Source organism: Indicator indicator, chromosome 35 (assembly GCF_027791375.1).
Source record: "Indicator indicator isolate 239-I01 chromosome 35, UM_Iind_1.1, whole genome shotgun sequence".
Lineage (NCBI taxonomy): Eukaryota > Metazoa > Chordata > Aves > Piciformes > Indicatoridae > Indicator > Indicator indicator.
Genome location: NC_072044.1, coordinates 2,574,483 through 2,819,627, shown reverse-complemented (window position 1 = coordinate 2,819,627; position 245,145 = coordinate 2,574,483). Strand labels below are relative to the sequence as shown.

The following is a 245,145-nucleotide window of genomic DNA, read 5'->3' as shown; positions in this document are numbered from 1 at the left end:
TTGTAGCCTCTTCTGGCCTCTCTCTAGCAGTTCCCTGTAAAAAGATTGAAAGACAGAAAAGCAGAGAGGGGCAGTTTTATGTCCAAAGAAATCCCCAAACAGCATTTGCAGCACATTTATTGGTACAACAGAATTCCAGTAGCTTTTGTTTTCACTGCAGGACAGGGGCTGGATGAGATGATGTTTAAAGGTCTCTTCCAACCCAAACCATTCTGTGCTTCCATGACAGGAAAACATCACTTGGAAGGAAACATCTGTAGCTGAGAAATGTGCTCCAACATCTATATAAAGATTTCTATTATGCTCAGCAATCTATTATGCAGAGACAGAGCTACAGAGCACTGCTGAGGACCAAAATATCCCAGGAAAACGTGGTCTGCATGGACACAGCCTGGCTCCCCCCAGGCATTTTCTCTTCTTTCCTCTCTCAAACACACACAAACACAGAGGGACTCCTGTGGCTCAGTATGTGGCCCAGGTTTGCATGCAGAGCTGTTTAGAGCACATGTTCCGAAGATGAAAAGAGAGAAGCAGAGGGAGACAAGGGTCCTGTTTAAGTAAAAGGTTTAATCCTAATTTATTTATTTTTTTCCCCCCTGCTAAAGTGAGAATTTGGATTGAACAACACAACTAAAAATAAGAAGTTGAGATTTCAAAGGATCAGGCACCTGGAAGAAGAAAACCATCTGGTGAGGAGCAGCAACCTGAGAACAGCACCAAGAATAAAGCTGCTGAGCTACCACTGAGAGGACAAAACTCAGGAGTGCTCCTGGAGGGGGAGAAGAGAAAACTCTCAGAAATGCTCAGAAATTTTATTTCAGTTCAAAACAAAAAAAAAAAAAAAAAAAAAAAAAAAAAAAAAAAAGAAAAAGAAAAGAAATCAATGAACTATAGGAAGAATTAAACCAAAGCAATTGCTGAGCCCCTCATTAGCACAGGGGAGCTCTGGACCATGACCTGCTGCAGCCCCATGGTGTGTCCCACACCGGTGGCTGGTCCCCTTGTGCCCCCCAGCCCACCCCAGGGGATCTCCCCACCTCCCTCCTGGGTTTCCTCCCATTCTCCTCCAGTGCTGCTCCGGGCTCCTGGATGAAAGAAACCATCAGGATCATCCGGGTTTGGCTGCTGCTTTGGTTTCACCTTGCAAAAATAGGCCTAAAAATAGAGAGCTGGGCTAAAAATAGCTGCTGACAGGGTCTGCCAGGCAGCCAGCAGGGGAAGCTCCTGGGTTTGGTTTCCAGTGGAAGTTAGGCTGTGTTCAAGTGACATTCCCTGTGTCAAAGCTGTAGGGTTCCATTAATACTTCTATCTACTCCCTCTCCCATCTGAGTGTGTCAGACCTTAGGACTCAGTTGAGGACAGTGCCTCAGCTAAAGGGTGGCCCAGCAGGTGAAGCTGGCACAGCCTCAGGTGAAGAACCAAAAGAAACCATCCCTAATTAGCCACTGGTTAAGATTGTTTGATTGTCCTCAGAGGGTTTTATGAGAGACACCTGGAGATGCTTCCCATAGAATCAGGGAATGGCTTGAGTTGGAAGGGATCTCTAGTTCCAACCCCCTGCCCCTCCCACTAGCTCAGGTTGCTCCGAGCCTCATCCAGCCTCATATCTTCCACCCATCCACCTGCTCTGCTTGTTGAGCCTCAGTCATTGCTCTGGTGTAGGCACCACCTTGCTTTCCATCTGGGACAAGGGGCACAGGGTGGTGGTGGTGGGACCCTGCCTGCCTCCAGGGCTTAGACAAAGCTGACCCAGCTTAAGCAGGAGCAGGCTGAGCTTTGCTCTCTGAGGCATGTTTCAGAGATGCTGCAAAGGGTGGATTTAGATTGGACATCAGGAAGAAGTTTGTTACTATGAGGGTGGTGAGACCCTGGCACAGGTTGCCCAGGGAGGTGGTGGAAGCCTTTTCCCTGGGGACATTCAAGCTCAGGCTTGATAGGGCTCTGAGCAACCTGATCTAGTTGGGGATATCCCTGCTGACTGCAGGGGGGTTGGACAAGATGGGCTTAAAGCCCTTCCAACACAAACCAGCCTAGGATTCCATGATTCTAAGTGGACAGACTCTTCAGCTGGGGGCTGTGTGTGTGTGTGCGCAGCTCCAAGTGCATCCCAAACATTCAGCACATCCAGCTGCAAGCAGGCTCTGTGGTTCTTTCCAGCTGGTTACTGACTGAGCAGAAGCAGGCAGCCTGTTTTCCTCCCTAGGATTCTCCACTCAGAGCTCAGTTTCAAACAATTTGAGCACGTTGCAAACCAACACTGCAGAATTATTTCCTCTTTTCACTCCCCCCCCCCCCCCCCCCAAGAAGTTTGAACAGTTCAAAATGGGAAGGCCAGGAGAAGAAACAGGCTCTGGAATGATCCTGGAGCAGCCTGTGTAAGATTAACAAAGGCTGAGCCAACTTCAGCTAAACATTTACAGGATCCAGCATCCAACTTTCAAACAGCATGGAGATGAAGGCTGCTTCACACAGACTGGGAATTTACCCAAGTGTTTAAGGGTGATTTAATTTAATTGTGAGTGATGCAATAGACATATGGCTGGGAAGTTATATGCCAGGAAGCATGTTTCCTATAAGTATTTTAGCAGGCAGATGGCATACAATAGTTTTGGAGTAGTCATTTCCTCACCTCTTCAAAGCTGCTATTTTGGAGAGATGAAATAATTCGATTCCCACCATCCTCCTGACACCAGGCTCTGCTGCCCCAGAGGATGTGCAGCCTCGGAGGACTGTTTCTGTGTGGAATCCCATCGAATAAATCCTAGCTTGCACTCACTCACCCCTTGCCATTCAAGAGTTTCCAAGCACCTTAAGAACTCTCCCACTTCAAGTGCGAGCGGAGCGGGAGCCAGCTCCTTGCAGCCCTCCCACCGCACAGGAGGAGCAGAGGCACGTGGGAGCTCTTGGAGCAGTGCCACACCAACAGCTAAACCCCAAAAGCCAAATGTTTTGCCTCTCAAGCCTCAGCCATAGCAACCAAACCACACCACTTCCCAGCCAGACCAATGCTTTCTGGGAATTACAACCCATCTCCTACAGCCACCACGCTCAGGCTTCTGAGGAAGTGCTGCAGCAGGTCCAGGATTGGGAGAGAGATGGAGAAGTGCTGCAGGAGGTCCAGGTTTTGGGAGAGAGATGGAGAAGTGCTGCAGCAGGTCCAGGTTTTGGGAGAGAGATGGAGAAGTGCTGCAGGAGGTCCAGGTTTTGGGAGAGAGATGGAGAAGTGCTGCAGGAGGTCCAGGTTTTGGGAGAGAGATGGAGAAGTGCTGCAGGAGGTCCAGGTTTTGGGAGAGAGATGGAGAAGTGCTGCAGCAGGTCCAGGTTTGGGAGAGAGATGGAGAAGTGCTGCAGCAGGTCCAGATTTGGGAGAGAGATGGAGAAGTGCTGCAGCAGGTCCAGGTTTTGGGAGAGGAATGAAGCACTGCTGCAGCAGGTCCAGGTTTTGGGAGAGGAAGGAAGCACTGCTGCAGGAGGTCCAGCTTTTGGGAACAATATGAATCTCTTCTCCCAAGTGACAAGTGATAGGACAAGAGAAAATGACCAGGGGAGGTTTAGGTTGGATATTAGAAGAAACTTCATCCCTAAAAGGGTTCTCAAAGACTGGAACAGGTTGCCCAGGAAGGTGGTTGAATCCCCAGCCCTGGAGGTGTTGAAATGATGCAGAGGTGTGGTGCTGAGGGCCATGGTTCTGCAGCAGAGTTAGAGAATGGTTGGACTGGATGAGCTTCAAGGTCTGTTCCAACCAAAGGGATTCTGTGATTCTATGAACTGCTGCAGCAGGCCCAGCTTTTGGGAGCACTATGAGCATCCCCACACCTGTCCAGGGCAGGATAGCCAGAGCAGAACAGGAAGTTGCAAATAAATGGGATGTGAGTGAATCCTGAGCTATTTCTCCTAGTAAAGTTTCTCAGATGCTGTTGGGATGGCATCTCCTTTGTGCTGACAGGAGGTACAGGACTGAATCCTGACTGGGACTGAGCAAAGGGAACTCCTGCCCCTTGCTAACACAGGACACAAGCTCTGCTCTGAGCAGACAGCTCCTGAGGAATGAGCTGATTTGGATTCATCTCAGAAAGGGCAAAGAGCTCAGAACTTCCTCATTGCTATCGTCCTGATCCTGATTTCCTTAGGAACTTCTCACCTTTTTTGGGTTCATTGTGCTCTGTTTCACACATTGTTGTACTTGCCTGGTAACTCTTGGGGCAGGAAATGCTTCCTTCATTAGTGCTTCAGAAACTACATCCTGAGCCTCCTCTGGAGGCATCCTTTGTGTGAAGGCTGCTCAGGAGAGATCACTGCCCCCACTTTTACATCAGAGCTACCTCTGATTCTCCCAGCCCTGAAGGAGCCTCCCTGAGTGTGCCATGCGCACACTGCCCTCCACCAGAGGAGGATGCTGGGTGAGACCTCTCTTGCCCCTTCACCTTACCCTTTCCTACAACTTTAATTGAAGGTTTCTCCTCTCCTCCTGTCTTTGTAGTCTCAAAGGAAACCCTCCTGGTTCAGCAAGAAGCCTGCAGCCTGTCTGGGCTCTTCGAAGACTTCTGAGCTTCTCACAAGTGCTTGTTGTAACAGGACAAGAGAGAATGAGGAGGGCAGATTGAGACTGGAGATTAGGAAGAAATTCTTTCCAGTGAGGGTGGGGAGAGACTGGCACAGGTTGCCCAGGGAGGTTGTGGATGCCTCCTCCCTGGAGGTGTTCAAGGCCAAGTTGAATGAAGCCTTGAGCAAGCTGGGCTGGTGGGAGGTGTCCCTGCCCATGGCAGGGGGGTTGGAACTGGATGAGCTTTTAGGTTCCTTCCAACCCAAACCACTCTATGAATTTCCTTCCAAACTGAGTGCAGAGAGCCTTCATAACCACCATTCCCCCCCCCTACACCATTTCCCCCCCCTACACTACCATTTCCCCCACACACACCATTTTTCCCTCCTACACCACCATTTCCTTCCCCCTACAGCACCATTTATCAAGGTATTTGCAGTCCTTTTCCTAAGTCCTATTTCAATGCAATTCTCAGAATTAGAGACCAAACAAAATGAATCTTCTTAAACTTGGACAAAGGCTTCCTCCTTCCCAACCCTTGCAAGTGCACTTAGCTGCTGCCTTCCTATTTATTACAGCTCCTACTTCCTCCTTTATGCTCAGCAGAGTCATTCCTCAGCTGAAAAAAAAACCAAACCAAACCACCAAAGAACCCAACTTTTGATCTGCAGCTCATTTATTTTAATCTAAAAAGCTTTTGGAAGCTTTAAAGAAAAAAAAAAAAAAGGAGAAGAGGGAGGAAAAAAAACCAAAACCAACGACAAAATCCAACCCCAAAACGAATTGTGGCTGTCACAACCCTGAGGTGCTGTTATTAAAGTGGGAGATTAAAACAAATTGCTTAGCATGATTATTCCCCCACAATCAATACCTCCAAGCAATAAAGCAAATATGATGCATGCACACGAGCAGATTCAGGCAGACCATATGGTGGGGAGCTGATTGCTGCATGGCTTTTATGCCTCAGACTTCTACTTCAGGCTTGCTGGTTCAAACCCGATTCAAGCCTCTGCTCATTTGCCACCTTCTGTCTGCTCAGCGCTTCGTCGGCTATTAGCAGGTCTTTAATCCGGTTGTTAAGGGGGCAGGCTGCAATGTAAATCATGTCACTTAAGCATTTTGCCACGGAAACTGGTCCCCAGTTGCATATTTCTCCACGGCAATGCCGGAGATTGAATGAGTCAGAAGGAATTGCCTCGGTAAAAAAACAACAACAAGGCAAGAATAGGCAAAACAAGCAGCCTGCAAAAAGCAGCAGCTTCTCTCGGTTGCAAGAACTCAAAAGTGAGCTGCAAGAACTGAGCTGCAAGAACTCAAAACTGAGCTGTAAGAACTCAGAACTGAGCTGCAAGAACTCAGAACTGAGCTGCAAGAATGTCGAACTGAGCTGCAAGAACTCAGAACTGAGCTGCAAGAACTGAGCTGCAAGAACTCAGAACTGAGCTCCAAGAACTGAGCTGCAAGAACTCAAAACTGAGCTGTAAGAAATCAGAACTGAGCTGCAAAAACTCAGCTGAGCTGCAAGAACACAGAACTGAGCTGCAAGAACACAGAACTGAGCTGCAAGAACTGAGCTGCAAGAACTCAGAACTGAGCTGCAAGAATGCAGAACTGAGCTGCAAGAACTGAGCTGCAAGAACTCAAGTGAGCTGCAAGAACTCAGAACTGAGCTGCAAGAACTCAAAAGTGAGCTGCAAGAACTCAGAACTGAGCTGCAAGAACTCAGAACTGAGCTGCAAGAACTCAGATCTGAGCTGCAAGAACTCAGAACTGAGCTGCAAGAACTCAAAAGTGAGCTGCAAGAACTCAGAACTCAGCTGCAAGAACAGATGTGGTCTCACAAGGCACAGTGGACCTCCCCACCATGGGATTTTCAGTGGCTGCTGGTCATGCATGGAAGTGATGAGATGCCCTCAAGCTCTGGGGTTCTTTCCCTGTTTGCCTGCACATACACCCAGTAGTTTGAAGACACAAAGGATGACAAGTGATTTAAGGACAGGAAGAGGAGAGGACAGAGATGGAGTGGTCATATTTCTGTTGCTCTCCATCAGGACTTGGGGCTGTACCAGAGCCTCATTAACCCCAGCTGATTTCATTGACTGCTTTTCCTCGCCGCCCCGGCCAAAGGACTTCTCTGTAATAAACAGCAGCACCACAAAACACCAATAAAAATCATTACAGCAGAAGCCTCCTAATTTAGTACCAAGATGAGCTGCTCCATCCAGACCTGCAGGTTGCTGATTGCAATTTATTTCCCCCCATTTGTGGATGTCATATGAACATACGAAGTTGGATTCATCGCTTGGGCTTTCCATCCATCAGCAGCACTGCAGTGAGTCCATCTTGCTGACACACCAAGCAAAGAGTCTCTGAGACACACAAGATGCTGAATTTCACCTTGAACTCCAAACCAAGAGGGGATTCTGCCCCTTTTACTCTGCTCCTCTGAGACCCCACCTCGAATACTGTATCCAGTTTCTGGTGTCCCCTTCATAAGAAGGACACAGAGCTGCTGGAGTGAGTCCAGAGGAGGCCACAAAGGTGATCCAAGGGCTGGAGCAGCTCTGCTATGAGGACAGGCTGAGGGAGCTGGGAGTGATCAGTCTGGGGAAGAAAAGATTCTGGGGGGACCTTGAAGCTGCCTTCTAATACCTGAAGGGATCCTGGAAGCTGGAGCTGGAGTGCTGCAGGGAGGAGGATGTGGAGGATGCGGAGCAGGAGCCTGGAGCAGCATGGAGCAGCAGTGCCCCTTGGTGGTCCCAGTTCCTTCCAGGCTCCCTCCAGGAGCTGAAGGCTGAAGCATCCCTGAAGTTGAGTAGCTGCTTTGAGTGGGTGGAAATGGTCATTGGTGAAGCAAAAGTGACCAAGATTAAGGAAAAAAAGAGTCTCTGTTGCCTTTGTGCCTGGGGAGAACACCCCAGTGGCTGCAGTTGCTGCAAAGCAAGCACAGCCCAAAATCTGTGGTGGCATTTCTGAGAGAGAAACCCAGGCTGTAAGCAGGAGGTACAGGCAGGGCTCTCACTCTGAGCAAGTGCCAGGTTAGGGCCAGGTGCTGCTGGAGCATCAGATGAGATGGAAAACTCCCCAACCACAGCACCTTTAGCAGCACCATGGGGAAAGGACTGGAGAAGGCTCTCATCTCCTCCCTGCCAATCGCTGGTAATAAAGTGCTGCTGTTTCCTACCTGGGAAATGAGGTCCCTGAGGTATGAGCAGCTCCGTTTTTCAAAGGAGGTTTGTTCAAATACACAGCCAGGAACATCCTCACTCATTACCAACTCCTGCTGCCACTGACCTGCTGCACTGGAAGCTCCAGCAGCCCACCTTCAGAATAGCCTTTTGTTGGGATTTCTAAAGTCGTGTCCTTGGTCTGAGAGAGAGACAAATAAAGTGAAACAGAAACCTAAGAGCCACTTCTTTTGGTTTGTCTCCTGAAGAGAAGGATGCAACAGCAAAAGCATTTCAACTGCAGTGCTGGCTGACCTGAAAAACACTGACAGGGCTCTGCTAACAGTTATGAGAACACAGCTAAATTCAGACACCACTTATTTATTGATGTGTTTGTACAATAGGAGTGGCTGGGAAGGCTGCAGACTCCCAGGTACCTTCTGATGGCACATAATAAGCACAGACAACACAGACCCACAGTGAATAATAGAACAAAAAGCTCCCCCAGTATCACTGCAAATCAAAGTGCATAGGCAATCAGATGCTATCCAGTGAAACCTCCTGGGAAGGGGAGTGAGGGGCATTGTGTGAGCTTGGTTCTTGCTGTGGAGGAGGAAACTGTTACAGGACAGCTGCATTAAAACATAACCAACAGCATCAGCATTTGAAATGATAGTGCTGCTTTACCCTATAAACCAGGGAATCGTTAAGGCTGGAAAAACCCTCTGAGATCATCCAGTCCAACCTTCAACCCACCACCACCACTAAACCCTGTCCCCAAAGCCATGGCCACACATTCCCCCAACACTCCCAGGGCTGGTTACTCCAGGAGGTGATGGCAGGCTGCTCATCACCTCCCTGGGCAGCCTGTTCCCACCCCTGACCACTCTTGCAGTCAATAAATTCTTCCTGATATCCAACCTAAGCCTCCCCTGGGGCAACTTGAGGTCATCACCTAATTTTCTCACACCCGCAGACCTCAGCCCAATTGTTTTCTCCAGTGATCCAAGGAGAACAGCAGACAGAGACTCTCTCCCTGGAGCCCAGGTTGGATGGGACCTTGAGCAACTTGGTCTGGTGGGAATTGTCCCTGCCCATGGCAGGGGAGTTGGAACTGGATGCTCTTTAAGGTCCCCTCCATCCCAAACCATCCTGCGAACCTCTGAAACGTTCCAAATCAACGTTGTTTTTTTTTTTTTTTTTTCTTCTTCTTCTTTTTTAAAAAAAAAAAAATTTCTACTTCCAAGAACTTTTCCTCTGACCTTTTGGGCCAGAGCCTCCTCTCAGCAGTATTTGCAGTCTCAGGGAGAGCCTTGGTGATGAGAAGTGACGCTGCCTTGCTTTAGCTACAGCGCAGCGGTGACACAGGGCACACGATCGATGCCTGGAGGCTGAGGCTCCATTACTTACCAGAAGTGCCTCAGAAAGCTCTTTGGAAAAGCCAGCCACCTCCTGGGACCTCTCCTGGATGCTTTCAGATTAATTGTAGCAGGTTTGTTGGGTTTGTTTCTAATGGAAGCAAGAAGATTTGTTTGCTTTTTAACCCCCTCTGGAGTTTCGCCATCATCTTTTCTCATTAGGATGGTGGCAGGAGGTCAATGGACTCCCCTGGCTGGGCAGGATTCCTTCATCACTTAGAAGGGAAACTTTCAGAGCTGCAGTGCTCAGGGCACCCCAGTGTGCTGCTCTCTGTTGCAGAGCAAGCTGTGGCCCACACAACCCCCTCCCTGCTACCAGGTTCTTCCTTAAACACAGAATCTTTCCAATTACCACCGAGGCACCACAGAGGAACTGTGGCTTTGCTGTTCTCCAGGCTCAGACTTGCTGCCTCAGTGGTCTCCCAGCCATGCTTCTGATGGAATTTCAGGATCAAAGCAGAGCAGGAACCTTCTGTTTTGTGGGGGGCCAGTCAGTCCTTCCACCCCAGAGGACAGGGACACAGAGGAAGCACTGAGGGAACTGGGGTTGCTTAGTCTTCAGAAAAGGAGGTTGAGGAGAGACCTCATTGCTCTCTAGAGCTTCCTGAAAGGAGGTTGGAAGCAGGTGGGGGTTGGTCTCCTCACATGCAACAAGTGACAGGACAAGAGGAAATAGCCTCAAGTTGTGCCAAGGGAGGATTAGGTTGGATGTTAAGAAAAATTTCTTCCTAGCAAGGGTTCTCAAGCACTGGAACAGGCTGCCCAGGGAAGTGGTGGAGTCCCCATCCCTGGAAGGGTTCAAGAAACCTGTGGCCATGGCACTGTGGGACATGGTCTAATGGCCATGGTGGTGTTGGGTTGATGGTTGGACTGGATGATCTTGGAGGTCTTTTCCAACTGAAACAATTCTGTGATTCCATGAGAGGTTGAGAGCTTCCTCCCTCCCTTTGCCCATCCTCCTGCCACCATTATCTCTGTTTTTTTTGCTGTTGTTGTTGGGGTTTTTTTATTGTTTTGTTTTGTTTTCTTAATCATTTTGGAATCTGGAGACCAATCCATCCTCAGCTCCTGCAGAGCAGATGGAAGGTCAGGTTGTTTCCAACCAGCCTTAACAAGGCAGGTGGGATCAGGAGCCTGTAAAGCTCCTCCCCACACCAATGCTTCTAAATGCTGACAGATCATCCCTTAATTGGCAGATTAATCCTGAACAACAAAAAGCAGTGGGAAGGAAAACAGAGGCTTTTGTCTCCCCAACAGGGAAAATGGCCACACCAAGATGGACAACTCACAGGAGAGGGTCAGTTCCATCCATTCTGGGCACCTGGAGTGGTGGACAGACCCAGAGCTACTGAGCTCAACAGATTCCTCCAGCTGCCCAGTGCCTTGCTGGCTTTGTGCTGGAAGGGGTAGGGCCGACTGGCCTGATGTTCCCAAACAGACCAAGTTACTGCCAACATTCCTCTGTTTCCTCTCTGACTGGGATGGGATAGGACACAGCTTCCCACAGAGCCTCTGTCCCTGCCAAGAGCTGTTCTATTGATGGTCCTTTTGACCATCTCCTCCTTGTCAGCCTCAGCAGCAGCAGAGGTGTCCTCATTGATCATTAGACAGCCTGAAAAGGAGGTTTTGGGGTCTTCTGGGTGGGAAGCAGCAACCCCTCCCAGTGCAGCACCCCCTTCCCAGTGCCCTGCCCTTCCCAGTATCATCCTCTTCCCAGTGCAGTATCCCTGTCCCAGTGCCATTTCCTTCCCAGCACAGCATCCCCTACCTAGCACAGGATCCCTTTTCTAGCTCAGCATTCCCCTTCCAGTGCTATTCTCTTCCCAGAGGCATTCCCTTCCCAACACAGCATCCTCATCCCAGCACAGCATCCTCTTCCCAGCACCATCCATTTCCCAGAGCCATCCTCTTCCCAGTTCCATTCCCTTCCCAGTGCCATTCCCTTCCCAGCACAGCATCTCTTTCCCAGCACCATTCCCTTCCCAGCACAGCATCCCTTTTCCAGTGCAGCATCCCCTTCCCAGTGCCATCCCTTTCCCAGCACCCAGTGCCATCCCTTTCCCAGCACCCAGTGCCATCCTCTTTCCAGTGCCATTCCCTTCCCAGCACAGTACCCCTTTCCCAGCACAGCATCCCCTTCCCAGTGCCATCCCCTTCCCAGTGCCATCCTCTTTCCAGTGCCATTCCCTTCCCAGCACAGCATCCCTTTCCCAGCACAGCATCCCCTTCCCAGTGCCATCCTCTTCCCAGCGCCATCCTCTTCCCAGCGCCATTCCTTTCCCAGTGCATCATCCCCTTCCCAGTGCCATCCTCTTCCCAGTTCCATTCCTTTTCCCAGTGCACCATCCCCATCCCAGTGCCATCCCCTCCTCTCCCCACTGCTGGTTTGCTTGGCAGGTGTGAAATATTAATTGGCTCACATGGGAGCTGGGCTGCCTGTCTGTCGCGTTTGACTGAAACCTCCTCCTCTGCTGCAAATATAATGACTGGGAGGGGGGGCAGGGGGGGGGTGGGCTGGGTTTTAAAAATAGCCTCTCGCCTGCCTGTTAATTAGGAGCCCTGCTTTGCTCCCCAACGAGATAGTTTGGTTAATTATCAGAGAGAAAAGGACAAATTTGTCACGTCTTTTGTTTTCGTTCCACCGGCGTCTCCCGGTGACAGCAGAGCCCAGCCGTGATGGACTGCTCAGCCGACAGCACCAGATGCTCCCTCCCAAAATGGGGAAGGAAAGGAGGAAGGGGGAGGGTTAGCACTGGCTGGGATCTCAGCTCTGAGGGGGTGGGGGTGCTCCCACCACCCCTCACCACGAAGTTGAAACAAAGGAAAGAGAATTTCAGTCAAAACCAAGATCTCCGCTCAGATGCTCTCCAGTCACATGGTGAAGGATGCTCTGAGCTGGCTGATGGATTCCTGGGAGATCAGGGAATGGGTTGGGTTGGAAAGGGCCTTAAAGGTCATCCAGTTCCAAGCCCCCTGCCATGGGCAGGGACACCTCCCACCAGCCCAGGCTGCTCAAGGCCTCATCCAACCTGGTCTTGAACACCTCCAAGGAGGAGACATCCACAGCCTCCCTGGGCAACCTGTTCCAGTGTCTCCCCACCCTCACTACAAAGAATTTCTTCCTCATCTCCAGTCTCAATCTCCCCTGCTCCAGCTCAAAGCCTTTGTCCCTTGTCCTGTCACTCCCAGTCCTTGTCAAAAGTCCCTCCCCAGCTCTCCTGTAGCACCCTTCAGGTACTGGAAGGCTGCTCTAAGGTATCCTGGAACCTTCTCTTCTCCAGGCTGAACAGCAAAAATCTTCTCAGCCTGTCTGCATAGGGGAGGCTCTCCAGCCCTCTGATCATCTTCATGGCCTCCTCTGGACCTACTCCAGCAGTTTAGATGTCTTCTGACAGAAGAGTTGACTTGAGGCATCCTGGGATGCAGCTCCAGCATCTGCTGGACCTTCTGTTTGTCCTCTGCTGGACACATTCCTCTGCAGCCTGATCCAGGTGTACCTGTGCTGAACAGGAGGAGAAACTTATTCAGTGTTGGAGGGTGCTGGAGGCCTGGAGCAGGCTGCCCAGAGAGGCTGTGGAGATTCCAAGCAGAACATTGTGATGCTGTGCAAGCTGCTGTGGGTGCCCTCCTTTAGCAGTGGGGTTGGACTGGATGATCTCCAGGGGTCCCTTCCAACCCCCTGCCATGGTGGGACTCTGTGCTTGGGATGGCAGGAGGGCAGAGGTGGCTCTAGCACATCCTTCCCCCACCATTCCCAGCTTAAAGAGCTCCATCTTCTCAGGCTGGCTGAGTGCTCACACCAAGACCCACCCCCACTCCTGGTTTGTTTCTCAGAAAGGTCACTTCCCAGGTGCCAGTGCAACTAGAGCAGAACAGTGACAAGTTTGGAAGTGGCAGAGGAAAGTGCAAGCAAACCTCCCCTTGGCCTCCTGTGTTAATTAATAATGTGCTAATAAACCTCCTGAAGAATAATGATCAATGGAACTGGCCCTGCCTGAAACTTGCCAGGCAGCAGCAGCAGGAGATGGTTTCTGATGCTCCATTTCTGCTTGCTGGAACCTGCTCCCTGCTCAGGGCACCAAAAGTTGAACTGCTGGGGTGGGTGCTTGGTGCTCCATCATCACACTGCTGCATCCCCAGCCCTGCATCCCCTGTCCTTTCCTGCCTGAATTCCAATCCCTGTTCTTCATTTCGCAAGACTGAGCTCTGAGACAAACATTTTGAGCTTGGACTGAAGGCAAGCTCAGGATTTACAAGGGTCCCACCCTTGGACACATCCAAGTGGAGGGTGTGATGCTGTTGGGAATGATCAAAACCAGCTGCTGACTGCCTAAGGCAGAGCACAAAAGGGAATTTGGGTGGTTTTTTTTTTCCCCTTGCTTGTAGGAAGATGGACAACAACAACAAAACAACCCTGCTGCAGGCATGATCCTTCTGCCCACACCTCTGCCCAACACATCTGTCAGGAGGAACTCACCACAGTGACCCTCACCTGAGAATCACAGAATGGGAGGGGTTGGAAGGAACCTTTGGAGATCACAGAGTCCAACACCCCCTGCCAGAGGAGGACACCTGGGGCAGGTCACACAGGAACACATCCAGATGGGTCTTGAAAGTTTCCAGAGAAGGAGACTCCACAACCTCTCTGGGCAGCCTGCTCCAGGTCTCCAGCACCCTCACACCAAAGAAGTTTTTCCTGATGTTGAGGTGGAACTTCCTGGGTTCCAGGTGGTGTCCATTGCCCTTTATCCTATCACAAGACACCATCTAAAAGCAACCTGCTGTGGGTGCCCTGCTTTAGCCTCTGATCTTCAGAGGTCCCTTCCAACCCCTGGTGATCTATGATTCTGTTATGGGGTGGGAGCCCTTCCAGAGCTCAGGGTTATGGCCATGACCCTGCAGGGACTGGCAGTGAAACTGGTGGGGTGGGACAAACTGTTTCAGCAAGAGGCTCTCCATGAACTCAGGTGGATCTGACCAATGGCTATCAATAGCTGAGGGATGAGTGTCAAGGGGAGGGGGCCAGGCTCTTTTGGGTGGTTCACAGTGATAAGCCAAGAAACAAGAGGTTCAAACTTGAACAGAGAAGATTTCAGCTCAACATGAGGAGAAACTTCTTTCCAGTGAGGGTGACAGAGCCCTGGAGCAGGCTGCCCAGGGGGGTTGTGGAGTCTCCTTCTCTGGAGGCTTTCCAACCCCACCTGGATGCATTCCTGTGCAGCCTACCCTAAGTGATGCTGCTTTGGCAGAGGGGTTGGACCTGATGATCTCTTGAGGTCCCTTCCATCCTCTGCTATACTGTAATGGACTCCATGGACTCTAGTGGTGTCCCTGCCCTTGGCAGGGAGGGGGTGGAACTAAATGATCATTAAGGTCCCTTCCAACCCAACCTATTCTACAGTGCTTTAAGACAACTGTGGTGCTCTGCTGAAGCAGGAGAAGCTTCCACTGGGGAGAGCCACAAGCCCTGAGCAGGGAGCTGCTTCCCCCTCTCCTGCTGCTGCTGCTGCACTGCTCTTTGCTCTGGCATTTCTGCTCTCCTCTGGGGAGGTGTGAGTGACACCTTGGGGTGGTTTGTTTTTTTTTTTTTCTTTTTTTTTGCCCATAATAAAAGATGTCAGTGTGGTGCACTGGGTAAGAGTGACATAACTTTCATCTAGAGGAAATTTAAGGCTTAAGTGCCTTTAAAATGCTGGCATCACTCACCATATGCAGCAGCTCCTTTGGAATATTACACCCATTATCTGCAATTCTTTTTCCTCTTGGAGTAATATTAGCATGTACTTTTCTCCTCATCAATCACTCCCTTTGACCTTTGCATCATCAGCTGTCATGAAAAGGGTCACATTTATCCTGATGACTGCTCCTTCCAGACCCTCCACTAACAGCAGCACCAAGTCAACCTGGAAATGACATTTATTTATGTTTTTTTCTTTTTTTTTCTGGGGTGCATTTATGCAGTGTGCTCCTTCAGGGAATTCCAGCTGGTTCAAATCTGACATGGAGCCTCCTGGCACTCACTAGAGGTGAACTGAACCGTCCCTGTGCTCCTGCCTGAGCAGATCAGTCATAGAATCACAGGATGGTTTGGGTTGGAAGGGATCTTAAAGGTCATCCAGGTTGCAACCCCCCCTGCCATGGGCAGGGTCACCTCCCACTAGAGTCCATGGAGAGCCTCCTGCTGGACCACTTTATCACACTCAGCCAATTTCACTCTCAGTCCTTGCAGGGTCATGGCCATGAGCTCTGGAGGGGCTCCCACCCCATCACAGAATGGATTGGAAAGGATCCTCAAAGATCATCTTGTCCAACCCCCCCCTGCAGTGAGCAGGGACACCCCCAACTCAATCAGGCTGCTCAGAGCCACATCAAGTTTGACCTTGAATGTCTCCAGTGTTGGGACCTCGTCTACCTCCCTGGGCAACCTGTTCCAGTGCTCCCCCACCCTCACCTGTCACAGCTCCCCAGTGTGGCCCTTGCAGGCTCCTGAGAGTGCAGGGTGCTGGGGTGCAGAGCATTGGGGTGACTGAAAGGTCTAACCAAAGCCTCTGGAGCAGTTAGGGATAAAGGATCATGCCACAGGCCCCCAGACTGGGCAATGGGTTCATAACTTCTCACTTCTTTTTACACTTTGTGGCATTGGAATCAATCACAGAATAATCAAGCAGGTTGGAAAAGACCTCAGAGATCATCAAGTCCAACCTATTACCTAATCCCTAACACCTCCTGACAACTAAACCATGGCTCCAAGTGCCACATCCAAGCTTTTTTTTCTGAACACCTCCAGGGAGGGTGACTCCACCACCTCCCTGGGCAGCATATTCCAAGGGCCAATTGCTCTTTTCTGGGAAGAACTTTCTCCTCACCAAACAGAACAGGACAGAACACCTGGAACAGGCTACCCAGGGAGGTGGTGGAGTCACCATCCCTGAAGGTGTTCAAGAAATGTGTGGCCGTGGCACTTGGGGACAGGGTGTGGTGGCCATGGTGGTCTTGGGCTGCTGGTTGGTCTTGATGGGACTTTCAAAGCCCATCCATTAACAGTCCTCTGATTAGAATCATAGAATCAGTCAGGGTTGGAAGGGACCACAAGGCTCAGCCAGTTCCAACCCCCCTGCCATGGCCAGGGACGCCTCACACAGATCAGGCTGGCCAGAGCCTCATCCAGCCTGGCTGCAAACACCTCCAGGGATGGAGCCTCAACCACCTCCCTGCACAACCCATTCCAGGCTCTCACCACCCTCATGGGGAAGAACTTCTTCCTCACATTCAGTCTGAATCTCCACACTTCCAGCTTTATTGATTCTGCATAGACATTAAGACTTTGTTGTTGTTGTTTACCATTTTCCCTGCTTCATCACCACAAATCAGCAACCTAGGCCACCACTGTCTTGCAGAGAGAGGACATCTCAGATAATTAGGCCAAGCCCCTTGTTCTTGTGTCCCTCACTGACTGTTCTTCACTGGAGAGGAAGGATTTCCTGGCACTGACTGTGTGCACAGGGTCAGAAACACATTCAGGACAGAAACAGTGAAAAACCTGAAGCAGAGGAGATCCAGAAAAGGGCAATCTGACATTGCCTTGTGAACCCTGATCCTTCCAAAGCCTGCCCAGCTTGGAGGTGATCTGATCTGCAGCACCCTGGGAATTGCTCCAGGAGCTGAACAACCTGGGGAAAAAAACCAAACCAAACCAAACCAACCAAACAAAAAAACACACAAAAAGAAGCAGCAATCCCAAACCAAAAGAGAAACAAACCAAACCAACCAACCAAAAAAAAAAAAAAAAACAAAAAAACACAAAAAGGAAAAAAAAAAAGGAAAAAAGCTGGAAAAGCCACTAGATGGCAGACGGAACAGCTGGAGCATCTCACCGCAGGAGCCGGAGCAACCCACTGGGAGCTGGATCACCATCCCAAGAGCTGGAGCATCCCCATGTGGAGAGGGAGCATCTCTGTCCCCAGGAGCTGAACCCTCGGAAGATGGAGAAACCTCCCTAGAGAGCTGGAACATCCTCCCACCGTGGGAACATCCCCTCAGGAGCTGGAACATCACTTTCAGGAGCTAGATCATCCCTCCCAGGGACGGGAGAATCACTCCAGGAGCTGGACCACCTTCCCGGGACCTAAAGCAACCACTCCCGGGGAGTGGAGCAACCCCTCCCCGGGAGCTGGAGCATCCCCTCTCCGGGAGCTGGAGCATCCTCTCTCCGGGAGATGGAGCACTCCCTCCCCGGGAGCTGGAGCATCCCCTCTCCGGGAGCTGGAGCATCCCCTCTCCGGGAGCTGGAACACTCCCTCCCCGGGAACTGGAGCATCCCCTCCCCGGGAACTGGAGCATCCCCTCCCCGGGAACTGGAGCATCCCCTCCCCGGGAGCTGGAGCACTCCCCCCTGCAGTCTCGCACCTTTGCCTTGCTCTCACTTTTTCTCCACCTTTTTCTTCGTCCGGAATCACCCCCGGGGGGAAGGGATGGAGGCAAGCCCTGGGACTCCAGGAGGCAGCAGCCAGCGAAGCTTCACTGTCCTCCACTGGGGGCATAAATTAGCCCTGTAATTACACCATATGCACCAATTGTACCACATTAATCACTACAGAATGCTAATTACTCTGCCCGACGCCCTGGCCCCAGGGGGACCCCCCCCTCCCCACTAAGCACCCGGGAGTGTTTGCTGCTGAATTAGCCTGAGCTGCTCCATCCCCCAGTTTGCCTTGGAGCTGGGGGTGGGAAAAAGAGGGGCTGGGAGGGGACATCTCACCCCAAATGCCATAATTAGGCCAGCTGCAGGGTGTTGCAGGCTGAGACATCCCTGTCATTTCCCTGAATGGAGGGGGCAATTGGTTTAATAAGGCTCTTTTGTGCCCCCCCTGTGTGTGCTTGGTGGCTCTTGCTGTGGGTTTGGGGGTGTCATTATGATAGCAGATGCTGGAGGAGAGAAGGTTCAAGTCCTGGACCTCTTGTCCTGCTCATTGCAGCTGCTCTGAGCTGCCATTTGCACCCCAAAGCTGCTGGTTAATGAGCCTCACTCAGCAGCAAGAGTTAATTAATACTCAAACACCTTGGCTCACAGCTGGGAAAGGCAAAGCCACTGAGTTAAAGCCACAATAAAGAGGAGAGCAAAGCCTCAACATCATCTTCCACCACTGGGCAGCCAGCCTGGGCTTTGCCATTAGCTGGGACACGTGGTGGGCTCAGCTCCATCCCACCCAACCCAGCAGCCCACACCCTGCTCCCAGTCCCAGCCATCTGTGGTATTTCAGATGGTTTGTTGGTGGAGAAGGAACTGAAAGTGGCTCTGTGCAAGTGGGGACCTCTGCAAATGTGCTGAGGAGCTCTGAGGAAGGAGCAGCTGTGGCCTGCCAAGCCAACCAGAAAATGACAAAGGTTCATTTTAGAGTAGAGCAGGGTAGGTAGAGATTGGGCATTGGGAAGCAGCTCACTGGGCATTAGAAGTTCTTCACTCTGAGGGTAGTGGTGGAGGCCCCATCCCTGGAGACATTCAAGGTCAGATCTGATTGGCCTCTGAGCCACCTGATGTGGCTGGGGGTGTCCCTGCTTACTGCAAGGAGGGCTGGACAGGATGAGCTTTAAAGGTCCCTTCAGCCCTGTGCAGGCTGTGGTTGCTTTACAGCCGTGCACAGCTGTGTTTGCCCTCACATGTGCAGGGCTGTCCCCTGCCTCTTGGGTCCTCCTTCAGGCAGAGCAAAGGGTCCCCTCTGCTCCTCACAGCCTGCTCTGGAGTGAGGGCAGGGAAGGATTTGCCATCCCTCAGTTCTCCAATCCCCTCTGCCAAAGGCTGCTTTCATCCAGGGAGCAATGAAAGGTAACTGAGAGGGATGAGACAGGGACTTTGGAACAGCAGGGTGGGGAATCAGGGACTTAAAAGTCTCCTTCCCTTTTAGGTCAGTGCTTTGCAGACAGGGCAGGGATCCACCTGTGCATTTAACCCCTGTTTGAAGTGAGGAGGACACCCTTGGTTTCGGGGCTGAGCAGGGCTGGGAAAGCTCAACCTGCTTCAGAACATCACAGGAACTCCTCACCTGAGCCTTTGCTCAAGCCTCATCCTGCAGCTGAGCTGAGTTCATTGAGGGTCACACAGCTGCAGGGGTCTGCACGGCCATGGTCAGGAGCCACACTGGAGGGGTGGTAGCCCCCAAGATGGGGTGAAGGAGATGGTGGTGAAATGCCTGTGAGCAGCACCTGGCCCACGGCAGCTGTAAGACACAATCCCTGAGGCTCTCCAGAGCTTTCCTTGCATTCTTCACCCACCAGGCCTGAATATATTCCTTGCTGTGGGTTATAAGGATTCTCTCACACTCTAATTTAATGAGGTGTCTTAGCTGTGGATTTAATCAGAGCATTAAGGTATTGGTCACTGCATTCAAACCAGGGAGTGCAAACATCCTGCCTGAGCAGGCAGCTCTGCTGCATCCTTATTAATCCCCAAATGACATCCATATTAATCACTCCACAGATTATTACTCAACCCTCATCCATTACCAACCTGCTAATCCTCCAGCATTGGGGTATTAACCCCCCCCATGGCTGGCTCCTGGCTGCTCCTCTGCAGATGGAGGAAGATTCTACCTTGTTTCAGAGGTGCTGCCCATTGAGCTCCCCAACTAGAAGGCAGTTTTGATGCTGCCTGATACAAACACTCATTCAGGCACACACAGAGATCAGATCAGTTTATTAATGTGTGAGTAAATGAGCATTTATTTGAGAGCTGCAATTAAAACAGTGCTGAGACCACTGTGGATGTGTTTTCCTCCCCATGCCAGCACTCACCAAGCCCCAGCTCCTTCTCTGGCAGCAGGAATGCTGCTCCATGTGCCAGGACAGCAGCATCTCCAGAGAGCTGGGGGTCACTTATCTTCTAGAAGCTCTGATTTCTTACATACCTGCAGCAGGAGAGGAGAATCCCACCAGAAGCATGATAGGAGCTGCTGGCCAGAACCTCAATTTTGTTGCCAGCTTCTCAGCCAGCAGATAGAATCACAGAAGGGTAGGAGTTGGAAGGGATCTCTGGAGATCATCCAATCCAACCCCCCCTGCCAAAGCAGGTCACCTAGGGCAGGCTGGACAGGACAGGTGGGTTTGGAATGACTGCAGAGAAGGAGACTCCACAACCTCTCTGGGCAGCCTGCTCCAGGGCTTCAGCACCCTCATAGTAAAGAAGCTTCTCCTCATGTTGAGGTGGAACTTCCTGGGTTCCAGTTTGTATCCACTCTCCTTGTCCTCTCACAGGACACCACAGAAAAGAGCCTGGACCCTTCTTCTTGACACCCACCCCTCAGATATTTATAGACATTGATCAGATCCCCTCTCAGCCTTCTCTTCTCTTCTCTTCTCTTCTCTTCTCTTCTCTTCTCTTCTCTTCTCTTCTCTTCCCTTCTCTTCTCTTCCCTTCTCTTCCCCTCTCTTCCCTTCTCTTCCCTTCTCTTCCCCTCTCTTCCCTTCTCTTCCCTTCTCTTCCCTTCTCTTCCCTTCTCTTCCCTTCTCTTCCCTTCTCTTCCCTTCTCTTCCCTTCTCTTCCCTTCTCTTCTCTTCCCTTCTCTTCCCCAGACTAAACAGCCCCAGGGCTCTCAGCCTTTCCTCCTCAGACAGGTGTTCCAGTCCCTTCATCATCATCACCCGCTCCACTCCTCCACTGGACTCTCTCTGGTATTTCCCTGTCTCTCCTGAACTGGGGAGCCCAGGACTGGACACAATACACTAGATGTGGACTCACCAGGAGGAGAAACTTCCCTTGAGGTTCCTTCTGGCAGCATCAAACCCTCTTCCTGCTTCTACCATTACAGGCAAAAAGCTGAGAGCATGCAGAGAGTGATCCTTTGAGTTCCCTCCCAGAGTGGATTTGAGCATTTCTGGTGCTTGATCCATTTATTTGGTGCAGCTGTTCTGTGTGACCAGCCTTGAACCATCTCCCTCCCGTGGCAGGTTGCTGGCACTGTGACCTCTGCTTGTCAAGGTCTCCAACGCTGTTTGAGCAGCTCTAAAATATGCATGAGGTCCTTGACCTAGCCTAGAAACTCCTGTAGAGCCTGAGGCAATGCCTTTGTGGTGGGCTCAGGGAGATTGCAGGTCCCTGCTGCAAGAATCAAACAAATGTCAAACGACTGCTTAAAAAAACTCTCCCCCAACGCCCCTGCTCCCCCCTCACCCCCCCTGGAGATCATCCCAACACTTCCCTTTGTGAAAGCTGAACACGGGAAAAAAAAAAAAAAAAAAAAAAGAGGGGAAAAAAAAAGAGGGAAAAAAAAAAGAAAATAACTTTTAAGCATTTCTGTCTTCTTCCCAAAGCTCAGCCTAATGGAGTGCTAACAAAAGAGAAAAGGTTTTCTCCTCCCTGGGCAGCCAGCAGCAGCTGGAGCAGAATGACAATGCCAGTGTGCCCAGCCAGCCAGCTCCAGACAGCCCTGCCCCACAGCCCAGGGGCTCCCAGGGCCACCCACCACCATGGCAGCACCAAGGGGCACTGTGGCCAGAGCCAGCCCCAGGGGCTGGGCTGATGAAGGCATCAGTCCTGGCAGTGCCTCTCATCTGCAGCACTCAAGGACTGCTGTGCTCTGGGGTCCCCAACACAAGAAGGACATCAAACTGCTGGAGTGGGTCCAGAGGAGGTGACAAAGGTGATCAGAGGGCTGGAGAACCTTCCCTGTGAGAACAGGCTGAGAGAGCTGGGGCTGTTCAGCCTGGAGAAGAGAAGGCTCCAGGCAGACCTTAGAGCAGCCTTCCAGTACCTGAAGGGGCTACAGGAGAGCTGGGGAGGGACTTTTGACAAGGGCTGGGGCTGACAGGACGAGGGGCAATGGGTTTGAACTAGAGCAAGATAGATTTAGACTGGACTTTAGGAAGAAATTCTTTACTATGAAGGTGGTGAGACACTGGAATGGGTTTCCCAGAGAGGTTGTGGATGCCTCTTCCCTGGCAGTGTTTAAGACCAGGCTGGATGAGGCTTTGAGCAGCTTAGTCTGATGGGAGGTGTCCTTGCCCATGGCAGGGGGTTGGAACTGGGTGTTCTTTAAGGTCCCTTCCAACTGAAGCCATTCTATGATACTATGACTCAGTTACTGAGCTCCAAAATTTGCTTTGAAGAAAGTCTGGAAGAAGAGGCCCTGTTTGCCAACCCCCCAGACACTATTGCTGTGCTCAGCCCGTAGACAAACTTCTTTCCAGGAGCACTCAGTGTGAAATGGCAGCCATAAAAGTGCAGTAATCAAACGTGTGGAGAACAGCCTGATTCATTAGTACCCAGACAAGCTGAGGGAGCCATTTCTTAATTATCAGATATTGCCATGGAGTTAATTTTTACCTGAGTTGCTTAAGCCTGGCTGTCCTCCTTCCCTTCCCTTCCCTCAGACGTTTTGCCAGAGGGCAGCACTGAACATTTGTAATTAGATTCCTTTGCTGCAGTTAATTAGGAAGTGACAATAAAGCCTGAGTGGTTGCCATTTTCCTCGGTATTATTTTGCATTAAACCCAAATCCTAGGGTCTGGCATCGATGTTTGTAACATTGAGTTGAACATGAACCACCCCCCCGGGGGTGCAGTCCTGATGCCAATGGATAGAGACACCTTCAGCTTGCATTCTGCTGCACTGCTCTTTCAGGTTGTCCTCTGATGCTTCACTTTCTTTTGTACACACTTCCCTGCAGAAACAGGGCTTGGTTCAGGTGGCCAAGAAGGTGGCTTGGATCAGCAAGGAGGTGGCCAAGGAGGTAGCTTGGATCAGCAAGGAGGTGGCCAAGAAGGTAGCTTGGATCAGCAAGGAGGTGGCCAAGAAGGTAGCTTGGATCAGCAAGGAGGTGGCCAAGAAGGTAGCTTGGATCAGCAAGGAGGTGACCAAGAAGGTGACTTGGATCAGCAAGGAGGTGGCCAAGGAGGTAGCTTGGATCAGCAAGGAGGTGGCCAAGAAGGTGACTTGGATCAGCAAGGAGGTGGCCAAGAAGGTGACTTGGATCAGCAAGGAGGTGGCCAAGGAGGTGGCTTGGATCAGCAAGGAGGTGGCCAAGAAGGTAGCTTGGATCAGCAAGGAGGTGGCCAAGGAGGTGGCTTGGATCAGCAAGGAGGTGGCCAAGAAGGTAGCTTGGATCAGCAAGGAGGTGGCCAAGGAGGTGGCTTGGATCAGCAAGGAGGTGGCCAAGAAGGTGACTTGGATCAGCAAGGAGGTGGCCAAGAAGGTAGCTTGGATCATCAAGGAGGTGGCCAAGGAGGTGGCCAAGGAGCTGGCCAAGAAGGTGGTTTGGATCAGCAAGGAGGTGACCAAGAAGGTAGCTTGGATCAGCAAGGAGGTGGCCAAGGAGGTGGTTTGGATCAGCAAGGAGGTGACCAAGAAGGTAGCTTGGATCAGCAAGGAGGTGGCCAAGAAGGTGACTTGGATCAGCAAGGAGGTGACCAAGAAGGTAGCTTGGATCAGCAAGGAGGTGGCCAAGAAGGTGACTTGGATCAGCAAGGAGGTGGCCAAGGAGGTGGCTTGGATCAGCAAGGAGGTGGCCAAGAAGGTAGCTTGGATCAGCAGTGGTGTGACCAGCAGGACCAGGGAAGTGGTTCCTTTGCACCACCCCTGGACTCAGCACTGCTGAGGCTGCATCTTCAATGTTTGGTTCAGTTTTGGGTCTCTCACTCCAAGAAGGACATCGAGGGGCTGGAGCAGGTCCAGAGAAGGACAACAAAGCTGGGGAAGGGTCCGGAGAACAGGGCTGGGAAGGAGCAGCTGAGGGACCTGGGGGTGTTCAGCCTGGAGAAGAGGAGGCTGAGCATTGATCAGATCCCCTCTGGGGTTGCTCTTCTCCAGGCTCAGCAGCCTGGAAAAGAGGAGGCTGAGGGGAGACCTTCTGGCTCTCTATAACTCCCTGGAAGGAGGTTGGAACCAGGTGGGGGTTGGTCTCTTCTCCTTAATATCAAATGATAGAACAAGAGAAAAAGGCCTCAAGTTGCAGCAGGGGAGGCTTAGGTTGGGTATTAGGAAAGCTTTCTCTCCTGCAGGAATGGTCAGGGATTGGAACAGGCTGCCCAGGGAGTTGGTGGAGGTGTTCAAGAAATGTGTGGCCATGGCACTGTGGGCCATGTTTTAATGGTCTTTGCTATGGTTCTCTGATTCTCTCCACTGGAGCAGATACAGGATTTCTCTTCTGGAAGATCTCTGAATTAATGAAGTGTTTTTCATCCCAGGGATATCAAAGCAGCAGCCTCCCTCTAGTGACATCAACACTTTGCAGCTTCCTGACTAGCATGTGTGGAGCTGTGCCACCACAGTGGGCACTGGGAGGGGGGGGGGTCCTGAGCCATGGGTGCAAAGAGATCCATAAAGCAAGCCTGGAGGAGGCAGGAGGGTTGTTAGCATGGTTCTCAGTGATGTTCTGCTGCATTTCAAGCAGTGAAGAGTGTCCACTCCACACTGAGCTCCATTTCCACCACAAATGAGTTCAGCACTTCAGCAGAACGAGCCCACGTGTGCTCAGTGGAGTGAAAAGCAGATTTGGGTGGTGATTACTGCCAGCTGAAGCTAACTGTCTGATTACATACAATTATATGTCAGCCTCTAGCTAAGCATTTGCAGAAGAGAATTTAAACAGGTCAAAATTAATGCCATGATTGTGTTGGGTAATTGAAAGTGTCACCTCCATTAGCTTGCCCCCATCACCAGCCTTGAAAAGCCAGCACTGGGATGTCCAAAATCCTTTCCACCACTTCCAGAGTGACAGTGATTAAGCAACAGGGCAACAACATATGTTCTGAAGGTGAAATTGAAGTTCAGAGCATGCACAGGGTGAGCACAAAGATGAAGGGTGGGGCTGGAATCACAGAATGGTTTGGGTTGGAAGGGACCTTAAAGATCACCCAGTTCCAACCCCCCTGCCATGGGCAGGGGCAGCTCTCACTGTTGCTCAAGACCTCATCCTACCTGGCTGTCAACAATTCCACCCTTGGAGTCTCCATAACTTCTCTGGGCAACCTGTTCCAGTGTCTCCCTGCCCTCACTCAGAAGAACTTCCTAATCTCCAGTCTCAGTCTGCCCTCTCCCAGCCCAAAGCCATTGTTCCTCATCCTAGCACTCCAAGCCCTTGACAGAAGTCCCTCCCCAGCTCTCCTGTAGCCCCCTTCAAACACTGGAAGGCAGCTCTAAGGTCTCCCTGCTGCCTTCTCTTCTCCCCAGCTCTCTCAGCCTGTCTTCACAGCAGAGCTGCTCCAGCCCTCACATCATCTTTGTGGCCCTCCCCTTTGTGGGAAACTCAAAGCTGTTCTGCTGCTGTGTCAGAGGAAAAAAAAAAACTGCTGCAGGTTGACCACAGAGCTGATCCAGCCCTGCTCAGTGGGGAAACCTTTGCTGGGATCCACCTTACCCAGGCAATCTCCAAACCTGCTGTTTGGTGACACCTTGCAGTGCCTGTCTGTGGCTCTTCACTCCTCTGCATTGGCCATGGGAAGTGGCAGAAGGATCTGAGCCATCTGCATTTTGTACGACCTTTATTAAGCACCACTTGACCTTGTCAGTGCTGCTGCAGCCTGTGAAGAGCAGGCCAGCTAAAATGGGATTTCAAGTTGAGTGCCCTCCTTCTGTTAAATATCTTAATCAGGTGCAGATGAACATCACTGACCCCCATGCTCAATGCTGTCTGTTCATGTTGAGATCTCCTACTCCTTGCTCAGCTGAAGGAGTCAATAACCTCTCAAAGGCCATGCAGGAAGTGGAAATGCTTCCTGCCAGCAGCTGTGTCCTGCCACCTGCCTCCAGCCTCTCCATGACAATGCAGTGGCCACCAGCAGGTCACCCCAGAGCTCAGCATCTCCAGAGGTCCCTGTAAAACACCATAGCCCCCATCTCCAGCCTTTAGAAAGGTCTGGAGACCTCACTAGTCCAGTTTGTATTTTATTCTGTATAGAAACTCCATAGACTCACAGAATGGCTTAGGCTGGAAGCGACCACAGAGATCATCCACTCCAATCCCCCTGCTGTGGGCAGGGACACCTCTCAACTAGACTCAGCTGCTCAAAGCCTCATCCAACCCCAGGCAGGAGGCATCCACAACCTCCCTGGGCAGCCTGTGCCAGAGTCTCACCACCCTCCTACTGAAGAACTTCTTCCTCAGCTCCAGTCTAACCCTGCTCTGCCTCAGCTTCAAACCATTCCCCTTTGTCCTGTCTCTAGACACCTTCATGAGAAGTCCCTCTGCAGCCTTCCTGCAGGATCCCTTCAGCTATTGGAAGGCAGCTCTAAGGTCCCCCTGGAGTCTTCTCCAGGCTGAACACCCCCAGCTCCCTCAGCCTGGCCTCACAGCAGAGCTGCTCCAGCCCTTGGATCATCTTTGTGGACTCCTCCAGACTCACTCCAGCTGCTCTGTGTCCTTCTCATGCTGGGGACACCAGAACTGGAGGCAGGATTTGAGGTGGGGTCTCAACTAACTCCAGGCACAAATGAAAACCCTTCATTCCCTCCTAGGAGCTGGTTGGACTCCATGCTCTTAGAGGTCTTTTCCAACCAAAACAATTCTGCAATTCTTTGATTCCTTAACTTCACAAATGATCATTGGATCAGAGAAATGTTTTGGTTGGAACAGACCTTCAGGATTATGGAGGTCAGCATCGTCTGTGTGATGTCAAAATTCACCCAGTGTTGGATTCACAGCCCCCAGCTGAGCACTGGAACACTTACAGGACCACCAGCCACAGAGCTAAGAGCCCAATGGGATCAAGCTGGTGAAGTTAAAATCTGTTGGTTCAAAGTGGGAGATGGCAAGATATGGCCCAGCTGCCTTCCTGTGCTCCATGGCAAGCTTTGCTCTCAATCTGAGCCACACTGACCTGCCTGAGGAGCAGGCTGCTGCACTGCTGGGATGGATTTGCATCAGCTCCAGCCAGGAGCAGCTTCCCCTCACCCTATCAGCACTGCACAAGCCCAAGCAGACTCTGTGTCTGCAGGAAAAAACCCCACATCTTGGGGCAGCTCTCAGCTCCCTGCTATGCCCCATGCTGTGCCATGCCTTCCCCTCCTGGCTTAGATTTATCCTTTTTAGTCCCTAATTTAAAAAGGGAGGGGAGGAAAAAAAAGCCCTAAGAGCCTTCAGAAAGAGCAGCAAGACTTCTTGTTCCAGCTTCCACATGCTGCTTTTATTCTTTTTTTTTTTTTCTCTTTTTTTTTTTAATGCTTCCTTAAGGGTCTCCATTTTTCTGTCACTTATCATCATCCAGAGTAATTTGGGGCTGTTAGAGAAAGTTCATTGCTGTAATTGCAACCATATTGGTCATTAAAGTTGACAGGCAGCTGCTGAAGAAGTCACTTGCTGATTCCTGCTACTCAAGCAGATGCCTCTGAGCCTTTGCTAAAATGTTCACTTGGATTTATGAAATGGAAGCAAACCTTTTTAACCTGAAGGATCATCCCAGGGAGGGGAAAACAGGAAGAACTCTGCCAGGTCTTGTGTTTATAAACACCATTTGTCTGTTCCTTCCCTACCTAGAACTGCTCAGGATTCCTACAGGGATAGAATCACAAAATTATTTGGATTGGAAAAGCCCTCTGAGATCAGTCAGGCCAACCATCAACCCAGCACCACCATGGCCACTAAACCATGCCCCCATGTTTCATGAGCCCCTCCAGGGCTGGTGACTCCACCACCACCCTAGGCAGCCTGTTCCAGTCCCTGACTATTCCTGCAGGAGAGAAATTTTTCCCAATCTCCAACCTAACCCTTCCCTACTGCAATTTCAGGCCATTTCCTCTCCTTCTATCACCTGATGCTAGGGAGAGGAGACTGATCCTGACCTGGTTCCAGCCTCCTTTCAGCAATGAGGTCTCTCCTCTTCCTCCTCCACACTAAACACCCCCAGGTCCCTCAGCTGCTCCTCCCCAGCCCTGTTCTCCAGACCCTTCCCCAGCTTTTTTCCACTTCTGTGGACCCATTCCAGCCTCTCAATGCCCTCTGCTGCCCACAGCTCCCTGAGAGGAGGCTGCAGTGAGGTGGGAGTTGGTTTCTTCTCCCCAGTATCCAGTGACAGAAGGAGAGGAAATGGCCTGAAATTGTGTCAGGGGAGGTTGAGGTTGGAGATTAGGAAAAGTTTCTCTCCTGTAAGAGTGGTCAGGGATTGGCACAGGCTGCCCAGGGAGGTGGTGGAGTCCCCATGCCTGGAGGGGTTCAAGACACCTGAGGCCATGGTTTAGTGCCCATGGTGGTGTTGGGTTGATGGTTGGACCCTGAAAGAGCTTTTCCAACCCAACTAAACTCCAAGCTTCTATAAACTCTCCAAGAAATGGCCTACAGCAGAAGCTAGAAAAGAAGCAGCTACCCAGGTGGGCTTTTTTGGTTTTTTTTTTGTTTTTTTTTTTTTTTAAGCAGTAAACTTTATTTATATATAACAACAGTACAAAGTGAGTCCTTGGCTTGCAAAATAGGAGTGTTTCATATTTACAATAGGTACACAATAATATATTAGAATAATAACAAAACCCCTTTTTTGTTGGTTTTTGTGTGTTTTTTTTTTTTTTTCCCCTTGGGACATCTTTTAAATACTTCAACTTTCTTACAATTTTTTTTTTCCACATTTTTTTGTTTGTTTGTTTGTTTGTTTTTCCACAACACTTCTAAGAACAACCAAAAAAAAAAAAAAAGAAAAAAAACAACAACAACAACAAAATAAAAGAATAAAAATAAACCCCCCAAACCCCAACAAACTCAGACAATCATCTTCAAAATAAAAATAATCATCATCATATAATACAGAACTCCAGTGTGTCAAGTATCATGGGGAGGGGAGAGGAGCTGGAGAACCAAGGGGGTGGGATGTGGGGGGGAGGGGGGAGGGAGGATATCCAACCCAACTCCTTGGTCCTGCCCCTTAAAAACTGCTGGGGGGTTACTTTAAGAAGGGTGGAGGGCAGAAGACACCAGAATGTGTTCTACAGCTGATCTCTCTACCCTCTGGGGTGGTTTTTTTGGGGGGAAGGGTGTGTGGTGGGGGGGACACTCCAGAAGGTTTAGTACCTCTGCATTCCCTTCTCCTCACTGCTTCCCACTGCTTTTCCTAATGGAGCTCGAGGTGCTGTTAACTGCTGGAGAAGAGAAGGACATTTTCCTGTGGGTGTCTCTTCTGAAGCCAGGAAAGAAGGTGGCAAAACCCCCAAAAAAATCAGCTCAGCAGCTCATTTGCTTCCCAATGGGCTCCACTTGCAGCTGTGCCTTTCTGCTGCCAGGTCCATGGGACTGCAAACATCTGATGGAGAAGCTCTTGCATAAACTTCCAAGCTCGTTTGAAACAGAGGTATCAAAACCAAACCAAACCACAACAACAACAAAAAAGAAATCTCAAAGGAAAAAGCCATACAGGAGATCTCCTGTGGGGTTTGGCAGTCTCAGGAGGCTCACAGTTTGGGATGCTGTCCTTGCAATTGGATGGAGGTCTTTGGAGCTGCAGGAAGGTCTTTTTTTATATATATATATATTTTTTTTTCCTCCCCTCCCCCCAGTGTTATTTTCCACTTTGACAAAGAAAAGAGAGAAATGGGCAAGGTGGGGGCTGAAAGAACAAGCACACAGACACCACCCTGCTCACAGCAGGGAACCAAAGCACCTTCAGCTGTGTGTGAGCTGCAGCCACAGCAGCAAGGATGGTGTGTGGACACCCAGGTGAGACAAGGAGCTGCTTTTCCAGCCAGGGAGCAGCAGGTCTCTGCTATCCTGTGCTGTCTCACTGCCTTCACCCCCACCCCTTGGTCCTCAGCAGCCAGTGAAGCACCTGGGGCTGCAGGGTGCAGATGGAGATCCAGAGTTTCCTGCCAGGAGCCAGGAAGGCAGCAGCACCACTGGTGGCTGGGACACCAGCCTCTGTGCCATGCCTGGCCCACAACAGGACCACCACCACCCAAAGCTGCTGCGGGGAGCAGAAGCTTTCCACAAAGCCTTCCAGGGGATGAAAACCAGTTTGAAGCCTCCCATCCTCTTCCCCTTCAAAACTCATCTGACCATCCTGTGTTCAAGCTGCACATTTAGGGCTGCCCATCGTGAATGGCATCTTCTTGGTGGGGCTCTCTAGCATCTTCTCCTCTGACTAGTCCCCAGACAAAGGTCTAAGTGAAAACCTCAACATTCTGCCCATGCTGGGGTTGGGTAGCCTCATAGCTGTCACCAGAGCTTTGCCTTCAGCCTCTGGCCTGCTGGTCTTGGTGGTCTGGGGTGAAGGCCGGGGTGATGGGGGTGTCTTCTCCAAAGCCACACTGACTAACCACAAGGAGCTGCTCCTCTAGCTCTGCTCAGAATGCACCTACACTGCATGTCACAGCTCCCTGCCTTATTGGCTTCTGGGTTGTGGTACAAATGTGACTCTGAAATCAAGTGGCTGAAGCTTTGTGGCATTTTAATGTGTCTTTGATGTCAGTTATTTATCCTTCTCTGACCATTTTCTCTTCTCTTCTCTCCAGGGTACAGTCACTCGTGAGCAGCCCCTGACGTCCCAGCTTATTCATGTCACTCTATTTTAGTTCCATTTAGCTTGGAGAGCCAAGTCCCTGCGACAGGTAAGCTCTGACAGCACTGCAAACTGCATGGAGAAGAGCCAGCAGCAGGCAAGGACTTGGCTGGGCTGCTGCCAGGGGCCAGGCTTGAGCCTCAGGCTTGGATAGGAGCACCACAGAGACTGTGCCCAAAGCTGCCCTTTGCCAACCTGCTGCCCCAGGGTGATGTTTGTGGGCAGGTCCATGCTCCTCCACCCTGCTGGCTGCTTGGGACTTCTGGAAATCAGACCCAGTTGGGAGGTTGTGCCCACCAGAGGAGGGAAGCACTTCAGCCCTTTCCACACAGAATTAGACAATCCACACTGAGGTGCTCGGAGTCAGCAGCGTGCAGGAAAGCAACCCCACAGCTGTAACCCTTCCTGCTTTGGTCCTCCACGAGCCCACCCCAATTGCTTCCTACATTAGGACCTTTTTGGTGAAGTCCAGTTGAAGGCAGGAGAGAGAACTCACGTGGGGACAGGCTGCTGGGATTTTAAGACAGTGTGTTGAAGGCACTGCTGTGATGAAGGTCTCTGCTGCATTCACCATCTCCCCCCAGTGCCAGAGCACCAAGACCCTGCGGGAAGGCACCGCTGTCCTGCATGGCCACATCCAACCTCCTTCAGGGATCAGCCTCCTCACTGAGTGCTTGTTTCTCAGTGCTGGTTCCCATGCTGGCCCTTCAGGCAGCTGCAGACTGGTCCATGCTGGATCCCAGGAGGACTTTGGCCATGCTGATCTCTCTCCTGCCTCCCTTTAAAGATAAATCCATCCTTCATGGACCTCTTGGTGCCCACATCCTCCGTGCTTTGGTGGGCTGCAGGGTTGTGGTGCTCCACAGCAGGGTTTGTGGGGGGGGCAAGCTTGCTCAGGCTCTCCCAGATGAGTTTTTAATCAAGGCTTTCAAAGGTGGAGAAGTGTTTGATTAGCACCTTGCTCCCCCTTGGAGTGGGTGCTTTGATAGCTGATGAGCAGAAGATGAAATGGAATTATTTAAGCAGTGACACCAGGCAGAGAGATTCCAGAAGATGACGTCTCCCACTTTGATGTCGAAGTACCTGAAAGGAAGTGCACTGGAGAATCAAAACCACCAACCCTGGCCTTGCAGGAGAGAGGGAGGGGGGCAACGAGAGGGATGGGAAATTGTTTCATCTAAGGCAAAGTCACTGCCCCCTCCTGACCAAACCTCCAGTCCGGTTTGGCTGCAAGTGCAAAGAAAATGCCACTTGGAGATCCGAGGCTTCCTCTTCCCAAAGGAGTGACTGCAAAGAGGGTAATAGATTGCAGAGCTTTGCCCTAAGGGGATGTGCTGCTTCCTTCCCTGTAATTGCCTCTAAAGATCCATAATTCATGGAGACCACCAGGAGCAGACACTTGGCAGATTATTTATTGCCCACCGCCTCCCCAGTCAGCACCGTGCTGCTCCCTGTGCTGTCCTCCCCAACACCTTGCAGGTGAGGGACGAAAGGACATTTCTGCTGCTTCCCTCCTGAGTCAGTCCAAGTGCTAGAGCTGACTGCTTTGCAAAGTGTTCCTGCTGCTTTGTCCCCCTCTGCTCAAGCTTCCTTCCCCAGCACAGGAAAGAATCCCCCCTTGTCCCTGCAGCACCATGCCAGAGAGCCCAGGGGATGCCTGGGGACCTCCAGCTCTGCTGAGAAAATACTGGGGAAGGAGAACTGACAAACTCTTTGCTTTTGGGGGGCTCCTGGCCAGAAGGTAGAGAGCAAGAGGAGGAAAGTAGGCTCAAAAAATCAGTTACACAAAAGCCTCTCAGATAGATATGGAGGAAAAAGGACCTGGGGGGCCTGATGTGGGCTGTAGGGCAAGCACACATTCCCCAGCACCCAGGGGATGAAGAGCCAGGTCTTTGCTTTGGGCAGGGCTCAGTGCTGGGACCCCTGCAGAGTTAACTACTGAGGATGACCTTCAGAAGGGTTGGGAAAGCATCTGGGAGGCTTTCTTTGGGTTTCAAGAGTACCGTAAGGATTTGGTGAAGGATCTGAAGAGGAACAGCCAAAACAACAACCACAACTAGAACCCAAGCCTGAGGATCCCTCAGATAAACAAGCTGCAGGCTGGATCACCATGAAGACCAGGAACAGGAACCAGCAAAACACAAGAGCAGGAGGATTTCCAAGCCTGACACCCTGCAATCCCAGTAGCAAAGAGCAGGGTGAGCTGGTGGCTGCTGCAATGATGGCTCCATCACCACAGCCATGGTGCTGGGCTCTGGGATGCCAAATTTTCACAGGACAACTGGGCTTCTGCACATCTTCTGTCCCTGAAGTGGGATTTTCCATGCAGGAGAAGGATCCTTGGGAAGGGAACTCTCCTGCTGCCAGGGTCTCTGCCAGCTCTCTCCTTGTCTCAGCTGATCCAAGCCCTCCAGTTTACAAAGCTGAGGCTGCTGCAAGTGTCAACAACTTATTGCACGAGGTTGATCATCAGGATTTTCATCCAGAGTAGTAAGAGGGTCCAGAGAAGCTCACAGGAGTGGATCACCAAAAGGAAGTGGCCTTGGCATGGCTTTTTCGGAGCGGTAACTACCCCAACAAGTTTCCTGAGTATTTCTCTACCTGCTTCTCCCCTCCCCTGTCACTGGCTCCCATCAGGACTTCATCTCCAGACCAGAAGCCAGCAGCTCTCCCAGTGCACAGGGAGTGCATGGTGACCCTCCTTGGACTCCTCCAGCAGGAAGGGGGGAGGAGGGGGACAGATATGAAAATGGATTTTCCTTTGACATGCACCAGCTGCAAACTGAGATCCCAGTCCAGCACAGAGCTGCCTGGGCAGGGCTGAGCAGTTGGCAGGAGCTGTTCTGCTGCCACTGCCAAGCTGCTGCAGTCAATACTTGGTATTTCCACCAGACCTCCTCGCCCTGTCCTCCCCACTGCATGAATATTAATATTTATTACAGAGAGAAATATTTACAGTGTTGCTTCCCCTCCTGGCACTCTACAAAGGGACACACATAAGCTTTGGTGTCTTTGAAAGGAATTAACACTCACAAACATTGGCCTGGCCCTGGCCATGAGGACATGTGTGGTGGGGGGCCAGTGAGGAACTGAAGATAACAACGAGACAGAGACAAGACAGCAGTGGGGGCTGGCCCAAGGGGGCTGGCTAAGGTCTCCCCTTGCCTAGACCAAAGATTTCTTACCCCTTCCCACAGAATCCCAGCATGGTGTGGTTTGGAAGGGACCTCTGGAGATCATCCAGTCCAACCCCTTTGCTAAAGCAGGGGCACCCACGGCAGCTTGCCCAGGATCACAACATCCAGGTGGGTTTGGAATCTCTGCAGAGAAGGAGACTCCACAGCCTCTCTGGGCAGCCTGCTGCAGGCCTCCAGCACCCTCACAGCAAAGAAGTTTTTCCTTAAGTTCCCAGTGGAAATCTAAGTCCTGTGCCTGACCCTGGGCCACAGCAGGGATGCTGGCAGAGAAACTCAGAGGGAGCCTGTGCTGGTTGAGTCTGCAAGTCCAACAGCAAGGCAACAAAGAGCTCACCTCACCGTGCTGAGTCTGTTCAAGTATCGCTCACTGTAAACATCAGGGGGTGCAGGGGGGGTTGGGTTTCACTGCAAGGAATCAGGGCTGGCTGCCAGGAACCACCACCAAAACGCAGCCAAGGAGGCTTCAGCCCAAGTCTGCCCAACTGGGAGAGGGCAGCTGAGTGCTTCTGCTGCAGAAACAGCAACACACCCGAGCTGGGCAGGGCCATGGCACCGCGCAGGGAGCTGCCTGATCAGCGTGGTGGTGTCCAGCGAGGAGGAGCAAGGTGGAAAAGAGGAAAGCAAATCAGATCTTCCCTTGGTCAACAGTTAAGTGGGATTTAAAAATATATATATATATAGAGAGATGTATAAATACAGAGAAAAAGCTGGATCTCAAGACAGGTTGGATGAGCTGATGGGTTTGCAATTCAGGTCAAGCTCCTTCTGGTGCCTCTAAGTTACTCAGCCACTGAAGTGCTTTCTGGCTTAACCTGGGATTTGATTGGGGTGAAAAGCTGTGTTGCAGTCTGGTGCTCAGGGGTTGTTTTGTTGTTTTGTCTTTTTTTTTTTTCGCTGTAAGATTCCCCCAAAGAAGCAGATTTTGCTTTTCCAGCCATTCCAATTGGTGTCACAAGTCCATTTGCAGCCATGGCCTGGGAATCCTCTCCAGGACAGGATTCAGAGGTCGACCTTGTTGCCAGGGTTGCTTCTGTGGGTTTTGTTTTATTCCTTTTCCTTTTCTTTTTTTCCCACTCTCTTTTTTTCTTTTCTTTTTTCTCTTTTTTTAATCAAAAAACCCTTTAAATAAAGTTTTCTTTTCTAATATACATCAAACAATTTTCATGCAAAGCAGCAGTCATGGAGACATCCAGCCTTTCCAGGTTCCTTCTTTCTGTGTAGGACTCAAAAGAAAACCATCCACCTTGATTTGGCTTTGCTTGAGATGCTTCCTTCTCTTCACTTCCAGCCTTTCCAAGCTGGATCCTTTATCATTTTGAACACAGTCAGTCCTTGGGCCAGTCTCTGCTCCCTCCAGAAGAGCCTTGGGGTTTGTGTGTGTTCAGCAGCTTTCTTGCTTCTGCTCCCTCTTTGTTCCCCAGTGTCCCTGCATTCTTCTGCCCTTTGCCATCATGAGCACTGTGACCTTTCTTCAGCTCTCAATAGACATAGCCCCAATGAGTTGCTCTACTTTGTATGCCAGACGCTGCCTCCGTGCCTGCTCGTCCTGCTCCAAAGCCCCAATGAGCTGGCAGAAACCAAAAAGGGGGAGAGAGAGACAAAAAAAACAAAAGAGAGAGAAGGAAGTCAGCCTGGGAGAGGTGGGTGAGGAGCAGCAAGATGTAAGCAGCTCGAAAGGTGTGACTCTCCGATGGCAAATGGCAAAGCCAAGAGATGAGAGCTGCACAGAAGCACAGAACCATTAAGGCTGGAAAAGCTCTCGAAGAGCATCCAGTCCAACCATCAACCCAGCCCCCCCATGGCCATTAAACCCTGGCCCCAGGTGCAATGTGTCCACAGGGGTTTTTTTGAGCATCTCCAGGGATGGTGACTCCACCACCTCCCTGGGCAGCCTGTTCCAGTGCCTGACCACTCCTGCAGGGAAGAAATTCTTCCTGATATCCAACTTAAGCCTCCCTTGGTACAACTTGAGGCCATTTCCCAATTTCCTCAGACCTACAAATCTCAACCCACAGTGGCTCAAGGAGACCATTTCTCAGGGACTCTGTTGCAGGAAAGAAATTTCTCCTGCTATCCACTCTAACCCTCCCCCGGTGCAACTTGAGGCCATTTCCTCTTGGCCTATCCCTTGTTCCTTGGGAGAGGAGACCGACCCCATGCCGGCTGAGCTGTGGGTGGCCTCACCTCTGCACCCAGCCTGGGGGCCACCCACCTCTTCACTGTACTTGCTGACGTAGGAGTAGATCTCGTTGAGGGCGCTCAGCATGTTGAACTCGACGGAGTGCAGCCGCGACTGCTCGGCGAGGTAGGCATTCATGTCCTGGTCACTGATGGCAGGCAGCTTGGCAATGTCTGCATAATACCTGTGGGAAGCAAGGGCCATGAGGAGCACAGAGGCTCAAGATGCTTCTCTTCTCGTGCTGCACAATGGTTATGGTTGAAAGAGACCTTTTGGATCAGCAAATCTCAACCCTGGACGCAGCGCTGCCAGGTTGCTGCTGAGCCATGGTCCTCAGCACCACAACTGCAAAGCTTTGAAATCCCTCCAGGGTTTGGGACTCCATCACTGCCCTGGGCAGCCTGATCCAGGCCTTGACCACCCTTTTGGGGAAGAAATCGTTCCTCATGTCCAACTTAAACCTCCTCTGAGGCAACTTGAGGCCATTTCCTCTCGGAAAGGAGAAGGAGAAGAGACCAATCCCCATCTGGCTCCAGCCTGATTTTCAGGGAGCTATAGAGAGTCACAAGGTCTCCCCTCAGCCTCCTTTTCTCCAGGCTGAACAATCCCAGTTTTCTCAGCTGGTCCTCACCAGACCTCTTCCCCAGCTTTGTTGCCCTTCTCTGGACCTGCTCCAGCCCCTCAGTGTCCTTCTTGTAGTGAGGGGCCCAAAACTGAGCCCAGTACTCAAGGTATGGCCACCTCAGTACTAAGTAAAGGAGAACACTGTCCTGGTCCTGCTGGCCACACTATTGCTGATCCAGGCCAGCTCTCCAGCCATTCTGCCCCAAGCCTGGAGCACTGCAACAAGACAACAAGAGCTTGGTAGGGCTGAGCTGTGCCACCAGCTCACTGCAAGAGCCACCCTGAGAGCAATCAGGTCAGGTAGGACTGGAAACCCCAGGCCATCCCTGCTGCTCACCTCTCCACCCAGCTCTTGTAGCTGGGGATGTCCTTGGCGTACAGCAGCTTGTTGGAGGGGGAGTCCTTGCCCAGGCGGTGCTCTGAGGTGGAGCAGGAGTCCATGAAGGTCTGAGCCACCACGGAGAGGCAGGCATCTGTGATGCTGCCCTTGTGGATGTCAAACACAAACTGGGGGTTTTTGATCACATTCACCCAGAAGCGGAGAGGGAGGCTGGAGGGAAATGAAGAACAAGAGGAAGTGGTGAGAGAGAGGCAGGGGAGGGACATTTGCTGCTGTTTGTGTTCCCGAGGAGAAGGCAAATGGTGGGAAGCAGCAAGAACACAACTAGGAGTAGCTCCATCAAACACCAGTTAGTCCAGTCCTACCCAGATGGCTTGTGATGGGTCCTGCCATCCAGCAGGCCCCAAGGGAAGGCTGTCTGTGCCAGGGCAGAGCCCAGCAGTGCCTGGTGGCAGCAGCTGAGCAGCTCCATGAGGAGCCCATTAAGCTCCAGTTCATTAGGGCTGAGCCTGGGGTGGTGGTGCTGTGCCACCCCCCCACTGCCCAGGCACTCTACAGCACTGTGCCAATCAGCCACTGCCCAGCCCTGTGCCAGTCAGCCACTGCCCAGGCACTCCAAATCCCTGTGCCAATCAGCCACTGCCCAGCCCTGTACCAACCATTCTCTGCTCAGCCACTGCCCAGCCCTGTGCCAATCAGCCACTGCCCAGGCACTCCACAGCCCTGTGCCAATCAGCCACTGCCCAGCCCTGTGCCAACCATTCTCTGCTCAGCCACTGCCCAGCCCTGTGCCAGTCAGCCACTGCCCAGGCACTCCACAGCCCTGTGCCAATCAGCCACTGCCCAGCCCTGTGCCAACCATTCTGCCAGCCTGCCCAGCCTGTGCCAAGCCACTGCCCAGGCACTCCACAGCCCTGTGCCAATCAGCCACTGCCCAGCCCTGTGCCAGCCATTCCCTGCCCAGCCACTGCCCAGCCCTGTGCCAATCAGCCACTGCCCAGCCCTGTGCCAACCATTCTCTGCCCAGCCACTTCCCAGCCCTATGCCAATCAGCCACTGCCCAGCCCTATGCCAATCAGCCACTGCCCAGGCACTGCCCAGCCCTGTGCCAGTCAGCCACTGCCCAGCTGCTGCCCAGCCCTGTGCCAATCAGCCACTGCCCAGCCCTGTACCAATCAGCCACTGCCCAGGCACTCCACAGCCCTGTGCCAATCAGCCACTGCCCAGGCACTCTGCAGCCCATCAGCTGTGAGCAGGGCAGCAGCTAGCAGAGGCTTTGTCCCTGAATCCCGAGGCCTCTGCAATCAAAGGGGGATGATTATTCCTTTCTTCTTGGGCTGTACAGCAGGATCAAAAACCCAGCTGCTGCTTCCCATTACCTTTCAAGTCCAGGCTCTCTCCATCTCCCCCACTCTTGCTGCACTCAAGGCTCCAGCCTTAACTCTTGCTGCACTGCAGTGGAGCAGCTCAGCCCCCAGCTCTCTCCTCCTACCCCTTGATAGTTTAGACGTGCTCCAAAGGCATGAAACGTTTCCCAGCTGCCCTCCAAAGCTTGAAAACAAATCTTAGAGGAGCAGCTGAGGGAACTGGGAGGGTTTAGTCTGGAGAAAAGGAAGCTGAGGGGAGACCTCATTACTCCCTACAACTCTCTGAAAGAAGCTTGGAGCCAGATGGGGGTTGGGCTCTTTGAAAGGTCTTGGGGAACAGGAGAAGTGCCTGAGGACTTGGTCAAGCACTGGAATAGGTTGCCCAGGGAGGTGGTGGAGGTCCCATCCCTGGAGACATTCAAGGTCAGGCTTGCTGGGGCTCTCAGCAACCTGATCTCATTGGGGATGTCCCTGCTGACTGCAGGGGTGTTGGAGGAGGTGACCTCTAGAAGTCCCTTCCAGCCCAGTGGGTTCTGGGATTCTACAGTTCTGTGATTTCATGGTTCTACGATTCTCAGATTTTATGAGCCTATGATTCTGTAACAGCAGGATCCAGGATCAAACCCCACAGCCACATCTGCACCGGAGCAGCAGCAGCAGCAGCACTGCCTGCAAACCATCAGCACAGCTTCCATGTGCAGACCTCATGCCTCAGACCCGTGGGACTTGGCTGCTCCCAGCCTTTTGCCCACCTCCCGTTTCCCTCCCCCCCCCCCACCTCGGGGCACGGATCATTGGCTCGCTGCTCAGGATCTCAGCCTCTTGGCTCCCCCTCCTCCTCTTACCAATTGCTCTTCCAGGTGTGCCTCACATCTGTGTCGTGGATGCCATGCCTATCTGCCTGCTCATCCAGGAAATCAAACATGTACTTGATGGCGAGGGGCAGGGCGCTGCCGCGGTGCACGGTGCTGAACAGCGTCTCGAACAAGTCGTCCACGAACTTCTGCAGCGTGCCCTGATGGCAGCAGCAAGAGACAAGGGGAAAGGGAGGGGTGGGCACACGCTTGGCTAAGCACCAGTGCCAGCAGGGGATGCCAGATGGTGCTGCCAGCCCTGCAAAGCCCCGTCCTGGACCCCACGGGGAGTAGGGGAGGTTGGGGCTTTGTGAGCGTCGCTGGAGGTCCCCAAGGGGAATGCTCCAGCCTGCAGCTCCTCATGGCTGCTCTTTGCTCTTTAGCTCTAACCTGAAACAAATTGTTTTGCTTTCAGAAGCAAATCTGTGTTGTCTGCAATGAGGGGGACACACTGGAAAACTCCCTCTGCCCAAGGGAAGAAGGAAGGCTCAAGGGAGACCTTAGAGCAGCATTCCAGTACCCGACAAAGAAGCTGGGGAGGGACTTCTGACAAGGGCTAGGAGTCATAGGATGAGGGGGAATGGATTGAAGCTTGAGGAGGGGAGATTTGGATGGGATATCAGGAAGAAATTCTTGATGGTGAGGGTGGGGAGACACTGGAACAGGTTGCCCAGGGAGGTTGTGGATGTCCCCTCCCTGGAGGTATTTAAAGCCAGGCTGGATGAGGCCTTGAGCAACCAGGGCTGGTGGGAAGTGTCCCTGCCTGTGGGAGGGGGTTGGAACTGGATGATCTTTAAGGTTCCTTCCAACCCTGGGCCCCGGGGATGTCCTGGGGATGTCCCTGCTGACCGCGGGGAGCTCGGACTGGATGACCTTTGGAGGTCCCTTCCAGCCTGGACCATTCTATGAATTCAACCCCCAAGGGTTACCTTTGTAGCTAAGAGCCTGGTCAGGTAGATCTCAGACACCATCTTACTGCCCCGGTCTCCTTCCTTCTGGTCTCCATGGTCATGGTTCTTGACCAAGTGCCAGACCTTGACTCCACTCTCCAGGTCGGGGGTGATCATGGGGGCCCGGGAGCGCAGGCTGTCGGGGCTGCCGGTGTAGCGGAAGGTGGAGTCTGGAGGGTGGGAAGAGAAGCTGGTCACACTCAAAGCAAACTCCTGTCCCATTGCCCTGCCTCTTCCCAGTGATGCCACCATGCCCATGCTGCGTTTTCATGAGGGTAATGAAGCTCCAAACCAGCAGACACCAGCCAGATCTGCTGTTCCCCACAGATACCTGCTGGCCGAGCCCCTCAGACCCCAACCTTTCTGCTTTCACACTCAGACATGGGACTTTTCTCTTCCATTCTCATCCTTTACTTATGTGAACTCAATAAGCCAGGTTCAGACAAGATTCCTCCATCAGTTGCAGCTCAAACACAGCAGACCCTGGCCACCAGCTCCTGCCGCAGTGGAGTCCTGACATCAATATTTTCATAGATTCATAGAATGGTTTGGGTTAGAAAGGACCTCAAAGATCATCCAGTTCCAACCCCCTGCTATGGGCAGGGACACCTCCCACCAACCCAGGTTGCTCAAGGCCTCATCCAACCTGGCCTTGAGCACCTCCAGGGAGGGGACATCCACAGCCTCCCTGGGCAACCTGTTCCAGTGTCTCCTCACCCTCACTGGAAAGAATTTCTTCCTAATCTCCAGTTTCAATCTCCCCTCCTCAAGCTTATTTTGTAGACAACAAGCAGCTGCCTGACACAACCCGCACCAAGGGCAGAAGAAACTGCTCCTCTGCTTCTTGGGGCTCTCATTAGAGCAGCCAGAACTGAAGCTGAGCTCTGGTTGCAGAGCCTGAGGTTGCATCCTGGCCGTGCTGCCCATGGGCTGAAGGCTCCAGCCTCTGCCCTCCTCCCCAGCAGGGAAAGGGGAACTCCAAGGGAAGCAGACAAAGCTTTTATTTTCCCTTAATTGCTTGGAAACCATGGAGGGATGTGAGCTACATTTCACTTGCCAAAGGATGTGTCTCCCTGGATCCCATCCATGGTGTTTCCAAGCTGAGACACGAGGCTGAACAAGACAACTGTGCACTGCTGGGTTGCTTTTCTTCCCCCCCTTATGAAATTTCTTTGTTCTCTGGGAACCTTGTGCATGTCCCCAGGTTGAGCCTCCTGATTCACAGCTCACCCTCCTCATCCAGAGCAAGGGGATCAATCATAAATCAGCAGAGGGAAGGAGGCAAGTCATTACCAAAGTAGCTAGGTTTTCATCCCTGATTAAGGCTTAGATAAATGAGTGCTCCAACTGATATAATTAAGGAGACAGACAAGGGGACAGCTCAGGAAGCATCCAGTGAGTCTATTTTTAAACCCAGCCCTGTACTGATTTATAGCAGGGGAAGTAAATAAGTATCTCATTTAAATTCTGTTGGCACAATTAGAAGTATTAATCTCCAACATGAGCAATGAGAGTTCATATTGGTGGCTTGCAGAAGCTTTTCCATCCAGTTCTGGGGCCCCCAAGACAAGAAGGACATGGATCTGTTGGAGAGGGTCCAGAGGAGGCTATGAAGATGATCAGAGGGCTGGAGAACCTCCACTATGAGGACAGGCTGAGTTGGGACTGTTCAGCCTGGAGAAGGGAAGGTTCCAGGGAGACCTTAGAGCAGCCTTCCACTACCTGAAGGGGATATAGAAGAGCTGGGGAGGGACTTTTGAGGAGTGGGTGAGTGACAGGATGAGGGACAATGGCTTGGAGCTGGAAGAGGGGAGATTGAGACTGGAGATTAGGAAGAAATTCTTTCCAGTGAGGGTGGAGAGACACTGGAAGAGGTTGCCCAGGGATGTTGTGGCTGCTCCCTCCCTGGAGGTGTTCCTGGGCTGGTGGAAGGTGTCCCTCCCCATGGCAGGGGGTTGGAATTGGATGATCTTGAAGGTTTCTTCCAACCCATTTGTGGTGGCTCCTGCCATCCAGGAGCCACTGTGGCCCATCACTGAACTCTGTTTCTTACCATATCTGCTGATAGATGTCCTGGATATGCTGGCAGAGGCAGGAATGTTGTAGGAGGAGGTCTGCTTGGGAACAAGAGCCACAACTGAGCGGTCTGAGACCTGCAGAGAGAGAGGAGGAGGGGAGGAGGGGAGGAGGAGAGGAGGAGAGGAGGAGAGGAGGAGAGGAGGAGAGGAGGAGAGGAGGAGAGGAGGAGAGGAGGAGAGGAGGAGAGGAGGAGAGGAGGAGAGGAGGAGAGGAGGAGAGGAGGAGAGGAGGAGAGGAGGAGAGGAGGAGAGGAGGAGAGGAGGAGAGGAGGAGAGGAGGATTCAGTGAGATCTGCACCCATCTGCACTGCAATCACCAAACTGCTCATCCAGCAAAGGCTGGGAGCAGAAGTCCCCAGGCCTGGGCAGGAGCTGTTGGCACACCCCAGAGCTCCTGAGGACATGGGAATGATCCTGCTGGTGGTCCCAGCCTGGCTGAGCTCTGTGCTGGGGCAGCAGCAGCTCTCCAGCACAGGACTGAAGGAAAGGAGCGATAAATCCACAGACACATGGAAGATGTTTTTTTGGTGGTTCTGATTTAAGATCCCATTTGGCCCAATAAAAATGAGACTCTCCAGAGCTGTTGTGATCCAATTAAAGGAACAATGCAGAGGGAATGAAACAGCTCTAACAACGTTCTGGGCCATAAACCATTCCTATTAAACCATTTTTTATTTTAGCAATTTTTTTTAATTTTTTCTTTCTTTCTTTTTTTTTTTTTTTAAGGAACTTTAGAAGTTTGATTTACAGCTGAGCAAGCCATAAAGCCATCTTGCAAGGGATTAAATTGGCCATCCCTCCACTGCACCAGGGAGAGAATGAAGTGCTGGGAAGTCCAAGGATAAATGAACATTAGCACTAACAAGGTTTGGTTACAGCAGGTTTTAGTAGCCATGCTTTAATTTTATCCTCCCTATAAATCTGGTGGTTGCTGGGAGTTTTTTAAACTGCTTCTTTCCCTTCATTAAGAATCTGCAGGTTACCAGGGGATGGGCTTGAGTGCCTTTTAATCTTGACCTTGTGGTGCAGAGAGTGGAGTCACCACATCCAGTAGGGGCCCAGCCTACCCAACACAGAATCAACCAGGTTGGAAGAGACCTCATCAAGTCCAACCAATCACCCAACCCTAACTAATCCACCAGACCCTGGCACTAAGTGCCTCATCCACAGAAGAAATGCCTCTTTCTGCTGGAGGAATTGGACATTGTGATCCTAGAGAGCTTTTCCAAGTTGAATGAGCCTATGGGGGAAGCTCCAGGACAGGAGTTTTGCTCCCCCAGCATCTCCTCAAGCTCTCAGCAGAATCAGAGACTCATGGAATTGTTTGGGTTGGAAAAGCCCTCTAAGATCATTGGGTGCAACCAGCAACCCACCACCACCATGGCCACTAAACCATGTCCCCAAGTGCCACGGCCACACATTTCTTGAACCCTTCCAGGGATGGGGACTCCACCAGCTCCCTGGGCAGCCTGTTCCAACTCCTGACCACCCTGAAGGCTGTTTGTACAACATCTGCTGCTGGGAAGTGACCTCCACACAGTGATCTTGGCTACCTTCAAGGCTTTGGGTTGCAGTCAGATGAAAGGTTTGATGTCAGTGGCAGTTATGATGATTATTGCTAGTGAGAGTGGAAATAATAGTCACTTGTGTTTCACAGCACCAAAGTGAGACCTTTCTGAGCAAAACACTCCAAACACCTCTGTCATTTCCTCTTCTGCTCCTGCCTCACTTCATCCAACCTATTAAGTCAATGGAAGAAGCCATCAGTGGTGATATTATTTTCTCAGGCTGTTATTAGCTGCCACTGCACTTCAGTTTCACACTAGGGAGACACCCAAGCATCCCAGGGTGCTCCTGTGCAGGCAGCAGCTTCCCATCCAAGCTCCATTTCCACCAGGGCTGTGGCTAACTGGGAGAGGGACATTAAAAAAAATCCACATGTGCACAGAGCACTCCCCACATTTGGGATGGGATGGCTTTTGCCAGCTAAAAAAGTTCCAGTGGGCAAATTAGCCTCAGATGGAGCACAGGGTGGTTCCCCCCAGCTCTGCTGCTGCCACACTCCAGTAAAACCCCAGAGACACCCAGGGAGCTGCAGCTGGTTACAGCTCTGGAAACGCTCCAGGTCCTCTGTGAGCTGGCAACAGGCTGCACAAAACAAGACAAGGAAAAGAAAACCTGGAGAGGGCAGAGAAGCAGGGAGGGCAAATAAACCTTGGTGTCTGAGTGGGGTGGTGAGGATGACATGAGGAAGCAGTGAGGAGGCATCAAGGATCTAGTGAGGATGCAGTGGGGATGCTGCAAGGATGCAATGAGGATCCAGTGAGGATCTAGTGAGGATGCTGCAAGGATGCAGTAAGGATGCTGCAAGGATGCAGTGAGGATCCAGTGAGGATCTAGTGAGGATGCAGTGAGGATGCAGCAAGGATGCTGCGAGGATACTGTGAGGATGCAGTGAGGATGCTGCGAGGATGCAGTGAGGATGCTGCAAGGATGCAGTGAGGCTGCTGCGAGGATGCAGTGAGGCTGCTGCGAGGATGCAGTGAGGATGCAGTGAGGATGCTGCAAGGATGCAGTGAGGATCTAGTGAGGATGCTGCGAGGATGCTGTGAGGATGCAGTGAGGATCTAGTGAGGATGCAGTGAGGATGCTGCAAGGATGCAGTGAGGATCTAGTGAGGATGCTGCGAGGATGCTGTGAGGATGCAGTGAGGATCTAGTGAGGATGCTGCGAGGATGCAGTGAGGATCTAGTGAGGATCTAGTGAGGCTGCAGGCAGGCTGCAGTCAGAATGCTGTGAGGATGTAAGAAGGATGCTGGCTCCTCATTCACGCCACCCTCAGCTCCTAAGTCTCATTTCCCACGCAGACCTTCCCTCTTTGCTTCTAATTTTTCATTGTGAAGATCTTTCCTGTCTCTCAGCTTTTCCAGGCCCAGAGTGGCTGACAGGTATTCATGCTCTGCTGCCTCAGAGTTAACCCTGCATCAGCCACTGCAAATCATTTGACATCAAAGTCAGGGTCTCATTCTGCTTCAGTGAAGCCACACACGGGGCCAGACTCTCCCACGGAGTTCAGTGGGCACCAAACCAAAAGGACACTGCACAAATGTGACACAATTCCTTACAATGGAGTTTCCAAGCCCCAGAGAATGTGACAAAGGATGACACCTCTTCAACCTGCACATCTATTGCTGTCAATGAAGGAATAAGCAGCAAGGGGCAGGGCTCTCCACAGACTCCTGCATAGCGGTTCCAAAGTGTTACCTAGATGAATATTTCCTTTTGAAATCCCAGCTGGCTTTGGCATGTGAAGGCTTCCCACCCAAACCACAGCTGATGGAGGTATGTGCTGTGTTTTTGGAGAAGAGAAGGCTCCAGGGAGACCTTAGAGCAGCCTTTCAGTACCTGGAGGGGGGTAAAGGAGAGCTGGGGAGGGACTTTTGACAAGGGCTGGGAGTGACAGGCAATGGCTTGGAGCTGGAAGAGAGGAGATCGGGACTGGAGATGAGGAAGAAATTCTTCCTAGTGAGGGTGGGGAGACAGTGGAAAAGGGTGCCCAGTGAGGTGGTGGAGGTCCCATCCCTGGAGACATTCAAGGTCAGGCTTGCTGGGGCTCTGAGCAACCTGATCTAGCTGGGGATGTCCCTGCTGACTGCAGGGGGGGTGGGTTAGAGTATAGATTAATAGAATGGTTTGAGTTGGAAAGCTTCTTAAAGATTCTCTAGTTCCAACCCAGATGACCTCTAGACCTTCCAACCCAGATGACCTCTAGACCTTCCAACCCAGATGACCTCTAGATCTTCCAACCCACATGACCTCTAGACCTTCCAACCCAGATGACCTCTAGATCTTCCAACCCAAATGACCTCTAGACCTTCCAACCCAGATGACCTCTAGACCTTCCAACCCAAATGACCTCTAGATCTTCCAACCCAAATGACCTCTAGATCTTCCAACCCAGATGACCTCTAGACCTTCCAACCCACATGACCTCTAGACCTTCCAACCCAGATGACCTCTAGACCTTCCAACCCACATGACCTCTAGATCTTCCAACCCAGATGACCTCTAGATCTTCCAACCCAAATGACCTCTAGACTTTCCAACCCAGATGACCTCTAGATCTTCCAACCCAAATGACCTCTAGACTTTCCAACCCAGATGACCTCTAGATCTTCCAACCCAGACAACCTCTAGGTCTTCCAACCCAGTGCATCCTATGATTTTCTCCTTCTCTGATCCTATCTCCAGCTACAGCCTGCAAATCCAGAGCTTATTTTGTCTTCAGAGCAGGGTGAAGACAAAGCAGCTCTCCATAAAAGATGGAGACAATCTAGATGTCATTTTTATGGCTGGTTTACCCTGTTAAAACAGTGAGACAGCAGCTCCTGAAACACAAATGATTCTACACCCTTCTTCTAGGCTGAGCTTTAGCCCACATATTTGTTTTACTGTGTAGTCCTGGAGCAGCTGTATTTTTGATACCTGATAAAAACATTTATTACTCAAAGAGAGAGCAAAAAACAACCAAAAAACAACTGGTAGGAATACAAATAAAGCCTCCCTTAGCTGTTTGGGTTTGGCAAAACTCTGCCTTGACAAGATTTCTGTTGCAGAGCAGAGAATTTGGCTTCTTTTTAGGGCTGAAACGTCTCAGCTGGGCTGCACAAGTCAGAGTGGGGATAGGATCCTGGAATTGTTTGGGCTGAAGAAGCTCTCTGAGCTCATCCAGCTTAACCATCAACCCAACACCACCATGGCCACCAAACCATGGCCCCAAGTGCCATGGACACAGGTTTCTTGAACTCCTCCAGGGCTGGCGACTCCACCACCTCCCTGGGCAGCCTGTGCCAATGCCTGACCAAGCCCTCAGGCAGCTCTCCTGTTCTCCAAGACCTTTCAAGGATGATGGAGAGTGGCTTAGCAACAACATCTGCCATCTCCCTCAGCACTTGAGTGCATTCAATCAGGGTCAGTGCATCCCATCAGGGTCACTGCATCCCATCAGGGTCCATGGATTTGTGGCTGTCCATCTTGCCTCACTAATCCCTAATCCAATCCTCCTTGGCCAAGGGCAGGTGTCCCACTCTCCAGACTTGCACTTTTATTTCTAAGGACAGATATTGCTCAGGACCAGCCTTAGCAGGCTGTTTACTTAGTTCCAGAGCAAAAGTGACACTCAAAATGGCAGGAAGAGCTGCAGCACCTTGAGTTTTGCAGGGGGTTTAGGATAATCTGCAGGATTTTAAGGGTAAATTTGTGGCTGAGGTTTTCCCACAGGCACCAAAAGGAGACACACAGGCAAACACATCAGGCAAACGTGGCCTCCTCTGGTGACTTCCTTAAGATGACTTTTAAAGATCAAGGCATAATAAAGTCTGGCTGCTTCCCTGCATGTTGGTTAATCCCTTGCAACTGTCAGGTAAAACAGATTTGAGAAGCAATGGAATTCATCTGCCCAACTCTGGTGACATTTCAGGCTAATCTGTGTTTAAATCCTTCAGGCTGCTTGGAAAAGTTGACCCTGGAGGTGCTTTTTTACATGCACTTTGCATATTTCTTCCATCCTCTCTGCCTGGCTCCCTGATGGTGTGGCTCCTGTCAGTGCTGGCTCATGTTCAGCTCACCCAGCGTGAGGCAGGCTGATGGACTCAAGATGCTGGGTAAACAGGGAAGGATGCCAGATGAAATACTAAAGCCTTCTGTGCAGGTAGTGATGGACAGGAGGAGGTTACAGGTCCCAATTAATGCAGTTATCCTCTGCTGCAGACAGGCTTTGAGGAAAAGCCTTTGAGTCTCTTTAACCAAACCTTCCTCAGCTCTGTCTTTACCACTTTTCCCCTCTTTCACACACTCTGAGAAGCACAGAATTATTAAGGTTGGGAAAGCCCTCTGAGATCACCAACTCCAATCATCAACCCAACTCCAATCATCAACCCAACACCACCATGGCCACTAAACCACACCCCCAAGTGTTATGTCTAAACAATTTTTGAACACCTCCAGGGATGGTGACACTACCACCTCCTCCCTGGGCAGCCTGTTCCAAACCCTGACCACTCTTCCAGCCATGAAATTTTTCCTAAAGTCCAACCTAAACCTCCCTTGGTGCAGCTTGAGGTCATTGCCTCTCGTCCTGTCACTTGTTCCTTGGCAGAAGAGACTGACACTCACATCACTCCAACCTCCTGTCAGAGAGTTGTAGAGAGTGAGAAGCAATCCCCTCAGCCTCCTTTTCTCCAGGCTGAACAACCCACAGCAGTCCCCAACCAGCCCATGGGACAGTATTTGATGTTTCTGCTCCGTTTCCCTTCTTCATTCCTTGCCCAAGAGTCAGCACATAGTAAGATCATGAGCATGACAAACCAGCCTGCTACAGCCTGAGCTTTGCATCAGGCCATCCAACCATGTGGTGTTTGCAAAGCCATGAAGGAAGGCAGAGTTCCCTCTCCCTTCCCTGCTGCACTCCTGCTTGTTTCAGACCCCCACGTGAAGCCCCAAGCCCCATGTGCCATCCCTGCCTTGGTCCTGCATCTCCAGAAGCAGCAGCTCAGCCCTCACCACCCCTCCCCTCCACCTCAGAAGCAGGTCTGGTGGTTTTAATTTAGCCAATTTTCACCTCTGCTGCTTTCTTTAAGAGCCATTCCAAGGCTGCTTTGCCACCTAATGTGTTAAGCACATGGAACCCTTCTGCTTTATCACACTGAGGTGACCTCCCTTGTCTGGCTGGGACAAGCAGAGAGATACTTGAGAATTCACCTCCTGCTTTGCTGTCTTCCCCTCCTGGCAGCTCTGTGGAAGGTGTTCTCCTACCTGATAATGCATCAAGGTGTTCAGACGCTTCCAGTCTCCTTCAATCTTGGTGGTGATGTCTTCATCTTGCAGGACCACGCGAGCGATCCGGCCCTGCCGCCACTCTGCAGGAGGGGCAAACAACCAGGCAGAGGTGATGGTCAGAGAGGGAAAAAGCCACCAACAGGCTCTACCCACTTCTGGCTCAAGGATCTAGTGCACAGATGAGCCTGTAGAAAAGCCTGTGGCCCATCAGCCAGGAAGAGGCCCCTGGAGCAAGCTAAATTCCCAGCAGAATGAAGGAAGCGTCAGGAATCATTTCAGGAATCGTTAAAGCCCCATCCCTGGAGACATTCAAGATGTGGCCCTAGGCAGCCTGCTCTAGTTGGAGGTGTCTGACTGCAGGGGGATTGGACAAGAGGACCTTTGAGGGTCCCTTCCAACCTGATGCTCTCTGGGAATCATTTGCTCTGTGGTCAGTGGACCATTAGCTGATCCCACAGAGCTCAAAACCTGCCCAGCAGGAGCAGTGCTCATTCCTCCTAGGGACAAACACACCTATGGTGGTGTGCAGCCTGAGATCTACTCTTCAAGCTCTGCAAACCCCACCAAGAATCACAGATCAACCCCTCTGATCCTCCCCCTCCATGAGGCAGGGAAGCTCCTACCCAAGTCCATGTCGACAGCTCTTGGTCTTTGTGAGTAAGGGACATTTTTGTACACTGCATCGAGGATCTTCTCCTTGACTTGGGTGATGGTGTCACAGTTCAGCACCTTCACAGGGATCTCTGGGCTGTTCTCATTGTCTGGATTCACACAGTTTAGGATCTGGAAGGGAAGGAGAAACACAGCATGGTGTAAAGGGTGAGCAGCCAGGAGAGGTGCAGCCACACATGTCACAGCAACCCATCCTCATACAAACCCCCTGCAACCCTCATCACATCACTGTCCCTTTGCCAGGACAGGAGTCCTGGGTGCCCATTTTCATTTGCTAGAGGGAGAGTGGTGCTCAGTGCATGAGAAGATAAAACCTAAAGAGCTGAGCTCAGGTGATTTGTGCCAGCAAATCTGGGATGTACCTGAGTCGGGCATGGGACTACCAGCAGGAGGTTTCACTGCACCAGCAACGCTTCTGCCTCAGGGTAGTGTCCCAATCACTGGCCTAAAGTCCAGATCAGCTCATGTCCAGGTGGGGAGGACAGAAGGGCTTCAATGGCAGCCTCTACAAGGATCACTCACCAGAGTCTTGTACTCAATCTGCTGCCTGATCAGCTTGTCCTCACTGAGGGAGTAGCGAGCTTCTCCTGTGATGGCATCAATTGGACCTTTCTCCATCTGCTGCTTGATGGCACAGTAGAGCATGAAGAGTGGCTCCCCAGCACATTCCTACACAATGAGACAGACAGCAAAACTAACACAGAGGTGAAGGTGCATCTTCTCCAGGGCCACTGGCCTGCACACAGTGAATCCTTTTGCACATGGTTAATGCAGGCAGAGGCAGAGTTCCATCGACTCCGTCTTTAGAATGTCCAAGCTCAGCCCCTAGCACCTCCTGGAGAGGGCAGCCAAACCCATGAGCACCCTGGCTCCATGCATTTGTTGGTTTTGGCTTGGTAACTCTCCCCTGAATCCACATGGCCGTAAAAAAAACAGGAATTTGAGATCTTGATCTCATTGTTCCCTCCCATGAAGCAAATTCTGTGGGGCTTCCAAACCCACAAATGAAGTTAGAGAGCAGCCTGGGAACAGAGAAGTGAGAATTTCTCCTAAGTACTTCAGAGGTGCAACAGCAACTCCAGGACATGAGAATCACATCAGGAGATCTGAGGATTGAAGAAGGCTAAGCATGAGGCTGTGACAGCTTGACTCAGCCCATGGAGCAGCAGCCCCAGCTGCAGGCATCTCCAAGCAGATTTCAACCTCCCTTGCCCTGCTGCTACATCTTCTGACTTGGAGATTGGCTGCAGAGTTTCAAGCTCAGATTCCCCCCAGGGATGGCTGGTGGGGGAGACAGCAAAGTGTCAGCAAGGGGTCAGCTCCATCCCACCCCTCCTTACCTTGAGGAACTTGTGGAGGAGGAAGGCAAACCAGTTAGTCAGCATCTTCTCAGCCACCGATTCAGTCCTAGAGAAGCCAGCAGGCCATGGGTGTTAGAGAGAAAACCAAACCACGCATCAGAGATCCCAACTCTCCCTGGCTGGCACCACCCAGCTGGGCCCTGGCACAGCTCTGAACTGAGCCATAGCCCTGGAGCTGGCAGCAGGATGTGGCCAGCACTGTGTCCCCCCCCTCCCCATCAGCATGGGAGAGCTGAGAGCAGCCTGCCCAGCTGACAGCCCTGCTGGGGCTGGGGACAGGGGGCTGGGGACAGGGAGCTGGTGACACTCAGCTCCTTGCACGTGGTGCAAATTACAGCCTGGCTCTCTAAATGACTGGGATTTGCAGCAGTTCCTGGCAATCAGAGACAGCAGAGTGACAATGGCAGAGAAATTACAGCTTTCTCCCCAGCCCCACCCAGTGTCCTCTCCCCACATTGTGCCCGAGATTATCTCTAATTTAAATACAAAGGCTCCTAATGAGAGGTTTGAATGCAGGCTCTGCAGGAAGAGGAGACTGTCCTTAAAGCACCACAATCCCTTTTCCTGGGACAGGGACAGGATGGTGGTGCTGGTGGTGTCACAGGGGCAGGGTGTCACAGCTCACACCTGAGCCCCAACCACGTAGCTCATGCTGGGGGTGGCAGGTAGGGCAAAGCTGCTCTGCCAGCTGGGACCATAGAATGGTTTCAGTTGGAGAAGACCTCTGAGACCATCGATCCCAAGCATGGTCCTGAGCAGCTTGGCTCTCTGCACTGCCAGCCTTCCCCTCATGCCACCTGTGATACCTGCATCTGCTCCAAATTTCAGCAAGGGAAGCAGGATGGACTCAACACTCTGCCCTCTGCAGCACACTTTCCTTTGGGACCAAGCTCTGCTCTGCCTTCACCATGAGCTTGGAGCATGGGTCTGGACACCTCTGCACCTTCATCCCCCTGGCCAGCAACTCTGCTCCTGAATCATGTAATCCTTAAGGTTGGAAGAGATCTTTAAGATCATCAAGTCCAACTGTTGACCCCACACCTCCATAGCCATGTCCCACATGCCATGTCCATACATTTCTTCAACACCTCCAGGCATGATGACTCCACCACCTCCCTGGGCAGCCTGTTCCAATCCCTGACCACTCTTCCAGTCAAGATTTTTTTTTCCCTTATCTCCAAGCTAAACATCTCCTGGCACAGATCTTGCAGACTGGCTTACAGACAGGAGCCAGAGATCTACAGCAAACCAAACCTGACACCAGTCAGTAAAGAGACCTGGGGGGTGTGGGGGGGTCACATTATCCATCATCTCTTTGGATTGCAACATCTGCCAGAAATTTGTGAAAATGTCTGCAGGTCCCCAAAGAATTTCAGCCAGAATTGATTAACTGCCTAAAAATTCCTCCTTACAAACTGACACAGGCATTGTTCTCTGCTTTAAAACGTTTCAGTCACCCAATTAAGGAGGAGAAGCAGCAGCACCCTGCCTGCCAGCCAGGGGAGAGGCAGTGAATCAAACCAGAGAAGAGGTGAGAGGCTCAGCCAGTGATACCTTCAGGACTTCAGGGTGAATATTAATTGAATCAACAACTTTGTTCAGAGAATATTCAATTAAGCATTGCCAAGCCTCCCCATTAGCCCCAGCAGGGAAGTGATGCTGTGTCCTGTCCTGCTCACAGCCTGACACTGAAAAGGAAGTGAAATAAGGAGTGACAAAGAAGTTGGGGGGGATGTTGTGTGGGAGGAGGTATCAGATACTCCCCTGCCTGCCTGTTCCCTTTTCTTTCTTTCCCAGAAGCACAAGTTCAGCTGAATGGAACAGCAGAAAGAAACTCCTCAGAGCATTGCTGCCACATCCCATTCCTCCTCACCTTAGAACCACAGAATTGTTTTGGTTGGAAAAGACTTCTAAGGCCATCGAGTCCAACCATCAACCCAACCCCACCATGGCCACTGAACCTTGGCTCCAAGAACCATGGCCACGATTCCTGAACACCCCCAAGGGATGGGGACTCCACCAGCTGCCTGGGCAGCCTGTGCCAATCACTGACCACACTTGCAGAGAAGCAATTTTTCCTAATCTCCAACCTAACCCTCCTTCTGGTGCCATTTCAGGCCATTTCCTCTTGTTCTATCACCTGGTACTAGGGAGAAGAGACCAACCCCCACTTCAGGTTGCTCAAGGACTTGGAGGAACCCTCCTCACCTTGACCACATCACAAGGGCAAAGCATGATCCAGAGATGACTTTGCAAGGCAGCCTGATGCCAGCAAGCAGCACTTTGGCTGCTCCTCCGACTCTGTGAGGCACCAGGAATAAACCAGAACTAAACAAAAAAGAGCTGAGGGACCCCCAGAAAAATAAATATGGATTTTTATTAATTTTCCCTTGCTCTGTCTAGGTCTCTGAGCTGCTCTGTGCTGTGCTCTGTGCCAGTTATTTGATTTAATGTCAACTTTCTTGCTGTCTCCCGTGAGGGGTAGGCATGGAAGAAAGAGAGAGAGGGGGAAATGAGGAAGAAAGAAAGAACTGAGTGTCAGTTATCAACCACTGCCACCAGAGAGCTCACAGAAATGAAAGAAAAAAAAAAAAACCAGCATCTCACTTAGTGGCTGATCATTCCTTAGCAAGTCAGAGCAAGATGTTCCAGCCTGGGCTCTTTTGTGCCCCCCAAACCCACTTGGGAGCCTGTGGGGCACAGGGCTGTGACTGGCTCCAGCTGGGGGTCTAATAGGGCTTGAGGTGATAAGGGCTGATGGCTTCACGTTATAAGAGGGGAGATTTAGACTGGATCTAAGGAAGAAATTGGTTATGATGAGGGTGGTGAGATGCTGGCATAGGTCCAGAAAGGTGGTAGATGCTCCACCCCTGGAGACAATACACAGAGCCATAGAATGGTTTGGGTTGGAAGGGACCTCAAAGCTCATCCAGTCCCAACCCCCCTGCCATGGGCAGGGACACCTCCCACCAGCCCAGGCTGCTCAAGGCCTTGAACACCTTCAGGGAAGGGCCATCCACAGCCTCCCTGGGCAACCTGTTCCAGTGTCTCCCCACCCTCATTGTAAAGAATTTCATTTCCTAATCTCCATTCTAAATCTCCCCTCCTCCAGCTTCAATCCATTCCCTCTCATCCTATCACTCCCAGCCCTTGTAAAAAGTCCCTCCCCAGCTTTCTTTTAGCCCCTTGCAGGTACTGGAAGGATATTCTAAGGTCTCCTTGGAGCCTTCTCTTCTCCAAGCTGAAGAGCCCCAACTGTCCCAGCCTGTCCCCCCAGGAGAGGTGCTCCAGCCCTCTGACCACCTTCATGGCCTGCTCTGGAAGTGTTCCAGCAGCTCCATGTCCCTTTGGGTCCTGGCTGTGCTAGGACTTGATCAGCAGTGCCTGGCTGTCATCTCACTGGAGCAGGTGGATGAAGGCAAGGGGAGGATTTCACAGCTCTAGGAGAAATTCCTGGATTCCTCCAGCCATAATGAATATCCTTGACAGGAAATTGCTTTAACTCTGGCTGTGTTTGTGGAGGCAATAACTCATCTCAGGGAAGGAAGCCCTCTTAATTTCCCCTGTGGTTTGATGAGTGGCTGGGAAGGAGTCTCCTGCCTCAGCCATCAATAATGGCTTTGCATGGTGCTCCAAAAAACACCTGGCTGGTGGTCAGAGCTCCTCCTCACAGCACCCACCAAAGAGATGGAGCCATGGGCAGCAGCAACAGCGTGGAGGTTGATGGTCCTGTGCTAGAAGTCTGCAGAGGATGGGTTGCTGTCAGAAGGGGTCCAACACCTTTTCCCTGATGGCTCCAAGGGCATTTCCCATCTCAGAGGTACTTTACTAGGTCCTGAGTGCTCTCCTCATCATGGTATCACCACAGCTCCCTGGAAACAAGGACCCCAAGTACTGTATAGACATGCAAGAAATGAGCCTCCTGCCCTTCAGAGCCTGAAGTCCAGTGAGGTGACCTGGAAGAGCTGCATCTCTGCTCCTCCAGACCCTGAGCTAGCCTGGTCCTTGTCAGTGTGGGATGGGGATTTCAGCTCTCACACTGTTACACAGCCTCTCTGCTTCTTGACTCTCTTCCTTCTGGCTGGGGGATGTCAGGGGGGAGTCCTTCTGGCTGGGGGGGGAGGCCCCTTGGGGGAAGCACAGGGGGCTTGGTTGTGCTTTTCCGTTGATTGTACATGTTGTGAATAGTGTCTGTCTGTACAGATTCATTGCACTGCATCACAGCTTGCAGATTTGCTTGCAAATACAGCTTGCATTTGCTTGCAGACTGAGCTAGCCTGGTCACTGTCAGTGTGGGAGGAGGATTTCAGCTCTCACACTGTTCCACCAGGCCAGCTCAGCACGGGGGGGACGGACACTTGCCTGGAGCCCTGTCCCCTCTGCCTTACCTGCGCAGCAGCAGCTTGGGGTGGTTCTTGTTTTCCAGGTTCTTCTCGATGAGGTCTGAGAGCAGCTGCTTCAGCACATCAGTGGCATACTCCAGCTTGCCCTGCAGGCCTGTCATGATCAGTGAGGCCACGTTGCCGCGGTCCCGCATGGAGAAGCTGCGCTGCAGCTCCAGCGTCCGGATGAAGGTCAGCAGGAAGACCTTGTTGTTGAGCAGCTGAGCAAAGAGCTTCAGGGCCTTCTCCACGCTCTGCTGCCCGTTCCCTTGCACCTGTGGGGGAGAAGAGCAGGTCCATCAGCCAAGACAAGAACCATAGAGTTGTCAGGGTCGGAAGGGACCTCGAGGATCAGCCGGTTCCGACCCTCCTGCCATGGGCAGGGACACCTCACACCAGAGCAGGTTGCTCACAGCCACATCCAGCCTGGCCTTAAAAACCTCCAGGGATGAGGCTTCCACCACCTCCCTGGGCAACCTGTGCCAGTGTCTCACTTCCCTCATGGTGAAGAGCTGGAAAGTGGAGCAGGGTGGATTTGGATTGAAGATTAGGAAGAAGTTCTTCACTGTGAGGGTGGCGAGATGCTGGAAGAGGTTGCCCAGAGAAGCTGTGGACACCTCATCCCTGGAAGTGTTTAAGACCAGGCTGGATGAGGCTTTGAGCAACCTGGGCTAGTGGAAGGTTGGCAGGAGAAGGTTGGCAGGATAGTTGGAAGGGCTAGGGCAGGAGGGCAGGAACTGGCTGATATTTGAGGTCCCTTCCAACTCAAACCATTCTGTGATTCTGAGATGTGGGAAGACAAGGGACTGGTGGGCAGCCCTGCACCAGCCTGGGGTCACTCTGCCACCATTGTGGGTGGGATGAATGGTTTAATCTTCAGGATTCATGGTTTAATCTCAGGTGCACAAGCCACCATCCCATCTCTCAGGGTCTCAGCACCCCTGAACATAGTCTCTGGCCACCCTTTCTGTCCTCCCTTAGCACCTCAGCACTGAATCCCTGCTGCAAGCTGCACTCTCTGCATGCCACGAAGCTGCTGCTCTCAGGCTAACAACCCTGCAAATGACACAGAAGTTTGCTTGTTCTGCACAAAAAAAAAAAAAGTGACACTCTGGTAAGTAAATGAAACACTAATTTAGACTATTGCTTTATTATGGGACAAGTGTAAGAAAAAAAAAAAATTAATTGAGGCTTTTCCAGCCCAGTTGCAGCTTCAAGTAATTCATTACAAGTGAAAATGATGAACAACATCAAGCAACTCCTCACCAAACATCTTGGAGTCTTATGTATTGGTTTTACTAACATTATGTAATTAAGCAACTGTGTAATTGGCATCACATTTATCACTTCTGCAGCTCTGTTTTTTCTTTCTTTCTTTTTTTTTTTTTTTTGGTTTTTTTTTTTCCTGTTAGGAAAACAAAGAGAAAAAGCTTCATGTTTGTTTGCAAGAGCAGCAGCTTCTTTGGCAGCTGAAACAGCAAATCATGGAATGGGTTGGGTTGGAAGGGACCTTCAAGATCATCCAGTTCCAACCAGGGACACCTTCCACTAGCCCAGGTTGCTCAAGGCCCCATCCAACCTGGCCTTGAAGACCTCCACAACCTCCCTCTGCAACTGCATGCATGGAATTGAAAAACTCAGGGTGCTGGAATGGGCTTTGAGAGGTTGGTTCAGAGCCTGTGTGAGTTTTACACTGGCACAGGTTGCCCAGGGAGGTGGTGGAAGCCTCATCCCTGGAGGTTTTTGCAGCCAGGCTGGATGTGGCTCTGAGCAACCTGCTCTAGTGTGAGGTGTCCCTGCCCATAGCAGGGGGATTGGAACTAGATGACCCTTGAGGTCCCTTCTAACCTTGACAATTCTATGATTGACCAACACTCTGTTCAGTGTTGGTGGCCCCCTGGGAAGGAAGCTGGTTTGATGCTAAATGGTGCCTGCCTGGAAAACCAATGCAGCCTTATGGAGCACAAACAATGAAGCCCTGTTCCTCTTACATCTCTGGCTGGAGATTTGGGCCACCCTTGGGACTGTGTGTAGGCCACAGGACTTCCAGGATTTACTGGAGCAATGCCAGGCTCCAAGGAGGAGCATTGAGCCTGGTACCTCTGAGCTTCCCAGATGGAGGAACAGCAGCCCCACATTTGGTGGCAGATCATGTTTCTTGGAGCACCATCATTTGTTTCTTGGCACTCTCACAAGTGAGCAGAGCCCATCTGCAGGGGGATCTGAAGGCCTCTTGTATGCTCAGGGGAAAATCTTATCCATGTATTTACTCCTACTGGTGGGTAAAGCAGGGAGATGGAAGCTTTTGCCCCCAGCCAGGGGCAGAGTGGCCATGCCTGGGCACGGTGCTTGCCCTCCTGTGGACATGGCATGGAACAGCAGCAGCAGGAGGATGCTCCTGCCAAGATGCTCCCAGGCTTACAACCTTCCCCTCTGCACCATCAGGTGGTTAAGGAGAACTTTAAAAGGACACTGAGAACTTACCTGCTGTGATTTGCTGCTGGCTCAGAGCAATATAAAAAAAAAAAACCTCATAAAATAAAACTAAAGCAACACCAGGGAGAAGAAACCAAAAGGAATCAAGCAAAGTGTGGTGGAGATAAAAACTGTAGCTTCTTAGCTACAGTGAACTCAGGGCTCATGCCACCAACCACAGTGCCTCTAGTAAGATCTGAGGTGGATCTAAGGAGCTTAAAGGTTTCCCTCTGGCTTCCCTGAGGGCTCAGGGAAACTTGGAAGGGCTGGAGCACATCCTGCTGTGGAAAGGCTGAGAGAGCTGGGTTTGTTCAGCCTTGAGAAGAGAAGGCTTAGGGGAGACCTTGTTACCATGGACCAGGACAGGATGGAGATTCTCTTTTGACAAGGACTCACATGGCAAGGACAAGGGGTGATGGGGACAAGCTGGGGAGAGTCTCATTGGATTCCAGAAGAGAATTTGTCACCATGAGAAGAGTCAGGGATTGGAATCATCTCCCAAGGGCAGCACTGGATCCCCCTGCACTGGGCCATTTTAAGACTCAGCTTGACAGGCTGCTGGGGCCAGCTCATTCCAACTCCACCATCACCTAGAGAGGTGGGACTGGATGATCCTTGGGGTCCCTTCCAACCTGGCATTCTGGGATTCTGTTGCTCACCTCCAGCTCCCTCAGCACAGGGTGGTCCTCGATGCCAGGGAACAGCACCCTCATGGCATATGTCCGATAGTCCAGGTAGGGGATCCCAGAGCGATCCAGGTCACTGGTCAGCTCGTTGATGTCTGTCTGCAGCTCTGCAAAAGCTGTTCAGAGAGAGCAGGAAGCACCTAATGGCATCAGGTTACTCCAGGGGAGGTCCAGGTTGGACATTAGGAAAAAACTTCTCTACCAGAAAGGTTCTCAAAGGCTGCCCAGGGAAGTGCTTGAATGCCCATCCCTGGAGGTGTTTTAAAGCCATCCAGGTGTGGTGCTCAAGGATTTGGTGTAGTAGTGGCCCTGCTAGAGTTAGGTAATGGTTGGGCTTGATGACCTGAAAGTGCATTTCCAACCAGAGTGTGAAATTCTGGGTGAGAGGGGAAGCTGAGCTCTGGGAGCTGAGGCTTTGGGGAGGGCTGGCTGCCTGCTCTCCTTGGGGCACAGCAGCAACCAAAACTGGGCCAGCTGAGGAAAGTGATTCAGAGGAGCCCTTGCTGTGTGACTCAGACAGACCCCCACCCTTGGAGGCTCTGTGTCAGCAGCTGAGAACAGGAGAGCACAAGCTGCACAGAGCAGATGCTGAGAACAAAAGCTGCCAATGAATTTGTATGCAGCTCACAGTGGTGTGCACACACCTACAGTACCTTTAAAGGCTGCAGATCAAAATGAGGATCTATTTTCATAACTTGGTGCCTCCCATATTTTCCTTTCTTCTCCTCCTCCTCTATCTACAGTTGCCAAAAGAATCCAGCTTGATGCAGATCAAACCCAAGCAGGAACTGCCAGGCTGCAGGGGTCAGCAAGGAATTTATTCCTCCCCTTGCAGCGACACCAGAGGGTTACCCAGCTCTGCCTGTGTGCATCCTCCCAAGTGTGGGAAGCTGGCTCAGTAAGGTCCTCTGCATCCCACCTGGCTGTGTCCATGTTGAGCTGTGGTGTCTCCTGACTAGATCCCATGTTTTGTCCCATCCTTTCATTGCTACCCTTTTCAAATCAGCTGAACAAATGCAGTGCAACTCTCCCTCTACAGCCAGCTCACACCATGAAATGTGCAGCTTTTGATTTGCCTTTGAGTCCCTAAAGCTCCCTTCCAGCTGGAAGGACAAAGAAACAACAGCAGCACCCGCACAGGATCGGTGGGGTTGGAAGGGACCTCTGGAGATCATCCAGTCCAAGCCCCCTGCTAAAGCAGGGCACCCACAGCAGCTTGCCCAGGATCACAATGGCCAGGGGGGTTTGGAAGCTCTGCAGAGAAGGAGACTCCAGAGCCTCTCTGGGCAGCCTGCTCCAGGGCTCCAGCACCCTCACAACAAAGTTTTTCCAAGTGCTTGAGGAGCTTCTTCCTACCCTTCAGACCAGCTGTGACTGCTCTGGGCTCACACCTTATGGAGTGGAGAAGGGACTGAACCAGCTGTCCAGCTCTGCTCCCCTCTGTCTGCTTTACACACAGCAGTCCAAACCTCCTCCACTCCCTACTTCTGTGCTTGTGTTGAAGCCCCTCACACTAAAAGGCCATGAGACAAGAGGACATATTGTGCTGGCCACCCTGGGGCTCCTCTTGTCCTCGTGCTGTGATCCTACCATGTCCCTTAAGCACAGCCAAGCTCTAATCCTGTTCCCTGTACAGCAGGCAGCAGAGCTGTGCCTGCCACTGACACGTTTGTCACAGGCACCCTGCTGAGGTGGGACAGGCTGGGGCTGGGGTGGAACAGGCTGGGCTGGGGTGGGACAGGCTGGAGCTGGGGTGGGACAGGCTGGGGATGGGGTGGGACAGGCTGGGGCAGGACAGGCTGGAGCTGGGGTGGGACTGGCTGGAGCTGGGGTGGGACTGGCTGGAGCTGGGGTGGGACTGGCTGTGACTGGGGTGGGACAGGCTGGAGCTGGGGTGCAGAGCCCCAGAGCACAGCACACAGGCAGTGCCCAGCCCTGGGCAGTACTGACCCTCCTTGCACTCCAAGGCCACTCGAGACTCCAGGTTGTCCATCTGCATCTGCAGCCTCTTGAGGGTCAGGTCGTTCTCCCGGGACTTGCGCTTGTAGGCGATGAGGACGATGATGACGATGATGAGGAGCAGGCTGCCTCCAGCTGCGATGCTGACGATGGCAGGCAGGGTCAGGAGGCTGTCTGAGATGATGCTCACTGAGCCAGGGGAGAAGATGATGCCACCAACACGTACCTGCAAAGGAGGGAAGCAGCAGCTTGAGGTGAGGGTGGCAGCCTGTCCCCGAGCCCTGTCCTTCACACCCCATGGGCTGTACAGATCCCTGTCTGGAGAAGAGGAGGCTGAGGGGAGACCTTATTGCTCTCTACAGCTCCCTGAGAGGAGGTTGCAGTGAAGTGGGGGGTTGGTCTCTTTTCCTAGGATCAGGTGATAGAACCAGAGGAAACAGCCTGAAATTGTGCCAGGGGAGGTTTAAGTTGGACATTAGGAAAAATTCCTCTCCTGCAAGAGTGGTCAGGGATTGGAACAGGCTGCCCAGGGAGTGGTGGAGTTTCCATCCCTGGAGGTCTTAAAAAAACCCTGTGGCCATGGCACTTGGGGACAGGGTTCAGTGGCCATGGTGGTGTTGGGCTGATGACTGGACTCAATGATCTTAGAGGTCTTTTCCAACCAAAACAATTCTGTGATTCTAAGAAAGCACTGAACCCTCTCCATTACAGCACAGACTACAGCAGCTCAGATCACCTTCAAACAGAGGGTGCAGCTTCTGTGAACACAGGGAGGCTTCAGCTCATGATGAATGTGCCAGCCTTTCACTATCTGGGCTTTGTTCTTATTATCTGATGGCTCCATGTGACTTTCATTTTCTAAGCTTTCAACTCCCTTTTGTAAGCTATGGACATTAGCAACCCAGTGATCATTTAACTGACAAGAAACCAGAGCAGCTGGAAGGAAAGAACAGAGATGGGAAGAGAAAGCCCCACGTGAAAGCCATGGAGCAAACACACTGCAGGCCAGTGCCAGGACAAGCTTCTCTTGGATGTGCCCTGGCCACAGATGCAGGCAGCTCTCTCAGCCAGGTTGGGCTTACTGTTAAACCACACTGTGATCAGCTGAATGGGTTTTGGATGCTGAACTTGAAGGGAAAGAAATCACAATTACAATCTCAGCTGGGCTCTACTCAAGCACTTCAGCAGCTGGGTGCTTGGTGGATCAGAGGAAACAGCAATGGCCAAAACCCAAGCAGAGGAAGACACCAACTGTTATCCTGGATGAAGCCATGATTCAACTAGCCCAGCATTCAGATGTCCCTGGCTGCTTCTGCTTCAGGAAAAGACAAAAGCTTTCCAGGCACTGAGCAGCTCAGCTCTGGTTCAAGGACTGAGAAAAATCCCTGCAGCAAGGAGAACACAGCCCACTGAACACGGTCTCACCTACCAAAGGAAGAGCAAGCAGCACCTGAGAAAGGCTGGCACCTGCTGCTGAGGCACTGCCAGGCAGATTTGCTCTTTCTAGAAGCCTCTGATAGCAGGTGGTGAGTCTCAGGGAGGGAAGAAGCTTCTTCATGCTAACCCATACCAACATTTTAAGCTTCCAATGAAGCAACCAGGAGGATCCACAATCTACTGACCCTTGGGTAAGAAATTGCACTCAACACCTGAGTGACTCAGGGAGCTGGAAGAGGAGAAAGGATGTGAAGGAAGACAGGAAGGGATGCTGGCAGGAGGGTTTGATCCCTCACCATCACTTTGTGCTGTCCAGTGAGATTTGGTGGCTCACACAGCAGCTGGGTCTCGGAGACAGTGACTGCGCAGGGAGTCTCTCCGATCAACACGGTGTAGTTGAGCTTTGCTCCTCCAGCAGCAGGTGGACACAGGTTCCTGCCCTAGGGACAAGGGGAGAGAAGACTGTACAAAGATGCAGCACATTTCTGCAGGTTTCATCTCCCCCCCAGCACGCTGCAATCAATGGGGACTCAGCCTATCAAACCTCGTTCTCCACAGGAGGTATCAAAACTCCTCTCTCTGGGGATGCTTTTATCTGCTTCCCACCAGTAAGGGTCTCCTTACCTTCAGGATGATGGGTGACCCTGGCTTCTGTTCCAGCACACCAGTTGGGCTCAAGAGTTCAAATGTTGGGTTGGGGTAGTAGATGAACTTGGTGTCATTGTAGACCAGGAGGGCCTGCACGTTGTTGAAGATAAACCCAAACTCATCCGGCCGCTCGACGGCATCCAGCCCGGGGCGGTACTCAGTGGTGAGGGGAGGAGCCAGGCAGGCCAGGGCTGTGGAGTTCACCACCTTGCAGACCTGTGGGGAAGGTGATGAATTGGTATACAGCAAGGAAAAACTCATCCTGACCTGGACCATGGAGTTCTGATTGCTTAAATGGCTCCCTGAAAAGTCCATGGACTGAAGTTTTGTTGGCACCATTCAAACCCTGGCTCGATGCACCGCAGCCATGGTTTGGAGGGATCTGCTTCCCCCCCTGCACTGGTGGAAAGAGGGAAGAGTGAGCTTCAAAATGAGCAGTTTAAAGGTGTTGGAGGCTTGCACAGGGCCCTTTTTTTTTAATTTTCTTTTTTTTTTTTGTTCCCAGTTGCATCCTCTTTGGCAAAGCTACCTTTGAAAGGGAGCCATAGGGAATACCTGGCCCCTGTTACAAACTGCAGATTAGAGACAATTCCCAAATGCCAGCGAGGGAGAGGGATGATGATCTGACACTGGTGGGTTAAAGGTAACACAAAGGTCATCTCCTGCTGGGCTGAGGACACCCACAGCTCCCCCCAGCCATGGAAGCAGGGAGCTGGTTGATTTATGAGCCTCTTGCATTATAAAGCAGCAAGAACTCAACCATTTGGCCTCCCTCCCTAAGTGGAGGATTTAATTTCACTCAATTCCGTGCCTTCAGAATTATTTTGGAAGCTCTGTAACTGCAACTGCTAGCAACAAAATTCGATGCCTTCTTAAAAAAGAGCTCAGAGTGAGGAAAAGGTCTTCAGAGAGGAAGGGAGAAAGGGAATGGGAAATGACTGCTAAGTGATTTGCCCTTTCCAAGATAATACAGATCCAGCCAGAGAGATCACTGCAGAGAAACAAGATAGTTCAGTTTGACTTGGTCCAGGTAATTTCTGTGGCTCCTGGAGGGGCAGTTCTTAATTTGGCATGTGCAAGATCACTGCTAAGTTCCTGTTCAGCTCAGGTTTCATTTCAGGTTCTTATCCTTGGACTGGAAAAATACAGAAAGGGGAAGGAGGTGGCGTTCCAAATCAACTCTAAATTCTGCTACCATTTCCTTGCTTTGAGAATGTCAGGGTGATAGGAGGGAGGAGAGGAAGGAGGGATTGCTCTCTGCAACTCCCTGAAAGGAGGCTGGAGCCAGGTGGGGGTTGGTCTCCCTGGTATCAAATGATAGGACAAGAGGAAATGGCCTGAAATTGCATCAGGGGAGGGTTACGTTGGACCTCAGGAAAAATTTCTTTGCTGCAAGAGTGGTCAGGCATGGGAACAGGCTGCCCAGGGAGGGGTGGCAGCTACTTACATTGACAAACTCCTTGCCATTGTACTTGACACGGATCCTTGGCTCCTGGATCACGTCCAGGTTGGAGCCGGTGACGGTCAGAGGTGTGTGTCCGCTGCGGGGAACCAGGAGACACCTGATTAATGCCTCTGGCAGGAGAGGCTGGGCTTGACAAGAAAGATGCTGCTTGATCTCCAAAAGATGTTTTCTGCAGACACTCCAGCATTAAATTCCCACTCCCTGAGTCGCTGGGGAGCGGTGACTCAAGAGAGCTGAATTTGCTCCTCTCAGCTGCACCCTTTCTCCCCCACCCAGCCACCCAGCAGCTCTGCGAGGCAGTGGGATGAGAGATGGGACCAAAGACATCAAGGGAGCTGAGACTAAAGATGCAAGACAATAAATTAGTCACAGTGTTTAATGATTTACACAGCAGTGTTCTTGATGAATGGTAGTGCAGAGAGGAAACTGCAGCTGGGCTGCAGATGCAGCGACTTGTCCCATAGAGCAGTGGAGAGATGAGGAGCACCAAGTACCATCAGAGCAGGGAGGACACAGCACCCCTACACTCTCCTGCAGATGGTGTCCCCCAAGCAAAGTCTTTCACTCTTGGCTGCTTCTTTCATCTGTTAAGTGGAGCAGCACAGCCCAGACCCACCCAAGTCTCCAGCACCTCCACTGCAGAGCCCAACCGCTGCCTTCAGACCACCTCCAGACCAGCACATCAAACCCCACCCCAAACCAGACATGATCTGGAAGCTGGCCTGAAAGCAAACATCCCTCAGAGCTGTTACAGGATGTGGTCCTTCCTTTAAGTACCACTAGCATCCAGATGCTAGAGCCTCTGGAGGAGACTGGAGTGATTCCCATGTTTAAAAGCAACGATTTTGTGTTGGTATTCAGGTGAGCTATTGAAGAGATGGCACCAAACACGGTGAGAGAGCAGCCCCAGAGCAGGGGAGGAGGCTTCTCTCCTGCTCTCAGAGCCTTGTGTTACCTGGCAATGCTCCACTCAGGCTCAATGTGCTGCACCTTTGGGTCATCGATGTACTCGAACTGCAGAGTCCTCTCCAGCTGAGCGCGGTCGACGCTGACGGAGACGTGGACAGCCCCCAGCCCGTGGGCTGATGGAGCTGTCATGCAGATGATCTCACTCATGGATCTCCTGTGCAGCAGAGAAGTCAGGGAAGACTTAAGGGTGGTCACAGAATAGGGCCAGAAAACTACCTTTTGGCATAGAGTCACAAAATTGGTTTTGGTAGAAGAGACCTTTTGGATCATCAAGTCCAGTCGTCGACCCAGAAATAAGAGGGCACTGCTGAACCATGGCCCTCAGCACCACATCTCCAAGGCTTTGAAACCCCTCCAGGGATGAGGACAACACCACTGCCCTGGGCAGCTTGGGTTCTTCCCAGTTAGGGAAGAAATTGTTCCTCATGTCCAACCTAAACCTCCCCTGGTGCAACTTGAGGCCATTTCCTCTCATTCTATCACTTGATACTTGGGAGAAGAGCCCAACCCCCACCTGGCTCCAGCCTCCTTTCAGGGAGTTGTAGAGCGTAATGAGGTCTCCCCTCAGCCTCCTCCTCTCCAGGCTCAACACCCCCAGTTCCCTCAGCTGCTCCTCCCCAGCCCTGTTCTCCAGACCTTCCACCAGCCTTGTTGCCCTTCTCTGGAACTGCTCCAGCCCCTCCATGTCCCTCTAGGAGTGAGGGCCCCAAAGCTGAGCTCAGGATTTGTGGTGTGGCCTCACCAGTGCCCAGTTCAGGCAGATGATCCCTGGTCCTGCTGGCCCTGCTATTGCTGACCCAAGCCAGGCTGGTGCTGGCCTTCTTGGCCACCTGAGCACACAATGGCTCATGTTCAGCCAGCTGTCAAGCAGCACCCCCAGGCCCTTTCCCACAGGCACTTTGCAGCCACTCTGCCCCAAGCCTGCAGCACTGCATGGGGTTGTTGTGCCATCAAGGCATCCTTGTGCCTGAAGCACATCTCTCCACCCTTTTTGCTCATTCCTGGTGTGCTCCTGTGGCTGCTTTTGCAGCTGAAGAGCTGTCTTGCTGTCTGCTTTGCTGCCTTACCCTGCCTGCTGCCTGCTCTGCCACCCCACCAGCCTCCACCATGCCTGCTTAGCTCTGCTGTGTGACGCAGGGCTGCTGGCAGAGCGGCTCCTGGCTCCCTCTGAGCAGTTAATTAGCTTTCTGTGCTATGATGGTGTCGTCATGGTGAATCTACCCACTCCTCCAGATCAGAGAGGGGAGAACAGGGGGAAGCTGTAATTAGAGGGAATCTCATTAAAAACTGCTTCATCTAATCAGGCTCCCCCACAGCCAGCAGTACCCTTGGAGTTCACTGCCTCACAACAGTCCAAGCCAAAGCAAGCGCACAGCGTGACCCCACGTGAGGGATGGGGCTGTTCCAACACCACTGCCTGCTTTGTTTGAGTTTCTGCTTGCCTGCTGGGATTAGAACACACAGAGAATTCCAGACCCTTCCCCATTTTTGCAGGTCAGTGTCTGCAGGTTGCCTGGACACACAGTGGACACCACCTTACATCCAGGCTTGGTGGACAATAAGCTCACTGTGAGCCAGCTGTGTGCAAAGGACAACAGCATTCTGGGGGGGGAAGTAAGAAGAGTTTGGTCAGTAGGTTGAGGGAGGTTCTTCTCTCAATCTACTCTGCCCTGATGAGGCCACATCTGGAGAACTGGGCCCTGTTCTGGGCTTCCCTTTCAAGGGAGACAGGGAAGGAACTGCTGGAAAGAGTCCAGGGAAGGCTACAAAGATGCTGAGGGGCCTGGAGCGTCTCTGTGAGGAGCTAAGGCTGAGAGCCCTTGGGATGTTAAGCCTGGAGAAGAGCAGCCCTAGAGGGCATCTGATCAATGCTCAGCAAGAACTAAAAGGTGGAAGTCACAAGGATGAGGCTGAGCTCTTCTCAGTGGTGCTGCACCATTCCAGGATGGATGCAGAATAAGTTCTGCTAACATCCCAACGCGCTCCCACGTCTGAACGCCCACAGCTCCTGTATCAGAGAACCTCTCGAGTCATCTAGATGAGAAATTCACCTCCAGGGATCTTTACTCTCCCAGATAGCTCCTCCTGGGAATCCTGAGCAAGGATCTAACAGGCATAATCCCTCTGCACATCACACAGCTTCGCTCAGGCCCCTGTGCAGGCTGTGCCCACGCCTCTGTCAGCTGCTTCAGGGCATCTGGGTGCAGGGCAGGGGCATGTACATGATGCACACAGATGTACACCACTTGCATCTTTTTTGGACTAAACCCCAAGAAAACCTATAAACCCCTGCAAATGTCAGCTGCCTGTTGACTCTGCTGTGTACCAAGCAAATTTGCTGTGGGAATCCCAGGGGACATCGAGGGCTGCACAAGTTGCTCTGCAGAAGGGGTGTGCAGACCCTCCCTTTGCTCTGCCAGGCAGAAGCCCACCCCTCACTCAGACCATCTCTAGGAGGCTGAAGTCCCTGCAAGCAGTGGCTGAAGTAAAAGCAAGGCAAGCTGCTGCTTGGGCAAGGAGGAACTGGGTGTTTCCTAGAAACACCACATCTTCAGATCAGCTGGGCTGGGGGCAGCTACTGAGGGCTGCTGTAAATATTTGACTGTCACAATGGTGTTAACCCAGAATCCCAGCTGGAAGTGACCTCTGGAGATCATCCAGTCCAACCCCCCTGATAAAGCAGAGGCACCCACAGCAGCTTGCCCAGGATCACAATGGCTATGTGGGGCTGGAATCTCTGCAGGGAAGGAGACTCCACAACCTCTCTGGGAAGCCTGCTCCAAGACTCCAGCACCCTCACACCAAAGAAGTTTCTCCTCATGTTCAGATGGTGCCTGCTGCCCTTTGTCACACTAAGATGGCTTCATGTGACAGAAGAGGGAATAGAAACCTTCAGGGCTTCCCAGGTGAGGTTTTGCTATGCCTGCAGGTTTACCTACAGTGAGTACAGGTTGGTGCAGCCCTGAGATGAGGAGATGCATGGCAGGAGCTAGCCCCTCTCAGCCCCTTACCCATGGAACTCGCAGGTCTGGTTCCCCAGGAGCACAGACACATGGCTGCCAGATCCCAGGTAGTGCCCAGAGATGGTCACCATTGTCCCTCCTGACTCTGGACCACGGCTGGGGTTCAGGAAACTCACTGCTGGAGTCTGGGGAAATGAAAGGTGAAACTCATCACTCCAAAGGCAAATCCCATCAGCTCCACCTGCTGTGAGGGCAGAGCAGGTTTCCTGTTGCTGATGGGGACACATCCTGGGTGGGGAAACTTAGAATCACTGAATCATTAAGGTTGGAAAAGCTCTGTAAGATCATTGAGTCCAAGAGTCAACCCAACACCACCATGGCCACTAAACCACGTCCCCAAGTGCCATGGCCACAGGCTTCTTGAACCTCTCCAGGGATGGGGACTCCACCACCTCCCTGGGCAGCCTGTGCCAATCCCTGACGACTCCTGCAGCAAAATTTTTTTCTCCTAATACCCAACCTAAACCTCTCCTGGCACAGCTTGGGGCTGTTTCCTCTTACCCTATCACTTGTTCCTTGGGAGAAGAGACCGACCCCCACCTGATTCCAACCTCCTTTCAGGGAGCTGCAGAGAGCTACCCAACCTTTGAGTGTGTGATGTTGGAGAACATGTCTGCAACGTTAGTACATCAGTTGTGGAGATGCTGCCCAGTGTTCTGCTGCTGCTATTACTGCAGCAATGCCTTCAGCCTGCTTTGCTCCCTTAATAGCACTTGCAGAAAGCAGGTCCCTTTCTATTTGTTTTCAATCAGTGGTTATTACCAAAGTGTTCTGCTCATGCTTGCACATTACCCTCTCGGTGACTCTCATCTGCAAAGCCTGGCAGCCTCCCAGCTCCACTCCCCAGGGACCACCTGCTTGGCAGCTCCATGTGTTTGTCCTGTTCTCTCTACTCTTTTCACAGTGCAACACGTTGGTTCCTGGGTCTCAGAGAGTTTGCTGAAGCAGCTTCAGAGAATCATGGAATCATGGAATTATTTTGGTGGGAAACGACCTTTAAGATCATAGAATGGCTTGGGTTGGAAGGGACCTCCAAAGGTCATCTATTCCAACCCTCTCTGCAGTAAGCAGGGGCATCCTCAACTAGATCAGGTTGCCCAGAGCCCTGTTGAGCCTCACCTTGGATATCTCCAAAATCATCAAATCCAACCCTCTTGTAAACAAGGAAAAGACAGACCTGAGAGCCCACCCTAGAGACCTGCAAAACCTCCCAAGGCTGGGGTGAGGCCAGCATCTGATGAGGACCTGAACGCTGAGTAACAATTTTCCATCTTCAGCTCTTGATTTGGTGATAATTATGACAGATTTAGGGAGCTAAAGTAGATCCAAGGTTCCACCTCCCTGGATAAAAAGGGTGTAATTAAGGTGACAGCATTGCTCCAGCATGGTGTCAGGCACCAGATGAGCTCACTAAGGCATGAACCCTCCCAGGGTCACAGAGAGCTCTGCTGGAAGGTACCAATCAATTTTACTACTGACTTGAATGGCATAACCCAGCTGTAATGGAATTGGTGGTGGTGGTGCTAAGGAGAAAAAGAGAGGCCAGCTAACAAAAGGAAATGGTGTGCTGGAAGTCTGAGATGCCAGGGAAAAAGAAGTGATGTAATCAGGGTAAGTGATGGAGAGCAGAAGCAACAATGCAAAGGAGGACAACGCTGCCCAGGCTGCTGCAGGGATCCCCTGCAAGGTTCATCTCCACTATTACCTTCTGCTGCCTTATGGTTGTTATTTACCACAAAGCAAAGAGAACCTAGCAGCTTTCCAGTACCTGCAGGGTACTGCCATGGGCAGGGACACCTCCCACCAGCCCAAGTTGCTCAAGGCCCCATCCAGCCTGGCCTTGAACACCTCCAAGGAGGGCACATCCACAACTTCCCTGGGCAACCTGTTCCAGTGTCTCCCCACCCTCACTACAAAGAATTTCTGCCATTAACCAGTCTCAATCTCCCCTCTTCCAGCTCAAAGCCATTGTCCCTTGTCCTGTCACTCCCAGCTCTTGTCAAAAGTCCCTCCCAGGCTCTCCTGTACCCCTTTTAGGTACTGCAAGGTTGCTTTAAGGTCTCCCTGGAGCCTTCTCTTCTCCAGACTGAACAGTCCCAACTTTCTCAGTCTGTCCCCATAGGGGAGGTTCTCCAACCCTCTGAGCATCTTCATGGCCTCCTCTGGGCCAACAGTTCCATGTCCTTCTTGTGCTGGGGGCCCCAGAACTGGATGCAGTGCTCCAGGTGGGGCCAAAGTTAGACTCAATGTTCTCAAGATCTTTTCCAACCAGGAGATTCTATGATTGTGTGAAGTAAAGCTGACAGATCGGGGATTGCCTGCTGGTGTTGACCCCTTCCCACTTGACACATGCACTCACAGAGCAAGGCTGTTCCACCTCCCCAGCTCCCACCTCCCAGGATACTCACCACAAACACGTACTGCTGTGTGGACTTGGCTGTGAACTCAGGCTTGCACTCTCCGATGCACAGAAGCACTGGGCCAGAGCTGATCCCTGGAAGTGCCTGCCCCATTTCACAGACAATCCTGGAAACACAAATGACTGCAGTGAGGCTTTGGCAGGAGGTGCCAGCCGTGCCTGCTGCAGCTCCTTTCTTTTCTCTTCCTCTTTTTTCTTTTTTTTCCCTCCTTGTTTTTTTTTTCTCCTCTTTTTTTTTCCTCCTATTTTTTTCCTCCTCTTTTTTTCCCCTCCTCTTTTTTTCCCCCCTCTTATTTTTCCCCTTCTCTTTTTTCCCTCCTCTTTTTTTCCCCCTCCTCTTTTTTCCCTCCTTTTTTTCTCCTCCTCTTTTTTTCCCTCCTTTTCTTCCCCTCCTCTTTTTTCCCCTCCTTTTTTTCCCTTCTTTTTTTCCCTCCTCTTTTTTTCCCCTTCTTTTTTTCCCCTCCTCTTTTTTCCCCTTCTTTTTTTTCCCTCCTCTTTTTTCCCCTCCTTTTTTTCTCTCCTCTTTTTCCCTCCTTTTTTTCCCCTCCTCTTTTTTTCCCCTTCTTTTTTTTCCCCTCCTCTTTTTTCCCCTCCTCTTTTTTTCCCCTTGTTTTTTTCCCCTTCTTTTTTTTCCCCTCCTCTTTTTTCCCCTCCTTTTTTTCTCTCCTCTTTTTTCCCTCCTTTTTTTCCCCTCCTCTTTTTTTCCCCTTCTTTTTTTTCCCCTCCTCTTTTTTCCCCTCCTCTTTTTTTCCCCTTGTTTTTTTTCCCCTTCTTTTTTTTCCCCTCCTCTTTTTTTCCCCTCCTTTTTTTCTCTCCTCTTTTTTCCCTCCTCTTTTTTTCCCTCCTTTTTTTCCCTCCTCTTTTTTTCCCTCCTCTTTTTTTCCCTCCTTTTTTTTCCCCTCCTCTTTTTTCCCTCCTTTTTTTTCCCCTCCTCTTTTTTCCCTCCTTTTTTTTCCCCTCCTTTTTTTCCTCCTCTTTTTTTCCCCTCCTTTTTTTCTCTCCTCTTTTTTCCCCTCCTCTTTTTTTTCCCTTCCTCTTTTTTTTCCCCTCCTCTTTTCCCCCCCCCCTCTCTTCTTCATTCTTCCCCTCCCTGCCCCTCACCTCTTTCACTTTGATATCTGCCTCTTTAGCGGAAGTTAATTACTGAGTCTATTTTTACCTCCTGTAGTAATTTAAAGGGGGAAGAAAAAAATTAAAAAATATTTAAAAAAATCAAAACTAGACATAATTATTACATGCTGTAAACTCCAGAGCAGAGCAGAGCACTAATGGCAATATATTAGCCAGCAGCAAAGTGAGAGCAAAGTCCTTAGAGTAACAGATGAGTTCATTAAGGGAAGAGCTCAGGCTGCAGACTCCCAGTTAATCAAAGCTGGAGAAAGCTGCTGTGAAGGATTCACTCAGCCCCATCACCAAACCAGCAGTGCTCTGGTGCAGGCTCCAAAGGACGTCACAGCTTGAGCTGTAGCCAAGCCAAGAATTCCTCTAGGAAAGCCACAAAGGGACAGTGACCCAGTGACATGGATGCATATCAGCTTGGATCACCCCCCATGATTAACACCTGAGTGGTGGGGGGCTTATCCAAGCCTCATTTATCAAGGAGCAAAGAAATCTGTGGGTACAAGGAGCCTCCTGCCTGCCCTTCCCACCACATGCAATATGGCTATGACCCAACCCCTTTATCCCATCAGTTTGACACCTGAATAGACCTCCTGTGAGCTCAACCTTCCCAACAGTGTGGCTGCACATCAGGGATCTCCCCTTGAGCTAGGACACCTCTCAAGGTGGCTCTTCAAAGCAGAGAGCTCTTTTGCCAATGGCAGATCCTTGGTGAGTGACCTGTGCCACACATAACCTTGTAGTAGGGCAAGAGAGTCACAGATTGCATTGTGTTGGAAGGGACCCTCAAAGGTCATCTTTTCCAACCCCCTTGCAGTCAGCAGGGACACCTCCAACTAGCTCAGGCTGCTCAGGGCCCTAGCAAGTTTGATTTTGAATGTCTCCAGGGATGGGGCCTCCACCACATCTCTGGGCAACCTGTTCCAATGCTTCACCACCCTCATTGTGAAGCATTTCATCCTAAATGATCTCCAATCAGGGCATTTAAGCAACCTGCTCAGATTTAGAACATTAGGAAGAAGTTCTGGAGGGTGCTGGAGCCCTGGAGCAGGCTGCCCAGGGAGGTTGTGGAGTTTCCTTCTCTGGAGACTTTCAAAACTCACCTGAGTGTGTTTCTATGTGACCTGCCCTAGGTGATCCTCCTTCAGCTGGGTGGTTGCACTCAATGATCTCCAGAGGTCCCCTCCAAGCCCTACCACTCTGTGATTCTATGATCTATAGGGGGAACACCAAATACCCAACTATTCACCAGTACAGCAGCAACTGCCATCCAGTACCAGGCATGGGATGGGGCACAGGGGCCCTGGTACACCTGATCCCAATTCCTGCTAAAAGCCAAATTCCCAGCAGGTACCTTGTTAGAAAATGATGCATTCTGCAGAGCTGTAGGGTGCTGATTGCTGGGCTAAGTGGTCCTTTCACCAACATTAACCTAATTGCTGGCTGATAGATTGCATGGCTGGAGCATATGGTGAGTCATTACAGTCTTGGAATTCAGTCTGCCCACAGAACCCTGAAGAGGGTCCTTTTATCTGGATTCCTCTCAAAAAGGCAGCTCTCATGCTAACTCTTGCTGTTATCTGCCCAGGGTAAATGTTTTAATGATGTTAACAAACTTTGCAAGCTCAAGAGCCATAATTAGAGTCGTGATTAGAAAATCAGGGTTTCCTGCCATCAAAAGGAGAATAATTTTATAATCTTCTGTCCTTTATTTGGAAAAAAAAAAAAGGGGAAGAAGAAAACAACATGATGTTCAGCAGAACAGCCCAAACCTCCAGCAGGGAGAGAACTGTGGGAACAATTCCTGCAAGGACACCAAAGATGCTCTGCATGACCACAGCACCCTTCCCCAGCGATCCTGTGCTACCCTGATCCTCACACCGACCCTTGGTCTTGGGAAGGGGAGAGGAATCCCATTTTTGTCTTACAGAGTCACAGAATAGTTTGGATTGGAAGGGGTCTTAAAGATCACTGAAATGGGTTGCCCAGGGAGGTGGTGGAAGCCTCATCCCTGGGGGTGTTTAAGGCTAGCCTAGATGTGGCTCTGGGCAACCTGATCTAGTGTGAGGTGTCCCTGCCCATTGCAGGGGGGTTGGACCTGGATGATCCTTGAGGTCCCTTCCAATCCTAACAATTCTATGATTCTATGATCATCCAGTTCCAACTCCCCATGCCATGGGCAGGGACACCTCCCACTAGATCTGGATGCTTAAGGCAGTTTCAAGATGGGAAAACAAAGACATGGAGTGAGCAAAAACTCAACCAACACCAACGTGTGCTAGAGAGAGCTCTTTCCACAGTGCTGGAGGCCAGACTGGGATCCACCAAATGCATCTCACCACCAGAGGACAACTGCTTTCACCTGCTTCTGTGCAGCTGAGACCACCCACGGAGCATTGATCAGATCCCCTTTCAGGCTGCTCATCTGCAGGCTAAGCAGCCCAAAGTCTCTCAGCCTCTCCTCCTCACAGACATGCTCCAGGCCTTTCAGCATCTTTGCAACCTCTGCTGGACTCTTTCCAGCAGTTCCCTGCCTCTCCTGAACTGGCGAGCCCAGAATTGGATACAATTCTCCAGAGCAGAGTAGAAGGGGAGTAGAACCTCCCCCTCAACCAGCTGGCCACACTCTTCTTCATGCACCCCAGGAACCCATTGCCCTTCTTGGCCGTGAGGTGACATCGCTGCTCCTCATCGCTGCTCCTCCCCATCCCTGCGTGAACACCAGCCCTGGGCACCACCACCTGAGCCCCAGCAGCGGTGGCACTGCAGGAGGTTTATTCAGCATCCTCTGTTGGACTCCTGCTTTCTAATTTGGGGATTGACATTTTCCTGAGTGAAATAAATGAAGGGGGCTCCAGTGGATCCCACTCGGATTAAGCGGCTGTCACCGCCTCGCCTGCCTAACAAATGGCTGCGCGCCGCCAGCGGAGTCTCAGGCGTGATGAGGAGCAAGAGGGGGCAGAGGAGCTCAGCAGCAGCCAGCCAGGTGCTCATCAGAAAAGTTGCTTAGCAAAGCAGGAACCGCAGTGTGGAAAAGAAAAAAAAAACAAAGCAAAAACAAAACCAAAACCCAAACCAAAACGCTCAGCGGGAGCTTTTAAAGGGCTGCTCAGCCCTGCTGGACAGCAACCAAACATCTCATTGCCTTCTGATGGAGGGCTGAGGGTGGCCTGGTTCAGGCAGCAGAGGTTTGGGTTGGAAAGGACCTTAAAGATCATCCTGTTCCAGCCCCCCTGCCACAGGCAGGGACACCTCCCACCAGTCCAGGTTGCTCATGGCCTCATCCAACCTGGCCTTGAACACATCCAGGGAGGGGGAAATCACAACCTCCCTGGGCAACCTGTTCCAGTGTCTCCCAACCCTCACTGGAAAGAATTCCTTCCTAATCTCCAGACTAAATCTCCCCTCTTCCAGCTTCAGTCCATTGCCCCTCATCACTCCATGCCTCTGTAAAAAGTCCATCCCAGCTGTCCTATAGCCTTCAGGTACTGGAAGGTTGCTCTCTAAGGTCTCCCTGGAGCCTTCTCCTCTCCAGGCTGAACAGCCAGCAGAAGAAAAGACCCCTGGGAAGACTGTTCCCCACCAGACCCCTTCCTGCAGGGCTGCAAAGGGTGGTGAGATGGTGCCCAGGGTCTGGAGGAGTTGTTGGCCTCCTGTGTGTTTGCTGGAGGTCAGGGAAGAAGGTTGGTCAGCCCTGGGGAGCATGTGGGGGGGGGTCCCCGAGGCCACTCACTGTTCAGCGACGACGTAGTGCTCGGGCAGGGGAGTGCACTGCACCCCAGCAACCTGCACCCCGTGGGCGATCTCCGAGAAGTCCAGGCCCAGGTTCACACCACGGATGGTCACCCTTGTCCCTCCTTCTGGGGGGCCTGATACTGTCAAGATCTAGAGGGAAAGAAAGCACAGGACAGTTGAGTGGGTGGCCCCACAACACTCCTGCTTCTCCAACCCCCATGTCTGGCTTGGAAATGGATTTTTGCTTTGCAGGCTGCTCAAGGAGGCTGAGTGCTGACAAGCTCCACCTGGTCCTGCTGCCAAACCCAGGCCAGTGCCACCTTCTCATGGCTCCTCTGGATGTCTTGGAAAAGCTGAAATCCATCTGTGCTGTGCTCCAAGAGCGGACATCAAAGTCCTTGAGCTGGCCAAGAGGAGCTGCCATCCCCCAGAAAGCTTTGCAGAAGGGCAAGAGAGACTATTTTGCATCTACAGAAGACGTTGAGTCACCTTCTGGAAGAGGCCTGCTGCTTTGGAGAGCTTGAACTTCTGCCTTGGCTGCTCTGAGCATTAATGTCATGTTTTATGAGGAAGTTGGCACCTCAAACGACTTCAAAATGCTAAAGGGTGAGGTGTGGGCTTTAAAGCTGCCTGTTTATAGCCTGCCTCAGCCATAATCATCTCTGCTCCTCCAGCCTTTCGTTAAGGACAATATCCTCTTCAATTAGGACTACAAATTACAGCCATGGCTAGGCACTGAATTTGGCCCCCAAGCCTCTCCAGGAGTTGTTCTGACTCTGCCACTGGGGCTGTTGTTGCTCTTGGGTGAGTTACTAATCTCCTCTGTGCTCCAGTTGCTATTAATAAATAAACACAATCCATAAAACTGCAATTTCATTAATTTAATGGAAAAATCCTGTTTATGCTTCTTTGTTCCACCCTTGTCTTTGGCAAAAGCTCTTGAGCTCTTCAAAACCCTTTTCTTCCCCCTTTCCTTAGCATTTCTGGATGGCTGGCTCCTTTCCTTTCACCTTGCTGTCCTTTCACTGGGTTAGGAAGGTGGCAAAACATCAGCCCCCCCACCAGCACATGGCCCAACAACTTGCAGCAATGTGGGCAAAAAAAGAAATGAAATAAGAGGATAAAGAATCAGAGAATCAGTCAGGGTTGGAAGGGACCTCAAGGATCATCCACTTCCAACCCCCCTGCCATGGGCAGGGACACCTCACACTAGAGCAGGCTGGCCAGAGCCTCATCCAGCCTGGCTGCAAACACCTCCCTGGACAACCCATTCCAGGCTCTCACCACTCTCATAGGGAAGAACTTCTTCCTCATGTCCATTCTGAATCTCCCCACTTCCAGCTTTATTCCATTCCCCCAAGTCCTGTCACTACCTGAGATCCTAAAAAGCCTCTCCCCTGCTTTCTTGGAGCCCCCCTTCAGATACTGGAAGGTCACAGTAAGGTCTTCTCAGAGCCTTCTCTTCTCCAGACTGAACAGCCCCAACTCTCTCAGTCTCTCCTCATAGGTTGGAAGGGACCTTAGAGATCATCTATTCCAATCCCCCTGCCATGGGCAGGGACATCTCCCACCAGCCCAGGTTGCTCCAGGCCTCATCCAACCTGGCAGTGAACACCTCCAGGGATAGAGCATCCACAACCTCCCTGGGCAGCCTGTTCCAGAGTCTCACCATCCTCATACTGAAGATCTTCTTCCTTGTGCATGTCTCTCTCCTTTTTTTAGTTCCCCACATCTGCTCTCTTGCTTATATCTCTCCTTTTTCAGTTGTCCCTTCCTTGTATCTCTCCATTTTTAGCTCTCCCTTGCTTATTTCTCTCCTTTTTTAGTTCCCCACATCTGCTCTCTTGCTTATATCTCTCCTTTTTCAGTTGTCCCTTCCTTGTATCTCTCCATTTTTAGCTCTCCCTTGCTTATTTCTCTCCATGTTTAGCTCTCCACCTCTGCTCCAGCTCAGGTGATGCTGCTGTTGAGCTTGGGGTGCATCCTGCTCCACGCACCGGAGCCATGAGACTCCACAGACATCAAACCACCACCTTCATCCTCTCTGTGCTCTCATTTCTCCCTCCCTCCCCCCTTGGCCACAGGATGGAGGTCTCTCATTTATTCACCCCCCAGGGCTTGCTGTGCTGCAGCTCTCTGTAAGCCACACCACACAGCCTGCCTTGCATCACTGAACTCCTGGAAGCGCCACGCTGCCCACGACCAAGGCACTGACAAACCCAAGCTGTCCTGCCTTACACACCGAGTCCTCGAGGTCTGCACTGGTTTCCATTGCTAGCTGGGCATCACCTGGGCTCAACAATTCCCACACTTGACAGTCACAAGTGTCCTCTGCAGCTCCAGGTGCTGTTGGGATGTGTTTGCTGGAGCACTTAGCACCGCCGGGCTCGGCGGCTCATCGCCCTTCGACACAAAAAAAAGTCACAGTTGCCTTTCCAACAGAACGGGGGGGGGGGGGGGGGTGGGGGGGGTTGTTGGTGGGCCACCCTCCACAACACACCAATGTGTGTGTAACAAAAAGATATGGGGGGGGGAAAAAAATAAAAAAAAATAAAAAAATTAAAAATATATGTAAAATTTAGAAATATAGTTTATTTATAAATCAGGTGGGGTTATGAGAAGTCAGTTATTGAAAATATGTAGGAAAGTAATTAGGGGTAAAGTTGGGTTAATGGGGTATGAAAGGATATTATAAACCGGGGAATCTTGAATATTTTTTTGTCTGAGGAGTTGTCTATGAATTTTGAATTTTTATTATCGGTATGTCACGTAATTTGAGCAGGTACACGACCTTCAGCAGAAATGTAAAGCAATGTGGGATATGATGAATTAACCGACTACATAGCCACTGGCACTGTGACAGCCGGTATGCGGGCGGGATAGACCTAGGTGGCCGAACTGCGCAGGCTGCAGTGACAGCTCACATGGCTGCTCTGAGACACACAGCATCAGGAAGAAATGTTCCCCAGCTTCAATGGATATAGTGCAGCAGAGGGGCTCCTCAGGTTCTTCTGCTCGGTGGAGGTTCTTCTGGTTCTTTCAGGTTCTTCTGGTTCTTTCAGGTTCTTTTGGTCAGTGGAGGTTCTTCTGGTTCCTTCAGGTTCTTCTGGACAGTGGAGGCTCTTCTGGTTCCTTCAGGTTCTTTTGGTCAGTGGAGATTCTTCTGGCTCTTTCAGGTTCTTCTGGTCAGTGGAGATTCTTCTGGCTCTTTCAGGTTCTTCTGGTCAGTGGAGATTCTTCTGGTTCTTCTGGTCAGTGGAGGTTCTTCTGGTTCCTTCAGGTTCTTCTGGTCAGTGGAGATTCTTCTGGTTCTTCTGGTCAGTGGAGGTTCTTCTGGTTCCTTCAGGTTCTTCTGGTCAGTGGAGATTCTTCTGGTTCTTCTGGTCAGTGGAGGTTCTTCTGGTTCCTTCAGGTTCTTCTGGTCAGTGGAGATTCTTCTGGTTCTTTCAGGTTCTTCTGGTTCTTTCAGGTTCTTTTGGTCAGTGGAGGTTCTTCTGGTTCTTTCAGGCTCTTCTGGTCAGTGGAGGTTCTTCTGGTTCTTTCAGGTTCTTCTGGTTCTTTCAGGTTCTTTTGGTCAGTGGAGGTTCTTCTGGTTCTTTCAGGTTCTTCTGGTTCTTTCAGGTTCTTTTGGTCAGTGGAGGTTCTTCTGGTTCTTTCAGGCTCTTCTGGTCAGTGGAGGTTCTTCTGGTTCTTTCAGGTTCTTCTGGTTCTTTCAGGTTCTTTTGGTCAGTGGAGGTCCTTCTAGTTCTTTCAGGTTCTTTTGGTCTTTTGGTTATTTCAGGCTGGATCTTGGCTTTATGGATATTGTATCTTTTGGAGGTTGGAGTGAGGTGGGGGGTTGGTCTCTTCTCCCCAGTATGAGGTGACAGAACGAGAGGAAATGGCCTGAAATTGTGCCAGGGGAGGGTTAGACTGGAGATTAGGAAAAATTTCTCTCCTGCAACAGCGGTCAGGAATTGGAACAGGCTGCCCAGGGAGGTGGTGGAGGTGTTGGAGAAACCTGTGGCCATGGCACCTGGGGACATGGTTTAGTGGACTCAATGACCTTGGAGGCCATTTCCAGCCAAGAGAATTCAATGCTTCTCTGACAAATGGCACAACTCTTGCCCTCTCCCCCAAGATGTCATCCACCTTCATTCTCTTTGGGTTTTGCCTTTTTTCCCCCCCCTCCCCTCCTTTCCATCCTGCTCTAAGCTGGCTGCATCCCAGCTGATGAGCCCAGCAGGGAAGCAGCACATAAGCATTGTCATCCCTGCATGATCCCTCCTTGTCTCTGCCTTAGCTGATAGCACATTCAGAATCTAATTGTTATCTCAGCAGAGCAACTCCATTATTCAGCCTGACACTGCACCCCCCCTCACCTTCTCTCCCCCCTCCCCAGCCCCCTTCAGCTGTTTGTTGCACTGATGTTATATTAATGAGGGCTGCAAATAAACGAGCAGAGAGATCAGAGTGCTGCTTGTTCGGGAGAAAACTGATTCTTATTTATTTATTGCTAGGACCAGAGGGCTTGGGGAAGTTTTGTGTTGTTAAAGGGACACTGCCATGGAGAGCTGGGGCTCCCAGCAGCAGGAAATACCTCCTGCTGCTCATTTGCTTTTGTGACTATGTGGTCACAGGCACTGGAGGGGCTGAGGGAGCTGGGGTTGTTTAGTCTGGAGAAGGGAAGGCTGAGAGGAGACCTCATTCCTCTCTATAACTCCCTGAAAGAAGGTTGAAGCCAGATGCTGATCTCTCCACTCAAGTTACAAGTGATAGGACAAGAGGAAATGGCCTCAAGTTGCACCAGGGGAGGTTTAGGTTGGATATTAGGAAGAAATTCCTTCCTGCAAGAGTGGTCAGGCACTGGAACAGGCTGCCCAGGGAGGTGGTGGAGTCACCATCCCTGAAGATGTTGCTCAAGGCCTCATCCAACCTGAACTCGAACACCTCCAGGGAGGGAACATCCACAACCTCCCTGGGCAACCTGTCCCAGTGCCTCCCCACTGTCAAGAATTTCTTTTTAGTATCTCTAATATCATCTCCACATCCACCCAGGGCAATCTCCTGAGACTTAAAACATGCCCCTGGCAAGGCACCCTGCTTTGAAGACTGAGACGCAGACCTGAGTATGGAGACAAGAGATCTGTAACAGCAAAGCTCTGCTCTTTTCTCCTTGGCCAGAGCCCAGAGGGTTGCTTTCAAGCTGGACAGTGACAAAACACTTGTTGGCAGCCAGGAGAGCCAGCCTGGAAGTGTGCAGATGTGAGGCACTTGGTGGCTGGAGCAGAGTTTTCTTTCCCCTTTCCCTGCTTAGCTCATGGAGGGATAAATGAATAAATCCAGGAGTTTTTTAACGTGACAACTGTCTGATTGGGTTTGTGGTGGAGAAAATCTCAGGCAGAGGCTGTTTTGCTTCTTGCATCTTGTAGCCTAAGCTTGTACAAGCAGAAGAGTCCTCAGATAAGAAAAGGTTGGCTTCTGATTCCTGGCAGGAGAAGGTGAATACCCAGGCAAGCCTTTAAGGCTCATTTTATCTCTCTGTAAAGATAACTATGACTTGCCAAACACACACACAAGAACCCAGAGAAGGAAAGGACAGGTTCTCAACACTGCTTAAGGCTTTCACATCTCTGCACAGTCATCACCACCACCTCTGCTCCTCAGCAGCCTCCACGTTGCAGTTTACAAGACATTGGACAAGGAAATTATCTACTTAGCCAAGGTGTAACGTGGCTGGGAAGAAGGTCTGAGAAAGGAACATCAAAGGCTCAGACAGGATGAATTCACCTTCCTCAGCCAAGTCCTCCTCCACTCAGCCCCAGCCCTGACACAGCATCTACAGTTTCCTTCCCTCCACCATAAACCAGAGGCTGATGCCTCCCAGGGAGGGCTCTGAGCATGAGGCAGTTTAATTAATCAAGTCTAGAAACTAATCTGAGTGAGGAGAAAGCTTCTGCATGTAGTGGGGGAGGTCCTTATTCCTCCTCTGTCATGAACATCAGAGCAAGAGGCTGCTTCAATCCAGCACATTGCTACACCCATGCCCTCTTACCTGCTGCAGCATGGACACATGCTCAGGGCAAAGGAAGCTTTTTTTTTTTGGGGGGGGGGGAGAGTTAATTAAGTGAGAAGCTCAAATCTTCTTTGGTTCCCACCTGATAAGAGTATCACTCCTAATAGCAGCATTTACAGCCCAAGTGCAGTTTCACTGTTGGGAAAAAAAAATAAAATGCTCCTGGGAGACATTTTGCATCCCTCAGTGGTCTGAACAGAAACAGCAGAAGCATCAACTAGAGACTAATTAGCTCCCTGGTTTAATTAGCATTCTTGCAACAGTCCATGGCGGTCACCCCAGCGCTGGTGAGTGACAAAGTGAGCTGCATGGCCTGGCCAGGTGCCAGAGGATCCACACACAGGAAGCAGTGGAGGGGTTTGATTCCCTGCTCCTTAGCTGGGTGGAACAGTGGGGAGGGGGTTGAGGAGAAGGAGGCAGAGAGAGATCCACTGTGGAGGGAAAGGGGAAGGCAGGGAAGGAGGAGGCAGGAAGGAGGTGAGAAGACAAGGAAGGAGGGAGGGAGTGAAGAAGGAGGGAGGGAGGGAGTGAAGAAGGAGGGAGGGAGGGAAGAAGGAGGGAGGAAGAGGGAGGGAGGAAGGAGGGAGGGAGGAAGGAGGGAGGGAGGAAGGAGGGAGGGAGGGAGGGAGGAAGAAGGGAGGGAGGGAGGAAGGAAGGAGGGAGGGAGGGAGGAGGGAGGGAGGGAGGGAGGAGGGAGGAAGGAGGGAGGGAGGAGGGAGGGAGGAGGGAGGGAGGAGCAGGAGGAGGGAGGGAGGAGGAGAGAGGGAGGAAGGAGGAGGAGGGAGGGAGGAAGGAGGAGGAGGGGAGGAGGAGGAGGGAGGAAGGAGGAGGAGGGAGGGAGGAAGGAGGAGGAGGGAGGGAGGAAGGAAGAGGAGGGAGGAAGAGGGAGGGAGGAAGGAGGAGGGAGGGAGGAGGAGGGAGGGAGGAGGGAGGGAGGAGGAGGAGGAGGAGGGAGGGAGGAAGGGAGGAGGGAGGGAGGAGGGAGGAGGGAGGAAGGGAGGGGAGGAGAGGAAGGGAGGAAGGGAGGAAGGGAGGAAGGAGGAGGGAGGAAGGGAGGAAGGGAGGAAGGGAGGAAGGAGGGAGGAGGGAGGAGGAGGAGGGAGGAAGGAGGAAGGAGGGAGGGAGGAAGGAGGGAGGAAGGAAGGAGGGAGGAAGGAAGGAGGGAGGAAGGAAGGAGGGAGGAAGGAAGGAGGGAGGAAGGAAGGAGGGAGGAAGGAAGGAGGGAGGAAGGAGGGAGGGAGGAAGGAGGGAGGGAGGAAGGAGGGAGGGAGGAAGGAGGGAGGGAGGAAGGAGGGAGGGAGGAAGGAGGGAGGGAGGAAGGAGGGAGGGAGGAAGGAGGGAGGGAGGAGGGAGGGAGGAAGGAGGGAGGGAGGGAGGAAGGAGGGAGGGAGGGAGGAAGGAGGGAGGGAGGGAGGAGGGAGGGAGGGAGGAAGGAGGGAGGGAGGGAGGAAGGAGGGAGGGAGGGGAAGGAGGGAGGAAGGAGGGAGGGAGGAAGGAGGGAGGAAGGAGGGAGGGAGGAAGGAGGGAGGAAGGAGGGAGGGAGGAAGGAGGGAGATGAGGAAGGAAGCGAGGAGGGAGGCAGGAGGAGGAGCTCTCACCTCAGTGATGCGGGGGTTGGAGCACTTGACGTTCCGGCTGGACCAGTCGAGCCAGGGCTGGGCTGCGGTGGAGCTGCAGTGTGGCCGCAGAGTGCACTTGGCCTCGGCGCTGCACCACCCACACTCGAACTTGGGGTCGGCTTTCAGGCAGAGCCCGCAGCTCTCACGCTGGGCTGCACACTTGTAGAGGTGAACTGAGGGGAGAAGGGGGTGGGCACTCAGGAGGTGGTCAGGAAAGCAAGTATCCACCCAGGGCTACAGCTGCTCCCGGGCTTAGAAAAAGCAGCACAGGAAGCAGAGAGTCACAGATTGGTGAGGCTGGAATGGACTTCTGGAGATCATCCAGTCCAACCCCCCTGCTAAAACAGGGCACCCACAGCAGCTTGCCCAGAAGCACAATGGCCAGGGGGGGTTGGAATCTCTCCAGAGAAGGAGACTCCACAACCTCTCTGGGCAGTGGGCTCCAAGACCCCCACAGCAAAGAAGTTTCTCCTAAAGTTCACCCATCCCAGTCTGTGACTCTGTGATTCTGTGTTGAGTTTTGACTTAACAAGCCACAGAGTGGACTTGCAGCTGTGATTTCCAAAGCCAGGGCCATACCAGTGGAGCACCAGTGGAGCAGAGTTAGTTGCTCTTAGCCAAAGTGAGATTCCCCTGGGACCACATCTCTGCCTGCAGTCTCACTGACAGCAGTTAACACCACTCTGCCCCAGCAGCCACTTGCAGTCCCCATCACCATCCTCCTTCCTGTGACCTGAAAGCCAACTCAGGCAGACTTTACCTTTCAGATCTTCTGGGTTGTCAATAACAAAGTTCCCATTCCAAACCACAGCAAAGTCCACAGCCAGGTTGCTGATGTCCATCCCATCATAGAGGTACTGCAGGGGAAGATGGAGAATGAAATGCTTGGGAGGATCTATCAGAGACACTGCCAGGACAAGAAGCTGTGATTATTCTCTGCTGAAGTCTGAGCCACCACACTTCTGCACTTCATCTCCAGGGTCCTGCTTTGACTGCCTCCTCCTCACCAGGAAGAGATAATTAAATCAGATCCAGTCCTTGGGAGAGGTAACAGATTAATTATTCTGCTCACAGTGGCTGCTCTTGTCACTCAGTCCCCAGCTTATCAATACAGCCCCTCCAGTTAATCAGACTGGAAGGACTGCTGCCTTCAGGCTATCTCCTCACACAGTGTGACTGGGAGCTTCCAAATCCCACTGCACAGCTCTGCCTGGTGAAACTGGGAAGAGCTGAGGAAAAATAGACATCACAGAATCATGGAATGGTTTTGGGTTGGAAAAGACCTGAAAGATCATCAGGTCCAACCATCAAATGGTTGCAAATTGTGCTCATGCAGCCCAGAAGGCAAATTGTGGAGTGTGGAGGACTGTGGCCAGCAGGGCAAGAGAAGGAATTCTGCCCCTTTAGGGATTCTGCCCCTTTAGTCTGCTCTAGTGAGACCCCACGTCAAATACTGTGTCCAGTTCTGGTGTCCTCAGCATAAGAAGGACACAGAGCTGTTGGAGTAAGCCCTGAGGAGGCCACAAAGATGATCCAAGGGCTGCAGCACCTCTGCTGTGAGGAGAGGCTGGGGGAGCTGGGGGTGTTCAGCCTGGAGAAGCCTCCAGGGGGATCTTAGAGCTGCCTGCCAATAGCTGAAGGGATCCTGCAGAAGGACTTTTCATGAGGGTGTCCAGAGATAGGACTAGGTGGAATGGTTTGAAGCTGAGGCAGAGCAGGGTGAGACTGGAGCTTAGGAAGAAGTTTGTCAGTATAGGGGTGATGAGACTCTGAAATAGTCTGCCCAGGGAGGTGGTGGAGTCACCATCCCTGGAGGTGTTCAGGAAATGGGTGGCCATGGCACTTGGGGACATGGTTCAGTGGCCATGGTGGTGTTGGGTCAGTGGTTGCACTTGATGACCTTTGAGATCTTTTTCAACCTTAACGATTCAGTGATCCTAAAATCCTGCCAGCTCCTTTGGCAGGGCCAAGCCCATCCTGCAGAGGAGAGCCACCCAGCCCTGCCTGCTTCTCCAGCAGCACCATCCAGATCATTTCCCTCTCTCTGCTGTGCTGTGCTCTCTTCCCTTGGCAGTTTTCCTTCCTTGCACCAGCACTGCTGCGTTCATCCAGCTGCCATGACCTGGAACTCGACAGCTCCCTGATAAGGGCTCTGTGATTCTCCTTATCTCCCCCTCTGAATTAGCCTGCCTTAACACCTTCCTCCATCCCCTCCTCCTCCTCCCCTTCCCCTCCACGACCCCCCACAGTCAGGCAGGCAGATAAAGGAGCTTCTCCTCTAATGAAATACCACTTGGAATCCAGAAGGAGTTAAGCTCCAGGAGGTTTCATGGCTGAGGCCAGCCCCAACACAACTCTTGGGAGGTGAGAGCCACTTCAGGCCCTGGTTTTGCCCCATGCCCTGGCAGTGCTCACCGAGCTGTTCTGGCACTGGACGCTGGAGCTGTTGAAGCGCAGGGCGGGCACGCGGTGGATGATGCCCTGGATGCTGAGGACACACTCGTAGCCACGCTGGCCAGACTGGGGCTGGGGCAGGTTCCTGGCCTTCAGAGTGATGGGTTTCACCTCTCCCACTGGGATCAGGATCTCCTCTGATGGGGAGAGCTGGGGACAGTCCTGGAGAGGAGGAAATAAGAGAGAGAAGGAGGGGAGGTTACAGCAGTGACGGTGGCTCCATAGGTCTGGCCAGGTCTCAGGCTGCTTGCTCCACTCATCTGGACAAGGTCAGCCACTTCTCAGCCTTCATCAGCTGCAGGATCAGTGCACAAATAGAAACCCTCAGTACAGTCCCCATGCTCTGGGACTGGAACTGGTTGCAGAAGGAACCCCTCTGTTCTGTTCTCATAAGACCTCACCAAGCCAGGTTGGATCAGGCTTTGAGCATCCTGGGCTGGTGGGAGCTGTCCCTACCCATGGCAGGGGGGTTGGAACTGGATGATCTTCAAGGTCCCTTCCAGCTCAACCCATTTTATGATTCTATGATCCCAAGCCCTTTGCCACCCTGCCTAGTAATTAAAGCATAACATCTGGGTGGCAATGCAGGAGACTCATCCCCACCAGGCTGAGGTATCCATCTCCATCCCTCTCTGATGCCCACTCCGTGTGCCCAGCCACACTCCTCCTGTATCTCACAGCCAGAGCCATGGGAGGTTGTTTCTCCACTGGCTCAGGCAGGTTGTAAATGAGAAACAGATGCTACCCCAGCCTGGAGAAGCCAGTAGCTTAAACTGCTGCCTCATAAACCTTTTTAGTGGCACTTTTCCTTATATATTTTTTATTTTATTCCTAACAGGGACTTTCACGGATTAACAGCCAAGACTGATTTGAAGCTCCAGCAGCCAGAAAAGCAAGCTGTGCTGGGAAGGAAAGAAAAGCCCTTTTCTGCAGTGGAGCAGGGAGGAAGGGAATGCCATCAGGAAGCTCAGCTCCAGCTCAGTTCCCTCAGACCCTGATATCAAGGACCCAATCCCCTTTACCCCCCACCAGCAAGATCAGCTCCAACATTCCTCCAGACCCTGGTATCATCCATCCAGCCCTCAGCTCAGCCTTTACCCCACCAACAGCAAGCTCCTCAGACTGATGACATTTCCCACCCTGAGCTGACTCTGCACACAAGTTCCTTTCTCCTCCATATGCAGCACAAACTGCACTACCTTCTACTCAGGACCTGGCTCTATGTAAGATTTCCCATTTAACCTCAAAATCAGATTGAGGACCAGTGAGAGACAAATGGCTCCACTGCTGAGAGGTTCCTAGCTCCATGGCAAGCCCATTTTTGGGAGGAAAGGCATCCTGGAATCAGAGAATCATAGAATTGGTTAGGTTGGACAAGACCTCTAAGATCATCCAGTCCAGCCATCAACCCAACACCACCATGGCCACTAAACCATGGCCCCAAGGGCCACATCCACAGGTTTCATGAACACCTCCAGGGATGGGGACTCCACCACCTCCCTGGGCAGCCTGTTCCAATCCCTGACCACTCTTGCAGAGAAGAAATTTTTCCTAATCTCTAACCTAAACCTCCCCTGGTGCAACGTGAAGCCATTTCCTCTTATTCTATTACCTGATACTAGAGAGAAGAGCCCAACCCCTGCCTGGCTCCAACCTCCTCTCAAGGAGGACAGCAACAAGGTCTCCCCCAACCTCCTTTTCTCCAGACTAAACACCTCGAGGTCCTTCAGCTGTTCCTCCCCAGCCCTGCTCTCCAGACCCTTCCCCAGCTTCATTGCCCTGCTCCAGATCCTCTCCAGCCCCTCAACGTCCTTCTTGGAGCGAGGAACCCGAAACTGAGATGCAGAAATCTTTTATCCCAATCAGATGGCAAACAAAACAAAAATCTCCACCCACATCACCAGTGGGAGCACCTCAGTGCAGAGTCCTGAGAAGAATGACTGTGTTATGGACCATTATCCTTCCTGGCCACTGCCAGCCGTGAGATGACTGTTAAAGAAAGACCTCCCTTTAGAGACAGGAGGGAGGATGCACACTTCCAAGTCTGCTCTCTCTGGTGCTGAAAATGCTGCTAGCAAGAATCATTCTGCCATCACTAGAGATGAGCAGGACATCATATATATATTTTTTTTCCTCCCTTCTTTCTTTTTGTTTCAGTGGAAGAAAAATGTCACATTTGGCTTCTGATGAAAAAAAAAATAATAATAATAATAAAGGGATGCAGGCTGTGAGGGCTGCTCAGAGAAACACCACGGACAGCAGGCAGCCCCTGGGTGCTGGCTGACAGCTCCAGTGATCACACTAATCAGGGGCTATTCATTTTGGGGTGGAGAGACAGAGAGGGAGATGCCACAGCAGAGACAGCCCAGGGGGCCCACGGGGAGCCACATTGCTGCTGAATGTCTCAGCTGAGCGAGGGAAGCCGCAGGGGCTCGGGGCTCGCTCGGGCGTCGCACATCGCGCTGGAGGCTTCTCCTCCCTGTCTCTGCTATTTCCCATCCAGGGTGGTTGCTCAGCCTTCAGGTCTCGTTTTGTATTTGTGTGTTGGTTTTCTCTTTTTCAAGTGGTGCAGCAGTGATGCAAACCCACAGCTCTGCACACACAGCCCCTCCGTGGAGTGGCTGAGAACGGGGCTGGGTCTCGGGTGGGTGATGTTGTGGTTGCATCTCAGTCACAGAATCCCAGCGTGGTAGGGGTTGGAAGGGACCTCTGGAGATCATCCAGTCCAATCCCCCTGCTAAGAGCACCCACAGCAGCTTGCCCAGGATCACAATGGCCAGGTGGGTTTGGAACCTCTCCACAACCTCTCTGGGCAGCCTGCTCCAGGGCTCCAGCACCCTCCAAAGTGAAGTTTTTCCTCATGTTGAGGAGGAGCTTCCTGTGTTCCAGTTTGGTGCCCACTGCCTCTTGTCCTATCACAGGACACCATTGCAAAGAGCCTGGCCCCTTCTTCTTGCCCCCTACCTTTCAGCCATTTATAAAGTTCTGTAGGGCTCAGGTCTGGTGCTGGATTCTGCCCCTCCCCCCCTAAATGCCAGGACGAGCTGAGCCATCCAGCAACCCCAGATAAAAGGCAGGCTGCAGCCCGTGGAATATACAATTTCTTCCCTAATCAGTTTACTTTGTTTTTTAATTCATGAGAAGCAAATCCTGCAGCGAGTTAGAAAGGCCATTATTGCCTCCTCTCACTAAACAAACACAGGCTGAATCCTCTCATTATCCTCCTTGACTTCCCTCCACCAGAATAAACACAACCCAGAAGATCTGCTGGAGAAAAAGACAAGGCTGGGAGGCAGGAGTGGCACAGCCTCTCCGGGAATGTTCTGCACATGAAGTATCATCACACACCATTTACAAAGACAATTTTCTGCTTCTCCAACACTTTTTTTTTTTTTTCTTCTTTTAGCCTCAAAGACTCTGAGGTCTATAAATACCTTAAAGACCCAAGACATGCATCTGCCTCTTGGAGCACAGCACCCATGGTTATTATTTGTGTGCAACGGAGCAGTTTTAGTAGGTCAAAGCTTCTTGCTCTTGTTTGGAGAAGAAAAGAGAAAACAAAACCAAACAAGAAACTGCCTGGAAAATGGCAGGAGGTTCTTCTGATGATGGGATTCAGCCCAAATGGAAGTGAAAATATAATGGGGGTTGTAACTTTTCAACTGAAAGCAAACAAACCAACCCTAAACAACAAATCCCAAAGCTCTACAAATGTTAACTCGCTACACCTGTGTTAACCTTCCTCACATGAACCAAGCTGGCAGAGGAATGTGAACCCCCCAGCTCACAGCTGTGTTCCCAATGACAGAAATTAAGGTCCCCATCACTCATGCGGACACATTCTTCTTCCTTTCTTGCTGCTGGAAAGGAGAACAGACCTTGCTCCTTGGAAACCAAACAGGAAAAGAAAAGCAGCCAGAGTGTGACTTTTCTCCCTGCTAAATCCCTTCTCAAAGCCTTTTGTCCTCAGCTCTGTGCTGTGTGTGTGTGTGCTGTAACCAGGCTCTTCTCCATCACTTCATGAAGTGCTGGGATATTTGCAGCCATGCAAAGCATGGCAGGCTGGAGAGGCCATTTCTCACCCATCAATCGTGCAATCAGAGAACTGTTGAGGTTGGAAGAGACCCTGGAGATCAAGTCCAAACGCTCCCCTAGAGCTCACAATCCCAGCACTGCTGCTGAACCACATCCCTCAGCACCACATCCATGTGGCTGTTAAATACCTCCAGGGGTGGGGATTCCACCACCTGCCTGTGCAGCATGATGCAGACCTAACCTCTGACATTCAGGGTGCTTCTCTTCTGAGGCATCACAGTTTCCTGTGGTTGTCACCTGCTGATGGCTTCACTGACCACTTGCTACCCCTGTGACAAAGCACTGCCCCCATCCTGTCCTCCACATCACTCACAGCTACTGCTGAGCTCTGCCCTTGGAGCTCTGGGCTCTGGCTTGTTCTCAGGCAGAAAAAGCTTCTTCTTGTCAGACCCCACCTCAACTACTGCATCCAGTTCTGGTGTCCCCAGCAAAAGAAGGACACAAAGCTGCTGGAGAGAGTCCTGAGGAGGGCCACAAAGATGATCCAAGGGCTGGAGCAGCTCTGCTGTGAGGACAGGTTGAGGGAGCTGGGGGTGTGCAGCCTGGAGAAGAGAAGACTCTAGGGGGACCTTAGAGCTGCGCCTGCCAGGACCTGAAAGGATCCTCCAGAAAGGCTGCAGAGAGACTTTTCCTGAAGGTGTCTAGAGACAGGACAAGGGGGAATGGTTTGAAGCTGAGGCAGAGCAGGGTTAGACTGGAGCTGAGGAAGAAGTTCTGCAGTACAGGGCTGCTGAGACTCTGGAATAGGTTGCGCAGGGAGGTTGTGGCTGCCTCCTGCCTGGGGGTGTTCAATGCCAGGTTGGATGAGACCTTGAGCAGCTGAGTCTAGCTGAGAGGTGTCCCTGCCCATGCCAGGGAGGTTAGAGTAGGTGACCTTCCAACCTCAGCCATTCTGTGATTCTTGGTTGTGTTTTCATGGGAAGCAGGACAAAAAGCATTTAGCTTGGTCAGTGCAGCCAGAGGGCACCAAGGAGCAACACTCATGAAGAAGGGTTTGCTGTCCCCCATCACGTTCTCAAGGGGCTGAGGCTTGGAGCTCTTTTCCTTTCTCAAGACAAGATGACTCTGAGGAGCTTCAAAGGGAGCTTGTTACACACTGAATGCCACTGGGACACAAGTTCTGATGGGCCAGGACTAAAAGGGAATATTCAAGATATTTTCTCTTAAATTAAATATAAAGGCACCAAAACATTTCCAACCCACTTGCACATATGTGGAGCTCTGCTGTGAGAAGAGGCACAAAGGACTGAAAGGAGGGCAGCAGACACCACAGTGGAGGTTCTGCTCCAGCTCCACACCCAACTGATGCTCTGCTAGGAAGGGAGAGATGCTGGTGAGCACAGACAGCCAGGCCATGTGTTAGCCCAGGTGAAAGGCCATTAGTGAAGGTTCACAGATGGCACCACATTGGAAGAGACCCTCAAAGGTCATCTTGTCCAACCTCCCTGCAGTCAGCAGGGACACCTCCAACTAGAGCAGGCTGCTCAAGGACACATCAAGTCTGACCTTGTATGTCTCCAGGGATGGGACCTCAAGCACATCCCTGGGAAACCTGTTCCAATGTTTCCCTATCCTCATTGTGCAAAGCTTCCTCCTGATGTCCAACCCAAATCTTCCCTGCTCCAGTTTCAAACCATTGCCTCTCATCCTGTCACTCTAAGCCTTTCCAAATAATCCCTCCCCAGCTCTTTTGTAGGACCCCTTCAGGTACTGGAAGGCTACTCTAAGGTCTCCTTGCAGCCTTCTTCTCTCCAGCCTGAGCAGGCCTGATCCTTTCATCCCTCTGATCATCTTTGTGGCTCTCCTCTGGACCTACTCCAGGAGGTCTCTGTCTCGTGTTGAGGGCTCCAGAGTTGGACACAGTGCTGCAGGTGAGGTCTCACCAGAGCAGAGCAAAGTGGCAGAATCACCTCTGGCCACACTTCTTTTGTTGCAGGCTGATATCAGCTTACCCCCCCTGGTAAGAAACAGCCTCTACAAGATGAAGATGACAGAAAAAGTTCTTTGGAGACACAACAGTGCTGTGATCCCAGCAGGTACTGGCAGAGAAACCAACTCCCTCCCTCTGTGTGATCTCAGGCAAACCCTGTGAGCTCCCAGGAGGGAAAAGGAGATAATAACATTGTCCTACTTTACCAGAGGCTTCTCAAACACTTCTGAGATCATGGGGTTGAAGGCCTACAAACCCGAGAACTACAACTGTAAAGCCTGAGAAGACAACAATGCTTTGAGTGTGGAGGAGAAAACCCCCACATGACTGGAGAGAAGGGAAAGCAAAGGGTTCTGCTTTCTCTTGTTGTGTTGAAAGGAAGTTTCTTGGCTTTGAAAGCTTCTGGGTTGTCCCCAGGGTGGATGCTTCTCCTTGGGCATCCCTTTGCAGCTCTTTGAGGCTGCTGTGAGCCCTGTGTCTTGTCTTGCAGGAGGCAGCATCTGCTTAGAAGACCTGCCAGAGCCATTAATGAGCCATGCCTCCTTCCAACTGCTAAAAGCATCTTTGGACTTGAGCCCCACACCTTTTATTAACTGCTAAGAGAGATGGCTCCTGCTCCACAGCACTGGAACCTGGATCACATCTCTCTTCCAAAGTCTGGAGCAGTTCAAATCCATAATTCCCTTCTTAGTCAGTTTACAGGCAGGCTCCTGCCATGAATTCCAGACCTGCCAACACAATCCACCCAACAAGTCCCACCAAGAGCTCAGCATCTAAATTGTTGCTTGCCATCTGGCTAGATCCCTGCAGGCCTTGCATGGAAAGCAGAGCTGCTGGAGTGTGTTGGTCTTCGAGGAGCCTTTGAGCCTCCTGAAGGAAAGTTCTCCAAGCAGTCACAGCTACCACTGAACCTGAGCACAGTCACAGATCAGAGGTGGGATCAGCTCTGGTGTTCAAGTCAAGACACATCCCTTCAGCAAGGCTGACTCTTCCTGTGCTCCTTCAAAGGTCCATCTGCACTTTTGGGGCCAACTAAGAGAGGACCTGTGGTAGGACAAGGGTCAATGCATATAAACTACAACACAGGAGGTTCCACCTCAACACGAGGAGGAACTTCTTCCCTGTGAGGGTCACAGAGCACTGGAACAGGCTGCCCAGGGAGGTGGTGGAGTCTCCTTCTCTGGAGGCTTTCAGGATCCATCCATCTGGATGTGTTCCTGTGTGACCTGTGCTGGTCCTGCTCCGGCAGAGGGTTTGCACTCGATGATCTCCGGAGGTCCCTTCCAACCCCTAAACATCCTCTGACCCTGGGACCTCCCAGCTCATGGAAAGTCAAAGGACCTCCCATGACATCAGTTGTACAGGTTGTGGCACAGGAAAGCAAGGAAGGAAGAGCTGACAGCCTGGAGTGGTACCTCAGAGACGTTGATCCGTCCCTCCTGGAAGGAGCAGGTGGTGGGGTCGTGGGTGCAGAGGTTCCGATACTTGCACCAGTGGCAGCGGAAAGCACTGTTCACACAGGACAGGCACCTGGGGGAGGAAAAGGAGGAGTTCTGCTGGAGGGCATCACCTTAGGAGGTTTGTACAGTCACAGACAGGCCTAGCCAGAAGGCCAGGCTCAGAGTCCTTCATGGAAATTCATCTCCAAAGAGAAAACGGAGTTCCCGTGCTGCCATCCCTCCTGGAAATTCAAACCCAGGAGAAGGCAGAGGAGAGGTGGAGGGGCTGCAGGTGCCCACAGCCAGAGGAGAGGCTGGGGCTGTGATGCCTGACTGGGGAATAGGGGCTGTAGGTCTGTCTGGATGTACAGACAGAGGAGCAGCACACCAGAAGGCAGGGATCATTGGTACAAGGGATAAAGGCCACCATGAGAGGCAACGTGGGGGGACCAAAGGACTCCCAGGGCTCCTTTCATCCTGGCACCTCTGCTCCATGTTCTGGCCCAACACAGAAGAGTTGAAAGCAAGCCTGAATAAACTGTGGCCAGCCAAGCCCAGCAGCACACAACCCTCCTCCAAGTGCAGCAGAGAAAGTGTCATGGTTTGAGCCTTCACATCCAGAGCAGAATGCCTGGGAGTGACACTGAGCTGGCACTGATGGCTCCCCTCAGCCAGCTCCAGCAGCAAACCACACTCCTGCAGCACAGTTGGCAGCTGACTCCTGCCACAGGAGAAGCTGCCCAGCCCCATGGGTCAGGTCTCCTGTTCACCATCCAACTTCTGGCAGGTCCTGCCCATGTTTCATTTTGGGGTTTTGCAGCTTGCTTTGTTTCCAGAGAGAAACCTACAAATGCCTCAGGTCTGGAAATGTTTTGTTTTGAGGCCAGCCAGCTGCATGCTGCCTTCCAGCAGCAGATGTGCCCCATGGTGGGTACCTTTCCATGATGTTCAGCAGCAACAAGCCCCCTTGCCCCTGCTACACACCTGGGCTGTTGTACTGGACTCTCAGGGTTGCTCTGCCCCAACCACTGCTGCTAAAATACAATCTCTGTGCCCACAGCCCAGGACTGGAGATGTCCAGATCAGATCCTGCTACCATTTCTCCTCCATTATGCTGCAGAGCATCCTCAGAGCAGCCCTGCTACCATCTCCTCCACCACACCACAGAACATCCTCGCAGCAGCCAGCCCTCTGCTCTCCTGGCCGGCGCAGCATCAAAGGGCTCTGCCTTCCCCACCTCCCTGGACCTTCTGCTCTGCCTTCACCAACTGCCTGGGAAGATTCCTTCCAGTTCACAGTTGCAGGATCACACAGCTTGGGGGCACCAGCAGGTTAAGGTTTTTCCAGGCTCACTTGTCTCAGAAGGCAGGGAAAAGCTACTCGACAGCCCGGGAAGTTGAGAGCAGACAGGGACTGGTGGGCTGCCCTTCCACCACACCTGTCTGCTGGCTGACCCAAGCACCATGATAACCCCCACCCCCCAAGCTGGGCATGGAGCCCAGCATCCCCTTTCCTCTTCCCAGTTGGTGTTTGGCTCTGCCTGGGGCCAGGGAATGAGCACTCACAGCTGGTGGGCACTGCAGTTGTAGAACTTGAACTCGGTGCTGACAAAGGTCCTCCCTGTCTCCCGCGACTTCAGCTGCAGCACGACGCTGAACCAGTCTGGGGATGCAAACCAGAGCCTGTCAGTCCCCCACCAGCCACCCAGGAAGTGACAGCAGATGTGGGGGCACCCACTCCCCACCTGCCAACGTGCTGAGCCAGCTGCTTCTGGGGTAGAAGAGAGAAGTCATAGAATTGTCAGGGTTGGAAGGGAGCTCAAGGCTCAGCCAGTCCCAACCCCCCTGCCATGGGCAGGGACACCTCACACCACAGCAGGTTGCTCACAGCCACATCCAGCCTGGCTGCAAAAACCTCCAGGGATGAGGCTTCCACCACCTCCCTGGGCAACCTGTGCCAGTCTCTCACCACCCTCCTGGGGAAGAATTTCTTCCTAACATCCAATCTGAATCTCCCCACTTCTAGTTTTGCTCCATTGCCCCCAATCCTATCACTCCCTGACACCCTAAAGAGTCTCTCCTCAGCTTTCTTGTAGCCCCCTTCAGATCCTGGAAGGACACAAGAAGGTTTCCTTGGAGTCTTCTCTTCTCCAGACTGAACAGCCCCAATTCTCTCAATCTATCCTCATAGCAGAGGAGCTCCAAAGTCAGGAGCAAAGTCAGGTTGCTTTCATATCCCTACTCCCCTAGTCATCAGGACCCTCACCCCAGTGAGTCTGCAGAGGTTCCCCAGGCCGGGAGCTGAGCACCCCACCCTGGGTGGATCCTGCCCTCCAGCACCCCAGGGTGCTGGGCTGGTTGTCTCCAGCATTGCCTCCAAACTAAACCAGGCTGAATGGCAAAAGGCATTGGAGACTCAGGGTCTAAACACTGCCTTGGGTAAGAGTTGAAATGATTTTGGAATCTCCTCCTGTTCCCCAAAGGATTCTGTCTCCAGTATAAAACCACTAATTGAGTCTGCTCTGAGAAGCAGCCCAAGAGCAGACTAGGAGACAATGTTGGAGACAGGGAATTAGGGAAGCTCTTTAGAAACCTCAGCACTGGGTTAATTAAGAGCAGATTGTTCTTCTGGAGCTGCTGTGGGGAAGTCTGCACAAGCCCTGCTACCACGGTGGCTCTTGGCTCCCAGTGATCACCAAGTCTCAGACTCCACAAAAATGCCTTAGAAATACAAAGATATCAGCAGGGATGCAGAGTTGACACCTGGAAGGATGCCAAGGAGAAAATGAGTTTTAAGCAAGTCACAGTTTGGTTATGGGAAGAGAAAACATGACAGTGGAGATGTTAATGAAGAGACAACCCAGAGATCAGGACCAAAAAATAGAAACTGCATCCACCTCCTCGTGGGTGCTGAGCCAGGCTGAGGGGAAGGCTCCTGCTTTCCAGACCCACCTGGCATGGGCAGACTCCAAGTCCCTGCCCCAGGGCTCATGAACCACCCTGGGGGGGACAGACAGGCTCATGAGCCACCCTGGTAAGAACAGACAGCTCCTGTCCTCTCCTGGGGAGCTGTCTGGCAGCACAAGGAGGGTGTAAGGATGGGGCAAGCACGTGGTGCTGCCTGCTCCCCTGCTCCCAGCCTGTCTTTCCCTGTGTGGGATGCATCTCTTCAGGATGAAGCATATTTAGCTCCCTAGGTTTAATTCAGGAGCACAAATTTCTCCAGCAGCACCCCCGAAGGGTCTGCTCCAGCCAGAAGATGCTTCTAAATCTACACCAACACTTTCTGGTGGCACAAATGTTGCATTGCTGTCCAGAAGGAAGTCACTTACCCTGATCCAGAGGTATGGCAGGAACATCTTTGGCTGCTGGTGAAACACAAACGACCCTGCTGCCTGAAACCTGCCCTTCCACCTCTGTCAGGTTCCCAAAGAGGCAGGTGACCCCAGCTGCCAGGTCTGGAGCATAGCTCACCAGCAGGTTGAGCTGTAGCCAGGGAGAAGAGGAGAGACAAAACACAGTCAGAAACCTGTTAGCAGGCAGAGCTGTCTGAGTTCCCTTCCTCTTCCCAGTACCTGCTCTTCTCCCATTCCATCCTGACCCCCTTCAGCTATCCATCCACCCACAGTTGGCTCTTTTGTGGGAAGCAGAAGAGGAAAAAGAGAGCCAAGGATGCAGGTTCTCTACTGATACAAAACCACCTTGCTGAGCCTTTGGGTACTGTAGGTTTTTGTCCCCCCTGGCAGCTTTCTGTGCCCCCTGCTTGCTCTGCAGAAACATTGCCACCCTCAATGCCTTCTCAGGAGCAGGTGACAGCAGTAGCAGCATCTTGTCTCTCATGGATGACAGCAGCAGTGACTGCCCCAACAACCCCCTGCACACAGAACAGCTCCAATAAGCCCCCAGCTCTGGGAGCATCCCCTGTAGAGAATCACAGAATTGTTTCGGTCAGAAGAGACCTTTCAGATCATCCAGTCTGACCCTTAACCCAGCCCTGCCAGGTCACCACTAAACCATGGTCCTCAGCACCACATCTCCAAGGCTTTGAAACCCCTCCAGAGATGGGGACTCCACCACTGCCCTGGGCAGCCTGGGCCAGGGCTTAGAGACAGCCCTGCCCTGGGCGTGTGTGGCCATCAGAAACGAGCAAGTCCCCAGTGACCCCATCATGAATGGGGACTGTTCTCATGGCAGAGTGGTGTCTGAAGGGGTGAGTGGCCTCCTGACAGCCCCACACCATTTTGACCCCAAGTGCCAGGGGTGGGGAGGAGGCAGGTGGCCCTGGTGGGGAGCGGGAAGGAGCTGCTGCAGGGGCAGCTGCCGTGGGGTGCTGGAGGGCTCAGAAAGCAACAGCTGGGATGCTTCAGAGAGCCAGGCCTGAGCACAGCTCACAGATGAGGGTTTTTGGGAAACAAAGCCTTTTCTTTCAACAACTAATGAAACCAGACCAAGAGAAATGTGAGCTGAGGCCCAAGGGGAAGAGGAATTTGCTTCTGCCATCCCCACCCCCTTCCTCCGCAGCTCGGATGACCACTCTCCTCTCCACTCCCTCTGCGAGCCTGGCTTCATGAGAAAACATTTGTGCTGGTGGGCAAGGGGAAAGGCTGGAGAACAGACTGCTCTCTGGGAACCTGCAGAGCACTGGGAGTGCCTCCCACCAGCAGGTCCACCCCTCCCCACTGGCTGGCAGCACTTACTGGGAGGCTGTGCTGGGAGACGGAGATGCTGCTGGGCTGCACGCTGATGCTCATGCACTGGCTGATGCTGCCTGCGAAGCGGTGCGGCTCCTCAGCTCGCTCACAGCTGTCCCTCGGGGAGCACCTGGCACACAGAACCACACATCAGGGCCTGGGCAGCACCCAGGGGAAGGTGCCCAACAGCAGGAGGTGCTGCAGCTGACCAGGAGCGAGCTGAAGAGAAGGGCAGAGGTAGCAGCAGGAGCAGGGGAGATGCTCTGCGCCAGGGCACAGATACTGCTGTGGAACCACAGACACTGCTGTGGAACCACAGACACTGCTGTGGAACCACAGACTTGTTTGGGTTGGAAAAGGATCATCCAGTCCAACCAGCAACCCAACACCACCATGACCACCAAGCCATGCCCCCAAGTGCCACATCTACAGGATTTTTTAATGTCTCCAGGGATGGGGACTCCACCACCTCCCTGGGCAGCCTGTTCCAATCCCTGATCACTCTTGCAGCAGAGATTTTTTTTTTTCCCAATCTCCAACCTAACCCTCCCCTGGCACAATTTCAGGCCATTTCCTCTTGTTCTATCACCTGATCCTAAGGAGAAGAGACCAACCCCTACTCACTGCAACCTCCTTTCAGGGAGTTGCAGAAAGCAATGAGGTCTCCCCTCAGCCTCTCTCTTCTCCAGACTAAACAATCCCAGTTCCCTCAGCTGCTCCTCATGAGACCAAAAGAAAAAAAAAAAAAAGAGTTAGGACCAAAGGGCACTGAAAAATATTCTGTGATCGGAGGAGAAACAAACCACAAATATCTCAGGATATAAAATCTCAGGAGCTATTCCCAATCCTGCCTGCACTGGGACACAACCTGGAGCTGCCAAGTGCCATCTGTGGGGACAAGTAGGTGCTGTGGGTGCAGCCAGGCACTCTGCCACTGCTCAGCCCAGGCTCTGCAAGCCACAAGTTCATCATCTGTACAGAAACTAACCCAAAAAGCACTAACAGGCAGCAACAAGAGGATGCCTCTGTTCTCATTAAAACAGAGGTCATTAATCATCTCCTCCTGGAGCTGAGGAGCACAGCAGGGCCAGGAGTGGGACTTTCCCCCCTGGCTGCACTTTGGCTGCTTGTCACACCTTGGGGTTCCCATTCCCACCCTCAGGAATACATCCTCTGAGCACACCAGGAGTGCTCCCAGCACCCCCTGTGCTGCAGGATGCTTCATCCTCCCTGTTCTTCTACTGCAGGTGTCACTGGAGTGGAGGGAAATCAAGCTGCTCCCAGCAGGTATGGGAGGACCCACCAGGAAACCCAGGAAGTGTTCCCAAGCAGGTATTGGAGATCAGAGCACTGCATCCCTCAGGGATTTTCTATTTTATATCATCTGGGGAAAAGTCCTTTTCTTCCAACCCCTTCTCCCCTGGGCACAGATGACATCTTGGCCTTTTGCTGCTAATGGTCTCAACAAGCTACTAGCAAACTGTATCCCTTTTCACTCACTGGCCCCTCTCCCACATGGTGACACAAAGGTCAGGGGCTGGAGGTGCTGTCACCAGCCCTACATGCCACCAGCAAGTTCCCTTCTGACAGCTCCTTGAGCCTGTATGTTACTGGAATTGACAAGGTGCTGCTGTCAAACTCCTTGTTTGCCCAGGTCCCTGAGGAGCAGCTGGGGGTGGTCCCAGACACACACATGGAGCATGGAGTCATAGAAGGGTTTGGGTTGGAAGGGACTTTAAAGATCATCATCCAGTTCCAACCCCCCTGCCATGGGCAGGGACACAGATTCAGAGATTGCATCAGGCTGGAAGGGACCCTCAAAGGTTCATCTTGTCCAGCCCCAGGGACACCTCCAACCACAGCAGGCTGCCCAGGGACACATCAAGCCTGATCTTGACTGTCCCCAGGGATGGAGCCTCAACCACATCCCTGGGCAGCTGTTCCAGTGTCTCACCTCTCTCATTGTGCAGAATCCTCCTGATGTCCAACCTAAACCTCCCCTGCTCCAGTTTCAAACCATTGCCTCTCATCCTGTCACTCCAAGCCCTTCTAAACAGTCCCTCCCCAGCCTTCCTGTAGGCCTCCTTCAGATATTGAAATGCAGCTCTAAGGTCTCCCTGGAGCTTTTTCTTCTCCAGGCTGAAGAACCCCAACTCTTTCAGCCTTCCACCAGCCCAGGTGGCTCAAAGCCTCATTCAGCCTGGCCTTGAACACCTCCAGGGAGGAGGCAGATCTGCAGAAACACCTCCAGCCCACACCAAGGCTGACTTTTGCCATGCACATCTGGCTCTGAGCAGGTGACAAGAGCCTGGCCAAACCAGGGCTTCCCACTCTGCAGCACTGGAGCCATCACCTTCTCCTCATCAGGCTGTTTGCTTCTGATTAATTAAGTTTAATCAATCAAGTGGGGTTTGCACTGTCCCTTTCCCAACCACCCATGGCATTTGGAGCACTGCTGCTGCTCTCCTCACCCTCTCCCCTTTTTTGTGCCTTCTTGAGGGTTTTCAGCACTATAATGGAGCTAAATATGAATGCTGCTGAAGGAAGAATTATTGAGGTTTAAGTGAAGCTGTAAGATAGCTTTAAAGTGAGCTCTTGACTGGAGCCTTTATCTCATTGACTCGCTGGAATGGCTCTTTTTTTATCATACTATTTATGGCAACAGCCCTAACAGAGATAAATAGGTCTGGAGACAATAACACACTTGCAGAGAGCAGCATCTGAAGTCTTGCAGGTTTCCAATCCCACTGGGCTCAAGAGACTCTTTAACCACCTCCTTGAGGCCTTTGCCTGCTCCCCAAGAGTGCTCTCTGGAGGAAAAAGGAGCAGCAAAGGACCCTGCTCTCACGTGGAGAGGATGAGCTGGTAGGGCAACAAACCCCCAGTCAGGAGGACACAGCTTGGGTGAGGGCAGGGATGGGTTGCTCAGCACTCATCCTGCTGCTCCAGGGTGAGCAGAGGAGGTCTGCTGAAGGACCAGCACCTTTCCCTACCTACTGTTTTTTTGGCACCTTCTCTAGTGTCCTGCATCCAGGATTGCTCAAAACTCAGTGCAAGGCACTTGCTGCCCATGGCCCTCAGCTCACCAAGCTCTGCTTTTAGGGTAGGGGCTCCTGGTCTGCTCCAGTGCCTGTGTTCAGCTTCAGCTTCATGGTGAGAGCTGCCCCAGGGAGATGCCAGCATCAGCAGGGCCTGCTCCCAGAGCTCACCACTTTGATCCTCACAGATAGCTCAGTCAGGAGCATCACCACCTCTAAATTCCAGGGGTGGACCTGTGTATGGGAGCAGCTCAGAGTGCAGCAGAGCCTGAAGCCATGGCTCAGCCTTCCAGGAGATGACAGAACACAACAAGCAGGCAGGGAGAGCTCTCTGTGAGACTGGACAGTGAAAGCTTATCCCAGGACATCTCGGATCCTTTTGCTTCCCCTTTCCTATTCCTGGCTGGAGGTGTGGAAGACAAGACACTGCCTGATGCCAGCTGGCATGAGGTCCATCCATCCCATGTCCATTCCTGCACACACATCCCCTGAGTGCCCACACTCTCAATAAGCCTCTGACAACTGCAGATGTGGCTGCCAAGGGCACAAGGAGGAGATGCCTTGGAGCTGGCACAGCTCCCACAGATCCCCTGAGCTGCCTGAGGGTCTTGGCACCCCCAGGACACAGACCTGAACCAGAGGAGCAAAACCCCACAACAAGCAGTGACGGGAAACAATTAGATTTCAATCCCCAGCAGCCCCAGTTCTGATGGCCACCACACCCCTGATAGTGGCCACCATACCCAGGCTTGCTCAGACCACCACACCTCTGCTGGTGGCCACCATGCCCAGGCTTGCTCAGGTCACCATGCCCAGTGCTGATGGCCACCACACCTCTGCTGGTGGCCACCATACCCAGGCTTGTTCAGGCCACCATGCCCAGTGCTGATGGCCACCACACCTCTGCTGGTGGCCACCATACCCCTGCTGGTGGCCACCATACCCAGGCTTGCTCAGACCACCACACCCCTGCTGGTGGCCACCATGCCAAGGCTTGCTCAGGCCACCATGCCCAGTACTGATGGCCACCACACCCCTGCTGGTGGCCACCATGCCCAGGCTTGCTCAGACCACCACACCTCTGCTGGTGGCCACCATGCCAAGGCTTGCTCAGGCCACCATGCCCAGTACTGATGGCCACCACACCCCTGCTGGTGGCCACCATGCCCAGGCTTGCTCAGACCACCACACCTCTGCTGGTGGCCACCATGCCAAGGCTTGCTCAGGCCACCACACCCCTGATAGTGGCCACCATGCCCAGGCTTGCTCAGACCACCACACCCCTGCTGGTGGCCACCATGCCCAGGCTTGCTCAAACCACCACACCCCTGATAGTGGCCACCATGCCCAGGCTTGCTCAGGCCACCACACCTCTGCTGGTGGCCACCATGCCCAGGCTTGCTCAGACCACCAGCAACTCTCTTGCTATTTCAAGGACAAAAACCTCTCCTTCTGCCCCTCAGGCTCTTCTACCAAGCCCTCATGACCCACAGCATGAGCATCACAGCCTGCCCTGCAGCCCTTCCAGGAGCAGCTGGTCCCTCTGGCAGGAGGGAGATGACAAATGAAACACCAACATTCCAGCACTTGGGGCCTCCAGACAAATATGACAGAGGCTTCAGGAACAGCAAGATAAACTCCCTTATTTACAGCTGAAGACAAAAGCTAAACAGAAAAAAAAAAAAAAAAAAAAAAAGATGGCAGCTCCAAGCAGGCCAGGGAAGCTCAGAGGCTGGAAGGGAGGGTTGGGAAATACCCATCAGGGAAGAAACTCTTGTTGGGAATAGGTTAATGCTGAAATGTCACGGCCCAAAGAGCAGAGGAAATGACACTTTCCTCCCCTCTTGACAGTGAGGGGTTTCTCTCTGCACAATGAAGATAACAACCTTTACCTGCTTCCCAGGTGGCTTATGAAGATTCAGTTCATTAGCATGAGAAAAGCACTCAGTGATCCTTGCATGGGAGATGCTGCAGGAGCCTGAGGAGCAACATCAACCACCCTCACCCACAGGTGCCTTCTGCAGCCAGCCCCTCCTGCTCCAGGGGCAGAGGATGCTCTTCTACCCCTGCAGCTGCTCCTGAAATCACCTACAGACCTGCAGCTCAGGGTAGGTGTTGAGCAGAGCATGTCCTCTTTCCTCACTGTCCCCTCACTACCAAAAGGCTGCAGTGGATTTTGTCCCAAGCACTGGGGATGGGATGGCTGCCCCCAGGGAAGAGCTGGAGGGATGGGAACCACTGGGGATGGAAATCACTGCCTTCTGACAAAGCTGCTGTGACAGAAAAGACTTGGGGGCACCACTGCACATGTGGCGGCCCAGTTGCTAGGAAAAAAAGCTAAAAAGCCTCAAAGTCATCCATGAGCCCATGCCCCACACTGCTGAGCTGCTGCTGGGGGCTGCTCTGCCCCTGCCCCAGCCCCTGCTGCATGGATCCTGTGGGATGCTCGGAGCTGGTGCCTGCCAGGGTTCTCCACCATCTCCCCAAGCGTGGCAATGACCCCTTGCAAGCCCTGGGGAGCCAGTTTGCACCCCAAAGCCCACAGATCCCAAATCCAGGCCGGATTTACAGAGGAGCCTGCATTCCCTGCTCCCCTCCAGCACCTGCTCCTCAGGCAAGAGGCCAAGAGCTGCCGTGCGGGTTCCTGAACCCTGCCTCCGGGGCCCCCATTTCCATCCATTTACTGGGGCTGCTCTGCAAGCTGGCACCCTGCCCGGGGGTGGGATTTGCTATTCCTCTTCTCCAGCCTCCTGAAGGCTTCTCCCCTCCTCCCCCAGCCTGCCTCTGCCTGGTGGTCCCCCTTCCGCCCTAGGAAGCGATGGTTGTTATGGCAGAGGAGCGAGAGGAAGGACACAGACACCTCCTGAATGCTGAGAGGCTTTGCTGGAGCTCCCCCTGAAGAAAAAAAAAAAACCAACCACCACCACCACCACCCCCACAAGCCTCAGCCCTTTGTGGCTGTGACATGTGTGAGGGGGCTGCCAGCTCCCAGCCTTGCACTGCTGGCTCTGGAGCACAGACCACTGACCTCTCCCTGCAGAAGTCAAGATCTCTGATATTGGATATCCCTTGAAATATTCCTGATTTCCTATCCCTTTAACTGCTCCTGATTTGATATCTGTCTAAACATCCCTGACACAGTTAGCAGGGCTTGGTGCTCAGCCCCCTCCACCCTCAGTCACCTCTCTGAAAGCAAACTCCTAAAATCCTAAAATGGGTTGGGTTGGAAGGGACCTTAAAGGTCATCCAGTTCCAAGCCCCCTGCCATGGGCAGGGACACCTCCCACCAGCCCAGGCTGCTCAAGGCCTCATCCAGCCTGGCCTTGAACACCTCCAGGGAGGGGCATCCACAACCTCCCTGGGCAACCTGTTCCAGTGTCTTACCATCCTCACTGTCAGGAATTTCTTATCTCCAGTCTCAATCTCCCCTCCTCCAGCTCCAAGCCATTCCCCTTCATCCTGTCACTCCCAGCCCTTGTCAGAAGTCCCTCCCCAGCTCTCCTGTAGCCCCCTTCAGGTTCTGGAAGGCTGCTCTAAGGTCTCCCCAGAGCCTTCTCTTCTCAGCCCCAACTCTCACACTCTGTCTCTACAGGAGAGGTTCTCCAGCCCTGGGATCATCTTTGCAGCCTCCTCTGGCCCCACTCCCTCAGTTCCATCTCCCATCACACAGTCAACACCTTTCAATCCCTCATTAACTGGGAGGGATTTGAGGCTTGGGCAAGCAGGAGTGGGCAAACCCTGAGGTTTTCTTCCCAACCAGTTCCAATTCTGCTTTCCCCTCACATCCATGGCACCACCTCTGTGCTGTGCCTGACCCACAGCTCCTAAAGCAGGAACTGATTTTCCTTTCCCTCTGCCTCCCATGAGCTCAGGGATTCTCAGTGGCATTTGCACTGCAATGCAGGGAACAGCCAGGGAAGGGGGAAAAAAAAAAAAACAAACCCAGATTTAAGGAACCTCAGCCAAATTTATTTTACATGAGAGGTGAGAGGAGGCTTTGAAAGCTGCTCTGATCCCCCCCCCCCCCCCCCGCCCCTCAGCAGCAGCTCAAAGGAAAGAGCCAAGGCTGGACTTACATGTGGTGGAGGGTGCACCACCCACAGTGAGGGTCCCCCGAGCTCAGGCACTCCCCACAGGTTGTGTATTGCTCACAGGACTCCACAGGCACCCGGGACACCTGGGAAGGAAGCAAAGAGAAGGATCAGTGCTCAGTAAAACCAAAAACCAGAGCAGCTCCAGGTCCTGCTTCACCAGCTCCAGCCAGGGAACATGACAGTGCCTCCCAAACTCCCCTGGATGTGGTCAAACGTTTCTGCTGAGGTCAGGCAAGAGGAGGACGTGCTGGGGACCAAGTCCTGAAGTCACTCCATCCCCCTGGCACAGCCATGCCAGGAATCATGGCCACAGCAGAGCCACAGTCCCAGCCTGCCTGTCCTCATTGCCAGCACCAACTCACCACAGACCTCCCTGCCCAGCAATGCTCCTAAGGCCAAAGCTGTGTCCCCTCCTCCTGCATTTACAGTTTGCTGTCTCACACTTGCCATGAGGAAGCTGCTCCAGAGAGGAAAGTGGCAGCAATGAAATCATTGGCACTCTGCAGGTTGGCAGCTAAGTTAGCCTGTGTGGGGCTTGCTCCTGAGCCCTTCCAGCATCTGCAGGGACTTCTCTGTCCCAGGCATCAGGACCCTGAGGGCTGCTCATTTCTCACAGGCAACAGATTCCAGAGCAGAAGGTAAAAGGAAGCAAGGTGGGAACCAACCCAGATCACTGCCACAAGCCCCTCCAGCACTTCTCACACACACCAAGGTCCCTCCACGACACTGAGATGCAGCAGGGTCCTGACCTGTTATCAGCACTGCCACCACCACAGGCTCCAAAGTGACACCAAGCTTTAACCACGGCTCAGTGCTTGGCTTCAGTAAAGAAATTCCACTGGGAGCTTCCTGACCCATCCCCAGCAGGCACAAGGAGTTTGCCTCTCCACTCCTGACACCTCAGTGTGATGTTCCAGTGCTGCCCCTCCGCTTTTTGATACAGGGAGGTTCTCCTGCCTCCCTACTCTGCCTGGACCTCGTCTGGAGTATTGTGTCCAGTTCTGGGCTCCCCAGTTCAGAGAGACAGGGAACTACTGGAGAGAGTACAACAGAGGCATCTCTGTGAGGAGGAAAGGCTGAGAGCCCTGGGGCTCTTGAGCCTGGAGAAGAGCAGCCCCAGAGGGGATCTGAGCAATGCTGATCAATACTTACAGGGTGGGTGGCAGGAGCATGGGGCCAGACTCTTCAGTGGTGCCCAGTGACAGCACAAGAGCTAATGGGCACAGACTTGAACATAAAAAGTTCCATCTGAACATGAGGAGGAACTTCTTTAATCTAAGGGTGATGCAGCCCTGGAGCAGGCTGCCCAGAGAGGTTGTGGAGTCTCCTTCTCTGCAGAGCTTCCAACCCCCCCTGGCCATTGGGCTCCTGGGCAAGCTGCTGTGGGTGTCCTGCTTGAGCAGGGGGCTTGGACTGGATGATCTCTCAAGCCTCACCACCCTGTGACACTCACATTTCTCTGATCAACCAGTGTCAACAACTTTTCCATCCCCAGCAGCACCCCAGTTGCTCCCCTCCAGCCCTGGGAGCGCTGCCTGTGACTGGCTGCAGCCTCCTCCAGCCCTTGGTGTCTGCCCCTGGCTCTGTCCATCACAGCAGTGCCTGGCTGCCAGCAGTTGGGGTGTGCAGGGTGAAAGGAGCAGTGTCTCACCAAACAACAGCCACTGTCACACCAAGTGACCTTATTGTGGCCTTTAAATATCTGAAGGGGGCTACAAGAAAGCTGAGGAGGGACTTTTTAGGCTCTCAGGTAGTGATAGGACTGGGGGGAATGGAATAAAGCTGGAAGTGAGGAGATTCAGGCTGGAAGTGAGGAAGAAGTTCTTCCCCATGAGAGTGGTGAGAGCCTGGAATGGGTTGCCCAGGGAGGTGGTTGAGGCTCCATCCCTGGAGGTGTTTGCAGCCAGGCTGGATGAGGCTCTGGCCAGCCTGATCTGTGTGAGGTGTCCCTGGCCATGGCAGGGGGGTTGGAACTGGCTGAGCCTTGTGGTCCCTTCCAACCCTGACTGATTCTATGATGCTATGATATATTCTAAGTGCTGTTGACACAGTGAGAACCCAGCTCCTCTCTAAACACAACCCCAAAGGGCTGCCATTCTTCCTGTTTCCTCAGCCCTACTTCACAACAAAAAAAATCTGCAGAAGGGATGGGGATGGTGATTATTTTTTGTTTAATTTCCTCACTAGGGGATTATTTTTGTGAGAGAGAATCATAGAATGGTTGAGGTTAGAAAGGGACCTCTGGAGATCATCTACTCCAACCTCCCTGCTCCAGCAGGGCACCCACAGCAGCTTGCCCAGGAGCACAATGGCCAAGGGGAGTTGGAAGCTCTCCAGAGAAGGAGACTCCACTCTCTGGGCAGCCTGCTCCAGGCCTCCAGCACCCTCACACCAAAGTTCCTCCTTAAGCTTAACCTCCCAGGTTCAAGGAATTTCATGGGATGGGCACAGAAATCAGCTTGAGGCATAATAAGAGCTGGAACCAAGGGGCTTGGAGGCAGAACCAAGTACACAGAGCCTGCATTTAGCCTGTGATGGCTGCAAAGAGCTTCAGAAATAGCAACCAGAAGGTCAAGGGAGGTTCTCCTCCCCTTCTACTCTGCTCAAGGGAACATCTGGAGTATTGTCCCAGCTCAAGAGGGACAGGGAACTACAGGAAAGAGTCCAACAAAGGGCTATGAAGCTGCTGAGAGGCCTGGAGCATCTCTCTGAGGAGGAAAGGCTGAGAGCCCTGGAGAAGAGCATCCTGAGAGGGGATCAGATCAATACTCAGCAAGAGCTAAGGGGTGGGGGGCAAGAGGAGGGGGCTGAACTCTTTTCCCAGTGGCAGGACAAGGGGCACAAAGTGGAACCCAAGAGGTTTCACTTCAGGAAATGGAGAAGAGAAATGATGTGGTGCTGAGGGCTGTGGTTTAATGGGGACCTGGCAGTGCTGGCTCCATGTTTGGACTTGATAATCTTAAAGATCTTCTCCAAACAAAATGATTCTGGGATTCAGTGACAATCCCCCAGTGCAGACAGGAGATGCAGGCACTGCATTGCTCCTGAATGGCAGCCTAGGAGCCAATTTATGTTTTGCAAACCGAGAGAGCAGCCCATGGAGCCTCCCAGCAGTCCCCATGGAGTCACCAGCAGGATGTGGTGAGGGTTTCCCCTAAAATCTGCCCTGCACCATGAGGCCTGTTGGTGGGGTGCTTCTCACCCACCCCAGAGGTCAGGCCAGCCCCCAAAATCATCAGGCACTGCTGCTGCCTCCAGTGTGAGGCTTGGCAGGATCTGTCCCTGTGATTTACATGCAGCTCAGGGCTTGTTTGATGCTCCTGAGGAGCTGGCTGCTCTCACAGTGCTCTATAAATAACAGAGGATCTGAATTAAATGAATAACAGTTCATTAGAGATGATTTTATGTTAGGCATTTGGGTTCTGCTCCTGCTCAGAGGCTGTGGCTGCCACACAGGGTGACTGTAAAACGACACAGCATTTTGAACAACACCTAAAGTCCCAGGTTTTTAGCCCAAGAAAGGATCATTTGCTCCTTTCTCTGCAATGCCTCCAACTACAGGGCAGATAGCTTCACCCTTTCTCCTCTTGGTGTTTGCTGACTGAAGCTGACCAGGGCTGGCTCTGTCTGAGCTGGGCCATCTGCTCAGAAGCAGCTGCCTTTGGGTCAGCTCTTCTGTAGCCCCAACCACCCAAACACATCTCATGGCTCTGGGCTGCTGGTCCCTGCTGGAGGAAGGGCTGAGACCTTAGGGAAGAATAAACCATCTGCTGGTCTCCAACACTTACCTTTGTGACCTTGCCCTTCCCCCTTCATAACAATTCATGCCAGAACCTCCACATACACACAGAGAGCTCCAGAACCTGCACACACTGCTCCAGAACCTGCACACACTGCTCCAGAACCTGCACACACACACAGAGAGCTCCAGAACATGCACACACTGCTCCAGAACCTCCACACACACACACAGAGAGCTCCAGAACCTGCACACACACAGCTCCAGAACCTGCACACATTGCTCCAGAACCTGCACACACAGAGCTCCAGAACCTGCACACATTGCTCCAGAACCTGCACACACAGAGCTCCAGAACCTGCACACACTGCTCCAGAACCTGCACACACTGCTCCAGAACCTGCACACACACACAGAGAGCTCCAGAACATGCACACACTGCTCCAGAACCTCTACACACACACACACAGAGCTCCAGAACCTCCACACACACAGCTCCAGAACCTGCACACACTGCTCCAGAACCTGCACACACAGAGCTCCAGAACCTGCACACATTGCTCCAGAACCTGCACACACATACACAGAGCTCCAGAACCTCCACCCACACACTGCTCCAGAATCTGCACACACACACACAGCTTCAGAACCTCCACACACTGCTCCAGAACCTCCGCACACACTGCTCCAGAACCTACACACACACACACTGCTCCAGAACCTGCACACACATACACAGAGCTCCAGAACCTCCACCCACCCACAGCTCCAGAACCTGCACACACAGAGCTCCAGAACCTACACACACACACAGAGCTCCAGAACCTACACACACACACATTGCTCCAGAACCTGCACACACAGAGCTCCAGAACCTACACACACACACTGCTCCAGAACCTGCACACACACACACAGAGCTTCAGAACCTCCACACACTGCTCCAGAACCTCCGCACACACTGCTCCAGAACCTACACACACACACACTGCTCCAGAACCTGCACACATTGCTCCAGAACCTGCACACACATACACAGAGCTCCAGAACCTCCACCCACCCACAGCTCCAGAACCTGCACACACAGAGCTCCAGAACCTACACACACACACACAGAGCTCCAGAACCTACACACACACACACACACTGCTCCAGAACCTGCACACACACACTGCTCCAGAACCTGCACACATTGCTCCAGAACCTGCACACACATACACAGAGCTCCAGAACCTCCACCCACACACTGCTCCAGAACCTGCACACACACACACACACTGCTCCAGAACCTACACACACACACACACACTGCTCCAGAACCTGCACACACACACTGCTCCAGAACCTGCACACACATACACAGAGCTCCAGAACCTCCACCCACCCACAGCTCCAGAACCTGCACACACAGAGCTCCAGAACCTACACACACACACACAGAGCTCCAGAACCTACACACACACACACTAGCTCCAGAACCTGCACACACACACTGCTCCAGAACCTGCACACATTGCTCCAGAACCTGCACACACATACACAGAGCTCCAGAACCTCCACCCACACACTGCTCCAGAACCTGCACACACACACACACACAGAGCTTCAGAACCTCCACACACTGCTCCAGAACCTCCACACACACTGCTCCAGAACCTCCACCCACTGCTCCAGAACCCAAGTCACTGTTTAAATGAAGCTCCAAAAGCTTATGAGCAGAAGGCATTTAGCTAACTGCATGCATGGGAAAGGTTCAGAGGTTTTCCAGTACTTGCCCAGCTCTCACAGTCCTCATCAACCATCCTGAGCAGCTCCCATCCAAAGACCACAGACATTCCAACCCCCTGAAGAACATGCTTCATTTGAATGGAAACCCAAGGGAAGTCCCATTAAAAATAGGAACTATCCAGAGCTTATCCCATTCCTATCATGAACACAGAAGAGTGGAAGCTCAGTTTCCTGTAGGGACAGTACAGGAGCAAAGCTCAAAAGTCCCCTGTCCCAGCATCCTCATCCTGACATCCTCATCCCAGCATCTTGGCATCCCCATCCCAGCACCTCCATTCCAACATTTGTGTCCTGGCATCACCATTTCAGCATCTCCATCCCTGTATCCCCATCCCAGCACCTCCATTCCAACATTTGTATCCTGCCATTACCATTTCAGCATCTCCATCCCTGTATCCCCATCCCAGCACCTCCATTCCAACATTTGTGTCCTGCCATTACCATTTCAGCATCTCCATCCCTGCATCCCCATCCCAGCACCTCCATTCCAACATTTGTATCCTGCCATTACCATTTCAGCATCTCCATCCCTGTATCCCCATCCCAGCACCCCCATTCCAACATTTGTATCCTGCCATTACCATTTCAGCATCTCCATCCCTGTATCCCCATCCCAGCACCCCCATTCCAACATTTGTATCCTGCCATTACCATTTCAGCATCTCCATCCCTGCATCCCCATCCCAGCACCCCCATTCCAACATTTGTATCCTGCCATTACCATTTGAGCATCTCCATCCCTGTATCCCCATCCCAGCACCCCCATTCCAACATTTGTATCCTGCCATTACCATTTGAGCATCTCCATCCCTGTATCCCCATCCCAGCACCCCCATTCCAACATTTGTATCCTGCCATTACCATTTGAGCATCTCCATCCCTGTATCCCCATCCCAGCACCCCCATTCCAACATTTGTATCCTGCCATTACCATTTCAGCATCTCCATCCCTGTATCCCCATCCCAGCACCCCCATTCCAACATTTGTATCCTGCCATTACCATTTCAGCATCTCCATCCCTGCATCCCCATCCCAGCACCCCCATTCCAACATTTGTATCCTGCCATTACCATTTCAGCATCTCCATCCCTGTATCCCCATCCCAGCACCCCCATTCCAACATTTGTATCCTGCCATTACCATTTCAGCATCTCCATCCCTGTATCCCCATCCCAGCACCCCCATTCCAACATTTGTATCCTGCCATTACCATTTGAGCATCTCCATCCCTGTATCCCCATCCCAGCACCCCCATTCCAACATTTGTATCCTGCCATTACCATTTCAGCATCTCCATCCCTGTATCCCCATCCCAGCACCCCCATTCCAACATTTGTATCCTGCCATCACCATTTCAGCATCTCCATCCCTGCATCCCCTGTATCCCCATCCCAGCACCCCCATTCCAACATTTGTATCCTGCCATCACCATTTCAGCATCTCCATCCCTGCATCCCCATCCCAACATCTCACTTCTGATGTTTCTATCCTGACATTCCCATTCCAGCATCTCCATCCCAGCATCCCTGTCCAAACACCCCCATCCCTGCACCCTCATCCCAATACCTCCAATCCAAAATGCCCATCCCAGGACTCCCATCTGTCCCAGCCTGCTCTCTTTGCTGTCTCCTCCTTGTCAGCCCCTGGGGCAGCTCTGGGAGCAGCAGAATGGTTTATTTGGAGAGGGTATTGCCTGTCACTATTTAGTTTGCAAATGCAAATACTTCTCTTGGTTTGCATTACAGAAGATAGGTCAGAGGAACTCTGCTGGCACTCCAAGCAAACATCTGAGAAGGTTTATCAGCACTTCAGCAGTGGATTCCCCACCCCAGCCTAAGCCTTGAGAAAACTGCTGCCTGAAGTGATGAATTTATCTGCAGAGCAGGAGCTTGAGGTCCTGCAGCACTCAGAGAGCAGAGCTCCTGACTCCAGCCCCATCCTACAGCCCAACCAGACCACAAAGCAAAGCCTGAGCTTTACAAAGTGGGTGCCACTTTTAGATGCCTAAAGATTCCTGCTCCAGATTCCAGAGAGACAAGGTGAAAGGTCTTGATGCCAAGCAGAACATGCAGGAGGTCTCCAAACACCTGAAAAGCCTGACTGAAATCCTGCACCTCCCCACCTTTGAGCTGGACTCCTGCTTCCCTGCAGAGCCCAGGGACACCATGTGGCCAAAGCTCTGCTGAAGCAAGCAGCAAGGTCATCTTGGGGCTGACAGAAGGTGAAAGAGGGTCCTGCACATCAGCATGGTCACTGACTGCACAGCAATAAAGCAGCTCAGCAGAGCTGAGGAGCACCTACATAGAGGACAAAAGCCAAGAATCCAACACTCCTGGGGAATCTCCCTACTCCTGTAGCCCCTGCAGGTACTGGAAGGTTGCTCTAAGGTCTCCCTGGAGACCCTTCTCTTCTCCAGGCTTGAACAGCCCCAACTCCCTCAGCCCCTCCTCATAGGGGAGGTTCTCCAGCCCTCTGAGCATCTTTGTGGCCCACTCTGAACCTGCTCCAACAGTTCCAGGTCCTCCTTGTGCTGGGGGCACCAGAGCTGGATGCCCTGCTCCAGGTGGGGTCTGACCAGAGCAGAGGATGAGATCACTTCACTTCACTTCACTTCACTGCACTTCACTGCACTTCACTCATCCTGCTGGTCACTGAAGTACATGAAACCAGTTCCTAATAAATGAATGCACAAAGTAAGCAAAGAAAGCAAAGTTTCCATAGCTTATGCCTGTTGCCAGCATGAGCTTCTGACCTCCCTGGCTAGAGACAGGCTCTGAGCATCCCACCACCACTGCAGGCTGCCTGCAGACCCTCAGGGTGCTGGACATCAAACAGCAAATCTATTTTTAATGACTTTGGGGAGCGTTAGTAGAGAAGCCAGCGAGTTCCCTGTAATTAAAGCTATCTATCACTCAGCAAGCAGCAGCCCAAAGTTGATGAACTTTCCAATGAGAATTTATTCTACCCTTCATTCATGAGAAAAGAGCCTTTGTGCTCCTGGAGGAGACATGAGAAAGTGTGGGAAGGAGCAAGGAGGACTCATCAGTTCCAGCCATTAAGGTGTCAGGGTGACAGAGCTGGGGAAAACGAAGTCAGATTTTCTCAGAGGCTTGTAAAAAGTTTGACAGAGTCTTCTTCCACTTGTCTCTGCTCCCTGGGTCTTCAAAAAGAACTGTTCAGAGCTGGAGTCCTCCTGTGAGTTCATTTCTGCCAAGGAACATTAGAATCAAAGAACTGTTTCAGCTGGAAAAGTCCTCCAAGCTCACCCAGTCCAACCATCAACCCAACACCACCATGGCCACCAAACCATGTCCCCAAGGGCCATGGACACACATTTCTTGAACACCTCCAGGGATGGGAACTCCACCACCTCCCTGGGCAGCCTGTGCCAATCCCTGACCACTTTTGCAGCAAAGAAATTTTTACTAACATCCAACCTAAACCTCTCCTGAACAAAGCCTTGTGCAGAAGGTGTTGCTTTGCTGAGCAAGACCTGTGGGTCCAAGCCACCCCATGCTGTATGGAAAGTCCTACCTGGAAATGACTTATTCTGGATTTGAGCAGAGCTGGTGGAGATCTCAGACATGCTGCCAGCAGTGAGCATGGAAGAGCCAGCAGTGAGCATGGAAGAGTCAGCAGTGAGCATGGAAGAGTCAGCAGTGAGCATTGAGGAGTCAGCAGTGAACATGGAAGAGCCAGCAGGGAGCATGGAAGAGCCAGCAGGGAGCATGGAAGAGCCAGCAGGGAGCATGGAAGAGCCAGCAGTGAGCATGGAGGAGTCAGCAGTGAACATGGAAGAGCCATCAGGGAGCATGGAGGAGTCAGCAGTGAGCATGGAAGAGCCATCAGGGAGCATGGAGGAGTCAGCAGTGAGCATGGAAGAGTCAGCAGTGAGCATGGAAGAGCCAGCAGGGAGCATGGAAGAGCCAGCAGGGAGCATGGAAGAGCCAGCAGGGAGCATGGAGGAGTCAGCAGGGAGCATGGAAGAGTCAGCAGTGAGCATGGAAGAGTCAGCAGGGAGCATGGAAGAGCCAGCAGTGAGCATGGAAGAGCCAGCAAGGAGCATGGAAGAGCCAGCAGTGAGCATGGAGGAGTCAGCAGTGAACATGGAAGAGCCATCAGGGAGCATGGAGGAGTCAGCAGTGAGCATGGAAGAGTCAGCAGTGAGCATGGAAGAGCCAGCAGGGAGCATGGAAGAGCCAGCAGGGAGCATGGAAGAGCCAGCAGGGAGCATGGAGGAGTCAGCAGGGAGCATGGAAGAGTCAGCAGTGAGCATGGAAGAGTCAGCAGGGAGCATGGAAGAGCCAGCAGGGAGCATGGAAGAGCCAGCAGGGAGCATGGAAGAGCCAGCAGTGAGCATGGAGGAGTCAGCAGGGAGCATGGAAGAGCCAGCAAGGAGCATGGAAGAGCCAGCAGGGAGCATGGAAGAGCCAGCAGGGAGCATGGAAGAGCCAGCAGCGAGCAGGGTGCAGCCAGTGCATCACAGAATGGTCTAGGTTGGAAGGGACCTCCAAAGGTCATCTTAGTCCAACCCCCATCGTGTGGGACAGCAGCCAGGACACAGAGGAGGAAGGCAAAGGGAGAAGGCTGTGACTGGGAAGCATTGAGGAGCATCCCCAAAGTGCTTCCAGGCACAACTACCTGCTCCAGAGGACACCAAACCAGGAGGCCCTGGAGAAGCTGAACAGCCAGGCAAGGAGGGGAGGAGGGGGAGTTGTGACAGGTAGAGCAGCTCCTGGGGAACCTGCCTGCCCCCTCCCACAGTGCTCAGCAGGGGGAGGATTCTCAGAGCTCCTGAGGGGCTGCCAGGAACACATCAACGCCTGCAACTTTCTGGCAGAGAAGCAGGGAGTGGGAGAGGACAGGGAGACGACGTTGCCATGGCTACCAAGCCATCAGCTAGTGCCAGCCCTGCAGATGCATGGCACCAAGTCCCCTGCACCCTGATCCAAGCAACCTTCCCAGAGAGTTTGGCTGGAACGCTCTAAGAACCTTATCAGCACCTTAGGGGAGGACAAGTTGTGTTTGAGCACAGGAGCCCAGGTAGGACTCCTGGTGAGTGATGCTTTGAGCATGCAGCTGGGGAGGAACAGCAGCAGGCACCAGTACAGAACAGGGGTTGATCTGCTGGGAAGCAGCTCCATGGAGCAGAACCTTGGAGACCTGATGGATGCTGAGTTACCCATGGGACAGCAACCTGCCCTCTTGGCCAAGAAAGCCAATGGTATCCTAGGGTGCATGAAGAAGAGTGTGGCCAGCAGGTCCAGAGAGGTTCTCTTCCCCCTGCTCTGCCCTAGTGGGGCCATATCTGGAGTATTGTGCCCAGTTCTGGGCTCCCCCACTGGAGAGAGGCCAAGGGAGGCTATGAGGATGATGAAGAGACTGGAACATCTTTGCTGTGAAGAAAGGCTGAGAGCCCTGGGGCTGTTGAGCCTGGAGAAGAGCAGCCTGGAGAGGGGATTTAAGCAATGCTCAGCAAGAGCTAGAGGGTGGGGGCAAGAAGAAGGGGCCAGTATCTTTTCAGTGGTGCCCTGTGACAAGATGAGGGGCAAAGGACACAAACTGGAACCTAGGAAGTTCCATCTTCAGGAAGAGAAACGTTTTTGCTGTGAGGGTTCTAGAGCCCTGGAGCAGGCTGCCCAGGGAGGTTGTGGAGTCTCCTCTGTGGAGCTTCCAACCCCACCTGGCCACTATGATCCTGGGCAACCTCCTGTGGGTAACCCTGCTCTGCCTGGGAGGTAGGACTGGATGATCTCCAGAGATCCCTTCCTAACCCTGTGCCACTTCCAGCAGATGTGTGACATCCACTGCTCCGAAGTGGCCTGGCACTGTTGGCTCTGCCTCCTGCTTTGCATGGACCATCTGCTTCTGGGAAGTGAGGAGCAGGGGACTCATGGCCACATCTGTCAGCTGCAGCTATCTTCTGCTAGTGGAGAGCAAGCCAGCAGGAAAGCCTTGTGCATGGAGAGGACCAGGAGGAGATTCCTTCACCTCCAGCACAGAAATTGAAAGGCTGGCTGAAGGCAGGCAGCTGGAAATCAGCAACTGCAGCAGAATTTATGGACTGAATAATGAGGTCAAACCTGACCACAGAGGTGCAGCCACAGGCTTGCTCACTCTTCTCTTGCAGAGCCTAACCCACAGAAGCCCCACTTGAAAGGGGAAAGGGGTAACAAGATGTTTGCACAGCCTGGTAATGAGCAATGAGAAGCTAAAGGTCTCCACCACAAACCCCAGGTTGTGCTGCAACACATCCAAGCATTTCCTCCCCTGGAAAACCACCAGACCTCAGGGGAGCTGCAGTTTTGTTCTTGAGAGCAAAATCAGTTCCAAGGAGTTTTCATCTGAAGGAGATTCAGGCTTTTTCCAGGTGCTGTCACAAGCAGCTATGGCTGGGTGGGAGATTGACCTCCACCACTGCAGCTCTGCATGCTGCTGGCACCAGTCATAGAATCAGGGAATCATCAAGGCTGGAAAAGCCCTCCAAGATCATCCAATCCAACCAGCAACCCAGCACCACCATGGCCACCAAAACATGGCCCCAAGCTTCTTGAACACCTCCAGGGATGGGGACTCCACCACCTCCCTGGGCAGCCTGTGCCAATCCCTGACAGCTCTTTCAGTCAAGAAATTGTTCCTGATCTCCAACCTAAACCTCCCCTGGTGCAACTTGAGGCCATTTCCTCTTGTTCTATCACTTGTTACTTGAGAGAAGACACCAACCCCCATCTGGCTCCAACCTCCTCTCAGGGAGCTGTAGAGAAGCAGAAGGTCTCCCCTTAGCTTCCTTTTCTCCAGACTAAACATCACCATTTCCCTCAGCTGCTCCTCACCAGACCTGTTCCCCAGACCCTTCATTGCCCATCTCTGGAGCCACCAGGGTGAATCAACTCCCCACTGCCTTTGGCAGGTCTGCCTGGGCTTGCTCCAGATTCCAGGCCAAGGGAGTGATGTGCTCAGAGCAGCACATGGCACATCCAAACATCCCAGCCTGGGGACATCCCTGCTGCCATCAGCAGTGGCTTCTTGAGTCTTTGGGAACCATCTTCCCACTGCTCAGTGAGACCACCCTGCCATGGCCACCCTACCAATGAGCTGTGCCTTCTGCAGCACTGATCAATGTGTCCAGTTCTGCAGCCCCTAGGACAAGAAGGATCTGGAGGTGCTGGAAGGTGTCCAGAGAAGGGCCACGAGGATGAGCAGAGGGCTGAAGCTCCTCCCCTATGAGGACAGACAGAGAGAGTTAGGGCTGCTCAGTCTGGAGAAGAGAAGGCTCCAAGGAGAACTTATTGTGGCCTTCCAGTATCTGAAGGGGGCTACAAGAAAGCTGGGGAGGGACTTTTTAGGGTGTCAGGGAGTGATAGGACTGGGGGGAATGGAGCAAAACCAGAAATGGGTAGATTCAGACTGGATGTTAGGAAGAAATTCTTCCCCAGGAGGGTGGTGAGAGACTGGCACAGGTTGCCCAGGGAGAGGATGGAAGCCTCAATCCCTGGAGGTTTTTGCAGCCAGGCTGGATGTGGCTGTGAGCAACCTGCTGTGGTGTGAGGTGTCCCTGCACATGGCAGGGGGGTTGGAACTGGATGAGCCTTAGGGCCCCTTCGACCCTGACAATTCTATGATTCTATGATCAGTCCAAACCTCTGGGGACCTAATTAATCAGGATTAAAAAAAAAAAAAAAAGAAAAGAGGGATCAGCTTTCCAAACTTTCTGGGCTCAGGTGGGGATCAAAACCTTTCCCTCTCCCATCAGTTCATGACCTCTCTGCCTCGCTGCAACTGGCAGCAGGCTCCCTGCAGCCATCACGAAGTTCGAACAGAAGGCTCAGAAAATTAATTAAGGTGAATAATTGCAAAGCATGCAAAGCTCCTTCCCCTTGCTGTTTTGTGAGGAAACAGCAAAAAATATAAAACCCCCAAAAATCCCCAGCCCAGCCCCAGAATCCAGAGTAGTTTTGGAGTTGTAACCAATGTAATTAGGTGTTGAGCGAGCACACACAATCGGGCTGAGCTTATTCAAATTACTGTTTTTAGTCAGAAGGTTGCCAGAGAGTCATTAACAGCACAATGCTCCCATTCCCCATGATTCTAATTAGACTTGGATGCCTCCAGAGCAGGGAATGCCTGGGCTCTGCTGCCCACTCCAAGCTGCAGGTGATGTGGGGAACTTCCCACCAAGGCTCCACCAAGGCACAGCTTGCAGCACTGAGGCATGGGGATGCAGCCTGCAGAGCTGGGGCAAGGGGTAGAAGATTCAAGAAGGTTCACAGAATTGCAGAGTGGTAGGGATTGGAAGAGAGCTCTGCAGATCATTGAATCCAGCTCTCCAAAAGCACTGCAGCCAGCAGGTCAAGGGAGATGATTCTGACCCTTTACTCTGCTTTTTTGAGACCCCATCTGCAGTACTGTGTCCAGCTCTGCAGCCCCCAACCCAAGAAGGACACAGAACTGTTGGAGAGGGTCCAGAGGAGGCTGCAAAGATGATCAGAGGGCTTGAAGCTCCTCTGCTATGATGACAGACTGAGGGATTTGGAGCTGTTCAGCCTGGAGAGAAGGCTCCATGGAGAGCTAAGAGCAGCCTTCCAGTACCTGAAGGGGGTTACAGGAGAGCTGGGGAGGGACTTATGACAGGGTTTGGAGTGATAGGGCAAGAGGGAATGGATTGAAGCTTGAGGAGGACAGATTTAGACTGGAGATAAGGAAAAATTTCTTTAGAGTGAGGGTGGTGAGACACTGGAACAGGTTGTCCAGGGAGGTTGTGGTTGCTCCTCCCTGGAGGTGTTCAAGGCCAGGCTGGATGAGACCTTAAACAACTTGAACTGGTTGTGCCAGGGGAGGTCTAGGCTGGATGTTAGGAGGAAGTTCTTCACAGAGAGGGTGATTGCCCATTGGGATGTGCTGCCCAGGGAGGTGGTGGAGTGGCCATCCCTGGAGATGTTCAAGAGGGGATTGGATGAGGCACTTAGTGCCATGGTCTGGTTGATTGCTTAGGGCTGGGTGCTAGGTTGGACTGGATGATCTTGGAGGTCTTTTCCAACCTGGCTGATTCTGTGATTCTATGGTGGGAGGTGTCCCTGCCCATGGCAGGGGCGTTGGACCTGGATGATCTTGAAGGGTCCCTTCCAACTCAAACCCTTCTATGACTGCAGCATTCCTGTGCCAGAGAAGGGAGCTCCCATGCTCTGAGCAGCAGCCACCCAGAGCTCTTCTGCATCTCAGTGGTGGCTTTCACAGGAGAGCTCAGTGCCTGCTGCTCGTGGCTGCCTTCAGCCGTCTGTTTCTCCTCTCTCCCCATGCAAACCACACACCAGACAGCAGAGGCCCCTTCCCCCCCAAGCTGCCAGCCTAGAACTCATGAATTCAGTTAAGTTGTTAAAAAGGCTTGTGGCAGGCTAAGATAAAACAGAGGAGTTTAAAATGACAAACAGACTCCTAAATGGGATTAGAGCCTTAATGAAAACGGTAATGAATGAATGAGGCAACCAAATATTCCCCATTAATATCAGACAGATAGATTAGATCCCTAGGCACTGCATTTAAAAACGACATGGAATTACTTCAATTACTCTGCACTGATAAATAACAAGCCCATATTTACTGGTAAAACACTTTTCCTCCCCACTCCCCTCCCTCCCCTTCCCTCCCCACTCCCTGCTTGCTTTGGCTTCTGCTTCCCAAGAGGCTGAGCAGACCATTGAGAGGCTGAATCAATGCAGCAGGCTGGGAGCTTCTACTGCTTCCCTCTTCCTGCAGCAGAGCCAGGCTAGGCAGCACACACCACACTGGTGCTCCAGGGCACCTGCTGCAGAGGAGCAGTCCTGTTATTCACAGAATGAGTTGGAAGGGACCTTAAATATCATCCAGTTCCACCCCACTGCCACGGACAGGGACAGCTCCCACCCAGGCTGCTCAAGGTCTCATCCAGCATGGTCTTGAACACCTCCAGGGAGAGGGCACCCACAACCTCCCTGAGCTACCAGGTCTCAGTTCCCTGTTTCAGTCTTTGGTCACTATTTCAGCCTTCGGTCACTTTTTCAGCCTTTGGTCACTTTTTCAGCCCTTGGGCACTATTTCAGCCCTTGGTCACTATTTCAGCCCTTGGCCACTATTTCAGCCCTTGGCAAGAGCCAAAGCAGTCACTGCTTGAGTCACTTCCGACCTGATGCTTGCAGCATCCCTTCCCTCTCAGAAATTCACTCCACCTCCACTTGCTGGGGGATGCAGCTGCTCAGCATCCTCCTTTCCACAGGGGAAAAAGGAGATTAACCTGATCAGAGGCCTCTTCTAATGAAGAGATCATAGATGGATCACTCCTGGGTGCTTGGTGGCATTTACATGCCACTGATGAAAGGCACTCTGGTAAAGGTAACGTCAACAAGAGTCCCTTGTCCTTGCATCCCAGCCTCCAGCCCAACCATCTGTTCTCCAGGTTCAGGGAAGACCCTGGAGAACAGCTTGCTGCTAGGAAAGCTGCAAAACATCCTTTCTAGCTCTGCTGCCCTGGCTTGGGAACCTTTGTGCCTGGGTGAAGCCTTCTGTCTGTGGCTGGGAGGATGAGCACAGCCTGTGAGCACACCAGTGTCAGGGTCTCAAGCCACTGAACATAGTCACAGAATTGTTTTGGTTGGAAAAGACCTCCAAGCTCACCCAGTCCAACCATCAACCCAGCACCACCACGACCACCAAACCCAGTCCCCAAGTGCCATATCCACACATTTCTTGACTCCCTCCAGAGATGGTGACTCCACCACCCCCCTGGGCAGCCTGTTCCAATCCCTGACCACTCTTGCAAGCAAAGAATTTTTTCCCTAATTTCCAACCTAACCCTCCCCTGGCACAATTTCAGGCCATTTCCTTCTACCACCTGATACTACCAACCCCCACCTCACTCCAACCTCTTTTCAGGGACTTGTAGAGATGCTTACATATCTTTGCAATAAACCCCTCAGAACATACCAGCAAACAAGCAGAACATGCAATCTCTCCTTGTGCAGATACAAGAGGAGCAGCTGCAGAAGGAGCAGGAGCACAGAAAGCTGACAACCTGAGGCCAAACCCCCAGCTCCTTGCTGCAGCCATCAGATACAACAGCTAACATTTTCTTAGGCAGAGGGGTGGGCTCACACCCCCTCTCCCCCAACTCAGCTGGGATGCAATCCCTTGGGGAAAAGGCTACCCAGGCTTGAGCAGGCTCCAGGTTCCTCCTGCTGAGCGTGGAGGATTCATTAAGTGTGGGAATGGAGGGCAGGAGGGCTGAGGGGGTTGTGTGTACCATGTAGATATAAATTAACTTTCCAGCAAGGCAACAAAACCCAATCTTTGTGTTTCCCCACCTCGAAACAAGGAGCAGCAGAGTGAGGAGGGGAGGAAGGAGCAGAGCTCTTCCCACAGCTCAGGGGATGGATGACCTTTCCAATCCTATACCTGTATAAATCTTATTTAATGAAATAATAATAAAAGTGGGAAAAAAAAAAAAAGAAGAAGAAGAAAAGAATAAATGAAGGTTAAATCATTCCCTGCAGCAGCTTTACATTGAAAACAAAGTCTGCTCAGGCAGTGGTTGGTTTACACAACAGGCCCTGAACATTCCTTTCCTAACTACTAGGGTGACTCCTGACCAGCTAACCACAAGATGAGTGATAGGAGCCCTCAGAGCCAGAAGGCAGCTTGCCAAGACAGAGGCAAAAGAAACAGTGCTGGCCTGAGGTTTGCTTTAAACACACACTTAGGGGTTTTGGTGGCTCTCAAGTCACAACACAGTGGTTTTTCACCCATCAAACCTTCCCCACAGCAATCCCATCCTTTGGGAGGTGACTTTGCTTTCAGTGCCACCATCAACTGGAACCAGCCACTTCCCCTCCCCTCTGCACACCACAGAGCAAACCCAGCTGCCTGCAGCTTGGAAGTGTCCCTGGGAAGCTGGGAAAACTAACCACAGGCTTCCCATTATCTGAAATAAAAGCTGGAATGGGTTTTGGAGCCAGAGAAGGTTGGGCAAAGAGTTCAGCTTTCATCTTTACCTTTTTTTTCCCCCCCCTGTCTTTGGGCAGCTGTTTTCTTGCATGGGAAAGGCAGAATCAAAGAGCAGCTCTGGGGCTGTGGCATTGCTCTGACCAAAGACAGAGGTGAGAGAAGCTCAGAGCTTCTACATAAGATTCAGAACTGCTGCATTAATGCTCCCAGGGCTTGCAGAGCTAAGTCACTTGTCCCTAGGAGCCACATCAGCTCCTGCTGTAAACAGTTACTTTGACATCAGCTTCTCACTGGCCAGATCCAGCACTCAAAACAGTGGCATTTTGGGCAAATTCTGCCATGAAACCATTTCTGCTCCACCAGAGCTTGAGGAACATTTCCATAAAACTCCCTGGCATCAGTACAGCAACAGAGCCAACAGACTGGGAGGGGATCCTGCAGCCTACAGCTGAGCAGCTCCAGGAGAAGCTATGAGGGCAAAAGGGCTTCAAAACCACCAAATAAATGTTGTGAAAATTACAGAATCACAGACTGGTAGAGGTTGGAAAGGACCTCTGGAGATCATCAAGTCCCAACCCCAGATCATTGAGTCCAACTCACAATTCACAGATTGTATTGGGGTAGAAGGGACCTTCAAAGGTCCTCTTGTTCACCCCCCTTGCACCCAGCAGGGACACTTCCAACCAGATCAGGCTGCCCAGGGACACATCAAGTCAGATCTTGAATGTCTCCAGGGATGGAGCCTCAACCACATCCCTGGACAACCTGTCCCAGTATTTCACCACCCTCACTGTGCAAAACTTCCTCCTGATGTCCAACCTAAATCTCCCCTGCTCCAGTTTCAAACCATTGCCTCTCACCTTATCCCCACAGGCCCTTCTAAACAGTCCCTCCCCAGCCTTCCTGTAGGTCTCCTTCAGATATTGAAATGCAGCTCTAAGGTCTTCCTGGAGCCTTCTCTTCTCCAGGCTGAACCATGCCAACTCCAGCCTGTCTTTGTAGGAGCCCTCAGTTTCTAGCAAGGCTGGAAAGGGTTGGTGGGGGGAGGAAGGTCCTCCCAGCTCATTGCCCCAGGAGGCTGACAGCAATGTCATTGAACAGCCCTGCAGAAGCCCAGTTCATTAAAATCAGCTTGGGAATGCCAAAACCCTGCCAGAATGCCCAAGGAGAAGAACTGGTGGGTGTAGGACCTGCTTTTTGTCTCCTGCCCCTGGCAGGGTGTGGGGCACAGGGAAGCACCATGGTGGATCTCACTGCTGTAGGAAAGGAATGAGTGTGCCAATGCCTCTAGACAAAAGTTGTTCTGGTTTGCAGCTGCCAGCCTCCCATGGGCAGCAGAGGTGGAAGGGAATCTGCCCTCCCCTCAGCTGCCTTCCTGCTGGAAGCCTACAGTGGAGCAGCTGCTCCAAGGGCATCTCTCTGCAGGGTAGCTGGCAAGGGACAGGGTTAATAGACCCTCTCCATGCGTGACCTCTCTTCCCTCTCTCTGAGAGCCTCTAATTACTGAGCTAAAGAAAGAGGGGCAGCCAGCAGCAGCAGCCAGACCCCCCCTCGCCTCCCCCTGCCCTTGCTGATCCAATCGATCCCAGCCTGGTGAAGGGAAAAGCTTCACCCCTGGGTAGAAGCTGAGGTCTCCAGGAAAGGCAGCTTCTCCCATCCCACCCACCCGTGGAGTCAGCTAATCAAGGCCAAAGACCTGGAGGAAAAAAAGACACAACAACAACAAACCAAAGAGAGGCATCAGCAGGTTCCTGCTTCCCAAATGAAGAGCAGCATTAGGGGACACACACACACACACACATGAATAAATGATGGTGCTAATGAAAAGCTGCCTGCACAGTGGCAGAGGAAGCAGAAGGATGACTCTATTTCTGATGCAGCAGCAGCCTGACAATTGGCAAATGAACCTCTGCCTGTCTCTGTTTCCCCTCTTTATTCTTTTCTCATAAACCTGGCAGGAGAGGGGGGAGCAGAGAGCTGCTGGCGGCAGTTGGGAGCAGGATGAAAAACGAGCAGCACATGGATGGGAGGCAGCTGGAGCCCAGAGACCCCAGGGCTGCCTCCACTTCCCTGTCACACTGGAGATTTCCCTCTCCCTGTGGGGCCCTGAGCTTAACCCTCACTGTTCCCCCCTCTGCCCTGCCCTGGTGAGGTGAATCCTGGAGTGGTGTGCCCAGTCCTGGGCTCCCCATTTGAAGAGAGACTGGGATCTGCTGGAGAGAGTCCAGTGGCAGCTACAAGGATGCTGAGGGGCCTGGAGCATCTCTGTGAGGAGAGGCTGAGGGTCCTGGGGCTGTTAAGCCTGGAGAAGAACAGCCCCAGAGGGGATCTGAGCAACGCTCAGCAAGAGCTAAAGGGTGAGGGGGCAAGAGGGGAGCAGACTCTTCTCAGTGGTGCCCAGTGCCAGGACAAGGGGCAATGGGCACAAACTGGAACCCAGAAGGTTTCACTTGAACTTAAGGAAAAAACTTCTTTACCTCAAGGGTGCTGGAGCCCTGGAGCAGGCTGCCCAGAGAGGTTGTGGAATCTCCTTCTCTGGAGAGCTTCCAAATTCCCCTGGCCATTGTGATCCTGGGCAAGCTGATCTAGCTGAACCTGTGCTAGCAGAGGGGTCGCACTGGATGATCTCCAGAGGTCCCTTCCAACCCCCAGCACGCTGGGATTCGACTTCTCCCCACCCCTGCCCTTGCAGCAACCCCCCCCTCGAGCGCCTGGCCACTTGCCACCCCTGGCACGCACGGGGACACAAAAGCCACATTCTGCTTCCCCTCCTTGCCCAGGAGCAAGCCCAGGGCTGCCCAGGAGGATGTCTCTCACCACCCACCTTGAGGAGGACCCCACGTGGCCAGCTGGCCGCGGCACAGCAGGGTGGGCAGCGCCGCATCTGCCTGCTCCCAACAGACTCGCAGGCTGTGCTCCAGCACAATGCAGCCTTTGTTCCCAGCTCTGGCACGTCCAGGGGTGTCAATGACACTGAAAAGCTTTGACTGGCCCTTTCTGTTTGTTTTCTTGGCACACGCAGGCATCGTTTCAGTCGCCCAGGCTCGGCTCTGCCCCGCACCTCGCTGCTGACTGATGTTATTATTCGCCAGCAGCTTTGCCCCGAGGATGGGCTGAGAGGGCAAGGATGGTCCCCATCCCCCCCAGTGATGCTCATTTGCCTCCCTGCGTTGCTTTCCCATCGCACATTACGTGGTGGGCAAGTGGAATCCTGGCTGGGAGAGCCGCAAGGCTCATCCCTTGCATGTCTTCATCCCGTGGGATGCTGAATTTCCAAGGGGATGGTGAGCTGCAGGGAAGGGTTGGGGGAGATTCAGTACAACCACCCCACAGCCTGCTCATCTCTTCTCCATAGCCAGCCACAGAGTCACAGAAGGGTAAGGGTTGGAAGTGACCTCTGGAGATCATCGAGTCCAACCCCCCCTGCCAAGGCAGGGTCATCTAGAGGAGGTCACACAGGAACACATCCAGGTGGGTTTTGAATGTCTCCAGAGATGGAGACTCCACCACCTCTCTGGGCAGCCTGCTGCAAGGTGCTGTCATCCTTAAATTCAAGAAGTTCCTCCTCATGTGCAAGTTTGTGCCTGTAAGCCCTTGTCTTATCACTGAGCACCACTGAAAAAAACCTGGCCCCATCCTCCTGACCCTCACCCTTGAAGTATTGGTCAGAATTGATCAGATCCCTGCTCAGTCTTCTCTTTTCCAGATTAAGAAGGCCCAATCCTCTCAGTCTTTCCTCAGAAGAGAGATGTTCCAGCCCCCTCAGCATCTGCTGCACACTGCCAGACAAGCACAGGAGCAATCCCACCTTCCCCACTTTGTCAACCATTCCAGGGCTCCTCGTGCTGCATGAACACTGCAGAAACCTGGGAGGCAAGCCCCAGGCATAAGCAGTTTGTGTAATTTTCCAGAGCCTTGGAAATCCAAAGCATCTGAATGCCCTAAGCAGCTTTAAAGGTCACAGAGTCGGATCATTACTGTTTTCACAGCCTGATCATGGTCCTACCACTCATTTGCTCCAGGAAGGCTGCCACAAGTCTCCATGGCTTTTTAGTGAGCACTGCTCTCTAACCACATTACTCTGTCCTTGCCAGTCAATTTTCTGCTACTCCATCACTTTCCCATTTGTATATCATTACACACGGCTGTCAAAAATAATTTAGGAACCTGACCACCAGTGTGAGAAATAAACCCTCCTAAGTATAGCCCAAACTCTCTAATTCTGAAAGAAAATGAGCTTTAAGCCCCTTCCCTCCAAGAAGAAACTCACTGTCCCATGGCAGCTGGAGCATGCTGGCCCTGTTATCACACACAGGCACCTTGGCACGGGGGTGACCACCAGGAAACACCTCAGGAGACAATGCAGCAAAGCTTCAGGGACCACAGGAAGGAGGAAAAGAAGGAGAAAAGGAAAAAACAAAAAACAAAAAGGAGGAAAACAAAGAGCTGTTGAAAGGTACAGTTTGCTCTATGCTTCTGTGGCCCCAAGGTGCCACATTTGCTCCCACCACAAGCACAGCAGGTACCCATGCAGCCACTGCACACCCCCCACACAGATCACCACAGGAGCAGAGTGGGCTGGAGGTTAAGGGCTTGCTTGCATTGAAGCCTCAAGGTGTGGATTTTCCACTGCTCTGAAGAAGGAATTTTACTTCTGCCTAGGGATGCACATAAACAAAGCACCAGGCACCCTCCCAGGCTGCCCTGCCCATGGTAGCCTTGGCTGTCTGCCCTTTGATACAGCACCAGAGTCATCTCCTCAAGGCCAGACAGGAGATCTGAAGTGAGAGTTTAGACTGGAAGAGCAAATTCAGCTCCCAGGTCTGGATTCCCAGGCTGTGGAAGGCCACAGGGCTGCTGGGGAGGAGCGGATGGGCTGCAGGCAGCTCCTGCTGGTGGGGAACAGGCAGAGAGCTTGAGGGTCTCTCCTCTGCTCACACACCCCCCCAGCAACAGACAAGGGTGAGGAGGACAGAGCGAGGTTCAGGTCAACCCCAGCTCCTCTCAAAGTCAATTTGTTGGTTTTGAGTCCCACAGAAGAGCCACAGACACACTCAAGGCTTTTCCACTGTCACTGAATCTCTCCTGCCCTTGACTCCAAAGACTCTTTGGACACTGGAGAAACTGTCAATAGTAGGATAGAACCAGGCTGGTGCTTCCTACCCATATCTAGCAAACAGAGTCCCTGCAAACACTCCTCATGCCCCAGAGATGATCAGCCTGAGCCACAGAATGATAGAATCATCAAGGTTGGAATAGATCTCCAAGATCATCAAGTCCAACCTTTAACCCAGCACTGCCAGGTCACCACTAAACCATGTCCATCACCACCACAGCTATGTGGCTGTGAGATCCCTCCAGGGATGGGGACTCCATCACTGGCCTGGGCAGCCTGGTCTAGGGCTTGACAACCCTTTTGGGGAAGAAATTGCTCCTCATGTCCAACCTAAACCTCCTTTGGTGCAACTCGAAGCCATTTCCTCTTGTCCTATCACTGCTTACTCAAGAGAAGAAACCAACTTCCACCTGACTCCAACCTCCTTCCAGGGAGTTGTAGAGAGTGAGAAGCTCTCCCCTGAGCTTCAGCTTCTCCGTGTCACCTCCCAGGACAAGTCTTCCTGAGTTATCATAGGCAGGCAGCTCTTGGCTCCAAACCCTTCCCAACACTGACAGCTTTTGATGCTTTCCGCCCCCCACCACACACACAAAAAAAAAAAAAAAAGAAAAAAAAAGGTGTGGGAGAGACTGAGTGCAGCATGCAGTGGGAGCTGAGGAGGGGAGATGTCAGCACTGTCAGAGCTGCAGCACAAATTGACTCCAGACACTTGCTCTGAAAAGCCAAAGCTGTTCAACATTAGTGGCTGTGACAAGGCAACGTTCCTGGTGGTTTGCACTGACAGCTGTGGTCCTTCTGATTTCTTCCAGCACCCTTAGAAGCCACAGGGACAAATCTGCTGCTGGTGTCATGCTTTTAATTCATTCCCATGGATTTCTGCTGCCACTAAATTTGGCCCTGCATATTTATTATTTTATCCCCCCCCCCCACAACCTTCCCAAGCTTTAAGTAATCAGTAGTGGAAGTAATTTGCTGTTGGCTGCTCTGATGTTGTCATCTTTTGTGCATATCAAAATGACAGAAGGCATCAGGGGCCCTCAAAGTCCGACTGAAGAATAATTGGAAATCCAAAGTGGCACTAAAATGTTATTTTCCTAAATAAAATGTGGTCTATTACAGAGCAGGAGGCTGCAAGGCATGAAAAAGGAAAAAAAAGGAAAAAGGAAAAAAAAGGAAAAAGGAAAAAAAAGGAAAAAGGAAAAAAAGGAAAAAGAAAAAAAGGAAAAAGGAAAAAAAAGGAAAAAGGAAAAAAAAGGAAAAAGAAAAAAAAGGAAAAAGGAAAAAAAAAGGAAAAAGAAAAAAAAGGAAAAAGGAAAAAAAAGGAAAAAGGAAAAAAAAGGAAAAAGGAAAAAAAGGAAAAAGGAAAAAGGAAAAAGGAAAAAGGAAAAAGGAAAAAGGAAAAAGAAAAAAGGAAAAAGGAAAAAGGAAAAAGAAAAAAGGAAAAAGAAAAAAGGAAAAAGAAAAAAGGAAAAAGAAAAAAAGGAAAAAGAAAAAAAGGAAAAAGGAAAAAAGGGAAAAGGAAAAAAAGGAAAAAAGTAGTCAAACCTTCAGAGACTTCATTACAGGCATAGCATCCCCTCTGTTCCTTGGGACAGGCAGGAGATAAAGGAATGCAAAACAATGCAAATAATTCCTGGTTTCCTAGAAGGACTGGGAGATGCTTCTGCACTGCTGCTTTTCCACCTCAGCTGTTGCACATGGTCCCTGCTGAGGGTTTCCCTATTTCCATGACAGGCAGGCACAGCTGATTTGGCTCCCACCAGCACCTATTCCTTACACAAACCAATTTCCTGGCTTGTTTGCAAACATGGAAAGTTTGTTTCATCAAAACAAGCTTCTGGTCACCAAACACTGACAGCCTGAAACACTCCAGCAGCTCAAGTGCCTGCCCCTGTGCCTGCCCACAGCCAAGGAGTCCTCCACAGGTTCCCTTGGTGCTGCACAAATGCCTCAGGAGTCATGGGCTGAGCAGAGATGTCCCATCAGCAGGATGCCCTCATCCCAGGGGTATCCCATGGCCAGGATGTCTCCATCACCAGGATATCCCTATCCTAGGAGTATCCCATGACCAGGTTGTCTCCATCACCAGGATATCCCCATCCTAGGGGTATCCTATGGCCAGGATGTCTCCATCACCAGGATATCCCTATCCTAGGGGTATCCCATGGCCAGGATGTCTCCATCACCAGGATATCCCCATCCCAGGGGCATCCCATGGTCAGGATGTCTCCATCACCAGGATATCCCTATCCTAGGAGTATCCTATGGCCAGGATGTCTCCATCACCAGGATATCCCTATCCTAGGGGTATCCCATGGCCAGGATGTCTCCATCACCAGGATATCCCCATCCCAGGGATGTTCCCACTGCTCCAATGTTCTCATCACAGGGATCTCCTCTCACCAGGACGTCCCAGTCACAGGGATGCTGTCCTGCTGCTGCAATGTCCCCATCACAGGGATGTTCTAGGGATTTCCCATCATCAGGTTATCCCAATCACAGGAATGTTCCCACAGGGGCCTTCCCACTGCTGTCCCCATCACAGGGATGCCTTCACCAGCACTGAAAAGTCTGGCCCTAGCCTCTTGACACCCACAAAGACCTGCAGAGGAGGACCATGCCAGGGAGTCACAGAATGATTGGGGTTGGAAGGGACCTCAAAGATCATCCAGTTCCAACCCCCTGCCATGGGCAGGGACACCTCCCACTAGACCTGACTGCAAAAGGCCTCATCCAGCCTGGACTTGAACACCTCCAGGGAGAGGGAACCTACAACCTCCCTGGGCAGCCTGTTCCAGTGTCTCACCACCCTCAGTGGAAAGAATTTCTTCCTAATTCTTTATGTCCAGGCACAGCCCTGGAGCTGAAAGCCAGAGCCTGTTGCATTTTGGAGCTTTTTGCTGCATTTTGGGGTTGCATTTGGAGCTTTTTTTGGATACGTTTTAGGGTTGCATTTTGGAGCTGTTTTGGATACATTTTTGGGTTGCATTTTGGAGCTGTTTTAGGATGCATTTTTGGGGTTGCACTTGGGAGCTTTTAGGATGCATTTTTGGGTGGCATTTTGGAGCTGTTTTGGATACATTTTCGTTGCATTTTGGAGCTTTCTGATGCATTTTCATTGTGTTTTACAGCCTTTAGGATGCATTTTCATTGAGTTTTGCAGCCTTTTGATGCATTTTCATTGTGTTTTGCAGCCTTTAGGATGCATTTTCATTGAGTTTTGCAGCCTTTTGATGCATTTTCATTGTGTTTTGGAGCCTTTTGATGCATTTTCATTGTGTTTTGGAGCCTTTTGATGCATTTTCATTGTGTTTTGCAGCCTTTTGATGCATTTTCATTGTGTTTTGGAGCCTTTAGGATGCATTTTCATTGAGTTTTGCAGCCTTTTGATGCATTTTCATTGTGTTTTGCAGCCTTTAGGATGCATTTTCATTGTGTTTTGGAGCCTTTTGATGCATTTTCATTGTGTTTTGGAGCCTTTTGATGCATTTTCATTGTGTTTTGCAGCCTTTTGATGCATTTTCATTGTGTTTTGGAGCCTTTAGAATGCATTTTCATTGTGTTTTGGAGCCTTTAGGATGCATTTTCATTGTGTTTTGGAGCCTTTAGGATGCATTTTCATTGTGTTTTGGAGCCTTTTGATGCATTTTCATTGTGTTTTGGAGCCTTTAGGATGCATTTTCATTGTGTTTTGGAGCCTTTTGATGCATTTTCATTGTGTTTTGGAGCCTTTAGGATGCATTTTCATTGTGTTTTGCAGCCTTTTGATGCATTTTCATTGTGTTTTGGAGCCTTTAGGATGCATTTTCATTGTGTTTTGCAGCCTTTTGATGCATTTTCATTGTGTTTTGGGGCTTTTGGATGCATTTTCATTGTGTTTTGGAGCTTTCTGGTGCATTTTCATTGTGCTTTGGAGCTTTTTGATGCATTTTCATTGTGTTTTGGGGCTCTTTGATGCATTTTCATTGTGCTTTGGAGCTTTTTGATGCATTTTCATTGTGTTTTGGAGCTCTTTGATGCATTTTCATTGTGTTTTGGAGCTTTTTAATGCATTTTCATTGTGCTTTGGAGCTTTTAGGATTCATTTTCTTTGTGTTTTGGAGCTTTTTGATGCACTTTCATTGTGTTTTGGAGTTTCTCTGCTAGGGCTTTTCCCATTCTTTTTAAGAGAAGATAATTGTCACGTGAAATCACTCAGGTGCAGAAGCAACAAATTGCTGACCTGCAGCTGCTCCCAAGCACTGGAGATGATGTTTTGACTCCACCAATAAATACAGCCTGGCATTGAGGTGGGAGGGAGAGAGGAGAACAGCTGAAGATGGATTCCTTCCAGCCTTTGCTATGAGGCTGAAGGGCTGGGAAGCCAAATCCCTCTCTCCCAGGGTTTCATTAGCTGGGAATGGCTTTCTAACGAGATTTACACAATCTAGCCTGGAGCCTACACATTTTGCTCTGCACCCAAAGACAATAACAACAGGGAGCTGAGGAGATGCCTTCTTTTCCCCCTCCCCCCCTCTGGCCACCCATAACTCAAGGCTGTTACACTGCTGCCATCGAAGTGATTACACAGAGCGCAGAAACACAATAAAATCCTGCCCTGCTCTAGCATTAAAGCCCCAATTTCGACTGACCCAAGCCAGGAAAATTTATAGTTATGGGGACCACATTCAGTCCATTAAGAAGGGATAGGAAATTGCCAGCTGGGATCCAAATGACATTGTCACCTCTCTCCTTCCACCGGCCGGGAGCCCAGATGGGGCTCGCAGCACCGCTCCTGTACCACGCTGCAGAGCTTCATCCCTGGGGATGTCACAGACAAGGACCAGGGAGCTATTTCCAGGGGGTTTCCCTGAGTGTGGGGTGGTGGCAGCTCAACCTGTGGGCCCAAGCCCCACTGCACCCCTCTTTGGGCAGGTAGAACCCAAAGCTATCCCCTTACACACTTTGATGGATCAAGGTCCTTCGTGGGCTTGGATGTGTTCCTGTGCAGCCTGCCCTTGGTGATCCTGCTTTGGGAGGGGGATTGGACTTGATCTCCAGAGGTCACTTCCAAGCCCTACCATGCTTTGATTTATAGAATCATAGCCACACAGGCAGGTTTGGATGGGAAAGGACTTTTAAAGCTCATCCAGTCCAACCTCATGCAGCCAGCAGGGACATCTGCAAGTAGAGCAGGTTGCTCAGAGCCCCAGACAGCCTCACCTGCAACGGTTCCAGGGATGGGGCATCTCCCACCTCTCTGGGAAACCTGGGCCAGGCTCTCACCACTCTCAGCATCAAAAATGTCTTCTTTCTCTCCAATCTGAATCTCCCTGTTCTAGTTTCAAACCATCACCCCTTGTTCTGTCACAACAAGCCCTGCTTAAAAGTCTGTCCCCTGATTCACTCCTTTAAATCCTGAAAAGCCACCAGAAGATCTCCTCAGAGTCTTTTCTTCTCCAGGCTGAACAACCCCAGCTCTCCCAGCTTGGCCTCACAGCAGAAGGGCTGGATGCTGCCATGTGTCTGCAATGGCACATCCTCAGCTGCAGCAAGCCCACACCAACACAAAGCCCAAACCCAGCCCTCCCAGTACCATGCTGCTGCCTTGCAGGGGGATGCTTCTCCCAGAAGCTCAATGCTTTCCCCTGGATGAGATGACAGGGAGTGAACTGGGACTCAAGCCACCAGCCTGGACCACATAGACTGAAAGCAAAGACCTAAAATGGAAAAATCCATCCTGCCTTTGACCAACCACTGGGAGCCTGCAGACTCCTCTCTCTCCACAGGCACAGGAATGCTGTTTCTGGCACAGTTTCTCCACTCCTGCTATTCTGGTGTGGTCAGCTCTTTTTTGGCTAGGAGGAGTTGAAGCAGTTTCTCTTTGTGGGCAGGGCTGTCTGCTCACTCACACACACAGACCCAGCCACACCAGGAGGAGTTCTTTTTTAGCACTCATCCTCCCCCAAAACTTCTCATCGTGTTCTTATGGAGATATTAATAGTACCCAAGGCACTGTGAGAGTTGAGTCAGTTCTTAAAGGGGTGGGAAACAGCCTGCAACAACTGGCAGCAGGCAAGGAGACAAGCAAACATCATCCAGGAGCTGTAGTGCTCAACACCACCCTTAGCAACAGCAGATTAGAGACACAGAAAGGTTGGAAGGGACCTCTGGAGACTGAGCCCAACCCCCTGCTAAAGGAGGGTCGCTTAGGAAAACATGGGTCTGAAAAGTCTCCAGAGAAGGAGGCTCCACAACCTCTCTGGGCAGCCTTCTCCAGGGCTCCAGCACCCTCACAGCAGAGATTTTTCCTCACATGGAGATGGAACTTCCTGGGTTCCAGTTTGTGCTCATTGCCCCATGGCACAGAGCACCACTGCCAAGAGCCTGGCCTCCTTGCCCTCCACCCTTCAGATATTTCTAAACATTGCTCAGATCCCCTCTCAGCTTTTTCTTCTCCAGACTAAACAGCCCCAGGGCTCTCAGCCTGTTCTCCTCAGACTGATGCTCCACTCCCTTCACGGGAGGTCCTCCAGTGTGTGCCTATGGCCACTGCAGGTGAGTCTGCCAGGGACTGACTCCATTACACAGCCTTGGTCTGCACAACCAGCAAGAGAAGATGCTGGCAGCTGGGCAGGCAGCAAGCTTTGACCAAGTTCTACCTTAAATGTTGGTTGACTTGGGCCATTCAGATCTTGAGTTGCAGAGAGTCACAGAGAACTAACCAGGCTGGAAAAGACCTTCGAGATCATCAAGTTCAACCTGTCACCCAACACCATCTAATCAACTAAACCTCACCCAGTCTTTTTTAAAACACTGCCAGGGAGGGTGACTCCACCACCTCCCTGGGCAGCCCATTCCAATGGCCACTCTCTCTTTCTGTGAAGAATCTCTTCCTGCCATCCAGCCTAAACCTCCGCTGGCACAGCTTGGGACTGTGTCCTCTCCTTCTGTCACTGGTTGCATTGGAGAAGAGAATTCTATCATGGTGGTGTTCTGAAGTCCACAGCACTGCACCTCACTAATGGAGTAAAAGGCACCTCTGACAGCCTCCTGGGTCACTGCCACCCCAGGCTGAGCCTCACCAACACCTCCATCCATCTCAGCTGCTGAGAGACCCTCAGTGCTTGCCTCTTGTTTCTGAGCCCCTTCACTCCTCCACTCCTATTTCTCCACTGCTGGCACAAGGCTTGCCAATGGCTCTTTAAATCCAATTATTTGAAAGCATCTCTGAATGCCTTGACAACCTAATTTGGTCTGCTCCAGGCCTTTCCATGCCACGTGCAGGAGAGCAGCAGGCACCATCCCACCCCTGCCATGCGCTCTGCCATGCAAGTGGTTCCAGCTCTCTGAGCACTCAACTCAATTTCTGTTTGAAAGGAAACATGAATACTAATTAAGCAGCCATAAGGGCAGGGAGCAGATAAATACGTGTTGCAAGAGAAACTGGAGAGCCACCCTCTGAAGTGGAGCCAGGGAGGGGAGGAGACAATGTGGCACTGGCTTTGGTGGCACAACTTCCGCAGAGAGCTCATCGCCGAAAGCATTTTACTACCCAAGCAAACCTGCTGGCAGGTGAGCCTGCTGCACTTCCACTGCCTTAAAACCTTCCTCCTCTTCCTCCTCTGCCACAGCCATGGCTGCTCTGCCTTTGGTAACAGGCAGCTGAAACAATATTTTGCTCCATCTGAAGGCTGGGTGCAGCAGGATTTCCATGCCAGCTTCCAGCACGCTCCAGAACACCCGTGCCAGCTCCTCTGCAACTGAGCAGCCCTCTGGGCTGAAGCTGGCAGACTGGAAGGATAATCATCATCTCAAGCAGAATCTTTCCCTGCCACCTCTTAGGTTACAAAAAAAAGAAAAAAAAAAAAAAGAGCCCTAACACCTCCAATTTTTGTCTAGCAAAGAAAACTGAGCAGTCATGGGAGGAAGGCTGGATTAGAGAGTGGTCCTCTCTCTTCAGCCCTCTGCAAAGACAGTAGAAACCTGCTGGGTGAGCCCCTGCCTGGCTTAGTTTTGAGCACAAAATCCTCTGCCCTGCTTTGTCTGCACAGGCAAGGAGCAGCTGAAATGGGTGATGAGGTTCTGTGTGCTCCTGGGGAGGGCACAGCAATGGAGATGCCCTGCAGGACACAGGCACTTCAAGGCAGAAATGGCAAAATCCCACTTGAGCTTTGGATTTTGCCATCAAAACCAACACTTTGGTCAGAGGTCAAGATCCAGAGGGGAAGCAAACAAACAAACAAAAAGGTTCCCAGCCTAGCAAGAAGAAAATCCCAGGATCTACGAACATTCACAGGTGGAGCTTTGGCAGCAACACCACAAACAAAACCTCATTTGAAACTCGAGGGCTGCCACAAGGAATCAAGCTACTGCTCAGTGAAACCTGGAAAGCATCTCCAGCTGCTTTGCTGGGATGGGAACGTGATTCCCAGGCTCCTGAGGACCAGGCTGGATGCACAGCACTGCAGCATCACTGGCATCACTGCTGAGGAGCATCCTCCTTTCTGTCAGGCACTGAGGCTTGGGGAGGGTTAAATGATTTCAAAGTGATTTTGTGCACTCAAATCAACTCTTTATGAAGAGTTGTGTGCTCAAATCACCCTTTTATGAAGATCTGTGCACTCAAATCACCCCTTCATGAAGATTTAGGGGGGGTTGAAGGTACATTTCTAAGAGTCCATATGACTAACTGCAGCTGGGAAAGTGAATCTCACAGCAATGAGGGTTTTGTAAGCTGTTTGTCATTGCAAATCATGACCAGTGCCTTCCCTTCCCATATTCACCTCCCTTTGATTACAGAGCACCAAACTGAGCAGTGATGGAATGAAGAATGGTCCTTTGTTAGGGGACTAACAATTTGGGAGGTTTCAGTTCAATCTCTTCCTCTGCCACAGATTTCCTGTGGGGCTTAGGAGAGGTCATGCAGCATCTCTAGGCTTCAATTCCTCATCTAAGCAGTGCTATTGCTGCTCCATCTCCTAGGGCTTTGGGGAGGATAAAGCTGTTGAGTGGACAGCAAAAGATTCACAGCCTGCTGGGGTTAGCTGCAAAGCAGGCAGGGAAAATTGGGCAGCTGAGATACCCAAAGAGGCAGGTGAATGCAAAGAAGAAAAAAGGGAAACATCTCCCTGTGTAAGGGAACCTTTCTGAGCTTAAATACAATAAAAATGATTTCTTTAACAGAAACCTTCAGAACCCCACTGCTATTTCCCCTCTCTGCAGCTCCCCAATTCAATAAAGACATGGAACTACTGGAAAGAGTCCAGTAGAGGCTACAAAGATGCTGACAGGCCTGGAGCATCTCTGGGGAGAGGCTGAGAGCCCTGGGGCTGTTGAGTCTGGAAAAGAGCAGCCCCAGAGGGCATCTGAGCAATGCTCAGCAAGAGCTGAAGGGTGGGGGACAAGAAGATGGGGGCTGAGCTCTTCTCAGGGGTGCCCAGGGGCAAACTGAAACCAGGAGGTTCCATCTCAATAGGAGGAGAAACTTCTTTGGTGTGAGGGTGATGGAGCCCTGGAGCAGGCTGCCCAGAGAGGTTGTGGAGTCTCCTTCTCTGCAGAGCTTTCAAACCCCCCCCTGGCCATTATGCTCCTCTGCAAGCTGCTGTGGGTGCTCTGCTTTAGCAGGGGGGTTAGACTGGATGATCTCCAGAGGTCCCTTCCAGCCCTCACCATTCCATCATTCTATGTCTCTATGAGGAATGCTGAGCTTCTCTCCATCTGGTCCCCAGCAAAGTTGGCAGGGGAGAGTCCAGAGCACAGCTCTGGGCACGGCTGGGGCTGGCACACAGCCCCCAGCCCTGCCACACAGAGGGGAGGCTGCACTGTTTAGTCTGCTGGGCACATTCCTGTGTCTTGCTAAAATAAATAGAGGATGATTAAGAGAGCTCTTTTCCCTCACTAGCATCAGCCAGAAATGCTGGAGTTATCAAGTGGCTCCTAAGGATGGGGCATGGGCAGGGCTAAAGGGGTGGATCTGAGCTGGAGGGGGCTCTCAGCTGCTTCCCAGCCCACCCACAGCCAGCAGAATAGGTGCCACACTGTCACAGAATCATAGAATGGCAGGGGTTGGAAGGGACCTCTGGAGGTCATCCAGTCCAACCCTCCCTGCTAAAGCAGAATCACCCAGAGCAGGTCACACAGGAACACATCCAGGTGGGTCTTGAAAATCTCCAGAGAAGGAGACTCCACAATCTCTCTGGGCAGCCTGCTCCAGCACCCTCACACCAAAGAAGTTTCTCCTTATGTTGAAGTGGAACCTTCTGGGTTCCAGCTTGTTTCCACTGCCTCTTGCCCTGTCAGAGAGCACCACCAAAAAGATCCTGGCCCCTTCTTGACACCCACCCTGCAGGTATTTGTAATCATTAATAGGATCTCCTCTCAGTTTTTTTCCTTCTCCAGGCTCAGCAGCCCCAGGTCTCTCAGCACTTCCTTCTCACAGAGATGCTCCAGCCCCTTCATCATCCTTGCAGCCTCCCTTGGGCTCTTTCCAGCACATCCTGACTTGGATGTGGACATGCAAAGGCTGCATCCAAGTGCTGCAGGAGACAAGTCACCACCTTGCCTTGCAGAGTCCTCAGGTCTGAGCTCAGAAGGTGAGGATGCAGCAGGGCAGGTTCCCTGCACATCATCTGTGCCTCCTGCAAACTCCAGGAGAACAGAGAGATGCTCTACCTTGTGTCCCTTTTCCCATTTCACCCTTCACTGGATCATTTGATGCATCTACTCCCTTTGCTAATTCCAACTAATTAAAGCAGAATCATTTGTGCAGTTTCAGAGCTCCCCTCTCCATATTGTGAGTTATGTTTCTTTTCTCTCTGCTTGCACCCACAGTGAGGGTGGTGAGACACTGGAACAGGTTGCCCAGGGAGGTGTTCAAAGCCAGGTTGGATGAGGCCTGGAGCAATCTGGGCTGGTGGGAGGTGTCCCTGCCCATGGCAGGGAGGATGGAACTGGATCATCTTCAAGGTCCCTTCCAACCCTAAGCATTCTGTGAAACTATGAATTTATATCATCTGGCCCCTCACAAACACCCCCTGCACTGGGGTGAGGAGGAGGAGGATGGAGGGGGGTGTGTGTATGTGCAAACAAGGGAAATTCTGGAAGTATTTCAGGGCTGAGGCTGCCTGTCTGAAAGAAATCAAACAATAGGTCTGTGGAAGGGGAGGAATTGGAAAGGGAAGCAAAGGCTGCAGCAAACACATGGGAACCCTGTGGCTGTGACTGGCAGGGGAAGAAACAGACTAAGACAAAGCAAAAAAGCAAAGCAAAACAAACAGCCCCTGAAAGCCAACCTAGGAGGCACTTGAAAGAAACCACCCCATGAGCCATGGCTAAAATAAAACTCAGCTAAAGGAAACCAACCCCCTGCCCTCACTCTGGAATTTACACTTTGGGGCATTTTGGGTTTTGTTTTTGTTTTTTTTTGTTTTTTTCTTACCCCAGGAAAGTTTAAAATATTTGGTACCTCAAAGACTTCTCCCCTTGAGTCCACATCCTTGAAAGCTTTGTGTTTGGAGATAAATCCAGTCAGGCTGCAGGGCTGGAGGAACATCCTGGAAGCAAGCTGGACACCAACACAACAGCCCCAGCGTGGTCAGGGCTCTGCCTGTGTGACAAATGGCTCTGCCAGCAGGGCAGGCAGTGCTGTCCCACCTGCCTGGGCTGGGCTTTCTTTTGGTCAATTGCTGTTAATTAACACATCCTTGCTGGCAGGTGGATGTTGTTAATGATCTCTGACAGGGTTTTAGCTCAGTTCCTTAATTATTCCTAATTGACCACAGGGAGGAAAGAGGAAAAAAAAAAAAAAACCCAAACCAACCAAATCTGCATCTGCTGATGAGTTTTGGGAGAGTGGACAGGAGCAGGTGGTGGTGGTGGAAGAATCATAGAATCAGGATTGGAAGAGACTTCAAGGATCATCCAGTTCCAACTGCCCTGCCACGGGCAGGGACACCTCAGACTAGATCAGGTTGAAGAAGCTGGCACCAAGCTGGTGCAAACCTTCTCAAGGAGCTCAACCCTTCCTCCAGGAGCAGCTCTGCTGTGGCAAGGACCATGCTGCTCCAGGGGGATTCTTTTCCCATTCCATGCTCCTTCTTTCATCCCCTTTCTCCCCATAACTTTGGTTATGGCTGTTTCCTGCCTTTCTGGCAGTGGCTGTGGAGGAACACAAGTTGCTAGAGGCACAGAATGGTTTGGGTTGGAAGGGACTTTAGTCTATGGCTGCTGTAGGCACTTCATGGTTGTCACTGCACCATGAAACTCCCCTGAGTCTTGCTGCAGGAGGGGATGGCTCAGGCTGCACCCATCCTGGAGAAGAGGAGATGGACCCTGCCTGATGGGTTGGGTTGGATTGGAAGGGACTTTAAAGATCATCCAGTTGCAACCCTCCTTCCATGGGCAGAAACACCTCCCACTAGCCCAGGATGCTCAAGGTCTCGTCCAGCCTGGCTTTCTTCTCTCCAGGCTAAGCACCCCCAACTCTTGGGCAAGTTGTTTAAGCCTCTTTCTGGAGCAGCAAGAGGTCCACCAAGGTCATAGCAAGTCATGGCTGGGGCCAATGAGTCCCAGCTGCAGCCACAATATCCCCATGGGTGGCTGCCTGTGATGGATGGAGGAGCAGCTCATAAGAGCCATGATTGTGGACACCTCTGGTGGGATTCAGCTTCCCTGGCCCAAGGCTTCAAACTTGGCTATGACTATGTCCAGCTAACTGCTGTCCAACTACCAGATAATGTAGCTAAAAATTTAATCAGCTCATTTTTTTCCCCCCCTCCTGATGACTCCAGACCTTTTTTTATTCACATCTCTTGCATTTTTTATTGTGTTTCCTCAGTTCTTTTCAGGACACCATCAGTATTTACAGCCTGGCTCCTCCAGAATTGATGGACTTCCTTGTTTTTCTCAGCCCTCACTCTGATTCCAACCCCTTCTAAATCACCTGGGCTTGCCTCCCTCTCAGTCAGCAACCAGAATGTTCAGCCCAAAGCAAAGCAGTTTCCACAGAACTTAAACCTCTAAGGGGTTACAGGACAAGGAGACACACAACAAATTATCCTCAGTGGCTCCTGCAGCTGCTGCCACTGGGGCATTTGCACAGCAAACATCTCACAGCTATCTGAGCAGAGCAGGAGACAGTTTCTTTACCTAAAGCCACAATGATGTATGTGGAAGAGGGAAGGGGTGGGGGGAAAGCAACAGAGCTGAGCAGTGCTGCCTGCTCCTGCACAGAGCAGATGGCCAGGAGCATGCACCCATGAGGTCATGGAATCATGGAAAGGTTTGGGTTGGAAAACACCTCCAAGATCATTGAGTCCAACCAGCAACCCAACACCACCATGGCCACAAAATCAGGTCCCAGAGTGCCATGGCCACAGGTTTCTTGGACACCTCCAGGGATGGGGACTCCACCACCTCCCTGGGCAGCCTGTGCCAATCCCTGACCACTCTTGCAGGGAAGAAATTTTCCCTACTCTCCAACCTAACCCTTCCCTGGTACAACTTGAGGCTATTTCCTCATGTTCTATCACTTGTTCCTGGGGAGAAGAGATCAGCCCCTACCTGGTTCCAGCCTCCTCTCAGGGAGTTGCAGAGAGCAATGAGGTCTCCCCTCAGCCTCCTCTTTTCCAGCCTGAACACCCCCAGCTCCCTCAGCTGCTCCTCCCCAGCCCTGTTCTCCAGACCCTTCCCCAGCTGTGTTGCCCTTCTCTGGATCTGCTCCAGCACCTTAACATTCTTCTTGGAGTGAGGAGCCCAAAACTGAACCCAGGATTCAAGGTGCAGTGCCCAGTACAGGTCCATGATCAAGAGATGAGATGCTCACAGACAGGTCAGTACTGGTCATACTGGTCAGTGCCCCCCAGTGATGATGTCTAGAGCATTGCTCATTGCTGGGCAAAAGACAAGGCAGGGATAAAGCAGCTACAGGCACACAAAGCAGCCCCTTCAACCTCTTCAAATAACCTTCAGCCTCCCCAGCACTGTGCACTGATCACCCCCCAGTGCCCAGGAGCCATCCTTGGCAGCTCTGGCTCTGCCCTCCCCAGCACTGTGTCCTTCTCACCACAGTGTGAGGAGAATCTTGAGGGCTGGTGTTAATCTTCCTGCCTCCCACCAAGCACCAGGCAGGAGCAGAACTCAGCTCCCAACGCTCTGAGCTGCAGCAGCTGGGTGTAAAAATGTCACAGGAGCCACCAGACATCGCTCAGGGGCTCCAGTGAGCACCAGCTTCAAACCAGCACCAAGGCAGCCTGCAGCCTCGGGACCCTCCTTGCCTCCTCTTAAGGCAAGGTGACGCTGGGGTGGGCAGGGAGGGGTTCAGCACCATGCATGGCTCAGCACCATGCACAGCTCAGGATCCCACATGGCTTCAGCATCTCCCATGGCTCAGCATCATGCATGGCTCAAGACCATACACAGCTTGGAATCATGCATGGCCCAGCATCAAACATGGCTCAGCACCATGCATGGCTCAGGACCATACAGCTCAGCTCAGCACCATGCATGGTTCAGCATCTGACACAGCTCAGCACCATGCATGGTTCAGCATCTCACACAGCTCAGCACCGTGCATGGCTCAGCATCTGACACAGCTCAGCACCATGCATGGTTCAGCATCTCACACAGCTCAGCACCATGCATGGCTCAGCATCTCACACAGCTCAGCACCGTGCATGGCTCAGCATCTGACACAGCTCAGCACCGTGCATGGTTCAGCATCTGACACAGCTCAGCACCATGCATGGTTCAGCATCTCACACAGCTCAGCACCATACATGGCTCAGCATCTCACACAGCTCAGCACCGTGCATGGCTCAGCATCTGACACAGCTCAGCACCATGCATGGTTCAGCATCTGACACAGCTCAGCACCATGCATGGCTCAGCATCTCACACAGCTCAGCACCGTGCATGGTTCAGCATCTGACACAGCTCAGCACCATGCATGGCTCAGCATCTCACACAGCTCAGCACCATACATGGCTCAGCATCTCACACAGCTCAGCACCGTGCATGGTTCAGCATCTGACACAGCTCAGCACCGTGCATGGCTCAGCATCTGACACAGCTCAGCACCATGCATGGTTCAGCATCTCACACAGCTCAGCACCATGCATGGTTCAGCATCTGACACAGCTCAGCACCGTGCATGGTTCAGCATCTCACACAGCTCAGCACCATGCATGGTTCAGCATCTGACACAGCTCAGCACCATACATGGCTCAGCATCTGACACAGCTCAGCACCATACATGGCTCAGCATCTCACACAGCTCAGCACCATGCATGCTGGCAGACTGACCACAGAGCATTTGCTGCTCGCTGGAGGAGCAAAGGATTCCTCAGGACATCTCAGGCTACAGAAGTCCACAGCCCTCTGAGCTCTGCCACCCTAATTCCTGTGATCTGCATTTCACAGGGTGCTGATTATCTGTGATTATTTCTACCAGGGGAGTGGTGAGGTTCCCAGTCATGGAGCAGGATGGTGCTGTGTTACATGCTGCATAACACCAGCCTGAAACCATCCCCCTGTGGCAGAATTAACCACTGGAGTAACCAGGGATGAACTGAGAGCAGCAGTGTCTGAGGCTGTGCAGGGCTGGTGGAGGTTGCTTACTGGCAGAGGAATTTTTGCATTTGCAGCATCCTGGCCAGGAACCTCATTAGGGAGGTGCTGCTTCACCCACCAGGGAGCAGCCTCACATCCCTTGACCTCAGCACTTCATCAAACTGATTTATGTGATTAGCACAACCCAGCTGATAGATCATTAGGTGGAAAAAGGGGAGGCAAGCAACAGAGGGGAAGGATCACAGAATCATGGAATGGGCTGGGTTGGAAGGGACCTTAAAGGTCATCCAGTTCCAAGCCCCCTGCCCTGGGCAGGGACACCTCCCACCAGTCCAGGTTGCTCAAGGCCTCATCCAACCTGGCCTTGAGCACCTCCAGGGAGGGAGCATCCACAACCTCCCAGGGCAACCTGTTCCACTGTCTCCCCACCCTCACTGCAAAGAATTTCTTAATCTCCAGTCTCTATCTCCCCTCTTCCAGCTCAAAGCCATTATCCCTCCTCCTGTGACTCCCAGCCTTTGTCAAAAGTCCCTCCCCAGCTCTTCTGGAGCCCCTTCAGGTACTGGAAGGCTGCACTAATGTCCCCCTGGAGCCTTCTCTTCTCCAAGCTGATGAGCCCCAACTCTCTCTGTCCCCACGGGGGAGGTTCTCCAGCTCTCTGATCATCTTTGTGGCCTCTTCTGGACCCACTCCAACAGTTCCATGTCCTTGTTATGCTGGGGTCAGCAGTGTGGCCATGGCACTTGGGGCCATGGTTTAATGGCCATGGTGGTGTTGGGTTGATGGTTGGACTGGATGAGCCTAAAGGACTCTTCTCACTGAAACGATTCTGTGAGTCTCTGATGGAGCCTCTGCTTGCTCCCAGATTAAAAATAACAAAATTTGTTCTCCTATCAAGAGCTGCAAAAATCTTTGGCCTCAATTCTGCTGCTGCTTATGTAACCTGGGTGCTGAAGCATGCCCACCACTTCTCACAGGGTGAGCTCCTGAATTGCTGAAGGGGGAAACGTGGGAACTGCACCCAAACCAAACCCAGTGCTGCACTGGCACAGGGAGCAGACAGAACCAGTCAAGAGGGGCTGCAGCCTGGGAGCCACCAAAGTGCTCCCAGAGTCCTGGAGGGCTTTTTTAATTGAAATGCACTGAGCTCTCACAGATTCAAACCCCTGATGCACAATTAATTCTCCAGGGTTGAATTCCAAAGCCACTTTTTCTCTACATCACCAGCACTCACCCTGCAAGCTGCCATCCTCCTCTGAAAGCAAGAAATCAGAGATTTTCTGCACAGGAGCTGTTGGTGTGTGCTCTCTGTCAGACCCACCATGAAATCATAGAATCATAAAATTGTTTGGGTTGGAAAAGACCTCTGGAGATGATGAAGTCAGAGCAGGGGCACCCACAGCAGCTTGATGTGCGTGGACATCACAATGTCCAGGAGGGTTTGGAATCTCTCTAGAGAAGGAGACTCCACAACCCCTCTAGGCAGCCTGCTCCAGGGCTCCAGCACCTTCACAGCAAAGAATTTTCTCCTTCCAGTCAGATGGAACCTTCTGGGTTCCAGTTTGTGCCTGTTGCCCTATTCCTGGCTGCCACTGAGAGCAGCCCAGCCCCATCCTCTTGCCCCACTTTTTTAGCTCTTTCTGAGCATCAATCAGATCTCCTCTCAGGCTGCTCTTCTCCAGGCCCAACAGCCCCAGCTCTCTCAGACTTTTCTCTTCACAGAGATGCTCCAGGCCCCTCAGCATCTTCATTTCCCACCCTGACACCCCATGGCACTCTGCTGACACAGCACATCCCCATCCCAGCAGCACCCAGTGCTCCCCCAGTCTTGCTCAGCTTCTGCACAGAGCTGGAGTTCACTTGCTGGAGCAGCTCTGAGAAGTTAATTTCTGCTTGGTATAGCCAGGGTCAGAAATGTTTCTCCTGTGTCCTGATAGCTGTTTGAAGCCAGGTGCAGCAGGAAGAGAGTCTGTAAGAGCTCCTAACAAGCACCTTTAAATCATGTGGTTAAAGCACTCAGAATAAGTGTCTGGAAGCAAAGTTTCTTTATCCTCCTCTCCCCCAGACTGGGCTGTGCAACTGTTGCTTCTGTGCTTTGTGGGAGGGAAATCAAATGTCAAATATTCTGCTTTGGAAGAAGTTGGCAACGAAACATGAAAGGCTCCTGGAGAGCTCCAAAGGAGTGTGGATAAATTGGAGCGAGGCACAGACAGGGCTGGGCCAGCAGCCAGGGGAGGGGGGGGGAAGGACTGGTGCCTGCAACAACTCCAGATTTTAGGATGAAGCAGCTCCATTCCCAGAAGCATTTCAGCATGAAGCTGATCCTAGCTGCTGTGAGCACAGAAGGAAGGCAGAAAAACTTCCGAGCAAGCCTTTGTTGGGAAGCATCCACACAGCTCAGTTTAGGCAGCACGGAGAGAGCCCAGCAGAGCTCCCAGCCCTGGAGGTGCTCGAGAAACCTGTGGCCAGGGGGACATGGTTTAGTGGCCAGGGGGACATGGTTTAGTGGCCAGGAGGACATGGTTTGGTGGCCAAGGGGACATGGTTTGGTGGCCAAGGGGACATGGTTTAGTGGCCAGGAGGACATGGTTTAGTGGCCAGGGGGACATGGTTTGGTGGCCAAGGGGACATGGTTTAGTGGCCATGGGGACATAGTTTGGTGGCCAGGGGGACATGGCTTGGTGGCCAAGGGGACATGGTTTAGTGGCCATGGGGACATGGTTTAGTGGCCAGGGGGACATGGTTTGGTGGCCATGGGGACATAGTTTGGTGGCCAAGGGGACATGGTTTAGTGGCCATGGGGACATGGTTTAGTGGCCAGGGTTTAGTGGCCAGGGGGACATGGTTAGTGGCCAAGGGGACATGGTTTAGTGGCCATGGGGACATAGTTTGGTGGCCAGGGGGACATGGCTTGGTGGCCAAGGGGACATGGTTTGGTGGCCAAGGGGACATGGTTTAGTGGCCATGGGGACATGGTTTGGTGGCAAAGGGGACATGGTTTAGTGGCCATGGGGACATAGTTTGGTGGCCAGGGGGACATGGTTTGGTGGCCAAGGGGACATGGTTTGGTGGCCATGGGGACATGGTTTGGTGGCCAAGGGGACATGGTTTAGTGGCCATGGGGACATGGTTTAGTGGCCAGGGTTTAGTGGCCAGGGGGACATGGTTAGTGGCCAAGGGGACATGGTTTAGTGGCCAGGGGGACATGGCTTAGTGGTCATGGGGACATGGCTTAGTGGCCATGGTGGTCTTAGGTTGATGCTTGGACTGGAGGATCTTAGAGGTCTTTTCCAACCCAAACCATTCCATGCTTCCATGTAGCCTCCCAGCCAGGAGAGCTCAGGACCTGCTGCCGAGCAGGATTGGGGAGCACATGTCTCTGAGCTGAATTCCACACACATACACACACAGAGGAAAAGAAAAAAAAAAAAGCCCAACCCTATTTTGTGAAAGCTGTGTTTTGACAGAGCCATGAATCCTGTTTCTGTCTCAGCAGATATTTAAAATCCCAGGCTCTGGACAATCCTCCCCCAGCACATGAAGAGAGCGACGTTAGCAGCAGCTGCTCTCTGTGGCAGCTCCATTCTGGTCTGCTCCACGTTTCAAGGCTCCAGGAGACATTTTCGTTGTGTGTTCTCAGTGTTGCAGTGCCTGAAGGGGCTCCTCAGAAAGTCTGGGGACAGACTTCTGTGGCAGTTTAGGCTGGATGCCCCCTGCCACAGCTACATGAGATACACCTCTGGTGTCCTGGGTGCCCACCCACAGGGGGGGACACAGGAAATGGCATATTTCTACCCATAAATCCTGCGCCCTATAAGGCCATCTGCAAAGTCATTCTCTTGCTCTTTCTTCCCTCTCTGCTCCCCTAGGAGATGTCCTCTCTTATCGGGTAATGCTGGGGGAGTATCCTCAAGGCCTCTTAGGCCTGTCTAGGCTAATGCCAGGAGGAGAATGGAGGGGGGGGCAGTCTCAGACCTGGCCAGCCTGAGACTTGCCTAGCAGCGGGAGGGGGAAGAAAGAGCCCTGGGGGTTGGGTAGACCCTCAGGTGGGAGCAAGGGAGGACTGGGAAGCTTTTGGGAATCCTGTGAGGGGATTCTGTATGCTTTAGGATGTTCTTTTCCACTATGCTTTGTAGTTTGTAGTTTTCTGTAGCTTCACCAATTCGTTTTTCCATTTAAACTTTTTCCATCACTCTCCAATCCGTTTGCATGTGTCATTCTTTTGTCCCTTTCGGGGCAAGAGATGTTCTGGCTGGCCTCAAACCAGCACAGATTTTTGGTAGCAGAGGATGGTTCCTGCGGGGCGCTGCAGGTTGGTTTGGAGAGGTGCAGGGGTGGAAAAGTTAAAATGGTATCTGGGCGTTGTTGTTTCTGGTGGCTGGGCTCAAGGCTTTCTGCTGGCGCGATCGTGTGGGCGTTTTATGGGTTCCGAGGGGACGCCCTGGTGCACAGCGGATTCAGATTGTACACTGAGGGTGGTGAGAGCCTGGTCCAGGCTGCCCAGAAAGGTAGGAGATGCTCCATCCCTGCAACCAACCAAGGTCTGGGGCTCTGAGCAACCTGCTCTAGTTGCAGATGTCCCTGCTGGCTGCAGGAGGTTGGACTGAATGAGCTTTAAAAGTCCTTTCCCATCCAAACCTGCCTGTGTGGCTATGATTTTATGAATCACAGAATCAAAGCATGGTAGGGCTTGGAAGTGACCTCTGGAGATCAAGTCCAATCCCCCTCCCAAAGCAGGATCACCTAGGGCAGGCTGCACAGGAACACATCCAGGTCCACCTTGATCCATCAAAGTGTGTAAGGGGATAGCTTTGGGTTCTACCTGCCCAAAGAGGGGTGCAGTGGGGCTTGGGCCCACAGGTTGAGCTGCCACCACCCCACACTCAGGGAAACCCCCTGGAAATTGCTCCCTGGTCCTTGTCTGTGACATCCCCAGGGATGAAGCTCTGCAGCGTGGCACAGGAGCGGTGCTGCAAGCCCCATCTGGGCTCCCGGCCGGTGGAAGAAGAATCACAGTAGAGGAGCTTTAAATGTTCTCTCCAAACCAATTTACAGCCTCAGCCCCTTAAAGCTGGTGGACCTTCCTCCTCCTCTTGGTGCTGACCCTTTTTCAATCACCAGGAAAAAAAAGAAATATCCTCTCCTTCCCCTCTGCTGAACTCTCACATTGCCAGGATGAGGGCAGTGGGGCAGCAGGGGCTGACAAAATCCCTGCCTGAAGCACACCAGGACCTCTGGACCCACAGCACTCATCTCCACCAGGCCAAAAGGCCAAGCCTATGGTGAACCCTGTGAGGAATGAGGGATGGCATCCCCCTGGCTCCTGGAGTCTCCCTCACAGTGAGTGTTTTGCCAGAGCCATGGCTGGCAAGGGAATGAACGTTCCTGGAATATTTGCTAATTCTCTTCACATCTTTTTGTTTCACAATTAAGCAAATTAGCACTTTGATGAATATGAAGGCACTCTCACCTCATAAAAGATGAGTTGGAGGCCTTCCCTCTGGATTTGCCTCCTCAGGAAGGCAGTTTATAGATTCATAGAATGGTTTGGATTGGAAGAAACCTTGAAGATCATCCCCATGGGCAGGGACACCTCCCACCAGCCCAGGCTGCTCATCCAACCTGTCCTTGAACACCTCCAGGGAGGGAGCACCCACAACCTCCCTGGGCAACCTGTTCCAGTGTCTCCCCACCCTCACTGCAACCCTTACACATCCTCAATTGGTGGAGATCCATGTGGGATCATTTCCTGCCTGGTGGGAGCACTTGGAGCACACAGCTCCTGGAGCCACTGACCACTGTTCACAGTTCAAGAGAACCATTCCTCAATATCACCACCAAATCCAAGCCTAAACTCCAATGGGATCCTCAATTTCTGGCTGTTCATGGCAGTTTCCAGCCCTGAGTTGCTGCAACAAACATTTAATACCTTCTTTAAGCACAAGGATTCATTGAGTTGAGTCTTTTAGCAGGGAGAAGACTTCGCACTCCTCCAATCTATTTATTCCCTGGCCTCCAAGAACTTCAGAAGCAAGTTGCCAGCTTTCTTGTTTTGCTGCAGGTTTTGTGGCTCTGGGAGGAACTCTGAGCTCCTGAGAGCAAGCGGAGCTCAGGATGGATGCTCTCTACCTCTATCAGCAGATCTTTGAGCACTTCACACTGATACCTCTCCACAGCACCTCTTGGAGCAGGTGGGAGGGAGGAGAGGTACTTGTTTAGCTGTGGGAAGCTGTTAGTGACCAGAGGTTTAACTCAACACAGAACAATGCAACAGCATCCAGGCACCTCCAGGTGCAGTCCTTCTCCTGGCTCCACCACTCACAAGGCACCAGCTCTGTTAACCTGAATGATGGAGGTGTGAGTAAGAGCCAGCAAAACACTCAGCAGAGGAAGTGAAGCCAGAAGCTGGGCTTAGCAGTGGGCACTTGGTGTGTTTCCTTGTCTCAGAGCAGAACAGAAGGTCTCAGACTATTGACATTGTGCTGGTTGCCCTAAGCAACAGCCTCCCATGGACCTTCAGCCATAAATTCCCATTATAATCATTTTCTTGGTGCTGTTTCAGTCCAGGATGGGCACCACCTCCATGGCAGCAGCAGAACTGGCAGAGCAATGGAGAGCACAGCACCAACTCTGCTTGCAGAGCATCCACCCCCACCATGCTTGGTCCCACCTCTGTGCATCAGCAGCACCCACTCACAACCATTTAAAACAGAGCACTAAACAAACAAAGTCAGCACAAGGGATGCTCAGACCAAGCTACACAAAGCCACAGCCTGGCTACAGGGAGTGAATCCTCAAGGCTTGTGGCTCAGGATCTCATTGTCTGGGCAGAGATGATGAGAGCCCCAGGCCACACTCAGCTGAGCTCAGCTCAGCTCAACTCCCACCATCTGCACACAAGAACAAGAGGGCACAGCTCTCTCCCCTGTGCACTCCTCACAGCCTCTGACAGAGGCAGGTAAAGTTGAGCTTAGAATCATGGAATTGTAGAATGCATTGGGTTGGAAGGGACCTCCAGAGGTCATTTAATTCAACCCCCTTGCAGTAGCAGAGACATCTTTGAGTAGATCAGGCTGCTCAGAACCCCAGCAAGTTTGAGCTTGAACACCTCCAGGGATGGAGCCTCCACCACCTCCCTGGGCAACCTGTTGCAGTCTCCCCACCCTTACTGCAATCCTTACACATCCTCAATTGGTGGAGATCCATGTGGGATCATTTGCTGCCTGGTGGGAGCACTCGCAGCACACAGCTCCTGGAGCCACTGACCACTGCTCACAGTTCAAGAGAACCATTCCTCAATATCACCACCAAATCCAAGCCTAAACTCCAATGGGATCCTCAATTTCTGGCTGTTCATGGCAGTTTCCAGCCCTGAGTTGCTGCAACAAACATTTAATGCCTCCTTTAAGCACAGGGATTCATGGAATTGTAGAATGCATTAGGTTGGAAGGGACCTCCAGAGGTCATCTAATTCAACCCCCTTGCAATAGCAGAGACATCTTTGAGTAGATCAGGTTGCTCAGAATCCCAGAAAGTTTGAGCTTGAATGGCACCAGGGATGGAGCCTCCACCACCTCCCTGGGCAACCTGTTGCAGTGTTCCACTACCCTCACAGTAAAGAACTTCTTCCTAACGTCCAATCCAAATCTACCCTGCTCTAGTTTCAAACCATTGCCCCTTCTCCTATCACTCCCAGCCCTTGGAGACAGTCTCTCCTCAGCCCTCCTGTAGCCCTTTCAGCTACTGGAAGTCTGCTTTAAGGTCTCCCTGGAGCCTTCTCTTCTCCAGGCTGAACAACTTCTGCTGGTGCTCCATCTACTCATATAGCAATCCTGGCACCATGGGGCTCAGCACACACAGCCTGAGCTCCCCAAGCTCCACCACTCCACTGCTCATGGAAGGAAGCAGGAGGCAGAGAAGCCTCTAGAGAAGCCTTACCTGTCTCTCTGACATGATGTAGAGATACTTCTGGTGGATGGAGAAGGCCATGTCTCGAAGGACTGGGCTCCCATCCTTGAAAACTGTCACTGTCTCATACTGAATTCCACCATGGGGAGGACCATCTGCTCGGATCTGGAAGAAGCACAAACAGGTCACAGGTGATTTCACAGCAGCCAAATTCTGATTTTATTCTGGAGGTGGAGGGGGAGGTGAAGGGGGAAGGGGGGGGAGGAGGATGAGGCAAGGGAAAAAAGAGAAAAGAATCTCATTCAAAAGCTCAGCTTGCAAGCTGGAGACAGAGCCAAGAGCTAGCAAGCAACGTGTGGGTGCAGGAGCTAAAGCTAAGGCTCCTTCTCCACCCATGCTGATGTGATTTCCCCAGCCCAGGAGAAAGAAGAAGGAAGTTTGGCTGTTGTCAAGGGAGCACCCAGACTGCCAGGGTGCTGTGCCCATGGGCAGCCTGCAAGGGCATGACCGTCTTGCATGTGGGACCATGGGCTTGCAAGGGTCACAAAGACTCAGAACATTTTAGATGCTCTCTAAAATAATCACAGACTCACAGCATGCACTGGGTTGGAAGGGACCTTCAAAGCTCAGCTAGTCCAACCCCACCCCCTGCAGTCAGCAGGGACAGCCCCAACTAGATCAGGTTGCTCAGAGCCCCATCAAGCCTGACCTTCAATATCTCCAGGGATGGGTTCTCCACCACCTCCCTGAGCAACCTGTTCCACCAACTCTGAAAGAAGACCACTAGAGTCCACAGGCAGCACAACAAAGCTAAGATACAGCAGAGATTTCTTTTTTCTCTTTCTCCAGACACATAAAGAATGAGACTCAGACCATCTCCATCACCTCTTGCTGTCACCCAAGCCTCTTGCAATGTCATCTCTGCCTAAAAATGTGGAGCTGCTGCCATCACATTTGCAGGCTTCAGCAAGGTGAAGCCCATGCTGCTGAGTGAGCAGGGGAGGAGCACAGCAGCCACACAGCCTGCTTGGCTTTACAGCCTCCCAGCACCCATCCCTGCACCCCACCAAGAGACAGCTCCCTGCTCCTGCAGGGAATCCTGCCTAAGCTGTGACAAACCCCATCCCTGCCAGGAAGAGATGTCATCACTTCCAGAAGTTAATAATTGATGGCCCTGAGGGGGCTGTGCAAGGGGAAGGCAGGAGGATAAACAAACAATTTACATTGTCTCTCCTACCAGGATTTGCCCAATTGGAGGAGTCCTCTGATGACAATGTGGTGTCTACAGGGCTGGAAATGCTGGCAGCCATCAGGCAAAGAGACAGAGCAGCCAAGAGAGACCCCAGACCACAGAACCATAGAATTGTTTCAGTTGGAAAAGCTCTCTAAGGGCATCAGATCCAACCATCAACCCAACACCACCATGGCCACCAAACCATATCCCCAAGTGCCATGGCCACAGGTTTCTTCAACCCCTCCAGGGATGGGGACTCTACCACCTCCCTGGGCAGCCTGTTCCAACCCCTGACCACTCCTGCAGTGAAGAAATTTTTCCTAATTTCCAAACTAAACCTCCCCTGGCACCATCTCAGGCCATTTCTTCTCATTCTGTCACCTGGTCCTAGGGAGAGGAGCCCAACCCCACCTCACTGCAATCTCCTTTCAGGGAGCTGCAGAGATCAATGAGGTCTCCCCTCAGCCTCCTCCAGAATAAACAATCCCAGAAAAAAAGCCACTGCCTGCTTAAAAGAGGAAGGAGAAAGGGGAAGAGGAAAGGGAAAGAGCAAAGGGGAAGGGGAAGAGCAAAGGGGAAGGGGATGGGAAAGGGGAAGAGGAAGGGGATGGGGAAGAGGAAGGAGAAGGGAAAGGGAAGGGGAAAGGGAAGGGAAAGGGAAAGGGAAAGGGGAAAGGGAAAGGGAAAGGGAAGGGAAAGGGAAAGGGAAAGGGAAAGGGAAAGGGAAGGGGAAAGGAAAGGGAAGGGGAAAGGGAAAGGGAAGGGGAAAGGGAAAGGGGAAGGGGAAAGGGAAAGGGGAAGGGGAAGAGCAAAGGGGAAGGGGAAGAGGAAAAGCAAAGGGGAAGGGGAAGAGGAAAAGCAAAGGGGAAGGGGAATAGTAAAGGAGAAGGGGAAGGAGAATAGTAAAGGAGAAGGGGAAGGGGAAGAGCAAAGGGAAAGGAGAAGGGGAAGAGCAAAGGGGAAGAGGGAGAGGGAGAGGGAGAGGGAGGGGGAAAGGGAAATGGAGGGGGAGAGGGAGAGGGAGAGGGAGAGGGAGAGGGAGAGGGAGAGGGAGAGGGAGAGGGAGAGGGAGAGGGAGAGGGAGAGGAGGAAAAGCCTCTTATCACAAAGCTGCCCTCTGCTGCAGCCCCAGGCAGAGCTGCTTTGCCACTTTCCCTTTTGCTGCTGGCTGCAGGCTGCTGCCCAGCTGCGGTGCAGAGGGACAGGCACACAGTAAAGAAGTGGCTTTGGACAAAGTCTGAGCCTTCAGAAGAGGCAGGATGGAGCAGCAGAGAGGGATGAGCGTTTTTTTTCCTCTCCTGGTTTCTGTCCCCAGGAGGTAAGAGAGCAGGTTGTTAAGCATCTTAAGATTTATCTGAGAAATGTGCCACCCCAGCTGGAAATAGAAGATCTTCACACTCAGGGAGGAGCAACGCTCTCCTGCACCCTCCTCCAGATAAATCCTCTTCTTGGAAAGAGCCCCAAGGCCTCCTGCCATGTACAGACATGCTGGGTACACAAACACACAGCTTGTCTGGATTTCTTCTCTTTTCTCCTCACCCTTTTTGAGACTGCAGGGACACGAAGGCACTTGGCACTTCCCTGCCAAGTGGGAAGGGCAGTGCTCTGGTTTAACCCCTGTGGCTGCAGGGATGCAGGGACCCTCTGGCAGGGTCATGCCAGTAGTCCAAGCCTGGCTTGAAAAGCAAGGAAAACCCCAAAAGGAGAATCCACAAATAAGCAGGAGGCCAAATCCTGCTTTAGCTACACACCAGCAAATCAGGATCCATCATGAACCAGGCTGGATGAGGCCTTTGAGCAACATGGGCTAGGGGGAGGTGTCCCTGCCCGTGGCAGGGGAGTTGGAACTGGATGATCTTTAAGGCCCCTTCCAATCCAAACCATTCTGTGAGTTTGTAATTGAAGCAACTCCAGACCAGCATAAGACCAGTGCCTTGCTGGGTGTTGCAAACCCATGCATGCACCACTTCCACCACCTGCACCAAGCAGCCCATGCCATAGACAGAGGGCTGAGGCTGCAACATCACCTGAGGAGCCAATAGCAGGGACACTGGGCTGTCAGGGACAGCCTGCTGCTTGCATGCAGCCTCCTGATTAATGGCCAGAGTGGAATGGAAATGCTGGACATGAAGGATCAGCAGCCTTTGTGACAAACAACTGTTTTCCAGAGCTCCCTGGGGGCACCAGCAGCTCGTTAAATTGAGCTTCTCTCTGGTAATGAGGTCAGACAGGGCTAATAAAGAGAGATACCACTGGACAAGCCTTGTGCAGGCCAATTCCAACTGGGAATTGTGGCTCTGGGCTGGAGACAGCATCACGTGCCTGTTGGCTCCTCCAAGTGATTGGAGCTGTGTCTGGCACTGGTGTCTTGGGACATGGCCAGAGTCCTGTATGGGGTGCTGGGTGCTGCCTGCCCCCACAGAGGCAAGAAGAGCAATCCAGGGTCTCTCCTCAGCCTGTCAAGCTCCATGCTGCTCAGAGACCACAGGAGAAGAGGAGAGCAGAGCCCACACCTCTCCTGTGTCTCATGCTTTGGGGTGTGTTCCACCCACCCAGGTACCCCACAGCCCTGTGCCCATGATGTACCCACAGACACCAGGATGCTCCACTGCATCTCTGCCTGAGGGTTTGGTTTCCATGACAACAAATGATGATGTCAGAGAAGAATGATGAGCCCTGCAACTGTGCAAGAAGAGAGAAAATCATCTCCACAGCAGGAAGCTTCTTGTTGATGTTTGGAGAGAGAAAGAACTCCTCAGCTGAATCCAGGGGTGCCAACCAACCACTGGCCCACCACGAGAACACCAGCATGGTACCAACCCTGCATGTCTGGGCTCATCCCTGAGCTCAGGCTCCAGGCATGGTGAGGCAGGAGAGAGGAGGAGCAGGATGGGGTGGGTTGATGTTGGTCATGGTTCTTTACGTCCCCCTCTACCTCTGCCAGGATTTCTTCTCTGGTGATGTGATGATGGGGCACAGAGAGGAGTTAGGAGAAAGGCACAGAAGGAAGCAGTGCAGGGTGGCATGGGTTGGGAGGGCAGTGAAATAGGGAGCAGGAGAGCAGAAGGAGAAGCACAGCAGTGCAATGGAAATCAGGTGTCCAGGATCAGAGATGTCTTTGGCCACCTGAGAGACAGCAGAGACCAGGAGGACAGGTCACAGCCTCAGACACTTGGACACAGACTGGAGAAGTCATCTGGGACAGACACAGCACTTCCCTTTCCATCCTGCTGATGGATGTTTACCAAAGTGCCTGGGAACAGCATCTGCAAATCCAGACACCAGCCTGGCTTGGAGAGAAGCCCCAGGTGAGGGACCAGGATGCTGCTCCACTGAGGGACCTGCAGCCCTTCAAAGGCACTGCCAGATCTGTCTGACCCCCCCAGAGCACAAGCTGCAGGCTCCAGCCCTGCTTTATCTCCAGGGATGAGCACAGACCCACCCTGTGTCACCTACACCCTGCAGCTTAGATCCACTCCAGGATCTACTGCAACATGGATCAGGTGATCTCCAGAGGTCCCTTCCAGGCCCTACAATGGTTCTCTGTGGTTCTCTGAAGTTCCAAGACACCTATTTATTGGTCTGAAGTTGCTCTTGGGTGTTTTGCCCAGCCCACACCAGAGCTCAGCTGCATCTGGATTCCCTTCCAGTTCCTCCCAGCAGGCCCCCATGAGAAGACATGGAATCTCTTTGTAGGAACTTTCCCTGATTAAATGACCTGTCTGCTCTCATTACCAGGCTTCCATTGAGGCTGACTCCTGATGAAATGCCTGCTGCCAGGAAAAAAAACCAGCTGAATAAGTCCATGCATGAAGGAACCAATTCCTCATCCTGGATCCTAGATGCCAGGCCACCCACTAGGTCCTCCAGAAGTGCAGCTTCTCCTCATGGATGAAGGATGCTCATCAATATTGAAAGGCTGGGTGGCAGGAGGATGGGGCCAGGGTTTTTTTGTTTTTTTTTTTGTTTTCAGTGGTGCCCAGTGACAGGGCAAGAAGGTAATGAGCACCAACTTGAACATAGGAAGCTCCTTCCATCCAAACATGAGGAGAAACTTCTTTACTTTGAGGGTGCTGGAGCCCTGGAGCAGGCTGCCCAGAGAGGTGGTAGAGTCATAGAATCATAGAATAGAATCATAGAATCAGTCAGGGTTGGAAGGGACCACGAGGCTCAGCCAGTTCCAACCCCCCTGCCATGGCCAGGGACACCTCACACACATCAGGCTGGCCAGAGCCTCATCCAGCCTGGCTGCAAACACCTCCAGGGATGGAGCCTCAACCACCTCCCTGGACAACCCATTCCAGGCTCTCACCACTCTCATGGGGAAGAACTTCTTCCTCACTTCCAGCCTGAATCTCCCCACTTCCAGCTTTATTCCATTCCCCCCAGTCCTATCACTACCTGAGATCCTAAAAAGTCCCTCCCCAGCTTTCTTGGAGCCCCCTTCAGATATTGAAAGGCCACAAGAAGGTCACCTCGGAGCCTTCTCTTCTCCAGTCTCCATGTCTGGAGTCATTCCAAACCCACCTGGACACCATCCTGTGCAGCTTTCTCTGGATGACTCTGCTCTGGCAGAGGACTCAGTGATGTCTCCAAGACCTTCCAGCCCCTATCATTCTGTGATCCTCTGTGTGTGTGTAGGCTCCTGATGGGACATGACCCCTAAAGCACCTCACTGCTGCTTTCCCAACTGCACCAAATGGCCTGAGGAGGCATGGGATCAGCTCCTGAAAGGATGCTCTGGGTCAGGAGGCACAAGGCACTACCTGAACTCGTTTCTCTTTGGCACAGTGACAAAGTGAAAAGCCTGGACAAGCCTGGAGCCTCAGGACTGCTCCTTCCCAGCTCAGCTCTCTAGCCCTTCAGGGCCAATACTCTCCAATGAGGTGGCAGTTGTGTCAGTTGTTGGGTTGGAGCAGGACTGTAGCAGCTCTGGGAATGCTCACTGGAGTGTTACTGCATCTGCTGCCTGATACACAAACCAGAGACAGCAAGGAGCAGCCCTCACTGCCAGGCAGCATCTCTGCAGAGCTGCCACGCTTTTGTTTTGCCATTTGTGCCTGCACAGCTCAGCTCTGGGGCATTTCCCACTACAGCTCCCCCTCAGAGCTCTGGGATGAGTTTCTTGCTTCAGTGCTGGAAATTTAGCAGCAAGGCTGCAACTGGCAGCAGGTTTCTGAATGGGGCTGGAGGGGAGCAGAGGATCATAGAAGGCTGGGGGTTGGAAGGGATCTCTGGAGACCATCCAGTCCAGTCAATAAGCATCAGTTTGGATTTGCTGTGTGTGCCTCCACCAAACAGTCTTTGCAGAAAGGATTTACTTTTGCTAATCCAGTTTAACCAAACCAGGCTACTCCTCATTCACACCAGACTGAAATGGAGGGGAGAAGTTGTGGACATCTCCACCCTGGAAGCGTTTAAGACCAGGCTGGAGGAGGCTTTGAGCAACCTGGTCCAGTGGAGGTGTCCTTGCCCATAGAATCATAGAATCAGTCAGGGTTGGAAGGGACCTCAAGGATCAGCCAGTTCCAACCCCCCTGCCATGGGCAGGGACACCTCACACTACATCAGGCTGGCCAGAGCCTCATCCAGCCTGGCCTGAAACACCTCCAGGGATGGGACCTCAAACACCTCCCTGGACAACCCATTCCAGGCTCTCACCACTCTCATGGGGAAGAACTTCTTCCTCTTATCCAGTCTGAATCTCTCCATTTCCAGCTTTATTCCATTCCCCCCAGTCCTATCACTACTGATATCCTAAAAAGTCCCTCCCCAGCTTTCTTGTAGCCCCCTGCAGATATTGAAAGGCCACAAGAAGGTCACCTCAGAGCCTTCTCTTCTCCAGACTGAACAGCCCCAACTCTTTCAGTCTGTCCTCATAGGAGAGCAGCTCCAGCCCTCTGCTCATCCTGGTGGCCCTTCTCTGGACACCTTCCAGCATGTCCATAGCCCTCTTGTAATAGAGGCTGCAGAACTGGGTGCAGTACTCCAGGTGGGGTCTCACCAGAGCTGAGTAGAGGGGAAGAAGAACCCATGGCAAGAGGGTTGGAACTTGATGATCTTTAAGGTCCCTTCCAACTCAAACCATTCTATGAATCTGTTATCTCCACCTGCAGGAGGAGAAACCCAGCCCTGAAGAGCTGCCTTTCACCTGCTGGCAGGAGCACAGGAGCATGATTTACCTCATTGCTCTCCACGTGGGAAGTCTCCCCCTTGAAATTAAAGTGAAATAGTAATCCCATTAAGTATCTTTCCTTTAAATCATAGATATGTCTGTGAGTAACTTGGTGCCAACCCTTGCCTGCACGTTCAGCTCAAACCAGCACATCCAATTAATTTCATTACCTGCAGGCTCCCTCATATCCCAGTCTCTTCCTTTCCTGTCACATTTTCTTCATGCTTTTTCCCCAGATTAGGATAGAAAACATCTGTCATGATGAGCATCACCTTCCCCTTCAGCCCAGAGACAGCATGGGGAGACCTCAGGAGAAGGCTTCACTCCAGACAATCACTATGCTGTCAGCCTGAATGGCTCAGAGCAAAACAGCTCCTCAAGATCACAGGAGCAAATCCATCCCTTCCAGAATCATCCCCTCACACGCCCACACTGGGGCTGCCCTTACAGGACACAAAGGGCACAAATATCAGTCTGGAAAGGGCTCACTGCAGTGAGCTCTGCTGGTGCAGTGCAGGCGCTGGGGCTGCAGTGCCACCACGAGTGCTGCCCCCCAGGACTGTGACCATTCCTTACATTTCTGAAGTACCAGAGAGGAGCCCAGAGCAGGGCAGCTGTGGCCATAGAATCATAGAACTGTGGAGGCTGAAGAGAATTCCTTCTGTGCTTAAAGCTCAAGCCCCAGCCAACAGGCTTTTGTAACAAAGATCTCAGCTGCTGCAGCAGCCCCCTGGCTAACAGCAGCCAGCTGTGATGCCAGCATTCAAGGTGTCCATTTGGGAGACCTGATGCAGGAAGAAGAGTTTCCATGCCCACAGGCCTTCCTGTTCACCAGTGGAAGGAGGACCTTGGGAGAGCAATCCCTCACTGCCTTTCTGCTGACTTATGGGGGTGAAGGAAGCCAATTCCTGCACTGAAGCTGCAGCTCAGACATCCCAACAGGCAGAGAACCTTAAGAGAAGATTGCCACTGAAGCTGTTCTCTCTCTCTCTCCTAAGCCTTTATTTCCTTCTTCCCTCCTTCTGCTCCCTCCACCCTTCTGGAGAGCTGATCCTCCAAGATAAAACAGGGAGGCTGGGAGAGAGGCACCATGCAGAGACTAATCAGCAGCCCCCATGTCTTTAATTTATTACTGCATGAGAGGCTGGTTCAGAACAAAGCTGCCAGTTTGGGAGATCAGTCCTCTAAAAGGCTTCCTCTTTGAAAAGCTGTCAGCTCACACCTTGTCACAGCCTTACCTGCAGCAGCAGAACTTGCATAATGTGCCACCTCATGCAAATGAGCTGCTAATTAATTAAGTAGTGTTCTTCCAGGGATGGGTTCATCAGAGTCAGATTTGGGCAGCCTGGCTGGCTGGGTCCCATCTCTTTGGATGCTGCTGCAAATCAGCAGCATTGCCTTGTCCTTGAGTCCCAGCACTTGGGTGGATTCCCATCAGGAGGGAAGTTCTTTCCCAGCCCAGTGCCCTCAGGAAAGCTCAACACACCCCAAAGAATTAGTGCAGAGCCACATCACAGCCCAGACATCTGCACGGTCCCAGGAGGTCAATGGCATTCTGGGCTGCTTCAGAAGTGTGGCCAGCAGGTGAGAGAGGTGATTCTGTCCCTCTGCTCTCCTCTGCTCTGCTGAGACCCCGCCTGGAGCTCTGTGTCCAGCTCTGGGACCTCCAAGGACCTGCTGGAGCAGGTCCAGAGGAAGCCACAAAGATGATCATAGGGCTGGAGGAGCTCTGCTATGGGGACAGGATGAGAGTTGAGGCTGTTCAGCCAGGAGAAAAGAAGGCTCCAGGGAGACCTTAGAGCTGCATTTCAGTATCTGAAGGGGACCTCCAGAAAGGCTGAGGAGGGTTGATTAGAAGAGCCTGTGGGGATAGGACAAGGGGCAATGGTTTGAAACTGGAGCAGGGGAGGTTTAGGTTGGACATCAGGAGGAAGTTCTGCACAATGAGGGTGGTGGAGAGGTAGTGGAGGCTCCATCCCTGGAGACAGTCAAGATCGGACTTGATGTGGCCCTGGGCAGCCTGATCTGGTTGGAGATGTCCCTGCTGAATGGAGAGGGGTTGGACAAGATGAGCTTTGAGGGTCCCTTCCATCCTGATGCAGTCTGATTCTAAGGCACAGACCAGACCTGGCTCAGCTAAGAAGAGAAGTGAGATGGAAATATAAAAAAATAAAAAAATAAAAAAAAAAGGATTGAATGAAGTGGTCAGAAGACTGCCTGCTGTCCTCCTCAGGAGAGCCAGCACAGAAGAGAGGTCAATTCAAAAGCAGGAGGTAGAGACTATTAACTGAGGGGGCTCCAGGGATCAGGCTGCTGGGAAGGAGGGAGCAGGACTCTGCTTTGGGAGCACTTGTTGCAAGGAGACAGTGGAGGGGTTTCAGAGTTATCAGCCCTGCACCTTCCACCAGCATCAAAGCACAACCCATGAATGGTGGAAACACTCCAGAGCATCCTGGGGATTTACTCCCTGGAAGGAGGACAGCTCAGGGCACCTCTGGAGCATGGTACAAAACCTCCTCACTTCTCATTTGTCCCCTAACAAAGAGCCACGAAGTGCCAGGACTTCCCTTCCCTTTTGTTCAGCAGCAGCCACCCTTTTCTCTTTACATCCCATATTATTTTCAAAAGGGTGGCTCAGTGCTGCTGTGGGAAATGGGAATCATTAAAACCAGCAGCACTCTGCTGCTTGCAGGCTTTCCATTTTGGCACTGAGCAAGGAAATCATCAAAGGGACTAAGCAGTGGCCTCCAAGAGCAAGCAATGAGGGAGGTGTTGCTGCATCACCAGGCACTGCACACTGACCCTCCTGCAGCCCCCTCCTGCAGCCCCCTCCTGCAGCCCCCTCCTGCAGCCTCCTCCTGCAGCCCTCTCCTGCAGCCTCCTCCTGCAGCCCCCTCCTGCAGCCTCCTCCTGCAGCCCCCTCCTGCAGCCCTCTCCTGTAGCCTCCTCCTGCAGCCTCCTCCTGCAGCCCCCTCCTGCAGCCCCCTCCTGCAGCCTCCTCCTGCAGCCCCCTCCTGCAGCCCTCTCCTGTAGCCTCCTCCTGCAGCCCCCTCCTGCAGCCCCCTCCTGCAGCCCTCTCCTGCAGCCTCCTCCTGCAGCCCTCTCCTGCAGCCTCCTCCTGCAGCCTCCTCCTGCAGCCCTCTCCTGCAGCCTCCTCCTGCAGCCTCCTCCTTCAGCCCCCTCCTGCAGCCCCTTCCTGCAGCCTCCTCCTGCAGCCCCTTCCTGCAGTCCCCTCTTGCAGCCCCCTCCTGCAGCCCCTTCCTGCAGTCCCCTCCTGCAGCCTCCTCCTGCAGCCCCTTCCTGCAGTCCCCTCCTGCAGCCCCTTCCTGCAGTCCCCTCCTGCAGCCCCTTCCTGCAGCCCCCTCCTGCAGCCTCCTCCTGCAGCCCCTTCCTGCAGTCCCCTCCTGCAGCCCCCTCCTGCAGCCCTCTCCTGCAGCCCCCTCCTGCACTCCCCTCCTGCAGCCCCTTCCTGCAGTCCCCTCCTGCAGCCCCCTCCTGCAGCCCCCTCCTGCAGCCTCCTCCTTCAGCCTCCTCCTGCAGCCTCCTCCTGCAGCCCTCTCCTGCAGCCTCCTCCTGCAGCCTCCTCCTTCAGCCTCCTCCTGCAGCCCCCTCCTGCAGCCTCCTCCTGCAGCCCTCTCCTGCAGCCTCCTCCTGCAGCCTCCTCCTTCAGCCTCCTCCTTCAGCCTCCTCCTGCAGCCCCCTCCTGCAGCCTCCTCCTGCAGCCCCCTCCTGCAGCCCCCTCCTGCAGCCTCCTCTGCCATCCTTGCCTTGACTTCCCCCTGCTTCCCCTGCTTTGTGCTGCTTTAATCCTGCTCCATCTCTTACACCTGGGGAGTAAATGAAAGCAGAGCTGAGCAAAGAGAACAGCTGGGCAGGCATTGGAACAGGCTGCCCAGGGAGGTGGTGGTGGAGTCACCATCTCTGGAGGGTTTCAAGAAATGTGTGGCCATGGTACCTGGGGACATGGTTTAGTGGTGACTCCCTGGGCAGCCTATTCCAATCCCTGACCACTTTTTCAGTCATGAATTTTTTTTCCCTAATCTCCAACCTAAACCTCCCCTGGTGCATCCGGAGCCCATTTCCTCTTTATCCTGTCCTTAGCTGCTTGGGAGAAGAGGCCAACACCAGCCTCACTCCAACCTCCTTGCAGGTATCTCTAGAGAGCCAGAAGCTCTCCCCTCAGCCTCTTCCTCCCCAGACTAACCACCCCCAGTTCCCTCAGCTGCTCCTCACCAGCCCTGTTCTCCAGACCCTTCTCTGGCCACACTCCAGCCCCTCCATGTCCATTTTACACTGCAGTGCCCAATGCTGTCCCCAGTACTCAAGGTGTGGCTCACCAGTGCTGAGCATAGGGGGACAATCACTTCCTTACTGCTGCTGGCCACACCATTCCTGATCCAAGCCAGGATGCTGGTGGCCTTGCTGGCCACCTGAGCACAATGCTGGCTCATGTTCAGGATGTCCTAAGCCTTCTGTAACCAACAGAAAACACAAGAGGAAGCAGAGAAGGGTGAAGGAGGCACCAGGTATCTGCTCAGCATTGCCTGCAGCTCTTCCCCAAAGCCCCCCAAAGATCAGTGGCTGTGCTCTGTATCCACACCTCACCTGTGCCCTTCCAGCTGGATAATCCTCCACTGCTCCACATCAAGCTCTCCCCCCTAGCCTCATCCTCCTGCAGCAGAACACTTCACAGCCCCAGGGAGTATCTTAGTTTGTTTTGCTGACCTTGAGTGGCCACATAAAAAGGGACTCAAAAGCCACTTAGGCAAGGCTGCCTGGTGCTGGAAATGAGCAGCAGTGATCTCCCCAAGGAAGGGGGAAAACCCCCAACCCTACCTCCCCTGTCAAAAACTGTCACATGAAACCCCTGCTCCTCCCAAGCCACAGCTTCCAGCTGCTCAGGTGGGAGCCAGAAAGCTCCTCAGGAAATATCATTCCCTTTTTCTCTTCCAAACCCCTCGTGTCAGTAATGTGTTTCAAATGACTTCAACTCCGTGCCCAGAACCTCCTGGGAGAGCTGCAAACTCTGAGCCACTAAAGGCCAAAGCCCAGAAGGGAAGAAAAGATTCAACATTTTGTTATCCTTTGGTTCTTCCAAATTCCTGGAGCAGCCTTGCTGGGTAGTTCTGTGAGGCTTTAGGTGTGAGCAGGTGAAGGAGGAGGTTGTGCATGGTTTTGGTTTCACTTGTGCATGCAGGAGCAGCCCTGTGGTACTGATCAGCTCTAACCTTGCTCGGGCAGAGGATGTGAGGAAATTGCAGAGCACGCAGCTAACATCCCAGGCAATGAGGCTCTGCCTCAGCACCTGCCAGCTGTGGGCAGCATCTGGAACACAACCACTGCAGATGCCCCATGGGCAGGCATGGGTGGTGGATAGCAAAGGGGCAGTTTCTGCTTAAAAAAAATGGGCCAGGACACAAAGGAGCCAAAGGCTCTTGCCAGCCCGGGGCTGGATTTCACTCAAGCACCAGCCTCAGAAGCGAGGTCACCTAAGGACAGGCAGAGCCACAGCCAAACTGGCACTGCCCCACAGCTCCCAGGGAGCTCCCAGCTCTCTCCAGTTCCCCATGCACCGTGGCAGCTGGGCTCAGAGTGTTCAACCAGGGGACACAGGCTCTGAGTCTGAGTTTTGTTCAGTGCTGGGCATCCGGGAGCTGGACCGAGAGTGGGCTCCTCACAGGAGGCCAAGAGGCAGGAGGAACAGCAGGGCTGGCATCCTGCTCAAGGACATTTGCTTGTGCTGGACTCTGTATTGGAAGCATTAAAGCCTCCTGGTAGGCTCCTGATTCCTCCTGATGGGAGCTGAAGCTCTCCTTCTGCTTTCCTATCTGTTCATTCCCACTCAGATCTCCCAGACACACAAGCAGATGGAGGCTTGAGGTAGCTCTCACCTTCTCAATGCGTGTGGCACATGCCCAGAAAGACCACTTCAGCCTCTGTGGCTGCCTCCCAAATGCTATTCTGGGGGCAGATCAAGGATTTAAAACACTGCAATCTCTCCCATCTTTCCCTGCAGCTCACTAAGCCTTCAGCACGTGCCCTTTCCAGCATCTCAGAATTAATCAGCAGATAAGCAGATGAGCTGGCTCTGAATAATCTGTGTGTGCTACACGTGTAATGCTGCTCAACACTGCCCTGAGCACAACAGGCACACTGCTGGGCTCAACATATGCATCTGTGCCCATCTGTCCCCCTCCCAGGAGAGTTGGTGCAGCTCCCAGGCATGTACCACAGCCCTGGGACTGCACAGGACACTGCTGTGCATCAAGCTAGAGAAGAGAAAAGGAAGAAGGGGATGGATGGATGGATCAGCTGTCTCCTTCTCCAATGTCCAAAGCCAGGTGGGGAAGAAGGTTCCACATAAAGATAAGGAAAAAAAAATTCTTCACTTTGAGGGTGGCAGAGCCCTGGAACAGGCTACCCAGAGGGGTTGAGGAGTCTCCATCTCTGGAAGCTTCAAAACCCTTCTGGACATGTTCCTGGGTGGTTTATTCTAGGTGGTACCTTCTCTAGCAAAGGAGTTGCACTCAATGATCTTCAGAGGTCCCTTCCAACTCCAACTGTGATTCTGTGGAGGAGGCATCCACAACCTCCCTGGACAACCTGTTCCAGTGCCTCCCCACCCTCACTGCAAAGATTTTCTTCCTAATCTCCAGTCTCAGTCTCCCCTCTTCCAGCTCAAAGCCTCTGCCTCTCATCCTATCCCTGCAAGCCCTTGGCAAAAGTCCCTCCCCAGCTTTCTTGTGGGCCCCTTTCAGAAAGCTTTTGCTCACAGCTTCCTCTTCCCAGCAAGGTGCAGCACATCTGCCCTTAGAGCTGGGGAACACCTCACCAGAAGGCTCAGGCAGTTCTTCTTCCCCCAGGCCCCTGCTTTTGTTCCCACACCAGCCAGCACAGCTAATCCCCTAGCGTGCCCAGGGCCCAAAATCAACAGCTGGAGACAGCTTCAGCCTGGGGTCCACGGATGGGAGAGACAAAGCTGCAGCACAGCACTGCTCTCCCTCCCCTAATTGACCTGTAGATAAACACATGGCTTCTGCCTTAATCCCCTGCAGCCTCATGAACATCAGCAGTGCTAAATTTTTCATGTAATTAAGAGAAAAACCCTAATCCAGTGTAATTAGCTCCCTGATTGCCAACGTCAGGCAGCAGAGCAGTGTTTGAACAGCAGTCCAGGGCTAGCTGGTTAGGCAAACACTGTGTGTGTGGTGCAGTAACTCAGACAACTCCCCCTCTGCTCTCCTAACCATTACAAAGTGGGTTTGAGACTGCAAGAGGTCTGAAAGCCCTGAAACTGCTCTGCCACTGAGCTCTGGTTACATCCCTGAAGGGTTGGTTATGAAACAAAGACAACCAGGTCCCAAGAACCAGGCCAGCTGCTGGGTCTGGAGGGGTCCCTCCACCCCATTAGCATCTTTATGTGATTGTGAGGGCTGTCCCACCAACTTGGCCAGCATAACAAGCAGCATAAGAAGGACATTGAGCTGCTGGAGTAGGTTCAGAGGAGGTCACAAAGGTGAGCAGAGGGCTGGAGCACCTCCCTTATGAGGGCAGGCTGGGACGGTGCAGACTGTTCAGGATGGAGAGGAGAAGGCTCCAAGGAGACCTTAGAGCAGCCTTCAGTACCTGAATGAGGCTACAGGAGAGCTGGGGAGGGACTTTTGACAAGGGCTGGGAGTGACAGGATGAGAGGGAATGGCTTGGAGCTGGGAGAGAGGAGATGGAGCCTGGAGATTAGGAAGGAATTCTTTAGAGTGAGGCTGGGGAGACACTGGAACAGGTTGCCCAGGGAGGTTGTGGATGCTCCCTGGAGGTGTTCAAGGCCAGGCTGGATGAAGCTTTGAGCAATCTGGGCTGGTGGGAGGTGTCCCTGCCCATGGCAGGGGGTTGCAACTGGAAGATCTTTAAGGTCTCTTCCAACCCAACCCATTCTGTGACTATGAACTCTCCTGTTGCAGGGCACAGGCTGTCATGGCCAAGATGTTCCTTTCTATCCCTGACAAGATCTACCTCTGTCCTTGACTGGTGGCTTGAAACATCAGCAAGGGCTTAAAAGTGAAGCCATCCCAGAATCACACAGACTGCCAAACCACTGCCAGGGAGCAGCATCTTCCAGTCTGGACTGGACTGGGGCCAGCATTTTCCTGGGCCAAGGCTGCGTATTGCCATCCACTGCACTGCACAACCCCTGCGTTCCTCTGGCCCTGGATGCTGCAGCTGCAGGCACCTCTCTGCTGATTCCCACAGCCTGCTGCCTTCTCCAGAAGCTCTCCTGCCTGTCTCCACAGCAGGACTCCAGATGGCTGTGGCTCCTCTGTCACACAACCCTGGTCACACCGGGCTCAGAGGTGAGCGCAGCTCCGTGTGGAAGGGCTGGCAAACCCCCGCTGGCATCAGGCAGGGCCCAGGACCTTTGGAAGCTTTGGATGCCTTCTGGATGCTGCAGAGAGCTTTACCTTAGAGCTGCAGGCCAAGCTGTGAGTCAGGGCTGATGTCAGATAACAGCAGCAAGTCATTTCAGGCCACTTTTTGCTGTTCACATAACATAAAGCCAGTACAGTTGTTGTTAGCTAGAAGCAAAGTCAGCATCTCTGCAAAGACTTTGGCTTCAAGACTCTTGGAAGTGGATGGAGACACTGGTTGGGAGCAGGCAAAGCTGGCCCAGGGCAGACAGGACATCTGGAAATCACAGAATCCCATGGCAGGGGTTGGGAAGGACCTCTGGAGATCACCAAGTCCAACCCCTCTGCCAAAACAGAGTCACCCAGATCGGGTTTGCAGGGAAGTTTCTTCTGACCCACTCCCCCATGCAGAAAGGGAGGCATTGCCCTTGAGGGACATGCAGGATGGATGCCCACCACAGCTGCCCTCATGCTGCTGGTCCCTGTGATGCTGCCCAGGGGAGCAGGGCAACAGACAGCACAAGAAGAAAAGGCTCTTTGATGTCCACCCCTCCAACCAACCAAGCTGCTTTTGTTTCTCCTGCGCTGTACCTTTCACTCCCTCCTTGTCCCTGCTTCTCCCCCCAGGCCACCAATGTCCCTCTGCAGGACAGGGAATGTTCCCTCCCTGCTGAAGAGGTAATTGAACAACTCAGAGAGATGTAAATAATTAAAAGAGTGGTTGTGGGGTACTGGGAGCTCCTCCCAGGTGTCCTGTCAGAGGAGGTTAGTGCTGGCTGATTGATGGGCAGCTGCCTGGAGGGATGTCCCTAACTCAGGGACACTCAGAGTGCCAAAGCTGCTGTCAGTGGGTCACTGACAAGTCTGTAGACAAAGGCTGCATGTTGTGGTCCACAGTGAAACTGGGAAGCTGGGAATAGTCTTGGGGAGGCATTAAAGGTTTGGGGGTCCTTGTTGGGGAAGGAGGAGGTGGTCTTGCTGCTCTCCCCACCCAGCTGTGGGATGTCTCCTGTCTCCACTGGCTGGTTTTCAGCGTTGCTATGTAGCTTCAAACCTCCTGGTGTACTTGGAGAGGTTTGCAGATGATGATGGTTTGGATAGGGAAAGAGAGATGGAGGAGGCTGTGGTATTTGAGTGGCTTTTGAACAGGCACTGGAAATGAAGAAGCTTTTTTCTGGGGTTGTTTAGCCTGGAGAAGGCTGAGGGGAGACCTCATTGCTCTCTACAGCTCTCTGAAAGGAGGTTGGAGCCAGGTGGGGATGGAACAAGTGATAGAATGAGAGGAAATGGCCTCAAGCTGCATCAGGGGAGGTTTAGGTTGGAGATTAGGAAGAATTTCTCTCCTTCAAGAGTGATCAGGGTTTTGAACAGGCTGCCCAGGGAGGTGGTGGAGTCCCCATCCCTGGAGGGGTTCAAGAAATGTGGACATGGCACCTGGGGACATGGTTCAGTGGCCACGGTGGGGGTGGGTTGATGGTGGGACTGGATGACCTTAGAGGGCTTCCCAACCCCAACAATTCTATGATTCTATAAAAACTGCCAAGCCTGCACTACATCTGGGCTGGCAGCAGGTCCTGCTCCACTGCTCCTGGTGCTGCCACCTCAGTGTGGCCTCCTATAGTGCCGTGGGCACAGAGATGAGAAATCCCTGAGCCAGAGATGGATGAACAAAGCATCTGCCTTCCCTGCCACTTCTGGAGGATGGAGCTTATGGAGCTGCTGTGAAGGCTTTGCCCCTTCCCTCTGTACCACATCCAGAGCAAATGTAGAGTGACAGAAAAGGGGTCACTGCTTTGGGTCACCACTGAGGTGATGGAGGAGACAATCAGACCCTTCTCCTTCCAGTTCAGTAGCTGCCCAAAATACCAGAGTGTCTTAGAGGAGTGTGGAGCCCAGCCAAGCAGAAGCACTCAACAGCCACACCAAGATGTGTGTGAAGTGATGGAGGATCCCAGCTGCCAGCCCCTGGAATGCTGCTGTGGAGCTCAGCCCTTGCTTGCTCAGCCCTGAGCTGCAGAAGGATGACAACCAGGCTCTGCATGTCAGAGCAGGTAACAGCATGGGCCTGCTGCCCCATGGCACCTTGGAGGTGGCAAAGTTTCCCTTGCTGGATGCTCTTGTGAAGTGTTTTGCAAGCCCTCAGGGGCTCAGGGTGTGTTGGAGCAGAGCAGCCAGCTCCTGTTAGTGGTGCTGTTAGCAGAGCTAAACAGTGGCTGTGCTCCACGTGGGCCTGAGCAGAGCCAGAAGACATTAGTCAAGAGCTGCATGAAGTTCAACACCGTGAGCACTGCTCTGAGGAGTTTCTCTCCAGCAGCCTTGCAAGGAGCATGTTGGTAGTTTCATAGAATTATAGAATGGTGAGGGTTGGAAAAGACCTCTGGAGATCCTTCAGTCCAACTCCCCTGCCAGAGCAGGGTCACCCACAGCAGCTTCCCCAGGATCTCCAGAGAAGGAGATTCCACAGCCTCTCTGGGCAGCCTGCTCCAGGGCTCCAGCACCCTCACAACAAAGAATTGCCTCCTTAAATTCACATGAAACCTTCTGTGTTCCAGTTGCCCCTTGCCCTGTCACTGAGCACCACTGAAAAGAGCCTCACCCCATCCTCTTGCCCCCCACCCTTTGGCTTTTGCTGAGCATTGCTCAGATCCCCTCTGGGGCTGCTCTTCTCCAGGCTCAACAGCCCCAGGGCTCTCAGCCTTTCCTCTCCAGACACAGTCCCTTCATCATCCTTGCAGTCCTCTGTTGGACTCCCTAGGATTTTCCTGTCTCTCTTGAACTGGGAAGCCCAGAACTGGACCAAATAATCCAGATGTGGTCTCACCAGGGCAGAGTGGATGAGGAGAAGAATTTTCCTTGACCTGCTGGCCACACTCTTCCTGGGAGACCCTTTGCCTTCTTGTCCCCAGGGGCAGGTTGCTGTCCCATGGATAATTTATTGTGCACTAGGATTTCAAAATCCTTCTCAGTGGAGCTGCTCTCCAGCAGACCAATGCCTAACCTGTACTGGTGCAGTTTGCTGCTCTTTAGTTCCAATCTTCCCCCCCAGATAAGACTTAGGGTGTGACAGCATCTTCCCATAGGCTCCCTGCAGGGCCTATTTTGACAGGAAGTGTGATAAAATCTAAGACAGGAGATATTGTCCTGTTTGCCATTTATGGGGAATTTTGCAACCTCAGGGGATGAATTCTGCATCATGTTATGGCACAGAGGAGAGATCCTCTCCTCCTGCTGCTGCTTTGCATGCAGAATGAGCAAACCTTCTCCCCAGCCTGCTTGGAGCTGAAGAATTCCCTGCCTGCTTTTGAGTTAATCAAGTCCCCATCTCCAGTAGCTTCTCCTCACTTTGTCCCCACATGATCCCAGGGAGCTGCAGCTATCCCAACTTGCCCAAAATAAAAGCCTTCCTGTGAAAGCTGCAACTGCTGCTGACAGCCCAGTGGATCTCTGCAATTGGGGAAACCGCAGAGAAGCTCCTGGTCTCCCAGTTTAGCACCAGCTCTTTGCATCTCCCTGTCTTGCACTGTCATTTATAGCCCTGGGAAGTGAGGGACTGGTGAATGCAAGACTTTGGGTTAGGAGCTTGGAGGTGTGGGGTTGAGAGACACTCAGACAGTTTGGTGGTGAAAATGGATGGAGACCACCTGGCTCTCTACTACTCCCTGAAAGGAGGATGGAGCCAGGTGGGGGTTGGTCTCTTCTCCCTAGTAACAAGTGACAGGACAAGAGGGAATGACCTCAAGTTGCACCAGGGGAGGTTGAGGTTGGACATTAGAAGAAACTTCTTCACTGAAAGGCTCCTCAAACACCGGGAGGTCACCAAGTCCTCATCCCTGGAGCTGTTTAAAAGCTGCAGTGAGGTAGTGCTGAGGGACATGGTTTAGCCCCAGGCTTGGCCAGAGTTAGAGGGTGGTTGGGCTCAAGGATCTCAAAAGGGTTTTCCAAGCAGGATGATTCTGTGGCTCTGTGCTGGCATTTGTGTGGTTGTGGAAGTCTCCATTCGCTCCCCGAGTGCACGTGCAGATGATCAACAGCTTGAGACAGGAGATTTGCTCCTTGCTGCCTCTTTCTGTCAGCTTTTATTTGCCTTCTCTTGCCCTCCTGCACAATCTGCAAGCCCTCCTCTCTTTTGCCTGATTGTCTCAATTTGCATTTCCAGCAGATCCACTGACATTTGGCTGGACCCTAGGTGAAACACTCCTTGAAATTAGCCTGCACGTTGAGTTTGTTCTGGGAAGATAAGAAGGAAACTGGAGGGGGGGGGGCCTTGAGGGAGGGGAGGAGAGGAGAAGGGGAGGGAGGGGGGGGATTGGAAATTATGCATGTGAAACTGCACTGTGAAATTAGCACCACCAGTCAGACTGGAAGCCAGCAATATTTTCTCTGGGATTTGTTTGGGAAGCCAAAAAAAATTAAAAAAAAAAAAAAAAAAAAAAAAAGAAAAATAAGGAGGAAAAAAATCCTTTTTTTTTTTTTTTTTTTTTTTTTTTTAACCATGGGCAATAGACAAATCTCCCTCACCCCACTGGCTTTCAATCCCAGCACAAACCCATCTGAGGAAGCCAAAGGAGAAATTGTCTGCGAGCTTCCTCCCAAGCCGCTCCGTCGCGTTGGCAATCCGATACCGAGGAGGAATTTTAATTTCATGCTGTGTAAGAGGAGTGCAGGCAAGGGTAGCAGCCCTATGGATTTTCATATGAATAGCTGCACAGTATTCATAACAGCCTAGCAGTGTTGTCCTGCAGGTTTTCATTCTTCTTGTTCCTTTGCTCTTTGCACGTTTCCCTCTTTGCCCACCGCCCGCTCTCTCCAGCTTGCTGGAATGGAAAGTAGGTCCCTGCCAGCTGGGGCTGCAAAGTGGCCAACCTGCTTCTCAGCCACTCTGTGATCAGCTTCAGGGACCCTTTGGTGCTTTCATAGGGTCACAGGATCACAGGAAGTTAGGGATTGGAAGGGACCTTCGAAGATCATTGAGTCCAACCCCTCCTGCCAGAGCAGCACCATAGCATCCAGCACAGGTGGCACAGGAACACATCCAGACGGGGCTTGGAAGTGTCCAGAGAAAGAGATTCCACAACCTCTCTGGGCAGCCTGTTCCAGTGGTCTGTGAGCCTCACAGTGCAGAAGTTCCTCCTCTTATGAGGAGAGACTGAGAGAGTTGGGGCTGTTCAGTCTGGAGAAGAGAAGGCTCCCAGGAGACCTTCTTGTGGCCTTCCAGGATCTGAAGGAGGCTACAAGAAAGCTGGGGAGGGACTTTTGAGGGTGTCAGGGAGTGACAGGACTGGGGGGAATGGAATAAAACTGGAAGTGGGGAGATTCAGACTGGATGTGAGGAAGTTCTTCCCCAGGAGAGTGGTGAGAGCCTGGAATGGGTTGTCCAGGGAGGTGTTTGAGGCTCCATCCCTGGAGGTGTTTGCAGCCAGGCTGGATGAGGCTCTGGCCAGCCTGATCTGTGTGAGGTGTCCCTGCCCATGGCAGGGGGGTTGGAACTGGCTGAGCCTTGTGGTCCCTTCCAACCCTGACTGATTCTATGATTCTCTGTGAAGGTGGAACCTCCTGTGCTGCAGTTTATATCCCTTGCCCCTTGTCCTACCACAGGGTGCAACAGAGAAGAGCCTGGTCCCTACCTCTTGGCCCTCAGCCCTCAGCTATTTCATTTCCCTGCAATCCAAGTGCCAGGCTGCTTTGCTTTAGAGGGAATGGTGGGTGGGTGGTTGCTTATTTTTGTTTTTCCTTTAAGTCTTGGGCCTCTCTTACTCAGCTTTGCCACTGTCCCTGGTGGTATCCAAGAAATGTGTGGCCATGGCACTTTGGGATGGGGTTTAATGGCCATGGTGGTGTTGGGTTGATGGTTGGACTGGATGATCTCAGAGGGCTTTTCCAGCTGAAACACTTCAATGATTTGCAGGTGTCAAAGCAGGGGCAGTGTGCAGACAGTGCAGCCCAGGAATGCTGCTGTCTGTCTCTAGGATGCTCTAAAATCATGCAGCTGAACTGGATGGTATCATGGAATCATTGAGGTTGGAAAAGATCTCTAAGATCATCAGGTCCAATCTTATACCCAACACCTCCATGACCAGTAGACATGTCCCAGCATGCCACATTTACTCATTTATTGAACAGCTCCAGGGGTGGAGACTCCACCACCTCCCTGGGCAGCCTCTTCCAATCCCTGACCACTCTTGCAGCCAAGAAATTTTTCCTATCTCCAGCCTAAACTTCCCCTGGTGCAGCTTGAGGCCATTTGCTCTTGTCCTATCCTTAGTTACTTGGGAGAAGAGGCCAACACCAGCCTCACTCCAACCTCCTTTCAGGTAGCTCTAGAGAGCAATGAGTTCTCCTCTCACCCTCCTCTTCAGGCTAAACAACTGCAGCTCCCTCAGCCTCTCCTCATCAGAGATGCTGTGCAGATCTTGATGGGGGAGGCAGGTTGGGGAACAGCCAATTTATCAACATCCACATGAATGGGATGTGCAGGGCTGGACTGGGAATGGTTGATGCATTTCAGCCCTTTCTGCTTCTGAGGACTGCTGACCTCTTCAGTTTTCACTCAAGGGATGAAGCCATCACTGAATAAAGACTTTGGTGTGGGGTTTGTTTGGTTTGGGGGTGTGTGTGTTTGATTTTATTTGTCAGTTTTTAATGTATTGGTTAGGGAAGGAGCCTGAAGTGATTTTTTTTTTTTTTTTTATCTTGAGGTTGCTGGTCTAATACCTTCCCTACAGCCAAAGAATTTCCTTCATATAAACTGCTCCTCATAACCTCTGGGAGGGGCATTGCTTTGCTGGTTTCCATGCTAAACTGGTCATTAATGCACCTGCACACCTCTGTGTGTCCCTCAGACCCCATCAATTCTGCCAGTTAGGACAGGGGGATAAATCTGCCTGCCTGTCCATGCTGCTCTTCCTGATCTCCCCAGGGGTAGGAAGGGCACGGGCTGGGGAAATCCTTTTCTCCTGGCTGCTGAAGAGCTTTGGCTGTGCAACAGGAGATGAGCAGAGAACTACAAGGGACTCACCAGGGCAGAGCTAGTCCAGGTTAGCAAATGAGGCTGGAGGAAGAGTTTGCAGCAATGCAAATGATTCTCTCTCCCATCCTCATCTTCTCCCTTTGACAGCTGCTGGCAGCACGCTGAGCCGAAGCCCAGCAGCGCCGGAGCTGGCTCCTTCCACTCCTTGCCAGCTGGTGTGAAGGATGGAGACACCCAACAGTGGCACCAGATGGACTTTGCTTTGCCATCATTTACAGTCCTGATGGCACAGCCTCAGCTCCCATCCCACAGTGTCCCTTGCTTTGCTGCCGTTAGGTGAGGTGGGAGATGTTCCTATGGATGACAGACTGGAGATAAGGAAGGAATTCTTGCCCGTGAGGGTGGGGAGACACTGGCACAGGTTGCCCAGGGAGATTGTGGATGCTCCCTCCCTGTGGATGGACTTTGCTTTGCCATCATTTACAGTTCTGATGGCACAGCCTCAGCTCCCATCCCACAGTGTCCCTTGCTTTGCTGCAGTTAGGTGAGGTGGGAGATGTTCCCACGGATGATAGACTGGAGATAAGGAAGGAATTCTTGCCCGTGAGGGTGGGGAGACACTGGCACAGGTTGCCCAGGGAGGCTGTGGATGCTCCCTCCCTGCAGCTGTCCAAGGACCTTGAGCAACCTGGGCTGGTGGGAGGTGTCCCTGCTCATACAGGGGGTTGGAACTGGATGATTTTTAAGGACTCTACCCACTCAACCCATTCTATGATCTACCAAGGGAGATGGCAGCTTTAGCCAGGTCCTGACACCTCCAGGCTGCCCCTGGTGACAGAGGTGTCCCAGCAGCAATGCTGCCTGCTCGAGGCATTTGGCTTTAATGGCTTCCTTCTTGGCTGGAGATGGATACAGAAGGGAAGGACATTAAAGAGTTCAGCAGCAAAGCAGAGGCAGAATTAATAAAATCCAGATTCCCATCTGCAATCAGTGCCTGAAATAGCTCAGAGATGGAGGGGGAGCTGTCTGCTGAGTCCAAGTGCTGGGTCTGCCCCTGCTGCTGGCGTGGTTGGTGTGGGTGTCAGACAAAGGTTTGAGTGCTGAGCTCTGCCACTGCCCCCAGCACCCCCAGAGCTGCCCACTGAGGGGGGAATGGGGGCACCACCACTAAGCTCTAAAGAACAAGTGTTCACCAAGCACCAGAGCCTGGCTAGGTCCAGCAAAACCCAACCAGCCTCTGACATCAATCTCTGTGGTGCCTGGTGAGAGGACAAGGGGCAATGGGCACACACTGGAGCCTAGCAAGTTCCATCTGAACAGGAGGAGAAAATCCTTTGGTGGGAGGGTGCTGGAGCCCTGGAGCAGGCTGCCCAGAGAGGTTGTGGAGTCTCCTTCTCTAGAGACTTTCAAAACCCACCTGGACCTGTTCCTGTGTGGCCTGGCCAAGCTGAACCTGCTCTGGTCTTGATGATCTCCAGAGGTCACTTCCTACCCTCACCGTGCTGGGATTCTGGGATCTCTCACCAAAATTACTTAAAAGCAGTTTGAAGAGAGCAAGTTCACCATCAGGTTAAGGCAGATCACCTCAGGAGCTGTTGTTCTTCCTCAGCTGAACATGGTGAGGTCCACTGAGGGCTGGTGGTTTCTTCTCCAGGGTATATCTCATGGAAGGGAGAGGCTCAGCCTCACATCTCTGCCTGGAGCTGGCACTGCTGCTTCTCCAGCAACCTATCTTAGGCCATGAAGAAGCTGTTTCAAGCGCAGATCAAGTTAAAGTGACCAAGCAAATATCCTTTCAGCCCTTGTAGAGACTTTGGCATCCTCTTGGACATCAAAGCCTGCAGGTAGCCTCCAGACATGGGAGCAGAGAGCCACAAACCACTGTTAATGAAGTTGTGGAGCATCTCCCCAGCTCTGCTGTGGTGCTAAGCAAAGGTGACTGTGTTTTATCTTGCCACTAATGATGGTGCAAGTTCTTCAGAAGGAAAAAGGGACAGGCTGGGGGAAAGGACCTTCTGGGCTGGCTTGTTGCCACAGACAGAGGAGCTCACGATGCTGTTCCTGTTCTTGCCTGCTAATTGGGGCTTGACTGCAACTGCTTTGGAAAGTGATGGCCTCAGGGAGTTGAGATCAGTTGTTTTTGTTTGTCTGGGATTAAATACAGATATAAAAAAAACCCTCCACAACCCAAAACAAGCTAATTTGATTCAAGGAGGAAGCTTTGATGGACATAAATTGATGCTGCTGAGAAGAGAGAGGGAAGATGCTGAAGCTGCCTGGTCTGGGTTTCGGTGGCATTCCCACAGAAGCTCTTGGGGGAAACAATAAAAGAGTAGAGAGAGAAAAAGAAAGCAAAAAAGATAAGTGGACTCTGATGAAAGGAGTCATATTAATAATGGAAACTGGAGCTTTTTGAAGCTGCTTTAGAATAAATTTTCAAGGCACAAGACATCTCAGGAGCAGGTTCTGAGGAGGTTGGCTCAGCTGTGTGGGTTAGCTGCAAATCACAGCGCTCCAGATGTAGGGAAGAGAAGTCAGCTCCCAGCCAGGCTTCCTGCTCTGCTCCTGCAAGGATGCTGGAGGGCCTGGAGCACCTCTGAGAGGAGGAAAGGCTGAGAGCCCTGGGGCTGCTGAGCCTGGAGAAGAGCAACCCCAGAGGGGAGCTGAGCAATGCTCAGCAAGAGCTAAAGAATGGAGCAGGGCTGGGCTGGTGCCCAGTGACAGGACAAGAGGCAATGAGCACAAACTGGAACCCAGGAGGTTTCATTTGAACTGAAGGAAACAAAAATCTTTTTTTGCTGTGAGGGTGCTGGAGCTCTGGAGCAGGCTGCCCAGAGAGGTTGTGGAGTCTCCTCCTCTGGAGAGCTTCCAAAGCCACCTGAACGTTGTGCTCCTGGGCAAGCTGCTGTGGGTGCCCTGCTCTGGCAGGGGAGTTGGACTGGATGATCTCCAGAGGTCCCTTCCAACTCCAACCGTGCTGGGATGCTGTAAAACACAAACTGCAGGAGCAGCCAGTGAGGTACCTGCTGGGTTGAACTGACCAGACCCTGCACCTCCAGTACCAGCAAAACTCAACTCTCCTGGTTTTAGGTCACCAAAAGATTTCTTTGCAGCTGAGTGCAAACCATGCCAGCCCTCATAAATCCTGCCCCTGGCAGAACCTGAGCCCTGCAATGATCAGCAGGTTACATTATGCAGATGTATGGAGGTGGAGGGGGATTGTGTTAGTGCTGGTGCAGGAGGAAGAGAAAGGCAAGAAGTAGCTCAGCTCCTCTGGTAATCAGCAGCAGCATCCTGCAGCAGCTGCAAAGAAGCTGCTGCTGGTGCCAGCTATCAGTCACTGGGAAAAAAACAGTCCTGGGAGGTAGCTTTCCATATCACTGCTGTCTCTTGGGGGTTTGGGCTCAGCTTATAGCTCTTTCTCTAAAAGCTTTAGAAAGGTTGGGTGTCTTTAGTGAGAGCAAATAACTCACCTTGTGAGAAACTTCAGCTGCTGGGTGGAGGAGAGGTGGAAGCTGGTAACCTCATGACCCAGTGCTGGCCTTCAGGTCATTGAAAGCTGTCTGTAGGTGAAGCTGAGCAGTTCCCTTTCCTTCCAACACCTCTTTCTGACCCCTTCAGCACCCCTGACACTTCTGACTGCCTAGCTGCAAACCTGCCAGTGCTCATTAACACTGGCAAAGGCTCCTGAGGCTCCTGGCTCTGTGTGGAAACACTTCCACCATCCTCTGGTGACACAGTGGCTGAGAAAACAACCACCTCACTGGGATGGAGCTTTATTGCCTAGGAGCTGGCAGCAGAAGGTGCTGGGGGGGCTGTTTCATATACCCAGTTTGTGTTTCAGTCCCAGCTTCCTGCCAGGCCAACCTGGGACCGTGTTCCCAGTTGAACGTCGCTGGGTGTGGAATGGGACAAACAAGCTAAAAAAGCAGCCAGTCCCCATGGAGCTGGGGCCAGCTCTGCTCAGGCAGCAGCTCTCCACAGACCTGTAAGATGCTCACTTGGGCCATGCAGAGAAGGATTTGTGCTGGATCTAAGGCACAGAGACCACAGAGCAGTCAGCACACAGACTCATGTGTCACTGGCATTTGATACTGGGGAATTTGGCAGGGGAGATTTTCCCCAAAGCTGACTAAAAGCTGGAATAATCACTGTGAGAGGGAGAAATGACATCCACCCACATCCCTGCAACCACAGCAGGCAGACCTGATGGCCCAGCTGGAATCAGTTAGCCAAAGTGTCCCCACCAGAGTGTCTAGGTGCAAAGTGTGGCCAGAAAGAGAAGAGCTGAGAACATCACTGCTTGGGGTGCTTGGAAATGTGACTCAGGATGTGTCTGCAGGTTGTTATCTCCTGAGGCAGAGCAAAGAGGAGGCAGATGTGTGATAGAATGAGAGGAAGTGGCCTCAAGATGCACCAGAGGAGGTTTAAGTTGGATATGAGGAAAAAATTCTTTGCTGCAAGAGTGCTGAGGGGTTGGAAGAGGCTGCCCAGGGAGGTGGTGGAGTCCCCATCCCTGGAGGTGTTCAAGAACCCTGAGGCCATGGCACCTGGGGCCATGGTTGAGAAGCCATGGAGGTGTTGGGTTGCTGGTTGGACTCCATGATCTCTTCCAACTAAAAGCATTCTGTGATTCCAGCACTGCCTTCTGAAAGGTGGGCACCAGGCACCTGTGGGTGCTGGCTGGAGATCCCCTGGGAGACATTGGAGCAGACAGTCATTTCCTGGCTTGAAATGCTGCTCCCTTGTAGAGGAGATGATGGCAAAGCACACAAAAGATGTCACCCAACTGCTCCCTTCAATCCCTCTCAATGTGCTGCCACCCAGCCAGGGCTCTGTCTGCAGTCCACAGTTCATCCACAGAGCCTTCCACGAGAAACAATGTGTGTGTGGTGGGGGGAGGAGGAGGAGGAGGAGGAGGAGGGATTGGCTCACCACTGCCATGCCAGCCAGCAGCTGGGCTTGCTCTCCTTAGGGGCCTCTCTTTAAAAGGAGCTTTGAGTTGATAAATTTTCCCTCAGTTTTTGCATGAAGCAATCTCCCTTGGCTTTGCTACAAAGAGCAGCTTGCTCTGCTGGCTTGTTTACAGAGCATCAGTGCGAGGAGGAAGGGAGAGCAGAGCAGCACTGGGGAGCCCACAGCCTGGAGCCCAAACATGGGCAAAGCCAGGCACAGCCCCTTCCCCCCTCCACCTTCCAGCAGCCCCTGGCCCCTGTCAGGATGAAGAGTTAGAGCTCCAAAAGCAGAGATGGTTGGCTCCTGCCTGCCACAGCACATAAACAACAGGGCTGGAGGAATTCAAACTGCAGAGCTGAAGCTGGGAAATGCTTTTCAGCTTTCTCCTTACAGAAGAGCAAGCTGCTTGCTTTGCAGTCTCCCAGGCACACGAATTTGGCTTCCACAGTGATGTTAACCAAAAGACAAAACAGAGACTAAAGGCTTCTTGCTAAAGACCACCAGCCCAGACCACAGAAGTGATTCACAGACTGCACTGGGGTGGAAGGGACCCTCAAAGGTCATCTTGGCCAACCCCCCCGTGCTCAGCAGGGATACCTCCAACCAGATCAGGCTGCCCAGGGACACATCAAGTCTGATCTTGACTGTCCCCAGGGATGGGGACTCAACCACACTCCCGGGCAGCTGTTCCAGTGTCTCACCTCTCACTGTGCAGAGCTTCCTCCTGATGTCCAACCTAAACCTCCCCTGCTCCACTTTCAAACCATTGCCTCCCATCCTATCACTCCAAGCCCTTCTAAACAGTCCCTCCCCAACCTTCCTGTAGGTCCCCTTCAGACACTGAAATGCAACTTTAAGGCCTCCTTGGAACCTTCCTTTCTCCAGGCTGAACAGCTCCAACTCTCTTAGCCTGTCCTGGTAGGAGAGGTGCTCCAGCCCTCTCCAGAAGCTTTGCAACACAACATGGGATTAAAACCCTCCCTAGAGAGATCTATCCCAGCAAAGGCTTTCTGAAGATGAAAGATGTACCTAGTGGAGAGCTGGAGTGTTTTGTCATTTCCCTCAAGCCACTTTTGAAAAGACAAACTAAACATTTGGCCATGGCTTTAGCAGTCCAGCTGCTTTACTCTTTGCTGGGGGGGGTGATTTAAATGGCTAAGTGAAGGTCTCATCCAGCTCTGCTTTCTTGGTTTCCCAAGAAACTGGCACCTACATCCACGTTCTCTGTTCCTCTCCCATCTGTTTCCACTTCCCAAATTTCTAACATTTTCCTCTTCAAATGTTGCTTTCATGTATATGAATGCTAAGAAAAAAAAAAAAAAAACCACATCACTGTAAACCCTGAAGGCTCAGGAGCTGAGACAGATTTTGATTTACACCCCCAAGCCCCTTGGAAGTGTTGCTGGCACCTCCAGCTCTAGTAGGTCATGGTTGTGGTGCTGAGCATTGTTTGTGAGGAGGCTCTTTCTCCATCAGGGTCTGACGTATGATGATCAGATCCTCAGGGTAGGCAGCTATAGGGGTGGGAGAGTCTTAGTAAGTTGATGGAGCACTTCTGTTACCTTGGTGGAATAGATTTAGTGCCTTGGTGGGATGCTCTTAGTTTGTTCATAGAATCAGGGAAGGGTTTGGGTTGGAAGGGACTTTGAAGATCATCCAGTTCCAACCCCCCTGCCACAGGCAAGGACACCTCCTACCAGCCCAGGTTGCTCAAGGTCCTTGAACACCTCTAGGGAGGGGACAGGGGACATCTACAACCTGCCTGGGCAACCTGTTCCAGTATCTCATTACCCTCACTGTCAAGTATTCCTTCCTAACCTCCAGTCTCAATCTCCCCTGCTCCAGCTCAAAGCCATTGTCCCTCATCCTGTCACTCCCAGCCCTTGTCCAAAGTCCCTCCCCAGCTCCCCTGTAGCCCCCTTCAGGTACTGGAAGGCTGCTCTAAGGTCTCCTTGAAACCTTCTCCTCTCCAGGCTGAACAGCCCAAACTCCCTCAGTCTGTGTCCACAAGGGAGGTTCTCCAGCCTCTGATCATCTTTCTGGTCTCCTCTGGATCTGCTCCAACAATTCCTTCCTGTGCTAGGGGAACCAGAACTGGACACAGTGCTCTGGTTGGAGGCTATGACCTTCTAACCCAACTCCAGCAACCTTCCCTGTATCCCCTTGGGCACATCACTGTGTCCCCTTCCTCAGCTGTAAAATGGACTTCAAGTTTCTCCTCATTTCTATCCCAGCTGATGCTCAAGGAACAGGAAACACAGTGGTGGTGGAAGGATTTGCTCAGGATTGCTGCAGCATAAATAAGTCATGCACAGGTCCCTGCTGAGCTCTGAGCAAAAAGCTTGAGCAGAAGGAGGCAAAAGGAGGCGTGAAAGAGGAGTTGGCAGAGGTGCTCTTCGTGCTCTACTAAAACTGCAGTCCCTGGTACTGAACACATCTTAAAACTTAAGCATCACTGGTCAGGCCCTGATCTCTTTGATCTCTCTTTCCAGAAGTTGTTGAGCAGCTGAGAGGTGCAGGGAGAAACCTGCTGGGAAGGCCAAGGAAAGCAAACTGAGCAGGAAAGCTGCAGGAACCCGAGGGCAGTGCAGCTCCCAGATTATCACCCAGCTGCTGTCTCAGCAGCTTGCTGGCCCCAGCCCAAAGAGCTGCAGTGTTGTCACCTCCCCACCCTGCTGGTGATGCTGCTGGGAAGGGGCTTAGGATACATGAGGCTGGAAAGAGCCAGGCAGGTCAGGAACAGGGGCAGGAGCTCAGGGTGGTCACAGCTAAAGCCTGTCCTATCCCAGCTGATAGGTGTCACCATGCAGGGACACAGAGCAGTCCCTGCAGCACAGAATCTCCCTGTGGTTGGAAGAGACCCTCAGGACCACCCAACCATAGTCATTCAACCCTCTGCCTAAGCAGGGTCACCCAGAGCAGACTGCACAGGACCAAGCCAGGCAGGTTTGGAATCTCACCAGACCAAGAGACTCCACCACCTCTCTGGGCAGCCTGCTCCAGGGCTCCAGCACCCTCAAAGTGCAGAAGTTCCCCATCATGTGCAGATGGAACTTCCTAGGTGGAAGCTTGTCCCTGCTACCCTGTGTCCTGTCACAGGACACCACTGAGAAGACTACTCCCATTCTCCCTGCCCACCCTGGGGCTGCCCCATCCACTCTCTAGGCTCAGTTCTCTTTGCTGGCAGCTCTAGCCTGGGTTCTGATGCCTCAGCTGGGCTGTTTCAGACTTGGCACTCTTGTTCCCAGCCCCAACTGCAGTGTGGGCTTGCAGCAGAGGTGGGTGCTGTGTTCTGGCTCACTGTGGGGACAGACAGCAGCTGGGAAATGTGCTGGAGCAAAATATGAGGGCTGAGAACTTGCTGTGTTCATGGCATCAAATTCATAGAATGGTTTGGGTTGGAAGGGACCTTAAATTCCCAATCCCCCTGCCATGAGCAGGGACATCTCTCACCAGCCCAGGCTGCTCAAAGTCCTTGAGCACCTCCAGGGAGGGGACATCCCCAGCCTCCCTGTGCAACCTGTTCCAGTGTCTCCCCACCCTCACTGCCAAGAATTTCTTCCCAATCTCCAGTCCAAATCTGCCCTCCTCACACTTCCCTCTCACCTTGGCTGCATCTCCTGTGCAGAAGCCCACCCCCACACCTCTCCCTCACACCCACCCACTCCCAGCCCACTGGTGAGGAGCAGAGGGCAGCAGGCACACCAGAGACACTCACATACAGCAGTGCTTGGGATGAGAGCTGCAATTTGGAGCAATTTCCCTGCCAGTCTCTCTGCAATCTCAATAATCTCCTTCCCACCACCACCTCCCTCCCCCTCCCCAAAAAGGGGGATCAGAGATCCCATGGTGCCTTTGCTTGGCCATAAAGAATGCAAATCACATCCCCTGATGGGTTTGAATAATGCAGAGGAGAGCAGGCAGCAGGATCTGGGGAGGTGGGGTGGCTGCTCGCTGCTTGCTCGCTCACATTTGTGGTCCCTGCAGCTCCACCTTAGATCAGAGATGCACAAAGAGCTGCAGCAGCAGCTGGGCAAAGGAAATCATTTGTTTAGACCATCCCAAACTGCCAGCTTCCTGCAGGTCTCATATTTAAAGCTGCTGGAAATATGTCAAAAGGTGCCCCGGGGGGGTTTGTGTTCCAATGGTCTCAGCAGAGCTGGGGATGAGGACTCCTTGTGCTGGCTGTGCTGGCACAGGAAAACAACCCTCAGAGGCCAGGCCTGGGGCTTAGCCCTTGCAGAGGTTGGTCACTGAGGCTCAGAGGGCTGCACTAAGGATGGCAAAACAGAATCAGGGCTCCCTGAGCTGTATCTCACTTAGAGGATGTCCTACTGCTCCCTCCAGCATCACAGATTCATAAAAGAGTTTGGCTTGGAAGGGACTTTGAAGCTCATCCAGTTCCAAGCCCCCCCTGCCACGGGCAGGGACACCTCCCACCAGCCCAGGTTGCTCAAGATCCTTGAAAACCTCCAGGGAAGGAGCATCCATAACCTCCCTGGGCAATCTTCCAGTGTCTCCTCACCCTCACTGGAAAGAATTCCTTCCTAACCTCCAGTCTCAATCTCTCCCAGCTCCAAGCCATTGTCCCTTGTCCTGTCACTCCAAGCCCTTGTCCAAAGGCCCTCTCCAGCTCTCCTGTAGCACCCTTCATGTACTGGAAGGCTGCTCTAAGGTCTGCCTGAAGCCTTCTCTCTGCAGGCTGAACAGCCCCAGTGCACCTCAGGCCACCTTGCCTCTCCCACACCCCATTTCTCTGCATATGCCTGGGCCAGCAGCTTAATGTTCTTGGTGGGGGGGGATGGAGGTACAGGAAGGTAAATCAGGAGCTGCTTTTTCTCCTGGTGCTACCAAACACCAGCTTGAATCCAGCACAGCAGGTCCATGCATTAAAAATATCTCCTCTTGGTAACACAAACCACAGCTATTTAACAGTCCAGTTGGCAATTGCACAAGAGCTTTAGAGCTCAAAATGCTGCTCAGCCCTTCAGTTAAGGTGGAGTTGGAATTCAGATGCACCTGAAAGCTCCTTTCACTTGGAATTCAGATGCACCTGAAAGCTCCTTTCACTCCAACCACAGAATCAGGGAGTGGCTGGGTTTGGAAGGGACCTTAAAGATCATCCAATTCCACCCTCCCTGCCTTGAGCAGCCTGCACATCCCCATCCTGGCCCTGTCAGGTGGGAATGTGGAGCTGAACCCAGCACTGAACTTCATGGTTCAAACCTTGTCCCTAAGGAGCAGTACCAAGTCTCCAGCACTGAGCAGCACAGCCAGGAAAAGCAAACCATGGAGGAGGCAAACAGAGGGAGGCAAAGGAAATAAGGAGGAAACAACCTCTGGTGTGTTTTACTTCGTGGGTACAGACAGGACCTAAACCAGCAGAGAGTTCCCACAGGGCACAAATGAAAAAGAAAAAAAAGAAACAAAACACCAAACACTTCTGGAAAATTGTTTTTCCTTTCAGACATCAGACTGGGGCTGACAGAAGCCTCCAGACTGAACAGAGATTCTCTCATTCTGGGATCCTGCTGTAACCCAAACCACAATTCCCTGATAAGCTGTTACCACATTTGTGAGCTGATGTGTCCCAGATGCTTGGGCTGCCAGAAGAACCTACAACCCAGTTCCTCCTGGGACTGGGGGCCAATTCCCAGAGCTGTCAATCTCCCTTTCATGGACAAAGCCAGCAGAAAGAGCACAGCCAGGTAAGAACATGACAGCCCTAGGGTACCTGTCACCTGCCACAGCAAGCATGCAACATTTACCTGCCTGGCCACCTGGGGAAGGTGTCTGCCTGCACAGCCCTGAGCACAGGAGTCCCACCTGTGGGTGGAGGGGATGGAGGGAAGGCTTCCTGGAGAAAGCAATCCTCCAGCAGCTCAGGAGCTGCAAAGCTGAGCTCTGTCTCCTAATTAAACCAGCAAGCTCTTCCTTGCTGGTAGAAACCCCATCCCTGGAGGTGTTTAAGGCCAGGCTGGATGTGGCTCTGAGCAACCTGATCTAGTGTGAGGTGTCCCTGCCCATGGCAGGGGGGTTGGAAGTGGATGATCCTTGAGGTCCCTTCCAACCCTGACAATTCTATGGTTCCTTCCTAGAAGTTCCTTCTACTTGAATGCAGGAAGTTTCCCAATCTTGTTCAAGCTCCTCCTTAGAATCATGGAATCACCTGGCTAGAAAAGACCTTAAGATCATCGAGTCCAACCATCACCTAACATCTCCCTGCACACAACTGTTAGACCACATCCATCAGCACCTCACCAATGTGTCTTTTAAACCCCTCCAGGGATGGGGACTCCACCACCTCCCTGGGCAGCCTGTTCTAATGCCTGACCACTCTTGCAGGGAAGAAATTGTTCCTGATATCCAACCTAAATCTCCCCTGGCACAACTGAAGGCCATTTCCTCTCGTCCTTATCTTCTCTCCTTCCCTACCAGCTCCCTGCAGTTACAATTTCTCTGAATCTCTTTTCTTTCCCTTAAAGTAACAAACCTCAGCCTCCACTTTCTGTGTGAGCCTCAAAAAGACCCAAAACACCAAACTGACCTTAAACAGAGGCTGATGCATCTTGAAACAATTATTGTCCATCTAGGGGGGAGAGGAAGGGCTGGCAAGAGATTATTTTTAGAGATTAGGTCTGGAGTGACTGACAAACTGATATGGCACAGGGTTTGTCTTTAATCTGAAACAGGTTTGGGACAGAATTAAAAGCAAACAACACCAAACAAGAGTAGGAAACAGAAACCACCCAGCAGCAAGAGCTCCTCAGGGTCTGGAGAGCTGCAGCCACCCAGCAGCAAGAGCTCCTCAGAGGCTGGAGAGCTGCAGCCACCCAGCAGCAATTGCTCCTCAGAGGCTGGAGAGCTGCAGCCACCCAGCAGCAATTGCTCCTCAGAGGCTGGAGAGCTGCAGCCACCCAGCAGCAAGAGCTCCTCAGAGGCTGGAGAGCTGCAGCCACCCAGCAGCAAGAGCTCCTCAGGGTCTGGAGAGCTGCAGCCACCCAGCAGCAAGAGCTCCTCAGGGTCTGGAGAGCTGCAGCCACCCAGCAGCAAGAGCTCCTCAGGGTCTGGAGAGCTGCAGCCACCCAGCAGCAAGAGCTCCTCAGGGTCTGGAGAGCTGCAGCCACCCAGCAGCAAGAGCTCCTCAGAGGCTGGAGAGCTGCAGCCACCCAGCAGCAAGAGCTCCTCAGAGGCTGGAGAGCTGCAGCCACCCAGCAGCAATTGCTCCTCAGAGGCTGGAGAGCTGCAGCCACCCAGCAGCAAGAGCTCCTCAGAGGCTGGAGAGCTGCAGCCACCCAGCAGCAATTGCTCCTCAGAGGCTGGAGAGCTGCAGCCACCCAGCAGCAATTGCTCCTCAGAGGTTGGAGAGCTGCAGCCACCACTATTAATGTGTTTCTCACTTAGCAGCCACCTTCTCCTTCAAAGGCACATTGGGAATGTGGCCTCTTTCCACAAGCAGGGCCTGAAATTGTGCCAGGGGAGGTTTAGGTTGGACATTAGGAAGAATTTCTCTTCTGCAAGAGTGGTCTGGGACTGGAACAGGCTGCCCAGGGAGGTGGTGGAGTCACCATCCCTGGAGGGGTTCAAGAAAGGTGTGGCCAGGCACCTGGGGCCATGGTTTGGTGGCCGTGGAGGTGCTGGGTTGCTGGTTGGACTGGGTGATCTCAGAGGGCTTTTCCAACCAAAACAATTCTATGACTGTTCTGTGAGAGACTCATCTGGACCAAGCAGAGGACTGTGGACACCCTGGCCCCTTCTACCTGCTCAAGAGGAAGCTGGGATCCATTCCAGGCTCCCACTCAAGTCCAGCCCACCTTGCAGCTCTGGCCCAGCTCCCCAGCCCTGGTTTCACACTCAGGTTTCCCTATTTTTAGATGCACTCAGAGAGGCCCCAGCCAGTGCCAACAGTGACAGGGACTACAAGCCACAGCTTGTTCTCAGAGGGGTCACATTACCCTGTGCCAGGGGCTGTGACACACGTTGGCAGCTCCATCCCATGCCAAGTCCCTTTGATTGGCATCACAGTGATACCAGAGCAGACCAGGCTGGCACAAAGTCCACACTGCTGGAAAAAAACAGAAAGAAAAACATATCCTACACCAGGCAGTGCTGGGGAGAGAAGGACAACTTCTGAACTGGTCCAACTCCATCAAATCAAAATGTTTTCAGTTACTATTAGGATTTACAAATACCTAAATATTGAAAAAACATGGAAATGCCACTAATCAAACACACAACCCCACAACCCCCTCCCCTTTCCCAGCCCATCCTGGCTGCTGGGGATGGGCAGCAGCAGCAGGAAGCGTTGGGGGGAGCCCAGGGTGGCTGCATCCCACAGCAGCCATTCCACTGGGAGAAGCACAACCCAAGGATTTCGTGAGCTCCACCACTAGCCAGAGACTGAAGGATGCCAACAAAAACACTAACAGATGAGCAGGCATACACCAGCTGCAGGAAAAGCTTGGGGTGAAGGCAGGGGGAATTAAATTAATCCCTTCATTATCAGCCTGACCCCTGGAAAAATCTGAAGGAATGGCTGTGAAGGTTCACAGCAGAGCACTGGAGCCAGCAGATCAACTAACACAGCATCTGCCAGCCCAGAAGGGCTCTGCTATAATCCTCCCCACTCCAGCTGGGACCCTGGGTGCTGAAGGCTGCCAGGAGCCAGGCAGTGCCACCAGCAAGCCCCTGCCGTGCCCTGCTGCCATGGAGGAGAGGAGACAGAGGAGGACTGAGCTGCAAGGGGAAAGAAAAGAGAGCTACAGACACAGCCCTGCAGCAGCCTCTGGAAATTCCTTTTGTTACCCTCTCCCTCTAGGTACAGAACAGCCCAGAGCCCTCTGGCACCGTGGTGCTGCTGCAGGATGTGTGCCCTTCCTGGGGTGGCTTCTGCTTGTCTATTTCATAGAGTCATAGAATTGTTTGGGTTGGAAAAGACCAAAAGATCTTCATGGATGCTCAAGTCCAGCCACCAACCCACCCCCACCATGGCCCCCAAGAGCCATGGCCACAGGTTTCTTGAACACCTCCAGGGATGGGGACTCCACCACCTCCCTGGGCAGCCTGTGCCAATCCCTGAATGTTCTTGCAGCAAAGAAATTTTTCCTGATCTCCAACCTAAACCACCCCTGGTGCAATTTCAGGCCATTTCCTCTCATTCTATTACCTGATCCTAGGGAGAAGAGGCCAACACCCAGCTGGCTCCAACCTCCTTTCGGGGAGCTGCAGAGAGCAATGAGGTCTCCCTCAGCCTCCTCTTCTCCAGGCTGAACAATCCCAATTCCCTCAGCTGCTCCTCCCCAGCCCTGTTCTCCAGACCCTTCCCCAGCTTTGCTGCCTTTCTCTGAACCAGATCCTACTCCTCAGGAAGAAATCCCACCTGTGTCAATGCATCCATCAATCCATGATGCTCTACTGCTCAGTGACTGAACACCATGAGCCTACAGATTTAAATATAAGGTAAGCCTTGGATAAGCTGAGACAGGAGGCAGATGAGGCCCATTGGGAAGAAGAAAAGAAGTGAGGACTTTAGGATTTGAGAGAAGAAAGATCAGCCTCCAGCTGTAACTCCAGTGGAACCTCCAAACCCTTCTTGTGTTCTCCTCTCTCTGGTCCTACAGCCTTCTTGTGTTCACCCCAGACAGCTCCACAAATCCCCACAAATGCTGTTCCCCTCCACTACAGCCTTATGGACCAAGGCAGGGGGAGATCCAACCTGTTCCCATGCTCCAAATCTGCCCTAAACCTTTACCCTGACCCTGCCAAATCCTGAATCTGATGCCCAGCACCCCCCTGGTGTTCTTCTAAGCTGAATGTGGCTCAGAGCTGAGAGCAGCTGCTTTAGGTCATCCTTCACCAGATTTTTAATGAAGATCTTGAGACATTCAAATAAAACAAACAACAAAATAATCCCCAAACCACCCCAAAGAAACCCCACATGCAGGACTGCTGCTGATTTCATGCACCAAGAGCAGGGGAGGGTGCAATGGGCACTGTCCCTGAAGGGGTAGGGAGCAGGCAGTACCCTGAGGCCAGATGCCACATGGCAGAATAAAACCAAGCTCCCAGTGTGGAGGGATTTCTCCTCCTGCAACCCAATCCCCTCTGCTGAACCACTGCCAAGAGCCCTTCTGGCCCTGCTGCTGCCAGCAGACACTTGGGTAAAGTTTGAGGAGGAGAAAAAGGGGGAGAGGAGGAAAAAAATAAAAGGGGGAGAGGAGGAGAAAGTAAAAGGGGGAGAGGAAGAAGAAAAAAATAAAAGGGGAGAGGAAGTAAAAAATAAAAGGGGGAGAGGAAGAAAAAATAAAAGGGGGAGAGGAAGAAAAAATAAAAGGGGGAGAGGAAGAAAAAAATAAAAGGGGAAGAGGAAGAAAAAATAAAAGGGGGAGAGGAAGAAAAAATAAAAGGGGGAGAGGAAGAAAAAAATAAAAGGGGGAGAGGAAGAAAAAATAAAAGGGGGAGAGGAAGAAAAAAATAAAAGGGGGAGAGGAAGAAAAAAATAAAAGGGGGAGAGGAAGAAAAAAATAAAAGGGGAGAGGAGGGAGAAAAATAAAAGGGGGAAAGGAGAAAAAATAAAAGGGGGGAGAAGGAAAAAATAAAATGGGGAGAGGAGGAAAAAATAATAGGGGGAGAGGAGGGGAAAAATAAGAGGGGGAGAGGAGAAAAAAATAAAAGGGGGAGAGGAAGAAAAAAATAAAAGGGGGAGAGGAGGAAAAAATAAAAGGGGGAGAGGAAGAAAAAATAAAAGGGGGAGAGGAGGAAAAAAATAAAAGGGGGGAGAGGAGGAAAAAAATAAAAGGGGAGAGGAGGGAGAAAAATAAAAGGGGGGAGAAGGAGGGAAAAAATAAAAGGGGGGAGAGGAGGAAAAAATAAAAGGGGGGAGAGGAGGAAAAAATAAAAGGGGGGAGAGGAGGAAAAAATAAAAGGGGGGAGAGGAGGAAAAAATAAAAGGGGGAGAGGAGGAAAAAATAAAAGGGGGGAGAGGAGGAAAAAATAAAAGGGGGGAGAGGAGGAAAAAATAAAAGGGGGGAGAGGAGGAAAAAATAAAAGGGGGGAGAGGAGGAAAAAATAAAAGGGGGGAGAGGAGGAAAAAATAAAAGGGGGGAGAGGAGGAAAAAATAAAAGGGGGAGAGGAGGAAAAAATAAAAGGGGGGAGAGGAGGAAAAAATAAAAGGGGGGAGAGGAGGAAAAAATAAAAGGGGGGAGAGGAGGAAAAAATAAAAGGGGGGAGAGGAGAAAAAATAAAAGGGGGGAGAGGAGGAAAAAATAAAAGGGGGGAGAGGAGGAAAAAATAAAAGGGGGGAGAGGAGGGGAAAAAATAAAAGGGGAGAGGAGGAGAAAAATAAAAGGGGGAGAGGAGAAAAAAATAAAAGGGGGAGAGGAGAAAAAAATAAAAGGGGGAGAGGAGAAAAAAAATAAAAGGGGGAGAGGAGGGGAAAAAATAAAAGGGGGAGAGGAGGGGAAAAAATAAAAGGGGGAGAGGAGGGGAAAAAATAAAAGGGGGAGAGGAGGGGAAAAAATAAAAGGGGGAGAGGAGGGGAAAAAATAAAAGGGGGAGAGGAGGGGAAAAAATAAAAGGGGGAGAGGAGGGGAAAAAATAAAAGGGGGAGAGGAGGGGAAAAAATAAAAGGGGGAGAGGAGGGGAAAAAATAAAAGGGGGAGAGGAGGGGAAAAAATAAAAGGGGGAGAGGAGGGGAAAAAATAAAAGGGGGAGAGGAGGGGAAAAAATAAAAGGGGGAGTGGAGGAGAAAAATAAAAGGGGAGAGGAGAAAAAGGAAAAATCTACCTGCTCCTTCTTAGGATTAATATCTCAAAGGGATTTTAGTTTGAAGAATAATAAATAGGGAGCTAAAAGCAGAGAACACCAGCCCCTGGCTCATCTCTGCAGCCCTCAAGCAGGTCATGATGGTCCTGGATGGGCTGGGGGAGCCACCACACCTTGGCAGGGCATTATCACAGGGATCTGCTGCACCTCTTCCCATCCCAGCACAGAAAGGCAGCTGAAAGCTGATTTATCTGCTGGAGAATGAGGGCAAAAGCTTCTGAAAGGGGCCAAGTTTCAAGCCAAGTGCCCAGGCTCCTCCACTTGGCTTTTAATCCCTCTCAAAACTGTGTTATAGGGGAGAGGGAAGGGGGAGGGTGGGGGATCCTCACCCAAAGAGCAAAGGAGCAGAAGTGGCTGGAACAAGCCAGCCAGCCAAGCTCTGCAGAGGTGTCTGGGAGGCACAAAGAGGAGATTAAGGCTGGAAAGCTGCAGCATTGAGCCAGGCAAGGATTCTGCTGGAAAGGATGGGAAGAGCACATGGGAAATATTTTGGATGCCTGACAAGGAGACACAGAGACCATCTGGGTGAGGGGAGGAAGGGCAGGGTGCCAAAGGAGAGACATGGGAAGGACCAGACCAGGCAGGTTTTCCCAGCTGCTTGTGTGGGACCTGCTCCCACCCTCCTCTTCCTCTCCTAGAGAAAGTGAAGCAACAGGTTGGAGCTGAGAGCCAGCCAGGCATGTTGGTTGGGGATGGAAGGGCTGGCAGACTGCACTGCCACTCTCCCACCCACTGCAGGTCTCTGATGGGAACTGCTTCCTCCCAAAGGAATGGAATCATGAACCTGTCAAGGCTGGAAGAGACCTTTGAGATCATCAGGTCCAACTGCTCACCTCGAGCTTGTCACCCACCACTGCCACTAAATGATGTCCCTCAGCACCACACAGCTTTTAAACACCTCCAGGGATGGTGACTCCACCACCACCTCCCTGGGCAGCCTGTTCCAGTGCTTGAGGAAATTGCTGCTTAATATCCAGCCAGAACCTCCCACGGCAGGAAGCAAAGGTTTCCTCCAATGCATTTTCATGAACCCAGGAAGACCCAGGGCTGGTAAGGCACATGAGACCCTGTGGAGGGGTGGAGATGACCACATTGGCACCCATGGACAGTCCTTCCAAATGACCACCAGAGCTTGTGAGCAGCCACCTCACCCTGCCCTGTCCACCAGGTCAGCACTGGGATCAGCATCACAGAATTTCAGGGGCTGGAAGGGACCTCAAAAGCTCATCCAGTCCAACCCCCCTGCCAGAGCAGGATCACCAGGAGCACACAGGAACACATCCAGGCAAGTTTTGAGTATCTCCAGAGAGGGAGAGACTCCACAACCTCCCTGGGCAGCCTGTTCCAGTGCTCCATCACCCTCACAGTGAAAAGCTTTTCCCTCATATTTGCATGAAAGAGTAGGGCTGGCTGCTACTGCTTGAGAGCTCAGCTGGTTTCAGTGGTCCACAGAAGTGCCTCCAGCTGCTCTGAAGGCCCCTGGTCAGGCTCTAGTTACCACTCCTGGAGGGTATTGTGAGCAAAGTGGGATCCTTTTGGCATGGTTTTACTCCTCCCTTACCCTTTAGCCTTTGAAGTGTAAGTGCAGCACAAAGAGCATCCATTCTGCACCACTACACCATGACCTCCAGCAGCTCAGCTCAGCCCTGCAGGCTCAGCCTGCTCACCCCCTGCAGGGGGACAGAGGAGCTTCACCTCCTCTCAAACCATTTGGGATCTGTTTGAGGGAAAATCCACCACAGCCTGCAGCACAGTTAACAGGTACTGCTCAATGACAAGCTCCAGCTGGCCTTTCACTCTCCTACTCAAAGCCATCAGAGATAGTGGTGACAGCAGGTTTGGGGCATATGGATGTCTGCCCACGTTGGGAACAGGACCAGGACCTAGTGACTCATTTTTCACAGGGCACTGAGCAGCCATTAGACATTAATGACTTTTGGCAACCACTGCCCTGGGTCAGCTTCAAACCAATGACCCAAAAGGGAGAGGTTTTGCTTTCCCCATCAGCAGCCCCTGGGAACCATCCTCCCTTGCTCTGATTCTGGAAAAAAAAAAAAAAAAAAAAAGAAAAAAAAGAAAAGGAGCTGAGAAAGGAAAGGCAAAGAGGTCCTGGGCTCTGGCACTGGGTAACCCTATCAACATGCACTGCAGATAGAGGAGGCTTTTTTTTTTTTGCCCAGGAGGAATCAAAGCCTCATTGATATGTGAATTATGAATGAAACCTTAAGCTTTTAAACTTTTAACCTGTGCATTTCTAAGAAAGTCTTAATTTAGCCACTGGAAGGTACTGGATTTGCTGGGCTTTTCAAAAACACACCCTTGTTTAAGATGAATATTTCATTGACTGAGCCATCCCCTGGGGGGAAAAAGGAAATCCTGATCCACGCTGACCAAAGACAGGGACTGAAATCTGTGTTACAATGAGAGTCTTGGAGCAGGCTGACACAGTGACACTGTCCCCCCACTTCCACTTCCAGCTCTGATCACTTCCTCAGCAGCACCCACCTCTGCCTCTTGCTCCTCTTTCCAATCTCATTGTGAAAGTCTTTAGTGAAGAACAAACCACCAAACACCTTCCCCTGCCCCCCATGTTAGGGGACACACAGCACCCCAGAACCTGGCTGCTACCCACCCACCTCCCAGCAGCAGGATTCACCACCCCATGCTCTGCAGTGCACCTGCAAGGGTGCTTTGGGCTGAGCCTTGCTCTGTCTCAGCAGCTGAGACAAGCTCAGGGATGGGCTTTCCCCAGCTCCTGTTTGTGAATTCATCCCCAGGCAGAGGAGAGGACTCTGGGGAGAGCAGCAAAGCAATAACAGTGATTCAGTGTGGCAGAGGTCAGGCCACCCCACACCAAAGGAAAGCAGGGTGGGTCACTTTGGTGGAAGTAACACTCATTAGAAGAATAAACTACATAATGAAGAGGGTGAGGGGTGCTCTGCTTGGGCCTGGTGAGGCACTGCTAGACCTTACACCATCAAATCAAACCTTTGCCAGCTTCCACCCCACTGCAACTCACCCCAAAACTCTCCTTGTTGACCACTGCTGAATGAGGTTTGGGTTATTTTCCAGACCATTTGCAGGCAGCTTGCCTGCAGCAGCAGCAGAGCTGGCACTGAGCTGGCCTGAGGGCAAAGCCAGCAAGCAAACGAGCCAGAGGCTCAAGTCCTCTGCTTGAGCCTTCCCCAGGACAAGAGTGCAGCAAAGTGGCTGGGGGGAAAGGCTCTGCAAAAGCCCAACCTCAGCTCAGAAAGGACAGGGAGGACACAGGTGTCACAGGAAGGATGTGGCAGGAAGGATCACCTCCAAAGGAAACAACCGTGCAGAGGCATGTCCCTCCATCAGCACACATCTGCTGACAAGAGAAAAATAAATGCATTTGAAGCCTTTTGTGCTCCACAGCTTCATCTGTGTGCAGCTGCCCCTAAATTTTAGATGTTCGGATATTCAACCCCTCCCCTACCCTCCAGATTTCCTCTGGTTGCCCAACACACCACCAGATTCCTGCTGGTTGCCTCCCAAAGGAAAGGGAAGCTTTACGAACTCCAGCCCAGCACAAAGCTCCCTGCAGCAATTTAAACCACTGGTGCAGGGTTGGAGCACAGCAGATGAGTAGGTGACACCATTTACATCACCACATGAAGGTTCTCCAGAGCATGGAGGTCCAAACCTCAAGGGAAAGTCCTCTTACAGATGGGGATGGAGCAGCACTGAGCACAAAACCATAGCTAAGGCAGGACTGAGAAGAGAAGATGTGGTGGACAAGCTTTGAGTCCATGTGCATGTCCCAGGGATGGACCCAAGGCTTGCCCACCACATCTCCTCCTTGGTGGCAGAAGATGTGGGGAAGAATCAAGGAGAATCAGGGCAGGAAAAGCAGAGGAGAAGCAACTCTGCCCTTGAACCTGCAAGGATTACACTCAGCCACATCATGAGCCAGCAAAGTTCTCATCTTCAGAGGAGGAAATAAAGTGGAGGGGGAGAGGGGGAAAAGAAAAGAAAAATCAATCAGCCACAAATGATAAAGGAAAGAGTTGAAAGTTAAGAACAGAACTAGACAAAGCCCCAGGTGGCCCTTTCTGCCTGGAGCACTCCTGCTAATTTTAGTTTCTCTGTTCTGCCATGGGTTTGGAGCATTTACTCAACTGGAACTGCCTAAAATGTTACACACTGGGATGGTCCAACCTGGGCAGCAGTCTGAAAGGGGAAGGCAAGGACAAGCTCCTTGGAATCCATCACAAAGCAAGTCTGAAGTCTCTGAGCTGGGCTGGGCTGGCTGAAGTGCCTAATTCTGGGCTCCCCAGTTCAAGAGAGACAAGGAACTACTGGAGACAGTCCAGCAGAGGCTATGAGGATGATTAAGGGACTGGAGCACCTCTGTGAGGAGGAAAGGCTGAGAGCCTTGGGGCTGTTGAGCCTGGAGAAGAGCAGCCCCAGAGGGGAACTGAGCAATGCTCAGCAAGAGCTAAAGGGTGGGGGGCAGGAGGATGGGGCTGGGCTCTCCTCAGTGGCAGCCAGGAATAGGGCAATGGGCACAAACTAGAACCCAGAAGGCTTCACTTGAACTTGAGGAGAAACTTCTTTGGTGTGAGGGTGCTGGAGCCCTGGAGCAGGCTGCCCAGAGAGGTTGTGGAGTCTCCTTCTCTGGAGAGCTTCCAAACCCACCTGGAAATTGATCCTGGGCAAGCTGCTGTGGTTGACCCTGCTCTGGCAGGGGAGTGGGACTGAATGGTCTCCAGAGGTCCCTTCCAACCCCTACTATTCTGTGATTCTATGACTCTAAGAGCTGGTTGCTGGCCATGCCACTGCACCCACTGCTCAACACACCTGCAGGGCACAGGGGTGGTAGCTGCATGCCACCATGGATGTGCACAAACTCATAATCCCTTCCAGAGCTGGGTGCAGCCTGAGCCATGCAGCCACCTGCACTCACACCTCTTGCCCACCTCTCTCCTGGACCCCCTTGCACCCTCTTCAGATGCCAAGTGATGCTCTTGCAACCCATCAGCTCCTCTCCCAGCACACTCCTGGCTAGATGCAGTGGGATGGGGGGGGGCAGGGAGAGCCATTTTGCAGCCACCACATTTATTCCACCGAGAGAGGAACAAGGCAGGAGCTTCAGAGAAGCATCCTATGGAGCAGAATGTATTTAAATACCTAATGAAGGAATAAATCTGGGTGAGGGAGACATTTACTGCAGCCTCATTCACACAGAGCCTTTGTGCAGCAGGGGCAGCCAGGGGGGGCTCAGAGCTGCACCTGCGCTCCTGGCCGGCAGCCCCCGCGCTGGGGGAGCCTCCTAGGGAAGGAGACTCTACCTGTCAGGGGGGAGATTGAGCACCCCCAGCATACACATCCTTTCCTCAGGACTCAGCCCTGCTAGGCCACCAGCATCCTGGTCTGGATCAGTAACAGTGTGGCCAGCAGGAGCGGGGCAGAGATTGTGTCTCTGACCTGGGCACTGGTCAGGCTGCACTGGGGGCAGTTTTGGGACCTTCACTCAAAGAAGGACTTTGAGGGGCTGGAGTGAGTCTAGAGAAGGGCAACAAAGCTGGGGAAGGGTCTGGAGAACAGGGCTGGTGAGGAGCAGCTGAGGGAAATGGGGTTATAGAGCCTGGAGAAGAGGCGGCTGAGGGAGACCTCTCTACAGCTCCTGAGAGGAGGTTGGAGCCAGGTGGGGTTGGTCTCTCCTCCCCAGTATCAGTGATAGAATGAGAGAAAATGGCCTGAAATTGTGCCAGAGGAGGTTAGGTTGGAGATTGGGAACAATTCCTTTCCTGCAGGAGTGGTCAGAGGTTGGAACAGGCTGCCCAGGGCGGTGGTGGAGTCCCCATCCCTGGTGGGGTTCAAGAAAGCTGTGACCATGGCACTTGGGGACATGGGTTCTGTCCTGTCAGAGCCATCACCCCCCTCCACCAGCAACCTGACCATTTCCCTGCAGGGCAGGACCACTTGGCAGGCAGTAAGGATGGGCTCAGGGTGGTGGGGATGAAACACCAGAGCTCAGCATTCACTTGCATTTCACATGGCAGGGAGCTCAGTGCTCCTCCAGCATTCGAGCTGTGTGATGGAGCAGCAGCATCTGCTCCCCTCCCAGCATCTCACAGCACCCTCACAGCTCCAGCCACAGCTCAGCCTTTCAGTTTTACCTCCCCCACTTCCCAAATCCAGCCACATTCATCTTGCCCTTTGCTTGCCCTTCTGCCTACCCTCCCTCCCCCCCGCCCCCAACCCCCCGAAAGAAAAGGTCAGTTTTGAAATTCAGGGGTCAGGAGGTAGAAATGTAGCAGGGTCAGGGGTGAGAGAAGCAGAGAGGGGAGGAATTTCACCTCTCCAACCATTTGCTTGCATGATGCAGCTGCAGAGCTCCTGGCAGGCATGGGGATGCTGGGCTCAACTGGGGCAGTGTGATAGGAGCTTGTGGGGACAGAGGAAGGATGCTCCCAACCCAGGGAGGGTGCTTCTCATTTCACAAGCCTGGGCAGAGCAGCACAGCAGCCCTTGCTCTCCTGAGAGCCCAAGGAAAAGGAGAGAAGCTATCACAAGGTGCCAGCACAAACACACCTAAATGCCAACCCCCCAAGGCAAAGCTACAGCAGGGGCAGAGCAAGAGGAAATTAAAGATGTGCTCGACACAGCTGGAGTTTACATTTTCCATCTGCAGAGCACCCAGAGAAAGCAAAGGTCCTTCAGGTCCCTCTCCAGGTGCCTGCTAAGAGGAGGGTGTTTGGCTCATGCTGCCTCAGGTCTGGAGTGAATAAATCCATCATCCCCCATTCCTTGTGCCCTAAACACCAGCTCTGGGTTGTTTTTCTTTTTTTTCCTCTTTAATCTACATGATTACATGCACTCACTATCTGCCAGCCAGCCCCATTAGCTCTCCTGCTCAAAATTGCTCCTCCAGCTGCCTAAAGCTCTACAGCCAGAACCAGGCACTTGGGGAAACCCTGATGGGATTTTGTCCCTGCCCCAGGATTTCACACTGGCCTCCTTCTGCTGAAAAGGGACAAAATGTTCCTGAGCACAGGAGGGAACACACTAAGCATCTCAACTGACCAAAATAATGGCTTAAAGAGAACAGGGAGCCAGGGGTGAAGATGGAGCTGTAGGGTCCTGCTCTGCAGCCACCTCCCTTGGAGATGAGCCATCCCCATATGGAATCACAGAAGCAAAGAATTCCAGCATGGTGGGGGTTGGAAGGGACCTCTGGAGACCATTCAGTCCAATTCCTCTGCCAGAGCAGGGTCAACCACAGCAGCTTACCCAGGATCACAATTTCCAGGTGGGTTTGGAAGCTCTCCAGAGAAGGAGACTCCACAACCTCCCTGGGCAGCCTGCTCCAGGGCTCCAGCACCCTCACAGCAAAAAAGGATTTCAGTTTCCTTACGTTCAAATGAAACCTCCTGGATTCCAGTTTGTGCTCATTGCCTCTTGTCCAAAGAAGTTTCTCCTCATGTTGAGGTGGATCTTCCTGAATTCCCCTTTGTATCCATTGCCCCCTGGCCTATCACAGGACACCACTGAAAAGAGCCTGGCCCCTTCTTGTCCTCCACCTTTCAGATATTGATAAACATGAAGATCCCCTCTGGGGCTGCTCTTCTCCAGGCTAAACAGCCCCAGGGCTCTCAGCCTTTCCTCCTCACAGAGCTGTTCCAGTCCCTTCATCATCCTCACAGCCTCTGTTGGACTCTCTCTAGTATTTCCCTGACCTTCTTGAACTGGGGAGCCCAGAACCTGACCCAATACTCCAGAAGTGGCCTCACCACAGCAGAGTAGAGGGGAAGGAGAACCTCCCTTGACCTGCTGGCCACACTTTTCTTCATGCACCCCAGGAGCCCCTTGCATGTGTGTCCCTGAGCTGATGAACTGCACCCAGGAGGCAGGGCAGCCCCTTTGCAAGGGAAGGTGGAGATCTCTGGCTGAGAAAGTGCAGCTGCAATTGGGGAATCTGCTGTGAGAGCAAAAAAAAAATGCTCTTTTCATGTAAATGTCCCTAATAATAAAAGAGGGAAGGAGGAAAGCAGTACATCCAAACAAGAAATAGTTACATTTGTGCTAGAGAAGCAGAAATGGTGCTAAAAAAGAGAGCTTTATCAACATCTTCCAGAAGGCATGGGCTGTTCTTTAATGCTCCTGGAGGAATACCACATTGATCCTGCTGAACCTGGGCTGCCTGGAGCCTCTGATCACAGGGTTCTGAACAAGCCCAGTTCTCAAGGCTGCACACTTGAGAAGCATTCAGCTTGTTTGTTTTCTCCAGCAAATATTGAGCCACTCTCCTCACACCCCAGCTCTGGCATTCTGTGCTGTTTGCCCTCTCTCTGCTCACTCTTTCCTGCAGTATTTCCATGGCAATCTGGACACTCGAGCTGCTGGTATCAGCCTAACCATCCAGAGGGACCAAGACAGGCTGGAGAAGTGGGCTCCAGGAGAACCTCCTGAGGTTCAGTAAGGTGATGTGCAGGGTCCTGGGGCAGGACAATCCTCTCATTCTATCACCTGATACTAAGGAGAAGAGCCCAACCCCCACCTCACTCCAACCTCCTTTCAGGGAGCTGTAGAGAGCAAGGAGGTCTCCCCTCAGTCTCCTTTTCTCCAGGCTGAACACCCCCCAGCTCCTCCTCCCCAGCCCTGTTCTTCAGACCCTTTTCCCAGCTTTGTTGCACTTCTCTGGAGGTCCTCAATGTCCTTCTTGGAGTAAGGGCCCCAAAGCTGCTAACAGTCAAGCTTAGTATTTCTCTTCTTTTCATTGCACTTTGAATTCCAAAGCCATTTCCAGACAGACTCTCTGGAAGCTCTGACTGATGTTATTCCTTTTTATTTTTTTTTTCCTGGTGGGAAAACTGCAAGCAGAAAGCAGCCTTCCCACTTCCCAAACCTCTCACAGTCTCTCTTCCACTCTACCTGTGCCTTCCAGATCATTCTAATTATTTATTTCTCAACAACAACCCGAAATTCCAAGTGTGGAGGGCTCTGGACAAAGAAAGCATGAAAGAAAATGGGAGGTGGGGGTGGCCTCAAAACTCTTCAGAGAGGTTTAACCCAAACAGACTCAAGAGGTGCAATTGGGCTGACAGGCAAAAGAAAAGAGGAGAAGGTGGGAGGAAGAAGTGGAGGGGTGGGGGGAAGCTCTGGTTTGAATCCAACTCTGCCATTCACCAATTTAAGTATGGAAGACCAAGCCAAGCCCCTCCACTGCTCCCTGCTCCCTTGTATTTGTGGTACAAAGTCTCTCTCAGAGTGAGAAGCTTTAAGAGCATCATGAAAAAAAAGAAAAAGAAAAAAAAAAAAAAAGGAAAAAAAGCATCAAAAGAAACTGGGAAGTGAAAGCAGGCAAAAGGATGCTCTGTTTTCCCACTAATAAGCCACTGGCTGCAGGATGAGTAGCAAAAGCAAACATCACATTAGGCAGCCAAATGTTAACTGAGAGCTGGGAGGATGCAGGCTGGGGATGCTGGGGAAGGTGAATGCTCCCAGCTGGAGGCACAGCCAGGGTGAGTTGAAAAACCTTCTTTTAACCCAGCACCTCCTCCTCCTCTCCCCTTGTTTGTTTTTTTTTTTCCCTTGACTTTCAACAGCTCGAGGGACTGACTCTTCTTCTCTCCCACTAGGCAAGGAGCTCAGGATTGGCATCCTCTCCAAGCAGCAAATGCAAATCACTCCCTGAGTTAGTGGTGATGCCCCAACCTGACAGACCCCACGGCTTTTAATGAGCTGAGGAGGAGGAGGAGGAAGAGGAAGAGGCAAGATGAGCAATTACCACCCACAGTCAGGCAGGCTCTGTGCTGCCCAGCACAGGCTGCTTTGCCTTAAGGCCTGCAGGCAGGTTTAGGAGATTAAAGCCCAGCACAAAATCAATAATTTAGCAGCTTACTACAAACCTCCCCCCCTGCCCCCTGTGCTGTACATGAGCTGGGCTGTGAGATCTGCACAGCCACTGCACAAGCACGTGGCTTTCATCTGCATGTAGTTATTTGATGCAAAGACATGGAACCAAGTGAGAAGGAGCAACTGGGAAAAGGTGGCCAGGTCCCCAGCTGGGGCACAGGCAGGGGGGGATGGGACAGATGCTGCCAAAGCCACTTACTCATCCTTCCAGACCTGCCCATGCTGCTCTGCTGGTTTGGAGGCATCTTAACCTCCCACTCAGCCAATTATTCCTCCAGCATCCTCCCCTGGTCCCAGCAGGCTGCCCAGTATGGGCTGGCAGAGGCTGGGGGCAGCTTCCCTCAGCCCAGAGCTGACTGGGACGAGGCTGAAGGCTTTCAGTCATGGACTGGACAGCTCCATCCCTGCTGCCATCATCTCCTCTTCCAGGGAGGCTGCACAGGGCTTGCAGGCAGTGCAGGCAGCAGGTCCTGGAGCCCGGGGCTGGGCACAGGTTTGTGATCCATGGCACAGGAGATGGATGTCCAGGGAAACCTGCCTGTGAGGGAGAGCTGCCTGACAGATGGGAATTGCTGCCACATCTCCTCAGTCCTGCACCAGACCTTCCTGGGACCAGACCACAGATCTCTTCCAGTGGGCTCAGGTGGGATGTGGCCACGGGCAAGGGGTGTAAATCACAGCATGCAAATTCAAGTGAGAGAGCAGAAAACTGCAAGCTTGAAAACACACTCAGGGTCAGGTCAATAAAAGCTAACAGCAGGAGAAGAATGCAGGCATCCTTAACCTCACAGAACAATCACTGTGCTCCCCCCCTGCCCAGTTAGCACCACCTAATTGAAGGACCATCATCTTCTCACCCACAGCTAAAGTCACAGTGGGGAACAACACCTCACAACCAAAACTCAGACACATGGGAAGACAGAATGCAGAGCCCCAGGCAGTCTGCATGCGAGGGGGAGAGCCAGGAATCACCAGGAAGAGCCAGGAATTGTTTTGGTTAGAAGAGACCTTCAAGACCATCAAGTCCAACCTTCAACCTAATTCTACCTTGGCCATCAAACCCTTTCCCCAAGTGCCATGTCCACACTTGAACACCTCCAGGGATGGTGATTCCACCACCTCCCTGGGCAGCCTGACCAGAATCCCAGAATGCCAGGTTGGAAAGGGGCTCAAGGATCAGAGGGCTGGAGCTCCTCTCCTGTGAGAACAGACTGAGAGTTGGGACTGCTCAGTCTGGAGAAGAGAAGGCTCTGAGGTGACCTTCTTGTGGCCTTCCAGTATCTGAAGGGGGCTACAAGAAAGCTGGGGAGGGACTTTTTAGGATGTCAGGTAGTGATAGGACTGGGGGGAATGGAGCAAAACTAGAAGTGGGGAGATTCAGATTGGATGTTAGGAAGAAGTTTTACACCATGAGGGTGGTGAGACATTGGCACAGGTTGCCCAGGGAGGTGGTGGAAGCCTCATCCCTGGAGGTTTTTAAGGCCAGGCTGGATGTGGCTCTGGGCAACCTGACCTAGTGTGAGGTGTCCCTGCCCATGGCAGGGGGGTTGGAAGTGGATGATCCTTGAGGTCCCTTCCAACCCTGACAATTCTATCACCTGGTCCAACCTTTCAGAACTTGTTCCCCTTGCTGCTAAAGAGCAACACTCACATTTAGACTTCAGTGTTTTGCTGTTCTTCTTGTCCAAGTCACAGCTGGAAAGCCTCTGGCCCTGCCACAGCCTCTGAGGAATGTCTGTGGTGCACAATTCCCCTGGGCTCTGCACTCCCCAGCCCCAGCAGCTCCTTACCGTGGGCAGGGATTTATCTCCCTCCATTATCACTCAGGCTGGGCTGCCTGCAAAGAGCTCCCTGAAGGCCTGAGGGATGGAGGCATCTGCCTGGCCATGCATCTCAGCAGAAATGAAAAGAGGGTAATAAAAGGCAAGGGGAGGTGTGGAGACCATGCATCATAACAGGCGTAATGGACTAATGCTAATAGAGAGCCTGGCTGCAGCCAATCCAGCCTGTCTGGCACAGCCATAAATATCAGGCAAACATTCAAGTGATGGATTTGCCTTCTCCAGCCACCTAGTATTTTACAGCCCCACTAATGCTGGTGTCCCCCTGGCCAGCAGCAAAAAGCAATTGTAACAACAATGAGTAGTAAGCCTGACGGCGGCACTCAGGAAATATTCAAGGCAGCAGCAGCAGCCAGAGGCTCAAGGCAAGGCCAAGCAGCAAAGCCCCAGCACAAGCCATGGTGGCACTGCCTTTGCAGGGCTTTTTGGATGTTAGGAAGGAGTTCTTCCCTCTGAGGGTGGTGGAATCAGAATCACAATGCTGGATATACTCAGCTCTGATCAGACCCCACCTGGAGTACTGCATCCAGTTCTGGAGCCTCTGTTACAAGAGGGATCTGGACATGCTGGAAGGTGTCCAGAGAAGGGCCTCCAGGGTGAGCAGAGGGCTGGAGCACCTCTCCTGTGAGGACAGACTGAAAGAGTTGGGGCTGTTCAGTCTGAAGAAGAGAAGGCTCTGAGGTGACCTTCTTGTGGCCTTCCAGGATCTGAAGGAGGCTACAAGAAAGCTGGGGAGGGACTTCTTAGGATGTCAGGTAGTGACAGGACTGGGGGGAATGGAACAAAGCTGGAAGTGGGGAGATTCAGGCTGGAAGTGAGGAAGAAGTTCTTCCCCATGAGAGTGGTGAGAGCCTGGAATGGGTTGTCCAGGGAGGTGGTTGAGGCTCCATCCCTGGAGGTGTTTAAGGCCAGGCTGGATGAGGCTCTGGCCAGCCTGATCTGTGTGAGGTGTCCCTGGGCATGGCAGGGGGGTTGGAACTGGCTGATCCTTGTGGTCCCTTCCAACCCTGACTGATTCTATGATTCTATATAGGCTGCCCAGAGAGGTGGTGGAGGCTCTGGCACTGGAGACACTCAAGGTCAGGCTTGTTGGGGCTCTGAGCAACCTGCTCTAGTTGGGGATGTCCCTGCTGACTCTAGGGAGGACTGGACAAGGCCTTTAGAGGTCCCTTCCAACCCAGTGCTTTCTATGATTCTCTCCCTGAATGTCCCCAAATCCCAAGCTTTTTGCAGCAGCAGCCTGAGGGCTGTGGCAGTGTGCAGGACTCTTCCTGTGGATTCCCCAATCCCTCTTCTCCATCCTATAGATTCCCCTGGCTCTCATCCCTGGCTCTCCCTTGCACATTTCTGCTTTCCACATTCTTCTTTTTTTCTTCTCCTCTCAGGGAGGTATTTATAGAAGAAACATAGCATGGGCTTCTCACAGTGTTTCTTGCCACCCAGGGATTTCAGATCTCACAAATGGACCAACCCTGATGTTATTTTGACCTCTGAGGATTTTAAAAGCAGGCAGAAAAAAAATAATATATATATAGCAAAAAAAAAAGCATGAACTTCTTGACTCACAAATAGAAAGGCAGGAGTCTAGCACTGCCCTACCCCCCATCCACAAAACCAAACATCTCCAGCACAGCAACTTCTTCAGCTTTATGTTGAGAGGAAAGCAGGGGACAGACAGAAAAATGAACACAACTTCACCAAACAGTTTGGCATTTCCTGATCTTTGGCACCAAGAAGATGGAAATGTTTCTGTTCTGCTTCTGGCATGGCATGGAGGAGGAATCACTTCTGCCTCACTTCATGCTCATCAAGGAGATAGTGCCTCTGCTTGTAAAAGGTGTGGGGATTCTTTATCTCCTAAATATAGAATTGTTTGGGGTGGAAAAGCCCTCTGAGATCATCCAGTCCAAGCAGCAACCCAACCCCACCAACCATCAAATCAACACCACCATGGCCACCAAACCATATCCCCAAGTGCCATGGCCACAGGTTTCTTCAACCCATCCCGGGATGGGGACTCCACCACCTCCCTGGGCCAGCCTGTTCCAATCCCTGACCACTCCTGCAGGCAAGAAATTCTTCCTAATTTCCAATTTACACCTCCCCTGGTGCAGCTTGAGGCCATTTCCTCTCATTCTATCACCCCATGCTAGGGAGAAGAGACCACTGCAGGTCAGGTTGGTTGGTGCTCTGAGCAACCTGCTCTAGTTGCAGATGTCCCTGCTGACTGCTGGGGGGTTGGACTGGGTGAGCTTTAAAGTTCCCTTCCACCCAAGCCATTGCATGATCTCTGGAGCAGGTTGGTTCTCACAAGGCTCTCCAGCCACCCCCATCCTTCACCAGCACCACTTGGGAAAGGAATAAAAAGGGAATTGTTGCACTCAAAAATTTCAAGCTGATTTTTCAAGGAGCCTGAACCTAGGTAAGAACCAGAGCCATCAGCACCTCCTGAGCCAAGAAACAGATGAAAGCAGCCTCTGAGCCCACCTGGCTCCATTTCACATAGCATTTCCTGAACACCTGCCCCTTGGCTCTCCAGCAGCTACAGAAGCACAGCCCAGCTTCTCTCCTGTTTTTTTTTTTTTTTCCTTCCTTATTTTACCTGCTCTGCCAGGCAGCAGATAACAGAGCTGGAGGAGTAATGCTGGGAGAAGAGGAGGCCAATTTCATGCCTTTAAGAGATGATAAGGACATGCCTGAACTGCTCAGAAACCAGAATCTAGAGGGACTTGGCAGCTCTCTCCCTTCTTCAGCCCTGACACACTCATGTTAGGGATCTCCTTTGGCTTTGATCACTTTTCAGATTCCCTTGCACAAAGTAAGGCTCCAACTTCTGCCTACTACCAGTAACCAGTGTCAGGAACTGTGGTGGGTTGAAAATTCCCCTCTGGAACTACCACAGGAACCATCAGGCAGTCTGGGGATGCATTATTCTGCCCTGGCAGGGGGGTTGGGCTTTATGACCTTCAGAGGTCCCTTCCAACCCCTACCACTCTGTGATTCTGGGGTCACAATCTGACAGAAGCCTTTCTACACTGATGGAAGCAACAGGGAACTACTACCTGTGGTTGGGAAATCCTTGCTTAGGGAGAAAAAAGAATCCCAGCTTCTTAGGGAACAAAATAAACAAGACCTCCAAGATCATTAAGTCCAACCTTCTACCTCCATCACCACTAAACCATGGTCTGAACTGCTGCATCTATTGGTTTTTTGAACCCATCCAGGGATGGTGACTCCACCACCTCCCTGGGCAGCCTGTTCCAGTGCCTCAATATTCTTGCAGGAAAGAAATTCTTCCTATTATCCAGCCTAAACCTTCCAAGATGCTGCCTGAGGCCGTTCCCTCTCGTCCTATCATTAGTTTCTTGTGAGAAGAGACCAACCCCAGCCTCACTTTCAGGTAGCTGTAGAGAGCAGCAAGGTCTCCTCTCAGCCTGCTCTTCATCAGGCTAAAAAACCTCAGCTCCCTCAGCCTCCCCTCATAAGAGCTGCTCTCCAGACCCCTCACCACCTTCGCTGCCCTTCACCCACACCAGAGCAAACCAGGACCAAAGAGACCTCTCTTTGTTTCACATCCTAGGGCAAGAAACAGGCACTTGTTCCTCAGACCTTCCAATTAGACAGCCTCTTCAGCTGAGTAGGAATCATCTGCCTCCCCACACCTCTGCTGGGACACAGACACCTGTGCTGTGTGCCTGATGGATTGATCATTGAATCAGCAAAGCAGCTGACCTTCAACCCATGGCTCAAACCAGGCATCTCCTTCAGAAGGTGTCTGGGAAGGGATGATTTTCAGCTCTGCAATAACAGCCTGGTGTCCTTTTGGCTTCTCTACACACTGATGCAACAGACTTTTTCCTCAAGTGCTCCAGAATGTGTCCAGGGGTGATAATTAAGGAGAAATTAAAAGGATGAGATAACCATCCACAGAGTGAAGTCAGATGAGGACAGGCTGGGATGTATGTTTCCTTCTGAAAGACCTATTTTATTCCCACTAATGGAACAAATTAAGTCAGCCAAGCTGAATAAAACCCTCACATACCAAGATGTAAGAACACTTGAAGCAGCTCTCCTTTCCCTTGCTAATCCAAGCAGTTACCACTGCCCCTTGCAGAGGGGGAGGTTTGCCTCTCCAGAGAGGTTTCTCTGCCCAGACATCACCCACCATGAATTCAGGCACTCAACAGGTGAACATAGAATCACGGAATGGTTTGGGTTGGAAGGGACCTTAAAGATCATCCAGTTCCAACCCCCCTGCTGTGGGCAGGGGCACTTCACACTGCACCAAGGGCCTCATCCAGCCTGGCCTTGAACACCTCCAGGGAGGGGGCATCCACAACCTCTCTGGGCAGAGCTGTTTGTGGCTTGTTCACAGAGCAGGTTTGGAGCCTCCACAACTTCTCTGGGCAACTTGTTCCAATGCCTCAACCCCCTCATGGGGAAGAATTTCCTCCTAATGTCTAACCCAAATCCAGCTTCTTCCAGTTTGAAGCATGAGTCAAACAGGACAAGGGGCAAGGTAGATTTAGGTTGAACATGAGGAAGAAGTTCTTTACTATGAGGGTGGTGGAATGCTGGAACAGGTTGCCCAGGGAGGTGGAGAAGGACACATTCCAGGTCAGGTTTGATGGGGTTCTGAGCAACCTGCTCTAGCTGGGGCTGTGTCCCTGCTTACTGCAGGGGGGCTGGAGTAGATGACCTTTAGAGGTCCCTTCCAACCCAGTGCATTCTATGATTGTGTGCACATTGGGCAGGGATGGAGAGGCTGGAGGCTCCTGCTGCAGGAACTCTTCCCACAGCAGGCACAGACAGCAGGATGGTAAAATCCTGCACAGGCACTGCACTGTCAGACAGAGAAGGGACATTTATTTATTCTTGATCACAAACAATGTCCTCCATTGACAAGCTGAATGAAGGGCACTTCACTGATTTATTAGATCTAATAAGAAACAGACCTCTTGGGATGAAATACAAGATTGATTTTCAGTGGTGAGCCTTGCTGCCACCCCAGCCCCTGTGCTCAGCCTGATGAGATGAACCTGGGCACGCAGAGCACAGAGAGAGCTCAGGCAGCACTCACTGGGCAGGAGGAATGAATGGGAAGATTTGCACAAGGGATGGGAGATGAAATGGAAAGCAGGCTTGCAACAGCAGCCCTTCAACCTGAGAGGTTGTTTCTTTTCCATAGATTCACAGAATGCTTTGGCTTGGAAGGGACCTTAAAGATCACCCAGTTCCAACCCCACTGCCATGGGCAGAGACACCTTGTAGACAACTAGACCAGGCCTTTCCAACCTGGCCTTGCAGCTAATCATTCAGAATTGTGGATTCCTGCAAGCAAACAGTTTTCATGCAGCAAAATTAGCAAAGACATTAATGCAGCAGTAAACAGCAACTAAGTGCTGGGGTGGGTGGGGGGAGATGTGTCTCCTTGCTTGTTCTCTTTATGGGCTTCATACAATGCCATCAATATTGATGTGTGATGCCTTTGATTTTGACACTAATCATTGCTAGGAATTAAATTTGCAGCCATATAATTAGGGCTGCTATTAATAGGGCCTCCAGCTAAGCACTGCTGTGCCAGTTGTCTCTTTCCTGATGGAAAACAGCATCCACGGAACTCTCCTGATGGGTTTTGCATGGTAGATGCTGAGACTGAGGTGAAAATGAGGCTGGAGATGTCTAGAGGGGTTCCTCTTAAAGGCAGATGCATGGGGAGGCTCTGACTCAGAGGTTTCCCAGCAACTGTACCTTTTAAGGTCCCTTCCTGTCCCAACCATTCCATGATCCTATGATCCATTTCCCTCTTTCTCCACCAGCAATGAAGCAGAGGTGCCTTGGAAGGAGAGCTGGACCAAGGAGAACTGCCATGGGCTCCACACTGCTCCTGAGCAGACAGAGAACTTCTCTCCCTCCTCTACACATCAGCCAGCACTGTAGTGATGCTGAAAGGAGCAGGAATCACAGAACTCATCAGGTTGGAAGCTACCTTCCAAAACCATCTTGTCCAGCCTCCTGGAAATAAGCAGGGACCTCCTCAGCTGGAGCAGGTTGCTCAGAGAGCAATCAAGTTTGACCTTGAATGTCTCCAGGGATGGGACCTCAACCACCTCTCTGGGCAATCTGTTCCAGTGTTCCACCACCCTCATAGTGAAGAACTTCCTCCTAACATCCAACTGCTCTGGGGCCTTCAGATATACCCAAGAAACAGAGAAACCAAAGAAACTAGAGCCAGACAAGACTGGGGAGTGCAGGCAGGGATGTCATGACATCCCAGAGACATTTGGGTTGGAAAACACCTTTCAGGTCATCCAGTCCAACCATCCTCTAGCTCTACCAAGCCTGGTGCTAAACTCTGACCCTCAGCACCACACCTGTGGCTCTTTTAAATCCATTTTGAGCCAAAGCATGACAACTGCAAGAGCAAACACTCTGCTGTTTTATCCTTCCTTCCTCAGGCACTTCTTCACACCACTGAGCCCAAGGTTTCAGTTGTCCCAGGTGGACAAACTGGGCTGCAGTGTAGGGGATGTAACTTGTCCTTGGGGGTATCTTACCCCTGGGTGTATCTTGCCCCTGACTCTCTGGGCAGGCAGGGGCTTGGGGACCTTCAGCACTCAGCTCCTGTAGAGCAGAGAGGCTGAAGCAGCAGCAGCTGCTCTGCCAGGGACCAAGCAGGAGAAGGTTAGGTGAATAGCTAACAGGCAGGAGGACATGGGTGAGGTAAGGAAGCATCCTCAGTAAGGAATCCTCACTGGGGAAGCACAGACAAACATGAAAGATGTCAGAGCTGGCTCCCTGACTTCTCTCCTCCAGCTACACTTTTGCCTTTGAAGCCCCAGACTGAGCCACCAGCTTGTTTCCAAAGTTACTCAAGGGCTGTGGGAGAGGGAAGAGCTGTTGGGTAACTCACCTCTGTGAGTATGGGGAGCTGTGCAAGGTGGGGAGCTGCAGGAGATAAGGCTCCTGTCTAAACCTCTGACACTTAGGTGAGGAGATTTCTCCCACCCTCATTTCACCTTTGGGGAAGAGGAGATAGGGAAACATTTACAGTCCTGAGCATCCTGGGCACTCCATGACTTTGAGACGTGTCTGCTCATGGAACACACATCAAAACTGGAGACAACCTGTTGCTAACTTCCCACTGGCTCTGCACTGAGAGTCCCCAGAGCCCCACACAGCTCCATGCAAAGCTGCCTCCCACACTTCACGTGGCCTCCCTTAGGCCATGTGTAAGATAATCTCACATGTCACACAAGGCAAGAGTTACTAAAGGTGTGGACAGAACCCTGAGACAGAGAACACTCTCCCCAGCCCCCTGCAGCAGAGGACAGGACAGAGAATGATAGCAGGAGGCATGGATCTCATCAGCTGCAGACAGCTCTGATGCATGGGAAATAAGGGTGCATGGAATGCCAGGAAAAGCTGCTGTGCCTGGAATGAATCTGCTGAGAGAGGAACCAATTCTCCTAACTGCCTGGTCAGCACTGGCTCAAACAGGAGGTGAAGGATTCCTCAGCCCTCCCCCTGGACCAGGACAGGGATGGGAATGAATAGATTAGAAGGTAGGTGTTAAACCTGGATCAGCACAGGGAATTAAAGTCTGCTGGAGAGCCTGCTTCTGCTGTAAGCCTCCATAATTCATGGGGTGGGACAGTGCACACCACACGAGTGCAGGCACAGGCTGCTTGCTGGAACTGCCTCTGAATCACAGAGTCACAGAATTGTTTCAGTTGGAAAAGACCTCTAAGATCCAACTGTTGACCTAACACCACCATGGCCACTAAACCATGTCCCCAGGTGCCATGGCCACACGGTTCCTGAACCCCTCCAGGGATGATGATCCCTTCAGGCAGCCTGTTCCAATCCCTGACCACCCTTGCAGGAAAGAAATTTTTCCTAATAACCAACCTAAGCCTCCCCTGGTGCAATTTGAGGGCATTTACTCTTGTTCTGATACTAGGGAGAAGAAACCAATCCCCACCTCACTACAACCTCCTTTCAGAGAGCTGCAGTGAGCCAGAAGATCTCCCTTCAGTCTCCTCCAGGCTGAATAACCCCAGTTCCTTCAGCTGCTCCTCCCCAGCCCTGTTCTTCAGACCCTTCCCCAGCTTTGTTGCCCTTCTTTGGACCAATTCCAGCACCTCCATGTCCTTCGTGGAGTGAGGGACCCAAAACTGAACCCAGGATTTGAGCTGCAGCCTCACCAGTGCCCAGTACAGGGGGCACAAAGCACTGCCCTGCTCCTGCTGGCCACACTACTGATCCAAGCCCAAGTGCTGGTGACCTTGGCCACCTGAGCACACTGCTGGCTCATGTTCAGCTGGATGTCCACCAGCACCCCCAAGTCCTTATCTGCCAGGCTATCAGGCACCTCCCTATCCCACCCCTCACATTGGAAATAGGAAGCACCAGGCTGGCTGGAGCCTTGCTGCCATTACTGCCACGGGCAGGAATGTTGAGGGCACCTCCTCCACCCTTTTAGCCAGGAACATCCCTGTGTCCCCCTGTGCCATGGGAAGAGGTGGGCAGGGAGCAGAGGGGCCTGCATGAGCTCTTCCCCATGCTCAATATTGCCCCACTGCCACCTGAGAGGCACCAGGGAGGCATCTAATTTACTGCTGCTCAGCACTTGGTGAAGTGCTGAATGAATATTAATGAGCTGATGTAATTAAAATGATGCAGACATTCAAGTGTAGTATCTGCCTGTCCTTGTATCTTCCTGCAGAGATGAGGAAGAAATTCCCTGCTGCTTAAGGACACATGAAAAAAAAAAAAATTAACAGCCTGCTGTTGATTACATTTGTTAACCCTTTCCCTGGCAGGAAGGAGCAGGGTCTATGTTCCAGGGGTTCACCTACAGCTGTCAGTCACATTCCAGGTTAATTTGCAGCTTCTCAGCTTTCCAGGGCAGCATCTCCAAAGCTGCTTTTGCTGGAGCTGGATCACACTTCTGCACTCACTGCTGAGCTGGTTTCCAGTTGCAGCTCCAGCTCCAAAGACTAAGAAGTGTTGGTGAGGGGTCCCCTCTGCTTACACACCCCAAGTCCATCTCCACACCCCTTTTAAATATGGAGCTCCTGGGGGAGGACTAGAGAGGAGCACACAGAAGGTATGGGACTGGATCTGAGCAGTCTTTGCTCCCAACTTGTTAAAAAGCAGTTCAGAGAACTGGGAGAGGGAGAAATCTCAGCTGGACTTCAAAATCCTAAAACTCACTGGAGCTCTCCCACTGCTGCTCTGGAGGAAAGCAGTGGGAGCATCTCTTTGCCCTGGGCAACTTTTTGTGATGCAGAGGGTGAGGAATGTTATCTTCCAGGCCTGATCAATCACTCAACTGTCAGTGGGTAGAGCAGGAGGGAAGAGGCAGAGAGAAGCAGCAGAACTTTGCCCTGAGGCTTGGTTTCCAACAGCAGCCAAGTTAACCCATTCCTATCTCTCCATGACCTTCCACCAGTGGAGATTTTGTCATCACCAAAAGTTTCCCAACTCAGTCTTCCACAAAAGTTACAGCAGGATTGCTGGGCAACAACTCAAAACCACTGCAAGATTCCCATCAGTGTGCCAAAAAGGAGGGAAGATCCAAGACCTTGGATACAACTTGCTGAGGGTCACTCACACTCAGCTCCTCCCCTGAGGCAGCTCACTCACACTCAGCTCCCCCCTGGCCTCTTACTGTCCTGAGAACCACAGAATCAGCAACGTTGGCAAAGCCCTCTGAGATCATCGACTCCAACCAGCAACCCAACACCACCATGGCCACTAAACCATGGCCCCAAGAGCCATTGCCACACGTTTTTTGAACACCTCCAGGGATGGTCACCTCACCACCGCCCTGAAACAGCCTGGTCCAATGCTTCATTTCATCATCAGCCCCACAATCACACCCATCACTGAATGATGGAATGCACAAACCCCAGACAAACAGCACACAGGAGCTGGCAGGGTGCTGAGACCTCTATCACCCTGCTGCTGAAGGAACTGCCTGGCTGGCTGGCTGGCAGCACAGGAAGGTGCCCTCAGGCCATGCAAGGGGATGCTCTGGAACACCTTAGAGCAATGGGAACCTGTGGCCTCTTTTGGTTCCTTTTCCAGGACCATGCTGGATGAATTTCTGCTGCACTTTTTTGCTGCACCTTTCTGCTGCCACTTCTCCACTTCAAAAGAAACTGCAGCAACACCACTCTGTGCCAACAGTGCAGAGGGATGGACTTGGCCTCACCAATGCAAGGCTCTCTATGCCCCAAACCCTGTGATGATTTTTTTATTTACTCCCTACTGCCTCCCAGTTTCACACTGGAGGAAAAAAAAAAAAAAACAAACTGTAAGACACAGCAGCAGCTCCATGCACCAGAGATGACAAATGGATCCTGCCTCTCTGAAGCCATGTAAAGCAGCTTACCTTCTTCAGCTTGCCAGTCTTTGTCCCCACAAACACCACACTGTAGCCATTGTAGACGTAGGAAGCCACAGAAGTCATCCGGTCACGGCTGGAGGTGAAAAGGGTCACTCCATCCACTGGGGTCGAGCCCCCCAGGGGCTGGTTGATGTCAAGCCCACAGAAATTGTCATCAATGGGGACTGGCTGGAAAGACAAAGTATGGGGCAGCCATGAGTCAAACAAAGCAGGAGGCAGCTCCACATGCTTGGGGGTCCTGTGAAGGGAGACTTGATGGTGATAACAACTGGGTGGGAGCCATGCCAGCTCCAACCACCTTGTTCCCTTCACTGCTTGGGGCCAAGATAACCTGCAGCTGCTCCAAAATGTGTTTGGATAGGGTTGAGAAGGAACCTTAGGTCCTTAAGTTTTCCCCATCTACTTGGTTTCTTATGGGTTTCTTATGGCCCAGCTGCATGGACATGCAAGAACTCTCTGCTCCACTCATTTCAGCTCCCCTCAACCCAGCTGGGTTGAGGTGCTGGGTAGCATAAACAGGAAGGCTCACATCAGCAAAAGCTTTCCTGGAAGACCATACAAGCCCTGCTGCTGACAGCTCACAGTGGTGCTGACACTGCCTCACAGTGTGGGACATGCTCAGGTCAGTCACTAGCCAGAGGATGGCCAGGCAGGGCTGATCCTGCCCTTAATCCTAATCTCCAACCTAAACCTCCCCCAGAACAATTTCAGGCCATTTTCTCTCATTCTATCACTCGATACCGGGGAGAAGAGACCAACCCCCAGCTGGCTCCAGCCTCCCTTCAAGGAGTTGCAGAGAGCATTGAGGTCTCCCCTCAGCCTCATTTTCTCCAGGTTGAACAACCTGTTGGAAACAACAAACGCTTCCAGCAAGCTGCAAATCTTTATGTGCCTTAGTGCCACCCCTTCCCTTCATTGTCACCACCAAGTGTCTGAGAATATCGGCTCTGGTGAGACCCCACCTGGAGTACTGCATCCAGTTCTGGAGCCTCTATTACAGGAGGGATACGGACATGCTGGAAGGTGTCCAGAGGAGGGCCACCAGGATGAGCAGAGGGCTGGAGCACCTCTGCTATGAGGACAGACTGAAAGAGTTGGGGCTGTTCAGTCTGGAGAAGAGAAGGCTCTGAGGTGACCTTCTTGTGGCCTTTCAATATCTGAAGGGGGCTACAAGAAAGCTGGCGAGGAACTTCTTAGGCTATCAGGTAGTGACAGGACTGGGGGGAATGGAACAAAGCTGGAAGTGGGGAGATTCAAGCTGGAAGTGAGGAAGAAGTTCTTCCCCATGAGAGTGGTGAGAGCCTGGAATGGGTTGTCCAGGGAGGTGGTTGGGGTCCCATCCCTGGAGGTGTTTGCAGCCAGGCTGGATGAGGCTCTGGCCAGCCTGATCTGTGTGAGGTGTCCCTGCCCATGGCAGGGGGGTTGGAACTGGCTGATCCTTGTGGTCCCTTCCAACCCTGACTGATTCTATGATTCTATGGATCAAAGGGGGAAAAAGAGCTTCTATGGCTGCTCTGCATCCAGGGAAACTGAGGCATGGAAAGACCACCCCTATTCTGCAAGCTGCTGGCCTATAGGGCCAGGCTTTGATACCAGCTCTCGAGGGCTAACCACGGCCAACAGAGTGTCCTCACCGCTTTAGTGCACTGAACATCCTTCCCCAGCAGCCAGTTGAGCTCCAGGTTGCCCTCCCCCTGGTAGCAGGACTGCAGGCGGTCCTTGATCTGAGCGTTGATGGTGCGGATGGGGAAGACGCAGAGCGCGGAGTCGTCGGGGGGGTGGTGGTACTGCTTCTGGCCCTTGGAGAAAATGGCAAAGAGGACATCCTCCTGGGCTGTGATGTTGAGGGACCTGGCCAGCACCTCTCCCGGTTTGGAGAGGTATGCTGCCTGCAGCAGGCGGTACTCCGTGTCGCCCTTAACGCAGCCGAAGGGCAGAGAGACGTAGGAGTGGAACTTGGGGTCGTCCTTGCAGAGCCTCACGATGCGAGAGGTGTAGAAGAGGTCGCTGGCAGAGTTGATGGAGACACCTTCTGGGGTCTCCGGCTGGACAGTCAGGAAGTAGACAAAGTTGCCGCTGGCAAAACCGTAGATGTAGAAGATGTCGAAGTGGGAAACCAGGGCCAGGGTGTCCGAGGGGATTTTGATGAGGGATGAGACAAAGTCACTGTGGAGCTCGTAATCCAACATTGCTGAGGACTCCGGGTCCCGGGGCAGCTTGCGGCTGGAGAGGGTGGGGAAATAATCCTGCTTCCCATCCACCGCCGTGCCGATGAACAGCTTCCCGTCCTCCCCCTCCGAGCGCACGATCACCCCGTACATGGTGCCTGTCTTGTTGACGCTGGACAGGTAGTGCTCCTTCTTGTGGGAGGGCTCCACCAGGATGAAGAGGTCATCCAGGCGCAGCAGCTTGCAGACCCCCTGGTAGAGGCTGCCGCAAGCCAGCAGCCTGTTCTCCGAGTAGTCGATGATCAGCAGCTTGTTGACATTGTTGGTGAGGGTGAGGATCTCGCTGCAGGGCTGGACGATGAGGGGGGGGTAGCAGGATTTATTGTCCTCCTCGGGACCGGTTTTGTGAGCCACCAGGATGGTCAGGTTACCCGAGAGCTTGTACACCCTGTTGATAGCTCCCACGTAGACTGCTCCGGTGCCTTGGTGGACAGTCAGGTGGTTGAAGGTCCAGTCCCGGTTCTCCGAGTGGAAAGTGTTGAACAAGGCATTGCTGGAGACGTTTCGTGAGAGGGATGCCAGGAAGAGACAGAGCAAGGCCACCGACCAGCCATCCGAGTCTGGTGCCTGAGGCCGGTTCTTCCTCTGATCCATCCTGGGAAAGGCAAACTCTTGTCCTCCCCGAGCGTGTCCTGTGCCCCAGCAACGTCCCTCACATGGTTCTGGGGGGAAGAAAAGCAACACAGAGCGAAGGATTAGATCCTGTGTGCCCTGCAGATAAAATTCAAAGGAGGCTTTCTAATTACAAAGTCCTTGAGATAAAGTGAGGACGTCTGTAAGCCCAACAGGAATTAAGCAGGTCTCCAAACTTATTGGTAAACAGTTCAGGCTCCCTGCTTTGCCACTTGGTTTGACCTCTGCCTGCTAATGTCTTCTGTGCTTGAGCTCTTTCTAACCTACTCTGCTCAGGCATGGGAGGGGACAATCAGCTCCAACTCAAGACAAAGCCTGCTGCTCACACACCCAACCATCAGCCTGCAGTCTTGGCTTAAACATGGCTCCTGCAGGGAATGTTGTTGGAAGCTGCTGAGGAAATCAGAGCTGTTTTCTACCTTTAAATCCTCTTAGACTTCATTTGGAAACCTGAGCAAGATGCCTCCTTCAGGCAAGTTCATTGAGCATACACAGTGCAAAGCCACCAGCACCTCCTCTCCACCCCTCCCCGGAGCCTGAAGTACCTCTGCATGTGCTTTTCATGCAGCACAGACACTGCACTTCTTCTTAAGGTACTTCACAGCTGAAAAGCAGTTCCCACCAAAGTGGTGGTTAGATCAGCAACCAAACAGTGCCAGCAGCACCCCACACAGGGGAGACGTTGCCAGTCTGGAGCCTGATACTCTACACAAAGGAGTCAAGAGATGATATTCCACCCATAGCTCTCTGTCAGCCCTGCAGGAGAAGCTCCAGGTAGGTGGAACACAATGTGTGGGTGCAAACAAGTGTCACCTGCTGTGGCCAGCAGACCAAGAGAGGTTATGATGATCTCCAGAGGTCCCTTCCAATCCTTAGCTAACATCCTGTGACCCTCTGATACTCTGCTCTGGTGAGACCTCACCTGGAGCATGCATCCAGCTCTGCAGCTCCCAGCACAAGAACATGGATCTGTTGGAGCAGCTCCAGAGGAGGCCATGAAGATGATCAGAGGGTTGGAGAACCTCCTCTATGGGGACAGACTGAGAGAGTTGGGGCAGTTCAGCCTGGTGAAGGCTCCATGGAGACCTCAGAACAGCCTTCCAGTACCTGAAGGGACTACAGAAGAGCTGGGGAGGGACTTTGAACAAGGGCTGGGAGTAACAGGATGAGGGACAATGGCTTTGAGCTGGAAGAGGGGAGATTGAGACTGAAGATTAGGAAGAAATTCTTTCCAGTGAGGGTGACAAGACACTGGAAGTTGTGGACACTTCATCCTTGGAAGCATTTAACACCAGGCTGAATGAGGCTTTGAGCAACCTGGTGGGAGGTGTCCCTGCCCATGGCAGGGGATTGGAACTGGATGATCTTTAGAGTCCCTTCCAACCCAAACCATTCTATCAATCTCAGATGCTCAGTGCCACAGACATCATCAGAAACCCTATGGAGGAGTTTGGGGGTGGCTGGGTAGAGCTGGAGAGTTAAACACCAGGAAACACAGGAAAATGAGGCCATTTTAATTCTGCTCCTTAATACCATTTGACCATTAATTTTGCCTCTTTTTTTGGGGAGGGGGGAAGGGAATTTCAAATGTGGCCTTCAAAGCAATCTGAAGCTATTAGTAACGCAAGGTGAAAGAGAGAGTAAATTCAGGGACACAATAAAAACCCAAGCAGCTGAAAGGCCTCAATTAGGCTGAAAGGAGTTATCTGGTATTTAAATAATTATTAGATTGAAGGAATAATCACAGGTCTGAGCCAATTCTTTTTTCCCCCACTGTCATCCTAATGGAGGCTATAATATTATTATTCAAATGCCCATGATTCTCATTGGGGAGGGGATGGGGGGGAAAGAAAAAAAAAAAAAGGCTCATTTAATCTCCATGTGACAGGGCTTCAGGAGGTCTGATTAGTCATTTCTCTTCCTTCAGCTGTCACTCACTCATGGGCACCATGGTTTGTCATTAGTGGCATTTTATGCACACACAGAGGCAATAAATAATGAAGGAAAAAAAATAGAGTGGGGGGGGAAGAAAAAAAGAGAGAGAAAATTAAAGCAAAAGCAAACAGAGAATCTCCTATGGCAAAATGATGGCTCCAAGGGACAGTTCTGATGTCAGCAACGCTGCAGCTGTGTCAGCTCTGTGGTGCAATGTTTTACAAGGGTTTGTAGCACTAGGATGAGAGGCAATGGTTTGAAACTAGAGCAGGGGAGATTTGGGTTGGACATCAGGAGGAAGTTCTGCACCATGAGGGTGGTGGAACACTGGAACAGGTTGCAGAGAGGTGGTGGAGGCCCCATCCCTGGAGACATTCCAGGTCAGGCTTGATGTGGCCCTGAGCAACCTGATCTGGTTAAAGATGTCCACCCCCCCTGCAGTCAGAAATTAAAGCTATGGCCTTAAAACCATCACACAAGGACAAATGACCTGTGAGGGTCCCTTCCAACTGGAATCATTTTATCATTCTAATATTGTTCTTTTTGGGCAGGGTTGGTTTCATGAGCAATGATTTGTACACAGCCTCCGCCTTGGCCAGCACTGCTCTGCCTACCCTAATCCTCTTGGCTCCCTTGGGTCCTGCTCTCCTGGGACATTCCATCCTTCTGGAGGAGACAGCTCCAATAGCCCTGGCACCTTCAAGACACAGCAAATGCATCTGCACCAGCCCCATCACCCTCAACCCCACAGCCTGGGCCATCCTAACCCCACCAGCCCCATCCCTGGCTCTCAGCACCCCAGTTCCAGGGCCTTTTCCCAGCTTTCCCCACACCATTCCCAGCCTGGGGGCCACCAGGCTGCCCAAAGCACCCTGCTAAAGGGGAACAGAGCAGGAGTTAAAACCAGCTATGCTTTTTTTTTTTCTCCTAGGCCACATGGGTTTGGGGAGCTGCCTCCCAGAATGAAGCCTCCTGAGCAATGACTGAGCTGGCAGGGGCGTGATTGCTTTCAGAGCTGGAGGTGGATTCTGCCCTTTTTGCTTTTTATAGTCAAATAAGATTCATTGCTGCGGGGCCAGGAGCAGGGAGAGGGGCTGGCTGGTGCTGCTGACCTCCCCTGCAGGTCACCAGGCTGTCAGAAATCCCCCAGAATTATCAAAAGGGTCACCAAAAGGTCAGGCTGCACTCTATAAACTAAACTACAAGAACAAACCGTTTGGAACAACCTCACCCTTGCACCAGCCTGACCCTTTCTCTTTGCATTGGCTCCAGATTGCAGCTGCCAACTGGGATGAGGGAAAAGAGCCCAGAGCTGGGCCAATTTCTTTGTAGTGAGAACACAGGGGCTGGGTTTGCATCCCTCCTGGAGCCCATCAGGAATGTTTCTGTGAAACCTTTCCAGCCATGAAAGCTGCCACAGTGATTTACCCCCTTTAAAGAAGTGGTGTTCAGGACACACTGGTCAGCCATGGAGGAAGATCTGACAGTCATTAAGAGGGTTTTGGTTTAATTAGACAAGCTCTGAGCCAAACTGTCTGAATAAAGCATCTCTGAGCTCCAGGATGCTTCCAGTTCAGACCAGAGATGTGGGGCTCAGCTCTGCCTCCTCCACCCCAGTGCAGCCAGATGAGCCTTGTGCTGCCCAATTTCCCTTTACTCAGCAGGAAAGTTGCACAGGTCCCTTCCCTTCTCTCAGCATCTTCACCTCTTTCTCCAACAAGAGAAAGAGCACACTGGAACCCTGAGCAGAGGATTTTCCCAGCCATGCCATCCTAGGAGCATAGCTTAGTGGCAGTAGTTTAGCAGTAGTGCTGGGATTGTGAGCTCTTGGACTTGATGACCTCCAAGGTCTTTTCCAACCTCAACAATTCTACGATTCTATGAATTCCCAGACAGGGTGCTGGGAGCCTCAGCACCCATCACAACACCACTGCACCCAGGAATATCAGTTCTAAGCCCAGGTTTTGTGCAACAACCAAACTCAACCATTTGCTCCAGAGTTTGACAGCTGCTGAAGCTATCAGCAGCTTGATGTGAAGCAATTAGGGCAATAATACAAAGCAAGGAGGAGGCTCCTAGCACCTTCCCTTTGTTATTCTGGAACATTTCGACTCTAAGGACAAATAAAAGCAAACTGTAAATCACCAGAGAGGTGCCTGGCAGCAGGTCTGAGGTTACTGATGAACACCAAAGCCCTTTACGACCCGTGCAAGACTGAACCCTTTGGATTTCAGGCTGCAAAGCAGTTTTATGCCCCTCCAGGCTCTGCTGTCCCTTGGCTCTGCCTGTCCCCAGCTCCCTGCTGGCAGCCACAGGCAGGATCCATGCCAGGAGCTGCGTCCCCGACTTCCCCGGAGCTGCTTATTCACGGGGCTGGTATTTCACAGCTTTCTGAGAAAGAGTTAAGAGGGCAAAATACAGCATTGTGATTATTGCTTCCTCCAGCCCTGGGACAAGGAAGAGGAGGGGAGGAACGAAAGCCAGCCATGAAAAGGCATTTCCCTGATAACAAACAACGATCGCATGGATTAGGCACAAAATTTGTTCATATTGTCCAGACTTCAGATGTTGTTTATACAACACATACCGGATAAGCCACCTCTCCACCCCCCCACCTGCCTCTTCAGCTCACACATCCCAACAGCTCTGGGGTAAAGAGGAGCAGAAAATCCCAGGGAAGGGTCTGCTGGAAGCTCCAGCTTTGTGTTTTGGGGAGCGCCCTGCAGCACCCTGACCTCACCCAGTGTTACTCCTGGCTCTGTCCCAGGCTTGCTGAATAGACCTTGGTTGTTCCACCTGTCAAATGGGGATGATGCTCTCATAGACATGAGGCACTTGGATGATGGAGACTCCCTTTTTATCAGGAGTCCTAAGGGATGATGGGGACAAGCTGCTGCTGGGGAGATTCTGACTGCTATCCAGAAAATTTCCCCCCACGAGAACAGTCAGAGATTGGGACCATCTCCCAAGGGAAGCAGTGGATTCCCCCACACTGGGCAGTTTGCAGACTCAGCTTGCCAGGCTGCTGGGGCAGCTCAGTTCAACTCCACTATCTCCTCGAAAGGTTGGGCCAGATGATCCTTGGGGTCCCTTCCAACCTGGCACTCTGTGATTCAGCTGAAGGAAAACTCAAAAGGGACCTACCAGGCATAAAGGGTTTGAGAAAAATATGTGGTGAGGGAGTGGTTTAGGGCTGCTTGGTGTGCTACTGATGAGCTCTTTGATCAGAGAGAGCAGGGCTACTCTGCCCTGACAGCAGTGACAAGCAAACACAGCCACAGCTCCCTCTGCCCATCCCTGTGCCACAGCAAGGAGGCTTCCCTTGAGCACTGACCAAATCCTCTCCATCTCCAAGGGAGCACTCTGGCAAACCTAAAGCAGGACAACAGCTGTGGCTTACACCCAGCTGTGCACTGCAGCTGGAGACATTTAACCCACCAACCCCAAAAGACATCCAGCAAAACTCATAAGCAACCTAGGGAGCAGGAATTAGACACCTTTTTTGCTTTCCCTGTGCTGATACTTGACACCTGCTAGCTGAGAAACCACAGCTGGCAGCTATTGAGCTTCCAGCTCACTGCTGTGAAACAGCTTAGAAATTACCTTGCATGGAGAGAGGGGCTGGAAAAAAAGAGGACTTCATTCCCCAGGTGGTCCCCAAGGACAGACCCCAGGCTGGTGACAACACCATGCACTGGAGCATGGAGCAGACCAGACCCTGATTTTCCCTTGAAGTATGAGGCCAAGGGAAAATTTAACACTTCTTAAGTTTCAGAGCTGGTTTATTCAAGTCTTGGGAAGTCTCAGTTTCATCTGAACCTGTGTAAACAAGTCACTGGCTTTGGATGACATTAAATCATCAAAGTCTTTGGCTGGAAAGCTGTGGTTCTGTAATCCAGTCTCCTTCTGCCAGGACCAGCTATAATCATTCAGGAGAAGTTTCTCTAAGCTGTCCTTAAGGACCTCCAGGAAGAGTCCACAACCCCTCCAGGCAATCTGGGTCAGCATGTTCCTCAGAAAGTGCTGCTTCTGCTTTCCTCCCCAGATGGACTGAGGTTTATCCCTCCCCTCTCCACTGCTGCACCTGAACACCCTCTGATTATTCATGGACTTTACTCCCAACAAAACAGAATTTAATGGGTGGTGACCTTAGGTGCAAGCAGATTAAACGATTAAATGATTTGCCCAAGACTAGTCAAAAGGTCCCAGTGGCCAAGGCAGGAGTTTTATCTCCCCAGCTTCAGCCCAGCTCTCTCCCCCAGGTGACATCCAGCTGCAGTTTATTACAAGAGAATATTACAGAGCAGCACAAGGGAAGATCAGAGAGCGGCCACCGAACTGGAGGAGAAAAAGCAGCAGCAGCTTCTCCTGGCCTCACTCCAAGTGCACCACAGGCAAGTGAAGAACCCCAGCTTCAAATTAAATGGGTCCCCAGCCACTCCATTAAACAGAAATCCTGAAACAGAAACCCTTGGGCTGTGCCAGGCCTGTTCAGGGAGGGGGGGTTTGTTATCCCCAGCCCTCCCCAAGGCAGGCAGAGGAATTTACACAGCGGCCACCACGCTGTTACCTAAACAAACCTGGAAATGGGACTTGGTTAAAGCGGCTCCTGAGCTGCTGAGTCCCCAGCTGTGCAGCCACAGAGCACACTCAGCCAGCAGAGCTGGAATTTAAGCTCTCTGCACAGCCAGGCATGCTTCCCCAGGCAGAGAATTGCAGAATCACAGAGTGGTGAGGGTTGGAAGGGACCTCTGGAGATCATCCAGTCAGCCCCCTGCTAAAGCAGAGGCTCCCCCAGCAGCTTGCCCAGCATCACAATGGCCATCACTATCACCAAAGATTCCAGGTTTGGAATCTTTGCAGGCAAGGAGACTCCACAGCCTGCTCCAGGGCTCCAGCACCCTCACAAAAAAGAAGTTTCTCCTTAAGCTCAAGTGAAACCTCCTGGGTTTCAGTTTGTGCCCATTGCCCCTTGTCCTGTCACTGGGCACCACTGAAAAGAGCTCAGCCCCATCCTTACGATGTTCACATGCATTTGGAAGGTGTTCACTGGTGATGCTGCTCCACACCACCACAGATCAAGATTATATGTTCAGATGATGAGCAATAACCACCCAGCCAAGCCTAAACCTCCACAGGCCATGATGTTGTCCATCACTGTGCTCCAAGCTGAGCCTAAACCTCCACAGGCCATGATGTTGTCCATCACTGTGCTCCAAGCTGAGCCTACACCTCCACAGGCCATCATGTTATCCATCTCTGTGCTCCAAGCTGAGCCTACACCTCCACAGGCCATCATGTTGTCCATCACTGTGCTCCAAGCTGAGCCTACACCTCCACAGGCCATCATGTTATCCATCTCTGTGCTCCAAGCTGAGCCTACACCTCCACAGGCCATCATGTTGTCCATCACTGTGCTCCAAGCTGAGCCTACACCTCCACAGGCCATCATGTTGTCCACCACTGTGCTCCAAGCTGAGCCTACACCTCCACAGGCCATCATGTTGTCCATCTCTGTGCTCCAAGCTGAGCCTACACCTCCACAGGCCATCATGTTGTCCACCACTGTGCTCCAAGCTGAGCCTACACCTCCACAGGCCATCATGTTGTCCATCACTGTGCTCCAAGCTGAGCCTACACCTCCACAGGCCATCATGTTATCCATCTCTGTGCTCCAAGCTGAGCCTACACCTCCACAGGCCATCATGTTGTCCATCACTGTGCTCCAAGCTGAGCCTACACCTCCACAGGCCATCATGTTATCCATCTCTGTGCTCCAAGCTGAGCCTACACCTCCACAGGCCATCATGTTGTCCATCACTGTGCTCCAAGCTGAGCCTACACCTCCACAGGCCATCATGTTGTCCACCACTGTGCTCCAAGCTGAGCCTACACCTCCACAGGCCATCATGTTGTCCATCTCTGTGCTCCAAGCTGAGCCTACACCTCCACAGGCCATCATGTTGTCCACCACTGTGCTCCAAGCTGAGCCTACACCTCCACAGGCCATCATGTTGTCCATCTCTGTGCTCCAAGCTGAGCCTACACCTCCACAGGCCATCATGTTGTCCACCACTGTGCTCCAAGCTGAGCCTACACCTCCACAGGCCATCATGTTGTCCACCACTGTGCTCCAAGCTGAGCCTACACCTCCACAGGCCATCATGTTGTCCACCACTGTGCTCCAAGCTGAGCCTACACCTCCACAGGCCATCATGTTGTCCACCACTGTGCTCCAAGCTGAGCCTACACCTCCACAGGCCATCATGTTGTCCACCACTGTGCTCCAAGCTGAGCCTACACCTCCACAGGCCATCATGTTGTCCATCACTGTGCTCCAAGCTGAGCCTACACCTCCACAGACCATCATGTTGTCCATCACTGTGCTCCAAGCTGAGCCTACACCTCCACAGACCATCATGTCATCCACCAGTGTGCTTTCCCACCACCACTCTGGGTGGTACAGTACCAAACTGGGATGAGAAGCAGAGGAACACAGAAGGGTGAAGTTCCTCCCTGGTGCCTGAGCACTGCTGGCTCCCTGCTTCTCTCCAGGTTGCAGCTGCTGGTCCCAACGCTGGCATCCCCATTGCAGAAGGGGCAGAAATCATCAGCCAGGCACTGCCTTGGGATCTCAAGGCATTTGGAAAGGCAGAAAAACAACTGCAAAAGCCCTTCAATTACCAGCAGAACTGAAGCAGGCAGGTTGATGCAGGAGAGAGCCAGACAGCACTGGAGGACCCTTTGGGGAGCAGTAAGCAGCCCTCCCCAAGCCTGCCTTGCTGGAAGTGTGTGCTAGGGACTGCATAAACACCAGCAGGAGCAGCAACACCAAGGAAGCTCCTGTCCCCCTCAGAGCCTCTCCACCCATGGTTCTCTGCCCTTTCAAGTGCATCACTGGGGTCTCCTTGATGCAGCTTTTGAGCATTTTGAGGTGCCTGGACCCTGGGAAATGCAAAGCATCTCCATTCCCTGCCCAGGCTGCTTCAGCAAGCACAGCAAGCAGCCACCCCCCCTGGAAACCATGTGGACAGCAGCTGGGTGCTGGCAGTGGGGGTGCTCCCAGTGTCCCCAGACTTGTGCTCTGATCTCCAGCCAAGAACTGTGAAGCTTGGAGCCATCTTACCTCAATCTGGCAATTTTTTTTTTTCAGCTGGAAAAGACCTCCAAGAGCATCCAGTCCAACCATCAACCCAACCCCACCATGGCCACCAAACCATGTCCCACAGTGCCATGGCCACACATTTCTTGACCACCTCCAGGGATGGGAACTCCACCACCTCCCTGGGCAGCCTGTTCCAATCCCTGACTACTCTTGCAGGAGAGAAATTCTTCCTAATGTCCAACCTTAACCTCCCCTGACACAACTTCAGGCCACTTTCTCTCATTCTATCACTTGATACTAGAGAGAAGAGCCCAGCCCCCACCTCACTGCAACCTCCTTTCAGGGAGCTGTAGAGAGCAAGGAGGTCTCCCTCAGCCTCCTCTTCTCCAGACTAAACACCCCCAGGTCCCTCAGCTGCTCCTCACCAGCCCTGTTCTCCAGACCCTTCCCCACCTTTGCTTCTCTGTACCTCAATGTCCTTGGAGTGAGGGGCCCAAAACTGAACCCAGTCACCTCCTCTCCTACAGTGTTTGGACATCAAAGTCTACTCAAGGAAGTGGCTTCTTACCACTCATCTGCTCCATGCTCCTCTGCCCTGCTTTTCAATTTCAGAGCTCTGGCAGATCTCTGATTAATTCAAGCCTGTTTAATAACCCTTCTGTTTAGATGAAACAAGCTGTCTTGTTTTCTTTATTTTTAACACCAACTCCTGTTCCTTCACTAAGGATCTTTCTGTCATTTGAAAACCTCACTCTCTCCAACCAAGCTGATCAGAGGATGGAGAAAACATCTGCTCATGTCCACAGCTGACATCAGACAGAAGGTACAGCACAAGGCTAAAATAAAGGACTGGGCACCTTGGTGAGTGAGAGGTCCCAAAAGCCTGAGCTTGTCAGAATGATTATCTACACAAATCTCTGCAGACTTCAGACCAGAGTGGGACACCAGGGACCATGGGGCCAGCTTCAGACAGTGTGGGTGAGAGGAAAGGAGATGAAGGAGATAAGAGCAAATGGGATGTAGGAGCTGGAGCAGCCAAGCTCTCCATGCAGTTCATCTACTTGTAGGTTGTGGCTTGTAGGACTCATAGGTTGGACTTGATGTTCTTACAGGTCTTTTCCAACCTTAATGTTTCTAACCAGGGTTACTGCACTTCTGCACCCTGCTGTGGGTGAGGAACATGCCTTAGACAACCCAGAACTGCTGCCAGTTCTCCCCCAGGCTGTGCCTCCAGTGCAGCAATCGATTGGCAATGGACAGGTGGGCATAGAGCCCAGCAGCTGCTCACACCACCACAGCCCAGCCTCACCAGCAGCCCTCTCCCCTCCTCTGGCCCCCAGCTTCACTTGCCATCACCTGCTGTCCCATGGTGACCTCATGCCAGAAGGTTCTGAAGCATTACAGCATGGCTGCTGCCCAGCAGAGCCTTCTGCTCCCTCCCATCCCTTGCCCCATCCCAGCTGCCACCCCCAAGTGCTGTGCACAAAGAGTAGCAGATACACATGGACCCAAATCCCAGTGGGAATGAGTTGGAGCCTCTCAGCTGTCTCCTGCCTCTTTGAATTTCAAAGCTGCACTTGTCAGGAGAGCAACTGAGTCACTTCCTTCCTATGTCCAGCATCTCAGACTGCATCCAGCAGTGTCCGGAAGACAATAAATCCTTCAGGGAGTTGTGAGGCCATATTTCACGGGAATGCAGAGAGCCTGCCTGCTTGGAGAGCTCCTCACACGTCCTCTAACTCAACACTCCTCTGTAGAAGCTGTCCCACCCTGGCCCACTCCCATCCAAGCACAGCAGTGGTCCCCACCCCTGCCACTGCCACCTCCCAGCGCAGCTCTGGGGCACTGTGGAAGCCCAGCACTTGTGAGCAGCACAGCTCAAGTCCACCTCATCCCCCCCGACCAGATGCATCACTGAGGGACTGAGGGGTTAAGAACTGGTAATGAGATTTCCTTGATGCCATAAAGATATACAGGATCCAGGAGGGAGGGAAGCTACAGCTGAATTTGTTGCAGGACTTCATCAATACTTTGATAAGGGACCTTGAAGATCATCCAGTTCCAACCCCCTGCCATGCCCAAGGACACCTCCCACCAGCCCAGGTTGCTCAAGGCCTCATCCAGCCTGGCCTTGAACACCTCCAGGCAGGAGGCAGCCACCACCTCCCTGGGCAACCTGTTCCAGTGTCTCCCTACCCTCACTGGAAAGAATTTCTTCCCAACCTCCAGTCTCAATCTCCCCCATTCCAGCTCAACGCCACTGCCCCTTGTCCTATCCCAACAAGCCAAGAGGGACTGGATTGTTTATTTCTTCCAAACACCATCCTTGGAAGTCCTTCAAAGAGCCTCTGCTTTTGTTTCTTTCCAAGAATGTGTTCTAGCACTTCTCAACTTCAGCCCTGGACAAGTTGTGGCCACCTCCAAGTGTAGAAACTCGATGTGGTGGAACCAAGGGAACAGATTTGCCCTGTCACACAATTTCTGCCTTGAAAAGCCAAGTTATGCAAGTCCTTGTACCAGCACCTTATTATATCCCAGGGGACAAGCAAAGGGGCTCCTGCCTCTTTCTTCCACTCAACTCCTGAGTGCTTGCCCATGCTCCTTGGTTGCTATGAGATTTTTAAAGACAGTCTAAACCTGTTACCACCAAATGGGCCTTTAACACAATCCCTGCTCCACAAGGCTCCTCCTCTGCCAGTCCAGCCAAAAGCTCCACTGCTGCTGTGATTAACTCCTTGTGAACTGCAAAGAAAACTTTACAAGTAGGAGAGAAATGTCCTGCAGTGAGCCTTTTGCTGCTGCTTCACCTCTCAGCCAAACAGATGATTCACTGGGGATGTTTTTCATCCAGCCCTTTCCACTGGAACAGAATGGATGGTGTCCCCCATAATGTTAAATGGATTTGCACAAAGGAAGAGGCAGACAGCAAAGGACACCAATTTTAGAAGGTTCAGAGCAAACAGAAACATTTCTCATGAAGGTGGATTTTCAGAAGCTCTTACTCTCCATTTTCTACTCCAGATTTTGAGAAGAGCTTTTCTTCCCTGTAAGAACATAAGCAGCATCTTTGGGAAGCACTCAACAGACAACAAATCAACTCAGAGTACCCCAAAATAACCACAGCCACCACCCTGCAGCCTGACCACAGCGAGCAGCCTTTGCCTTTCTGGCTGCCCTACATCTCCCAGAGCCAGTGGATGACAGAAAGAAGGGATTTGGGCATCTTCCCTCTTACTTGTGCCCTACCCTCAGCAGCAACAGCAGAAGTAATGTGTGGGGAGCTGCAGGAGCACAGGTTGTATCCATGAACATAGGACAAGGGGCAGTGGGTACAAACTAGAGCACAGGAGGTTTCACTTGAACTTAAGGAGGAACTTTGTTTTGGGGATGCTGGAGCCCTGGTGCAGGCTGGTTGTGGAGTCTCCTCCTCTGGAGAGATTCCAAACCCACCTGGGCATTGTGATCCTGGGCAAGCTGCTGTGGGTGCCCCAGCTTTAGCAGGGAGGTTGGACTGGATGATTGATCTCCAGATCAACCTTCCAATCCCCCCTCCATGTGTCAAACCAGTGCTCTCATGGGGGAATTTTGATCAAGTAGATGCTACCTACATCCACTCCTCACCAAACCCCAGGTAAAGCAAGATGCTTCAAGTCTGCAGAGTCACACCCAGCAGTCCCCTGAGTCACACAGAATAAGCAGCAATAGCTCAGTGAATCTCTGAGCTGGGACCCCAGCCTGCTCCTACACCAGTTAGAGCTTCAGCACCCCAACCAGCCTCAGCCTCTCTCAACACCCAGGAGCTCCAATGTTTTATCTTCAAAGATTTGCATTTCACAGCAACCTGTGAGAAGGCAAACCTTCAGCAGAAGAATAATTAAGGTGGTTAGGAACCCACAGGCACCTTTTCCTCCCCACCCCACCTCTTTGCACTTCCATCAAACATGAAAAGGAAATTCGAAGGGTGAGTGGTGTTTTTTTTTTGTTGTTGTTTTGTTTAAATAACATTGCAGGGCTGTGACATAAACCAGCAAAGGCAGGAAATATGATCATGAGGGCAGTGCTCCATCCTCTGCTCCTGTCACTGCCACTTTTGGGGGACTTGGCAAATGAATGAGCAGAGGAGACAGCCTGCTTGTTTTATGGAGTTGAACTGTAATATCCCTGTTAAGCAGCCAACTCACCATTTCTCTGCTCTGACATCAATAAATCTACCCAGCCAGGGGGAACAAAGCTCTTCACATGGACCAGCTAGATGTGAATCCTCCTCTTTGGCTACCTGGGCAAGTCACCAGCTCGCTGTGCTCTGACACTCACTGCTGCTTTGGTGATGTTCTCAAAGAAATGGGAAATAGCCTCAGTTCAGCAAGGGGACTTGGGAGGTTGTAACCCTGCTGTCATGCAGCCACAATCATTACAGCTCCTGCTTTTCACAGCATCATTGAATTGTTTTGGTTGGAAATGACCTGCAAGATCCTAAAGTCCAATCATCAACCCAACACCATCATGGTCATGAAACCACATCCCAAAGCTCACACACCAGTTCCCAGAGGCTCAGTTTCCCACTCCTGGGGTGGGAAACAACAACTTTGGGCTATAAAGAAAACCTTAACACAGCAAACCCTGAACACCCAGCAAATAATAACTCAAAGCCTCTGTTTTAAAGTATTAATACCAAAATCTTGGAGCTCAAACTCACTTTTTGGAAGCTCATTCCCAGGTTAACAAGCCAAAGGCAGGAACACCAAGGACAACTCCTGCACACCTCCAGATTTCTGCCCGGTTTCCTCCATCATCGCCAGCACACCACGAGGGATCACTTCCAGACCCTCTTACCAGTGACATGAAACTGCTAGGGAGGCAAACCCATCATAAATCTCTCCAAGAGGAATTTGTTCCCAGGCTCACAGAGCCTGGAAATACCATGAGGAACTTGTTCCACGCTGAGTCAGGGTCTGCCGGCGGCTCCGGCCCCGCCGCGGTGGATCTGCTTCCTTCCCGGCACACGTCAGCCTGAGGAGCAGCCCAGCGCTGCCCCACAGCTTTCCTGTTTTCCCCAGCACCCTGTGGCTTCCCGAGACACAGGGCAGGCAAAAAGGGCTGCAGAGCCTGACACTGGAATGAAAACTGCTGGTTTTCAAGTGCTCTTCAGAGCCAGCCAGCAGCTGAAAGCAAAAGAAGCTGTTTCCTTTAGCCTTCCCTGATGCACACAGGGAGTGACCTCTCCGAGGACCATCATTCCCCTACCCAACCATCCCTTCTCTAGGAAAACAAAGTCAGATTTGCTTGTGCATCCCAAGGGCTTCCTACACACCCCAGCACTTCCATTGCTGAGCCCCACTCCTGAGCTGAGACCATGACAGATAGGATGCACTGGTCCAGCCCACAGGGAGCCCTTCTGCTCCTTCCAAGGCACCGTGAAGAAGCAGAGGCTGGGCCCATGTTCAGCTCCTCCTGCTTGCACCTGCTCCTCTGGATGATTCATAGAATCATAGAATGCTAGGGGTTAGAAGGGACCTTCAGAGTGCATCGAGTCCACCCCTCCTGCTAAAGCAGGGTCACCCAGGGCAGTCACAGGAACATGTCCAGACAGGTCCTGAAAGTCTCCAGAGGAGACTCCACCTCCTCTCTGGGCAGCCTGCTCCAGGGCTCCAGCACCCTCACAGCAAAGAAGCTTTTCCTCCTATTGAGGTGAAACCTCCTGGGTTCCAGTTTGTGCCTGTTGCCCCTTGTCCTATCAGACGACACCACTGAAAAGAGCCTGGCCCCTTCTTGCCCCCCACCCTCCCAGATGTTTATAAACATCGATCAGATCCTCTCTGGGGCTGCTCTTCTCCAGGCTAAACAACCCCAGGGCTCTCAGCCTTTCCTCCTCAGGCAGATGCTACAGTCCTAAAATCCCCTGCTCACACGGATTTGTGCTGGTGGGACTGCTCCCACAGAGGCTTCTGCTAGAGCAGCACCACCTTAAGAGGCACCAGCACCCACCAAGCCAAGCAGAGCCTGACCCAACACCCACTTACCCGGCAGGAGGCTTAGCCTCGGCGGTGCTCAGGAAGGAGCCTGCCCTTCCCATCCGGCTCCCAGCTATGAAGCGCTGGGCTTGGGCTCCAGCACCAAAGCCTCACCGAGCTCTGAGACTACCACCAAGCTCGGCGCTGAGCCCCCTCCTCACCGGCACAGCCCCGGGTCAGCCGGCGCCTCTGTTAATGAGCCTGGTGAAAGGAGCAGAGGGGCAGGGGGGAGCAGGGGGAGGCAGGGGGAGGTGAGAGGTCAGGGCAATATTTACTCAGACGTCACCTTTCACTTTTATAAAGCAGGGAAGCGGTGCAGGAAAAGGGCTGTGAGGGACGTTCCTGCCTAGGAAGCTGCTGTCACACCAGGCGCGACAAGCAGCTGGCTCCAGACAGCCAGGAGCTCGTCCACCGGAGCCTCAGACCCCCACACGGGGCTGGGAGTGGGCTCTGGGCTCTTCCCACCACCGCTGCCATCAGCCCCATCAGAGGGGCAGAGGGAATGGCTGGGGCAGGAGCTGTGAGGAGCAAAGGCTCAGGTCCTCTGTGCTTCAGGAGATTCCCAGCCAGGCAGGAGCCCCTCACACACTGGGGCTGCCCCTCTGGCACTGTGGTTTGATGACTGGGGACAGGGTTTAGTGGCTGTAGTGCTGTTAGGTCAGTGGTTGGACTCGATGATCTTAAAGGTCTTTTCCAACCAAAACGATTCTGTGAATCTAGGGTTTTAAGGAACCCACAGGAGAAAAGGGACATGGTGAAGGGGGCTGAGATACATTCATCAGCTGAGCAATAAAATTTCCCCAGTGGACACAACCACCTCCTTGGCCAGGTGAAGAGTTGGTACCAAGTGTGTCTCCCTGTTTGAAGCTTTGTCAGTGCAAGGGGAAGGACTGGCCCTGGGGCAGGATTGGTGCTGGGCAGGGATGGTCCTGGAGCAGGACTGGTCTCAGGGCAGGATCACTACTAAGCGAGGCTGGTCCTGGGGCAGGATTGGTCCCAGTGCCAGGCAGGGAGAGCAGTAGAGCCTGGCACAGCAGGTGACCTGGCTCACAGGGCACTCCCAGGCTCACTATCACTCTGCCTTTTGAGATGATCTGGACTTTTTTTTTTTTCATAACACGACTCTCATGCCTTTTATCTCCTGCTCTGAATGTAATTTTAGCCCAGGCAAAGCAGGATTAAATTTTTATAATATGATACATTTATCTCTTTTCCTTCCCCCCCCCCCCCCCCCATCCCCACCTCCCTGTTCAATTTCACCCAAACACAAGCAGCGATTACAGCCAGAAACATGAGATGGGCTCCAGCTGATAACAGAGGGGAGGGCATCTCTTTCCCAGCACCCTGGCCCTGGCAGCCCACCTCCACCCAGCAGCCAGCATCCCAGTACCCAGCCTCAGGCTGACAGCACCTCTGAGGCCCTCCTAAATGCACAGATGGATGAGAACTGAGCCTCCAAGCCCAGCAGAGAGCACAGAACAGATTAGGTGCATTGCTGACATATGTTACACTCATGTTGGGTAAACTTGGTGATCCCTCAGTGAGGTCCTGCTGCAGCAGCCTCATCCCTTCTCCAGCAGCTCCCAGCTCTTGGGCTTGGGCCACAGTGGGCAGAGGAGACCTAGGCCAAGCTTGGGAGCAAGGAGAGGCAGCCCCAACCAACCTGCCTCAGCTGGGAATCTGAAAAGCACCCAAATCCTCCTTCAAGCCCCCCACCCACAGATTCACAGATTGGGTTGGAAGGGACCCTCACAGGCAACCTGTTCCAGTGTTTCACCACTCTCATTATGAAGAATTTCTTCCTAATGTCCAACCTAAACCTACCCTGCGCTCCAGTTTCAATCCATCACCTCTCATCCTATTGCTACAAGCCCTTCTAAGCAGTCCCTCCCCAACCTTCCTGTAGGTCCCCTTCAGATACTGAAATGTAGCTCTAAGGTCTCTCCAGAACCTTCTCTTCTCCAGGCTGAAGAGATCTGTGTTGAGTCAAGCTCTGGGTCACCCTCACAGCTCCTGTAACCTATCCTCACCCCGCAGCCAGAGGTTGCAGCTCAGCTCAGCTGTGCCAGTTGCTGGCTTTATGTTCATTCTACAGCTGGGCTCCACCAGGCTGATCCGGAGGATCCCCTCTAGTGGGATGAGGAGGAATTTCAAGCCCGCATCCCATCTCCTCCCCAGCTCTCTGGGTGGGCGGTGGGCTGCAGCACGGAGCTGGCTCACTGAATACCAACCCCCCCCTTTTGCCAGAGCTATTTGGGACGAAGACAAAACCAGGCTGGAAAAGCAGATGTCGGGGAGGCGGCACAGACTGGAGGAGGGAGGAAGAAGACAGCAGACATGAAGGATAAATCCCCTTCAGCAAAAGGGGAGGATGACTTCCACCAGCAAAGCATCTACCTCTGACCATAACCTGCCACCAGGACTGTGTCTCCTCACCCTGCAGAAAGTGGGCTGGAGGCATGGTGGCCACCCTGTGATGGTGATGGGTGGCACAGCAGCACGTGTGGACCCGGCTTGAGGCACCCAGCAGGTGTATTCACAGCCCATCTCCCTTGCTGGCACCAAACCACCCAAACAAATTCATATTTTCACTGCAGAGAAAGAATCTGAACACAAGCCCCGGGCGGTCGCCTCTGCTGCCCAAGGACAACACACTGCCCTCAATTCTGCTTTTGTTCCTGCTTTGCTTTTCATCCCAGAGGCTCCCTCTGCACCACTTTTGCAGACAAAGAGCTCCTGGCCTCCTCAGACCAAAAGCCCTTCCAGCCTCACACAGCAGAGCTGTGCCCTCACCCTGCTCCATGCCCCGGGAGGGAAGGTGGGCACCCGGTTAGAGCAGCTGAGGAGGTTGTGCTTGGGATGCTCTTGGTGACAGAGATGCAGCAGATCCAGCCACTGGTGTTCCTGGCTCAGCCCTGGGTAGAACTTGGTAGCACCTTTCCCCCCCCCTCCCAAGCTCCCCCTTGCCCTCCCCTTTGCTGTTGTGGTGGTGGCCTCCTAGCCAAGCTGGTTAAGAGATTAACACTCTAAAAACCACATTTACTCTAATTAGCCATGAAATCTTTGTAACTAAGTGAAAAAATGTTTCCCTTGAGGGATTTTTGTCCATTCATCACTGTTTGAATTGCCAAGGAAAAAGGGGGAGGGGGGGTGGGGGAGAGTGGATAGGGGAAAAAAAAAATAGAGAAAAGAGTGGGGAAGAGAGAGAAAAACCCTCTCAGATCTAATGAATTAATAGCAGGATGCCCTGGGGGAGCTGTGGGTTCCTACAAAACACAAGCACCTCAAAAGGGGCTTTTCACAGGCTGGGAATTATTTGGAGTTAACAGACTGTAACACAATGCTCCACTCCCTGCCCGAGCTGGGCAGCCTGGCCAGCACGCTGCTCTCCTTCCTTCCTTCCCTTCCACAGGGATGGGCAGACAGATGCTGCACCCAGCTGCATGCACAGACAGCTCAGGGTGGGGGCAGAGCTCTGCTGGCAGCACAGTCAGCACAACCCACCCCCTCCCCCAGTTATTATTTTACTGGGGAAAAAAAACATTTCAGAAAGAGTTATTACCACATACCATAAAGTCATAGAGTGGTTTGGGTTGGAAGGGACCTTAGAGATCATCTATCCAACCTCCCTGCTTCAGGCAGGGGCACCTCTCAACTAGACTTTGTTGCTCAAGCCTGGAACACCTCCAGGGAGGGGGCATCCACAATCTCTCTGGGCAATCTGTTCCAGAACCTCACCATCCTTGTACCCCACCAGGACATAAAGGGTGGCTGCCAGGAGGGTGGAGACTCCCTTTTACAAGGAGTCCCATGGCAAAGACAAGGGGTGATGGGGACAAGTTACTGCTGGGGACATCCCCATTGGAATCCAGAAGGAAATGTTTCCCCATGAGACTGGGATCATCTCCCAAGGGAAGCATTGGATTCCCCTGCATTGAACAGTTTTCAGCTTCATCTTGCCAGGGTGCTGGGCCAGCTCATTTCAGTTCCACCACCACCTCAAAAGGTTGGCCCAGATGATCCTTGGGATCCCTTCCAACCTGGCATTCTGGGATTCTGTGAAAGGTGAGAGGAAAGGGGTTGGGGGTGGGCTGGGGCAGAGAATCTTGCCACAACTTAGGCCTATAAATATTTCATAGGGCTGGAATAAAAACGATTATATTCCTGCCAGCACTTTTCTTGTGTATTTTAAATGTGTCACCGCCTTCTACTTTCTCCCCCGTTTGTGTTTCTTGTAACGGGCCCATGAAATAAAGATTAGCTGAATAATCAAGAGTGTTTAGAAATGTGAAGGGGCCTGTCTCAGGAGCACTGCATGCTCAGGTTCATCTTTTTTTTTTTTTTTTTTCCTTCTTTATTACTGGGTTTTTTTTCCCCTTCTTCTTCTTTTTAAGGATGCCAAACACAGATGGGGGAGAGCAATTTTCAGCCGGGCTGGAAGCGAGCGTGCAGGGACGAGGTGAGCAGAGAGCACACGCTTCCCCCATCAAAAATGACAGCCCCAACACCGTGTGCATGAGGAGGGACACACACACACCTCCCCCCTCCCATTACATATTTATTGTTCAAACTGCAGAGGGGCCAATTAAAACAGTTTGATCGCTGCCATGTTCAAACAGAGGCGTAGACGCGGGATGAGAGAAGCAGGTGGACGTTCTCCTGCTGCAAGACAGCAGGGAGTGCTCCTCTGAGAGCCACCAAAACTGCCTCAGCCTCAACAAAGGTACCTCTGACACTCTCCTGCTGCAAGACAGCAGGGGCTGCTCCTCTGAGAACCACCAAAACTGCCTCAGCCTCAACAAAGGTACCTCTGACACTCTCCTGCTGCAAGACAGCAGGGGCTGCTCCTCTCAGAGCCACCAAAACTGCCTCAGCTCAACAAATGTACCCCCAAGAGCCTGGCTCCCACAGGAAAGCATCACGCTGACACCAGGCAGCAAGCACAGCTTTCCACCTTAAGCCTTCCTGCCACATGCCCCATGCAGTATCTCTGTTAGCTTTTGCTTTCTCTCTCAGTTCAACTCAGCTCAAGAGCTCTTCAAGATCATCCAAGTCCAACCCTCGACCCAGCACTGCAAGATCACCACTAAACCATGTCCCTAAGCACCAGGTCTACATGCTGTTCAAACACCTGCAGGCATGGTGACTCCACTGCTGCCCTGGGCAGACCATTCCAACATTTGATAACTCTTCCTCCTCACAGAAGCTGCCTACAGCATGAGACAGTTTGCATCCACACCTGCCCAAGCTTTTGGGCAATTATTCCAAGGCACATTCTAGACTCTCCTGTTTAGCTGCAACAGGAGTTCCTGAAGTAAGTTCTGGAAAGCCCTACAGCATAGTTAAATTAGAGGTCTCAGGAAGATACTGCAAATCACATTTCCTGAGCTACCACGGGGTCTGCCCAGCAAACCGCTCCAAATGTCATTTCCATTTAGCTGCTTTGCAAGCCAATTTGTCACATACTAATGCAATTTGCTGAAGAGAGTTAAAGAGCACAGGGCAGTAGCAACCACCTCTTCTCCAGGCTCCCCCAGCCAGCCCGGGTCTGCCTTCTCCCAGCTCCCCCAGCCAGCCCGGGTCTGCCCTCTCCCAGCTCCCCCAGCCAGCCCGGGTCTGCCCTCTCCCAGCTCCCCCAGCCAGCCTGGGTCTGCCTTCCCCCCAGCCTGAGCTGCTTCCCACTGAGAGCCAGGAGAAGCTCAGGGTTAACACAAAGAGCAAGCCCAAGCACCAGGAGAAGGTGTTTCCTCCAGCAGATCTTCTGAAGCATCTGCTACCTGCTTCCACTGCACAAACTTGTTCCAAGCCGGGGGCGGAGGGGGGTGGGGGGGTGTGAAACTCCGTGATTAATTACATCAAACAACACTATAAAAGACAATGAGGAGTAAATTGGGTTACTGTATCTTCTTGCAACAAGCACCAGGAAGGTGGTTGGAAGAGTTGAGAGAGATGACTGGTTTGCTAGATAAGCCATTTCACAACAGCAGTAGTACCTTCACCTTACTCCGTGCTTGCACCAAGTTTCTTCCATCAAAGCTATTTGATCTGGTTCCCTGCACCACCCCAAAATATCCCATTTGTGCTTTGAGGGGGCCTCAAAGTGACAACAAACGGCCAAAGGACAGCAATAAAGAAAAAAAAGAGGAGGAGAAAAAAAAAAAAATCACATTTTAAAGGATCTAACAGCTCAGTGTTAAAGGCAAAAAAAGCTCAACATCTGTTCTGAAGATAGCACAGATTTCTTCCGAGGCATCTGTCTTTCAGCTGTAAAGTAGGTCATTTGGGTTAACTTTTAGACACCCTATCAACGAAGCCATCCAGAGAAAGAGACCAGAGCAGCTCCCCGATTCAGCTGCGACCCATTACACACATTCAAGCCACCAGTGAAGCATCAAGTGCTCAGCAGATCTGAGGGAAAAGCCTCTCAGCAGTGGGTTTTTACATCGTGGTCCTCTGCTAACTTCACATTCCCTCACCCCCAAGCCAGTATCTTGAACTGTAGGTCACTGCTGTACAGGTTTTTTTCCCCTCCACCACTTACTATTCACCTCACTTAATATTAACCTATTGACTTTCTGATACCCTTTGGAACACAGATTAATTGAACATCATTCACTTCACCTCCAGGAACGTGCAAAGTATTGGCCATGGCTTGAATAGAGACAAAGCCTGACCGTGGCAGGTTAAACGGAGGTCACACTAAGAGAGGACAGCGTGGTCCTCGCATCCTGAGCAGCTTTTTAATGGGATCAGCATCCCAGCCAAAGATCCACGGGGCTCGACGAGCCCTGGACCATCGCAGCAAAGCGAGGATTTTCTTGATGGAGCATCCCTCCCACCATCACCTTCCCAAAAGGGTCTTGGGGAGGATTTAGAGAACTTCTAACAGGGATTTTTCCCACCCCACCCCACCCCCCCCCAAGATAGGGATGCTTTCTGCCAGCAGCAACTTTTGATGGCAATGAGTTTATTCTGGTGCATTGACAGCTCCAGACCGTGACCGTGCAGAAGCAACCGGCAGCAGAACTAACGCGAAGATACACCCGTGCGTAACGGGGAACGGAGCGGGGAAAGCACAGGGGTGGAGGGGGAAGATGGGCAGCACCGGGCAACTCCAACGGCATCCCTGGTGCCCTCCGGGCAGCATCCTGGTACCGCTCCCGGGCAGGTTCCTCGGGCACGGCGGCGGCAGTGCCGGTATCACCGAGCACCGCCCGCGGTCTGCAGCCCCTGGTGCCACCCGTCTGCAGCGACCGCGGGGAGACGAACCCGAACCCTCTCTCTGCACCCTCCCACCGGCAGCACCGTGGCGAGAGGGATGCCCAGGAAAGCCCGAACCCCAGCCCCGGGCATGTCCCGTACTCCCCAGGGATGTCCTGTACCCTGGGGAGATGCCCTGTGCCCCCGGGGAGATACCGGCGGGCAGGAGTCTCTGACCAGCCCCAGGCACTCACCAGCCCTCGCCGCTCCGGTGCCGCCCGCCTCCTCGGGTGCCGGCTCACGGCGGGGGAATCCAGCCGGCTCCCGACACCATGGAGATCCAGGGCCGGGCTCCCGTTACTCCTCTGCCTCCCTCGGCTCGGCTCAGTTCAGCTCCGCCGGCCCCTCATCCCTCCGCAGCCCGAGTACGGCGGCGAGCCCCGGCTCCCCTCCGCCTTCCCCGGCATCCGCCCGCCGCCGAACCCGGGCGCGCTCCCGGCTCCCCGCCGAGCCCCGAGCCCGGGCGCGCTCCCGGCTCCGCTCCCCGCCCCCGCGCCGCCCCCACTCTCCGCCGTTAACCCTTCGCCAGCCTCGGCGCCTGGCAGCGGGGATAACGGTGCGGGGAACCGCATCCTCCCGCCCCCGCCGTGCTCTTCCCTGGCACCGAAACAAAGCCCGGAGCGGGGCTGGCTCACCCCGAACGGCTCCGCATCCCCGACACCGGCACACCTGCAGCACGTTCAGGCTGCTCCCACATCGCTCGGGTCACAGCTGCCCAGCAGCTCTGGGAGTGGGGGGGAGTGAAAGCTGCTGGTTTCTGTTCCCAGTTCTCACCTCCTGTACACCCCTCGATCCCACTTCTGGTAGGGAGTGTGATGCTTGAATCGTAGAATCACTTCGGTTGCAAAAGACCCTCAAGATCAGCAAGACCAACACCACCACGGCCATTCCACCATGTCCTCGGCACCACAGCTCTGCCTCTTAGGCACCTCCAGGGATGGTGACTCCACCACCTCCCTGGGCAGCCTATTCCAATGCCTGACCACTCCTCCAGTCAAGAAATTGTTCCTAATTTCCAACCCAAACCTCACCTGGTGCAGCTTGAGGCCATTTCCTCTCATTCTATCACTTGGGAGAAGAGACCAACTTCTATCTGGCTCCAACCTCCTTTCAGGGAGTTGTAGAGAGCAATAAATCTCCTTTTCTCCAGACTAAACAATCCCAGGTCCCTAGGCTGTTCTTCACAAGACCTGATCTCCAAACCCTTCACCAGGGCTGTTCCTCAGTTTCCCTATCTATGGAATGGAGGTGACAATCCATTTTTTCTCCCAAGGCTATGTCACATGCAGCAGCACAAAAGCTTTACCTGTGCTGCTAAAACACCAACCTTCATGTCCCTGTGTGACCTGCCATAGGTGAGCCTGCTCTAGCAGGGGGGTTGGATGAGATGATCTTCAGAGGTCCCTTCCAACCCTCACCACTCTGTGATTCTGATTTTATGACCTTATGGAGGGACACACCTGACAGTGCCTGGTGTGTGTCAGCAAGATCTTTCAGTAGTGGGTTGTTGGTTTTTTGGGTTTTTTTGGGGGGGGAAAGGAAAGAACTCAGCTGGTGTTAGCTTTTCTGCTTGCCCCATTACAGGGTTCAGGAGGCTTCTGTGCAGGTTCCACAGGGTGGGAATGCCTTCACATCCCACCATGCAGGTCTGGATCCTGAGAGGACTGCAAAGCAGATCCAGCTCTGCCCCTCTCTGGGGAGAAAATGACAGGTCAGCTTGTCTGCCTCTGTCCCCATCTTGACCACATTCCCCAGCCTTCAGGAAAGCATTTCCTTGCCAACAGTGCATGACCATCTGTGAAGCACAGCTGTACCCCCTACACATCACAGCCAAGCACCCACCCTGCCCCTGAGAAGGGTCCCCTCGACTTCACTGGCAGCTCCAGAGCTGCAGAGCTGACATCCTGGGAAGATGCACAGGTTGCAGCTGCTTAGCTCAGGAGAGGAAACAGAAGACACTCAGTGGATGGCAGCATTGGCTCCTCAGCAAGCTCCTCTCTCACTGTTCTGTCCCTAAACACAGCTACTATGTCACATGCCCAGAGCCACCAGCACCAAATCCTATCCCAAACCATTCCTGGGCAACGTGCAGCCAACTCACACATTTCCCCTTCTGCAGAGAGCCCTGCAAGGCAGGTCAGAGGTCTCCACAACCACTTCTCTCTTTGCAAGACCCTCTGCATCCTGTCTCCTGTTTATTATTCATTGATGGTCAGTTCTGTTCCCGTACAGAGCCTGAATCCAGCTCATTCCAGCAGAGTTCTGCTTGGGAGCAGCTTGTACAGGGGGGTGTGAGCAAAGGCCTCCTCCAGCATGTGGGGAGCAAAACAAAAAAAAACAGGTGGGGTAACCAACCAGGACAAGGGGTGGTAATGGGCACAAACTGGAACATCACAAGGTCCATCTAAGCATGAGGAGGAACTTGTTTAATTTAAGGGTGTGGGAGCCCTGGAGGAGTCTGCCCAGAGAGGTGATGGAGTCTCCATCTCTTGAGATATATCAAAACCCACCTGGATGTGCTCCTGTGTGACCTTCTTTAGGTTGAACCTATTTTGGCAGAGGGGTTGGACTGGGTGAGCTCCAGAGCTCCCTTCCAACCCCTCCCTTTCTGGGGAATCAACTTGGCCTGGCTCAGGTAATGGATCTGCTGCTGGGCTGATGACTTCTCTCTGTGCTTTAAAGATTAGCCAGCACCACACCCAACATCCCCCATCCCCCTGTGCATCTAAGTACATGGTGCTGGGGAACAGAAGGACACTTGGACCACAATGGGATCCACCTGGGCACTAACAGTCTCAACACCAACATCACCAAAACTCCCACCCCTGGCTTTGCCAAACCATGGGCACCATGAGGGTGGGTGAAGAATGCCTCAGCCTGTTCCTCATAGAGCTCTGAGCTGTGCCATGAAGCAAACCAAGAGCTCCATGATTCCTGGCACACAACTTCTCATCCCTGTTTCCTCTGGCACAGGCAGTTCCACCCAGTGCTTTTTCTCAGCAGGGCAGGATCTGGCCCCCAGATGACAAAGTGGTCTTTAAGCAGCTGGTGAAGCAGGGCATGGGTGAAGGATTGGCCTCTGCTTCTAGCCTGTGTATTCACAATTTCTCTCTGTCCTCATCTTTGATAAACTCCCTTGCTTCAGAGCTCAGGGGTTATGAATCTGTGTGAGCTGTGTGCAGCAAGGAACCTTTCATCCCTCCCAGCACCCAACTCCTCAGATTTCCTGAAAGTCCTGGAGAATATGGCTTCATCCATCACCTTTGGCACTTCGTTCTGTGCCTGCAGGGGCATCAGGACCTGATGTCAGCTCTCACTCTGTGAAATCCCAGGGTAGTTAAATAGATTCTGCTCTTCCCTCATTTCTGAAGCAGGAGAAGATCACAGAATCATAAAACGGTAGGGGTTGGAAAGGACCTTTGGAGATCATTGAGTCCCCCCTGCTAGAGCAGTGTCACCTAGGGCAGGTCACACAGGGACACATCCAGATAGGTCATGAAAGTCTCCAGAGAAGGAGACTCCACAACCTCTCTGGGCAGCCTGCTCCAGGGTTCCTGCACTGTCACAGCAAAGGAGTTTTTCCTCATGTGGAGGTGGAACCTCCTGGGTTCCAGTTTGTATCCAATTGCCTTGTCCTGTCCCTGGGCACCACTGCAAAGAGCCTGGCCCCTTCTTCCTGACATTCAGCTATTTCTGAACATGAATACCATCCCCTCTCAGCCTCATCTTTTCCAGACTGAACAGCCCCAAGTCTCAGCCTTTCATCCTCAGGCAGCTGTTCCAGTCCCTTCATCAACCTCACTGAAAAACGAACTGCACCTGGAAGAGTTTGCAGGCAGAAAACAGAAAGATCCCGTTGCTCTTTTTCTTTCCCCCCCTTCTTTTTCCCTTGCTGTTGTTTCTTCCCTCTCCCTTTACCATTTCTGACAAACCACTGCGCTCGGGGAAAGCACAGCCCAGGACTAGTGGCTGAGAGAAGCTGTACGAGGGGAAGAGCACCACCTATGGGCACCAGCCACAGGCACCAGCCACAGGCAGGGGACAGGCTCCTGAGGAGCATCGGCAGTCGATAGCTCTGATGCCAGCGGCTGACAGCTCCTAGCTGCTCCCATCGTCTCTTATCCATGCAATATTCAGCAGAGCTAATAATTATTCAGCACTAATCACTACAATAGAGGAATCATAGGCAGTTATTTAGGAATGATTGTTTCCACTCCCTTATTACCTGTGACAGTGAAAGGAAATATCAAATAGTCCAACCCACATGTCTATGGGAAGCTGAGTGAAAGATCAATGGGAATTTAACCAGCACTTTGTGTTATTCTTCCTCTTTAGAAGAATCTTGTCAAGTAATTCCCCCCCAACCCCCAACCCCCCTTCTATGCTGTTCATAATATCTTGGAAAATGAAAAGGATTTTTCTTTCCCCAACTCACTTTATCCTTCCCTCTCCTCAGATTTTCTCATCAGTGTGAGCTTGGATTTCTGCTTCTGGTGATTTTGTCATCACTCTGAGCTTGGGTTGCTGCCTCTGGTTTGAACTGAGCTGAAATTAACTCAGAAAGGTTGGGGTTTTGTTGGCTTCCCCCCCCCCCCCTTTTTTTTTTATGTTCTTTCTAAACCCAACTCTACTTTCATTAAGTGCAATGGCAGCAGAACAGAAAGGCTCCCAATCCCCACTTCCAGAGTGTCTTGTTACTGTCAGAAACACAATTGCCAACAAGGGCTGTGCTGAGGTGGTGTCAGAAAGTGGAGGTGCAGACAATGTGCCATTTCTAATTGTCTTCCTGCAGCTACCAATTGCCTCAGCTGGAATCAAGGAGATGGTGCAGGGAAGAGCACACACAGGTGTGTGTGCAAGGAAGAGCACACCCCCCCTGTACAACCCTGCACAGCTGCTTCTGGTTGCAGCTGGCTGAACAGGAGCCAGCAGTGTGCTCAGGTGGCCAAGAAGGTCACCAGCATCCTGGCCTGGAGCAGCAATAGTGTGGCCAGCAGGAGGAGGGAAGTGATTGTTTCTCTGTACTAACCACTGGTGAGGCTGCATCTCAAATCCTGGGCTCAGTTTCAGGGCTTCTCACTCCAAGAAGGACTTTGAGGTGCTGGAGTCTGTCCAGAGAAGGGCAATAAAGCTGCTGAAGGGTCTGGAGAACAGGGCTGGTGAGGAGCAGCTGAGGGAACTGGGGGTGTGCAGTGTGGAAAAGAAGAGGCTGAGTGAGACCTCATTGCTCTCTACGACTCCCTGAAAGGAGGTTGGAGTGAGGTGGGTCCTGTGTTCAAGTCTGTGCCCACTGCATCTTGTCCTGTCCCTGGGCACCCCTGAAAAAAAGCCTGGCCCCATCCTCCTGACACCCAGCCTTTAAGTATTGATCAGCATTAGTAAGATCCCCCTTCAGTTTTATCTTCTCCAGGCTGAGCAGCCCCAAGTCTCTCAGCCTGTCCTCATCAGAGATGTTCCAGTCTCTTAACCATCCTCATAGCCCCTGCTGGTCTCTCCCCAGTAGTTTCCTGCCCCTCTTGAACTGTGGAGCCCAAAACTGGGCCCAGTACTACAGATGGGACCTCACCCAGGCAGAGTAGAAGGAGAACCTCCCTCAAGCTGCTGGCACACTGTTGATGCATCTCAGGATGCCATTGGCCTTCTTGGCCACAAGGGCACATTGCTGGCTCATGGTCATCCTGTTGTCCACCAGAATTCCAAGGTCATTTTCCAAAGAGCTGCTTTGCAGCAGGTCAGCCCCTAAAGTGTACTGACACATGAGGTTATTCCTCCCTAGGTGCAGCTCAGTTAGCTTCAACTTAGTTACTACTTAGAATCATAGAATGGATTGGGTTGGATAAGCCCTTTAAGATCATTGGGTCCAACTATTTAACTCTACCAAGGCTGGGACTAAACCACGTCCCCCAGCACACACTTCCCTGCTTCTTTTCAACACCTTCAGGGCTGGGGATTCAACCACATCCCTGGGCAGCCTGTTCCAGCCTCTGAGAACTCTTTCAGTGAAGAAATCTCATCTAATATCCAACCTAACCCTGCCCTGCTGCAACTTGAGGCCATTTCCTCTTGCCCTATCACTTGTTCCTAGGGAGAAAAGCCTGACCCCCCACTTTGGGAAGCCTGCAAGGTGGTCACTGTCATTTAACAAGCTGCTTTTTATGCAATAAATCTCCCCAGCAGGCTCAGTGCAGGGTGTCCATTGGAAATCTTTAGACCCTTCATCAGAAAGAAAGGAGTATTTCAGCCTCCTTGTCCTAATGAACATGAAGCAGGCAGAGTATCATCCCACATGCCGTGGCTCTGCCTTTTTTTTCTTCTACAAGAAGCTTTTTAACTTTTTTTTTTTCCTTTCCTGCAGGCAGTGTGCATCACTGACAAGGCAAAACTAAATGAAAAAGGCAAAACTAAATGATTTTAAAGCCTAATTCCATCTCCTTTCTCCCTCTTGTCTGAGGAGATTGGGATTTTTTTTGTTGTTCTTTTTTTTTTCTTTCTTTCCCTGCGTAATGGGTGGGAGGGAGGTGGAGCTGGAAATCCTTTGATTTGTGGGTTTCTGAGTCTTAATCTGCTGCTGAGAATTCTGCAAAGGGGTTTTGTGACTGAGCAACATGGAGCCTGGAGTCTGCTTATCATTTCAGAGTCTTTTTCAGGATTTCTTAGGAGGTTTTCTTCAAGAGAGGGAGGGGAGGGAGATGGTCACAGTCAAATGCAAACTCAGAAGTTTATAGAACCTCCTTTCTCCCCAGGGAGCTCAGCTGAAGCCAGAAAGGCAGAACAGGCACAGGTTGATTTAAACATTATTATCAAGCTAGAAACAAGCCCAAGCTGCAGAGACTGCCAAAGGAAAACCCAAACCACCAACCAAAACTCAAACAACCAGAACCCAAACAACCAACCAAAACCCAAACCACCAACCAAAACCCAAACCACCAACCAAAACCCAACCAACCAACCAAAATCCAACCAACCAACCAAAACCCAAACCACCAACCAAAACCCAACCAACCAGAACCCAAACAACCAACCAAAACCCAAACCACCAACCAAAACCCAAACCACCAACCAAAACCCAAACCACCAACCAAAACCCAAACCACCAACCAAAATCCAACCAACCAACCAAAACCCAAACAACCAACCAAAACCCAAACCCAAACCACCAACCAAAACCCAAACAACCAACCAAAACCCAACCAACCAACCAAAATCCAAACAACCAACCAAAACCCAAACAACCAACCAAAACCCAAACCCAAACCACCAACCAAAACCCAAACAACCAGAACCCAAACAACCAACCAAAATCCAAACAACCAACCAAAACCCAAACCACCAACCAAAACCCAAACAACCAGAAACCAAACAACCAACCGAAATCCAAACAACCAACCAAAACCCAAACCCAAACCACCAACCAA

At 52.1% G+C, this 245,145-nt stretch overlaps 2 protein-coding genes across 2 annotated transcripts; one reads left to right on the top strand and one right to left on the bottom strand.

Annotated features, from left to right (window-relative positions):
• Nucleotides 1–35,258: 35,258 nt before the first annotated feature.
• Nucleotides 35,259–215,380, bottom strand: PLXNA2 (plexin A2). Its single transcript, XM_054395915.1, has 31 exons — nucleotides 214,193–215,380; nucleotides 212,544–212,726; nucleotides 150,885–151,019; nucleotides 104,763–104,863; nucleotides 97,655–97,778; nucleotides 96,290–96,443; nucleotides 94,524–94,620; nucleotides 92,935–93,049; nucleotides 85,456–85,656; nucleotides 83,801–83,897; nucleotides 83,020–83,213; nucleotides 75,365–75,516; nucleotides 70,502–70,619; nucleotides 68,082–68,218; nucleotides 65,057–65,224; nucleotides 64,084–64,177; nucleotides 62,613–62,852; nucleotides 62,285–62,428; nucleotides 60,543–60,777; nucleotides 58,566–58,708; nucleotides 55,438–55,706; nucleotides 51,029–51,095; nucleotides 50,211–50,357; nucleotides 49,640–49,799; nucleotides 48,993–49,096; nucleotides 42,155–42,254; nucleotides 40,081–40,271; nucleotides 39,143–39,312; nucleotides 36,928–37,140; nucleotides 36,000–36,150; nucleotides 35,259–35,354 (listed from the first exon to the last, which is right to left on the bottom strand). The coding sequence occupies exons 1-31, from the start codon at nucleotides 215,378–215,380 to the stop codon at nucleotides 35,259–35,261; spliced, it is 5,688 nt and encodes a 1,895-aa protein (XP_054251890.1).
• Nucleotides 215,381–222,498: 7,118 nt separating this feature from the next.
• LOC128978035 (proline-rich protein 36-like) lies at nucleotides 222,499–238,474 on the top strand. Its single transcript, XM_054395780.1, has 4 exons — nucleotides 222,499–223,788; nucleotides 223,910–223,972; nucleotides 237,458–237,515; nucleotides 237,615–238,474. The coding sequence occupies exons 1-4, from the start codon at nucleotides 222,499–222,501 to the stop codon at nucleotides 238,472–238,474; spliced, it is 2,271 nt and encodes a 756-aa protein (XP_054251755.1).
• The last annotated feature ends 6,671 nt before the right edge of the window (nucleotides 238,475–245,145 follow it).

Coding starts and splice junctions, on each gene's coding strand:
- PLXNA2 (XM_054395915.1), bottom strand. CDS start 215,380: ATGGATCAGAGGAAGAACCGGCCTCAGGCACCAGACTCGGATGGCTGG. Junction 94,621..96,289: donor TGCCATACCTCTGGATCAGG/GTAAGTGACTTC, acceptor TTGCATCCCCAG/ACTGGTTCAGCGTCGTGCTG. Junction 64,178..65,056: donor CCTGAGTGGAGCATTGCCAG/GTAACACAAGGC, acceptor GGTTCCCCGCAG/CGGACACACACCTCTGACCG.
- LOC128978035 (XM_054395780.1), top strand. CDS start 222,499: ATGTTGTCCATCACTGTGCTCCAAGCTGAGCCTAAACCTCCACAGGCC. Junction 223,973..237,457: donor GGGCAGAAATCATCAGCCAG/GCACTGCCTTGG, acceptor GTGCATTGACAG/CTCCAGACCGTGACCGTGCA. Junction 237,516..237,614: donor ACTAACGCGAAGATACACCC/GTGCGTAACGGG, acceptor CCCTCCGGGCAG/CATCCTGGTACCGCTCCCGG.